Genomic DNA, 288358 nt, shown 5'->3' with positions numbered 1-288358 from the left:
ACCTTCCGGCCTAGACGTTTAACGTATGCCGATAAAGAAAAGTTGCAAGTAATATTAGACGACTTATTGAAAACAGGTACAATTAGGCAGAGTGATTCACCCTACGCTAGCCCAATCGTTCTCGTGCGGAAGAAAAATGGCGAGTCACGACTGTGTGTCGACTTCCGTGAAATAAATAAGATTACTGTGAAGGACAATTTTCCCACACCGTTGATAGATGATCATATTGATCGGTTAAAAGGAAAAAAATATTTTAGTAGTCTCGACTTAAGGAACGGATTTTATCATATTAAAATGTCTGAGTGTTCGGTAAAATACACCTCGTTTGTGACGCCTATCGGACAATTTGAATTCCTACGAATGCCGTTCGGGTTGACTAATGCTCCACGAGTGTTCCAGAGATTCGTCAACAAAGTCTTTGATAAACTCATCCGAGAGAGTAGTATCTTGTTATATCTAGATGATATTTTGATAGCGACTGAAAGTATAGAGGAACACCTAAATATTTTGAAAGATGTATTTGAAATAGCGCGACGATACCGGTTGCAGTTTAGACTCGATAAATGTTTCTTTGTTCGAACAGAAATTGTATATCTTGGGTATTTAATTAATGAAAATGGTATTCGCCCGAGTGAGCAACATGTTGAAGCCGTAACTAATTACCCAACCCCGCGAAACATAAAAGAGACGCATCGATTTGTTTGTTTAGCTAGTTACTTCCGTCGTTTCATCCCGAAATTTTCAATAGTCGCTAAACCGTTATATGACTTAGTCAAGAAAAATGCCGTGTTTAAATTTGGTTCAGAGGAGATCAAGGCCTTCGAAAAATTGAAACAGTTGTTATCTTCTCAACCGATACTATCGATTTATTCCCCGACACTTAAAACAGAATTGCACTGCGATGCGAGTACAAGTGGTTTCGGCGCGATACTTTTACAGCGACAAAAGGATGGTATTTTCCGGCCTGTATTTTATTTTAGTAAACGGACAACAGTTGTCGAATCCAAGTATCACAGTTTTGAGCTGGAGTGTCTCGCTGTGATTTATGCGATTAAACGGTTTCATATCTATCTCGCCGGTATCCCTTTTAAGATAATAACAGACTGCGACAGTTTTCGCCTTACTTTAAGTAAACAGACAGTTAATCCGCGAATATATCGTTGGGCATTATTTTTAGAGCAATACTGTTATCAAATCGTACATCGACCCGGTACACAGATGAATCATGTCGACGCGTTGAGTCGATGTCATAGCATTCTAACATTAGAAGCTAATTCGTTCGACCGAACTTTATCTATTCAACAAGATCGGGATGTAAATATAGTAAACATTCGAAATAAATTAGAAAAATCTGAGGATAAATTCTTTGAATTGCGAGACGGTCTTGTTTACCGTAAAGATAAGGGTAAAAAACTCTTATTTTATGTACCGATATCAATGGAAAGTAATGTAATCCGTACGTGTCATGATGACATTGGCCATGTCGGCCTCGATAAAGTTATTGCTAACATTAGGCAAATTTACTGGTTCCCACAAATGAGAGAGAAAGTAAAGTGCTATATTTCTAATTGTCTGCGTTGTATAGAGTTTTCCCCTTCTAGTGGAAAGAAAGAAGGCAAGTTACACAGTATACCGAAAGAGAACTTACCCTTTCGAACGATCCATGTCGACCATTGTGGTCCCTTTGAAAAAACCGGTCGCGGATACAAATATATTTTAGCAGTAGTAGATGCTTTTACAAAGTTTTTGAAAGTATATCCGTGCAAATCTACGGCCTCGAATGAGACAATTAATCATTTGCGAAATTATTATCGAACTTATAGTAAGTCTCGACGCATTGTGAGCGATCGCGGAACAGCCTTTACATCAGATAAATTTACTGAATTTATAAATAATGAGTCTACTCAACATATCCTCGTAGCTGTTGGTACTCCGCGTGCAAATGGTCAAATAGAACGGTTCAACCACGACATTACTCCGATGATTGCGAAGTTATGTGACGAACCACACAAATGGGATCAAGTTTTAGATCAAATAGAATATGCATTTAATAATACGATTTGTCGATCAACGGGGGAAACCCCCAGTAAACTATTATTTGGCGTAGAACAACTCGGTAAAGTTAACGATAAACTTAAACTAGTTTTAGATACTGATACTAGTCGAGATCTAGTGTTATTAAGAGAAGCTGCCTCGGAAAAAATTCAGAAGAGTCAGAAAGAAAACGAACGCTATTATAACAAGAAACACAAAGAAGCGAAACAATATAAAGAGGGCGACTACGTAATGATCCGTAATGTGGACACTTCTGTCGGTACCAATAAAAAACTCATACCAAAGTATAAAGGGCCTTACGTTGTAAAGCGAGTGCTAGGTTCTGACCGTTATGTAATAACCGATGTCGAAGGATTTCAAGTCACTCAAATGCCCTATAATAGCGTCATTGCCGCCGACGCGATGCGACCATATATATCCAAATAAATATGACTAATCAGTATGTTTATTTAGTCCATAAGAAATGTTTGTTTTATCCGGCGTTACTTAATATGTTGGATGTATTTACTTAATACGTTTTGTTCCTATACGTACGACCGAGACGGTCGTAATGTCAGGCTGGCCGATTGTAGGCGAATTATTATTTTACCGATATTCATTTATATACACGCGTGAGCGGCGAATTGCGTTTCCTCTCCCTCCCCCTCTACCGCTGGCGGCGCTGCGTAAGAAAGAAGGGAGAAAGGAAGAAGGTCAGTTCCTCGCAGAGAGTGAGCCGTCGTGCGTGTCCTATCGAGTACAGTTTAACCTAATAAAGATCCTTTGTTAAGATCCACTAGAAGCCTTATTAGAATTACGCCCTGACATCATCTAAAACTATCCTGACACCACCTACAATATATATTTAATTAAATATATATATATATAAATATATATTTAATATATATATATATATATATATATTTAATATATATTGTATATATATATATATTTAATATATATATATATATATATATTGTGACGTGACATTTTGTACTGTCCGTCATCACAATAAAACACTGGGAGATCTATCATGATGTAACGAACGAGTTCGTAAATATCTAATCTGACTTTGTGCTTCTGTCTATGATGTTGTGATGGGTTTTTCGGTGAGCAAAGCAAATCATTACATTATTTTTATAATAAGGAGCGGGTTCGACTGGATGATAAATTTAGATGGCTCTTAGATAAACAAAATAAATTCAATAATAGGAATATCCGTCCTATCCAATATTATTACACGTGTACGAAAGAATTTTCTTCAAGGCCATGTGAGTCAGGGCCGTCTCAGTCTCTCAGCGTTTCTTTGAGCCCGACTTCCTTTGTTTCTTTAAATCCTGATGTTGCTGACAAAAGAGATAAATGGTTTTTAAATTTATCATCCGTATCGATACCGTATGAAATTCGAGATTTGTTGCGGTTAGGAGAGAATTTCTGTCTGCCAGTATTTGACAAAGATAAAACCACCATAGAGTTGTTGAAAAATATGGAACAAAATATTTTTAAACTCCCTGTGGAAAAACGATCTGCAGTCAGAAGTAGAGCCTTTCCCATAATAAATAAATTCCATATTTCCATGTCAGAAAAAGCTCACACAAAAAATAGTTTTTGTAAGGCTTACAAATTGACGGGTAAATTCATCCAAGACAATCCCGATATTTTATTTATGAAGGCGGATAAGGGTAATATCACGGTTGCGATGAACAGAGATATGTACATGGACAAAATGTGTGATTTGCTGGCTGACCGGGATACTTATACTGTTGTTAAAAAAGATCCGACTAGGAACCTAATTAATCAATTACACGGAATTTTAATGAGATGGAAAACGAAGAATTACATTTCTTCAACAACATATAAATCCCTGAACTGCACGGACGGGGTTTTACCGAGAGCGTATGGTCTGCCGAAGGTGCATAAACCGAATTGCCCTTTACGTGTCATCGTGTCATCTAGGAATACACCTCTTTATTACTTGGCAAAATTTTTACATAAGATAATATATAAGGCAATTCCGAAACCTGATTCGGCTATTTCTGATAGTTTCCAATTAGTGAACAAATTAAATGGTTTATGTGTGGATAGTGATGTGAAGCTAGTTTCACTAGATGTTACATCATTGTTCACCAACGTACCATTGGATATGGCTATTGATAGTTTAATTAACAGATGGGGGTATATTGAAAAAGAGTGTATTATTCCACGAGATGAATTTTTATTGGCAATTCGTTTTATTATGAACTCGACTTATTTTATGTTTAATAATGTATGTTATCAACAGACTTTTGGCACGCCTATGGGTTCCCCCCTCTCACCGATCATTGCGGATATCACGTTGCAAGATTTGGAGAGTAGAGCGATTGCTGCGATTCCATTGTCATTTCCATTTTATTTTAGATATGTTGACGATATCGCGTTGGCGGCCCCACCCTCCATGCTTAAAATAGTTTTAAACACTTTCAATTCTTTCCATCCTAGACTGCAGTTCACCATGGAGGAGGGGGTTGACAACCGATTGAATTTTTTAGATGTCACCATTATTATAAATAATGGGAGCATTGAGTTTGATTTGTTTCATAAGCCGACGTATTCAGGTAGATATTTAAATTTTGAATCGCAGCATCCTCTCTGTCATAAAAAAGGCACCATTATCAGCCTCATAGATAGAGTTTTTTGGCTATCTCATCCGAAATTCCATAAAGTTAACTTTGAGTCTATGATTGGAGTTCTTTTGTCTAATAATTATCCTCTCAATTTGATATTTCATACATTACAAGCGCGGTTAAAAAAGTTGTTCTTCCGCTATAATAATAAGTTGCATAACAATAGAGCAAATGTATGCAATGACAAGATTCTAACGCAGAAAAAAGTTTCGTACTTTAATATTCCGTATATTAATAATGTATCGAAGAGAATCGAGGACATTACACGTGATTTGGATGTCATTCCATCATATACAGCAATTAACAGTCTCCGTAAATTCATTAAAGTACACAAGGATAAGTTACCAAGAGAACTCCATAATAATGTAGTTTATAAAATTGATTGTATGGATTGTGATGCGTCGTACGTAGGGCAGACGGGTAGATTGTTGAAAACTAGGATGAAAGAACATCGCAACAACATAAAAAGAAACGCGTCACAATTATCAGTCATATCGGAACATAGATTATTGAACCATGAATTTAATTGGGAGGATGTAAAAGTCTTAGACGAGGAGCCTTTTTTAGGTAAACGTTTGATATCCGAAATGATCCACATAAAACGTCAGAGGAATAGTTTAAATTTATATAGCGACACTGATAAATTAAACGAGAATCTTGATCTGTTAATAGAAAAATTTACCAAAATCTAGCTTTGTGATTTTACATAGCCGGGTTTTTTTTGTTAGACTTTTGACATGAGTGCCGATTAGTTTAGTTGTTTTTATTTTTATTTTTATTTTCATATTTTATTTTTATATTTATTTTTTGCGTATATATGTATTGACTGTGTCGAGGTAGAATACCGCACAGTCGTTAGAGTGATGTGTCACGTGTAGCATCGTCTTCTCTCTGTTTTTGCTGTCGGGGTGAGTGTTCTTCTTAATTTTTAATTCTTGTGAATTGTTCTACGTTTAATTTATACCATGTTGATTAGTGTTGGTAAAGGAGTCACTGCTCCGCTTCCTTCCTGACGATGGTCACCGTTAGGGAGACACTCCGACGGCCGGACGGTTTGAATAGGGAGGAGAATGATATTTAATTTATTTGCGGATTGTATGTATACGAGTTTTATAATTTTCTGATTGTACCGATTATCTTCTATTTTTGTTTCTTTGTATTTTGCAGCTACTGAAGAAGACCCGAAGTGGGTCGAAACGTTTAGAATTTAATAAATGAGTTTGACTTGAGATCTCATTTTAATTTATTAATTTTGTGCATGTCATCCGCATAGGCTCCGATTGCCGTCGAGATTTTATTTTTATTGTAACACAATAATTCGAGCCGAGATTAATAGTTTTTTTTTTATTTTATATTTTTGTTAAAAATTATGTTCGCGAATATTTATGTTTTCCGAGTTATATCTGTTTGAACTTTCCTTTCTTTACAGTTAACGCTTTTGAGAGAAATTATATTTGAAGAATAATTTTTTTTTGTATTTCTTTTTTTCGAGACATCGATTTTTCAGTGTCAGTCAATTTTTTTTTATTTGTCGCATGAACTTTAAAACTCGGAAACATGTATATTTAAAAATATTAATTTATATTTTGAGGAGTCTATAAATTTTTTTATTATTAATTCTTTTTGCGTACTTTTACAATTTATATGAATAAACTTTGTCTTTATTTCGAACTCTTGTTAGGAGAAATTATTATTCGCCAAAAATTTACATTGGACGAATTGAAACATTTGTTGGAAATCCCAGCATTTTTCTGGAGATTTCTATTGCGAGACCTCTAGTACTTCTGCGTTGAGTACTATGAGACACTTATATCTGGCGTGAAATAATTATTGAAATTGCGTGCGAATTATATGCTACTGCTTTGCTGCGCTTAAACTGCAATGATCCTTTATTGTGTATATGATTTCTAGCATTTTGTTTGTATAAAAATCTACGATCTTGCGCTTTCCTGAAAAGCCTTAAGCGACGTGCCGCTAATATATCCTATGCGATTAATACGCTATTATTGAAAATTCTTTTTTTTGGAGCGTGACTTAAATGTTTGTTTTCTTTTGTATATTTCTGTGGGCACAAATTCTTCAGACTGTTTGAATTAACAAAGGAACAAGGATTAACTGTAGCATATATTTCGCTGACTATTGATATTGCTTGTTTTGATTTTGTGTGTGGCTAATCCATTTCTTTCAGGTATTTTGATTTATATGTTTGTATTATATTTGCTTTCCCTTGTATGATGTGCTTTGAGGAAACGTACCGTGGAATTTCGCGTGTGTTGTGAGCGAATGTCGCGAGTTAAGGATAAATATTCTACCGCACGAACATTGAAAATATTTTTTCTTTTCTCTCGCGTTGACTTTGTTCAGGGCTACTTTCGGTTTACACTTCGATCATCATACCGTTCTTTTTTTTTGTCTTTCTGAGTTTTGCTAAATACCGGGACTCTTTAGCGAAGTTTTACTTGAGTATCGGTTACGGAAGTACACGACCTGCGGTGTAGGATCTCTCTTGAGGAGAGCTCGTCAAGGGGAACGTGCCGGTAGACCCTTCGTACCCGCGTTTAAAATTTTTTTTTGCGATCATGAGTTCGGAAGAAGACTGCGGAGGCGGGTGGATTTTTAACCTCACCGTCGAGCAATTACGCGACGAATTAGAGAAGCGCGGACGGAATAGTGAGGGCACACTTGCGACTTTGAGGGCCCGGCTGAATAGATACGAGGTCTGCACCCAGTTAGGATGGGATCCGCCTAAGACGCCGACTCAGGGAGACCTTGACGCGGCCGCCGGCCCCTCGGTTCCCTCGCCTATGCGCCCTGATAGCCACCACGAGTCGGGACTCGGGGATACGGTTTTCGGGAATCAGACACGTGCGCCGATTTATTTACGACCGCCGGTTCTCGAATTACCCTCCGTACCCCGAGGTTCGCGCCCCGTGGCACGCTGTACTTCGTCCGCCGGCGACGCATATCAGATGATGCGCCGCTGGAACTTAAAATTTTCGGGCGCCCGTGGCAGCGACGCGGAGGCGTTCTTAGCACGTATAGAAGAAGGTCGTGCCTTAGTTCCGGTGGAGGACGAAGAACTTTTCAAATGCATTCCGTTTTTCCTGTCCGGTATCGCGCTTTATTGGTATCGTAACGAACGAAACCGTTGGAGAACTTGGCGAGAATTCGAGACCGCGTGGCGTGCTCGATTCGGGAACCCCGATTTCCAATTCGCGTTGCGAGACGAAATCATGCAACGTACGCAGGGCGAGGGAGAGACGGTCGCCGATTACTTGACGTGTTTGCGCGCGCTTTTTGAAAGGTTAAGTCCGCCGTGGCACTTAGAGGAGCAATTAAATCACGCACACCGTAACATGTTGCCACGTTTGCAAGTTGCGGTCCATTGTCGAGACGTGTACGACTTTACGTCCTTAGAGAATTTAGCGACGCGCATCGAGAATAGTTACGCGGCGGTGTTGCGCTATCGCGCTCCCCCGCCGCCGGAACAATCCATTTTTCCGGAGTTAGCGTATCGGTCGCCGAAGAAAGGCGCGAAAGCCGTCGCCGCCGTAGGTTTGATACCTGGGGTGGCGAAGAGTAAAACTGAGGTCGGCGGGCGTCCGCGCAGGGCCCCCAAGAACGCGCCCACCGCGAACCCCGCAGCTAAACCAAGGATTACGCCCACTATCGAGTTAGCGACCCCGTCGACGTCCGTCCCTGCGCGTCAGGGCCCCAAGTGTTGGAATTGCGAGCAGACGGGGCATATCGCCCGGGAATGTCAAGAGACGCGTCGCGTATATTGTTATCGATGCGGGCAGACTAACGTGACGGTAAAAACATGTCCTACGTGTTCGGGAAACGGGGACGGGAGTCAGTAAAGCGGGCCCCCGCGACTCCGTCAAGCCTCGAAGCGGCCCGCGACGAGCCTACGTCGGAAACTCGCGAAAGTTCGAGCCTCTCGACCCACGTTGTATATACGTCAAATTCTTCCAAGTCGCCACCCGTACGATATCTTAGAGTTCTAATACGCGGAAAACCTTTGCGTGCGCTCGTAGACTCGGGATCTAACCGCACTATAATCGGAGCTGAAGGGATACGGATTATTAAGAGACTACAGTTGCCAATAGATCATAGTCGCGTCACGCACATTCGCACCGCGAACGGGCAGCTAGCGCGAGCTCCCGGGGAGGTCGAGATTCCGTTTATATTAGAAGGTCGCGCCCAGACAATTACTGCCTGCCTGCTGTCCGATCTAACAGTCCCGTGTATTCTCGGTATGGATTTTCTTTGCAAATTTGGAGTCGTCGTGGATTTCTCTCGGTCAGATTGGTTTTTCGCGGATCAGCCTACAAAGCGTCGTATTTTTATTTCGGAAGACAAGGCACCGCAAGCCTTTAGCGGACTTCCGGCACTCACTCCGCAACAAACGGAAAAGTTAGAGACGTTTCTTCGCGAACGGATAACCCCTACGAACAGTGAACCCGGAATCACGACGCTGACCGAACACGTGATCGACGTCGGTGATAGTAAGCCCATCAAGCAACGGTGCTACCTAGTTTCACCTAAGGTACAAGAGGCTATTCGAGAAGAAGTAGACAAAATGTTAGAGACCGGAATTATTGAACCATCGTTTAGCGAGTGGTCTAATCCCATAGTAATGATCAAGAAACCTAACGGGAAATATCGGTTTTGTTTGGACTTTCGTAAAGTCAACGACGTGTCTAAGAAGGATGCATACCCGCTCCCTAACATAAACGGTATATTAGATAAATTGCGAGCCGCGCGCTATATCTCTACACTCGATTTGAGCCAAGCATACTTCCAAGTTCCGCTGGCCAAGGAAAGTCGCGAGATCACCGCGTTTAGCGTACCGGGAAAAGGGTTGTATCACTTCACGCGTATGCCGTATGGGTTGACAGGCGCTCCGGCTACATTTCAACGCCTCCTTGATAGACTCATCGGGCCCGAGATGGAACCGCACGCGTTTGCCTATCTCGATGACATTGTCATAGTTACGCCGACTTTTGAAGAGCACCTCGAATGGCTAGATCGCGTTTTCAAAAAAATCTCCGGAGCGGGACTTACGATCAATCCCGAGAAATGTGAATTTTGTAGATCTCAAGTGAGATATCTCGGCTTCATAGTGCAACGGGACGGTCTGACGGTGGACCCGGAGAAGACGCGTCCTATTTTAGAGTACCCCGAACCCAGAAACTTAAAACAGTTACGCCGTTTTCTCGGAATGTCATCGTGGTATCGTCGGTTCCTACCACAATTCGCCACAATGAGTGAACCCTTGACGCGATTACTGAAAAAGAATGCTCGGTGGACTTGGGAGTCGGATCAGCAGGACGCGTTCGAGCAGATACGCGCTCGCTTAGTTACCGCGCCCACCTTGTCATGTCCCGACTTTAAGGTTCCTTTCGTATTACAGACCGATGCCAGTTCCGTAGGTTTAGGGGCCGTCTTGACTCAGACAATCGACGGCGAAGAACGCGTCGTGGCGTTCGCGAGTCGTGCGTTGTCCGGTCCGGAAACACGGTATTCAGTCACCGAACAGGAGTGTTTAGCCGTAGTGTGGGCTACTAAGAAGTTTCGCGCGTATTTAGAAGGATATCATTTTACAGTCGTCACAGACCATAGCAGCTTAAGCCATGGCTGCATAACTTGAAAAATCCGACGGGGCGACTCGCGAGATGGGCCCTCGAACTTCTAGAATATGATTTTGAGATCGTACATCGAAAAGGCGCGCTACATCACGTTCCGGATGCATTATCCCGCATGTACGAAGTAGATACGGAGGCGAACGTTGTCATGGTCGCGGACGCAAATCTCCCGGACGACATAGCAGATCCGTGGTATCGTAAACGCTTTGCGGAGGTGCGTGACAGACAGAAACGTTTTACAGATTGGCGTATCGTAGACGGTCATCTGTACTATCATCGTCCGCGAGCGATTGTATCAGACATCGTCGAGGACTTAGATAGGTGGAAATTAGTTTTGCCGACCGAATTGCGCGGAGAAGCCCTTCGAGAAGCGCACGACGTTCCGCAATCCGGTCACCTTGGAATGGAGAAAACGTTCCATAGATTAGCGGTTTCGTATTACTGACCGTCTATGTTCCGCGACGTTGTAACATATGTTAGGCAGTGCGACACGTGCCAGCGAACGAAAGTAGAGCAGGCAAGCCCACCCGGTCTCATGGGGCATCAAGTAATAGAAGGCCCATGGACCGTTGTGGCAGCGGATATTATGGAACCGTTTCCCAAAAGTAAAGCAGGATTCACGTACGTATTAGTAGTACAAGACCTCTTTACCAAATGGGTCGAATGCTTTGCGTTGAGAGCAGCCAACGGTCGGAAAATTAGCGAGGCTTTAGCGGAGGTAGTCTCGCGATGGGGCACCCCAAAGTTTTTCCTCTCAGATAACGGAACGGAATTCGCAAACCAAACGATACGGGCTTTCGCAGAGGATCACGGGATCACGTGCACCACGGTACCCCCTTATCATCCCCAAGCGAATCCCGTTGAGCGAAGCAATCGCGTGTTAAAGACTATGATAGTCGCGTTCCTCGAGAGAGATCATCGTGAGTGGGATGTCCATTTATCCGAATTCCGATTCGCGTATAACACGGCATTTCACACGTCCATTGGAGCCTCCCCGGCTCTCCTAAATTTAGGACGCGAGTTGGTTCCGAAGGAGTACTTGCGCGCGCGAACTCCGAAAGCGACGGAAGTTGAGGAGCGGAATCCGGCTGAGTGGTCGGAAAGAATGCAAAAATTACAAACCTTGCATCACTGGGTAGCGGAAAATCTCGATCAGGCGTATCAACGCCAATCGCGATACTATAATTTGAGGCGACGGAATGTGGTTTACCAAGTAGGTGACTGGATAATGAAGAGGCAACACGTGTTGTCCTCCGCGGCTCAAAATATCGCCGCAAAACTTGCACCGAAATTCCATGGTCCGTTTCAGGTCGGTAAGGTACTATCCCCCGTAGTATATGAGTTGAGAGACCAGGAGAACAATCCTATAGGTAAAGTCCATGTGAAAGACCTTAAAGCCTATCGCCCTCCTAATTTTAGATAAGTTTTCCCGTTATTCCGCCTCATCAACATGGACCAACGCTGGCGGGCTTTCAGGTCCCGCCATGCGGGTACCATCCGCTCCGTCCACGAGGCGAGTCCGGCGTTCTGGGCGGAATTCCGCGCCCTGCTGAGCGGCCCTGAGGAGGCTGAAGGGCCCCGTTCCACACAGTGGGTACCACCGACGATGAGGGACCAGGCCACACAGACCAGCGGCTCACCCTACCTAAGAGACATTCTGGAGGATGTGTTCAGGGTCGAAGCAGACCCTCAGGAGCGCGGGACACAGACCAACCCGGTCCCTCTCCAGGATACCGCTACGCAGACCGAGAGCGTAGCCCACGCCATCGCCGGAGCGGTCCCCGGTCACACCATCGACCAGGGAACCTCCACGGATCCCGACCCGCTCGTTCCGCTCGTCTTCGACGCTCTGCGTCACGCAACCCGGGGACGCGGGCGCATACTAGGACCCCCGATTGGAATGCCCCGCCCGGGGCATTTTGATAAAGAAATACAAACGGAGGACCCGGTCGCGCGCTCAACCAGCCGCGGCCCGCGGACACCCACACCGGACGAACCGAGACCCCGGTCACCCCAGCGGCGCTGCTGGAACTGTCAGGCGACGGGTCATCGATACACCGCCTGCCCGGCACCCCGACAGGGCAGATATTGTTACGGGTGTGGTCGGCGCGATGTCGACGTGCAGATCTGTCCCGACTGCGGCCCGGCCTACAGGGATCTGGGCGCTTATCATCGGGGCCGAGGACCGTCCAAACGGGACCCCGCCTAAATTTAGTTTTCCTTTTCTTTTCTTTTTTTTTGTGTTTGTTGTTTGTTCCGTATCCCCGAGGATATCAGTCTTTTTTTTTGTTCCGTCCTCGAGGTACCGTAGGACCTCTCTTTCCGTTCCCGGTAACTAAAGTGTAACCCCCATACTGGTAGAATAGAAGGATTGCAGGTTCTAATTTACGTTTTTATTTCACACACCTACCTCGTCCGTTCCTGACCGTCTTGACGGTTATGCGGCCCTAGCATGTGTGTCGTCTTGGCGTGTTTTCAGGCTTAGCTTTGTCTTTTTTTTTTTGCTTGATTAAGAGTCGATTGGTGTATCGCACGATTTATGTGTCGGCTGTTTCGCGAGAGAGATGACTTTGATTCCAGGGGACCGAAGCGGGGCCGCCGAGCCCAGAAGTATATTTGCCTAGCAAGGAAATTGGTGGCTAATACCGTTCGTCCCTGGTAAAACCTCCCCGGTCCTCCTCTGGGAAGGGGGAATTGTGACGTGACATTTTGTACTGTCCGTCACAAGGGCCGAAGGCCCGGCCGGGAAGGCGGAAAATTCGGGAACCTTTGCTCTCTCGCCAATCTTTGAGAGAGAGAGAGCACCCGAACAATCATTTTGCGTTTTCTACCGCGTCGGAGGATGCGCTTCGCGCATCCGTTTCGCGAATTACTTTTTGTATGATTTTTGTTTGAGCGACTTTTGGCGTTTTCGGCGAGCAATTTTGCATAGGGTACGTGTCTCAACCGAGGAAACCAATAGAGAGAAAGAGTGAGAGGACGAAGAGGACGAAGAGGACGATTGAGGACCGAGCAGAAGCCACCAAATCCGGATCACGTTTGGTAAATATCATTTTCACCTAGATTTTCTGGATTGTTCCTCCCGTTAAGAACCTGAGTACCGCCGTAAAATGTTCCTTCTTCCGCAGAGATTCCGGCCAGAGACGGGGATGGCCACTCTCTCGCGAGAGGCGAGAGAGCCCCGGAAACGCAAGGCGCGGGAGAGACCCTGCCTCGAGCCCCGCAGATCCGGATACACCGGAATCCCACCATCGATCAAACAATCGATCTGGCGGATTTTTGGGAGGAATCGCAAAGAGGTGCACTCGTAGGAGTCTTCCCGACGGCCCATAAAGAGGAATAACGGAACCCGAAGCGGAAACCCCGAGGAACGGCGAGGGAAAATTTACATCCAAAAAATTCGCAGGGCCCCGCGGGGTACCCGGCGGCCCTGCCAGGATAAGGAGCGCCACGGGTGGAAAATGCCAAATTTAGTATCGGCGTGATCCCGGCAGGCCTCTTGCTCGTCACTGTTCGGCGAGACGTCCTAGAGAGTAGAGGTTCCTGCGCGGATGCCGAAGCACACAAGGACCCGGCGATACCGGTGAGACGAACGGCCCTATCTAATATTGTAAAGCCGCTAACTTCTTTTGTGAGTACCGTATTCGGGAGAGAAGCGTGTCACGGCCGCGGCCGGTTATTAGATTCACCGGTAATTTCGTGATTTTGAGAGTTTGATTTAGAGTTCCGCGTAGAATTTATCCCGGCGCCCGGCCGACCGCGTGCTCTCTCCCGCGCGTAGATTAAGAGAGGCTCTCTCTCCCGCGGATACGCCGGCAGTCGCCGCGATTTTTGTCACGTTAATGTAAAAATTAAAGTATCGTCTTGTAATTACTGTACCGTTCTCGTCTGTTAGAGTTTCTAGATCGGAGAATAAAAGATTATTTAGAGTCACGCATCCGAAATAGCGTATTCTCTCTCGCGCATATCCTTATCCGTGCCGTCTTCGGATCCTTTGTGAAATATTGCGAGGAACGACCGGCGTGAGCGATCTCAAAGGAAGTCGCGCAGGACCGACTCGAGTTATAGGAAATTTTGTATGGCCTAAAACCATCGGAATTAATTACGCCGCACGGACCTTATTAAGTCTCGTGCGTTAATAATTATTCGACACGTAGGCGTGCGAATTTACTTCCGGGTCCCGCGTATCGTCCGATATCATCGCGTCGGGTCGTCTCAAAGGCGTGGAACAATAACAACGCGCCGCGTCTCGGCCGTACATACGCCGTATTGTATTTTTCGAATCACATTTCGGCCTCGTTTATCTGTATTTCGGCGTTGTTACAGCGGAGATCTCTCCGTAATATATCGAACGAATATTACTTTTCTTTCTTGACCTAACATTGTACTCAAGATCTCATACAATTAATTTTCTGTCTATCTTCGTTCATCATTGTCTAAATATATTTAATGTTTGTTATATTTGAGCGATTTCAAATAGCCTCTCTCGAATTCCGTTCTCTCTCCCGTCCGAACTCCCCCCCTCTACCCCCTGACGACCTGAGCGAGTCGATTATCGCCGTCGCGGAAATTTTCGGGATGATCTACTAATTATAAAAGTCATTTGTCGATTTGTGAATTTTCAGAGTGGCGCGAATCTCGCGCCTGGCGCCCAATCAAACATATTTTTTTGTGTTTACGCGAATTTCCCGCTTTCCGCGCCGAAGGTGTGCCGTCGGCCACTTACATCGGCCCTATTTCCCGGATCCTTTTCGATCCGACGGACCATATAAAATCAACGGTTACAATATATATATATTTAATATATATATATATATATTAAAATAAGAAATATATGTTTTATATATATTTATTTGTATATATTGTTACGTCCCTGGTTTACATTCCCTGAGCACCTTCATCCTTTTTCATCCCCTGTTCGAATGTTTTCGGGCGCCATGACTAGATTTGGTCTAGCTGTCGCACCGTGCGAACGCTTACGAGACCGATGGGCATTCTGGCCTATAACATATTGTATTTCTTCACTTTATTGTATTGGGTTGTTTCATTAAACTCCTTTTCATATTACGAGAGTTTATTCATTCCGGGCGCGAGTGAGAGTGTGTGTGACACCTTTTTGTGAGACAGCGCAAGAGACGTCGCGAGGACGTAACATTTTGGGGGCTCGTCCGGGATCGAACGAACAACGAGCTACGAAATATAATTAGGAAAATGACTACCCAACATTCGCCCAGACTAACCCGTTCACAAGCTCCGCTGCGAACACCATTGAATACGGAGACTCTTTTGGAGGAAAATGTACTGCAAACTGCGCTCCGGGAAATCAGGGAGCTGCGAGAACAACGAGAGCAGGAGCGTACACAATTTGAAGCTTTGTTGCGACAACGCGACGAGGAGCTGCGCCGGCTGGAGCAAAGAATCGCTTCGCGGGAGGAAAACGAGGTAAGTCCTCCCAATAATATCGCTTCTTGTAACTCCGATAATAGAGCTTGCGGGGATATTAGTAGTGATCTTTGCGCGAGAATCGGTTTTAAAATAAAACCCGATACATTTGACGGGAAAGTTCCGCTGCGGGAGTTCCTCTCCCAATTTCTTTTGGTCGCGCGCGCGAATAATTGGGACGAATCCGCGAAGACCGTTGCTTTGGCCGCGAATTTAAGAGGAAAAGCGCGAATTGTTTTAAAAAATATAGAGAATTTAGATAACCTCAGTTTTACCGAATTAAAATCAAAATTAGAATTACTTTTTGGGGAGGGAAATCTTACTCCAAACTATTATTCTTTATTTAGGAATCGGAAACAAAAATTCGGGAAAGACCTCGCTTCTTTTGGTGCCGAATTGGAAAGATTGTCGCGACTCGCATATCCCGAATGTCCTTACGCGGTGAGGGATAAAATCGCGTGCGCGCAATTTATCTCTGCTCTCTATGACGGTTTCTTGAGAAGGACCTTTCAATTAGAGGGGATAACCTCTTTAAATTTGGTCGTTGAGAGGGCAAAAACTATAAAAATTATTCAAGGAGAAAATTTTGAAAGAAAGAAGGAAATTTTCGGAAAATTTAACAGCGCGAATTTCCAAAAGGTGGGGAGGAACGACACGCGAAAGGATTTTGATAAGAAAAACGGGAACGATAATAAGAACAATGAAAACAGCGCGCAAAAATCAGATCATGAAAATAGAAATCCTTCGAGAGAGGGATGGCGAAGAAATAATTTTTCTTCGAAGGGCAAAGAGTGTTGGACGTGTGGTAAAACGGGACATTTTCGATTTGAGTGTCCTGAGGAGAAGGGAAACACGGTTTAGTTGAGCTGTGCGGGGTGAGCTCGACTTTTTCCGAAAAAGCCCCGATATCGAATCGATTTGTAGATTTTAGTGTTGGTAGAATTAGAAAAAATGATTTCTATTATCTCGGAAAGGTTAACGGTAAAAAATGTTCTTTGAAAATAGACACGGGCTCCGATGTTTCACTTATAAATGAAAAATTGTTGAATAAGGATGTAGAAAAGATTCAAATTAAAAATTGTAATTTAAAATATCCTACGGGAGAAAAAGTTTTAATTAATTTTCTAGTAGAAGTTAGAGTAGAGATTAAAAGATATTGTGTTTCTATTCCTATTTTTGTCGCCGCCATAAATAATAATTGCATTTTGGGAACAGACTTTCTTAAAAAGATTAATTTATAAAATATTTTTGATGATGAATTTAATGAATTAAAGTCAAAAGAAAATAAAATTTTTAATTGTTCTAGAATTGAAAACTCTTGTAAAGTTCCAACTATTTTAGAAAATCTTTTTGAAAATAATTCTTTGAATTTGAAAGAAACAAAGAAAGAAATTTTTGCAAACTTTTTAAATGATTTTTTTGATGTATTTTCTGAAAACATTGTGGCTGGCAACTGTAGTGTTGTAGAACATGTCATTAACATAAAAGACTCTCTCCCTATTAAGCAGGCACCTCGTCGAATTCCCATTCATTTAAGGAAGGAAGTAGATAAAATTATTAAGGACATGAAGGAACAAGGAGTAATAGAGAAATCGCAAAGTCCATGGATCTCTCCGGCCGTTATGGTAAAAAAGAAAGACGGCAGTATAAGATTTTGCATTGATTATCGGAAATTAAATAATGTGATGGTAAAAGATGCATATCCTCTTCCCAGTATTGACGATATTTTAGATCAACTCTCAGGTAACTCTTGGTTTTCCACATTAGATTTAAAGAGCGGTTATTGGCAACTAAAAGTCCGTTCCGAGGACAAAGAAAAGACGGCTTTCTCGATCGGCAGGGGTCTGTGGCAATTTACAGTAATGCCGTTTGGTTTATGTAATGCTCCCGCGACTTTTGAACGGTTAATGGAAAAAGTCTTACATGGCCTTTTATCAAAAAAATGTTTAGTATATTTAGATGATATAATAATTTTCGGTAAAACTTTTGATGAAATGTTAGAGAATTTGAATTTAGCATTTTCGCGATTGAGAGAAGCTAATTTAAAAATGAATCCGAAAAAATGTATTTTCTTTTAAAGAAATACAAAATATTTGGGACATATTATTTCAGAAGAAGGCATTACTACGGATCCCGAAAAGATTATAGCCGTGAGAGATTGGTTGGTTTCCCATACTAGACAACAGTTACGAAGCTTTCTCGGTTTTTGTTCGTATTATCGTAAATTTGTGAAAGAATTTTCTTCTTTGGCAAAACCCCTTTACGTATTAACAGAGAATCAAGTTAAATTTGTTTGGGGAAAAGATTGCCAAGATGCTTTTGAGAAATTAAAATCGATGTTATCGTCTTCTCTGATATTATCTTTTCCTAAGGGAGAAGATGAATTTATTTTAGATACTGACGCGTCTAATATCGGTATCGGTGCAGTGTTATCCCAGAGACAGATGGGAAAAGAGAAAGTAATCGCTTATTTTAGTAAAACGCTTAGCAAGACTGAGCGGAATTATTGTGTGACTAGAAGAGAATTGTTAGCAATAATAGATTCTTTGAAATTTTTCCGTCATTATCTTTTAGGTAGAAAATTTGTAATTCATACAGATCATGTATCGTTAAAATGGTTGATGTCTTTTAAGGATCTAGAAGGACAATTGGCTCGTTGGCTCGAAAGACTTCAAGAATTTGAGTTTGAAATTATTCATCGAAAAGGACAATCTCACGGAAATGCCAATGGATTATCCAGGCGATCATGTGAGGCTTTCGGATGCGAATACTGCGCTAAAGTCGAGACAAAAAACGCAGAAGAAAGAGAGAAAATGGTTGCTCGCATTATGCTTGTGGGAGAAGATCTGGAAGAGTGGCGTCGTGTTCAGCAAAAAGATCCAAGCATTTTATTTATTATACGAGAAAAAGAAACAGGAAAAAGACCATTGCATTCGGAAGTTCCTACCAAGAATGTTTCGGCTCAGATTTATTGGTCTTATTGGGATTCTCTCGTTCTAAAAATGGAATTCTCTATAAAAGATGGAAAGCCCCAAATCTTCAAACTAGTTTCCTTCAATTAATTGTTTCTCAAGATCGGATCAAAGAGATTTTACAGGAAATTCATGATTCTCCGTCCGGAGGACATTTCGGAGTTAACAAAACTTTTGAGAAGATTCGAAAAAGATTCTTTTGGGCGAATTGTAAGCAAGACGTAGAGAAGTGGTGCAGAACCTGCAAGATATGTATATCAAAGAAAGGTCCTTCTGGAAAAGGAAAATCCCCTTTGCATATTTATAACGTCGAAGCTCCATTAGAAAGAGTGCAAATGGATATCCTTGGTCCTCTTCCGTTGACTAAATCAGGGAATAAGTATCTTCTTGTAATGGTGGATTGTTTCACAAAATGGGTGGAAGCTTTCCCTATTAAGAATATTAGAACCAAGACTGTGGCTGAAATTTTTGTGAGTCAGTTTGTTTCAAGGCATGGAGTGCCTATTGAGATTCACACAGGTCAGGGAAAGAATTTCGAGTCTCAGTTATTTGAAGAATTAATGCGACTTCTTGGGATCAAAAAGACAAGGACTACTACTCTTCATCCTCAATCAGATGGCCAGGTGGAACGTCAACATCAGACAATTATCAATTACTTGGAGAAATACATTTTTGAAAATTAGAAAGATTGAGATGAATGGATTCCTATGTTTCTCTTGGCATATAGATCATCAAAACATGAGACTACAGGAGTGACTCCTGCCGAGTTGTACTTTGCTCGAGAACTTAGACTACCAGTAGACTTGTTACAAGAAAGTCCTAAAATTGATAAAAAAATATTGCCTCCAGAGAATTTTGTGGATAATTTAAAGGAAAGATTAGAAGAAATTCGTTCTTGTGTTAGGGAACGTATGGCTTTAAAGTATTCGCAAATGAAAGCCAGATATGATAGGAAAGTTAGAACAATTCTTTTCGAGGAGGGAGAGAGAGTCTGGCTATATAATCCCAAGAGAAGTAAAGGAAAGGCCCAGAAATTGCAGAACAATTAGGAGGATCCTTATTCAATTATTAAAAGATTTAACGACGTGGTATATTGTATTCAAAAGACTCCTAGGCATAAGAAAAAGGTCAAACATGCGGATAGAATAGTTCCTTTTCTGGAAAGGGATTAGAATTGTTAGAATAGATTGGAGCCCGGGGAATGTCTATGTTATGGAAAATTAAAAAAAAAATTGAACAGATAGAAGTAGGGTGAATTAATTATTGCGTAATCTTCTTTTTCTTTTACAGAATCTCCAAAGAAGAGAAGTTTCACTCGAGGAAGAGGTTTCGATTGAAGGAGTATTTACGGTTCTGCTTTGGGGAGAAACGGAGTTTTCTGGATATGGTGGAAAGGCCGATTTTCGAGCTGAGCTTTCCAGGAAAAAAGGTTTTCGTCTTCAATTTATTCTAAGAAGACTGCCTCTCCCGCGGTTTTTGATCCGTGGTTTTCCCGCGGGACTTCGGGCAGATGCCGAGGCAGGGACTTGGGGAGTCTATAAGGGACGATGGGTCCACGGAAGTAACCCCTCCCCCTTGTCTGAAGTTCTTCACAAGGTCGCAGGAAAATCAGGACGTGGAAGACAAAATATCAGAGGTCGATTGGGTTCGAGTTGGCGAATCGCCCGGTAACCTGAGGCAGCAGCCCGGGGTAGGGCAGGATGATTCGTTAGAGCCCTGGAGTCGACGTTGGAACTGTCAGTCGATTGGGACCAGAATAACGAAGTCGCTTGGTAACCTGTGGCAGCAGCCCAGGGTAGAGCAGGAAGGCTCGTCGGTGCCCTGGAGTCGACGATAACTTGTGTGGATGTGCGACGGGATCAAAAATGGCGGATTGTTCGGTAACCTGTGGCAGGAGCCCAGGGTAGAACAGGAAAATTCGTCGGAGTCCTGAGGTCGGCATCGGAATGCAGAGTTATTGGACAGCGTTGGATAACCCTCTGTTTCTGATTGTCGGGACGACAATCTTGAAGAAGGGGGGCAGTGTTACGTCCCTGGTTTACATCCCCTGAGCACCTTCATCCTTTTTCATCCCCTGAGCATCATCGCTAGGAGGGTTGTTTATAGACAACCGGCGTTCAAATGTTTTTGGGCGTCATGACTAGATTTGGTCTAGCTGTCGCACCGTACGGACGCTTACGAGATCGATGGGCATTCTGGCCTATTACATATTGTATTTCTTCACTTTATTGTATTGGGTCGTTTCATTAAACTCCTTTTCATATTACGAGAGTTTATTCATTCCGGGCGCAAGTGAGAGTGTGTGTGACACCTTTTTGTGAGACAGCGCAAGAGACGTCGCGAGGACGTAACAATATAAATATATATTTAAATATTATTATATTATAGTACATAATGTATTTTTATATATTATCTGTGGATCCAACCAAGGTCCGTAGATGAACGACGGGAGGGGAAGGAAAGTCCTCGCATGAACAGCCATTTTGGGGCCACGAAATTATTTGCGTTGTATGTCGGTGTGTGGTACAAAGTGTTAGTAAAAAAAAAACTTTAGTTGAACAGCTGTCCGGTGGCTGGAATGGCGGCGCCATTTTGGGATTCAAATGCTGAAATATGAATACGATACTTCCCCTCCTGTCGTTCATCTACGGACCTTGGATCCAACATGCAGCATTGTTGACTAAGATGGCAAGTTAAAATTAAACGCATAAAAAGTTTCCGAGAGGATTAAAAGCTTGGCCATTATTGTTACTGCTTCGGAACGGTTCCACCCATATGCGCACGTGAATTATATGTATGTACTGTGAAGAAGAAAGACATTGAAGCAGAAAAAGTATTTTATATAACCTAAAGAGTATAAATATGGAAATAAAAAGATTATTAATAAGAATTTGGAAGACAGGTAAATATAATTATATACATATTACTTTCCTAATCATAACATATATAGTTATTTTGAGATTATGTAGTGATATTAACCTTGTGTATGAAATATATATATATATGTGTAGGTATAAACACGTGTATTTATTACAATTTTTAATTATATTTATTTTTTTCAGTTTGGCTTATTATATATTTTTGTTAAAAATATCCAATACAAAAATATTGCATGTGCGTAACTGTGAAAAAGGAAATCACAGAAAGAGTATAAGAGAGTATTCAAATAAAACGATTTTGGAAGACGTCAGGTAAATACAATTATGCAAAAAATAATGTCCAAAAATTGCGCAAATAAATAAAAATTTATACAAAAAATTAAAATTTGAAAACTTATAAAAATTTATAATTAATATAAAAAAAATAAAAAAATTTTAGTTAAAAAAACTTGGCGCGCTGCTAAATAATATCCTAATGATATTAAAATTAAATTATTTGTTACTTTAAAACTTATTGCAGTTAAAATATATATTTTGTAGTTACATTAATTTATGTAACTTTAAGGTGCATTGTAATTTTAAAACTTAGCAGCGCGCCAAGTTCTTTAACTAAAATTTTTTTATTTTTGGCAAACTTGATTTCGACGTAACTAGCAATTTTATTTAATTCTTTCACGACGTTTCGACCATTTGATTGTGGTCCTTATCAAGTGAAAATTCCATTAATTAAACTGAGATTAACGCAACATCACACCGGTCTTATTTAAAATTAATAGTTAAAAGTTAAAAGAGGAACACCGGTCTTATTTAAAATTAATAGTTAAAAGTTAAAAGAGGAACACGTCCCATACTCAATGTTAATTGTGTCAAACATATACAAAAATGAATGCTATAATCTCTATAAACTTACCTTTAAAAAAAAGGTAAAAAGAGGCGCCCATTTAACTGTATGCCAGTAACAAAAAATTATCCATTGCAAACTCATGTAGAATTCTATGTAAAATAAACCATTGCAAACCCATGTGGGATTGTATGAAAAATTATCCATAGTAAACCCATATAATAATTACTACAAAAGTAGTGATATAAAAAAATTGCGCCAAGTGAAAGTAGAAACTTGTACCAGTGAAAAATTATGCAAAAAATAATGTCCAAAAATTGCGCAAATAAATAAAAATTTATACAAGAAATTAAAATTTAAAAACTTATGCAAATTTATAATTAATATAAAAAAAAATAAAAAATTAATCAAAATTAATATTGGACGCTAGTGGTAAAAATAAACTTGGCAAACTTGATTTCGACGTAACTAGCAATTTTATTTAATTCTTTCACGACGTTTCGACCATTTGGTTGTGGTCCTTATCAAGTAAAAATTCCATTAATTAAACTGAGATTAACGCAACATTACACCGGTCTTATTTAAAATTAATAGTTAAAAGTTAAAAGAGGAACACGTCCCATCGCTATGATGTTTCGTCAACGACGAAACAACTTTGACTTTAACAAATGTCATTTGGGATTGAGAGTTGAGACGGTAAAAACGTTCTGTCCTTAGTAAACTTTTGTCTTTAGAAAAAACTGTGTCTATAAGATTTCGTATCTGATACTTGAAACTTCTATAAAATAATCACCAATTTTGTTTGAATCTCTATTTAATGTCTAACAACATTTCAATATGATGATTTAATCAAGATATCTCCCTTGACCAATAAATCAGGAGGCCTATACACATAGTGATTACACGGCACGGTCGCTCGATCTCAGTATGTATCAACAATTTGCACTTGTCACACGCAATGACTTGTTTAGAAACATATGTAACGAGACAAAAAACTGACTTTTTATTATCTTGACATCGTTAATTGCCGTCTTTAATGTTCAATATTACATTTCAATTTATATAATATTTGTATTGCGCTGAGGAAGGCTCGAAATGTCAGCCGAAACGTTCGCTTTAATGTGTATTTCTTATGTATTTATTATTTTGTTTAAATGTGAATAAATGATCACTTCTTATTTATTTCTCGTTCCGTTCAAATGAAGTTTTTTAATATCAACTGACAACTTTGTTATGTTTAATAGCTCTTATAGCCCTTCTTTGTTTTCAATTATTAATTTAACAGAGCTAATTACTTATATATTTATAAAAGTAATAGGAGGATGGTAACGTAACACAAGAAAATACTTATACATACATACATATATAAGAATTATTTTATTGATACACTGCTATCCTACTATTTCTTTTATTATATAAAATAAAATAAAGAAGCAATATAATACATACAAGTTATTTTGCATGCACTAATGACTTTTTTTTATGTTTTACAGTTATTACAAATTTACAATTACAATATGAGGATATAATGAACTATTGTGAGATGGAGTTGAAACTACAAATTAATAAAAGAAGGTTGAGAATATGAGCCTAAATTTTTTGATAATAGAATAAATATGTATAGGTAAATATGTAATATATAAAACCATAATTAAATATGTAATCATAAAAAACGACCAATACTGGACAAATAATTTCTTTATTGAAATCAAATTAACATGACGTTTTGACCTGTGGTTTAGGTCATTTTCAAATGCAGTAATAATTACATAACAAGTACAGCGATGAGAAAAAACTTATAACATGTCACAAATATAAAAATATATAAAATTAAACGTAGTGTCTAAAAAGACGTCTCGTCAGTACAGAGCGTGTTCAAATAATATATATTTAATATTTTATTAATTCATATTAAAGCATAATAAAATATAATATTTTGGAATATTTTGTTTTATCAATGATTTTTTCTTTTGTAGAAGGAGCTTGGTAAAATTATTAAATATCATCCCACAACAACAGAAAAACTCATCGAATTATTCAAAGCTGAGCAGATGGCTTATGATAACAGGACAGACGACTCTGTAGCCACTTAAGATGCTGAACAAATTCAAAAAGCATAATTTATAATAGTTTTTCTTTCAAGTTTTATATGGTACATGTAGTATTAAACCAGCATTTTAACATAAACTTAAAATTATATATATTAGAAAGCTTATAAAATTAAATTACGATTATTATATTAAAAAATAAATACATATATCGAAAATTCTATTATATAGTCTAAAACTAATAAAACATTTCACAGGTATTGATACTAGATTTGACAAGGTAAACGAGCATATGCAATATCTATTGATGAAACATGTGCTGAAATATAGGCGGAGAAAGCCTATATATTTTATGAAATACAAGAACATATATGTATTCAATATTAAAGTACATATTAAAATTATTAAATTACATATATAGTATCATAACTCTTATATATACTAACATATATATATCATAACATCATAACCCGTCGAAGGATCGTCAGATTCTAATATGTTTTTTAAAAGAAATATTTACACAACCTTAATTATTTTGTTATAAACCTCGTTAAGATTCTCTGTATTCTTCTATGAATTAATGTTTTTAAGTTTTTTAATATAGAACTGTACACGCCCCTCGAATTAACGTGCTGCGAATCAAACATTAATTAATATAGTTTATATCCGGTTACGGCCACTGTCTCGGAGAGTCCGCGCATTAAGTCGATGTGTAGGAATAAAAAACACAAAACTGCTCCGAATAACAATTAAATCCAAAGTCTTTAATAAAATGTTAATAACTTTGATGATACACGACTATGTTTGACGATCGTTAACGTTTCGTCAACGCTGAATGATAACACAAGAATCGCTGTGTTCGGATCGCTAGTCGAACGAGAACTGAGGGCCTGCTCTCTGCGAGAGTCAGGCACGAAAAACGCCGGAATTTTCACATTCTTACAATATCACGCGTACAGGATCGGGTGATCACGTGTATAATCTGTATCGATACCGAAATCATAACGTGATTCTTGAATGGATATCGAACAAACAACTCGTGGTCAAACACAATCAGCCTACATGCCGAAAAATACAATTCGATTTCTGAACATACCGCCCGCCTCGTACAAACTACGAAACGGACTGATGAACAAATTCTAGTATGTTAAAATTTTAATAGAACGATAGCAGACGGAATGTTTGACAGATCTTTACAATGAGTAAGAGACAGTTACTCGTCTGTTCTAATAAGTGGGCAGATTTTAGTAATCGGGCGCTTAAGCGTTGAAGACGCGGTGCGAACGGTCACGACGCGCGTGTGACCATCTGGGCCAGGGTGTGTCTCGATGACTCTGGCCATGTCCCATTTAGCGGGGGGAAGCAGAGGGTTTTTTATTATTACGAGGTCGTTAATTTTAATCGGTGGTTCTACCGATCGCCATTTCTGCCTCTGATGAAGCGTGTGCAAGTAATCAGTAGACCATGCTTTCCAAAATTGTTCGTGCATGGCCTGCACCCTTTGCCATCTTGACAAACGATTCTCATTAATTTCTAAGACAGACTCTCCCGGTGCACTCAAAAGGGGGCGACCTATCAGGAAGTGCCCCGGTGTGAGCGCCTCGAAGGAGTCCGGATCGCTTGTCAATGCGGCGAGAGGACGGGAGTTAAGGCAGGCTTCGATTTGGCACAAAAGAGTCGCGAATTCCAACTGCGACAGAGTATGACCTCCGATAACGCGCTTTAAATGATATTTAAAACTCTTTACTCCCGCCTCCCAGAGTCCCCCGAAATGTGGAGACGCCGCGGGTATAAAGTGCCACTGTACACCGTCAGTGACAAGGTGATCGTGGGCGGCGCGATCTTTACATGTTTTTATAAATGCGAGTCGCAACTCACGGTCGGCCCCTACAAAATTCGTACCATTGTCGCTATAGACATCGGATGGAAGTCCACGTCGACTAACGAATCTTCGAAAGGCCGCAAGAAAGCCCTCCGATGAGTAATCAGAGACATACTCTAAATGAATCGCACGAGTTGCGAGACATACGAAAATGCAGACGTAATATTTCCGCGAGGTCTGACCGCGACCGACATACGGTATGATTTGTAAGGGGCCGGCATAATCTATTCCGCAGTGGGAAAAGGTGGGCGATGGCGTCACTCGCGGTGACGGTAGATCGCCCATGAGCTGACTTGCGGTCCTCGCGCTTTCGCGTATGCATGTCATACATTTTCTTATTCGGAATTTGACAAGAGATCTCGCACCAAGAATCCAGAAATTTTGACGTAATACGCGTAGAGTAAGTTGCGGACCTCCGTGCGAGGATCGCAAGTGAGCTTGATCGACAATTAATTCGGTAATGCGGTGACGCGGAAGGATCACCGGAAATCTCTCATCGTATGAGAGTAAGGAGTGGCGGAGTCTCCCGCCAAGCCGAATAATGCCGTTTTCGTCAAGAAACGGCGTTAGCGAACGCAGAGGACTCGATTTGCTTAGCGGAGAATTCCCACGCAACGCGATGAGTTCGGCATTGAAGCTTAGGGCTTGTAATCGTTGGATCCAGAAGATCCGCGCTCTCTTGACATCAAGGCTCGTCAATACCCCGGCCGCCATTTCGCTCGCTTTGTTGCTGGTTTTATGCGTTCTAAAGAGACGAAACACGTGACCTGTGACGCGAAGCAATTTTCCCCACGACGTAAAATTTTCGTGGATATTGAATATATCCGCTGCCGGAGCGGACTTTGAATTATCTACGGTAGCGACGCGAACTTCTGCATTCACGTTTGACTCTATTTCGTCCGATAATTTGTCCTGCAATTTTTTTCTCTCTGGCCAAGAGACGGGAGGATCTTTTAGCCAGGCCGGGCCTGACCACCACAGCGGGTGGACGCGAAACTCCTCTACCGAAATACCGCGCGAAGCACAATCCGCGGGGTTGCTGATTGTCGGCACGTGATGCCACTTCGCTGTCGGTAATTTCGTCTGAATCTCGGAGACTCGCGTAGCGACGAACGTTCGCCATTTTGAGGGGTGTTGACTGACCCACGCTAGTGCGACGGTGGAATCTGTCCAGCCGTAAATCGGTATATCCGGATTCTCGAGCACGCCTAAAACGTGATTTATTAAACGTGCTAGGAGTACGATAGCCATAAGTTCCAGGCGGGGAATGGCAATCGTTTTTAAGGGCGCCACTTTTGATTTGGCAGCGAGCAGCGAAACCGAAATTCGATTAGGCGAGTGGCGAACCCGTAAATAGACGACAGCAGCGTAGGCACGCTGTGACGCGTCGGCGAATCCGTGAATCTCCACCGCGTGATCGGGATCGTAGGTATTAAGCCAACGTGGCATACGGCAATTAGAAAGCTTAGGAAGACTGCTAACGTAATCTTGCCATCTTTGCAGAAGTGACGCGGGAATAATCTCATCCCAATCGATTTTTTGAAGCCACAGATTCTGCATCAGTATTTTCGCTACAATTACGACGGGCGACGCCCAACCTAAGAGGTCGAATAGCCGCGCGATAAATGATAGGACGGTCCGCTTCGTGGTTCGCGATTCCGTGAATTCTGTGGTTCGAAAAAAGAATACATCGTCGGTCGGGCGCCAAGCGACGCCAAGGACCTTTAGACTTGTATTTTCTTCAAATGCGTGATCGCATGATAACTCGTGATCGCCGGATGGAATAATTGACAAGAGTTGTGGATCGTTAGCCGCCCATTTTCTCAAGTGAAATCCGCCGGAATGCATCAAATCGTTAAGCTGAGCGCGCAATTGTATAGCGGACGCGATGTCATTCGCACCAAATAAGAGATCGTCCACGTAGGCCGAATTTTTAAGGATTTTTGCAGCTTGCGGAAAGCGACGAGACTCATCGTCGGCAAGCTGATGTCGAACGCGGATCGCGAGATACGGTGCGCTAGCCGTGCCGTATGTAACCGTGAGGAGACGGTACGATAGGACCGGACTTTGCGGATTCGGTCTCCAGACGATTCTCTGGTAATCTACATCGTCGGGATGTACTAGGATCTGACGGAACATTTTTTCAATGTCCGCCAGATAGACGTAACGATAGAAACGCCAATTCAGCAAAACTCCGCCGAGATCGTTTTGAAGCTTAGGCCCAACTAATAAGCAATCATTCAGAGTAAAGCCGTTGGACGTGACACTCGAAGCGTTAAATACAACGCGCACTTTGGTTGTCGAGCTGCTTTCCCGGATCACGGGATGGTGAGGGAGATAAACAGGCCGACGGCGCGAGGTGGAATCGCGAACCTGTTCCATGTGCCCTAAAACTTCGTATTCAGCGAGAAATTTATTGTATTCCGCAGCAAGGTCGCTATTGCGAAGTAATCGTCGTTCCGTTTTGGAATACAACCGTTGGGCGAGATTATAACTATCGCCCAGAACGGGAGGCTGATTATTTCGGAATGGCAATCGAATAATATAACGGCCGTCCGCATTCCGCGAATGGGTTTGACTAAAATGCGTTTCGCATAGCTCCTCTTCGGGAGAGTAAATGATTTTAGAGGGAATCTCCTCCGTTTCCCAAAATTTTTGAATGAGCTCGTCTAGAGATGGAGCGGCCACACAAGACATAACCGTCGCTTCCTGAAGCGATACTAAATCCAATGACTTTGCCGGGCCTGACACTATCCAACCTAACGACGTTAACTGCGCCGTAGGGGAACCGGGAGGCCCCCTTTGGATTGGCCCGAGTAGCAATGAACCATAGAGGTCGGCTCCGATTAATACTTCAATATTTTCTTTATTTGACGGATCGGGATCCGCGAGTTCTAAGCCTTTCAGGTGAGGCCAATCGTCGACGGAAAACGCTTGAGTAGCTGCGTAAGCCGTGATCTTTTGATAAATGTATACTGAAATCGGCAGTCGTGATCCAGGACGGAGACACGATTCGAGTAGAAGACTCGTTTGTGCTCGCGCGATGCCAGAGTATTCTTCCCCGAAACCGGTAATGTGTAAATTCGCGCGACGTCGCGTCGGACGTAATCTCTGTGCGAGAGCTTCCGAAATAAAGCTATATGTCGAGCCTTGATCGAAGAGAGCGCGGGCCTGTACAGTTCGTCCTTCAACCGTGTGAAGTCGGACCCGAGCGGTAGCGAGAAGGACGGGAATCGGAGCTTGAGATCGCGCACCTAGAGATACGGTATAATTAGTCGCTACGTTGGTGGAGGCGTCATTAAATGCGCCTTGTGCTTCGCACGCTTTATTTGCCGCGGATTCGTGTCGCGATTTCGTACCTTCTCGATCCGTAGCGTCGGCGATTGCTACGCCGATGTTGTCGCGATGAAGTAATGAATGGTGAGCGCGTTGACAAGAGTTACAGCGCTTCTCACTTGGACAATTTAGCGGAAAATGCCCGGGTCTTAAACAATTGAAGCAGACGCGAGCTTGTCTAGCGAGCTGCCCGCGTTGGTCTAGCGACCGTTTTCGGAAAGTCTGACAAAATGACAGGAAATGATTCCCCTGACAGCAAGGACACTTACGGTCCGTAGTGTTATGAACCGTTGCCTTGATTTTATTCGATTTATCGGAACGCGCGGACAAGCCGGTGGTAGCGCAATTAGTTACAAGAGGCACAAGATCAGATAAGCCGCGAAGACGTTCCGTAATAAATTCGCGAAGTGTTTTAAATGTAGGGTAATCGGTTGACGCGCCTAAACGCAAGTTCCATTCGGTACGAGTACGCGAGCTGAACTTTTGAGTGACGATGTACACAAGCAAGTCGTCCCATTGATCGGTATCTCGGCCTAAATTTGATAATGCCGATAACGACGCGGTTACAGTATCGCGCAACAGCTTTAATTCGGCAGCGTTTTCGGTCTTCATTACAGTGAGACTCGCGAACGCGTGAATATGCGCATGGACTAGAGACCGTGCGTTGTTATACTCATCCAACAAAATCTGCCAAGCTCCAGCGTAGTTCAAGTCAGAAGTCGTGATGTGCTTCAACAGAAGCGCAGCATCCCCGTCCATGAACGACTTCAAATAGTGTAGCTTCTGCGCGTCCGAGAGAGTTTCGTGGGCGCCGACTAAAGCCTGGAAGGTGTCTCGGAAGCTCTCCCACTTGGTCATTTCGCCCTTGAAAACTGGAATGGTGATCCTTGGTAGCGCGAAGGCTGATGACCCGTGACCAGACGGGTGATGGACGCTGATAGAACTCTGATCAGCGTCAGATGGAGTACGTAGCTCCTGTTTGTCGAGTAGGCCTGCTAAGAAATCTTGCGAGTCCTCGAACACCGCTTCAGCTTTGCTAATTTCGTCGTCAGTGAAGTAATCATGTTGGAGATCGTCTTTGTCAGCGACCTGCAGGAGCTCGACGTGCTGCTTACAGCAAGTTTGCCAGTGCTCCCGTAATTGCTCCATGCGAAGCTTAGTCTTCGTAATCGTAAATTTCTCCTTGCCGGCCTTCTTATAATTCACTGCTATCCGAGACATAAATTGAACGGTCGCACGTATCGCGATGAGACCGTTCTCGAAATCCGACATGATTCACGGATATGAACGGTACTGATATTGTATTAATATCAAATCGGCGCGTAGAATTCTTTCACTACGGATAGCCACTGACCAAAGCGGAAATTTGAAAAAAAAGTAAGGTCACTGCGAAACGTCGAAAACACGAGGGCCGGCTCTCGCTTTCGTTGGAGCGAGAGAGAGGGTAGGATTTGGCGCGAGACCGCTCGCCGTGTGAGACCGCCCGCCGTGCGAGAGAGAGAAAGCGAGAGAGATAGCGCGCGCACTTCCGGCGCGAAATTCCTCGTTGTATAGTTCAGTGCTGAATTAAACAACGGATCGTTTTTTCGTATCCCGATAACAGCGGGACGCGAGAATGAGCGGACACAGTTTACGCCTACGCGACTTGACACGACACTCTGCAGACACAGTTTTTTCGGCGCATATCCGGCTCGAAGGACCATTAATTCACATGTACACGCCCCTCGAATTAACGTGCTGCGAATCAAACATTAATTAATATAGTTTATATCCGGTTACGGCCACTGTCTCGGAGAGTCCGCGCATTAAGTCGATGTGTAGGAATAAAAAACACAAAACTGCTCCGAATAACAATTAAATCCAAAGTCTTTAATAAAATGTTAATAACTTTGATGATACACGACTATGTTTGACGATCGTTAACGTTTCGTCAACGCTGAATGATAACACAAGAATCGCTGTGTTCGGATCGCTAGTCGAACGAGAACTGAGGGCCTGCTCTCTGCGAGAGTCAGGCACGAAAAACGCCGGAATTTTCACATTCTTACAATATCACGCGTACAGGATCGGGTGATCACGTTGTGACGACCCGTTTTGTCGTCACTAGAAGCCGCGCAAGCACGAGGCCGACCGTCCGCCCGCGCTCATATAAACGGCCCCTGTCGGGGCCACCACACATCGAACACGTGGGAATTTACCTCTTCGCCCCACCCGACCGGAACGCCCCACCCCAAGTTAGTTGGAGGGGGCTGACCGACGGGTATATAAAGCGGCGCAGCCGAGACTTCGAGACCAGTCCCGTCCTGGTCTCTTGAGCGTACTCAAGGACCACTCCTCACCTCCTAACCATCCCGGGCGACGAGCGTTCTCGTCGCGTAAGCCGAGCGTCCTCGGTCACCGGATCCTCTCCGAACATCACCCCGGCCGACGAGCGTTCTCGTCGGGCAGGCCGAGCGTCCTCGGTCACCGGATCCTCTCCGAACATCATCCCGGCCGACGAGCGTTCTCGTCGGGTAGGCCGAGCGTCCTCGGTCACCGGATCCTCTCCGAACAGCACCCCGGTCGACGAGCGTTCTCGTCGGGCAGGCCGAGCATTCTCGGTCTCCGGATCCTCTCCGAACATCACCCCGGTCGACGAGCGTTCTCGTCGGGCAGGCCGAGCGTCCTCGGTCACCGGATCCTCTCCGAACACCACCCCGGCCGACGAGCGTTCTCGTCGGGTAGGCCGAGCGTCCTCGGTCACCGGGTCCTCTCCGAACAGCACCCCGGTCGACGAGCGTTCTCGTCGGGCAGGCCGAGCATTCTCGGTCTCCGGATCCTCTCCGAACATCACCCCGGTCGACGAGCGTTCTCGTCGGGCAGGCCGAGCGTCCTCGGTCACCGGATCCTCTCCGAACATCACCCCGGCCGACGAGCGTTCTCGTCGGGAAGGCCGAGTTTCCTCGGTCGCCGGATCCTCCGAGAGCCACCGACACCTTGCGGAGCTCGCCCTTCTCAGGGCGCCCGAATCCAAGGCGGTTTACGGAGCTCGCCCTTTTCAGGGCGCTCGTATCCACGCCGCGTTGGGTAAATTTCGTCCGCCGCGTTATCATTTGTAAACCTTAGTTATATAAGTCGTGTCCGCGTCCGTATGATTTGGTCGCGTCGCGTTATTATTGGTAAACCTTTAGTTATAAGTCGTGCCCGCGTCCGTATGATTTGGTCGCGTTTCGTCCGTCGCGTTATCATTTGTAAACCCTAGTTATAAGTCGTGTCCGCGTCCGTATGATTTGGTCGCGTTTCGTCCGTCGCGTTATTATTTGTAAACCTTAGTTATAAGTCGTGCCCGCGTCCGTATGATTTGGTCGCGTTTCGTCCGTTGCATTATTTGTATTCCTTAGTTATAAATCGTGTCCGCGTCCGTATAAGTTGGTCGCGGTCCGCACTTCCTGCGATTCTCCTCTGTACGCGTAGACTAGATAATAAGCCCACTCTTGCAGGGCGGCTTCAATAAACTCTGTTTTTTTACCAGAACGATTGGCGTGGTTATTGCGAACCTGAGTCTCCCCCCCCCCCTCTTCCCGAATCCTGGCACCGACGAGCCGATCCGTGGCGTCGGGAAAGGAGCCCCGTTACAACGTGTATAATCTGTATCGATACCGAAATCATAACGTGATTCTTGAATGGATATCGAACAAACAACTCGTGGTCAAGCACAATCAGCCTACATGCCGAAAAATACAATTCGATTTCTGAACAAGAACATTTCGGCTAACTCTCTCTTCCTTAAGTGTTTTTCCATATGTAAAATGTTAAATTTATTCCAATCGAAATCATGTTCAAATTCAGATTGGTGTTTGCTTATAATTGAATGTGAACTATAATGCAATTTAATATTATTACAATGCTCCTTAACCCGTGTACTAAGATGTCTCTCTGTTTGTCCTATATATGAAGCGAAGCAATTCTTACAGTCAATCTTATAGAAAACATTTGTTGCATTATCATTAAATAAAACATCTTTGCCCACCTATATATTATTTCGTTTTTTTCGGCAATCTATAAACAACATTCATGCCGAATTTCTTTAGAAAATGTGAAATAACATTGCTAAAATTTTCTACATGGTATCAAAATATAAGGCGCTTTCACCTGTAATGTACCTGAATTTTCATCACTATTAGTAGAATTCTTGTTATATTAAAAAAAATTAATTTATTTATATATAAAGCGATTGATTATGTCAATGGGAAAACAGTTATTTCGTAAAATATTTTTAATTGTCAATATATTTTCTTCATGAAACCGTCTATCGGATAATAATATTGCATGGGCCACTAAATTATAAATCGTGTTGATTTTTATTTAAAAGGATGGCAAGAATGAAAATTGATATATTTGCCTGACCACGTAGGCTTCCTAAACTAATTCATTATTAACTTTTTATTATTAACATCTCGACAAACAGTAACATTTAAGAAATTAAGTAACGAATTACATTCTATCTCACAAATGAATTTCAAACGCTCATGGTAATTATTAAATGCAGATAAAACCGCATCTGTTTTTTCGATAGGTATTATGGCAAAGATGTCATCAACATATCTATAGTACACGGGAACTGAAAAATCTAATGAATTCAAACAATATGACTCCAGATCGTCCATTATTATATCCGCTAAAATTGGGGACAACGGTGAGCCCATTGGACTACTATAAATTTGTTCATAACATTGTTTCTCAAACCGAAAACTAGTCGAATCAAGAATAGTTTTAATGACATGTAAGAATTGCGCTAGATTTAATTTGGTATTTTCCGATATATCATCCCATCGTTTTTCAATGCCCTTTATAACCAATTCCTTCGGGATGTTAGTAAAGAGCGAAGTGACATCAAAAGAAATCATTATTTCTGAATCCTTAATCAATTTGTCTTGAATGTTTATGGAGAAAGACCAACCATCCTTGATATGTGAGTCTGGTTTCTTAATGGAGCATTGTATGTTATAGATGTAATTTGCTAAATTATAAAAAGGGCTATCAAGTGAGGAAACAATAATACGCAATGGAAAACCGCTCTTATAAATTTTAGGGAGTCCATAACAACGTGGTAAATTGCCGTTTGTATAATTTAAATGCTTATAAGTCATCTCATCAATGAGATCATTAGAACGCCATGATTTTAACAATAAATTCAATTTATTAGTTAGAAGTTTAATAGGATCCTTCTTAAATTTCTCATAAATGTGAGGATCATTAAATAAAACATGCATTTTTTGTAAATTCGTTCTATCCATAATCACAGTTATTTGTCCCTTATCTGCTCGAGTGATTAAAATATCATTATGTGTTTTAAAGTACTACATAACACAAGTGCACGCTTCGCGCGCGCCAAACAAATTTTCTTCCCTCCCTCCTCTCCGCCTCACTGCCCTTCTCCCGCCTCCTCTGTCCTTCCCTCGTCCCCCTTCCGGCCCCTCCCCTTTCCCCCCCCCCAAATATACCCCCTTTCCGGCCAGTCCCATTCTCTCCCTCTACGCGCCTTCCCGCCGCTCCTTGCCCCTTCTTTCCCCGAACTCCCTGGCCCTCCGCCCCCTTCCCTCTCTCCCTCCTCAACCCCTTTTTCCGCCTTCCCTTCTTTCTCTGCCCCTCCATACGGTGAATTAAAATTATGTATAAATTTAACGTATAAGACAGGCAATAAGAGCCAAATCGCGGATGACAGTGCGTTATCCTAACGAAACTAAATTTTTTCGTTAGAATTAGATACCTGTGCACAAGGCACCAAATTTTACTTGGACACGGCCAAGATTTAAAATTGGAATAATCTCTACAAGAGATTTAATTCCATACATCCCCTCTTCCCCCTGGATTTGCCAGAGGGCCTAAGTCTTCGCTTCCCAGCTAAAGGTCTCGTGTTCGATGTCCCCATGCGCACTGCGGATCTATATTTTCTCATACATTTAATTTCCTAGGGAGGAAGAGGGATTCATGGAATTAAAATCCTCTTGTAGAAGTTCTAATTTTAAATCTTGGCCGTGTCCAAGCTAAATTTGGTGTCTTGTGCACAGGTATCTAATTCTACGAAAAAATGTAGTTTCGTTAGGATAACGCACTGTCATCCCAATTTGGCTCCTTATTGCCTGTGCTTATACTTTAATTTCTATTATATATAGAGCCTTGTTTAAACTTTGCAATAAATAATACTAAGAATATAAAGGCTCCAGGTATATTAAATACAACGCGAAATACTTGGGTTGGGCGATACAGCCGAACGTAAATGTTTTGTTCTCCTGATCGCGACAATTAAATATCATTCTTTTATAAAAAAATATTAATACAATAAACATAAAGTTATTAAAAAATATTTTTGCAATATTCACGTTTATCGGTTAGTTTTTAAACCAAAAAAATTTTTAAATCTGTATTTATCTAATCACAATTTCTCTTACATATACATTATAATAAAGCTTATACTTATCCTACCTATATCATACTTGTTATTCTATTTAGCTAAATGTAAAATTGAAACTGCGTTTTTATAGAGAATTCCGCTCGTTACAAGGAAACATAAAGCAACGAGAAAGAAAAAAGTTCATAATATATTCGATTTACGCATGGGGAAACGCCTTTATTCTCACTATTGTCTGCGCCATCATGGATTTCGTTCCTAGCATGCCAAAGGAATTTATCCGACCGGAATTCGGTGTCGTAAGATGTTGGTTCAGTAGTAAGTGAATATTACTAACGTTAACTTTATTAACATATTAGCACTTCATTAAAACCATATGATTATAAATTACACTAGTTTAAAGCCAAAAATTATTTTAAACTGGACAGTGTTTATTATAGTCTTTATAATCAAGACAATGCAAGTAGTCTGTGTAAAGGTAAACATTTATCAAATATATATGAAATTGTTATAAAAATGCCTTCTGATATTTTTTATTAATGTGAAAAAAATAAATTAAATTTTTCATTAAACAATATTTTAAGAAGTTAAAATATACTTACATGCTATTGAAAGACATTTATGCAACATGTGCTCTGTTTCCAGGTTAATTTTCAAATAAAAATGTTATATTATAGAACTATATAGATTAAAAAACGTCATATCGAATCATATTGAGCCTGAAGAAAGTCTCTTGTAAAAATTAAAAATGTGTTATATACATTTATAAAAATTATGATAATATTGTATAAAAGTTACACCTCACCGATTTTATCACCACTTAAATATAATTTGAAATATGATGATATATAAAAGTCATATAAACTTTACTGTTCCTAATGTTACTTTATAACACCTCAAAAAAGCATTAAAATTTTAATTTCTTATATCTCTTAGACCTGAGAGCACCACCGCCCTTATAAAAATTTATCACTAGTAACGCCAATTTATCACTTATTTCGAGTACTTAATCACTTAGTTCAAGTACTTAAATTACTGTATATCAATATTTTAACTACTTGAAATAAATAATTAATTGGCATTATTTGTGATAAATTTCTACAAAAACGTTATTTTGGATCTTTTATCTTGGTTTTAATTTTAAATCTTGGCCGTGTCCAAGTAAAATTTGGTGTCTTGTGCACAGGTATCTAATTCTAACGAAAAAATTTAGTTTCGTTAGGATAACGCACTGTCATCCACAATTTGGCTTTTATTGCCTGTCTTATACGTTAAATTTATATTTATATTACAGAGCCTTGTTAAACTCTTAATTTAAAATTATGTACTTAATAGAAATTAGAAATTCAATGAATTAAAATTATGTACATAATAGAAATTTGGAAATTAAAATTATGTACGTAATAAAAATCCAGAAATAAAAATTATGTACACAATAAAAATTTGACAAATTAAAATTATGAACAAAATAGAAATTCACGAATAAAAATTGCGTACATAATAGAAATAAGATAATTAAAATTTTGTACATAATAAAAATTCGGTGAATTAAAATTATGTACATTACGGAAATTCGGCAAATTAAAATTATGTACATAATAAAATTTCGGCGAATTAAAATAAAAATAACGCTTCTCTGTCGCAATAGCCCACAACGGTGCAAAAAGTAAGTACTAAATGTATATATTATTATAATATATATTATTTATTGCCTATATAAGCAATAAATAATATATTATTAATAATATATATATGTGGGATTTGAAAAGGAAACAATTGTATCTATGCGAATTCGGGCATTGAACCCCACTTGTTACGGGTGTGAATTTAGGTATGTAAGGCGCGATCATAACAGCGCATGCAGCGAGCACTAAACAAAAATAAATAAGAGTATAGACCCGCGAACAAGGTGACGAGTGAGCAAGCATGTAATCTCCGAAACTTTGTAAATGAGATCCGAAATACATTCAGATTGAAATCATAAAGAGTGTCTCTGTTAGAATCCTATAAATTATTGGGGGCTCGTCCGTGCCAAAACGAGTCGAAGAGAAAGTGTTAATGAGTGCCCGAAAGGAAGAGCGGAAAGCCGAAAGACTGTGTGAAATGAAGTACGAGAAATGAGGAAATTCAAAGAATAGGAAACGAAGTAAAGGCGAAAGACGAGAAGAAGACGAGGGACGAAGGAAAGACGAAAGACAAGGATAAGACAAGGGACGAAGGAAAAACGAGGAACAAAGATAAGACGAAAGACGAAGAAGACGAAAAACGAGGAAAAGACGAAAGACGAAGGACGAGAGGCGGAAGACGAGAAGAAGATGTAGGACAAGGATCGAGAGCGCTCGAGAATCCAAAAGAAGAACGAAGATAGACGATAGTCAGCGAGTAAGCAGGGATCGAGAGCGTTCGAGAATCCTAAGGAGGAACGAAGATAGATGAACAACGTATGTATGACTGAGAATATTCCAGAGCTTAACGCAAAATCTCCAATCGCCGTTTGCAAAAGCAAAATCGATAGACAAAGTTATGGAGGAGTTAGGGCAAATATCTGCAATTAAACAAAAAATTGCCGCAGCATCGCGAGCGGTGATAGTGGTCATGCATAAATTTATTTTTGAGGAAGATGGAGATAGGAATAATCGACGGCGACTGCGAGAATTCCGCGGGTTCGAATTCAACGACGACTCAGCCGAATTTAGAGCTAAGCTCCAATATGCTGTGAGATTTTCAATAGGAGATTTGATATCAATTTGCAATGTTCTTGGCATTGCATACACCGGAAATGCCGAGCAGCTGAGAGAGCGGATAGTGAGGGCTCTGATGGACGTCGGGTCTTTGCGATCAGTTCGCAGCGAGGACGACGACGACGAGATGGATGATAGAAATGACGACGAGAATGATGTCGACGAGATCAACGACGAGAATGCCGATGCCGATAAGGAAAGAGGAAGCATAGTCAGCATAGAACGAGGAAACAACCGTCAACCTTAAAGAGGTAGGAGGCAAAGAAATGCGAATAGCGACGCTAAACAATTTATCTTAAATTATAGAGATGTGAAGGATTCGGTTCGTGCATTTAGTGGAACCGATTCGTATCCAGTTGAATACTGGATTAACGATTTTGAGGAAGCCGCTGCCATGTTCGATTGGGATGATCTACATAAGGTAGTCTTCGCAAAAAGATCGCTGAAAGGCGTGGCCAAATTATTCATACAGAGCGAAAGAATTATTAAGACGTGGAAGAAGCTGAAGGATGCATTGTACAGAAGAGTTCGCCACTAAAATTACCAGCGCCGAGTTACACAAAATGTTAGAGAAACGCAGGATGAAAAAAAAAAAGACTGTACAAGAGTATTTTTTAGCGATGAGAGAGCTGGTTCAAGAGGCGCGGCGGAGTTGGATGCATTGATTGATTATGTGATTAACGGCATCAACGACGAAGCAAGTAACAAAATGATTTTATATGGAGCAAAAACCGTTCGTGGGTTCAAGGATAAACTCAAGATTTATGAAAAAATGAGGAAAAACCAACCAGACAAAGCGTCAAAATACACGAAGACTCGAGACGAATTGACGAGGAACGCGGGTAGGAAATTCTTGCGCGAGAACGGAAGGAGGGAGGACAACTGACAGCCGGGAGGACGGAGCGTCAATGCGTTGCTTCAATTGTGGCGCAAGTGGACATCACGCTAGGAACTGTGATAAGAAGGCACTGGGAAAAAAATGCTTTAATTGCAACAAATTCGGACACGAAGCAAGAAATTGTACGGAAAAGAGAGTAAGCGGTTCTAGTTCGAAAGCGGAGCAGGCGGTTAATCTGGTAAGCGCGGCCTTGGCTAATGTAATCAAACATGTTGTTATTGGTAACGAAAATTTAAGAGCGCTTATAGATACGGGAAGCCCTGCTAGTTTGATTCGAGAGGATGCGTTCGCGAAACTGAAAAAATTTGAACTGGCTCAATCGACGCGCGTATTTTCTGGATTTGGAGGCGGTGAGTCTAAAGCCGTGGGCTATTTTCAAACTGTAGTGTGTATAGACGGTGATGACTTTTCTTTGACATTTTATGTTGTGCCTTATGAGACGATGAACGTAGAAGCAAGCATTGGTAGGGATATATTAGAACAAGCTAATTTGAATTTTAATCAAGACGGCGTGACTGTCTTTAAAAAATTAGAAGCCGATTTTCTCGCCCATATTAACATTCCGGAAGATTCGCAAGCGGACATTGAAACGGAATTCCAGACGCGGAAACAAGGGACAGAATTAAAAAATTAATAACTGAATATGAGCCTAAAAAATGTAAAACGACGGGAATTAAACTTAAAATAACGCTTAAGGACGAAAAACCGATTTTTCAGAGACCACGTAGATTAGCTACGCCGGAAAAGAAAATAGTAGAGAAACAAATAGAAGAATGGCTCCGAGATGGTATAATTGAACTGTGTTCTTCCGAATATGCTAGTCCGGTAGTTGTAGTTAAGAAAAAAGACGGATCTCCACGGGTGTGCATCGATTATCGGCCACTCAATCCAATTATAGAACGAGATGGGTATCCGTTGCCATTGATTAAGGATCAGATAGATAAATTGAAGGATGCGCAATTATTTAGTGCGCTTGACCTCGAAAATGGATTTTTTCATGTAGAAGTTGATGAAGAAAGTCGAAAATACACTGCATTTATTACGCATGAAGGTCAATATCAATTTTTGAGGGCTCCTTTCGGTTTGTCTAACTCTCCTCCCGTATTCCAAAGATTTATTAGTCAAATTTTTCGACCATTGGTTAACGACGGAATAATGACGCTATATTTAGACGATATTATAGTTTTGGCAGCTGACTTTAAGCAAGCGACAGACAGATTAGAAATAGTATTAAATACAGCGAGCTAGTATGGATTAGAATTAAATATTAAGAAATGTAATATGTAATAAATTAAAAGACCAACTTAACGAGCTAATAAGATGTTAATTAAATTTTTTTATTATATGTCATAAAATAATATTACAAATGATAAACGTTTTGGCTGTACAACAGTCTTTTTCAATATCATTATCGCTATGTTAATATGTCAAAGAATTAAATTATTTGGTAAGACCGAACTTATTATAAATATAAAATCTATCGGCTTATAATGTGAAAAACGCAGTAACAAATTTCATGCTTGTTGACTTGAGATAAATCGCCTACTCTCGAACATCAGATTTCTGTAGTTCATGATGTTATAGTATGTAATATGCTGTGAAACAATTGATGTGTCAGCCCGAATATTAAATATTAGATTTTAAAAAAATAGTGATTACTTACGTCTGTGTCGAGACGATAAAATATTTCTTTTTAAATAACATTGTCACAATGTGTACTTTTTGCGAAGCTAATCAATATCTGTAAATCGCAATGTCAGAGCGCTGTATATATACCTCTATGCTATGATGACATAGACAATTTTTCTAAAATATCAAAATAAGAACCGTCAAGACATATTAACATAGCGATAATGATATTGAAAAAGACTGTCGTACAGCCGAAACGTTTATCATTTGTAATATTATTTTATGACATATAATAAAAAAATTTAATTAACATCTTATTAGCTCGTTAAGTTAAATATTCACATATATTTTCAAATATTATATATGAATTTATAGTTTACATATCTAATTAATAATGAATTTCTAATTATATTAAACATATCAAAATAAAGACATACATGTATTTATCAAATGAATAAAATTATTGAATACAGACTTAAAAAATTTATTAAACATAGACTTAAAAAATTAATTAATTAAACATATTCCAAATTTAGAAAAAATAAACTTTATTTATATATGCAACAGCTTTTTAAACTAAATTTTTAAATTCTATTTTATATTAGACAATTATCTCAATCAACATCTACGTCCACATTAGCTGCACTGCAGACTACCTCTACAGCCACATTATCTGCTCCGCGGATATAGCGTTATGCCAATACGATACATTACATGTACTTACTTACTTGCCTTTACTGTACCAACTCTTGTTCTTTCCACGTAATCATGTTTTTACAGTTATCGTTTGCTGTATATCTTCCAGCAAACTTTATTTCGTGTGAAGTGTATTTAATTAATTAAATCTCTGCGAAAGATTGAGAAGATGAAGGGATAATTCAAACTATGAAGACATGGTTACATGGAAAAGACAAGAGTTGATACAATAATAAAGACATACATGTATTTGTATCCTGCTGGCATAAGGTTATAGAAGTTGATTGAGATTGAAAAATAATAATGAAAATAATAAAAAAAATAAAGACACATGTATTTGTATCGTGCTGGCATAAAGTTATAAAAGTTGATTGAGATTGAAAAATAATAATAAAAATAATTAAAAAAAGGAAATATTCAATTATCATTTAAAAGCATAATTGAAATCTGTAGAATAAACAGTTTTTGCAAAAAATGTGGAGCATTAGAGCTCTAGTAAGTCTAAAAATAAATGTAAACATCAATTAATAATAACTGATGTTATATATATATTATATATATAAACCAATTTGTTGCAATATTCACTATAAAAGGTTGTAAGGGTAAGATGGCTAAAAGTGAATAATTTAAAAGATAGTTAACATAATTTTACATAAACTGAAATATTTCATAGAATAAAATATTTGTAATATTTCGAAGTTTATGTAAGATTATGTAAAAATTATACCTTTACAACTTTTTATAGTAAATATTGCGAGGAATCGATTTATATGAGAAAAATTAAGGTAATTCTATTTTGAAAATATAAGTGACCTTTAAATAACCTTGAAAATCGCCGTTTAGGAAAAAGTCTGTGTCAACTTTTTCTTTTTCGAAATCCTGCAACTTTTATCTAAATTTAATAGAAAATGTATAAAAAATGCTCGACATTAGTACACACACACACACACACACATATGGGTAAATTTATATAAATAGGGTGCTTTAGGAGGAATGATCAGGATTCTAGGATATGATTGTACACATCATTTTAAGCAAAGAAGTTTAGATAAACATGTTTAATAATTGTTCTATTCCGGTCATAAAAATATACAAAAATGAATGATATAATCTCTAAAAACTCACCTTTAAAAAAAGGTAAAAAAAGGCGACCAGTTAAGGGCACGCCATTAACAAAAATTATCCATTGCAAACCCATGTAGAATTCTATCTTATTGCAAACCCATGCCCAGATAGCACTGGATGTATTATGGACGTACATTTTAAATCCAATTTATGTCCATATGTCCATGGACATAAATAGGGCATAAATTGGATGTCCTTTTTTGGATATGAATCAAATGTCCTAAACAGTACATCCTATGGACATTCAATATATGTTCAAATTTAAATACTGATTTTTTTTTATATTAACGTTTAAAAAATATTTGCCTTTCGTTCCTATAAAATGTTTTAAAATATTTTTCAAAAATTCCTTTAATTTTTATTGAATATATGTCATTATATATTAAAAATATGTTATTAATAAATATATCACAACAAATATTTTTTAACATTTACTTATATATAAAAAAATGTTTGAAAATGTTTTTATAGTATCATTTAATGTTATAACTAAACTTATATATTTGAGAAATAATTTTTAATATTACAAAATCTGTTCTTTTAATGCCACGATCAAAATATATGTATATTATTATTATTATTATTAAATAATTATTGTATTTTATTATTAAATATTTATTTTAGTATCGCAATATTTTTTTACTATAATTATTTTTACACTAATGTTTAGTTTAATTATTTTTATATTAAAATTATTATTTTTTTATATACCAATTAAATATAATTTATTAATAATAACTTATTTTATTTAAATCTATAAATTTACTTTTATTTATTATCGGGGCACATGTCCCCGTCAGAATTAACGGTACTGCGTCTCGTCCTTGACGTCGCGGTACTCGCACGCGGTGATGCGCAAGACCAAAACAACCGCGAATCCTTATTATAGGATAGTGTAATGTTTGGGTCAGTGAACCTTTCCTTATTCGGTCGACGATTGTAAGCACGTATACATACACGTAGTGTAGTGCTGTGAGGTTGCGACCATTGCACAATCTATTGGACATTTGCTAGAAATTTATCAAGGTAAGACGTTTTACTATAATTATATAATAATAATTTTGTCACATTCACGCACACATCACATACGCACGCACACACGCACGCATAATTTCCTTCATTCATTATATAATTGATTGAACGTTTTCGTTTTCATATTCGTTTCCTATGTTCTATAATCTTTAATGATAATAATCTATACACAAAATGTTTTAGAAATAGATCGCTAAACTTTAAGAGCATATTCTACTCACTATAATGATAAAAAGTATATAAACATTCGGAACAGCTTTCTTTTCAAGTTATAAACATTTTTTATTTACATCGGGCAACATATATCTCGCTTCGTTTCATGAATTGTCCTATTCACTTTTTATTAGAAATAAACAAAAAGTTATTAGATGGATCTGTAATAATATTATAGAATCATTTATGATATTTGTATTATTACTGTGAAAGTACTCCGAAATCGTATTATCATTTCGTGTGACAAAATAAATATTTCGAGAATTTTTGGACGTCTTCGATAATATCTATGCGATGTCGATGCGACACGTGCATTAATGTGGAAGAAAATTATTTTCAACAATTTCTGTAATGAAATGTTACAGTTTCAAATGTTCTTAAAATCTGTTATAAAAGATTTATTAAAATCTGTTATTGTTTTCATCCTTACAGTAAATAAAATATGCTTTTTAAGTTTGGCGATTTATTTCTGAAACACCCTGTATACATGGGACATTCGTTACTAAATCAACGCTTTTTTCCGATTATTGTTTATTTGTTTTATTTTTTAAATGTTTTTGTACTGATTGCTAATAGCGTTATTTATAAATTTTTTAGATTATTATTTCTATCGATTCTCGAATTTTCAACGGATTTTCATCAATTAATTAAAGGTAGAAAAATATTAATAAATTTTAAATTTTAATATTAATTTTAAAAATGCCAAAAATAAGAAGAAAATATTATCGAAGAGCACAAGAGATAACTAATTTAGTAATTAATAATGTTCAAAATAAGAATTTAATGCCATTATTAGAAAGTACACCTTCAGTTTCAAATAATAATTTAGAGGATTGCAATAATTTTTATATCAATAATGATTTAGAAACCGTGAATAATTATAATTCGGACCGTGATCCCGATGATACAGAACATAATTTTGATAACTTTGAATCTACAAATTTTGTGAATAACTTTAAATCTATAAATTCCACTACTGATTTTCCAAATTCTATATCTTGGTTGCAAGAATGGGCAATTAAAAATAATATAACTCATACTGCGTTAAATGAATTAATATCTAATATGAAACTTAAATATCCGGAATTGCCTAAAAATGCTCGCAGTTTATTAGGAACTCCCAGAAAAATCAATGTAGACGTCGTTGCACCAGGACATTACTATCATTTCGGTTTAAGTAATTGCATCGAAAGACTTTTATCGCGATGTTCTTTTCAAAATTTACACTGTATTGAAGTTAACATTAACATCGATGGCCTGCCATTATTCAAAAGTTCAAGTAGTCAAGTTTATCCCATTTTATGTAATTTAGTTGAAAATTACAATGAAGTTGATGTCATTGGAATTTATCATGGACATGAAAAACCCACAGATGCCAATGTATTTTTACAATCTTTCACAGAAGAAGCAAAAAATTTAACTATTCATGGTATAAAAATTAAAGATCACACTTATTCTTTTAAAATTAAATCTTTTATATGCGATGTTCCTGCTAGATGTTTTATTACTTATACAAAGGGTCATTCGGGTTATTACGCATGTTTTAAATGTACAGCTAAGGGCAAATATTATCTCAATAGAATGACTTATCCATATTTAAATAGTTGTCAATTAAGAACAGATAACGATTTCCGATTAAAATTACAAGAAAACCATCATATAGGTACATCAATACTTGAATCGATTCCTAATATAAATATGGTGAATGATTTTCCATCTGATCCGATGCATTTAATATTCTTGGGAGTTGTTAAAAAACTGATTTCTTTATGGTGTTACGGAAAACCTAAAACAAAGTTATCTTTTTGTCAAATATCTGAAATATCAAAGTTATTAGAACATCAAAAAAAATATATACCTTCCGAATTTAATAGAAAATCAAGATCTTTGTTTGAAAGTAAAAGATGGAAGGCAACCGAATTTAGAACTTTTTTATTATATACGGGATCTGTTGTTTTAAAATCTATTCTAAATCATGATCAATATTTAAATTTTTTAACTTTACATGTAGCTATCACTATTTTGTCTAATTCAAAACATATGGAACAATATTTAGATTATTCCAACTCCTTATTGCAATATTTTGTAGAAACATTTATTAATTTATATGGTAAAGAAAATGCATCGCACAACCTGCATCATTTATTACATATTTGTGATGACGCGAAAAAATTTGGAATTCTTCAAGAATTCAGTGCTTTTCCGTTTGAAAATTACTTACAATCTATATTAAAAATGATTCGTAAAAATAATAAAGAATTAGAGCAAATTGTTTGTCGTATAACTGAAAGAAACTATTGTATAAATTCTAATGTCAGAGTGAAATGTAACGAGCCTCAATTTTTAAAACCACATTTTAATGGTCCACTTATTATTAATTTTCATAATTGTAATCAATTTGGCAAAGCGGTGTTTAAACAATTTATTTTAAAAATAAATGAACCCGATAATTGCTGTAGCTTAAAAGACGAAAACATTATTGTTATTAGAAATTTTGTTGTAAATAATGAGGGCTTTTTCGTAATCGGAAATAAATATAAAACGCTTACAGATTTTTACACCGTACCATGTAAGTCGTCAAAATTAGGGATATATGTAATCAATGATATTGGAAATTTAGAATCCTGGGATTTAGGGCAAATTGCAAATAAATGTATGAAATTAAAATATAAAAATAAGTATGTAGTTTTTCCCTTATTACATTCAGAATATTTTTAAAAATTTTTCTTTTCTTGTGCTCTTCGCTAAAAAAATGTTAATTTTTTATATAATTTATAATAATATATAGATAAATATAATATATATATAATATACAATATAATATATAGAGGAAATAGGTTTGCAATTTTTGTGATAAGTTATTGAGTGTTTGCGCCTTTTCATATATAAATTGTAAATAGAATTTTTTGTTGGAATAAAATGCTCCTTAAATTTTTTGTTGAAATGTTTGAAGAAATGGAGAGATCATGGACTATAGTAAGGTTTATAGATGAAGATACAGTTGAAGCTGTCCCATCTACCTGGATTATCAATAAAAAATGTTATTGGCCACCGTTTCACATGGAAAAAATTGTAGCGGCTATCAAAAAACATGCCGAACCAAATACATGTTGGCCTTCATATAATGTTATGACTTTCAGAAACAGCAGTTATGGTTAATATAAAATATTTAAATATTATACATTCCACATATACTTTTGTGATCAATAATATATGTACATAATCGTTATTTTTGTTATAATAATATAAATATATTTACTTGTATTTTCAGATAACTATAAAACAGCCAGGGAAAAAGCCAAAAAGGCTGAATTAACATCTGAATTAAACTCCGAGACTGATAATGATAACATTTCGAAAAGAAAAATTATCCCAAAGAAATTCTTTTCGTCATCAGATGAATCTACCGAAGAGTGCACTAAATTACGGACGCCTCCAATTATGAACACACAAAGTTCGTTTTAATATTAAATATTAATATATAATATACATAATATATATAATATAATATAAAAAATATATAATATATTATTATATTATATTTTAATGTATTATAAAATATATTTATGATATATTATTTATTTAAAACTTACTTCCTCCGATTTTACGAAATTTGTTTTACATAATTTAGTAATTGCATTAATAATATAAATTTTAATCGACTAATCTTAATATTCGAAAAACTTAATAAAACTTTGCTCGAAAATAAATAGAAAAATCAATATTTTAACATTTCACAATTGACATATCAGATCTTTCATGTCGTGTAGGGAAATATAATATCCTAATGACAGCAGCTAGTCATTCAATATCTTGAATTAAATCTATAATACAGAAGAACTTAACAGAAGTATTTACATAGAAAAACTGCAGTTGCAAAATTATGTAAAACAAATTTTGTAAAATCCGAGAAAATAGATTTTAAATAATTAACATATTATAAATATATTATAATACATTAAAATATAATATAATAATATATAATAATATATATATATATTATACATATAATTTTTTTAAATTGGCGAAGTCAATATTGTTAAATACAATTTTAATGAATCTTCAAGATTTAAAGAAATTGTATTTAACAATATAGTTAAAATGGGTCAATAAAAAAACTAATATAGGACAATACTTGATATGCTTTTCCAAAAAAATAGAAATAATGAAATTTAATTCTAAAACAGTTAGAAGAGCCAATATTTTTATTATTTCAGAATTAGCATTGAATTTCCTATGTTATTATGTTCATTCATGCAGTATTCTATATATTTTATTATATATAAAACTAAAATACTAATAAAATTATTAAATTAATATAATAATAAAAGCTACTAAATTAAAATTATTATAAAATAAGTATATACTGATATTATTAAATATGTTTAGTTTGTGTATTACAAAGATTATATATGTAACTACTATTATTATTTTTTTTATACATAGAATCATTGAAAAGTACAAATTACGAAAATGCGAAGAGCAACAAATGTCAATCAAGATCAGTGGATCAATCATCCAATGAAGTTCCGAATAAACGGACGAAGCACTTACAAGATGGATTTTTGAATATTTCAAATATTTTGCAGGACAATGAGCACAACATACAAAATAATAAGACAGAAGATGTTGTCGACAATAAAATTGGTACATAATTTATATTGTTTAAAACTAACTTTATAATTTTTCATAGGTTTTGTCTGTGCTATCAGTAAATAACTGTAAAGAAATAATTATTAATTATTATTATACTAAAAACTAAATTAATACAATTGTCGCTCGTATATTGAAAACAAAGTGATAAATATAAGGCCAACTTATCGAGCTGAATATTCGAGATGTTCAGTCAACTACCATTTATTACATGTATAAATTATAAAACTACAGTAATTATATTAAAACTAACGCAAATTACAATCATTCTATAAACGTTTCGACCGCACGCGGTCTTCTTCAGTATAATTATTGAAATATAAATTCTTACAATTCACATAATATCGAAATTTAATTATAGTTATTCAGAATCAAGAGTTTTTGAGCAATTAAACGCGTGTTTCAATCCGTCCTGTCCAACAATGTTCGCCTCGATATGATCCCCTGATTTTGTTCAGATCTCGGATAGTTTCAATCGTTAATATGCGAGAAATTAACCCGTTCCGTAGGCGCTGCGATTAAATAAAAAATTAACCGATCAACGTATTGTCCAAATTATAATATGTATCCCTACAATTGGTAGTATGCTTACCTATCATCGTTCTTCTTGACAATTTTGCTACTTATTAACAGTTATTAAGGATGACACATAACAAACCAACAATACAGAAAGACAGCTCATTTTAAACTCTACTTGATCGGAGAGCGTGCGTGTTTATATATGATCTAATATCTATGTTTTACTCGTTAATGTCCTATTTGTCCTATATTATTTCTTGTTCGCTAATATATCCAAAATATCAAAATACGATTCGCTAAGTAACTCAGTATCTTTGTTTAAATTTAGTCCATTTTTTTGTTCCTTGATATGTAGCATCTCAGAAATGAGTCTTTTATAATAATTATTTCGTTGTCCATGATCTTAACATTGTCCCAATTAAAAGTATGATGTTTCATTTATTATGTGTTCAGAAATTACTGAATGTTTCGTTGAGTCCAATCTAATATTATTTTTATGTTCTTTCATTCGCGTCTGCAATTGCCTCTTTGTTTGGCCTACATAAGATGCATTACAATTATTGCAACTGATCTTATAAACCACATTCGAATTGCATGGATGTTTAGTTTTATCTTTCTGCGCTTTAATAATATTATCCAGTTTGTTGAGACATCTATACCCTACCATACAATTTTTATTTTTTACCGAGGAAACAATCATTTCTGAGATCCCATCTATATACGGAATGACAAAGAATTTTTTATTGACCGAGTCATTTCCTATACTTTTTGTTCTTCTATGTTGGCCTGTCTCTCTATAATGCTCCCCTTAGATATGATGTGTTCTATCCGATGATTAATTTTGTTAAAAATCAGATCAAGAGGGTAACCATTGCTTCTGAGTATATTAATAATTAACTCCAAATTTTTATTAAAAAATAGTGGATGTGATAGCAATAGACATCTGTCTACAAGGTTATATATTATTCCAATTTTGTGGCATAATGGGTGGTTTGAATAAAATGATAACGTCCTTCCTGAGAAGGTTTCTTTTTGATACCAGTCTATATATATTTTGTTATTATAATTTTAAGTGATAAATCTAAGAAATTCAAGCTATGGTTAACCTCTTGTTCGACCGTGAATTTAAGTCTTTCATGATAGTTGTTAAAATTATTCACAATCTGAGTCATATTAGTCATAGAGGTGGCCACTATTATGTCATCCACATAACGAAAATAAAACAAACATTCCAAATTCAACGCTTTGAGAACTGTATCCTCAAGATCTTGCATAACCAGGTCTGCAATAATTGGTGATAACGGTGACCCCATAGGGGTCCCAAACGTCTGTTTATAAATTATGTCATCAAATGTAAAATATGTAGAAGTCAATATGAATTTTATACCCCCCAAAAATTCGTTTTTCGGTATTTTAGTATTTATTCCAATGTAATCCCATCTATCGTTAATACCGTCAATCGCAAGATCCAGAGGAACGTTCGTAAACAAAGACACCACATCCAAGGAAAACATCCTATCATTCTCATCAATCTTTTTACCAGACAATATGCTGTACAAATCAAAACTATTATTAATATGACTTTTCGCTTTGGGTAGGCTAGTTCGTAAGGGTGTTTTGTAAAAACGAAGCCAGCGAGTATAGAGCTGTATCAACCGATGAAACTATGATTCTAACTGGATAGTTTTCCTTATGGATTTTAGGGTAATCCATACGCTTTTGGAAGGAGAGAATCACTACAACGTAATTTATAATATTCGTTTTTTGAAATATAATCTTCCTTAAGCCATCTCTTCAACAAATCATTCAAATCGTTCTCTATTTTTTTGCACGGATTTTTTTTAACAATAGTGTACGTGTTGACATCTTTTAAAACGTTTTCCATTTTGTTAATATAATGAGATCTTTCCATTGCCACCGTAGCATTACCCTTGTCCGCGCGTGTGAATAGAACATTCGGATTGTCTTTACAAAATTTTATTAAATCTCTGTGTGCACCAAGTAATTTTTGTTGACTTACGTCATTTTTATCCTTCGTGTTCAGAAGTTGTGCAAATTTTGGAACCGCGATATTTCTGATCGTTGTGAGATTATTAATATTATTTCGTTTGCTATTACTCTCTATGTCCTTGATGAATTCATGTATCGCTGTTTTTTTACTAATATTCGGAAGACAGAATTTATCACCCATTTGGACAACCAAAATAATTATTATAAAAGACTCATTTCTGAGATGCACATATCAAGGAACAAAAAATGGACTAAATTTAAACAAAGATACTGAGTTACTTAGCGAGTCGTATTTTGATATTTTGGATATATTAGCGAACAAGAAATAATAATAGGACAAATAGGACATTAACGAGTAAAACATAGATATTAGATCATATATAAACACGCACGCTCTCCGATCAAGTAGAGTTTAAAATGAGCTGTCTTTCTGTATTGTTGGTTTGTTATGTGTCATCCTTAATAACTGTTAATAAGTAGCAAAATTGTCAAGAAGAACGATGATAGGTAAGCATACTACCAATTGTAGGGGATACATATTATAATTTGGACATACGTTGATCGGTAATTTTTTATTAATCGCAGCGCCTACGGAACGGGTTAATTTCTCGCATATTAACGATGAAACTATCCGAGATCTGAACAAAATCAGGGATCATATCGAGGCGAACATTGTTGGACAGGACGGATTGAAACACGCGTTAATTGCTCAAAAACTCTTGATTCTGAATAACTATAATTAAATTTCGATATTATGTGAATTGTAAGAATTTATATTTCAATAATTATACTGAAGAAGACCGCGTGCGGTCGAAACGTTTATAGAATGATTGTAATTTGCGTTAGTTTTAATATAATGACTGTAGTTTTATAATTTATACATGTAATAAATGGTAGTTGACTGAACATCTCGAATATTCAGCTCGATAAGTTGGCCTTATATTTATCACTTTATTATTATACTGTTTATTCTATTTTTTGATATTATTATTATATTAACATTATTTTATCATTATCATCATTTTATCACCATCTTCTTTATTATATTTCATTATCTTAATCATTATTTTAATCAATAATTATATTTATATTAATCATGTTTATATTAATCATATTTATATTTTATTATTTATATTTATTATTTTGTTATACAAAGAAATATTAAAAATGTTTTTGTGATTGCTTTCTTTGTCTGTGCACTTTATAAATAAAATGTCATAACGATACGTTAATAGCACGGACAAAAATCTATTCAATATACATATATTCTGAAATTACTATTTTATATATACATATATAAGCTCAATGGAATCTTAAAAAATTGGAATTTAGTAAGTAAAAATAATCTTTACATTATTTTTGTTTTAATTTACAGTGCTTCAGTATTTTAAAGAAATTATCCGTCAGCAATCATACTTTAAGACCCAGTTATGGCAAATAGCAGATGATTTAAAAGATATGAAAAAATGAATTGTTGCAACAAGTTCATCAACGGCCCAATGTAACTGAAAGAGAAGAGTCTATTTTTTTCTTTTCCTCATCTTCCTTTTAATTCGGTGGAAGATTTAGAAGAGCACGTGGAACAATTTTAAATCAACCGAATAAGTTCGAAATATCGGTAATAATAATTTATTAATTATTAATTTTTTTTTAATGAGTTTATTGGATTTTTAAAATTAATAACTAATTGTTTAACTTATAAAATGTTAATTATTTACAATAGATCTTTATAAATATTTTAAAAAACAATTACAGTTAATCTAAAATTCTAAATCACAAAATAAAAATTAACTTAGTAAATAGTTAAAATTAAAAATAAAAATTTATTAAATTAAATTAATATATAAATTAAAAGAAATAAAATAGATTCTTCAATTCCTTTTAATTCTATATTATTTATTACATTTTAAATCTAATTTGTGGTTATGAGAGCTGATATACTTATTACAAATTTCTAATATAAACTTATATAGTAATATTAATACATGTAAATTATTAACTTAATTGTTAAACATATTGTTATCTATTGTAATTTTCAAAATAATGTTTTTTAAAAAATATTTATTGTAGGTTAAAGAAGTTCTAGGTAGGGGGAAAAAATCCTTACGAATTTATTAAGCGCAATTGTACTCGTTTGTTTGACCAACGAGCTGGCTGAAAATATAGTTGGCTAGGAGCAAAACAGAAAGGAATTTTGTTCATTTAAAACTCGCTACTTGCTAATTGGTAAGTATGTCTATAAGTAGATAAGTTATTTGTTTAATTTATTAATGTTATCTTATTTAAATAATTAATCTTAATGAAATCACATAAATAAAAAAATAATTATTGCTTACAAGATGCTGATTTTTTTATTACAGTTTCCGGTCAAGATAGTAATTCCGAATATAACAAGAAAGTTTTAGAAGCAGCAGTTCAGAAATGGCTGCGAAGAGCTAAAGAAAGATTAAATGGTGAAAAGAAGAAGCAAGATAAACAAAGAACTGAAGAAGACTCATCAAACTATAAGAAGACTAATAACAAGAAGATTAATAATATTAATAAATTTTTGATATATTTTATCATATATATTTATATGATACATATGCGTAAAAATTAACATTGTAAGCGTTCAAAGTTTTTTAAGTTAGATTTATTTCAAGATAAAGTTAAGATTTATTTTATAATATGTACGTATGTGATACTAATGTTTCCGTAACAAAATGTTCAATTTAATTTCTAGTTTTTAAATAAGATTTTTAATATTTCCAGTCAATAAAAAATAATATTTCTATGATATATCTTATACATATAAATAATAAGCCATACATATGTTAGATTTCCATATGAGATATTATCTTTTATTAAATTAATATAGATTATATATAATTTTCTCAAATATACAAAATTGTCGGATGTCAACGCTCGGTTGGAAGTAGATAAAACATTGTTAGTAACCTAAAACATAAAAATTCTATATCATTTTGCTTGCAAAATAATGTGATTAATTTGAATATGTAAGCCAATGGGCGAATGGAAAGCGATAGTTTGGAATCTGTCAGGCATAACCCATAGACAATAAAAGAAATCGACCCATCTATCTTTTAGACGAGCTATTCTATTGTATTGATACATCCCATTCCAAAACTTTCGCTTTTTCAATGCTCAGGCTTAAATATTTTAATATTATAACAATTATGCGAATTCGCAAAATGATAAAACACTTTTCTGTGCAGTTTACTTGTATTCTACTTGCTCGCGAGTTTTACTGGCACATCTTTACCCTGACATCTGTATGTAATATTGATCATTTGTAGACTAATATATATTTTTTTTTACATGCTAGAGTATTAAAAAATAAAAATATATAAGATATAATAATTATTATATATTATTATATATATGACCCAAAACATATTTTCGACCAAATCACAAGTCAATAAATTATTTTTTTTTATCTTTTTAGCTTGTTTTTTTTGTCATTGTAAAGCCGTTTTTTTTTTTTAAAAAAGCTTTTTTTTCATTGCAGGGCTTTTGGGGCGTATCTGAATTTATACCCCCCTTTTGACACTTCCCCATTATTAATTGCAAACAAAATTTTTTACAATAAATTTCAAAATCGATTTTTTACGGCTTTAATTTAAGACGGGCCCCTTAAGGGGGGGGATGTTTGTACTTACAACGACATCAAAATCCAAAACGTAAGATAAAAATTTTTAGAAAAAATATGGTCTTACGCGTTCGCTGAAAAATACGTGGGGATAGCCCCAAATAAAATAGAGAAAAAAACGTTTTCCGAGTCATTTTAACACTTCTCGTACTTATTCTCAACATTCTCGTACCTTTTGGCAAAAAATATAAAAAACCCCTGGCGGTATCAACAACAACCTTTTTGTCTCAGACGAGCGGTACACTTGGACGCCGCAATAATAAATCCTTTACTACAAGGAGCGGAACATAATAATTATTCCGTGTGGATACTCCACACGGGTTTATCTATCCTTCGTTGCATCCTGCAATCAGAGGAACGGCCTCACGGCTGGAACATCATCTCGCAATATTAAAAACGTTGGGTAGAGAACGCGCCGGCTTACAACCGGCGCATCAGTTCTCAAATTATTATTAAACAATTTAAGCTGAAATAGATATTTTAGATTGAAAAATCTTATTAATATAATAAATGGCAAAACGGCGTGTCATAGTCATCTGTGTCGTTTTGTTGGAAAACGCTAATAAAATAAAATTTATTAAATATAATTAAAATATCTAATAAAATATCTAATAAATAGCTATTAAGGGGATCCTAAATGATGTTTTTACCGACCGAATGCGAGAATATTTATTTTTTTCATATAACTTTTTATTGACTATACTGATCAATAAATCCTTTTCCACGATTAAAGTACTTATAAAAACGGACCGCGCTAGCTATGTTTGCATATATAAATCATATAAAAATCAAAAATTACAGTTTTGTTATCGGCTGCTTTGTGTCAGTTCGTAATAATACTTATTTAATAAAAAAAGTTTTGCAGTTTGTCTGTGCATGGAAATATAGTATGCGCGGTAAAGATTATATGAAGAAATATTAGTAAAAGGCAATTAAAGTGAGATTGCAAGTCTATACAAAAGTGACTATATATAAAAAAACATTTCCACGCATATGTGTTGGTGGTGCAAATCGAGGCCTGAGGAAATAAAACAGAGCACAGTAGTAGTTGCGTGCTATCGTGATAGAGGGAGCTGCAACCGTGTTTCTCTCTCTCTCTCTCTTTCTCTCGCTCTCTCTCTTTCTGTTTTTATAAGGTCTGTTCGTTTTGGCTACACTGGCCACATTAGTTTCAGAGGTTGTTCTTTTTTGTTCGACATTGGAAGGAAAAAGATAACCTCTGATTAGTGTAGCCAATGTATGCCATTATATATTTATGTTGGATAATTTAAATAATACATCAATTTTTTTCTATAAAAAACTATATATAAAACAGAAAAAATTTTGTGTTATTTATATTATCAAACACATGAAATATATAATGACACTACAATTTTATTTTTAATTATATTTGTATAATACAATAATATTCACATGATTTTTATAGATAATAAGTATATGCATTTATAAATTTATAAAAACTAAATCTTATTTTTCATACATCGAAGTAATTCGAGTAATGATTTTACTGAAATATATATTTGATAGACATTGTGATTCTAACGAATTTTATTTGTTCGCATATACCTGTAAATTGTTATAAAAATTACTTTTACTGTAAATGTAAGATAAATTGTATGCAATCTATAAAACAAAAAGAGAGAGACAGAGAGAGAGAGAGAGAGAGAGAGAGGAGAGAGAGAGAGAGAGAGAGAGAGAGAGCGAGCTTTTTTTTCTTTCCCGAAAATAGAGACATTCAATGCAAACGGTGAATTGTATATCTCTTTACGACACGTACAGCCGAGGAAAAATTTTTTATATATAATTATATAAAATAATTGTATAATTATACATATAATTTTGCGATTATATATGTATAAAATTATACAATTATTTTAATATAATTATATATAAAAAATTTTTTCCCGGGTTGTATGTGTCGTAAAGAAATATATGTATAATTGATCGTTTGCATTGAATGTCACTATTTTTTGAAAAGTAAAAAAAGAGAGCTCTCTCTCTCTCTCTCTCTCTTTCTTGATCCTTTATGCTTATTGTTAGTATTCTATCAATTAGTAATCAATGCAATCAATCATATCGTTTTACGGCAACAGCCAGTTACTCGTTCACTCACTCATTCATTCTTTTAAAATATGTCCATTTTTATACATAATTATGTAAATTTATATATAAAAAATAAGGGTGCATATATAATCATGTCAAATTTGTATATAAAACATATATATTTATATATATAAAGAAATACTTATTTATTACACTTGTATATATATATATATATATATATATAAATTTATATAATTATATATAACAAGCACTTTTACTTAATTATGTTGCACAGAATGAAAAATTTATTTAGAAAAGCTCTCAAAGTAAGCTACATGTATGTACATGCAATAAAAAATGAGGGTTTCCATTATTTCCAAATAATCTTTATGTGACTTTGATAATGCTATTCAACATAATACTAATACTACTATGTAATGATAAGTAACCCTTATAACTTTGGTAATAAAACATTTTTCAATAAAATACGTATTTTCTTCTAAAAACTCCTGATATATGATCGTTGTTACATCCTGTATATGTATAATTTATATAACATTTGTTATAAGAAGTTGTGTGCGTGTGTGTGTGTGTGTGTGTGTGTGTGTGTGTGTGTTGAGAAGATTGGAATATATTATTTTATTACTTTATGTTTCTATCTGATAAATGCAGCTTTTTTTAATTAAATTTATAAAATACAATTTCTATGAAAGTCAATTTTAACAAAATTTCGATTTCACAAATATATGTTTATATGAATATATTCTTTTCGATATTTTATATTTTCTCTATTTACTATTTATTATTTGTTCAATAAAATCCATTTTATTATGAAATAAATTAATAAAGATAGAATAATGCAAAATATATTAGTCTAATTGTGCAGTAAAAAATATTTTGATAAATTTAAAATATTTGTAGAAAAATTATTTATTTCGGATATTTACAAAAAGCTGCATTTATAATATAAAAACATGAAGTAATAAAATTTTATCTATTCCAATCTTCTCAACATACATACAAATCCAAATTATACATGATACACATACAACATAATAACATGCATGTAAAGACAGACAAGAATGGGGAAAGAAAAAGAAAATAAAAGTTTAAAATACCCCGGGACAAAAATTTGTGTATATAATAATATAACATTATATAGAAATATATAAAAGTATACGTATAATCGCAGAATTATATTATGAAATATGTCTATACATAATTAAGTAAAAGTGCTTGTTATATATAATTATATAAATTTATATATATATATATATATATGTATATATATATATATATATATACAAGTGTAATAAATAAGTATTTCTTTATATATATAAATATATATGTTTTATATACAAATTTGACATGATTATATATGCACCCTTATTTTTTATATATAAATTTACATAATTATGTATAAAAATGGACATATTTTAAAAGAATGAATGAGTGAGTGAACGAGTAACTGGCTGTTGCCGTAAAACGATATGATTGATTGCATTGATTACTAATTGATAGAATACTAACAATAAGCATAAAGGATCAAGAAAGAGAGAGAGAGAGAGAGAGAGCTCTCTTTTTTTACTTTTCAGAAAATAGTGACATTCAATGCAAACGATCAATTATACATATATCTCCTTACGACACATACAACGCGGGAAAAATTTTTTATATATAATTATATTAAATAATTGTGTAATTATAATTTTGCGAAAAATAACAAAAATTGGGTACATGCTAAAAATGTAGCATGTAGACACCCTATATATACATATTTGTAAACAAAATCGTGTGCGCGCAATGACATATATTTGCGCGGGATGGTTCACTTGTCACGCGGTACGTACTATACGTGCTTACACGCAGTGCGCGACTCGACCGTTATAACGTGTGATAACGTGTCGAATATTGTGATAGATAGACATACTGTGATATTTTAAAAGTAATATTTTTATATTTATTAAATATATAGTGTATAATGGGTGCAAACAAAAATAAACGTTTGCCCCTATCTGGTCGCAGATTGAGTAGAAAGGGAGCATGTTTTAAAAGGTTAGTATTATGTCATATCATAAAATTGATTCAATATCAGAATTACTGTTACATACAGCACAAATACACAAAATATTACATACCTATTTATTATGCACATAAATGTATATAACGATTAGATAGACAAAAAGAAAAAGAAATATATATATATATATATATATATATATATATATATATAACATTATTAACAGTACAAATAAACATTAATTATATACATCTATTTGTTATACACATACATGGATATAATGAATAAATTAATAGATACAGAAAGCTGAAGAAAAAAAAGAGAAAGATAGTGAGTATGAGTTCTCTAGCCTCTTTACATTATAAATATATATCATAAAGCAATATATATATGTATATATACATACACACATACATGTATACATACATAATAATATATTGCTTGTCGACGTTTATAAAAAGGCTCACTCGTTCGCTCTCTTTCTATTTATTTCTTTTTTCTTCTATTTCTTTTTTTTTGTATATCTAATCGTTATATACATTTATGTGCATAATAAATAGGTATGTAATATTTTGTGTATTTGTGCTGTATGTAACAGTATTATGTATGCTGTATGTATTATATATATATATATATATATATATATATATATATATATATATTATAATAGTGCGCATGATATTTGAGACGTTTCTGATAATTAAAAAATTTATATTGTACAAATGAATTTGTTTCAAAGCTATTACGTAACAGAAAAATTTAAAAAAAAATGTTTTCATGAAAAAATGAATGTCATAATTTTTTTTTAAATAAAAGCATCATATTCAATCTAAATCAATTTGTTACAATATTCTGCATCAAAAATTATAAAGATAAAATTGTGAAAAAGTGAAAAGTTTACGAGATATTTGAGTTTTAGAGAAAATATGTAGCTGCTGGTTTACAATTTATATCTTTATTTATATCTGTGTTTTCTTTACACCAATTGATTTAAAATTGGAATAAAATAATCAGAAAATGATTTCATGAGATATTTCATAGTTTATGTACATTATGAAAGTATAATATATCTCATAAGCTATTCGCTTTTTTGGCCATCCTACATTACAACTTATGCAGAATATTGAGAATCGATTTATATAAAAAAATATGATTTTATTAAAAAAAATTCAAGGTAACACTAATTTTTTTTATAAAAATTTTTTTTCCTCATTTTTTATTGCTTGTAATAGATTGCACAAAACAGATCAATTTTTACAATATATATTTTTTTCTAAACTGTTGCAAACATTTCAAAAATCGTACGTATTGTTATGCTGAACATCGTATTAATATATATATATATATTGATACATATATATTGATATATATAGTTGGTGTAAAGAAAACACATATTTACCTTTAAAAAAAATATGAAAATTGCAATAAGCAATTAGATAATTTTTCTTTAAGACAACTATGTGTTTTCTTTACACCAATTGATTCGTCTCATTATTCTGTGCATAAAAGTATTAAGGTATGATAATCGAAAAATGAATATTTCCCAAGATATTTTCTATTTTATGTCAAAATACTGCAAATTTGCAGCCTTATAACTCGAAAAATACTTAATGAAAAAATATTTTATTGTAGTGTTTTGGAAAGATCTTAAAGTCAGCTATAAAAGTATGCAAGAAAAAATATAGTGTTCCATTTAAGAAATTGAAGTTGACCGTCACGTAACCTTCAAATGGCTATTCAAGGTCAAATCAATGACACCATCTCATGTCCCCCTTGAAACCATACAACTTTTATCTGAAACATTTTTGTCTTAAACTTTTGAATTTTGAGAAATTTTAGTGCAAAGATTAAAATGGTTTACCCTGTATATAAATATATATATACATATATATATATATATATATATATATATATATTTGTATGTATGTATGTATGTAGGTGTAATTTTATAAGAACATTCAAATAGACGTTTAAAATGCAATTTTTATTTTTATTTTTAATTTTTATTTTAATTTTTTTTTATTAAAATGCAATTCTCAATTTTTTTTATCTGAAAGATAATGCAATCCTTTGTTTATTTTTTCATGTATAATTGATAATTATTATTATAGTTTTTATAGTAGTTAGTGCCAGAGGCGGTCTATTCGTGTGCTGGTTTAAAAAATAATTCCAGAGGCGATCTATTCGTGTGCTGGTTGTTTTAAAACTGTAATTCCAGAGGCGATCTATTCGTGTGCTGGTTGTTTTAAAACTGTAATTCCAGAGGCGATCTATTCGTGTGCTGGTTGTTTTAAAAAATAATTCCAGAGGCGATCTATTCGTGTGCTGGTTGTTTTAAAAAATAATTCCAGAGGCGATCTATTCGTGTGCTGGTTGTTTTAAAAAATAATTCCACAGGCGATCTATTGGTTTGCTGATAACTGTACAAAATATTTTACCCCAGATGCAGTTTGCATGTGCGCAAAATTCTCAGAAGCGATATTGCAATGTTGAAACTTTATAACTTATCATGTGATAGTGACTTTCACGTAATCTTTATGACTGTGCAAGGTCAACACTAATGGTACTATTTTATAGTTCCTTTGAAACCGTATAACTTTTGTTGTTTTATTATAAAATGCATTGAAACAAAGAGATATTAGGGGTAGTAAAAATGGGACACCTTGTATAAATACACACACACATACATATGTGTATATGTATGTGTAACAACCTGTGTATATATAATTTTTATATAATTATAAATTATATAAAATGGGACACCCTGTATATGTATGTGTGTGTCGATTGACAACTTTTTTATTGCGACATCTGTAGAGTTTTGTCGATAATTATATTTAAAAAATCTTCATTATCGACCCTATCGGAGTTCGCCCGTGCATTTAGGATCCCCTTAAAAACAAAATTTTTGTTATTTTATTATTTGTTATTTTATTAAAAAATTAAATAAGATATTAAATTAAAAAGTTTTTTAAATTATGATATTTTAATTTAATAGAAATATTTTACTAATTAAAATTTTTTAAATTAAAAATTAACTTTTGATTCAACTTAATAATTTAATTTTACTATATATATATATTGTTACGTCCCTGATCTTTCATCCCCTGAATATCATCCCTTGTGTCGTGGAGCTTCATCGTTAAGGGGGGTTGTTTATTGACAACCGCCCGGTGGTTGTTTTCAGGCTCCATGACAGTTTTGGTCTAGCTGTCATCTCGTACGGACGTGACTTGACCAGAGAGCAATCTTCTTTCTTTCGCGTGTACATTAGTCATTGTATTTCATCATTGTATAAAGGATCATTTCTTCATAAGAGAGTGTATTTATTTCGCGAGCCGCGAGTGAGTGAGAGTGTGTGCGAGAGACGTCTTTTGCGAGAAAGAACGTCCGGAGGACGTAACATTTTGGGGGCTCGTCCGGGATCGGATCGAAGGAATATCTCACCGCAGCGGAACGGAACGTCGAGAATGATACATTCCCCGAGGATTACCCGTTCACAAGCTCCGTCTCGAACGACTGGCAGCGAGGAATCAGGAGAGCAAACGGGCTCGTTACCGGAAGTCGCAGGAGAACCGGCGGTAACAGAATCTACGGCTCTTCGGGTTCTCCTTCTTGAAATGCGAGAGATGCGACAGGAACAGACTCGTCGAGAGGACGAAATTGCGGCGATGCTGCGTCGTCACGACGAGGAACTTCTAGCCTTGAAGGAAATTCATTCCCGACCACAAAATCTACAGCTAAATCCTTCTAATAATGGAACGTGTGGAAATTCGGGTACGCATTTTTTAAATGAGAGGGAGAACGATTTTCGCGCGATATTAGGGTACAAATTAAAACCTGATACTTATGACGGGACAGTATCACTTCGTGAATTTTTCTCGCAGTTTAACTTAATTGCTCAAGCAAATAGTTGGGATGATACGACAAAGACTGTTGCACTCGCTTCGAGTTTGAGGGGAAAAGCGCGTTCAGTATTAGAGACGGTAGAAGACGTGTCCAATTTAGAATTCAACGAATTAAAATCAAAACTTGAATTGCGTTTTGGAGAAGGACTCTTATCACAAAATTATTACGTTCAATTTACAAATCGAAAACAAAAATTTGGGGAAGATTTGGCAACATTAGGTTCGGAACTTGAAAGATTGGTTCGCCTTGCGTATCCCGAGTGCCCACACGAAATCCGAGATAAAATCGCCTGCGCGCAATTCATTTCAGCGATATATGATAATTTTGTCAAACGAACTTTACAATTAGAAAATATAACCTCATTGAGTTTGGCAATTAAAAGGGCAAAAGCCATAAAAATAATTCAAGGGGAGGGTTACGAAAAAAAGAGGAAATTTTAATTTTAATAAAAATTTTTCGAGTATTAAAAAAAAGAACGCGCAGGGTAATAAATTAGAAGGCGAACGGGATGAAAGAGATAAGAAAGAAAAGAACGGAAAAGGAAATTGGCCAGGCAGCAAATTTAGCGCCGGCCAAAGAGAATGTTGGACGTGTGGGAAAATCGGACATTTCCGGTACGAATGTCCTATTGAGAAGGGAAACTTGGTTTAGCCGAGCTTACCGGGGAGAGTTTGGCTTCCGTGAAAAATTCCTCGGAAGTTATATTAAATGTAAATAGAATTAAGAATAATGATTATTTCATTTTTAAAGGAAAAATAGATGATAAAGTATGTTCTTTCAAGGTTGACACGGGCTCCGATGTTTCCATAATAAATAGCAAATTTGTTGAAAAAGAGAAAAGGAAGATTTCTAAGAATTTTGTTAATTTAAGATATCCCACCGGAGAAAAAGTTCGTGTAGAATTTTGGGCAGAAGTTAAAGTCGAATTAGGGAAATGTTCGTTAAAAATTCCAATGTTTATTGCAGACATAAATGATGAATGTCTTTTGGGAATAGATTTTCTAAAAATGGTAAATTTGGAAAAAATCTTTGAATCGGCTTTTGGAATTCCGACGTTTGAAAAAGAAATAGCTAGAATTGAAGATTCTTTTAAAAAAGTTCCAATCCCCTTGAAAGAACTCTATGAAATGAATTCTCAACATTTAACTAAAATAGAAAAGGAAAGTTTTGTCGATTTTCTTAATGAATTTGATAATTTATTTTCTGAGAACATTATTGCGGGAAATTGTAGTGTTGTAGAACATATTGTAAATGTGCGAGATTCCCCTCCCATAAAACAGGTTCCTCGTAGGATTCCGATTCAAATGAGGGAAGAAGTCGATAAGATTTTGGAAGATATGAGTTCACGTGGAGTAATTGAGGAGTCACATAGTCCATGGGTTTCTCCTGCTGTCATGGTTAAAAAGAAGGACGGTTCTATAAGGTTCTGTGTTAATTATAGAAAATTAAACGAGGTGACTATTAAGAATTCTTATCCCCTTCCCCGAATTGATGACATTCTTGATCAGCTAACAGGTAATTCTTGGTTTTCCACTCTTGATCTTAAAAGTGGGTATTGGCAAATTAAGATCCGTCCCGAAGACAAAGAGAAAACGGCTTTTTCAATAGGAAAAGGACTTTGGCAATTTACAATTATGCCCTTTGGGTTGTGTAACGCCCCTGCAACATTTGAACGCCTTATGGAAAAGGTTTTACAAAATTTATTATCAAAAATTTGCCTTGTTTATTTGGATGATGTGATAATTTTTGGGAAAAGTTTTACTGAAATGATAAACAATCTTAGAACAGTATTTTTACGATTAAGAGAAGCAAATTTAAAAATAAATCCGAAGAAATGTGTGTTATTTAGTAAAACTGTAAAATATTTGGGTCATGTGGTTTCTGCGGAGGGCGTTGTTACAGATCCCGATAAGATTTCCATTGTTAAAGATTGGCCAATACCTTATACAAAAAAACAATTACGAAGTTTTCTGGGATTTTGTTCTTATTATCGTAAATTTGTTAAAGGATTCTCTTCCCTAGCTAAACTTTACATGTTGACAGAAGGTCAAATTAAATACATATGGGGAGATGAATGTCAAAAAGCTTTTGAAAAGTTAAAGTTTTTATTATGTTCTGTGACGTGGTCTTTTTGAGCCCGTCACAAGGGCGGACACGTCCGGCCGGGAAGCGTCTGAGAGCGCTGTACAATTTTGTGTTTCGTGCGGGTGAGCAGCGACCTTTTCGCTAGTTCACCCGTACTCTGTATCGGGATCGAGGTGATGGGCCGGGAGAACGGCCATTGTTTTAGGAAGAAGAGGACCCAGGCGAACGATGGAGGGACGACCTCGGAGGGAGAGGAGCGGAGACTGAGCGATCGGCCCGGTGAGTATAAGACACACAGTATCGAGTGAATAAGAGAGAGAGATACTGCCAAGGAAATCATTACAGCCTCGAGTGGACGATCGGGAGCGGCCCGGAGCAGGCAGGGGAAGGCGCCGGCATCTCTACACAAGGATGGACACCCCTAAGGGGCCCCGCCACCACACGTCGAGGAGAAAGCGGAGATCCCTCGGGCCTGATCACCCCGGAAAGGTCTCCCCCGGCGAAGCAAGGCTAACGAGAATACCCACCCAGCCGTACGAGGTGTGAGCGGGGCCGCCAGGATCGGGTCTACGGAAAGCGTTACCGAGGACTACAATTTGAATTTGGCGGCGGAAGTCCGCGACCAGCCGCGACACACAGGAATCGATACGAGGATCGATTCCGGGTCCGGCGCGGGGCGCAACGCTGCCGCGAAACCTGGCAACCGGGCCGGGGTGGCGCGCATTGTCTTCCCCCTCCCCACCAGCGTACCTTCCGTGGTCCCGCCGGCCCGAAAGGAAATCACTGTTCGGCAAGCCGGTGTCCTGCGAACACGTGGAAGGACGACGACCCACAGCGACCACCTGCGACGGCGAATTATTGTAAGGCCACCTCCTCGATCGTCCGGTAAGCGCGGATTCGGCAGAGACCCGTGAGTTATTAGAGATGTGTAACGATACCGAGCAATTATGCTATAAATAATTTAGTACCGAGAATTAGTTGAGAGACTCACGGGACTCGCGTTGATTTCCGCGTCATTAAGTTGTTGCGTAAATCTTTGCCTTCTTCGCCTCTCCGAGGGGCACCGAAACGAGTCGACAGTCACATCGTAATATATTGTAATTGTAGCATTGTATCGAGTCATTGATTAGCAATCCTTGAGAATAAGTTACGCTGGATTAGTGTATGGTCTATTCGATTCCGAGCCGGATATAAAGGGAGGAGAATAACGATAACTAGAGATTTCGATAAAACCCAGCGATCTCCCTACGGCTCGATAATAATATTATAGTTGCTTTTATTCACTCTATCTATAGACTACTAACTGAAAATATATTCTTATTTTATCTTATTTCTGAGTACAATTAATATCGAGATTTCTTCTCTCTCTCCGAGACGGCGATTCCGAATCTCCTTACGGAAAGAACCACGACACTCTACCCCCTGTTGATACCGAGCTACCGAGGCCGAGCCGTCGTGTCGCTGATTATTTGCTGAGATATGTTGAGTGGTGCGGCCTGACCGCACCTGGCGCCCAAAAGATACGATACCGAGCAATCAGTGATACCGAGCAAGTATTGAGAGAACGGAGAGCGGCACGACGAGGTTGCGCAGCGGTCTCTCTCGCACTCTCTCTCTCGTTTGACGAGAGAGGGCGGAGAGACGGTCGCAGTTCTTCTTCAATTCTTTCTTTTCCAAGGGAAAAGGGAGAATTTTTATTAGATACCGACGCGTCGAATATAGGAATCGGTGCAGTGTTGTCTCAGAAACAAGATGGAGAAGAGAAAGTAATTGCTTATTTTAGTCGTGTGCTTAATAAAGCCGAACGGAACTATTGCGTTACTCGTCGGGAACTTTTAGCGATAGTAGATTCTATAAAATTTTTTCGTCATTATCTTTTGGGACAAAAGTTTTTAATCCGTACGGATCATGTTTCGTTACGATGGCTTTTATCTTTCAGAGATTTGGAAGGTCAATTAGCTCGATGGATGGGAAGATTACAGCAATACGAGTTTGAGATTATCTATCGTAAAGGGATTTCTCACAATAATGCTGACGGATTGTCTAGAAGACTTTGTGAATCAAACAATTGTCAATATTGTGCAAAAGTGGAAAAGAAAAATTCAGAGGAGAGGGAACAAACAGTTTCTCGTATTGTGTTCGAAGGCGAAAATTTGGAAAATTGGCGTGAAATGCAACGACAAGATCCTGACATTTCATTTATTCTTCGTGCCAAGGAAACAAAAATTCGTCCCCCACGCTCAGAAATAGTCGGAGAGGACATTTCAACTCTAATATATTGGTCGTATTGGGATTCTTTGATTGTGAAAAATGGGATCCTCTATAAAAAATAGGAAGCTCCAAATTTAAAATCAAATTTTCTCCAACTCGTGGTTCCTCGAGTACAAATAAAGGAAATATTAGAGGAGACGCATGATTCTCCAACAGGAGGACATTTCGGAGCCAATAAGACTCTAGGAAAAATTCGAAAACGATTCTTCTGGGCAACCTGCAAACAAAATGTTGAGGAATGGTGCAAAACCTGTAAAATCTGTGTTTCAAAGAAAGGTCCTTCAGGAAAAGGGAAATCTCCTTTACAAATTTTTAACGTTGGAGCTCCATTAGAGAGAATACAGATGGACATACTTGGTCCTCTTCCTTTGACAAGATCCGGAAACAAATATTTGCTTGTTATCGTAGATTGCTTCACTAAATGGGTGGAGGCTTTTCTTATTAAAAATATCAGAGCTAAAATGGTCGCTGAAGTCTTTGTTAATCAATTTATCTCAAGGCATGGATTTCCAAGTAAAGTTCACACTAATCAAGGGAAGAATTTTGAATCACAACTTTTTTCAGAATTAATGAAATTACTCGGGATAAGAAAAACCAGAACTACCGCCTTGCATCCTCAATCTAACGGACAAGTAGAACGCCAACATCAGACTATTTCAAATTTCCTAGCGAAATACGTATCGGAAGATCAAAAAGACTGGGATCGATGGATTCCCATGTTTCTTTTAGCTTACAGATCTTCGAAGCATGAAACCACTGGCGTGACTCCGGCAGAGCTATATTTTGGTAGGGAACTAAGGCTACCAGTGGATCTTTTACGAGGAAATCCTGAATCTTCTGAAGGAAGACTTCCAAGAAAAAATTTTACTAGAAATCTAAAAGAAAAATTAAAAGAAATTCATTCTTCGGTTAGAGAGCGAATGAATTTGAAATCTTCTCAGATGAAGATTCGTTATGATCGTAGTGCCAGAAGAATTCTTTTCGAAGTAGGACAAAAGGTTTGGTTTTATAATCCTCGTAGGGTTAAAGGGAAAGCTTCGAAATTACAAGGAAGTTGGGAAGGTCCATTCCGGATAGTAAAAAAACTTAATGACGTGGTGTTTTGCATAGAAAAATCGTCTAGACATAAGAGGAAAATTGTACATTCAGATAGATTAGCTCCTTTTCTCGAGAGAAGTTTAGAAAAATAATTAAGTAGATTGGAGCCCGAAAATGTCGATTTTTTATTTAAAAATTCGGGGGGATGTTTTAATTAAAAAAAAATAGAATAAGTTACTGCGCATTTTATTTCTTACAGAGTCTTCAATTTGGAAAGAAATTTGTCTTTGACCTGAGAAAAGTTTCCTGAATGGCGGAAAAATTGATCTCCCAGCTTAGTCTTCGAGGGAGAAAATCTTCATCCGTCTTTATTCTACTCTAAGAAGACTGTCTTGCCCGCGGTTTTTGATCCGTGGTTTTCCCGCGGAACTTTGGGCAAATGCCGAGACAGGGACTTGGGGAGTCCATGAGGGACGATGGGTCTACGGAAGATACCCCCCCCTCTTGTCTGAACCGGAGGACGAAGGGAGACTGGGACTTATCTTCAAGGAATTTTGAAAGTCGATTGGGACCAAATTGACGGAGTCGCTCGGTAACCTGTGGCAGCAGCCCAGGGTAGGGCAGGAAGACTCGTCGGTACCCTGGAATCGACAATTGATACAGTTGTACTGTGGACTTGGATTGGCGAATATAGTCCAACGGATGTGCGACGGGATCCAGAATGGCGGATTGTTTGGTAACCTGTGGCAGGAGCCCAGGGTAAAACAAGAAAATTCGTCGGAGTCCTGAGGTCGGCATCGGAATACAGAGTTATTGTACAGCGTTGGATAGCCCTCTGTTTTTGATTGTCGGGACGACAATCTTGAAGAAGGGGGCAGTGTTACGTCTCTGATCTTTCATCCCCTGAATATCATCCCTTGTGTCGTGGAGCTTCATCGTTAAGGGGGGTTGTTTATTGACAACCGCCCGGTGGTTGTTTTCAGGCTCCATGACAGTTTTGGTCTAGCTGTCATCTCGTACGAACGTGACTTGACCAGAGAGCAATCTTCTTTCTTTCGCGTGTACATTAGTCATTGTATTTCATCATTGTATAAAGGATCATTTCTTCATAAGAGAGTGTATTTATTTCGCGAGCTGCGAGTGAGAGTGTGTGCGAGAGACGTCTTTTGCGAAAAAGAACGTCCGGAGGACGTAACAATATATATACATATATATATATATATATATATATATTAACGTAACTAAATTAATTTTATAAGCTTTACTTACTATAACTTTAACTTATTAACTTTTATTAGTTTAAAATAATGATTAACTTAACTAACCTTGATACTAAGCTTATCTTGTTTTTAGATTCGTTTCTTTGTATCACATGCTTTCTGTTTTATTATAAATATTTCATTGCAGTAATGAAATGATTTAATATATTTTTTTTTCTTTATTGTTTATTGGTATAGATTGTTTCGTTAAGCAAACGGAATTTTAAGAGAAGAGCAGAACGATTAGTAATAAAAAGAGGAACAATTTATGAGATCTAGAATTATGTCCAACGTTATGTCCAGAAGAAATAACAATAATAGTGATAGTAGTAATTCTTCTTTACTTGTCGATATCAATATTCTATTTTCTAATGATGATGATTCTGATAATTTTTTTGATCGACAGAACCAACATGCTTAACTAAGTGGAGCAAATAACAATAATGAGCTTATTATTTCGATGAATGTGCCCACACAATTTCATTTAAATGAGGCAGACAGCAATGAAGAATTTGAAATAAATAATAGAAAATCTCACTTCGAAGTTGAAGATAGACTTGATAGAGAATCTGGTAATGGAAGTGATAGCAAAAGTGCAGCTGAAGGAAATGAGAGAATGTTGCAGTTTGATAATAATATTGCAACAGAAAATTTTATTAAAAATAAGATGCAATTTAATTCGATCAAAAACTGGCTATTCATTTATTAAAAAAAAGTACACACTACGTTTTGACCCACATTGTGGTCCTTTTCAAGTGCTAGAATACAAAAATACATAATTTGGCGAGCGAAATTAACATTACATTAACAATAATTTTGATCTGTAATACATCCTTGTTCTTATTCAGCAATTACATTAATTAAAAATAGAAACACGACAGTTGTCCTGTTATATCGACAATCTGTTAACTACTGTAGACTGGTATTATGTTTTTTAAATCATTTGAATAATGTTGTCATAAATAGAGGACTAAGGTTATCAGTGTCTATTTGTAAATTAATTTTATTTGTTTGTCTTTTTATATAGAACATTTCAGCGATCTCTCTTTTTCGTCTATTTTTCTCTGAATGTAAAATACATGGCTCAAGCCATCAGAAGTCATAATTGCAATCGGTTCTATGTTTACTGACCACCGAGTGGCTTGTTTCATGTCTTTTTATATTATTCTGATGTTCTTTTACTCTAGTAATCAAATGTCTTTTTGTTTGTCCTATATACCACAATCATTACATTCTAGTCTGTATACTACATTCGTTTTGTTCATCTTCGGTAATACATCTTTACCGCGTTTAATTAGCGTGTTTAATTTTTTTGGAATCTTATAAATTATTTTTAATCCTTTTTTCTTCAGAGTTTTAGAAATGTTATCAGTCAGATTATTGATATACGGTAACATAATATGAGAAGACATGTCAAATTTTTTATTGTTATTTTCATCTCTCTTGTTGTCAAAACTATTATTAATATTATTAATTACATGTAATCTTTTTTTAAATATGTTTTTTAATGACATGAGATGGAAAATTATTATTGGTTAGAATATCTTTAATAATTTGAATGTTGTCACTATGAAATTTATTGTCAGACAATCGAATGGCTCTATCGACCAAATTGTTAATGCAATTAATTTTATATTTGAGTGGGTGCGCGGAAAGAAAATTGATATATCTTCCCGAAAAAGTGGGCTTCCTATACCAATTCGTAATTAGTCTCCTATCATTACATCGGATGACACTCGTGTCTAGAAAGTTTAAACAATTGTCTTTTTCAATTTCATAAGTAAATTTTAGGCGATGGTGGTACGCATTAAAAACTGATACATTTTATTAACCTTAGAGCGTGGTAAAATCGTGAAGATGTCGTTAACGTATCTGTGTAGTACACAGGTACATTAAAAGTCAATGAATTTAAACAAAACGTTTCTAAATCGTCCATGACAATATCTGCCAAAATGGGTGACAATGGAGACTCCATCGGGCTGCCGAAAACTTGTTCATAAAAGTGGCCATTAAAACTAAATGTCGTGGAATCTAATATAGTTTCTATTGCGAATGTAAGCTGTGACAAATTCAATGTGGTATTCTGTGAGATTGTGTTCCATCTCTTTTTAATCGCCTCAATTACAAGTTCTTTAGGGATGTTGGTGTATAGTGATGTTACATCTAATGAAACTAGAACTTCGTCGTCATTAATGATCATATTTTTTACTTCTTTTGCAAATGACTAATCGTCTTTTATATGCGATTTCAGTTTTTCTGTAGTATTGTGTAGAATTTTATGTATGTACTGTGCAATATTGTATACAGGACTGTATGAAGTACAGATACAATAATTCGGAGAGGAACGCCAGTTTTACGTATCTTCGGCAGCCCGTAGCATTGCGGGAGATTTCCATTTGTATTATTTAATACCTTATACGTTGATTCGTCAATTACATTGTTATCACGCCAAGACTTTACCAAGGAATTAATTTTATTTGTTAATTTTTTAATTGGATTTTTGTCTAATTTTTTATAAGTGATTCGATCATCCAACATCGAACCACGACGATTTTGGTTGAATTAAATTGCATCTTATTTTTTGTGAAAAATTTATCATTGGCGATCAACAATTTAATTGTAAAGATTTTTTAATTTGCACTGGACTTAAGCATGGTGCGAGGACAATCTAAAGGATTTTTTCAAAATATCACAAGAGAATTTGGAAAAAGCAACACCGATTTCTTAAAGACATGGATTAACATTAACAAGAAAATTGGAACAGCTAAGCAACAACTAATCTTTCTTATTTGTTGTCGGAGAAATGATATATTACTATCGCATATAAAACATATTCGATTGCCGATTCAGCGATTTTCGGATCTATATTTTTCTCTCGCATTTATTTCCTTAGGGGGGAACAGGGGATGTATGGAATTAAATCTCTTGTAGAGATTATTCCAATTTTAAATCTTGGCCGTGACCAAGTAAAATTTAATACCTTGTGCACAGGTATTTAATTCTAACGAAAAAATTTAGTTTCGTTGGGATAACGCACTGTCATCCGCGATTTGGCTCTTATTGCGTGTCTTACACTTTAAATTTATATTTATATTACAGAGCCTTGTTAAACTCTGAATTTGTAGTACTCTTAAGCAAATCAAGAGTTCATGTCCACTAGATTTCAATCGTCCTCTCAGAACTTTGGAAGAATTGAGCTTCTTCAAAGCTACAGAGTATAGACGGTTATGCATATATGATGGTGTTAGGGTGTTTAAAGAAATTCCTGATGAAAATCTATACAAACATTTTTTGCTTCTCCATTGTGGTATTTATATTTTAGCCGGTCCTTTTCATCAGACTTTAAATAATTTTGCTAACAAATTGCTGAGAACATTCATTGAGCATGCTGCTGTAATATTTGGAGACAAGTTTGTTGTGTATAATGTTCACGCTTTGTGTCATCTTGCAGATGAATGTGCTACTCATGGTCCTTTAGACTCTTTTAGTGCGTTTCAATTTGAGAATAAACTAAAGTCTATCAAAGAGACACTAAAATCTGGTTTTAGACCTTTGGAACAAGTAGCAAGGCGTGAAATGCAGAAAGAAAAAAAGTGGTGTATTTGCAATCTACAAGCAATAAAATTTCACTGTTGAAGCGCCATGTTGTTCCAAATGAAATCTTACAAGGATTTCAATATCGTCGCATCATAGTAAATGATATTCTCTTAAGCATTACTGGAGCAAATAACTGCGTAAAAACTATTGGAAATAAAAATTATTTTATTAAAAAATATCATTAATAGACATGAAGTGTATATTGTAGGTAATAAATTTTTGTATAAGGAAGATTTCTACACTTATCCTATTAATTCATTAGAATTGGGAATATTTAAAGTATCCAAACTTGAACAAAATAAAACTGTGGTTAATATTAAATATATTGCAATAAAGTGTTGGTTAATCCCAATTGAAAGAGATAATGAAGCATTTTTATATATACCGTTATTGCATACTATTCCTTTTTATAAATAGTATTAAACATTTAGTATTATTTGTTACTTAATAAGAAATGCTATTTGTCTTATTTTTCTAATTTATATTGTAATATTATTGTATTATAAATGATTATTTCTTTGTGTGATATACAATTAAATTATATAGTTATCAATATTCTATAAGTCAAACAAATTATATCAAAAATTTTCAAACTTATGTAATAATCTGCTGCTTCTTTTTTTTGCAATAGTAAGTTGTTTTACAGTTGCATTTTTTCTTAATTTTTGTAGATTTGCTTTTATCAATTACAATTCGAAAAATAAAAATTTACTTTCAGTTTGTTGTTGTAAAATTCTTAAAAACTAATAATGAAGACAGCGACAATGATGAAATTGAATATGAAGTTGGACGCATTAAATGGTTAATTGATTTCAACAACAATAATGATTATAATGATAAAACGTTAATGATATTGTGGCCTCCAAAGTCATCCATGGTCTGTAATGCTGTAAAAAAGGACAAAAATCCAGATTCATCATGGAGAACAGAGCAAGTGCAAGTTAAGAAATTTTACAGTATGTTTTAATTTTTTCTTTCTTATTTTTTCTTGTCTTATTATTTATTATAAACTATATCTTACAGTATATAAATCATTTATTTTACAGATAATATTTTATCTGCTCGCAATGCAGCCAAAGGATATGAGGCATCATCTATTTATCAATCTGAGCATGAATTGGGTAGAGGTTGTCGAAAAAAGAAAAGAAAACAGAATTTCTCATTTAATAACGAATCTCAGAAGAATAAATATCGCATAAGTACAGAAGATGAAAATGATTGTCCACCTTCTACAATAAAAAAACAATTTGTTAAATCTCCACCTCCAGTCCAGCTTTCTAAGTCAAAATCATCATTAAAATCAACCAAATGTAGAGCTGACAAAGATGAGAAACTGATGGAAAGAGTTAAATCGAAGATGACACAGCACAAACGGAAGGAATATTTAAATAACAAATCCTCGGAGGAACTTAACTTAGAACAGTCTAAACAGCGGTCTACAGATTTTTTTGAAAAGCAATTGTCTGATAAAAATTCAAAAAAAAATTTATGCTAACAAACTTTGATAAAGATCATGATGAATTACAATTGTGCGAATCGTCTGAAAGTGTCACATGTGAGATGCAAGATATTGATAGTGGAGATAATATAACTCCACAGAAAAATTATAGAAAGTCTGTTAGCTCTCATGTATCATTGACTAACACTCATTTAAAAAGTCCTGAACAATCTTACTCTCAAGTATCACTGTCTAATAATCAATTTGAAAGTTGGACAAACTCTTTCTATTCTCAGATGTCACCGCATGTAGCAGTCGTCAGCATAAAAGTCCTATAAAATCTTACAGCTCTCAGTTATCTATGATTAATTATCATCAGCGTAAAAATTCTACAGCTTCCAAAAATCCCGTAGCATTCGGCTTGCAAAAAATAAGAAAAGAAAAATCCTACAGCTCTCAAGAGTCCTCTCAATTATCATTGTCTAATAATCAGTTGAAAACTCCTACAAAATGGATGAAATCTTCATTACAGTTCGACAATCATTCTCAAAGTTCTAAGGAGTCTTATAGACGTGAATTATTTTTTTCTTCAACAAAATCTGCTAACGATAATTGTAAGTTATTAAGAAGAAATTTGTTCTACTTTTTCTTATAGATCAATATGTGTTATCAAATTTTTTTATTTAAATACTTTTAACTTGATTCTTTTTTTATTTTAATATAAATAAGTTTTATTTTAAATTAATGACAAAATATTTACATGTAGATAGATTTAATATTATACATATATATATAATTTTTTCCTATAAACTCTCTCTTGATTACATTTTTAAATATTTTTTTTCAAGTAATGGTATATAAAAAATGTATACAGTAAATATTAAGCAAATTTATCAATTGCAATCAAAAAATCTGACAATGTTTGGTCATGATTAATTGATTAAATCGGTTTCAGACATGTGCCTTGTTAGTTATTTTATTAAAGTTTTTTGTACCTGGCAAAAATTTATAGTTCCTAATTTTATCTATTGTATATATATAATAATCTAATTGTTATTTAAGCAAAACTCTTCAAAAATCATTTTATGATAAAGCGAATTAAAATTTTCAAAAATGTCATCTAATAAAACAAACAGATCAACAATTATGATTATCATTACTATTTATAGTTTATCATTTACTATTTTCTTTTTCTTAAATAATACAGCTCTTCTAAATCTCTTATTGAAAGAAATTCAAGAAATAAAGAAGAAAGCGGCAGTTGAGAGACAGGAAATAAATTTGAAATTAGACAGAATTTTAAGCTTTCATTGTAGATTTTCACGTTTTCTCATGCCAAATGAAAAGCATATTATTTGTCCTGATAACATGCCATCATATCCTTTAAAAAATGACGAACAAGTAAAACTTTTTGAGGAATACCTTAAAAATAATGAAAATTTTCGTAATTTAGTAAGTATTTTTCTATTTTGCTTTGTGATTTATATTTTCGTTGTGATTTAAATAATAATGTCTTTTTATATATTTGTTATATATATATATTTATTATATGTATACATATTTATTATATATATTTATTATATTTATATTTATTATGTATATATTTATTATATTTATATTTATTATATTGTTGCGCCCCCGTGTTACGCCCCTGGATCTACATCTTACAATTAGTATCGACAGATACTTTTCGCGGAATCAACTCTTTACGCCTCCGGGAGATCGTCGTCAAGGGAGTTGTTGTTAAACAACTAAGGGTCTTCTGTTTTCGGGTGACAAGATAGATTTGGTCTAGCGGTCGCATTGTGCGGACGTTTCCGAGACCAGAGCTTCTTTGCATTACAAATGCACTATTTATTGTATTTCATTGGTTTCGTGTATTGGGTCTTCACATTAAAATTCATTTCTTTATTACGCGAGTGTCTTTATTTCACGCGCGAGTGAGAGTGATTGTGTGTGAGTGACTGGACGAGAGGCGTCCCGAGGACGCAACATTTTGGGGGCTCAGCCGGAATAAAACTGAAAGGATCACATCTTTCTGAGTGAACGCCAAAATGACGACTCAACATTCGTCGAAAGCGACGCGTTCCCGAACAACGATGAAAGAGATAGATGAGACGGATGCGTTGCAGACCGCACTGCGAGAACTACGAGAAATGCGAGCCGAACGAGAACATCAGCAAGCTCGCTTTGAGGCTCTACTCCGAGAAAAGGACGAACAGCTGCACCAGCTCGAATTGAGGATCTCATCGCAGCAAACTAACCAGCTAAGTCCTTCTAATATAAGAGTTTCCGGGGATACGCGACTAAATTTAGCCTGCGCGAGTACCGCGAGTGCCGTGATAGCCGCGAGTGCCGTTATAGATGCGGGCGAGACAACCGGTGACTTTCGTGCGAAAACGGGCTTAAAACTGAAGCCTGATACGTTCGATGGAAGGGTTCCGCTGCGGGAGTTCCTCTCCCAATTTCTTTTGATAGCCGTTGCGAATAATTGGGATGAGAAAGCAAAAATGATTACTCTCGCTGCAAATTTAAGGGGAAAAGCTCGGTCCGTTTTAGAAAATGTTGAGAATTTTGAAGAATTAACGTTCGCAGAATTAAAATCAAAATTAGAGTTGCTTTTTGAAGACGGAAACATGACACAAAACTATTACTATCTTTTTACGACACGGAAACAAAAATATGGAGAGAATTTCGCTTCCTTTGGGGCCGAACTTGAGAGACTGTCGCGTCTGGCTTACCCCGAATGTCCATATGCGATCCGCGATAAAATAGCATGCGCGCAATTTGTCTCGGCATTGATAGACGGGTTTGTCAAAAGAACCCTTCAACTGGAAGGAATTACGTCTTTAAATTTGGCTATAGAAAGAGCTAAGGCCATAAAAATAATTCAGGGGGACAGTTTTGAAAGAAAAAGAGACAATTTTGGTAATAAGGGAAATTACGGGAAAACAAGTCAAAATTATCAAAAGGGAGAGAGGAGCGACGCGCGAGCCGATTCCGAAAAAAAGAAAAGCGAACGGTTTAACTCGAAAGGGAAAGTGCAAGCGAACAACTTTTCGACCAAAGAGAAAGAATGTTGGTCTTGCGGGAAGATCGGGCATTTGCGTTTTCAATGTCCTGAGGCGAAGGAAAACTAGAAATAGTTGAATTTTTCGGGGAAAATTCAACTCTTACAGAAAACGCCCCGTCGTCCGATTTAGTTGATCTTATTGATTGTAGTGTTAGAAGGATTTTTGAGAAAGATTCTTATTCGTATTTCGGTAGATTGAATAAAAAGGAGTGTCTTTTTAAAATAGATACGGGCTCTGATGTTTCCATATTAAATAGCAGATTAGTGGGAGAAGATCTTGAAAAGATTCGAGTCAATGATGTTAATTTGAAATATCCGACGGGAGAGAAATTTTTAATTGAATTCTTAGTAAAAACAAAAATTGAAATCGGAAATTATTCGATTGAAATTCCGTTATTAGTTGCTGAAATTAATGATCAATGTATTTTGGGAATGGATTTCCTTAAAATGATTAATTTGGAAAACGTTTTCGATAAAGTTTTTAATAAATCCACTTTTGACAATAAAGATTTTCAATGTTCAAGAATAGAGAATTTTTCAAAAGGAATCCCGTCTATTTTAAAAGAACTTTTCGAAAAGAGCTTGATTCATTTGCGGAAAAAACAGAAAGAAACCTTTATAAATTTTTTAAATGAATTTCAAGATCTATTCTCCTGTAATATTGTTGCTGGGAATTGCAATATTATTGAACATATCATAAATGTAAAAGACTCTCTCCCCATAAGACAGGTACCCCGTAGGATTTCTTTTCAGATGAGGAATGAGGTTGATAAAATAATGGAAGAGATGAAAATAAAAGGAATCCTAAAAAATCATAAAAATGAAAAGGTCAGGCCATGTTCAAAAGAAGGTACTCAAAAATTTAAACGATCTAATAATAAATTATCACGAAAAGTAACTGATATGTTATTCAAGGTGCCAGTTCAAAGTGAACATACGTAAAGTGTATATTATCTAAATTTAGTAATAATATATTACCATGAAAAGTAACTGTGATATTTTATTCAAGGTGCAAGTTCACATTGAACATACATACATATAAGTAAAACTGATTACAATTTGATTCTAGAAAATAAGTGCGATATGTTATTCTTAGTGCACAAAATATAATAGTCGTTTATAGAGATTTGATTTGAAATTTATACTAGCCCGTACAATGAAAAATAATTGGATTACGTCGATATTAGAGCCGTCAAAAATTCCGAAACATCTTGTTGTGTTCGTTCTTCGAAGCGTTTTCCGACAGATCTTCTAACCGCTTGAATGTTGCAATATTTACGTTCACCATACGCGCAGATAGCATCAATCAATGCATTCGATGCTTTATTTTTCAGTATTTGTTGCCTAATACGTACGCAATGAAACGCACATTGTAATATTACATTAGCGTAACACGAAACAGCATCGTTATTGCAAAGGCCATATATTTTTCACGTAACTATACCTTCTGGTTTCTCACAATCATAATTCTGCATTACATCAATGATATTAGAGATATCCCATCGACGATCGTACATTTTCACAACCTTTTTCTCGGACGGATTGATTTGTGGCAGTTTAGATTTGAATATAGATCTCAGTCGATTATATTCTACAATGGCTCTCGAGTTTGCTTTAACTGATGCTGGATTGAAATTTATCAAATGTAGGCCTTCCAATTTACTTACTAGTGACAAACCTACATAGGCTTGACCATCACTGAATACAGTCGTTCCTAAATCCATCATTGCATTGTTACATGTAATTCCTTCGATTTTAAATAATTCGACATTCTTTAATTTGTCTCTCAAAGTTTTCAAGACCATGTCTGACAATTGCGTATATTTTGGTGTAGATTCATGACTAACCGGTAGTTGAAACATTCTATGGATTGTCAAGCCATCGATATTGAATGCTGCGATACCCGTGGGAGCAGATATGGCAGTCGTTTTTTCCAAATTTATTCTGATCCAATGTTTAATCGTTTCAATTAGAAAACTTTTTCCTGTACCACTCTCGCCACTTACGTACAGTCGCAGAATCTGATTCTTATCTTGTAAAACTTGGCATACTCCATCAAAGACTCTTTTCTGGTCTTCGTTCAATTGCGACATCATTTGCGATAAATCAATCGGGTCGTCAATCTTACCAAAATCTTCCAGATCTTTCATCGCGTCGTCAGCTTCTATCGGATTACAATCCAGTTCATCGTCATCGGATTTGTCTCTATCTGCTGTTTTCAGATCATTTTCGCGCTTCTCGATTAATTCAGCAACGTTCTCAAAAGCTTTCTGTATTTCTTCGAGCCTTTCGTGATATTTCATTGCCTTCGTTAAAACAGACTCTGAATTCTTAAAGGCATCCGTGTAAGTCTCGAATGTACCTTTGAGTTCACTCAAATCTCTCCATGGTTTGAACAGAAGAAGCAGCGAGTAAAAGTATTTTTCGGGCTCAGTTTTTATATTAAATCGATAATGGTTAATTAAATAACCCTTTTTTCGTTTTTTTAAAAATAAACCCGATGCCAGTTTGTAACACTTGACTTCGTCATTATTTGACATCTGTTTCGTAATTTCCCAGAATCTGGCAAAATCGTACAAATTCAATGATTCTAATTCCTGAGGTCTGTTTGGATAGTAATCATTGATGAGTGACGAACAATAAATATTCGTAGAATTTTCATCAAGAGCTTAAATTTCATTAAATGTTTTAACTTTTCTATTTCTCACCTCATTAACGTCGATCCATTAGACCATGGTATCATTATCCGTACCGTACAAGGGATTCCCTAATAGTGTATCCGCAGCTTCTAAAGCACCGCATTCTCTGTTATTTAATGAACGCATTGCAAAATTCCACAGTTTCGATGCCAAGGACTTATTCGAATCTATCACTTCAAAGTCTGTATTGCATTTTTCCGACTTTGTCGTGTATTTTGTTAAATATGAGTTTAAAAACTCTGATTTTTCTCTAATAAATTGTATGTCCATATTTCCTTCCCAGGCTAATTTGATAGACGGATTATAATCATTTATAAACCTTTCCGACTCCTTGCGAGGAAGATCGTACAATCTGCTCTTACTGCGTAAATTTTTTCTACCGACTATCGAAGTGATAACGTCTCTTAAAACGAAATTCTCAGTAACTGGCCGAGGAAAATCGAACCGACACTTTCTGTATATATTAGTTTCCGTTTTTTTCGTACGCATGCAATACGAGTTATGTTTATGATTCTGATCACTTATTACCGTATCGTACAACGTTGGCGAAACATTTTCATCTGGAATTTTACACGTTACGTATTTTCGAATAAACGTAGCAACTTCTTCATCCGGCGATTTTCCTATTACTGGAGCATCTTTTATCCAAATCATACAATGCATGTGCTGAATACCTCTACTTTGATATTCCAGTCGTCAGAAGTAATGAATAACCTTTCCTATTGGATTATCGGACGAACAAATAAAATCAATCATGGCTTTGAATTTTATGCACATGAATCTAGAAGTACTTACAGAATCGTATGCGACTAGTTCGCTGATGCTTAACTTCTCTTTATCGGGATTCATATCTCGTAAATATTCACCCAAATCGGACCATTTCCATTCACTAGGACTCAAAGTCAAAAACCACGTCGCTGGACCGTAATGCAAAGTCATGCATTTTACATTATTGGACGGTTGTCGCCAAAATTGATCCGTATTTCTCAATTTTGCAAAAATACTCATTAAATTCGATTCTAATTGGTAACCTTTCAATTCGTTCAAGTATCTACCAGCAGTGTATCTCTCTCGTGGGTTAGTAACCATCATCGTATAATAGATACCACTTTTCAACTGTCGGTAGTTAGCATCATTGAGAAGGAAGAACAGATACTGCAGATTCAACCTGAATCTACTATGTTTCGACATCAATCGTGTTCTAATAAATAAATATTCCGGCAATGCAAAGTTTCTATCTTCTCGTTGTCCATTGACACCATCAGGATATAAATCAGGGAAACACATGACATCCAGATATTTATAACGATTATCCATTGGAAAATCTTCAATTTTCACCATTTGATAAAGCTTCAATGCAGATTCGTTATCGATTCTTTTCGCGTGTATTGGGTATATTGTATACTGATCGTTAATATCCGAATGTTCAGTGATTTGTGTGAGAAAAGCCGTACGTTTTAAAACGGTTTAATCATTATTATTTTTGTTTTGCTGTACATTGTACAAATTCAATGCTGGTAATTCCTCAACCACCTCATTTATTTCGTCATTGTCGCTTTCCTCATCGACAATTCGATATTCTGTTTCCTGCAACTTATTCTTTAATAGATCATCAGATGACGCTGGAAGACGAATTTTTGAATAATGAGGATTATTTTCTTTCAACCATTGTAAAGCCTTATACATTTTATTAATATCTACCAAATTTTCCCAAACCACTTTAGATTTCTTGGGTATACCTCGAACGAAAATGTGCAACTCGTGATTCAAATTTATAGGATCTTCCGGAGGACATACCTTATCCAATGTTTCTTGTAAAGGCAGAGGCAAATGAAATGTTCTACCTTTGCCTAAACAGAGTTTGATTATATAAGTTTCTTGATTTAAAATGTGCTATATTTAAATCATTTAATTATTTTTTTTGTTTAAGTACAATTAACAGCAAAAACTGCATATACGTAGGTATGTATTTGACCATACTGCCATTACTTGAAACAAATACATTATTCGATATTAACAAATTGGAACTCTGGAATTACGAGTAATTATTTTTCATTGTACAGACTAGGTTTAAATTTTTGAGGACCTTCTTTTGAACATGGCTTGACCTTTTCATTTTTATGATTTTTTGGAGATAGAGTGAGAGAGGACGAATGAGGGTAAGAGAAGACGAGATAGGCGAAAGAGGGTGAAAGAGAACGAAAAAGGGTGAGAAAGGACGTACGAGGGTGAAAGAGGTGAGAGAGGGTGAGAGAGGACGAAAGAGGGTGAAAGAGGACGAAAGAGATCGAAAGAGGGTGAGAGAAAACGAAAGAGGGTGAAAGAGGACGAAAGAGGGTGAGAGAGGACGAAAGAGTGTGAAAGAGGTCGAAAGAAGATGAGAGAGGGCGAAAGAGGGTGAGAAAGAATGAAAGAGGGTGAGAGAGGACGAAAAAGAGTGAAAGAGGACGAAAGAGGGTGAAAGAGGACGAAAGAGGGTGAGAGAGAATGAAAGAGGGTGAAAGAAGACGAAACAGGGTGAAAGAGGGTGAGAGAGAATGAAAGAGGGTGAGGAGAGGACGAAAGAGGGTGAGAGAGAATGAAAGAGGGTGAAAGAGGACGAAAGAGGGTGAAAGAGGACGAAAGAGGACGAAAGAGGGTGAGGTAGGACGAAAGAGGGTGAAAGAGGACGAAGGGGGTGAGAGGGAATGAAAGAGGGTGAAAAAGGATGAGAGAGAATGAAAGAGAGTGAAAGAGGACGAAAGAGGGTGAGAGAGGGCGAAAGAGGGTGAAAGGGGGTGAGAGAGGACTAAAGAGGGTGAAAAAGGCGAAAGAAGGGTGGGAGTGGGGATGGGAGTGGGGGTGGGGGTGGGGTGATGGTGGGGGTGGGGCGGGATGTGGGGGGGAAAGGAGTGGGTGGAAGTTGAGGGAGGTGTGATTGAAAGGTGAGAAGAGATTTATACGCGGACAGAGAAGAAGAAGAAGAAGAAGAAGAAGAAGAAGAAGAAGAAGAAGAAGACGACGTTTCTTAATTTTTCATGAAAAACGTCACTTTTTGACCGCTTGTATCTCCGGAACGGCTTGACCGATTTTATTTTTTCTTGGCTCAAATTACTCGTGGCGATGCCGCCTTTCAGGTTATGTTACGTGCAATTCAAAATTTTTTATATTTTAGTAGTTCTACACCCCCAAAAATTGGACTTTGATGGTGCAGGATAAGGAGACTTGTAGTGTCTTTTAAGGTCTTTTAGGATTTGAACATGGCCGGAGACACTACCGCGTCTCCTGATCATAGAGGAATCTCAAAGTCCTTGGGTTTCGCCGGCTGTTATGGTTAAAAAGAAAGACGGAAAACTGAGATTCTGTGTTGATTACCGGAAACTTAATACCATCACGGTAAAAGATTTCTATCCCTTTCCTCGAATTGACGACATTTTGGATCAGTTATCAGGTAACACTTAGTTTTCTACGCTTGATTTAAAAAGTGGTTACTGGCAGATAAAGATCCGTCCTTCAGACAAAGAAAAGACAGCTTTTTCTATCGGTAAAGGACTTTGGCAATTTACAATTATGCCCTTCGGTTTGTATAACGCTCCCGCGACGTTTCAGAGACTTATGGAAAAGGTTTTAAACGGATTGATTTCTAAAAAGTGTCTAGTTTATTTAGACGATATCATCATTTTTGGAAAAGATTCTGTTGAAATGTTTCAAAACCTTGAAGAAGTATTTTTGCGACTACGGAGAACAAATTTTAAAATTACAAAAGAGAACAAATAAACACGGTCAAGATTTAAAATTAAAATAATCTCCACAAGAGATTTAATTCCATACATCCCCTGTTCCCCCTTTAAGGAAATAAATGCGAGAGAAAAATATAGATATTAAAAAGATAGATTTTAAATCTTGGCCGTGTCCAAGTAAAAATTTAGTGCCTTGTGCACAGGTTTTAATCCTAACAAAAAAATTTAGTTTTGTTGGGATAACGCACTGTCATCCGCGATGTGGCTCTTATTGCCTGTTTAAGATACTTTTCCCTCAAATATTTCTTACTTGTGTCTAATAATTTTACTCAAGACATTATTTCATTTCTAGGTGCAATTCATGACAAGAGACCCAATGTATCTGTTGCGGATTTATCATTATATGCAGGACAATGAATATTAAAGAATGCTCCATATAAAAAACAAGATAATGGAAGTTACGGAAGACGTGATAAAAAGTTTAAAGAAGCAGATGAGCACTTATCTTCATAAGCATTTACCCATATTTTATTTTGTTTGTTAAACATGCATTGATATTTTATTTATTCACATTTTATTCACAGTTTAAGCAGTTATGTTTACAGTTTACACGTTCAATATAGTTTATGTTCACAGTTTTATGTTCACATATATATATTTATAATAAACAGCATAATAATAAACTTGAAATTTGTGAGAAGTTATTCATTAACTTTCTTTTATAATGTTTTTTTCTTTTTTAGTTTAATATACATATATATATATATATATATATATATATATATTACCCAGCAAACACCGATATATAATTGTTACATTGCTATAATAAAACGGAATATAACAGGTAATATAACGTGTACGTTACATGTAACATCCATGTTAGTTGTAATTTCCCACTCATAGATGTAACATTTTAATATAACATATATTACATTGTAGTTATATTGTAATTATATACCAAATAGCACATTGATGTATTGATAAGTCAGTGCTATCTTGGGATATAATGACAATATAACTACAATGTAATATATGTAATATTAAAAATGTTACATCTACGAGTGGGAAATTACAACTAACATATACGTTACATGTAACATGCTTAAGTATATAACATTTATATACTGTGTTTGCTGGGTATGTTTGCATGTTTCTATCTTATTTCAGTATATTTTTAAAATCAGTCATTTTCTTTCTCATGATGCGCTTCATTTTAGAAAAGATAAAAAACAAAAAATATTTTAAATATAGATGGGCTATGAGATGCGTACCTGGCGGGCGTACATGGATGTTAGGCGCGTTATACCGAAATTTAAAGTTTTTGATATTACTTCGATAAGAAAATATTTTTTAAATAATTATTGTAAAATACAGTATAAAAAAAAATAATTGCTGCTTATACACAAATATCGACGTCAAATTGACGTCAAATCGATTTGTCAATGACTGGTCGAAATTTAAGCCCATTTTTAGGTCAAATCATTTACAAATTTCGACCGTCGATCGACCAGTATCATCGACGTCGATTCGACAAATCATTTCTGGCTGGGATATACTCTATGTTGCCTAAGTATATTCAGTGTATATTAATATATAAGTATATTATAATTTTATATTATATTATTTTAAATAAATGTCTAATAAATTACTTATAAACACTTTTTACACATTTTTAACTTTTTATAAATGGCTAATAAAGTTTGAAAAACACAGAAACATCTAATCGACTAAATTTTAGATTAGACTATATCAACCGATTGTTTTGATTAAAAAATTGTTGATTATGTATTTTTAACTCATGATTTCTTACTAAATATTTATTAAAGAAAATATAAATGTTAAAAAATCTGTATTATAATAATTTAATAAATATATTGATAATAATAAGAATATTAAGTCGGCTCCTTAATTTTTAAAAACATAATATACACCTCCTTCATCTCGGTCAATAGAGCCACACGCGATGTTATTGCGACAATTAAGAAAGAAAATTTGGAAACTAAAGAATTTGTATCCTATGGTTGGGATCTCAGAAATTCCCCTTGTTCCTCTCTTAACTTCCCATGTAAAGAAATAGGCGAGAAAAATATTGGTCCGAAAGTCGGCTGAATCGGGAATCGAACCCGAGACCTTCCGCTTGCCGGGCGACTGCTCTTCCAGCTGAGCTATTCAGACACTTACGAATCAATATTTCTCTCAATATTTTTACCCCCAAAGCGTCGTAATTAGGCTCAGACGCGACGAAACAATAATAAGAATATTAAGTCGGCTCCTTAATTTTTAAAAACACAGTATACACCTCTTTTATCTCGGCCAATAGAGCCACACGCGATGTTATTGCGACAATTAAGAAAGAAAATTTGGAAACTAAGGAATTTGTATCCTATGGTTGGGATCTCAGAAATTCCCCTTGTTCCTCTTTTAACTTCTCTTAAAAATATCGATTCAGCCAACTTTCGAACCAATATTTTTCTCGCCTATTTCTTTACAGGGGAAGTTAAGAGAGGAACAAGGGGAATTTCTGAGATCCCAACCATAGGATACAAATTCCTTAGTTTCCAAATTTTCTTTCTTAATTGTCGCAATAACATCGCGTGTGGCTCTATTGGCCGAAATGAAGGAGGTGTATATTGTGTTTTTATATTTATAATATTTACCATAATATTTATCGTAAATATTTTCCGATATTTATGATAAATATTTATGATCTATTGAATCTAAGACTTCAAAAACATTTATAAAATATTTATGATAAATATTTATAAAATATTAAAATAATTATAAATATTCTATAAATATTTTATAAATATTCTGTGCAGCTGTCTGGATGAATACATGACGACTTTTTACAAGTCAACTACCTTTTGAAATACTTTTTGATCGAAATTCATCAGATTTTATTGCTCGAAATCCACACTGAAGAATAATAACCATTGTAAATAATAATATTTAATTTGTTATTTATAAAAGACCCAAAAAATGTACAATTGTGCTGCTCAGATACAGTATACAGGTAGAACATAAAACTCATAATGATGTCCCAGATTGTAAAATGTTAGCAGAATGTCGACAATATGACAGCAAATCTAATCATGACTTTAAAGCAGATTCCTGCCTACTGTGTCCACAATTGATGACATTCTGCTAGCATAAGTAGTAAGCAAAATCTGACAGCAGATTAGCGGCAAAAACCGAGCAGATCTATCAAACACAAATCTGATAGTAGATTGGCGGTAGAAATCGAACAGGACCTGCAATTCCTTGTCATTTGAATATATGATAGAATTGAATATTTTTCAATAAATATGTGCATAAGATGTATTATCCGTTAATTATAATTTTTTTCTCATAAATATGAAATTTAATCTATAACATATATTATGCCGGGTCTCGTCCGGATGAAATATAGTTTAGTCGTGCCTGTGTGCACGCATATGCAACAAATTTCAGATCCTAAAGCAAAAGAGCCCCAATTTAGGAGGCACGGGCCGCGACGTTGCGTTGTTTAGTCATTGTGCTTTTATTGCTCGCTTCTGCAACACGTATATCTGGTGTTCTCTCTTTAATTATTTATTTATACATTATTATGGGAAAAAGGAGACATAAAGATTGTTCGAGATCATCCTCTCGAACTAATTCTAACAAGAGGAAGGAAAGATCTCACCTCCGTTCGCGTCATTCTTCTCGTGGCTCTTCTCATAATCGGACTCGATCTCACCGTCATTCCCGGGATGTATTTTGAAGCTGCTCGCGTTTCCTTCCTGATCCACAAGTGTCCCCATCCGAGGACCTTTTGACACAAATTTTGGAAAAGTTGTCACGTCAAGAGGATAGTCTTGCTTCCATTAAAGCTAAAGCTTCTTTGGAAGAAAATCATTCTTTGGCCTTAGACCAACAACCTCTAGAGGACGAGACGGTTCTCCAGAACCGGGACTCTGATCCAGGTATGTCCTCTCGCTGACCCTCGTCTTTTTCGTGGCAAAGAGGGGACATAATCGACTCCGTTCCTCTATGATCTTCCGATTTTTTCAGACGTTTAATTCGTGGAAAATTCTTCGATTCAAGATCATCCAAATCATATTCCGACGCAAGAAGAAACGACTCCGATTAACCCTACGATAGACGAATTTTTTGGCTCGTGCGAGAAATCATCCTCTGATTCTCCTTTTCAGCTATGTTTGATTTCGTAAGAAACATCATTTGTTCGGGTCTTGAAGAAGATCGCCGTACAAACCTTCTGAAACAATACGAAGTCAAGGACAGCCTTGCTATCCTAGGCCCACCGAAACTGAACAAACTTCTTGTGCCAGCTCTGAAGTCATCGGCGTCTATCATCAAACAAAATGAGTATCAAGCACTTTCTCAATCTCAAGTTGCAGCGTCCTTGAATGCTTTCGGTTTGGCTATTTCTCTGCTCCTGAGTCCAGAGATTAAACAATTACTTTCTGAAGAGGCTATTCCGGCTTTGCATCATTTAGCAGATAGTTTCCACTTACTTTCGGCTTATCAGCATCGTCTTTCGATGGCTCGACGCGCTTTTATCAAACCATATCTAAGTTTAGTTGGCAAGAATGCTGTCGACAACGCTCCTGTCGACGAGTGACTTTTTGGGACTTCTTTTGCCGATAATTTGAAGGACGCTCAGGCATGTGAGAAAGCTGCGCGAGATCTACTCAGATCTGCCCCAGTGGTGACAATACCTAACCCCCAACCGGTCAGACATCCTACGTTGAACAGTCTCATCTACAAGGGAAACAATCGGGAAATGCGAAGACTCTTGCACATCAACCTTTCTTATTGGTTCGTCATGCAGGAGTACGTCGCCATTCGAGCCGATACAAGAACTGAGCTCGATCTCGCTCCTGTCGTCATTAAATTTGGTAAGTTCAGCAGGTCGCCTTGCTTTTTTCGCCAAAAATTGGTTCAAGATAACATCGGATGTTGTGGTTCTGGAAGCTGTTCAGGGTTACAAAATTCCTTTTTTCTCTCCTCCTCCAATGAGACCCTACTTTGAAGAACCGAAATTTTCAAAGTTAGTGTCTGCTCACTGTGACACGGAAATCGATCGCCTTTTGAACAAAGGTGCCACTTTTGCTGTGGACTTCATTTCGGATCAATTTCATTCATCATTTTTTTTTTCGCGAAAAATCATCGGGGGGTATGCGCTTCATTCTCAATTTAAAAGACTTAAATTTGCACATATCCCCTCCTCACTTTAAACTAGAGGACTGGAGAACTGTTGTACGTCTGATGCTGCTGGGATCTGAAATGGCTTCATTGGATTTGGAAGACGCTTATTTTTTAGTCCCAATTCATTCTTCTCACAGAAAATTCCTCAGATTCCAATGGCGGAAAGTGATCTACGAATTTGCAGTTTTGCTTTTCGGCCTCTCTACAGCACTTTTTATTTTCACCAAAATTTTACGACCAGTAACTTTTTTTCTTAGAGAACGAGAATTCGAATCCATTGTCTACCTTGACGACTTCCTCTTACTTGGTTCATTAAAAACGATTTGTCAAGCTAACGTACAAGCTCATGTTAATCTTTTAACTTCTCTTGGCTTTATTATTAATTATAAAAAATCTGAATTAGAACTCTCAAAGAGAAGAAAATATCTTGGATTTATTTTTGATTCGCAATTACAATCAATTGCGATGATCGTCGTAAAAAAGTTCTTAAAATGATTTTAGATTTTTTATTTAAATCATCTTGTTCTATTCGAGATTTCGCGAGAATGATTGGCTTGCTAGTTTTAGTTTGCCCGGCAGTTCGTTACAGGCCCCTTTATATCAAAAAATTCGAAAGAACAAAATTTTTAGCCTTAATCAAATCTAAAGACGATTATCTTGCAAGACTTATTTTACCTTCAAGTCTTCGAGATGATTTTCGTTGGTGGTTCAATGTTTTTTCCAATCGAAATCAATCTAATGCTATTTGTACAAGCCAATACGCCTTAGAAATTTTTTCGGACGCATCTTTGACTGGCTGGGGTTTTTCCTGCGCTTTTTCCAGAACTGCGCTCTCATGGCTGGTGGTCCGAAGATGATAAATCTCTCTATATCAATGCTCTGGAACTCAAAGCTGCTTTTTTCGCCCTTAAATGCTTTGCTACTGACTCTCCGTAGTGTTATCAATTTTAAGTAAGATTTCGCAGTTTCGAGATCTTACTTAGAATTGATAACACTACGGCTCTTTCTTATATTAATAGATTCGGCTCTGTTCAACACTCTCTTCTTTCTTCTATTGCCAGGCATCTGGCAATGGTGTGAAAGTAGAGATATCTTTTTATTTGCTTCTTATATTGCTTCAGCAGAAAATTTCATAGTAGATAGAGAATCTCGTCTTCCTGACGCTGATACAGAGTGGTCACTCATCTCATGCATTTAATGTTATTTTTGAAAAATTTGGTTCTTTTGACATTGACTTGTTTGTTTCAATGCTTAATACAAAGTGTGACTTATATGTTTCTTGGATCCTGATCCAAATTCTTTTGTTGTTGACGCTTTCATTCTGTCCTGGAAAGCTTTTTATTTTTATGCTTTCCCTTCTTTTATTCTTATTCCTCGTGTTTTACGTAAAATTTTTAATGATGAAGCAGAGGGAATTTTGATTGTACCCTGGTGGCCTTTCCAATCTTGGTTCCCTCTCTTTCATCGTTTATTAGTTTCTGAACCTCTTTTATTTTCCCCTGCTAAGTCCTTACTTTCCTCTCCTCTTAGGAATCAGTACCCAGCTTATAAGACTCTTTCTCTGGCGGCTGCGAGATTATCAGGCAAGCGTTTAGAAGCTGTTGGGTACCAGAATCGTCGTTAGACACCCTTCTAGCTTCTTTAGCTCCTTCGATGGTGAAGCAATATACACGCCCTCTCCGTAACTGGTGGGTTTTTTGCAAAAATTATCGAATTTCTCCATTTTTTCCAAAAGTCAGAGATGTAATCGATTTTCTAACGGAAGAATTAAAAATAGCAGGATCTTTCTCCGTTCTTAATACTTCAAGGTCTGCTATCATCTTAATTTCTTGCAATATAATTGGAGAAGATCCGTTAATCAAACGCTTTTGCAAAGGCGCGAATAGTATGAAACCTTCGGGCTCTCGGTACGATCATATCTGGGATCCTGCACCTGTCATTTTCAAACTTGATTCCTTCTTTCCCCACAAAAAATTGTCTTTAGAAAAGATCACCAAAAAATTGATCTTACTTCTTGCCCTTAGCTCAGGTCAACGCTGTCAAACACTTGCAGCTTTACGTATTTCCTAAATCTCTTTTCTTGGGGAAAGAATGATCATTAAAGTTCCGGATCGCTTGAAGGTTTCTGCTCCGGGTCGTTTTCAACCGCTCTTATCGTTTTCTCGTTTTCTTGACAGATCTAATCTCTGCATCATCGGCTTAATGGAACATTACTTACTTTGCACAAAAAATTTGCGTTCAAGTAATTACGATAATCTTTTAGTTTCGTTTAAAAAACCTCATAAAGCTGTTGGCGTACAAATCATAAGTAGATGGATTCGTGAGGCTTTGATAGATTGCGGAGTAGATAATTCTTTTGCTGCTTATAGCACTCGTCACGCGTCGACATCTTTCGCGGCTAAAAAGGGCGTCTCTGTAAATTTAATCAAGAGAGCAGCAGGCTGGTCTGCCGACTCTCAAATATTTGCAAAATTATATAATTGAACGAACTTACCTAGTGAAGTTTAATCATAATTATGCTGGGGGTCTCGTCCGGATAAAACTCCCTCCCTCTGTTAGCTTTCATCTTCACCTCTTTTTAAAATTTTTTCGCGATTTGCCTACTGGATTTGAACTATGACTAAACAACGCAACGTCGCGGCCCGTGCCTCCTAAGTTGGGGCTCTTTTGCTTTAGGATCTGAAATTTGTTGCATATGCGTGCACACAGGCACGACTACGCTATATTTCATCCGGACGAGATCCCCAGCATAATTATGATTGAACTTCACTAGCTAAATTCGTTTAATCACTAAATTATATTGTAGTCATATCTCACATAACAATTAAATGTTTAATTTAATTAAATTAATAAAATAAATTAAAAAAAAATAATTAAATTTATGTTACGTCCAGACTCAATTAAAAGAAGAGTCGAAGGAAGGACGCAACAATACTTATTCCTCAAACAAGCTTGGCGGTGCGTTTGTTTGAGCCGAGTGAACGTGCGAAGGCCCAAATAAGTCAGTGACCGGGAGTGTCACTTTACACTATTTAGAGGCTGTTCTCTCGGTGGTCCCTTTTTGGCAAGAGAATTAAATCTCTTTTGCTCAGGATTGGACCTAGTAGTGTGATTATTGGGAGGAGAGAGTTAATTAAGTAAAAGTAGAAGGTTCATGAGATAATTCATTTATTTTAAAATAAAAAACGTTCTTAAATTCTATTCGCTAATCCTAGTGAATGGATGTGTGTGGGTGTGTGTGTGCGTGTGTGTTTCGCGGGCGATACATGAGTACAGAGGGTTTCAATCGGGACTAGTGAGGAGAGAGTTAGTGTTAAAAATGTATAAGGGTCCCGATTGGATATTACAAAAATAGATATATTAAATAGCTACTTCTCTACGTGTATGTGTATGTGTGTGTTTGTGTGCGTCGGAGTCATAGGATGTTGATGATTCTGGTAGAGGGGGGAGGAAGGAAAGCTTGAAGGATCTCCACAGGGACTCCTACCGGATGTTCGTAGCCAGGAAGGAACATAGGAATAGCCGCGAACAATAATAATAATAATAATAATAATAATAATAGTAATAAGAGTAATAATAATTCTTGGATTATCGGAACTAAAGAAAAACTAGAAAATACATATATATGTCTCAGAAATAAATATTTTTATCGGCTCTCAATATAAAGAATATAAATATGATGTTTTCTAAATCGGCCAACAGAGCCAAAGCACGAAAAATTAATTATTCGTATTAATAATACAAAAGGGTCTGAATAGCTTAGTTGGTAAGAGCAGTCGCCCGGAAAGTGAAAGACGCGGGTTCGATTCCCGCTTCAGCGACTTTTCGGACCTATATTTTTCGCGCCTATTTCTCCATATGTAAGTTTCGAGATTAATTTATATATGGAACTTTGTGATCTCAAACCAAGAGATACAGTTCCGAATAATTAATTTTTCGTGCTTTGGCTCTGTTGGCCGATTTAGAAAACATCATATTTATATTACATATATATGTATTTATGTGAAAGGGAAAAGGAGGATAGGAGGGGGGGGGGGAATTATGCCAGGAAATCTATTATAGTTTTCATAGGAGGGAAGGGGATCGTGAATCTCTCGCTGGTACGGGAAATTCTCACAGGTTTTTAAGGGAGAGAAAACCGCGAATCTCTTACTGATGCGAGAAATTCTCACAGGTTTTCAAGGAAGAGAAAACCGCGAATCTTTTGCTGATGCGAGAAATTCTCACAGATTTTCAGGGAAGAGGAGGAAAATTCCAGAGAGACATTGGCGTTATATATATCTTGATATATGTATATAGTATATTTTTATTAAAGACTATTTCTTTCATACTACAACTCTAGAATATGTTAGTTTTGTTTGCCTTATTAATTTTAGCAAAATATTTATAATCATATATCCCGATTCAGCGATTTTCGGATCTATATTTTTCTCTTGCATTCATTTATTTATTTTCCGTAGAGGGGTTAAAGGGGTATTGAAATTAAATCTCAAAATATGAGATTATTTCATATTTAAAATCTTGGCCGTGTCCAAGTAAAAATTTGGTGCCTTGTGCACCGGTATTTAATTCTAACGAAAAATTATTTAGTTTCGTTAGGATAACGCATTGTCATCCGCGATTTGGCTCTTGTTGCCCGTCTTATACGTTAAATTTATATAATCATATAGTATATCGTAATAAAATTTCTGCACACATTTTAATTATTTAGTTTGCAAACTTGATTCTTGCTCCATGCGTATTATGCCTATAATGCTGATAAAAGCGGGAGTCATAATTTATGCGTCACGTTTACCCCGCCAAAATTCCGGAATAAAAGTTAATCCTGTTTGAGGTGAACGTATAAATCTGCGTTTATTTTCCTCACGCCAGACTTTGTAATCTTCATCTTGACAAAGCAGATTATCATGTTGCGCACAGGGACGGAGGGCGTGTGTATTGTCCTCCAGTACATCTCCCTGCAGACAAAATAAACGCATCATTATTTTCTGACAAAGAATAATTGTTGAATTTAAATAACTTACCTTGGATTTCTGGATCATGGCGTAGATCAGGATAGTCACGATTAGACACACCATTGTCGGTTTCATATCGTGTAATCTTGCGTATCGAATGCTTGCATCTCAATGCAATTTCGCGATATTTATATACGGCACTATCGAATATCTCTCTATATATTTGTTAAGCGATATTGACAATGAATAATTGCACGCGTTTGTTTCGTCACTTCCCAGCAAACACCGATATATAATTGTTACATTGCTATAATAAAACGGAATATAACAGGTAATATAACGTGTACATGTAACATCCATGTTAGTTGTAATTTCCCACTCATAGATGTAACATTTTAATATAACATATATTACGTTGTAGTTATATTGTAATTATATACCAAATAGCACATTGATGTATTGATAAGTCAGTGCTATCTTGGGATATAATGACAATATAACTACAATGTAATATGTGTAATATTAAAAATGTTACATCTACGAGTGGGAAATTACAACTAACATATACGTTACATGTAACATGCTTAAGTATATAACATTTATATACTGTGTTTGCTGGGTTGCGTAACACGCCATTTAATGAGAGCAATTAGATACTTCATCAAAGTGTTCCGCATTTTTTCTTTTGTATGTATATACAATTCTGATACAAAAGTTGCAGAAGCGTTTGATAAGTGTATTTAAATAAACTCCGATGTTACAGAAATAAAAGTATTCGACCTTTACATTTAAAATTCTTTTAATTTTTCATCTCCCGTGTTGTCGCACTTCTTGGGTGGGATGTTCATTTCTTCTCGCAACAGTTGTTTATAAGAATGGAAAAGGCATCAGAATTATATTTCTAAGGACTGCTATTCTTGAGAAATCTTTTGAAAAAAAAACTATATAAGCAATTTAAAAATACAATAAAACTTTTTACGAACATTACAATTTTATTGCAAATATAAAACGGACATTAAAATGTGTACAATATACATTATAAAATATATACTATTAAATTAAAAGAATGCAGGGAACACTTTTCCATCCTAAAAATTATGCTATTTTTCAAACCGCCGGAACTCGGCGAAAAATCCTCGTAGATTAAAAATTAAAAACACATTTTAGAGCTTAAAGTGTCAACTTTAACGCACTGTCGGTAGATTATAAAAATTTTTTTATTTTCTTTGTTCTAAGCTTTAAAAAGGAACTTACTGATTTGTTCCGTAAAATTACATACTTTTGACTTGAAACTCGATAAAAAAATTTTTTTTCGAAAAATTCAACTTTTGTTCCGTAAACTACATAATTTTGTTTACAAAACACTTTTTTTAAAATGATGCTTACGATTTTTTTTTGACCGATAAGTTACCTATACAATTTTATAACTAAAGTTGTATTTTTCAGAAAAAGGTTTGAAAATTTTTTATAATCACCGATAGCATGTTAAAGTTGATACTTTGAGCTTTAAAATGTTTTTGACTTTTTAATCTACGATGATTTTTCTTCGACTTACACGATATTATTTCTAAGAAAGGGTTTGCTTCAAAATCGTGTAAATCGGTCAAAAAATCGTAGGAAAATAAAAAAACTGTTTTGTATTTTGTAGGTAAAATGTTGCAATTTGTGATATTTGAATTAACTTTTGCGAAAGAAATTTTATCAAACTGCAATGTCAAAAATTTGTAATTTTAAGGAACAATATATCAACATTTTTTATGTAATGTAGATACAAGAAACTAAATTTATGATTAAATCATAAATAAATTAAGATTAAGATAAATTGTTAATTATTTTATATTCTAAATCAAAATATATTTTAATAAATATAAATTAATATAAATAAACACATGTATGTGTATATGGTTTTATTTTTTACTGGTTACTATGAATATATCAATTATATATCATAATTTACACTTTCATATTTTAATAACCTGTTGTGTCATAAAGTATATTTATTTTTTTTATTTTTATAATATTTTTTTAATTGATCTTTATGGACTTTATGGACTTTAGATTTTATTTTTTATTATATCTCTTGCATATATCAGGACAACAATAATAAAAATGGAAGGCAAAGAAGATAGATCGAAAGTGTTAAGCTGCATGATAAAAAGTAAGTTATCCGATAATTATTTACTTTGAGTTGTGGAAATCATGAATTATATTTATTACATAAAATTTTTGAATACAGGTCCTGGTCCAGTTTACAAATTGCCGACATTAATTGGTTATAACGGTCATGATCCATCTCGACGCAGAAATCCAGCATACAGCATGCAAGCTCGATCTGGCTTAAAAACTTATTTAATAGGACCTGGGCCTCGTTACAATATTAGAAATTTAACGAAGTCCGGGCGTGATAATCCACCTGCATACACAATTAGAGGCAGAGAAATATTGAAACGTGAGAGAAAGAGCTATTTTTTTTTCCTAATTTGAGCAGAAAAAAATTATAATAAGTTAATTATAGTATATAAAAATATTAGTAAGTTTGTATTTTGATAGTGCAAGATCTTGCACCAGGACCTGGAGCTTACTCTCCCGAATTATGCCCATCTATGAAACATCGTAGAGCACCGGCTTATAGTATGAAGTCACGTGGTGTAACAAAAATTTTAGATGAAGGACCTGGACCAAATTCATATTCTTTACCAACGTGTATAGGACCCAAAGTGCCCGATAAGTTTGCTCAGGGTGCATTTTCTATGTAAGAACACGCATATATATGCAGTTTATTTTCATTTTATGTAATACATTTAATCTTTTTTCTTCCTTTTTTCCCTTCTCTCTATATAGTATATACATATATGTGTATGTTGTATGTTTAATATATGTATATCACTATTTTATACATGTCCCAAGTAACAAATTTATATTATATATAAAATATATATATATATATATATATATATAATAAATTAATAATAATAATAAATTATATATATATATATATATATATATATATATATCCAGCAAACACCGATATATAATTGTTACATTGCTATAATAAAAAGGAATATAACAGGTAATATAACATGTAACATCCATGTTAGTTATACTTTCCCACTCATAGATGTAACATTGTAATATAACATATATTACATTGTAGTTATATTGTAATTATATACCAAATAGCACATTGATGTATTGATAAGTCAGTGCTATCTTTGGATATAATGAAAATATAAATACAATGTAATATATGTAATATTAAAAATGTTACATCTATGAGTGGGAAATTACAAATAACATATACGTTACATGTAACATGCTTAAGTATATAACATTTATATATTGTGTTTGCTGGGTATATAATAAATTAATAATAATAATAAATTATATATATATATATATATATATATATATATATTATACACAATTTTATATTATATATATTTTTTTATTTACTTATTGTATATAATATACATTTTATATCTCTTTTCAGCGCTCATTTTAATGAAATATCTAAGGAAATTATAGGTCCCGGTCCGGCCGCGTATATCAATATCGATTATAACATCATAAAACGACGAAGTCCGGCGTATAGTTTAAAGGGGAGATATATTATATCAGAAAAATATTACAGTCCAGCACCAATTTTTTATCCATTGTATGACACGCAAAAACGTGCACCTATATATTCTTTTGGCGTCAAGCATAGCCAATGCGCCGGAATACCCATGACACAATTAGACGAAGATTGATTCTTTAATTATAAATTATGTGTTTATATATATATACAAATACATAATTTAATATATATATATATATATATATATAGACTAATGTGTATGTAAATATTATATGTGTTTTATATTCTTTTATATTTGTTTGGAATAAATCTATTTTGTGAAAAGATTTGTGTGAAATATTATTTTTAAATTTTACATAATTTGTATATTTTATAACAATTTATTTTATTAATATTAAAACAATAATATTTTTTTCATATTTTTAGAATAATTTTTTTTATAATAAGAATACGACGATGGCTAAATGATAAAATCATTTTATGATAGGCAATTGTTTTCTTTAAAATAAAGTCAAAATTATGGTAATGTGACACGTCCAAATATATTATGTGTTAAATAAAACTGTCAAATTTACAAGTGAAAGAAATGTCATTGAAAAGAGATCGCAGAAAAAATGAGGGTGCAGGTGGAGGTGGGAAGAAGACGCAGAAGACAGAGGCAAAGACTGCCACTATGTGCCTTCAAATTAGTATGCATTTGTCGAAATATCTAATTTTGATATTAATCATGCGCAGGGGTGAAAATTCAATTTAAAAATATAATATTCCAAAAGTAATAATTATAAATTCTCTCACGTTAAAAGTGTTAATATTATATTATATTTAACAATTATAGTAATTACTTTTAATGTGAGAGAATTTACAATCAACAAACATTAGTAATTAATATTTTTCGATCACTTTTTATCATGTTTAGATTCAAAAATCATTTGATAATAAAATTATTAACAATTATATTATTATTATATAGCTTATAATAATATTATCTATATAGTTCCTGGACCTAAATATAAACTCAAGACACTCGTCGGCTATAGGGATCATTGTATCTCGAAATATCGAAATCCAGCATATACATTCGGTGGACGTCGCCCTATCCTTGATGTAGAAGACACTCCAGGACCAAAATATATGATTGACAAACGTAAACTTATAGGATTCACCTTTGGACATGCCTTAAAACATGGCGGTATAAAAACATTTTTTTATTTAAATTATATAGATTATGTCAATCAATTACAATTGCTTATGTCATCCCTCAATTTCTCTTTGCACTTGGTAGATATTACTTTTGGACCCGGTCCGAAATATAAGCTGCCAGATGTTTCGCGCGGTCCTTTCTTTTCAATAAAATGGAGAACCAAATTGAGAAAAACTGACGAGACACCAGGGCCTTACTACATTAAACCTATTGCTAGGGTGCCGGCATTTTCCATGTTCGTTTTAAAACTCTTCGGCCGGAATTCATTGGCAAATATTATTTTTTTATTATTTATTGATAAATATTATTTTCATTTAACTTTTTCTTGGCTGTACAGAATGAAAAATTCTTTATTAGAATTAAAGTATTCATAATAACAAATCTGGGCTATTACATATATGTATATTGAAAAAAACAAGAAAGCTAAATTACAGTTTTTCTATCAGTCTTTTGCATTGGGTCAACCTAACTTAAACGATAAAAAACTGTAATTATTTAACTTTCTTAGTTTCTTTTTATATACATATTTTTCATTCTGTATAGCTAATGAAGAGTTAAATTAAAATAATATTTGTCAATAAAACAGACCTAATCAACATTCCCTTAAGACGAGCTTGAATATATAAGATCGGTCTATGAATTCCGGTCTTTGTGATTTTCATCCGTTTTATTTAGAAATAACGTGTTATTACGAAGAATCATTTTATAGGGGATTACGCACTGTCACGACGAAACCCGTAATTAGCGCAGGTCCTTACCCATCGTGCAACCTAGACGTAGTAAAATCCAGAACCCCAACGTACACTATAGTTGGCGCTAGACGATCATTGCGAATGATGTCTGAAGGTGCGGATGTGCTATATGCTATTCGGCCACCCAAACCGACTCCCGCTTTTTCATTCGGTGTAAAGCACAGCGAATGTGCACCACCCTACATAATTGAATGTGACAAACAATGTTAGAAATGAAAAAAAAATTGTTTAAATATACCTAGACAGCACCGTGTCTAAAATTGGTGCATAAGACATCTTTAAGATGTTTTACGATGTTTTTGGGATATTGTACCCAGCAAACACAGTATATAACTGTAATATACTTAAGCATGTTACATGTAACGTATATGTTAGTTGTAATTTCCCACTCATAGATGTAACATTTTTAATATAACATATATTACATTGTAGTTATATTGTCATTATATCCCAAGATAGCACTGACTTATCAATACATCAATGTGCTATTTGGTATATAATTACAATATAACTACAATGTAATATATGTTATATTAAAATGTTGCATCTATGAGTGGGAAATTACAACTAACATGGATATTACATGTAACGTACACGTTATATTACCTGTTATATTCCGTATTATTATAGCAATGTAACAATTATATATCGGTGTTTGCTGGGTATATATATATATAATATATATATATATATATATATATATATGTATGTATACGTATATGTATATAGGGATATCATAAGATTTCTTAAAAGATGTCTTAAAGATTTCTTAATGATGCCCAGCGAACACCAAGTAACAATTATATAACTGTTAGTTATATAATTTTCTACTCAACAATGTAACACGTGTTACATTGCATTTACACTGTTGAGTGGGAAATTATAACTAACAGTTATATTATAGTTACTTGATGTTTGCTGAATGTCTTATACACTAATTTTGGACATAGTGCTATCTGGATATGTTATTATGAATTATTATATAATTCTTTATATTTACCGATTAATTATTAAAAATAGTAAAATTGAACCAAACTTTATCTGTGTTAGTGTAAAATGCTTTATTGTTTCAGTATAATTTAATTTTTGTGAAGAGCGCTGGTTAGGTAAGATTAGATTAGGTTAGTTCCCTAACAACACACATATTCCGAAGACGTTCAAAGAACATCCTGAGGATCAGGGCTGTCTTTGGTCATGTGGTGGCCCCTGGCACATTTAGTTTTGGGAGTTCCTTTTTTTCCTTACATCATTATTGTACTAAAAACTGTAAGAAATTTTAGGATTTCATGATATAACTCTTCTTTAGCGTTTTCCGGAGTTAACGACGTGGACGTAGAGAGTGTTTATGTAACTCCTTATATTTTTTATTTTTTATTTTTTATATTTAAAAATTTTTTTCTTTTTTTACGTTTTTTTCAAATTTTAAAAGCCTATTTTTAGGTTTTCAGTTCTCTAAAGGTTAAAGCTAAATATTATAAAATGCAGAATAAAAACACAAATCGCGGACCCTCTGGAACCCGGAGCCCCGGGCCCGGGCCCAGCGGACTCATGCGTAAAGACGGCACTGCTAAGGATGTCCAATGTCCTCTGGATATCCTCTGAATATTTTTCGGATGTTATTGTGCTATTAGGGTTCTCTTCAATAGAGAAGTTCCATAACTTTCAATATTCTTGTACAGATTCTACTGTGATTATTTTGTTATTTTTTCACAATATCTTGACCGTTTTTAATTTTTTTTATTTTGCAGCAGCCTGACTCTATTGTAATATATTAGATTTGTAAATCAATATATATAATTAATTAAAATTTATATAATTAATATAAAATTTATGTTCAGATACATCTCGATACATTTAGTCCAACGTTTTTCCAATTTTTTATTCCTTCTAAATAATAGGTTTTTTCAAGGTCCTCAAAATAGGCGTTTGTTTCAGTGATGACCTCTTCATTCGACCCAAATCTTTTACCGCTCAGCCATTTTTTAAGGTTTGGAAATAGGAAATAGTCGCAGGGTGCTAAATCTAGAGAATATGCTGGATGGGATAGCAGTTTGTAGCCCAATTTATGGATTTTTGCCATGGTGACTACACATGTGTGGACCCGTGCATTGTCTGGATGGAACAGCACTTTTTTTCGCCAAATGTGGTTGTTTCTGCTTCAAATCAATATTGAATCTGTTCAAAAGCTCTGAATAATATTCGTCTGTGATCGTTTTACTCTTTTCAAGGTAATCGATGTGAATGATACCGCGTGCATCCCAAAAAACGGTGGCCATGACCTTGTTGGCCGACAGACCCATCTTGGCCTTTTTTGGTGCACGTTCACCCGGAGAAACCCACTGTCTTGATTGTCCTTGGTCTCTGTTGTGTTGTGATGGATCCATGTTTCGTCCACGGTAACAAAACGGCGCAAAAACTTGTTCGGATTACGTCTGAACATTGCCAAACACTCTTTTGAAGTGGTCACACGGTTGCGCTTATAATCGAGTGTGAGCAGTTGCGGCACCCATCGCGCGGATAGCTTTTTCATGTCCAAATATTCATGTAAAATGTGATGTACCCGCTCAGTAGAGACAGCCTCAGCCAGCTCACACACTTTCATTCTCCGATCGTCCAGTATCATTCCATGGATTTTATTGACGATTTCTGGCGTGACGACCTCTTTTGGGCGACCTGAACGTTCGGCGTCACTTGTGCTGGTACGACCACAACGGAACTCTGTAAACCACTTCTTAACCATTGAAATTGATGGTGCAGAGTCCCCATAGTATTTATCAAGCTTTTCCTTGGTTTTGGTGATGGTTTTTTTACGCAAAAAATAATGCTTAATCAGCACACGAAATTCACTTTTTTCCATTTTCGTTACAATTCACGAGGTTGTCTGCTTTCAACGGCTGTCAAACACACACTAAATTACGCAGCTCGCTCAAACTTGAACAGTAGTCTATTCATAGATGGCAGTTGACGGCAGCACTATTGCATTTCAAGTTACTGCGCGGGAAATTCAAAAAGTCACTGACTTATCAAACTGCCCTCGTATGTCTGCCTCTCTCTTTCTCTCTTTTTGATCGGGCTCTCTTCAAGACCAGCTCGAGCCTTTCAGAGAGAGAGAGAGAGAGAGAGAGGGAGAGGGGGAGGGGGAAGCGGGAGAGAGGGGGAGAGAGAGAGGGGAAGGAGGGAGGAAGGGGGGAGGGAGGAGAGAGAGAGAGAGAGAGGGGGGCTATTAATTTTTATTTTTAGGAACTATCGTATCAAACCAATAATTTTAAATTACAATCAATTCAATTAATATTAATATTTTCTTCGTGTTTAATTTCTACACATGTTACATTTGATACCTTCAATTAAGTTTGTGGGTTTTATTTCAGTTATTGCGTGCAAGGATAAATATGGAGAAGTCTGAAGAATTATTTATATAATATTTTTCACGATCACCATCTCGATTTATTCATTAGCAATAATGAAAGATAATCAAATTCTAGAAAATTTATGGAGGACAATCTTTTATGCGGACGCGAGTTAATATATTTCTCTCCGTACAGTTTGAGAACTTTCTGCCTATTTTGTTTTAACCTTTTTTATTTTTCTCCTTATCTTTGGGCCTTATTATTTATTATTTCGTGTTAGTCGTGTCGGTCGCACGCTTTTTATTATTGTTATTATTGTTTTATATGCTCGGTCGCGACGTCTGTTTATATATACATATTCTTTTAACTCACATTTTATTCTAGGATATAATTTACTTTGTATTACACGTGCAGGCAATGTGGCACTTTTGGTGTAGGTTTTCTGTGTCGAAAGCGGCCGATTTCCCCCGCCGCCATCTAGCGGCGACGCGGTGAGTGAATAAGCCGGTTTCAAAGCCATTATCTACGGCTGAGCCGCGTTAAAAATCATTGTATACGGCTCAAGCCGTACGAAATGTATTGAAACCGGCTATTCCCCCACCGTGCCGTGGCAAGATGGCGGCGTGCGATTGGCCGTCTCGCGCACAGAAAACGCGCCGAAACAGCCACTTTGCCTGCACTTGCAATACAAAATAGTATGTGTAACAAGTGCGGATTGACAATTGTTCACTCGTGTGGGGTGGTCGCACTCGCCTTCGGCTCGTGACCAATTGTCAACTTTCCGCACTTGATACACAATATACTAATTTAATAAAATTTTTCTTCGCTTTTCTTTATGTGGCATTTTCCACGCTTTTCTTTATGGACTTTGTCAAGAAAGGTCGTGGTACTGTAGTCATTTTGTCACATAAGATCTCCGTAATTGTCCCTGGAATCGTTACTTGCTCTAATTTTAATCCGTTTTCATGTCGGCTATATTTTCCGCATTTGTCGTCTTCTCGTTGTGATTTCGCAACCGCCTCGTAGTCTAACGGCGTCTTTACTTCCTCAATTCGCGACAATGTATCGGCCACTCCGTTTTCTTCTCTTGACCCGTACCGTATATCTGTTGTAAATTGTCCGATAAAATCAAGATGTCGGAATTGTCGCGGTGTGCATTTCTCCGGTTTCTGTCGAAATGCATATATTAATGGCTTATGATCCGTATGAATTGAGAAGTTTCGCGCCTCGAGCATATACCGAAAGTGTTTCACTGCCAGATATATCGCCAGAAGTTTACGATCAAACGCGCTGTACTTCGTCTCTGCCGGACTCAGCTTTTTTGAGAAGAACCCTAGGGGCTCCCAATCGTCTTTTTACGCTGCTGCAATACAGCTCCGACACTGTAGTCCGATGTATCCGTGAATGCGAGCTCTATATTCATTCTCGGATGTGCTAAGAGGGTCGCTTGAGTCAGGTTTCCTTTGGTTTCCTCGAACGCTCTTCGTGCTTGCGGAGTCCATGTTATAATTGCCTTTCCTTTAACCCTCTCGGTCAGTAGATTACTCAGAGGTGCTTGTTTTTCTGCAGCTCCCGGTAAAAATCGTCGATAAAAATTGAGCATTCCCAGGTATCGTCTCAACTCCTTTGCGGTCTTTGGTTCTTTCATACTTGTAATTGCCTGCACTCGCTTTGGCAATGGTCGCGTCCCGTCTTTGTTCACTTTATAGTCTAAAAATTCAACTTCGGTCTGTCCAAATACGCATTTCATCGGGTTAATTATTACTCCATACCTCTGTAGTCGTTCAAATACAATCTCAAGATGTTCTTCATGTTCCTTTTCCGACGTCGATGCGATAAGGATGTCGTCAATATATGCGTATGCAAAATCCAATCCATGTAATATTTCGTCAATAAACCTTCGAAAGGTCTGTGCTGCATTCCTCAGTCCAATTGGCATGTATGGAAACTCGAACATTCCGAAAGGTGTTGTTATCGCTGTCTTTGGTATATCTTCTTCCGCGACTGGAATTTGGTGATACGCCCGAATTAAATTAATAGTAGAAAAAACGCGTTTGCCTTGTAATGACATTGTAAAATCTTGGATGTGTCTGATAGGATATCGATCTGGCATCGTTCGCGCATTCAACGCACAATAATCGCCACTCTATTCCATCTTTTGGTACCATGTGTAGCGGTGCCGACCAACTATTCTTCGACGGTCGAATAATTCCAAGCTCCATAATCCGTTGAAATTCTTTCTTTGCTGCTGCCAAACAATCAGGCGCGAGCCTCCGTGGCCCGCACACTACCGGTTGTCCTGGTGTCGTGTTGAGTCCTGTGTTTAATTTCTTTTGGCCGCCCCTTGGGCCTCGTAATGTCCGGATATCGTGCTAATATCGCGTGATACGGTGTCACTCCCGTGACTGTTCTAACGCTTGGTACGCTGCATCGTACACAGCGTCTGACGGCCGTGAGACTCGTCATCGACAAGTCGGCGATTTCGTAAATTGACTAGAAATCCATAGTAGGATAAAAAATCCGCTTCGATGATAGCCTTTTCCACGTTCGTGTTCACGAATCTCCAAGTAAACGTGCGTCGCAGTCCGAAATCCAACGTAAGTGTCTGTATGCCATATGTGTATATCACCGTACCGTTCGCGGCGAATCGCTCATACGCCGATCTCTGTCGTGGTCCACGCACTAATTTACGAGGAAACACGCAAAGATTCGCACCTGTATCGATGAGGAAACTGATCTTAGTATCTCGATCGAACATGAACAGACGGCGCGATGCCTGGCTCGAATCGCCAGCCGTCTAGCTATGATAATAAATCTCTTTACTTAACAATACTTATTTTTCTGAAAATTTATTTATAAGCACTCATGAATCTTATCTCGAGTCTTTGGAAAAAATGACTACGTTGCTCGAGCAGGATTTTGACAGTATTTATGAGGGCTCGTCGTCGACCCAAAATTTTTCGGTTCCGGTTTTCTCTCATCACGCACGACTATACCGCGTATAGATATCCCGAAATTCAACGGATTGCCCTCGGACTGGCTTTTGTTTAAAGATATATTCAGTTCTTTGATTATAGCTCATCCGACACTATCATCCGTCAAAAAAATACAGTATCTGAAGACCAGTCTTGTTGGATCCGCCACTTATTTTCTGAAAAATACGACGCTCACATCGGAAAACTTTCAAAAGGCATGAGATGCTCTTATCTTTTTTTACATAAATAAAAGGCTGCTAGTGAACTCAGTTCTGCATTCGTTACTGAGTCTGAAGCGTATGTTGAAGGAATCAGCTCAAGAGATGGAGACTCTTTATACTTATATCATGCAGATCCATCGCACCCTCGAGATTCTACAACGGCCAGTGCAATATTACGACGATTTTCTTGTCTTTATAACCGTACAAACGTTTGAATTCTGATTAAGTCAAAGCATGGGAGCAGCATCTGGGCTCGTCCAAGGAACCGCCTACCTGGGGTCAGTTCAGAGAGTTTTTAATCACCAGGTTGCTCTCACTTCAAACATTTGAAAAATCTGAGCTGTTAAATTCAGGGACGCAAGACGGAGCCAAGGCACATTATCAAGGAAGAAATAAAGATACGCACTCGAATAAGTCAAACCCATGCGTATTATATTCAGCAGCACATTATCTCGGCAACTGCCCTCAGTACAAATCCAGACTGGTCCCACAACGACTTGAGATTATGAAAGGGCACCGTTTGTACTATAATTGCCTCGGACCACATCGGGTCTCCGCATGTCGTAATACTCGGCGCTGCCAAAAACCTGTGGAAAAAAACATCATTCGACAATTCATGAAAAAGAACCGTCGAAAAAAGATATGGCTGTTCCCGCACCGTCTTCATCAAATACAACCGCATCAAGTGCCACAGATGCCTATGTTCATCACGCTTTTTTCAGCCTTCTTGCTGTCTCAGGCGTCTTACTCGCTACAGCACAAGTCATCGTTATATCCCTTAGAGGGGATACTTTAAAGACTCGTGCACTTATTGATCCAGGCTAAAAAATTACGTTAGTAACAGAACGAGTCGTGCAAAGGATTCATCTTCCCCGCACATCATCGTCTATTCCCCTGAGTGGACTAGGAGGTAACGATCCAATAAAATCAAAGGATTGACGCACTTCACTTTGCGTTCGCATTTCGATGACACGGAGTTCACAATCTCAGCATACATTCCGTAGCTTACATTTCCTCTTCCATCTACGAACTTTCAAAATACATCTTGGCCCTACCTCGACGGGCTTATATTAGCAGATTCTAACTATAAAAGGCCACGACAAATTGATTTTTACTCTTAAGCGCTGCTACCTACAACTAAATTATAGGACTCATAAAAGAAGATATAAACTCGCCGATAGCACAGCGTACGCGACTCGGATGGATAATTTCGGTACCAGTCGGCACTCAACCTAATTTGTGCTCAGTGCAAGGATATTACGTTACCATCGATCAAGACCTCCACCAATTATTGCAACAATTTTGGGAACTTGAAGAGGTTTCTCTAATTTCTCTTTCAACCTCCTCAACTTTATCCGGATGAAGAATGTAAATATCATTTTAAAATAACTCACTCACGTGATCGGAGTGGACGATATATTGCCAGTCTTTCCTTCAAGAAATCTACGACTGAATTCGGAGAATCTCGTTCCAGAGCTCTGCGGATTATGAGTAGTTTAAGAAGAAGATTAAATTCGGACGCTGCCTACGCTACAGTATACGAGATTATTGTATTTCTGCAAGAGCTTTGGTCTCTGAAAATCGGCTGGGATGATCCTATTCCCGTCTCTGCAGCCAAAAAGTGGATTCAATATCAGGAGGATCTGACTTACATCCCTAATTTGACATTTCCTCGATGTTTAAACACTATTTCAGGACAAGCAATTGAGTTCCACGGATTTTGTGATGCTTCGCAACTAGCCATCTGTGCGGTCGTCTATATCCGAACATCCAATTTAGAAGGAAGAAATCGATCTTAATTGATGTGCTCTAAAACCAAGATCGCGCCTCTTAAGAAAATGACGATCAGGCGCCTTGAATTAATCGGGGCAGTAATATTAACTCAGCAAACACCGATATATAATTGTTACATTGCTATAATAAAACGGAATATAACAGATAATATAACGTGTACGTTACATGTAACATCCATGTTAGTTATAATTTCCCACTGATAGATGTAACATTTTAATATAACATATATTACGTTGTAGTTATATTGTAATTATATACCAAATAGCACATTGATGTATTGATAAGTCAGTGCTATCTTGGGATATAATGACAATATAACTACAATGTAATATATGTAATATTAAAAATGTTACATCTACGAGTGGGAATTACAACTAACATATACGTTACATGTAACATGCTTAAGTATATAACATTTATATACTGTGTTTGCTGGGTTGCGTAACACGCCATTTAATGAGAGCAATTAGATACTTCATCAAAGTGTTCCGCACTTTTTCTTTTGTATGTATATACAATTTTGATACAAAAGTTGCAGAAGCGTTTGATAAGTGTATTTAAATATAAACTCCGATGTTACAGAAATAAAAGTATTCGACCTTCACATTTAAAATTCTTTTAATTTTTCATCTCCCGCGTTGTCGCACTTCTTGGGTGGGATGTTCATTTCTTCTCGCAACAGTTGTTTATAAGAATGGAAAAGGCATCAGAATTATATTTCTAAGGACTGCTATTCTTGAGAAATCTTTTGAAAAAAAACTATATAAGCAATTTAAAAATAGAACTTTTCACGAACATTACAATTTTAATGCAAATATAAAACGGACATTAAAATGTGTACAATATACATTATAAAATATATACTATTAAATTAAAAGAATGCAGGGAACACTTTTCCATCCTAAAAATTATGCTATTTTTTAAACCGCCGGAACTCGGCGAAAAGTCGGCTGAATCGGGAATCGACTTTTTCGGACCGATATATTTTTTTCGTTTATATTAATTTTAGGAAATTTTAGGGAATTTGTTAGGAAGAAAGAGGAACTTATAAATCTCGATTTGAAATTGTTCCTCATCTTGGCAAATTTGCTAAGCATTATATGTTGGCTCTCACAGCAATAGATTCTCTATCCTTGTAATATAATTAAAGTCTGTCAGGAAGAATGTAATATAAAAATGTTTGCAGACGATACGTTAGTGTATGTAAGTGGAGAAAGTAGTGCGGAATTAGAAAGAAAAATGAATATGGCATTTGTTGCAGTGGAAAGATGGATGAATACAAATAAGTTAAAAATAAACGCGGGGAAAACGCAATATATATAGTAGTTCGAAGTATAAAAAAAGAATTGAGAGGTAACATTACATTGGAATGTTTGGACAAAACAGAGATAGAGCGTGTGAAAAGAATGAAATATCTAGGCATAATTATTGATGATAAGTTAAGATTTAAGGACCACTATAATTAAATGCTAAAGAAAATAGGGAAAAAAGTGAGTTTTTTAAATATAATAGGTAACTACATATCGGCATACACTAAATGCATTATATATAAATCAATCATAGCGCCTCACTTTGAGTATTGTGCGACGTTGTTAATTGATATGAGAGAAACACAGCTGAATGAGTTGCAAAAAGCGCAAAACCGGACCATGAGGGTCATATTGCAAGTGATAGATATACCAAAGTAGAGCGTATGCTGCAAGCGTTGCAGTTTATGTCCGTAAGACAGAGGATATATTATAATGTGTGTATATTTATTTTTATGATTTTAAGGAATATGTTACCAGGTCAATTAAAAAAATAACAGTAGTAGGAAATGAGAGTGAAAGACAGACGCGACAAGCAGGGAACATTGTAATGCAATTTTGTAGCACGAGTGCGCAGAAGAGTATGTTTTATGAAGAAGTGAAAATGTTTAATGCCTTACCAGCTAAAATAAAACGAATTGATGAGTTTGAAGCGTTTAAGCGAACGTTAAGGATGTTCGGGCAGTACAGGTACTTTTTCTCTGCTAAAAATTTACTTTCTTATATTTACCGGCTCGAGAACGTACTCACAAGGAAGCCGGTAAGAGAGAGAGAGAGAGAGAAAGGGGGGGGGGGGAGAAAGCGCTTATTAATTTTTATTTTCAGAAACTATTGTATCAAACCAATAATTTTTTGTAACGCCTGTTGCGAAACGATTTTCGATTGCTGTTTAGTGTGCGGGAAATCGCTTATTTCTCAACGATTCAATGTTTGCCTTACTTTACCACACTAGTGCGAGAAAAGCATCTTTATTATTTACTTCACCGCACTAGTACGGTAATGTGTTACTATCGTTACACTTTACCGCACTAGTGCGGAAAAAAATCTTCTTTCTTAATGGTTATTAATTGATAGTTTTTGTTTGGTTATAGTCTCGTACTTGTGTGAATGCATCATAAGCCTGCGGTTCATGCGACAACTTCACGCGCAATGTAATTCGTTACTTTCCGCACTTGCCACATAAGATACTATTAAATTACAATCAATTCAATTAGAATTAATCTTTTGTTTGTGTTTCATTTCTACACATATTACGTTTTATACCTTTAATTAAGTTTTTATTTACTCTAACAATTTTGTGATTTTTTTCTCTTTTTCTTTAACTAAATGTTAATGTAAATCTTTTGTAACGAATAATGTGGCTAAATCTTTTGTGTTTTGTTATGAATTATTCTTTAGAGAAATTATTATTTAATAGTCAGTTTAAAGTTGCATAATTGTATGGAATTGACTAATAAAAGGACCCTTTAAATTAATTCATTTTTGTATCATTCTGCCGCCTGCCAAACTAGCGTATTATTCTAATACTAATATATGTAAAATAGTAAATTTTATATTATCAATAAGTAGTAAGTAATATTAAAAGATATATACAGGGCAACAAAAAAGTCTTAAACAGTTTAATCTTTACCGATGAGACTAGAAATTCTTGTAGCTTTATGAAAATTCTTAGTAATTCTATTAAAATAACAGAAATTGTTGATGATGCCAAATAAAAACAAAACAAAACAAATAAAATAAAATCAAAATATTACATTTATTGTTTTTAATAATTAAAAAGACTAAAAACTAAAAAAATAATAAAAAACTAAAACAAATTTTAATTCAAAATTAAATTCAAAAAGTTGTAATATCCATAACTTGGTTATGGTTTGTGGACCTATGTTGATAGGAATTTTTTCTAATGCTTTGAACTATTCGCTCTTTTTTTATTATATCCTGTATGTATAATATAATTTATTGTTAGAGATAGCACATATATAATTCAATCTTTTGATATAAATATAATTTGATATAAATATCTTTCGATATAATTATTCTTTTAATGAATAATTACGCAGCCAACATCGCAAACTATTAATCTGCTGCTGTACTGCTTTAAAACTAGTTCCACCGGCAGTTTTGTATTGATCTACGCTGCAATTGAAGTCCCAAATACATGATATATCTTCTTCAAACACCTCGCTAAAACAGTTAAATTTTCTTTAACAATTCTGTTTAAATGCAACTACTTTTTCTTCAAAGATTTTGGTTATATATACCTTATCGTTTTTAATTGTTGCATGGACAACTTTGACAACGGTATCTCTTTTGATTCAGCCAAAGCGACAGCTTTTCCAGCTAGATGATGACTTTCTCTAAATGATATCTATATATATTTTGATCCAAATTTATTATTATTAATAATTGTATGTTTAACTGTAATTAATTAATAAGCTTCATAATTGCTAGCAACTTTACACTACATGAAAATTATATTTCTCATTTTAATGATAAATATAGTTTTTTTTTCACAGAAATACATACAAATTATGTTTAAAAAAAAGTTCAACAAGTCTGTTAAACATCTGTATCTAAAAAAGCTATTAAAAATCATGCTTGATGCAAGCAATTTATAAAAATAAATGTTTATAATATTAGATTATTAAATATTGTATGAATGTATGTAATATAAATATATATATATATATATATATATATATTTTGATAAAAGTTAATAATTAATAGTTAATTTTTAAAGTTATAACTTTCCTTTTCTATTTTGTTTGCAATAAAAGTGTGGACACGTGAAAATTAATATATTATTAGTTTTATTTTTTGTGAAGTTGTTTAGCAGTTATTTATAAACATTTTAATCAATTGTGAATTATATTAAAAATTAAGCGCGCGCTTGTGTTTATAGCAGCTGTCATCGCGAGAGTTAATAATGTGACAGGTAGTGTTCAAAATACAATTTATGATAATAAAAAATTACACATTAAATTGCACCAATAACGCTTATGTTATCTAATGTAATTAAAATTTAAAGAAATTAAGTTAATGGAGCAAAAATAAACTATTTTAAAAATGATCAAATAAAATCAAGTTTTCAAGGATGGAAAAACAATACTTACGCCTTTGTTAACAAGATAATATGCCATGTCAGTTGCGAGCATATCGGATGTTAAAGCCCTCTCGCAACTTTTCTTGTTTACTTTCAAGGTGGCCAATGCTTTTTCGGCGATATGAAACATCTGATATAACGTATCGTATGTATAAAATAAAGATTCTTTATCTTCCTGAAGATCTTTGTTGTACGTCGATGGAATTCCTTTAAGTGTCACCATAAAACCAGTGCACTAAAATTAAAATAATTTTACGAATAAATTTATCTTTCAAAATATTTTCTTGAAATTTTTTTATATGTATTTCTATGAATATATAAAAATTATGCATAATTATGTATATATATGTTAATTATATAGATATAGTTAGAATTAAAACACTATACCCGTCTCTTGTCAATTTATTATATGATTTCTTTAATAATATCAGACCAAATAATTTAGGAATAGTATATATATCGCTAGTGGTAAATATAAATTGGTAGAGTTAAATCGACGTAATTAGCCAGTTTATTTAATTAAATTCACAACGTTTCGATCATTTGGTTGTGGTCCTTATCAAGTGAAATACATTAATTAATAAACGATGTACTGATCAAATAGTACTTAAAAAGAATCTAATAAATTATCATAGTAATAAATATAAATAAGGAAAAAAAAGAAACACGTCTAATTATGTTGTTGTTGACTGAGCATCATACTGATTAGACGTGTTTCTTCTTTTTCCTTATTTATATTTATTACTATGTTAATTTATTAGATTCTTTTTAAGTACAATTTGATCAGTACATCGTTTATTAATTAATGTATTTCACTTGATAAGGACCACAACCAAATGATCGAAACGTTGTAAATTTAATTAAATAAACTGGCTAGTTACGTCGATTTAACTCTACCAATTAAAATCAGACCAACTTTTTCTAATAATGTTGAATTTTTAAACACTTTTGCAATTGCTTTAAATGGAAAATTTTCTTCTTTCTAACAACTTTCTTTGTAATCTAGTAGTTATGAGGAACCAATGATTTAAATATATTTAAACAAACCTTTCCAAATATAGTGCCAGTTTTTCCACGTATTAATTCCATGCAATCCGGATTACGCTTCTGAGGCATCAGACTGCTACCAGTGGAATATTTATCAGCAAATTGAACAAAATTAAATTCCTGAGTGCTGTAGATAATCAAATCTTCGCAAAAGCGGCTCAGATGTATCGATGATAATGATGACCAAAATAGAAATTCAGCTTAAAAGATTAAATTAAAACTAAGTAATGCTTAATAGTATATTAGCTAACAAGTGCGGGGGATCGTAAATCGGCCGAGAGTGCGGAAGTTTGGCGCACGAGGCGAAGCCGAGTGTGACAATCCGCACGATCGACCGATTTATGATCCGCACATGTTGGCTATGATATTTTGTGTGACCGGTGCGTGGAAAAGGAGCCCTTTCTAAAATCCCATCATGTGCGGAAAGGGCGACTTTTCGCGCGCTGGTTGCACAAAAATTATTTAAACACTTATAGTGCGAAAAAAGAAATATCTTATTTTATTAAAAATTTGTATTTTTGATTTTGAGAGAGTCCATTTTCCTTTTATAATGCCATCAAGACTAATTTTGAGTTATAACCGATTAAAAAAGAACAACTTTTTGCAAATTAAATTTCAGAAGAAAACAAAATATGAAAATTATGTTTAGTTTTCCCGTTAATTTTAAATATGTTTTATTTTAAAAGAATTTAATTAAAAACAAGATTGTAAAGATAATTAGTAAAATTAGAAAATTGATCCAATAGTGTTGATCTTTTTTAATAAAAGAATTTTATTAAGAAAAAATAGATTTAAAATAAGTATAATAATTTAAAAAAGCCTGAATTTAAAATATATACCGACGAAATCTCGATCTCCGACAGCATGCATACTATTTTCGGTAATTTCATCGAAACCAAGTTCCATAGCCAAAAATTGACGATCAATGGCGAAAGGATTTCCAGCTATTGCACCGCTACCAAGTGGTAAGATGTTTACGCGTTTACGCACCTCTAATAGTCTTTCCAAATCGTGCTTCGCGTAGCAAGCATAACTGCGAAATTTGAGAAAATAGTAAAAAAGAATTTATTCAAATGATGTAGGAATGAACTATTAAAAATTCTCAAATCGAAATTTGAAAATTATTAAGAGTTTAACAAGGCTCTATAATATAAATATAAATTTAAAGTGTAAGACAGGCAATAAGAACCAAATTGCGGATGACAGTGCGTTATCCCAACGAAACTAAAATTTTTTTCCGTTAGAATTAAATACCTGTGCACAAGGCACCAAATTTTACTTATTGTTAGTCACGGTTAAGATTTAAAATTGGAATAATCTCTACAAGAGATTTAATTCCATACATCCCCTCTTCCCCCCTAAGGAAATAAATGCGAGAGAAAAATATAGATCCGAAAGTCGCTGAATCGGGAATCGAACCCGAGACCTTTCTCGCTTGCCGGGCGACTGCTCTTCCAACTGAGCTATTCAGATCCTTTCGATTCTATACTTTTCTCTGCTATATATATAATAATGTTGGTAAACAAACGCCTTTAAGCCAGCGTGTATAAATTAAGAGTTTAGTAAGGCTCTATAATATAAATATATAAATTTAAAGTGTAAGACAGGCAATAAGAGCCAAATCGCGGATGACAGTGCGTTATCCCAACGAAACTAATATTTTTATTTTTAGAATTAAATACCTGTGCACAAGGCACCAAATTTTACTTGGTCACGGCCAAGATTTAAAATTTATTTCCTTAGGGGGAAAGAGGGGATGTATGGAATTAAATCTCTTGTAGAGATTATTCCAATTTTAAATCTTGGCCGTGACCAAGATAGGCCGTAAAATTTGGTGCCTTGTGCACAGGTATTTAATTCTAACGGAAAAAAAATTTTAGTTTCGTTGGGATAACGCACTGTCATCTGCGATTTGGCTGTTATTGCCTGTGTTACACTTTAAATTTATATTAAAAATTATTGTTTTTGAATCATTATTATTTATTAATATTTTTAATTATTGTATTAAAATATTAAAATGCAAATTAAATTACATAAATAATTCCACATTAACCAAGTAAATTGCATTAAATTTTATTTTTAATTACTTTAATTATATTATATTTATTCGCACATTATGTTTTGAAAAATTCTTTATCAGAAAATATATCTTGTTTGTTTTAAAATTATATTAAAATACGTATACACCATACTTAAATAAAATACGCAATTATTGTACTTTTTTAATACAATAATTGTAGGTAATATTGAAGCATTACACTCATACACAGGGTGTACAAAAAATTTCAGGGGATATTCCTTGATTTATTTTATCAAGAAAAAACCAGCTGGCGCTTGTTTCTCGCTTTGCGCGCTCGGTATGTTGCGGATTTATGAGGATAAGCAAATAACAATTCGAATTTAAATTCGAAAACCTCGGGTTCAATTTTCGATTTAACAACTTTTGGGCCAATATTTTTTCGCCTTTTTTTCTACAGGGAGATCAGGGGAAAATAAGCGAATTTAGTAATTTCAGATTCAGATACATTTCTTGAAATAAATCTTACAAGTAGTAGTATGCTAAGAAAAAATTGGTATTCGCGCACATTATCTAGTAATTTAATAATTTAACGTAAAAATTACACGATTGATTTTGATAACAGACTAAAAGCAAAGAATATAGAAGCACGGTTCTCGGTACCCCGCGGATTACACGAACTGGGGTACTTTGCTATAGTTTACGTCATGTATACTGTACTATCTACAGCATTTCAGTACAATATATGTGACGTAAACTATAGTAAAGTACCCCAGCTCGTGCGACCCGCGAGGTACCGAGAACCGTGCTTCTATACTTAAAGGGATGCCGGAGGTATGTTTTTACCAACCGAATGCGAATATTAAGTTATTTTTAAATATTTTTTTATTGATTATACATATCAATAAATCGTTTTTCACGATTAAAGTACTTATAAAAATGGACCGCGCTAGCTATAATTCCATATATAAATCACATAAAAATGAAAAATTACAGTTTTGTTATCGGCTTTTTTTGTGTCAGTTTGTAACAATACTGGGATGTGTATTTTGAGAAAAGGTTTTTAAACCATTTCTCCCTAATGTGTAAGGAAGAGATTACGACATTGTTAAAGGATGAAAGGTTTTGCGTGATAATGAGTTTCCATTAAATTTAATTTTTGATGCGCTTCGTAAGCGGCTCAAGACGTTATTTGCTAGAGCGCAGAATAATAACTTAGATTATGATAATGGAGTCACGAATGTCAATTCGGCGCCCGTCACATATTTCAATATACCATATGTACCTAAATTTTCCGAGCAGTTCAGTCTAGTGGTCCGGAATTTGGATGTAAAGAAATTTTACACGGGTATGAATAAGCTCCGCTCGTTCATCCGCGTCCATAAGGATACAATATCTAAAGATTGGTATAATAATGTAGTGTACAAAATTTTATGCAAAAATTGTGATGCGTCCTATGTGGGCCAGACAGGCAGACAGTTAAAAACACGCATTGAAGAACACAGAAATCATCAATAGAAATACTACACAGAAATCCGTTATCACGGACCACAGACTTAACAATCATGAATTTGATTGGGATAATGTTGAAATTTTGGATGAAGTGCCGTTCTTGAAAAAGAGACTTTTTTCAGAAATGTTGTTTATTAGGCGTCAGAAGGTTTAAATTGCCAGGAAGACACCGAGTGTCTACATCAGGCATATATATTTATTGTTACAAATATGTCTCAAATTTATTGAAATTCTGACTTTTGTATGGTTGTTACAAACTCTCTTAAAGAGTCATAAATCAAGATTATAAACTTGTTGTTATTGAGGCTTTTATATAATTAAGTTTGATTCCCTCTTAAAGGGAAATGAACCGTTGTTCGATGACCTATAAATAGTCTCATATCTTGTTTTCATGCCTCATTTGTGCGCCGGACGCGTCCGGGTTAGGTAGCGTGCGAATATGTGTGATGTGTATTTGTGAGTGGTAGTGGGCCTCCTATTGGAAGTGCTTACTGGCTACATTCAGGATGGATTACCTTTGAAAGTATTATTACTATTTCATTACTTTGTGATGTTTGACCAGCTGGGGACAATTTGGGAGGCCCACTACACGTAATGCGATTGAGAATTTGAAAGTTGTGAGACAGTTTCTTTCTCATGGTTTGTGTTATGTTTGTTGCTATTATACTGAAGATGGTCCAAAGAAAGAACTGAAACGTTTATATTGAATAAACTTGTTGGTCTTACAAGTTATTGTGTTATTCTTGTTGCGCTCCCCTACACCTTGCGCTTGGCTCTATAAGCCTTGTTTAGATTTGTATTGTTTCAATAAATAGATATTTGATCATTACTTAATATTCGAATTCGGTCGGTAAAAACAAACATCCTGCATCCCCTTAATAAGTCTACTTTAGTCTGTTGAGTATTTCGAAGATTCGAAAAGTTTGATGTGTATAATTAATCTATTCCCAATATTTTTCATATTTGTTTCACAATTTTGACATTTTGTATTTTGAAAATATAGCAGTTTAGGATATATGCGCGCTTATATGATCTTATCTTCATAAAAGAAACGAAGAAATATTCCTTTAAATTGTACTTACTTAGAAAATGTTATGTTGATGTATACATATATGTATAAACATTAAATTTCATAATGTGCATAATTTTCTTAATTAATGCAATTTTTTGATATCATTATTTTGTAAAAAAACAATAATAAAGATTTAACTAATATAAAATGCGGACAGATAATTACTCGTATTAAAAGATTTTATTATGTTAAAAAGTTTTTAATGTGATATAACTATAGAATATATTCCTAAAAAAATTATTTTATCTTCTTTATTAATTTGCATTTAAAATTTATAAATTAATTATTTTACCTAAGTAACCACTGACTCCATTTTATAGGTTGTGCCCGTTGCATATGTGTATATCCGGGCATAAGTACGTCTATATCTTCTTCTGCACGAGCTAGGAGAATCTATTTTCAAGATGAATTAAAATTTAATATCTTATTTAACATTTTTTATATTATAATTCGTATATTATCATTTTAAAATATATAATAAGTTAATTTTTTTTTAATGTTTATTTTTAGAACAGCAATTATGTAATATTTTCTTTTAGATAGATTCGCTAAAATAAAAATTTTCAATGAATAATGAATGAAATTAACTTTTTGGATAATTTTGGACGACTTTTCAAAATTTTTACGAAAATATAAAATTATGACTATGAACTCTTTATATAAATTATATAATGCTGATGTAAATAAAATGCTAATGTAATAAGTTCATTAAAACGCATAAAGATAAAATTCCTATAGGTTCCAACACTCATTTGGTCTATAAAATTGAATGCAATAACTGCAACGCAACATACGTAAGCCAAACATGTAGAAAACTTAACACAAGGATTTCAGAACATAAAAAACATATTAATAAAAACTGTACTAACAAATCTGTCATTACTGAACATAGACTAAATTTCGATCATGAATTTAAATGGGATGATGTAAAAATATTAGATAAGGAATCAAATTATAGTAAACGTCTTATATCTGAAACGATGCATATTAAGAGACAAAACATTAATCTTAACCTACAAAGTTATACAGAAAATTTGCTTGACATATATAGTAACATATTAAACAAGCTCCCGAAATTTCAAAGTCACAAATTAGTAAACAGGCAAACAGCTTAACAGTTTTTAAGAACCAACGTGACAGTCGTATTCTAACCGTAGTGTCGTGAAGAAGGCGTGCGTTTAAATTTGTTTATTAAGGTTGACATCATTATAATTATGTAAGCATATCTCATATATTTTAAAGATTGTGTTAGTTATTGTTTACAATTAGATTATAAAATTTGAACGGTTACAGAAATCACAAGATCATGTCTTTTACAATCAGAGTTCATCTCAATCTATTAATTAGAGATGAAATATGTATTTATGAAATGATGCACAGAGCAGATATCTTCACGACTCCCACAACGCTTTTAGTTTACTTTTTAGTTTACTTTTTGAATAATTATTTACTTGCAACTTCTGTTAAACACAATTGACTATCCTAGGCCAACTTATTTAACATCTGTATTTTTATTGTAAAATAATTTAAACACATTATGACTTCCGTAGGTTATCACTTTGATACAATGTTTTAGTTGATTCTTTTTGTAATTATTTATATTTTGCGCTGAAGACGACTTGAAAAATCAAGTCGAAACGTCCGTTATGACTTCTTTTTAACTTTCCGTTATTAGTCTATTTATGTAATTTATTTTATTGTAATTGTTAAATTTTATATATGCGATTAACCATGTCTTATTTAATTATTTTTTTATTGTATCTTACAACTTCTTATTATATGCGGTGATTCTTATTAAACTTAATTGTCACTTACACAGCTCTTGCAAGCCTTTTGATACTCCTTATTTCTAATGTAAAGATTTACTTTTATAATCAATAATATTTTTTTTTTCATCCTAATTTTATTATAATCTGTCCATGTATGTAGGACATTTAGCTATATTTATGTCGTGGAATTGAACATGAGAAGCACGTTTCCAGTGATACAACCTTATATAGATTATACTTTATGTAATTATATAATTATTAATACTTTGAGGTGTGTAGATCTAAAGTTTTTAAAGTAAGTTAAGTTATGTCACAATATTGTATATTTTAGGATATAAAGTCTATTGATATTTTTTTTATTCTTCTTGTTTTAAAGGATTGTTTCATGAGGTTTACTGTTAGAGAGTTCGGGTGATTTAGAATTCTATTATGATAGTTTGTACAACACTTTATAATTTCTTTTTTGACGCTCAGGTTTGGAAGTCGTATTGTGTGGAATTGTTGGTTACAAACCATGGAACATCTAGAATCATTCTTAAGACCTTGGATTGGAAGCGCTGTAGTATTTTTACGTTGGAATTGGATGCTGTTCTCCACAGCTGGATGCCATACGTCTATGCTGGTTTTAATTGCCTTATACAACAGTAGTTTATTCTTCACTGATAGTTGTGATCCTTGTCGTAGTAGCCAGAACATTTTACGTAGTTTAAGTCCAAGCTGCTTCCTTTTAGTGAAAATGTGTGTTTGCCAGTTTAGTCGGCGATCGAAGTGAATGGCTAGGTATTTAGCAGACTCTGATTGTGAAATTGGTTGATCGTTGAGTGTCATTTGAGGACAGGTTTTTCTTCGGGTAGTAAAGATCACATGGACTGATTTGGTTTTATTAGCTTTTATACGCCACTTTTTCAACCATTTTTGAATGGCATTAAAATTTATTTGTAGCATCTGAAAGGCTATTACAGGATTTGCTTGAGAGGCTATAACTGCAGTGTCATCCGCGAATGTTGCTGTTGTTACTTCAATTGTTGTAGGTAAGTCAGCCGCGTAGAGGAGGTAGAGCACTAGGCCTAGTTCGTTTCTCTGTGGCACTCCCGCTTGAATTTATAGGTAGATTTTGTTTGATTTTGTATAATAGGCTATCGTGCTGTATACCTTATGTCGAAGGCTTGGGTGATGTCCAAAAAGGCAGCCGAGCAATACTTTTTCTCCTCTAGCTCTGTGTATATCTTTTTATAGATACGGTGAACCTGTTCGGTAATAGCGTGTTTTTGTCGAAAACCGAACTGATGGTTAGGAATTAATCCTTTTTTATCTATTATTGGTCTTAACCTTGAGAGCAGCAGCTTTTCAAAGACCTTTGACAAGATGGACGATATGATTTGATATCTTCCGGTTTTTTCCCTGGCTTTAATATTAGTATGATTTGAAACACCTTTCATTGTAGCGGGAAGAAATTGATTCTCATTATAGCATTGAATAGTTGAGTTATAAATTTCCACCCTTTCTCTGGCAGATTTTGAAGTATTTGACCGGTAATTAGGACATAACCTGGTGTCTTTTTTGGATTTAGATAACTGATGGGGGGGGGGGGGGGTTTGATGATTTCGTTCATATTAAATTTATGCAGAGGTAATTTCAGTTGATAGGATTCATTTATCGCTCGACAGATTTCATCTTCTCCTTTTTCTGATTGTGCTTTCTCGGAATGTGGGGTAAAGACATCTTTTAGGAGTTGAGCGAATGTATCCGCTTTTTCTTTTGCACTTCTCTCATTTTCCATCTGGTGAACGCACTGGTGATATTGGGATTTCAGGTTGTTTAAATCGCCTGGTCGCCTTTCAGAGTGAGTAGTTAGTTGCTTGCGTTGCACTCAAGTTTTGTAGGTATTCCGTTATATCTTGATTTCTTTCTAAATTAAGCATCTTACGTAGGCATTTGATTGCTTTATTTAACTTAGATTTTAATTCTGGTGATCTAGTTGTCTGCCACTGTTTCCTGAGTTTACGTTTTTCTTCTACTTTTAATTTTATCGATGTCGAAAATTCGTTAGCAATGGCTTTTGTTGAGTTAAGCGGAGTAGCATTCCATGCTGCTTGCTGTATGCATTAATTGAAGTGCTCTATTGATTCTGTGATTTCTTTCTCAGTTTATAGGGATATTGATGTGTTTAATGTTTCTTCTATTTGTAGTCGGAAATATTCCCAGTCGGTTCTTTTATTGCACAATGTGCACGATTCTTCTTTTTCAAGCATTTTGCTGCTCAAGGTGAATAATACTGGCAAGTGATCTGAAGACAGTTCCAGGCATGATTTAGCTTTAGATAACGTTTGTTTATGTTCTTGGTGATGTCGAAGTCGATAATATCTGGGATCTTTCTTCTGTCTGTAGCCCAGGACGTCCGTACTCACGTGGACACCGATTCGGCCTCTAGGTGCTTTCTAGCGTTATGGAGTCCTTTATCCTGTGGTGTCATTAAACGTGAACCCCATTGTGGATGTTTGGCGTTGTAATCTCCTCCGAAAATAAATCGATTATCCAGTATTTTAAAATGTGTTTTAAAATAGGGTACAAAGTTATTTTCTTTTGTGTTATGCTTCGGAGGACAGTACACTGCTGAAATAATAAAAGGACCAAACAACACAGTCCTCTACAACTACATTTGTGGCTTGTATTTGTTCTGATGATGGTGAAATGCGTTAATTACGTGATGTTTTATGTTGTTTTTGATGATATTGGCAAATTCGTGGGCAGTATCATCTGGATGCATAGTGTGATAAATTGAGTATCTGGGGATTTTGATGTGGCTCTTCTTAGTAAAGTGAGTTTCAGTTATTAACATAATATCTATGCTTTGGTCTTTCAAGAAGGTTTGTAATTCAAGTTTGTGTTTTGTTAGGCCATTGGCATTCCAGATTACTAGCTGTAGGATTTTGATCATTGTGACATTTTAGAGATTAGAGTAGTTAGTAGGTTTAATATAGTACTGAGTTGTTCCGTGAGGCATTTTATCGTGGAGTTCTTGAAGATCATTAGTTTGATGTTCTTGGAGTTGTTGAATTGATGCTGAAAAGCTATGGGGATGTCCTTGCGTCCTTTCTTCATTTGTAGCCTGTGCATAGGAGAGTCTTGCGCTGTCAGGTTGAGTTTACTCCGTTGTTTATTGTGAATGTACAGTTTGTTTTATAGTATTTTGTTTTGGATCAATTTTTTTATTTCTCAGAGCCGGAAATTTGGCTTTTTGTAGTTCTTTATAAATTATATATCCTTTATAGTTGGCTGGATGATTCACGCTGTACAGAACGCACTTTACTTTATCAGATCTTCCTTTATATAAGCAGTCTGATATTCTGTGTTTACCTGTGCATTTTATACATTTCGGTGGATGGAAACAAAAATTTTTTGTATGGCCGTATTGTTGGCAGTTTATGCATTGAGGTATTTCGCGTTTAAAGTGCGGCGCTTCAATTTTAATTTTTGTGTTTAGCTGATATTTGATCATATAAATACTTTTATTCTTTTCATCTGGTTTTAGATCTATAGAGAACATTGGTAAGGGGTTTTTCGTTATTTTTTGTCGCATGTTTATAATGTTTATCACCGTGTGGCCGTGACTTTCTATTTCCTCCTTTATACTATCAATTTCACTCGAGTGATGCATGTTTCGTAGTATTACTCTGAAGGGTTTATCTTGTTTTTTCTGATAGGTGTAATATTCGGTGTTTTTTTTCTTTTAATGATTTGACAATTATATCATAAGCCTCGATAGTTTTAGCTTGAACTTTAACTTGTTCTTGGTTTTGAACTTTAATAGTATAATTGTCTTTTGTAATTAGATTTAACATGTTCATTAACGGACTAATATCATTGATTCTTGAAATAAATATGGGTAGAGCTTTTATAGGTTTAACAGTATGTATATTTTCTGTTCCTTCGAATTACTGGTTGTCTAGTTGTTTGTATTTGTTTGCTACACTAATTGGTGCTTTTAGCTAGTAATCGGCAATACGTGTTTGTTTTGAGTTGCGCCGTATACTATTATTTTCTGGACTGGATCTAGGTCGTTTGTTCTTGCTTTTAACCTCTTGCCATTCGTTATGTTTTATGGAGGTATACTTTTTTGAAGTTATCTCATCATTATTATAAGATACCTGATCTGTCTCGACTGCGGTTATCTGACCCAATGCATCTAATTTATTCTGTTGCGGCATCGTGTCCGTCTGCATATGTGCATTGCTATGGGTTGTTGTCTGCGCGAATTACGCGGCGGTATTATTACATCCGTTGGCCATAGTGGCCGCGAATTATTTTAGCTGAGCAGCAATGTGTATTACTGTTTGTTAAGTACTTTAGCTTTTTTACATACAGATGTTTGATTTTAGGTGATAAATATTAGCACTATCGTATTACTGAAAGTTAACACTGAGATATTTTATCGCGTTCGGAACGGCAGCGCGTTGTAAACACGTCCGACCCGTATGATGGCTCAGACAAGACTATATTCAATAACATGACAACAAAAAATTATAAAGACAAAATTACAAATAACAAAATATATATTATATTAAAATTTATCTAGATAAGTTTTTTAACGATTTTTTTCAAAATAAAGCAAAAAAGAGATAAATCTCTTTTTTTTAAAAGGACTTTTTTCTTAATTTATTGATCCTTATTATTATATCCAATTTAAGAACAAGTATAATTAATATTAACAAAAATGTATTATTTAATTAATAATTTTATATTAAAAATTAAAAAAAATGTTTAATGTAAAATTTGACAAAAGAATAAAAAATTTATATTAATGACTTTTCACTAATAATTGTTTATTTGCTAATATTCGTTTGTAATTGTTTGTTTTGGGGTCAGGATTCGGATTTATATAAATGATATTGCTTTACTTACCTCTACGAATTTTTTTATTCTAAACAGAAGTTTATCAATTGACTTTCGAAGCCATAATTTGGTATCAGTCACAGTCTGATCATTGCGACTCCTTCCAGTATGTAATTTCTTTGCTATATCACCAATTAATTCCTGTATATAAACATGAAACAGTTATAATAATATTAATTATTGTTTATCAATATGAAATATTTTTAAGAATTTATATACAAGGTCTGTAAATAAAATAATGAGACTTTTTCAAGATGAACTTTTATTTATAATTTAACTCTGTCTCCTTCAAAATAGTTCCCTTGAGAAGCCACGCAGCGCCTGAGACGTTGTTTCCAGTTTTTATAGCAGTGTTGGAATTCAGAAACCCGAATGGCCTTCAGCTAGTTACAGCCGCTTTTATGTTTTCGGTCGTATCAAAGTGATGTCTTTTGAAATAAATTTTCAATCTCGGAAAGAGAAAGAAGTCACAGGGATTCAGGTCAGGCGAATACAGAAGCCGGGGGACAACAGGGATGTTTTCCAAAAACTCCGTAATCGAAAGTGCCGTGTCCACAGCGCCCCTGTGGGAAAAATATCCCTGTCGTCCTCCAGCTCCTGTATTCGTCTGACTTGAGTCCCTGTGATTTCTTTCTCTTCCCGAGATTGAAAACTCATCTCAAATGACATCACTTTGATACGACCAAAAACGTAAAAGCGGTTGTAACTGACCAGCTAAAGGTCATTTAGGTTTCTGAGTGCCACCACTGCTTTGAAGACTCGAAACAACGTCTCAGACACTGGATGGCTTCCCAAGGGAACTATTTTGAAGGAGACAGAGTTAAATTATAGTTAAATTATAAATAAAAGTTTATCTCAAAAAAGTCTCATTATTTTATTTACAGACCTCGTATGTATATTTATGTTGTTTATAGTTTCATTAATTTGGAGAGAATAATATTAAAGATAACGTTGTATAATAATTTAAAAAAACAACTATAGTAATAGCGAAAAGATCCACTCAAAATCATCGTTTTTAAAATTTTAATATTTTTTAAAATTTGTTAAATTAAAGTATATTATAAGCATGTATAGTAATTAATTAATTAAGCATATAAAAGTAATAGCCATATAATCAATTATGCCATTATTTTAATATACCGAAAGTCTTCGTTCATTAGCGCTATGTACATCCTCATCTTCATGTTTTATGACAAACTTGTTATTTTCCCATTCGTCTTGCACCTAATTAAAGATACAATTTCCTTTTTAATAATATATACATATGCGTATGTATACAGGGTGATCTAATTAAATTGAGTTACTCAAACATATACATATATATGTATATATATTTAAAAAGTATGAAAAATTATAATAAAAAAAATATAAGTGTTAAAGATATATCAAGATTACTTTTAAGTTTTTAAAATAGGAAACTTTATTTTAATATTTTCTTGTATTTGACATTGGAGCATTTAAAAATAGTATAATTACAAAATTAAACAGAATATAATAATCTCATGTTGTCGCATATTTATTTATAATATCCTTTTTTTTACTTTCGGATGATTTTAATACATTCTTTTTTTTCTTAAGTCTATATTCTCTACAACTTTTATTTCATAGTATTTTTTAATAAATAATTAATAATTTTAATGTTGTAATAATAGTTAAAATTAGTAATAACTTTAAGTTTTTTAGTAAAAAATTTTTCATTTTGTTTTTTAGCAATTTTTTTAAAACAAAGCAAAAAAAAACAAATAAATCTCTTCTTAAAAAAAAAGGATTTTTTTCTTAATTTATTGATCTTTACATGTTTTTGAAGTTTTGACATTAATTTCAGGACATCCGTATATACATCCAAATATAGAGACGATTGAGCGTCACAAATAATGCATTAAAAAAAAGGTTTTAGATAAAAATTGTAGGATTTAAAAATATCTACCATATATATTTACAGATTTCATCACTTTGATTTTTGGCATTGATGAGTGGCATTGTCAAGGTCAAGGTAAGCTCATCAAAATTTTTTAAATGAAACCACTCCAAGTAGCAAACTGATATTTTATACTTTAATTTAACATAATTTACATAAACTGTGAAATATATATATATATATATTGTTACGTCCCTGATCTTTCATCCCCTGAATATCATCCCTTGTGTCGTGGAGCTTCATCGTTAAGGGGGGTTGTTTATTGACAACCGCCCGGTGGTTGTTTTCAGGCTCCATGACAGTTTTGGTCTAGCTGTCATCTCGTACGGACGTGACTTGACCAGAGAGCAATCTTCTTTCTTTCGCGTGTACATTAGTCATTGTATTTCATCATTGTATAAAGGATCATTTCTTCATAAGAGAGTGTATTTATTTCGCGAGCCGCGAGTGAGTGAGAGTGTGTGCGAGAGACGTCTTTTGCGAGAAAGAACGTCCGGAGGACGTAACATTTTGGGGGCTCGTCCGGGATCGGATCGAAGGAATATCTCACCGCAGCGGAACGGAAACGTCGAGAATGATACATTCCCCGAGAATTACCCGTTCACAAGCTCCGTCTCGAACGACTGGCAGCGAGGAATCAGGAGAGCAAACGGGCTCGTTACCGGAAGTCGCAGGAGAACCGGCGGTAACAGAATCTACAGCTCGGGTTCTCCTTCTTGAAATGCGAGAGATGCGACAGGAACAGACTCGTCGAGAGGACGAAATTGCGGCGATGCTGCGTCGTCACGACGAGGAACTTCTAGCCTTGAAGGAGATTCATTCCCGGCCACAAAATCTACAGCTAAGTCCTTCTAATAATAGAACGTGTGGAAATTCGGGTACGCATTTTTTAAATGAGAGGGAGAACGATTTTCGCGCGATATTAGGGTACAAATTAAAACCTGATACTTATGACGGGACAGTATCACTTCGTGAATTTTTCTCGCAGTTTAACTTAATTGCTCAAGCGAATAGTTGGGATAATACAACAAAGACTGTTGCACTCGCTTCGAATTTGAGGGGAAAAGCGCGTTCAGTATTAGAGACGGTAGAAGACGTGTCCAATTTAGAATTCAACGAATTAAAATCAAAACTTGAATTGCGTTTTGGAGAAGGACTCTTATCACAAAATTATTACGTTCAATTTACAAATCGGAAACAAAAATTTGGGGAAGATTTGGCAACATTAGGTTCGGAACTTGAAAGATTGGTTCGCCTTGCGTATCCCGAGTGCCCACACGAAATCCGAGATAAAATCGCCTGCGCGCAATTCATTTCAGCGATATATGATAATTTTGTCAAACGAACTTTACAATTAGAAAATATAACCTCATTGAGTTTGGCAATTGAAAGGGCAAAAGCCATAAAAATAATTCAAGGGGAGGGTTACGAAAGAAAGAGAGGAAATTTTAATTTTAATAAAAATTTTTCGAGTATTGAAAAAAAGAACGCGCAGGGTAATAAATTAGAAGGCGAACGGGATGAAAGAGATAAGAAAGAAAAGAACGGAAAAGGAAATTGGCCAGGCAGCAAATTTAGCGCCGGCCAAAGAGAATGTTGGACGTGTGGGAAAATCGGACATTTCCGGTACGAATGTCCTATTGAGAAGGGAAACTTGGTTTAGCCGAGCTTACCGGGGAGAGTTTGGCTTCCGTGAAAAATTCCTCGGAAGTTATATTAAATGTAAATAGAATTAAGGATAATGATTATTTCATTTTTAAAGGAAAAATAGATGATAAAGTATGTTCTTTCAAGGTTGACACGGGCTCCGATGTTTCCATAATAAATAGCAAATTCGTTGAAAAAGAGAAAAGGAAGATTTCTAAGAATTTTGTTAATTTAAGATATCCCACCGGAGAAAAAGTTTGTGTAGAATTTTGGGCAGAAGTTAAAGTCGAATTAGGGAAATATTCGTTAAAAATTCCAATGTTTATTGCAGACATAAATGATGAATGTCTTTTGGGAATAGATTTTCTAAAAATGGTAAATTTGGAAAAAATTTTTGATTCGGCTTTTGGAATTCCGACGTTTGAAAAAGAAATAGCTAGAATTGAAGATTCTTTTAAAAAAGTTCCAATCCCCTTGAAAGAATTCTATGAAATGAATTCTCAACATTTAACTGAAATAGAAAAGGAAAGTTTTGTCGATTTTCTTAATGAATTTGATGATTTATTTTCTGAGAACATTATTGCGGGAAATTGTACTGTTGTAGAACATAATGTAAATGTGCGAGATTCTCCTCCCATAAAACAGGTTTCTCGTAGGATTCCGATTCAAATGAGGGAAGAAGTCGATAAGATTTTGGAAGATATGAGTTCACGTGGAGTAATTGAGGAGTCACATAGTCCATGGGTTTCTCCTGCTGTCATGGTTAAAAAGAAGGACGGTTCTATAAGGTTCTGTGTTGATTATAGAAAATTAAACAAGGTGACTATTAAGGATTCTTATCCCCTTCCCCGAATTGATGACATTCTTGATCAGTTAACAGGTAATTCTTGGTTTTCCACTCTTGATCTTAAAAGTGGGTATTGGCAAATTAAGATCCGTCCCGAAGACAAAGAGAAAACGGCTTTTTCAATAGGAAAAGGACTTTGGCAATTTACAATTATGCCCTTTGGGTTGTGTAACGCCCCTGCAACATTTGAACGCCTTATGGAAAAGGTCTTACAAAATTTATTATCAAAAATTTGCCTTGTTTATTTGGATGATGTGATAATTTTTGGGAAAAGTTTTACTGAAATGATAAACAATCTTAGAACAGTATTTTTACGATTAAGAGAAGCAAATTTAAAAATAAATCCGAAGAAATGTGTGTTATTTAGTAAAACTGTAAAATATTTGGGTCATGTGGTTTCCGCGGAGGGCGTTGTTACAGATCCCGATAAGATTTCCGTTGTTAAAGATTGGCCAATACCTCACACAAAAAAACAATTACGAAGTTTTCTGGGATTTTGTTCTTATTATCGTAAATTTGTTAAAGGATTCTCTTCCTTAGCTAAACCCCTTTACATGTTGACAGAAGGTCAAATTAAATACATATGGGGAGATGAATGTCAAAAAGCTTTTGAAAAGTTAAAGTTTTTATTATGTTCTTCTCCAATTCTTTCTTTTCCAAGGGAAAAGGGAGAATTTTTATTAGATACCGACGCGTCGAATATAGGAATCGGTGCAGTGTTGTCTCAGAAACAAGATGGAGAAGAGAAAGTAATTGCTTATTTTTGTCGTGTGCTTAATAAAGCCGAACGGAACTATTGCGTTACTCGCCGGGAACTTTTAGCGATAGTAGATTCTATAAAATTTTTTCGTCATTATCTTTTGGGACAAAAGTTTTTAATCCGTACGGATCATGTTTCGTTACGATGGCTTTTATCTTTCAGAGATTTGGAAGGTCAATTAGCTCGATGGATGGAGAGATTACAGCAATACGAGTTTGAGATTATCTATCGTAAAGGGATTTCTCACAATAATGCTGACGGATTGTCTAGAAGACTTTGTGAATCAAACAATTGTCAATATTGTGCAAAAGTGGAAAAGAAAAATTCAGAGGAGAGGGAACAAACAGGTTCTCGTATTGTGTTCGAAGGCGAAAATTTGGAAAATTGGCGTGAAATGCAACGACAAGATCCTGACATTTCATTTATTCTTCGTGCCAAGGAAACAAAAATTCGTCCCCCACGCTCAGAAATAGTCGGAGAGGATATTTCAACTCTAATATATTGGTCGTATTGGGATTCTTTGATTGTGAAAAATGGGATCCTCTATAAAAAATGGGAAGCTCCAAATTTAAAATCAAATTTTCTCCAACTCGTGGTTCCTCGAGTACGAATAAAGGAAATATTAGAGGAGACGCATGATTCTCCAACAGAAGGACATTTCGGAGCCAATAAGACTCTAGGAAAAATTGGAAAACGATTCTTCTGGGCAACCTGCAAACAAGATGTTGAGGAATGGTGCAAAACCTGTAAAATCTGTGTTTCAAAAAAAGGTCCTTCAGGAAAAGGGAAATCTCCTCTACAAATTTTTAACGTTGGAGCTCCATTAGAGAGAATACAGATGGACATACTTGGTCCTCTTCCTTTGACAAGATCCGGAAACAAATATTTGCTTGTTATCGTAGATTGCTTCACTAAATGGGTGGAGGCTTTTCCTATTAAAAATATCAGAGCTAAAATGGTCGCTGAAGTCTTTGTTAATCAATTTATCTCAAGGCATGGAATTCCAAGTGAAGTTCACACTGATCAAGGGAAGAATTTTGAATCACAACTTTTTTCAAAATTAATGAAATTACACGGGATAAGAAAAACCAGAACTACCGTCTTGCATCCTCAATCTAACGGACAAGTAGAACGCCAACATCAGACTATTTCAAATTTCCTAGCGAAATACGTATCGGAAGATCAAAAAGACTGGGATCGATGGATTCCCATGTTTCTTTTAGCTTACAGATCTTCGAAGCATGAAACCACTGGCGTGACTCCAGCAGAGCTATATTTTGGTAGGGAACTAAGGTTACCAGTGGATCTTTTACGAGGAAATCCTGAATCTTCTGAAGGAAGACTTCCAAGAAAAAATTTTACTAGAAATCTAAAAGAGAAATTAAAAGAAATTCATTCTTCGGTTAGAGAGCGAATGAATCTGAAATCTTCTCAGATAAAGATTCGTTATGATCGTAGTGCCAGAGGAATTCTTTTCAAAGTAGGACAGAAGGTTTGGTTTTATAATCCTCGTAGGGTTAAAGGAAAAGCTCCGAAATTACAAGGAAGTTGGGAAGGTCCATTCCGGATAGTAAAAAAACTTAGTGACGTGGTGTTTTGCATAGAAAGATCGTCTAGACATAAGAGGAAAATTGTACATTCAGATAGATTAGCTCCTTTTCTCGAGAGAAGTTTAGAAAAATAATTAAGTAGATTGGAGCCCGAAAATGTCGATTTTCATTTAAAAATTCGGGGGGATGTTTTAATTTTAAAAAAATAGAATAAGTTACTGCGCATTTTATTTTTCGTTACAGAGTCTTCAATTTGGAAAGAAATTTGTCTTTGACCTGAGAAGAGTTTCCTGAATGGCGGAAAAATTGATCTCCCAGCTTAGTCTTCGAGGGAGAAAATCTTCATCCGTCTTTATTCTACTCTAAGAAGACTGTTTTGCCCGCGGTTTTTGATCCGTGGTTTTCCCGCGGGACTTTGGGCAAATGCCAAGACAGGAACTTGGGGAGTCCATGAGGGACGATGGGTCCACGGAAGATACCCCCCCCTTGTCTGAACCGGAGGACGAAGGGAGACTGGGACTTATCTTCAAGGAATTTTGAAAGTCGATTGGGACCAAATTGACGGAGTCGCTCGGTAACCTGCGGCAGCAGCCCAGGGTAAAGCAGGAAGACTCGTCGGTGCCCTGGAATCGACAATTGATACAGTTGTACTGTGGACTTGGATTGGCGAATATAGTCCAACGGATGCGCGACGGGATCCAGAATGGCGGATTGTTTGGTAACCTGTGGCAGGAGCCCAGGGTAGAACAAGAAAATTCGTCGGAGTCCTGAGGTCGGCATCGGAATGCAGAGTTATTGTACAGCGTTGGATAGCCCTCTGTTTTTGATTGTCGGGACGACAATCTTGAAGAAGGGGGGCAGTGTTACGTCCCTGATCTTTCATCCCCTGAATATCATCCCTTGTGTCGTGGAGCTTCATTGTTAAGGGGGGTTGTTTATTGACAACCGCCCGGTGGTTGTTTTCAGGCTCCATGACAGTTTTGGTCTAGCTGTCATCTCGTACGGACGTGACTTAACCAGAGAGCAATCTTCTTTCTTTCGCGTGTACATTAGTCATTGTATTTCATCATTGTATAAAGGATCATTTCTTCATAAGAGAGTGTATTTATTTCGCGAGCCGCGAGTGAGTGAGAGTGTGTGCGAGAGACGTCTTTTGCGAGAAAGAACGTCCGGAGGACGTAACAATATATATATATTATCTTGTAAAATATTCATTTTCCGATCATCTTACCTCAATATTTTTATGCATAAAATAATGAGAGAAATCAATTAGTGTAGAAAGCACATATTTGTTTTCAAGAAAAATATATAGTTTTCAGACAGCACACAATATTTATGATAAAGATTTATAAATATTTATGAATATATATTTGTTTTCAAATATTACATAAATATTTGAAAAATTTTTTATAAAAACTTTTATTTAACATATTATTAAAACATAGATTAAATATTTCATATAATAATAAAATAATCAAGTCTCAGTAAGAGTTAGCAATCAGAACCAAGGCGCAGTTTATGAGGCGCTAATGTTTCAAATAAAAATTAAATTTTAATTATCATAAAAAATTTTTACATATAATATACAAAAAATTGCGAATGTTTTGGCTCTTTTCTTGAGCCTTCTTTAGCGCAAACAGCAATAATACATAGAGAGTTCGTCGGATTAAGAACATTAAAAAATGTGAACTTATTTCACTCCATAATATGTTTTGGTTGCAAAAATGCATGGGGTGAACGCATCCTTTTTCTTGACTAGGTTGAGAGGCCCGGAAGAAAAGTATATGGTGCGTATATATTTAAAAGTATAAATATGCGCATTTTAGTAGATATATTATGGGGGTTCTAACCCGGGAGCAAGAAGGAGGGAGGGTGAGGAGCGGGGAAAAATCGGGGGCGAGGGGAGTGACGTCACGCGGGAAGGGGGTTTTATCAGCAGATAAGCTTATCTTATCAGCTCAGGTTACCAGATAAGAGCCTCTTATCGGCTTATGTTACCTGATATGTTTATAAACAAGATATGCGGATATCTATTACAAGATAAGATATCTATTACAAGATAAGATATCTAAATTTTCGTAGAAAATCCTGCAATATTTAAATTTTCTCTGAAAATTCAAGATAAGATAAGGTAAAAATTCTAATTAATCTAAGTCTAAGAATTATTAAGAACAAAAGGGCTGCAGCCGTTTCTTTGGCGAGCGCCGACAATCAGATATCTATTACTAAAAAGGTTGCGTTTCTTTCCCCCCTCTCCCGTACGTGGCTGCGAGCGCGGCTGTTCAGCTGCTGCTGAGCTATACGTTATCTGTTTATTTCTAAGAAATATCAGCGGAGATATTTTGCGTCATCGGGGGCGAACGTGTCGCTGCTTGCGACAGGGTGAAATTTACACCAGGGAGATAACGATGATCTGCCAAGCGGCGGCTTTATCTATGTATTTCGGAGAATTATCAACGGGTAGATATCGCAATTATTTCTTGCGAATTAACAATTACACGTTGAAGAACAAAGGGTTGAACGGGATATACGAGGGTCACTATTTATATTTCGGGAATAGGAACAAAAACAAATAGTTAAGCTGCGAATATATTTTTATTGTTTTTTAAAGTACTCGCCACGATGATCGATACACTTTTGCATGCGCTTAAACTAATTTTCAAAGCATTTATTCTATTCCGAATGAGGTATCTCCAAAACATGATTTTTGAACGCTTCAATAGCTTCTTCGGGCGATGAAAATCGTTGACCACGCAGTTTATTCTTCACGGATGGGAACAAAAAGAAATCATTGGGTGCCAAATCAGGGCTGTACGGCGGATGACCCATCAATTCGATGTTTTGAGTGCTCAAATAGTTTCTTGTTTGAACCGATGTGTGAGAGCTCGCATTGTCATGATGAAGAACAATCCGACGTCTCTTGTTTGTTTTCTTATTTCACCGAAGATTTCTGGCAAACAGATGGTTGTGTACCACTCAGAATTTACTGTTCTACTATCCTCTAGAGGCACTGTTGCAATATGACCAGTTTTTCCGAAGAAACAGGCCACCATTTTCTTTGAAGTGCTTCGTGCGCGAACAACTTTTGTTGGATTTGGTTCATCTTGGAACACCCATACAGTCGACTGCTGCTTACTTTCGGGCTCATACGAATATATCCATGATTCGTCACCTGTCACGATTTTATAAACGTCTTTTTAAGCACCGCGATTGTATTTCTTAAGCATTTCTTTGCACCAATCGACACGAGCCTTTTTTTGAGCGATTGTCAAATTATGTGGGATCCAACGCGAACATAACTTTCGCACAGCTAAGTGTTCATGTAAAATCACATTTATGCTAGTGGAACTAATGCTTAGGGATGCCTCAATCTCACAATAGGTTACATGACGATCTTGCTTAATCATTTCGTGCACAGCATCGATGTTTTCTGGCACTACAGTCGATTTTGGACGACCTTCACGAAACTCGTCGGACAGCAAACTACGACCACGATTGAATTCACTATACCAGCGATACACAGTGGTTTTTGATGGAGCTTCATCGCCAAAAGTCAAATTAAGTTGATTGACGCACTCTTGTTGTGATAATCCACGTCGAAAGTCGTAAAAAATCATCGCACGAAAATGTTCACGATTCAGTTCCATTTTTTGCCGAGACAAAACTTTCAACTATATATAAAAGAAACAAATAGCGTCCGTATGACAAAATGTTCTGAGTACGTATATCGTCAAAAATGTCAAACTTTACGATGGAACCGTCAGATGGACTCACATGACATCAGTGTTGCCAATTCCCGAAATATAAATAGTGACCCTCGTATAATGAGGACCGATGCTGCTGCCGGGTCATAGTACAGTGACCACGAGAGCGCACACTCTCCTCATTCGGTGTGCAAGATGTTTGTCATGCTATCAAGTGCTTCCGACATTCTCAGTTTAAGTGCTGAACAACTGCAATATATTCCAAAGATTGTTTCACTGCAAAAGTGCGGCAATTTCGTAGAACATTTGTGGAACAAGCTTTCGGAGCACATCAAGGCGGATCCGGAGGTTCAGACATATCGTCGCTGTTTGGAGCATTACAATCGACCGTGGATGCAAACGCACATTGACGGTCCAGCACCAATAATTAAGGATTGCAGCGAATGTCAGCGAAAATAGGCTGAGGTTAGTAATCCTGTGTAATAAGTGTGAAAAGTGACAGACAATAAAAATGGAAAACACAGTGCATATGACAGACAAGAAAAAAATCATTCGGTTATAACATTGTCGAGAAATGGTATAAACATTGCCAGGATCATAATGATGACGCTAAGGAGAATCCGTTTGGCCTTAAACGTGAGGAGAAGGAATCGAAGAACATTTTGGTGACCTCGATTGTACAATTGTTAAGAAATCGCAAACTTGGTGTGCGAAAACCGCATACAAAGAAAGTGCGAAATTATCTAGGAGCTCGTAAAGATTGTATAAAAAAGCTCAGATGTGTAGGTTAAATACATGCTTAATATATAATCTTGGAATGCCTGGACACACAAGAACATCATGTTATGAACATACGATACATCGTGGACTTGCAGATATGTATACATGTAATAGAATTTGGGGTGAAACTAGTGAATATTGTTGGCCATTTGAACCAACACCATCACCACCGCCATCACCACCGCCATCACCGCCATCATCGCCAATTGTAGATTACTCGTTGCCATCTATTTATTTGGATGAATATTTAGGTGTGCAACATATGCGAAAAATATATCAACGTTTCTGAGAAACGTTGTATCATAATTGTAAGAGACATGTCTTCGCGGGAGGTGTAAACATAATGATGGTCAGCTACTGAGCAGCCGCTAGTTTTGTTTCGACGAAGATCATCTTTCTGAGATAATTGCAATCACACATGAAGAACAAAGGGCTGGGTGGAATATATAATGAGGACCTATGCGCTCTCAAATCATAGCACGGTGACCGCGAGAGCACATGCTTTCCTCAAGGAAAATTCGGGCGGCAAAAGTTTAGTTGCTATACGTTAACAAAAATGCGGACCAAAAGTACATTGACTTACATCGTGTGTCATAATTGTGGGGAAAAAAATGTGTCCCATACCAGTGGATAAAGACATTTTGAACGACGTTTCTGACGACGTCTCTGATGACGAGATGGAAGTGGAGGTCATCACGATCTCTGATGACAAGAAAGAAGAAGAAGACGACGAATATAACATGTACGACCCTGTGTACGACAGGGAGGTGAATATCGTCCTGAACGATATAGAAGAAATGGAAATCGTGCCGGACATTATCCGACAAGAAGAAGAAGAAGAAGAAGAACATCAGCAAATAGTAGACGATGGCTAAAAACCAACAATGTTGCGTACGCGAAGTGGGTTTCCCCTTTTTTCTTTTTCGCGTTGACCGCGGACGCCGGTATCGCTCAGAGAGAGCGCGAAGGAATGAGCAGCTGACAAGAGAACTCTCGAGAGATAACACTCCGAATGCAGTATCACAAATTAGTTTATTTTTCGAGTACACGTTCAGTCTTAGAAGTTATGTCCGAATTACTCAGCCGATCTGTAGTCGTTCTGATTTTCGGTGTCGCTGACTTTACAATTTTTCGAGGAGTGAACGCTCAGAGTTGGGGCGTTCTTCGCCGAGGCGCGAGATTTCGACACGACCTCTTGGAGGGGACGCTCGTTTTTTGCGAAGAATCACGATTGGCCGGTATTGATTTCCGACCGAGTGAAGGGACCGAAATCACGCGGTCAACGGCTGATTGTTCATATCGATCAATATTGATAACTGCTGTCCTTGCCTCGCTGACGGGGAATAACAAGTTTGTTTTGAAAAAGCGGGTTCTTACCTCTAACGTTTATTTTTACTTACAATTAATTTGACACGAAATTACCATTCAAATTATTTGTCTGTTTCTTAACATACCGCCCACCTCGAAACAATAGTTTCGAAAAAAAAAAAATGCAAGTGACTCATGAGGCAGAAAAGGTTTCGAGTAGAATTGAGCGAGGCGTTCGGCATGTCGAGGCGAGACTTGACATCACTTGTCGGCGCTTTCCGACTTCTCAATATCGATCGGCAGAAGGCACAGTCTACCGATCGGACGCTTGTACTCGGACGACGCCGTTTTTACCGTAACAACGCGAACCAATTCGTCGAGATCCGGGTGACACAAAACAACGCGGCTGAGCTCCCACTTGCACGGTGGAAGCAGTGGATTGCGAAGCAAAACCAACTGTCCCACCCGAATATTTGGCTTCTCAATATGTCGCCATTTTCCCCGCTGTTGCAGCATGTTAATATAATCGCTCTGCCACAACTTCAAAAACGCTCGGTGAGCTGCCGAACCAACTGCCATCGAGATAGGCGATTTTCTTTTACCTGTAACAGGGAAGGCTCCGGACTCGAGTTGAGAGCAGCACCAATGAGAAAATGCCCGGGGGTCAGCGGATCGTATGTATCTATCGAGTCGGAGAGCGGTGCTATGGGCCTAGAGTTGAGGCATGCCTCGACGTTACAAAGAAGCGTGGAGAACTCTTCGAACGTCAGCGTGTGCGCTTCAACCACCCGGCGAATGTGGTGCTTCACGCTTCGTACACCGGCCTCCCATAGGCCGCCAAAATGAGGGGCGGAGAGAGGCAGAAAATGCCACTCGACATTGTCCGAAGCCGTCCTGTTCAAAAAAACGGGATCGCGAAGAGCCGCTCTAAACGCGACTGTGAGTTCGCGGTCCGCTCCGACGAAGGTGGTCCCGTTATCGGAGTACACCGCCGTCGGAAGACCCCGTCGAGCCACGAATCGCGAATAGGCCCCCAAAAATGCCGGAGTGGCGTACCTCTCGACCAACTCCAAGTGTACCGCGCGCGTTGCCATACACACGAATATGGCGATGTAGGCCTTTCGGGAGGCCACTCCGCGCCCAGACATCGCTCGAACTAGTATCGGGCCAGCATAATCCACTCCGCAGTGAATGAATGCGCGCGCGGGAGGAGAGACTCTGAATTGCGGGAGGTTCCCCATAAGCTGTGTCGGGACGGCAGCTCGCTCGCGAGTGCACGCGACACACCGATGGATGACCGATCTGACCGCACCGCGAGCTCGGATCACCCAGTACCTTCGCCGCAGCGTAGCCAGAGTAAGCTGGATGCCGGCATGGAGATATCGCCTGTGAATATCCTGTATGAGGAGTTGGACGAGAGGATGGGGCGCGAGAACGATCGGATGTTTGACGTGAGCCGGGATGGGCGCCCGCGACAACCGCCCACCAACACGAATTATTTGATCTTCGTCCAAATACGGCGCGAGAGGCAACAGTACGCTTTTCGATGAGAGCGCGTCTCCCCTTCGAAGCGCGGTCAGCTCGCGCGCGAATAGCTCCGCTTGAATGGTTTTTACCCAAAAGTTCGTCGCGCGTTGAATTTTGTGACCCGTCAAGGATGAGGGACTCTCGACGCGCTCAGCCGGCAACGTAATACGTCCGCGAGTACGCGAGATAAATCGCATAACGTAGGCGGTAATGCGCATTAACTTCGGCCACGACGAGTGGCGCGCGGCGAGATCCCACACGACAAGGTCTCTCGACATCGCGACGAGAACCTGCGTCTTTACATTTTGTTCCATTGAGGTCTCAGGGTGAGGGTCGACAGGCACCGGCCAGTCGGAGATCGGAAGCCTAAGCCACAATGGACCATGCCACCACAACGGATGGGATGCGAGCTGATGCCCGGGAATTCCGCGAGACGCGCAGTCGGCGGGGTTGTCGATGGTGGGCACGTGTCGCCACGAAGCGGAGGGAAGTCGGGTCTGGATTTCCGCGACGCGATTTGCCACGAACGTTTGCCACCGTGACGGATGTTGCGTAACCCACGCAAGGACGACCGTGGAGTCCGTCCAGCAGTAGCACGGAACCTCGGAAAGGTGGAGGGACGTGATCACGAACTCCATTAATCTGGAGAGCAGCACCGCTGCTGCGAGCTCCAATCGCGGAATGCTCAGTGATTTAACGGGCGCGACCCTAGACTTTCCGACGAGGAGCATCGAGGAGACCTCTCCGGAGATCGAGAGAAACCTCAGATAAACCACGGCTGCATACGCCTGAGAGGACGCGTCCGCGAACCCGTGCAGCTCGCAGGCCGTCGTATCCGATCCGCGTCAAACCCATCGATCGAGCTGAAGGCCATCAAGTGACAGGAGTGACGCCCGAATAACTTACCACTCATCAGCGAGATCGGGGGGAAATTGGTCATCCCAGTCGAGCTGTGATTGCCACAGTCGCTGAAGAAAGATTTTTGCCGTTATTGTGACCGGAGTACTCCACCCCAACGGATCGAATATTCGCGCGATATTCGAGAGAATCGATCTTTTCGTTATCGAGACAGAGGGAGGGCAGGAAATGCGGAACTGAAACACGTCCTTAGCGGGGTGCCAGCATATCCCGAGGACTTTAACCTTTTCGCCTGGTTAAAGGTCCTTGCTGCATGCCAAACCGTGATCGCTGTCATCAATGTCGCTCAAAAGAGCCGACGAGTTACTGGACCACTTGCGCAAATTGAATTGGCCGCAGCGCAGCAGTGAGCATACTTGCTCGCGCGCCTGCCGAAGCAGAGGGATATCGTCGGCGCCGAACAAGACGTCGTCAACATAAATGTTATTCGTCAGGACGGACACGGCTAACGGATAGGAATGCCCTTCATCGCGGACCAGTTGGCGCAGCACTCGTAACGCCAAAAACGGCGCCGACGCCATGCCGTACGTCACGGTCAAGAGCTTATATTCTTGCACGCGCTCCGTCTCGGTATCCACCCATAATATGCGTTGATAATTTGTGTCACGCGGATCAACGACGATCTGCCTATACATTTTCTCGACATCGGCCGAGTATACGTAGCGAAACTGTCGCCATCGCATCACGACCGCCGCCAAGTCCGTTTGTAGTTTCGGTCCTGGAAGCAAATTATCATTAAGCGATTTCCCGCTAGACGTTAGACTCGACGCATTGAATACCACGCGCAAGTGTGTGGTCGCACTACCGTCGCGAAAGACGGGATGGTGAGGAATATACACGCACTGAGAGGATTCTGAGAGAGGTGAGGCTTTGCGCATGTGTCCCAGAGCTTCGTATTCCCGCATGAAATTGAAATATTGTTGTTTTAGCTCGGCGTTAATTTCAAAGCGTCGAAGTAAGCTTTTTAGACATCGCTCAGCGGTATCGCGAGAACGACCGATATTAATGAGAGGATCACGTTTGAATGGAAGGCGCACAATGTATCGGCCGTCGGAACAACGCGAATGAGTGGTCATGAAGTAATCCTCGCATCGTTGTTCCTCCGGGCCGAGTACAGTCTGTCGCGGAACTTCCTCGATCTCCCAAAATCTTCTCAGTTCGCGATCGAGCGCAAGCGACGTTGAGGCCGAACAATGTTGAACAGTGATTGTTCGGCGGGATTGAAGTGAAACACTCGTAGGGCCGGATACTGCCCATCCAAAAATAGTATTTAATGCATAGGGCTGCCCGCGAGGTCCCTTCCGCATTTCGCCAAGGAATATCTCGCCATAGATATCGGCGCCGATGAGGAGCTCAATGGGATCAGAACCATTGAAGTGAGGATCTGCTAGGGCGAGATCCGCGAGATGATCCCAGTTGCACCTGGCTCGATCGAGCCCCGAATTGTAATCAGCGAGTGAAGGCAAAATCGGCGCAGTGATTGTGAGACTCGGCTCTGATTTATTTTGCGGCGAGATCGTAATTTGAGCTGCAAACTTGCAGTTACTCGTTTTAAGACCGCAGATGGCAGAGAGTGAAAATTGATCTTGGAAACGACGCAGTCTTAAGGTTTGTGCAAGCCGAGCGGACATGAAGGTTATCTCCGATCCCGGATCGAGCAACGCTCGCACGTTCGCGTCGCGACCCGCCGGTGAACGAACCGTGACTCGCGCCGTCGCAAGGAGTACCGGAGTTCGATGCGATAATTCTTGCGAAGCAAACAACGCTACCGCGCCGCGATCACCTCTCGCTTCGACCGGCGAAGTCGATTCAGCAGTGACCACCGAGGCGGTAGCGCATGAGCCTGAATCAACATGGAGCATCGAATGATGCCTTTTCTGTCATCGGCGACAAGTGTATTGGCTTGGGCATGAATACAAGGCGTGTTTCGCACTGAGACAATTAATGCACCTTTGGTGCTGTTTGATGAACTCCATGCGTTGACTCGGACCTTTCTTAACAAATTGCGGACACTTACTCAAGTAATGACTCGCCTTACAAATCGGACACGAGACTGGAGACGTGGTGGCGGCGTTCACGGAGGCGGATCTTGACGGACGCGTGAGCTTAGCCGCGTTATGAGGCGTGAGTTCTTCCAAGGCTTGCATGCGCGCGGAGATAAATCTATCTAAGTCCTCGAATGTTGGAATCGCGGCATCATCGCCTCCTTTCAGTCGCCACGCCTTGTGCGTGGCGTGATCAAGTCGCTGAGTGACGAGATGAACTAGGACATCACTCAAAATTTCGTCTGACGACCGGTGGAGATTTCTAAGCGACGCGATAGCTCGATTGGCTTTATCCTGTAGTTCGCTAAGCTCGACGGCCGATTCGCGTGTGACGGCCGGCAGGTTGCATAGCGCGGAGACATGCACGCCGACCAGTCGCCGTTTGTTATCGTAGCGCGAGACTAGCAATCGCCAAGCGACTTCAAAATTGTCGGCGGTGACTGGGACAGTTCGTATCGATTCCAGAGCACGCCCGGAGAGACTAGACGCTAAGTAATGCATGCGGGAAAATGCAGTTAACTCTGTATTTTTAATTATGAGCGACGTGAATCGATCGCGAAAACTCTCCCAGTCCTCATGAGTTCCCGAGAACGGAGGTATATTGATAGACGGTAGGTGCGACAAGGAGAGTAACGCGGAGGGATTACCGAACGCCGGTGGACTTGCCAATGGAGTTGAGTTGAGAGGAGGCTCCAATTCTTCGAGGCATTCCGTCATGTAGTCCGCCGTCCTCTGGAAGATCTCCTCGTGTTCCTCGAACTCCGCATTGTCGAAGTAACCGACGTCCTTCCGTTTGGTCCCTGGGAAGACATGGACCAGCGCAGCGTGAGAGGCCGTGCACAGCGCCCAAGCTTCTTTCAGGCCCGTCAGTCGCGATCGAATTAGCGCTGGCGTATAATTGTTCTTTCCGAGTTTTTTAAAATTCGGAAGAGCTCGCGCCACCGAGTGCAGTTGTGACTGCTGCTTGGCAAGCAACTGCTCACTCATGATGTTGTCAGATCTCCGTCACAGTGGTCACTTCCAAGGTCGTTGAGCTTCCACAATTCCTTCGATCCGGCTCGAAGGACCAACAATGTGATCGCGTGATCGAGTCGTCTCGCGAGAGTACATTGGATAATCGAGTCATCGTATCCCTTGATGTGAACACGAGGGTGTGCGTAATGTATTCGTACGTCGCACCGTGGGGATCAATAAAAATCTGCATTCCCTGTTTCATGAGAAACAGGGATAGATTTGCAACCATTGACGTCATCCAGAGGCACGAGACGATGCGATACAGAGATGTGCCGCATCACCACTGCATCGACTGCCAGGAAAGATTGTTCACAATCTTCCTGGCCAACATGTGTCCAGTGTGCCAAGGATGTAAGTATATATATATATATATATATAAAATATAATATAGTTTTTTATTTTTATAAATATAAAATATTTAATATATTTCATTTTATAAAAAATAAATATTTTATAGTCTCTCCTTCGCGTCTCTTTCCTTTGAGCCTCTCTCTCCTTCGCGCTTCTCTTCTTCGCGTCTTTATCGCCGCGTCGGCTCTCTCTCCTTCGCTCCGCGTGGGCCTCTCTCGTTGCGCCGTCGTTGCGGCCCACTGTATATCTCGAACGCGTAGACACACGGGGGTGTAAACAAGCGCTGATAATCGAGCGCGGCTGCTTTAGATATTGATAGCGTCTGGTGATATAGCCCTTTGTGAAGATTTTTTTTTGAGTGAGGGTGAAGACTTGAGAGATGTCTATTTGCAATGGACATTATAAAGGTTCGAGCAGCAGCTTCTGCAACAGCAACAGCGGAAGCAGCAATACCAAAAATGACGGGAGGATACCTGCACCGTATTCACCCCGAAATAGTAAGTATTAAAAAATAAATAAAAATAACTGTAATATTACTTTATTATATTTATAATTAATATTTTCAGATGATCCAAGTCCTCCTCCTGAACGAGGAACCGGAAGTACCGCCGGTTTCCCCGGATATGGAGGAGTGGCAGGGAGGGAGGGAGAGGCAGGAGCCCACTAAGGAACAGTGGGTCAGGTGGCAGAGGGCGAGAAGGCGGGAGCAGCTGGACGAGCTGTGGGGCGACGTCCAATGGCTCCGCAATTTAGAGGATCATTGTCCGGAGATAATGGCCAATACGTTCGACCTGGTGGAACTGTTCGAACCACCAGAGCCGTTCGATTGGGGCCCGATTCTCCGGAAACTCGAAGGCGAGTACTGGAACGGTAAGAATAATTGAAAAAAAATTTTTAAATATATTAAAGTATTATAATGTTAAATTAATAAATTATTACTCGTTCTGCTTACAGACCCATCGGCTAACGTTCCAGTAAGACGACCTCAGCCGTCGCCCCACCACCACCGCCGTCGCCGCCGGCGCCGTTACAGCCGCAAACCTCGTCCCCGCAACCACCCCTTTCATTATTAAGGTTTTATTTTTTATTGTTTATTTTTGTATATCTTTATTTTTATATTTTTTATATTTTTTTATAGTTTATATTTTTATATTTTTTTATTTTACATGTTTTATTTTTTATTTTTTATAATTATACATACACACACACACATACACACACAGTAAAAAGGGTTTGGAGTCACTAAATACCGCGGGAGTGATGAACCGTGGGGTCGTTATCTCTACTGTGACACACACACATACGCACACACACACACACACACACACACACAAGAGGTGTAAATCCGACCGGCAACCTCCACGTGGTACATCTCGGGTAACGCTAATGCCGGCGGTATTGTAAAAATAAAAAAATAAAAAAATAAAAAAATAAAACATATATTTTATTATAAAAAAATATAATATAAATGAACCTTTTCCCATCCCTTCCCTGCAAACAAAAAAAATAATAATTAATAAAAAATAATCTCTCTTCGCGCCTCTCTTTCTTTTGTGCCTCTCTCTCTCCTTCGCGTCTCTCTCGCAGCCGCCGGATCCAAGCATGGATGCGGTCCGCCGGCTCTCTCTCTCCTTCGAGTCCTTCTCTTTTGCGTCTCTCTCTCCTTCGCGTCTCTCTTTCTTCTTCGAGCTTTTCTTCTTCGCGTCTCTCTCGCAGCCGCCAGATCCAAGCATGGATGCGGCCCGCCGGCTCTCTTTCCTTCGCGCCGTATTTCTCGGCGCTACTTGGCGCAACGTCTTCTCACGCTGCGTCTTATTTCGCCGTCTTTCTCACTCTCACGTTGCGTCTTATTTCGCCGTCTCTCTCACGCTGCATCTTATTTCGCCGTCTCTCTCTCGCGCTGCGGCCCGTCGTCTTTTTCTCTCGCGCTCGCTGAGGCCCGTCTTCTTTCTCTCTCGCGCTCGTTGCGGCCCGTCGTCTTTCTCTCTCGCGCTTACTGCGGCCCGTCTTCTTTCTCTCTCGCGCTCGTTGCGGCCCGTCGTCTTTCTCACTGCGGGTCTTCTCTCTCCCACTGCAGCAGAATCTAGGCATGGATCTCGATGCGGCCCGTCTTCTAGATATCTCTGTCTCTTAATGAGACCGTCGCGTGCGCCTCGCGATACAATTATTGATTTTCTCTCGCCGCGTCTTATCTCTAACCTTGTAAGATAAAAATATCGATTTTTTCTCGCTGCCGTTGCTGCGGCAATGTCCTTGACACGATAATTATCTCTCGCAAAATATGTAACAGGTGGCGCGCAAATAAAGTACACCGATATATAGACTTATAACTAGATTTATTCATCTTATATTTATTACATAAAATATATATATATATATATATATATATATATAATTTCTTCGTACATATTACGAACTAAAGGCTAAAGTCACCAGCTCGCAATCGACGAGTTGATGCTTGTTGAAGGCGTCGCTAGCGCGTATCGCATTCGGCAATTCTGTAGCATCCGTTACAGTGAATGCAATATTGGAGAATTGCGTAAATTTGACATCGACCGTTGCAATTAGTCTCATTAATCGATCAAACATTATTTCGATGCATGATTCGAGCTCGAACATACGATGTAACGTCGATTCGATCATCATCATACGTACATCTGCAGATTCGAGACTTATGAGTTTGGTGTCGTTTATCTTGTAAAATCGCACTGTTAGCGGTCCAACACTTATGAAATTATACACTTCGTTGTTGGGGGAGTCATTGTTCAGATAATTTTGAATAGCGTGACGTTGCTTGTAGAGTCCTTTCCACGTTTCGATAGATAGTATTAGCTGTTTTCCTCGATTATCTCCTATGGCGATCTCCACGTAACTCGGCGGATCCACTCTGATGACAATTTCGAGGAATTTGAATTCCGTGGTTGTCAGTGCGTATCGCCTTGCCAATATACGAACCGCACGAGGCTCCAGCGAAACGCTGTAAAAATTAGATAAAAATTATATCTCGTACAAAAATATAAAATAAAAAAAAATATAAGAAAAGATAAAAGTATAAATACAAAATAGAAAAAAGTTACACTTACTCGTCGCATTTCTTCTCGCACGTTTCATCACGTCTCGGCATGTAGTATCGAGGGTATTAAAAAGTGAACCACTCGCCAGAACAGTCGACGAAAGACTGATCGTATAAAGATACTAATAATTGAGTAACGCTAATTTTTAAAATATTGGGAGAAGGGGTAAAACGAATTCCTAGAAATATATGTTTGGTGAGAAGGGAAGAGAAAGAACAAAGAGAAATGTTTAAAAATACTAGGAGAAGGGGTAAAAGGAATTCGTAGAAATACGATCGCGTGAGAAATTTTTAAATGTAGTGGGGGGTTAAACGAATTCTTAGAAATACACATATCTGGTGAGGGAGGAAGGGAGGGAAAGAAATAACAAAGAGAATAGTATGTAAACAATATGTTTATTCAAAAAACGGATGATCGTCGCGATTGGCCGACCACCAATTAAATAATTTAAATACATTTTGTAACGCGCAATTTTTTACATGTTTAACACAACGTACAGTATATGTGGAATCTAACTTATTTAATGCAGATACATCTTCATATATGGCATCCAAGGTCTCAATGGTGAAACCGCTTCTCACACGATCCTGGTCTATTATTTCGGCCAGCCATTCTCGCTTTTCAAGTCCTTTTACATACACGAGAGAGGACTCCTCTTCTTCGTCCTCGTGTACATGTTCATTTACACCAACGATAGCTGCTGTAATCAGGCTCTGAGCCATGCTGTATGGGACGTTTCCATCCTCCCATTGTAAGCCGTGATGATGCTGAGTTAACCACGAGGTCTGACTCCTTTCCGATTTTATGAGCACGCTCCATGGCACAGGGCATGCAAAGAAATAGTGTGACAGGATATATCCTCTTTTCAGGATTGCCGCTTCCTTCACAATAAATCGTTTATTTAGGCTTTAAACTCCAATCTCACACCCACCGTTGCGCTCTTGACAGATTCGTTTTGTCGAGAACAATTGATAATCACAAACGGACCGGAATGTAGAAATGACGTGACGGTGAGACTCGGCTCGAGATACTCGTATCCGTAATAATTTTTGCAGAAACGCGCATACGTGTCGTACAGAATTGACCATCTGTTTTTATCAAAATCCAGATTCATATCGTCGTACGGATAACATTCCGAGTTCAGATAGAGTTTTACGTTGGTTAATTTACAGTCGTCGAATCGGCTCGTATCCTCGGACATAACGTTTTTTCGGCCTGTCTGTAGAACAAAAATTACGTATCGCGGTTTCTCCAGTTGAGTCGCGGTCTTAATGGCCCACGAATGCTTGGTCGTGCGCTGCAACAGCGGAAACTCGTATAGATTCCACGAGCGGAAACCCATGCTGAGGTAACGTCCGCTTTCCAGAGCGTGCAACAACGACAGCTTCTTAATCTCGCTCAACAACACGTGTGGCATTCGCCATTGTATCTTGAATATGTTGAGCACAGGCTCCAGTGCAGAATTTCCATACAGACAATTATTATCGTTGCGCGCTCGTATTAAGATTAACTCATGACGCGCATTAATCACCACGCGTCTGTAATCCTCGCAAAATCCCAGCAACATGTTGAGCGGTACACAAAAATTAAAGTATCCATTACAGTAGTCGGGGAAACCCAGCCGGCATTTCGCATAATCACGCTTCTATTGGATGACATTGTTACGGTTTTTCAGCAGACTTATTATTCCCACATTTCTGTTGCGATCATTCTCCACACCGTCGAGTTTGTAGTGAATCTTGTCAAACATGAATGCGACGCAATTATTTCCCAGCACCACATTGGATCCCTCAATTGGATGATTTATCCTCAGTTCGCCCTCGATGTAGAGAAAACTCTCATACGGCAACGTATACAAGTCCTGTTGTTGTATGGATATTCTTATCTCGTCGCTGTATCCGAATGTTGTGTTGGCAAACGGGTTGTATGTGTGAGTCTCAATCTTGACGATGCGATCGTCAAAGACTGGCTCTTCCTCGATGTTGAGAATCTCCGTCATTGTTCAGGTCGTAACCCGCACCGCAAATCCCAAAGATTGTAAAAATGCAACGTTTGACGAGATAAGTTTCTTCGTGGTTGATTTGTTATTAGGTGCAAATGTTGCTGCTGGCCTGTTGTCCCTCCTCGTGTATTTATTCAACACGAGCATCCCGTTGCACGAGATGTTATCGCTGCCGCCGCTGCGGCCCGCCGTCGTACGTGCAATCTAACTGTTATCTCTTCTCCTCGAAAATCGAGCAATCGTTCCTCCTGGTCGACAACTCGTAACGTTTAATCCGTAATGCTCCGCGCGAAGACCGGCAGGTAAATGATCTGCGCCGGCGTTTCCGATATCCTGGTAATACCTTCGGTGAAAATTCGTGTATCATGTGAACGAGTTTACCGTTGCTGTATGCACTCGCGGTCACGTTACATTCTATGCGGATAATGTTCACTTTGATAATATTAATCGGCATGTTCGATTCGTACCACATTCGATATAGTGTGATAAGTTTCAAAATCAGACCGAGCTCGTAGTCCGCGTCGCTCAAATCTATGGGTGGAAAGTAGATTGCCGCAAGGACGCTACTTTTCCTAGTCAATGTTAGTGTTAGCGACATGTTGACAAAACTGAGTTAAATAGCGCAATGTCAGCCTTTAAATTTGCGACGAGAATTCAATCTCTTGAAGAAACTACAAGCACAATTATCCGCAGATGCTCTGATCATACGTTTGATAAGAAGCGCGATTGTATTCCAAATTCGACACATTTAAATGTCGCACCATTTCCTCGGGGGGTCGAAGATTGCCAAAACTATCGAAATAGATTGCGCGATCTCCCCTTTTTGCATACGCCATCCAAAGAGTGCCAGGGCCATCTGTGTTGTCTAGATTGACAATACCGCTCTCATTTTCTCGCGCGCCATTTATCGATAAATTATTGCGCATGAAAACATCTCTAAAGTACGGAATGCGCATACGTTTTGCCAGTTGTAGCAATTGCACATTGATAGTTACACCTCGCGGCATTTTTAACGTCTTTTTGACGTTTTTTTCCCTCGCTCCTCGTCCGTATTTGTAAGGGGCTAGATACAGGCCGCGACCTTCTATGGCGCGATTGTGGCGTAGTATCTCTTGCAACTGACGTTGCGCGGCTTTATTGTCGTTTACCGCTTTTGCTACGCCAGCCGCTCCGTCAACCAGGGATCCGAGCGCGCCCAGCATTGGTAGAATTGGCAAAAATCCGCCTCGTTTTGCTGCCGGAAGTATCCTCCTCTTCTTCGTCTTTCTCTTCTTTGTCCTCGTTCTCAAGCCCATGCCGAGCTTCGTCTTGGCTTTCATCGCTGCCCAGACAGCTGTGGCCGCGGCTCTTTCACCGAGACTCGAGTCTTTCGCGACAATGCGAGTTTTCGCTTTCTCGGCGAGTACTTTATCCGCCGCGTGTCTCTCGGTGAGTTCGCTGCTCCGAGAGTATGCTATATCGTGCTCACGGCACGCCTCGTCCAATGGATTAACACTTTGATCGCCTCTAGCCAATCGCTTTTCCAAACGAGTTCCCGGGCCGCAAAACTGTTAGCCGGGGATATGAAGCTCGACCGGAAGTGCGTTTATCGCACGATTTAATAAACCTGTGTCTATTTTCGTTGACATTCGCTGCAATCTCTAGACATTACTGAGCAAAGCGCGAGTCCGCGCAGCTATAAATAGATGGACGTTCGAGGTCAAATCGGGAGTGGGAAAAATGAAAATCGTGCGACAACCTCTGGACGATACAAGTAATGAATTACGACGTCAGAGTACGCTGCAGCGTGAACAAAGATGTGCGCAAACACGGTAAAATGCTACCGACAACTATACGCGCGATTGTTTGCGGCTCCTCAAACTGCGGTAAAATTAACGTGTTGATAAGCCTGCTGGAAAGTCCGCACGGTGTGCGTTTCGAGACCGTGTACGTGTATTCGAAATCGCTGCAACAACCGAAATATTGCTATCTAGAGGATTTGTTGACGTCGATTGACGAAATCGACTACTTTACATTCTCCAATAACATGACGTCATTCCACCGAGCGATGCATGTCCAAATTCAATTTTTGTTTTTGATGACGTGGCATGCGACAAGCAAGATACGATAAGAGAGTACTTCTCAATGGGACGCCATTCAAACATCGACTGCTTCTATCTCTGTCAGACATACGCGAGAATACCGAAACATCTTATACGCGACAACGCAAACCCTGCTAATCCTGTTTAAACAGGACGCCATCAATTTGAAGCACGTGTACAACGATCACGTAAATACCGACATATCGTATGAAGATTTCAGTGAGTTATGTCGTGCTTGTTGGCAGCAAAAGTATGGATTTCTAGTGATAGGCAAGGACAGCTCGCTTACGAACGGGCAATACAGAAAAGGATTTAACGAGTTCGCGATACCGCAGAGCCATTAGTCGTCGCCGACAATCCTCCCACGGAAAAACGTCGAGAGGGGATAAAAACTCTAGAGAGTGCTGCCGACATGGCTGATAATATTCGCGAGAAAGCGTGAAAAGACGGTCAAGGAGATTGCGAAGACGTCTGAATCGATCCGCAAGAAGACCGGAAAGATCGATGACGATATTGAAGTCAAGACTCACTTTAAACCTATTATCGAGCCGCTACAACAGATTGTCGATAACGCGACGATTTTAGTGAAAAACGAGCCTAACACTAACGAGGGCGGTGTGAAGATCGAGACGCGGTATAAGGGGGAGACAACGAAAAAGAGAAAACGTAAAACCATCAAGCGATATAAAGAGGAGGAGGAGGAGACACCGAAAAAGAGAAAACATGTGCAAGATATTTCGAGGCCATTGGACGCTTCACTGCCGATAACCTTTACACCGAAAAGCGCACAACTTGTGAACCCGTCCGAAATATCCCTTTGACACTGGTTAAAATCGTTGGAAGGTCAACAAATGATGCGAAAGAATTTGGGGCCATTAGGACAAGAGTACATGGACGCTCTCTTCGGTGCTGATGAAAAGAAAGAGATTGATAATGTATACAGAGTCTATTTTGGCGAGAATGAAATGCGCATCGGAAACAAGCGATTCGCTATGATTATATTGTCATCTTTGTCAATCGACAAAGATGACAATATAATCATAGGCGACACGCGGTACATTGGAACGCCAGGATTGTACGAGTTGATCTTCAAGAAAAGACCTGATTACCGGGAGGACGATTTGCGAAAATACAAGCACATATTATTGACGATAAATGCACATAAACGCAATTTTGATGCCCAAGATTGTGTGAAAAATAGCAAGGGGGACAAGTACAAATATATAATCGCATCGTTGACACGGATTGAATCGGACGACCCAAAATCTGGCAGGGGAATGCCTCGCGCTATGACGCTAACCGACAATAAAATTGATTACGTGCATTGGGACGACCCGAACGAGCTAGTGGATCGCCTACGATTGCTCGATGCTTTGCGCCAAGCCGAGAACAACGCGCACGACAACGACATCCTGTCGATTATCGAGGAACTGCAGGAAGCGGGCATTATTATAAATTAAACGGGATCCCGACAATCTATTCAGTCCATCGCGTGACACTTTACAAAGCATTGAAAAAAATGTCTATCAATAAATTTGGATTATTCGAGAGGAGAATTGATACAACCGGCGATCATTGGCACACATTGATGAGAAGATGTGTGCGTAAAAACGCTCTATGTCGCGTCGCTACAGATTATGACGCGAGATCGCGCAAGATTCGCCGTGCAGCGCTACCTGAGGCGGATACCGATGCCGTCAACAAATTGTACCTGGAACAGTGCTTTAAAACATTGATGATCCAACAGAAAGAGTCAGATGAAAAGCTGGCTGCGTTAGAGAAGGATGTACGAGCGTTAGAGACTGCGATAAAAGGACTTCTGCGTGCGCCAAACATTACCTTAGAAATATCTATCTAATATGCGGTATACTCCGAAACGTCTGTCACACAAACGGCTAGAAGCAGTAGTTGCAAACAGTTGTCGAGAGCTACGAAGGATTATCGGTGTGCTATCAATTTAAAATGAGCAACGAGAGTTTTGTGACCACCAAACTCTGCAGTAACAAGTCTAGCAGTGAACGGTCTGTCAACTGCTGCGAACGAGGCTACGAACGGGTCAGAAACGGTTGCGAACGAGGCTATGAACAAGTACTTAAAGGTTACGATTGCCTCATGTACGGCTGCGAACGGGCCAGGGCGGACTACGAACGGGTCAGAGGCGACTGCGAAAAAGGCTGCGATCGAGTCAGGAGCGATTTTCGAAACTGTCAAGGACGTGAGTGAACGGCTAGCTAACCCGAAAGAACGAGAATCTAACCTGAAAGAACGAGGCATGAACGTGAAAGAACGAGAATCTAACCCGAAAGAACGCGAGCGTTAAATAAAGAACCAAAATGAATAGTGAAAAGAACAACAACAACAACAAGCAACATAGTTTGGAGAGACGGCAATTGGTAAATGAGTTGCATGCGTCAGCGAGAAAAAATTTCCCTCGAAGACATGTCATAGTGCGAGGATACGATGATCTGTGGCAAGTCGACATTGTCGAGATGCGTCCGTATTCCCGTTTCAACAGAGGTTACCACTACATACTCACCATCATCGATGTGTTGAGCAAGTATGCGTGGGCTGTACCACTCAAGAGTAAAGGAGGAAGCGAGACAGCTGACGCAATCGCCGCGATAATTCGAGATAGCAAGAGATGCTCGAGAAACATGCAAACCAATAACGGGAAGGAATTTTACAACGCCGATGTGCAATGGCTTATGTGAAAACACAACATTAATCACTATTCTACATATTTGGTATTGAAAGCGTTGGTCGTCGAGCGATTCAATCGCACGCTATAGAATAATCTGTGGAAGATGTTTACGCTGAATGGCACGTACAAGTGGATCAATACACTGCCGCGCTTCGTATCGGCTTACAATACACGCAAGCATCGAACGATCGGCATGCAACCTGCCGACGTTATCTCCGCGATCGCCGAAAGACTCTTGGCTACCGTGTACAATTGTGTAAAAATTGCGGGTCCGGCAAAGTTCAAAGTAGGTGATCAGGTACGCGTCAGCAAGTACAAACAACTTTTCGAGAAGGGATACACGCCAAATTGGACAACCGAGGTGTTTAAGATTGTTAAAGTGCAGCATACTAATTCCGTAACATATCTACTCGAAGATTATTGCAAGACATCTATCGCTGGAGCGTTTTACGAGCACGAGTTGCATCGCGCAAATTATCCGGATGTGTATCTCGTGGAGAAAATACTGCGCAGGAGGGGTGATGAGGTTTACGTGAAATGGCTGGGATTTTACAGTTCGCACAACTCTTGGATACATAAGGACAATGTTATTTAATGTACCTCATATTTTATTCAACATTATATGAAATATATAACAAAAACAATATAACCCTTATTACTACATCCTTACAATATAATAAATATAATAAATATAATAAATATAATAAATATAATAAATATAATAAATATAATTTACAGCGGTATTCGATAATGTCCCCACGGTAAGATGTCGGTCGACTCAGGTACGACATACTGCTTGTTGTCGTAAGAACTTAGAGCAATTTTCGTCTCGCTGATGGTATACACTTTATGCAATTTCGATCTTATACACGACTGCTGATGCGTCATTTCAATCTCGTCGTTAAGGCAGCGCGTATAATCGTCAAACGTTATCGTTCTCGTGACAACATTACTTTTGACACCTTTTGCCTTCTTCGTGTCCTTTTTACCATCCACCCTCACCGCGTACATTTTTGCTCTAAGCCCGACAAATTCGGTCATTATCGCGCCGTTATTTTCATCTTTCATCAGACCCGGCACCTTTTTATTCGCGAGCGGTATACCGTACGCATTATTCGCTGCGTAATCGCTGGTATCAAATCGAGCGATATCGCGTTTCAAATTTTCATAGACATCCTGGCATTTAATTTGATATATTAAATTGTCTGTATCGGTATACATTACCCGGCATTTGTCACGATAGAGCGGTGACATGTATTCGTGGTGGAATTCATAAAAACATACTTTCGATATGTCGAGTATGCACATGCCGACATAGATTGGTTTGTAGATTTTAACTTCGAGTTTGCATAGTTCTACGGCAACCAATTTTTTCGAAAATATGCTTCTACTATAAAAATTCGGTTTCGCGATTATTGCTTCCGCGCCGTATCATCCGTCCCACTTTGTTATTAATTTTACGTCCACATGATTACGCACATTTTCCATCGTCTTGCCGAATACCGCATTATTCATTAATTTATACAAATTTTTTTAAATCATTTTTCGCTTTGGTTCTAAACTGTGTGTTGAGTTCGATGTATTTTTGAAGCCACGCTGACTGCGTGAATTGTAGTATGCGGTATATTTTTGTTATGCGTAGCCCGTGGCGCGTGCACTGCTGCAGATTACGATAGTGTATTACGTAGCGCTTCTTATCGTAAAGCGTTGCGAGGAGTTTATACTCCTGCTTGCCGGGCGGTTTATCGCGCGTCGGGCAAAACGGTAGGTCAATGTGCGCGTCATGAAGATACTGCGGATACTCTAAATCTACTTCGAGAATATAACCTGTAGGCGAATCTTGCGCAATAGATGATACGTCGAAATTCGACACATCGTCGACCCACCGAAAATAGGAATACGGCAATTGCTGACACATTGCCCATCCGTACAAATTATTCACATCAAAGTACATTAGGTAGGATGAGGGTTTCGATGGGTCGTACGATTGCATGTACTTGTTATTAGCACGCGCGTATCGGCCTGAACATTGACTAATTGTAAGACCGCCGCGTATACCCCGCTCGATAAACATAATAATGTCAATGTCTATTAATAATTCGAATGTAATATTTGTATGTTTTAACATGGCGTCCCATGTATATTCGGAGAGAGTATAGTAATACGCGGGGTCGAGTCCGTAACTTTTTACACAACTGTCGCAAAAATTTTCACATATGTCTGCCAATAACAAGACATCAATTTTTAAATATAAATCGCTATATTTGCCTAGCGTTCAAAGGGAGAATCTGTTCCAGACATTCTCGGCGTGCGCGTAATCACTCTCGGATACAGTGTCACCAGTCAGGGAGCTGTAAAATGATTCACGCGGCGGTAAACATGTGTCTTGTAATCTGTCCACGCAGTTTATATATTCGTACGAAAACACGCCCTTCTATGTCAATAAATGGAACGTATCTGCCGATAAATTTTGGAATTCCGATTGTAAAATTTTTAGTTTTTCTTTATTCAAAAAAGACGCCAGTTTGTCGAAACTAGCACTGAGAAATTTATACGAATCGATAAAGCGTAATTTGATATAATTTTTCGCATTGTTGTCTTGCGTCAATCTAACAGTTTTCGAGAATGATATATATTTTCTTCGTTATCGGCAGTAATTCGATTTTCCCTTCGAACGCTGTGGCTATGTCCTCAATAATGAAATGCGCGTAACCGGACAGATTGTGAAAGACTATAGGAATACAAAAAGATTCTTTGTAATTTAAGTTACAATTTGAGTGCGCGGGATTCCTGTACCGCCCGGTGAGATGGCAATGATCGCGAACACGTGTATTGTCTTCATCAAACGGACGTTCGCATATATGACAATGCGTCGCGCTGCGAAATTTTAATCACTCGTCAGGCGTTAAATTTACCATGGGGACATTGGTTGTTAAAATATTTTTTATGCGTATTGCTAAATTTTTAAGCTGTTTGGCGAACCACGCAACGCAATCGACACTACGGCGGGAATTATAAGTAGATAACGAACTGTCAAACGAACACTGTACGTAATACGCGATGCTGAATACTTGATGGTGTTGATACTTTTTGGCATCTTCGGTCTTTGCCAAAACACACTTCAGATCGGCGTACATGACGAACGGAAGCCGCTCCTTCCTCGTGTAATTGTCAAAGCTGAGCCACTTGTCCTTGTCGCTCGGCAACCGGATAGCGCAATCGTTCAATTTTCCGCAATCTTCCGTATGCGTCGCTAATTGGTCCTTCGAATAGAAATAATGTAGGCATCTGTAAAAATAAAAAATAATTAATTACAATTATTTTTTTAAATATAATTTAAGTTTAATAAATATATACTTACCGATCGCATATATATTTTCTATATTTGTGTTTGCTCAGTTGCGAGCTTACGAGGCAAGACAGATTTTTTATGCACGTGAAATGCCCCACTCCGTGTTTGTCCTCCACGTACAGCAGATTGACGTGTCTGTCATTCTTTTTTTCCGAAAGACCTAACGGGACGATGTTCTCGTTGTCGATGATGTACACGTTTACGGAGATGTCGTTTGCCAGTTCAAAATTTTTAATTTGGTTCACAGTCACTGGAAACTCAATGTTTTGGAGATTCAGCACTGTGGTGTAATGCGGATAGGAGGATTCTCGTTCTACATGTCTTTCAGCGGGGTAAAGAGCGGCCACCACTGACCATGCAAAACACGCATTGTTCGCTGATAGCACATTAACCATCGCTCTTTTTGCTCTAATTTTTCGCGGTAATGTGATACGGCATCCCGCGCGCATTGGATTGTACTTATTTACATTCACAGTTAAATCTATTATCTGCGACAATGCCCAGCCGCTATCGCGTTCCTGGAACTCTTCTAGCGATGCTAGCGTGGGCTCGATTACGCGGTGCTCGTACCACTCGCGTACATCAGACATGCGAAAGAGTTCAAAGTTTCTCGTGTTGATACTTTTATTAGCGCACTTGCCACCGGAGACAAACTCGCCATTGTAAACGGTGTTCACTTTCACACTGGCGTGTCTCTGCAGCACATTCTCCACGTTCTCGACTACAATGTCTGCGGCATTTTCCAAAAATTGACGCGGTTCGATATAGTCTGCGTTAATTACCGCACCGGTCAATATACGGCTATCGAACGCCGTATTGATCTTGCGCCAAACGTCTTTGCGCGTTATTGCCGCCGCCGCCAATGAATCCAGGCACGGATTCACCGACATACCGTCTCTGCAAGCGCACCTTTGCACCCTCGAGTCGCGCTATTCTCGCCACCAGAGATTGCCTATGTCCAATCGAGAGACGCGTACGCTTGACACGACTGTGTTCTTCCAGTTCTTCGATAAACTCTTTGCACTCTTGCAGCCATCCGAAATATTCGATCAAGGTTGCGACTTGCCGGGAACGCTCTAACAGGTTGCGCTCAACATTCTCCGCGTTCTCCATTTTTGTTGTCTGTCACTTTTTCATACTGTATTACTACTTGTGATCACTAAACTTTATTTTCTTGCACATCGAATGAGGAGAACGTGCGTTCTCGTGGTCACCGTACTATGACCCGGCAGCAGCATCGGTCCTCATTATATATTTCGTTCAACCCTTTGTTCTTCAACGTGCAATTGTTAATTTGCAAGAAATAATTGCAATATCTACCCGCTGATAATTCTCTGAAATACATAGATAAAGCCGCCGCTCGGCAGATCATTGTTACCTCCCTGGTGTAAATTTTACCCCGTCGCAAGCGGCGAAGACATGTCGCAAGGTCGCAAGCGGCGAGGTCGCAAGCAGCAACACGTTTGCCCCCAATGCCGCAAAATATCTCCGCTGATATTTCTTAGAAATAAACAGATAACGTATAGATCAGCAGCAGTTGAACAGCCGCGCTCGCAGCCACGTATAGGGGGGGGAGGGAAGAAACGCAACCTTCTTAGTAATAGATATCTGATTGTCGGCGCTCGCCAAAGAAACGGCTACAGCCCTTTTGTTCTTAATAATTCTTAGATTTAGATTAACCAGAATTTTTACCTTATCTTATCTTGGATTTTCAGAGAAAATTTAAATATTGCAGGATTTTCTACGGAAATTTAGATATCTTATCTTGTAATAGATATCCGCTTATCTTGTTTATAAACATATCAGGTAACATGAGCCGATAAGAGGCCCTTATCTGGTAACCTGAGCTAATAAGATAAGCTTATCTGCTGATAAGACCCCCTCTTCCGCGTGACGTCATTCCCTCGCCCCCGATTCTCCCCAGCCCCTCACCCCCCTCATTGCTCCCGGGTTAGAACCCCCATAGTATATCTACTCATTTTCCCTTGTAGTATGAGAATATCGGAACACAGTATGAACAGAACTTTAAACATGTTAACCCTCAGTTACCTCTCTGGGTTACGTTAACCCATATCAAAAATGATTTTTTCGAAATTTTAGAAGATTACTTTTTACTTTTTCTCAAATATCTCGAGTCGTAGAAATCTGGTGACATTTGTACCGGTATATTCTTCTTTTTACTGTCTGGCGTATCGATTGATAAAAATACTTTAAAATAGCTTTATTAGAGCCAGAAATATAAACAAAAGGAGACTCTGGGTTACTCTAACCCATGAGTGGTAAAATAGGGTGGCTAAAAATGAGTGGTAACTGAGGGTTAATATAAGTCAAACGTCAACTAGCTAATGATGTCAAATAATTTCATACAATATTTATGTAAAGATAAATATTTATATTAATTATTTTGTAAATATTTTTAAACTAAATTGTTATTCTTTTTATTTACCGTTAATATGACGTATTTTTTTCGTATTTAATTTTTGTCGTGAGAATTATATATAAGGCTGGGAAAAACGGAAATTAATAAAATTAAAAATGTCATACAATTATTTCTATTGTGGTGATAAATACCACATAAAGAAAAGCGAAGAAAATTTTATTAAAAATTTGATTATATCATAGAATAAAATGCGAGTTAAAATAATACGTATATAAACAGATGTCGCGACCGAGCATACAAAACAATAATAACAATTATAAAAAGCGTGCGACCGACATGACTAACACGAAATGATAAATAATAAAGCCCGAAGATAAGGAGAAAAATAAAAAAGGTTAAAACAAAATAGGCAAAAAGATCACGGCTCTCAATCCAAACGGAGAAAAATTTATTAACAGGCGTCCGCGTAAAAGTTATTGTTCTCGATAAAATTAATAAAATGTATTCTTATATTATGGCTATTGAATAAATGAGGTGTTATTGTGATAAATATTATATATAAATAATTCTTTTGACTTTTTCACATATTTATTCTTGCACGCATTAACTCGAATAAATCCACAAAGTGGTGACCCCGACGTGATCTTATTGTTAGTGCGATAGACTGAAGGAGTGCATACGAACAGAGTGACACTGAAATCGCGGAGTGAGAGGACAGCCGAGAAGAGTGAGAGTGATGGTTCTAACCCATGACGAGGTTGGACCACCGCCACAAACGGAGATGCAACAGCCGCAGCAGAAGACGGTAAAGGTCTTTGATAGAGATCGACCAACTATCTCCCTTATTTTTACCGGGCGCGAAAATAAATCGCGTAGGAATGAGAATGCCAGAATTCACTCCGAGCAATCCAGAACTCTGGTTTAGAATAATCGATCAAAGTTTTCAAGTTGCTGGAATCACGACGGATGCTACGAAATTCGATTACGTTTTTACGGCAATTGGACCGCGACATACAGTGGAAGTACGCGATATAATAATAAATCCGCCAGAACGAGCGTACGAAACATTAAAAAACGAATTGATAAAACGCCTTAGTTTGTCACAAGAACATAAAACGCGACGGCTCCTTGAACATGAGGAGATTGGCGATCGAGATTGAAAGCCGTCTCAATTTTTAAGACATCTCCGCGGACTGGCCGGAAACGTGATAGGAGATGAGGTGCTTCACACCATTTGGTTAAGCCGATTGCTCGCGTATATACAACCGCATTTAGTGACGCGTACGGGCGATACATTGGAAACGCTCGCGGATATGGCGGATGCGATAGTGGAAGCAACGAGAGCACCTGTGTTGCAAACCGCGGAAGTTCATCCGAGGACTTTTCCGGAAGCCGAGAGAAGTAGTATTGCCGCGTTGGAAGCGAAAATGAATTTACAGATTACGCAGATGCGATTGACCTTGTAGAAGGAATTGATGGAACAAGTAGCGGAGATTCGAAAATTGATAGAGACGATTGGAGAGAGAACGCCGCGCCGGAGTGATGGAGGTTACCGCCGTCGTCAAGAGCGTTCTCGATCGCGTTCGAGGACACGCGGCCATGCTTCAAATAACCTGTGTTATTACCATTGGCGATTTGAAAGATGTGATCTGCCCTGCACCATGCAACCGCAAGGAAACGCGACGGCCCATCGTTGATGACGGCTAGCGATTCAGGCCAGGCATTGCGCCGTCTGTTCATGTTCGATCGAGATACTAAGATCAGTTTCCTGATCTTTGCGTGTTTTCCCGTAAATTAGTGCGTGGACCATGACAGAGATCAACGTATGAGTTATCCGCCGCGAACGGTACGGTGATATACACATATAGCACACAGACGCTTACGTTGGATTTCCGACTGCGACGCACGTTTACTTGGAGATTCGTGATCGCGGACGTGGAAAAGGCTATCATCGGAGCGGATTTTTTATCCTACTATGGACTCCTAGTCGATTTACGAAATCGCCGATTTGTCAATCAACGACGAGTCTCACGGCCGTCGGACGCTGTGTGCGATGCAGCGTACCGAGCGTTAGAACGGTCACGGGAGTATCACGCGATATTAGCACGATATCCGGACATTACAAGACCCGAGAGGCAGCCAAAGGAAATTAAACACAGGACTCAACATTACATCAAGACGACACCAGGACCACTGGTAGCGTGCGGGCCACGAAGGCTCGCGCCTGACCGTTTGGCAGCAGCGAAGAGAGAATTTCAACGGATGATGGAGCTTGAAATTATTCGACCGTCGAAAAGCAGTTGGTCGGCACCGCTGCACATAGTGCCAAAAGATGGAATAGAGTGGCGACTATGCGGAGATTATCGTGCGTTGAATGCGCGAACGATGCCGGATCGACATCCTGTCAGACACATCTAAGATTTTACAATGTCATTACAAGGTAAACGCGTTTTTTCTACTATTGATTTAATTCGGACGTATCATCAAATTCCAGTCGCGGAAGAAGATATACCGAAGCGATAACAACACCTTTCGGAATGTTCGAGTTTCCATACATGCCATTTGGATTGAGGAATGCAGACCTTTCAAAGATTTATTGACAAAATATTACATGGATAGGATTTTGCATACGTATATATTGACGACATCCTTATCGTATCGACGTCGAAGAGGAACATGAAGAACATCTTGAAATTGTATTTGAACGACTACAGAGATATGGAGTAATAATTAACCCGATGAAATGCGTATTTGGACAGACCGAAGTTGAATTTTTAGACCATAAAGTGAACAAAGACGGGACGCGACCATTGCCAAAGCGAGTGCAGGCAATTACAAGTATGAAAGAACCAAAGACCGCGAAGGAGTTGAGACGATACCTAGGAATGCTCAATTTTTATCGACGATTTTTGCCGGGAGCTGCAGAAAAACAGGCACCTCTGAGTAATCTACTGACCAAGGGGGTCAAAGGAAAGGCAATAATAACATGGACTCCGCAAGCACGAAAGGCGTTCAAGGAAACCAAAGAAAACCTGACTTAAGCAACCCTCCTAGCACATCCGAGAATGAATGTGGAGCTTGCATTATTTACGGATGCGTCGGACTATAGCGTCGGAGCTGTATTGCAGCAGCGTAAAGAAGGCGATTGGGAGCCCCTAGGCTTTTTCTCAAAAAAAGTCGAATCCGGCAGAAACGAAGTACAGCGCGTTTGATCGTGAACTTCTGGCGATATAGCAGTAAAACACTTTTGGTATATGCTCGAGGCGCGAAACTTCTCAATTTATACAGATCATAAGCCGTTAATATATGCATTTTGACAGAAACCGGAAAAATGCATACCGCGACAATTCCGACACCTAAATTTTATTGGACAATTTACAATAGATATACGGTATGTGTCGGGAGAAGACAACGGTGTGGCTGATACAGTGTCGCGAATTGAGGAAGTAAAGACGCCGTTAGACTACGAGGCGCTCGCGAAATCACAACGAGAAGACGACAAATGCGAAAAATATAGCCGACATAAAAATGGAGTAAAATTAGAGTAACGACTTTAGGGACAACTACGGAGATCTTATGTGACAAAACGATCGCAGTATCACAACCTTTCTTGACAAAGACCTTCCGCAGGACGGCCTTCGAGATGCTACACAATTTGTTTCATCCGGGAATTAAAGCAACAATCAAACTTGTGACGCAACGTTACATTTGGCCGTTAGTAAATAAAGATGTCGCAAATGGACTCGCGCATGTATTTAATGTCAGCGCGCGAAAATAACACGGCACGTGACAGCACCGCGAGAGGCGCATTTAATCTACCAAACAGAAGGTTCGAGCACATCCATATTGACATCATAATAATGCCATCTTATAATAATGCTATCTGAAGGAAAAAGATACTGTCTCACTTGCGTAGATCGATTTACGTGATGGTCAGAGGCATTTCCGATGGAAGACCAAGAAGCAAGGGCAGTTGCAAGAACGTTAGGTATACAACAAATGGATAAGCAGGTTCGGCGTACCTTTCAGAATCACAACCGTCCAAGGACGGCAATTTGAGGCTCAATTATTCAAAGAAATAAACGACCTTATAGGATCAAGGCATTTGAGAACCATTGCATATCACCCGCAAGCAAACGGCATGGTGGAGAGAATACATCAACAATTAAAGACGGCAATTAAGTGTCACCAGAACGACCGCTGGACCGAAATACTGCCGACAGTATTGCTGGGGATGAGAGCAGCCTGGAAGGAGGACATGCAAGCAATGGCCGCAGAATTAGTATATATGGAGAATCAATGAGATTACCAGGACAATTTCCTAGCAAACAGCCCGGAGAAGAGATAGACGTCAGGAGTTTTGCAGAGGAGCTACGACGGCACTTCGACAAGGTCCGATCAACCAAGGCGACACAACACGGGCAGAAACGCTTGTTTGTATTTAAGGACTTGAGGACAGCGGAACAGGTGTTCGTTCGCCACGATGGGCCAAAGATGCAATTGTAAATGCCGTACGATGGGCCTTCCAGTGATTGCAAGGAAAGAAAGAACCTTCATCATACGCAGGCACGGGAAGGAACAGACGGTAACAATTGATTGTTTAAAACCAGCATATATAATTTTAGATAGCCAAGAAGCTCCTAGCTCGTGAGAGCAGAAGGCGCCATCGCACAATGGGGTATTTGTCTGATCTAGCTGGCCAAAATTATTTAATTAATTCAGAACTGATTTAATTAATTCAGAACGTTTCTATCAACTAATTTATGTATTTTAAGAGAGGGGATATAATTAAAAAACAAAAAATTTTAATTTTTGAAGTGTTTTATCAATTTTATTAACTTGAACTTATATAATACCACGAATAATATAAATTAGATTTAATTAGATGATGACAGTCATAATTCTTCATCTAAAGATATTTCAGATTCTTCAGAAGAAGCATTTCCTTTATTTTTATGATTATAAATGGGATCATCTGGAAGAAGCATTTGCAAAGTTTCCTTTAAGAATGGTTTCATCTTTTTTCTTGGTACTGATCTCATGCCAGTTAAAAGAGGATCTAAACTGAGAAGTAACCTGTTAAGCACATCCAAATTGTATGATTCTCTCGAAAACTTCCTTGCATAACTTTGACGATATAAACGAAAATGCTTATTTCGTGCTTCAGCTGCCTCTTCTGATAGTTGCCCTATAGGTAGCAAAGCATTCTCTATAACAATGCTCCCATGCATTAGGATTTTGTGCATGATTTAGGAGTCATCGGATACCATGGATATAACTGAACATACAATTTTGCTGTATTCATGGTATATTCAGCAAATTTTTTTATATGGATTTTATGGCTACTAGATATTGTTTCTAAAAGTACTTTAAAGCGATAAATATGATGAGGATCTAAATCTGTTATTTCAGTTGCTAAATCCGTATTCGCAAAAATCTTCGACTCGTATTACCGTCATTAGTGTTGCCAAAACCAGGTTTAGGTACATCTACAATCAGGCCTATTTTATTTTTGAATTTTTCTTGAATTATTAATTTTCTTTCTTTGACAATAAGCTTTTCATTTTCTAATTGTAGTTGCCATTTCTTTACAGGTAATTTATAAGACAAATGTAATAAGCTCTCAAATAATCGTATTCTAGCATGTAAAATCGATAATCTGAATTTTAATGCCTTTTGATTGATTTCTCTCTTCTTTGTCAAATTATCAAAATCTTTAGATGTTGCACCACATATATAACATTTCATTGTAGAGGAAGTGTGAGTGATAGCATTGCACACCTTAGCGTCAATCATTGTGAATATCATTGTGTGTTTGACAGTTAAATTTTTATTTACTATTATTACTTTTGTTTCTTCTAGCGAATTTATTGCATTCTGTATATAGTGGATTTCTTTATTAGTTATATCTACAGATTCTTTAACAAATTTTATTCTAATAGGTCGACAATAGCGCGGCAAAGAAGGTATTAAATTTTGCCAGATGACTTTTTTATTGTTTGTGCCACAAATTAATTGCAGTGGTACAAATGAACTTTGAAAAATGTTTGCGTCGGAATCAGAATCATTTTCAAATTTCTGCTTAAATTGCGATTAATGTGATCCATCACAACCCCACTTGCAAATTAATATTAATGTGTTATGATCTTCTTTATTTAAAGTTTGTACAACTTCTTGTAAGTATAATAATAATCGTGTGATAGTATGGTTCAGTAAATCTTGCAAATTTATTTCAGCACAAGTAGTGGTTACGTGATATGATTCCTTATTTGGATAGCAATCCATTTTTGCCTATTGTAACACAGTGTAACATGGATATAATTTTTTGTTACTACATCTGATTATTTCGTATTGTCTTCTGGATAAATCAGTTTCAACAAACATTGACAGTGCCTGTAATGGTGACAATTGCGTCGTGCCTTTTTGCATACTGTTAAAATATGCTTTTTTATATTTATTTGTTTGTTTTGGAGAACTAGTGACATCTTTAAGTACTTTGGAAGCATCCCTTATTCTTGTAGCACGCAACTTTATCTGCGTAGCAAAAGTTAGTTCTTCTATATCTGTAGTACTACGTAGCTCTTGCGTCTTTCGTCTTTTGCTTCGTTCACTCGATTCTTTAAAGGTTTTTTGTGGTTGTCCCAATCGTATTGTTACTTTTGATATCTTAAATGTTTCTTGCAGCCAGTTATAATTATTTTTCAAAAAAATTTCTTCTTTTTTGTGTGTTGTTATCCATCTACGTTTGATTTCTGATTTTATGTATGAAAATTTATGCTTAATTTTCTTAATTTGCTCCTCGGAATAATTTTTATTATTGAACAAATAATTTTCAACAAATTTTAATTTCTCGTTAATATTAGAACCTTTTTGTTGTTGCATAATATTAAATATTTTTCTTTGAGTCATTATTTTGATTCCTGATAGTCCTAAAAATAATAACTTCTAGATTAAAAAAAATTTTGGATAAAGAAAAAGTATTATGATTATGAAATTTTATCTAAAACATGGACATTATTCGATTCCGCGGCTGATTTTGATTTTATCATAAACTTAAAACTTTTCTGTTTATATAAATGTAAAGATAAACACCGGGACGCATTCTGAAGTATATTGTAAATTCATCCTAATTTTGAATTGACTTTAACAATAATTAAAAAATGATTTTGTTTAAAGCGTTTTAACTAAATTAAAATAAATAAAATTATAATTAAAATAAATTAAATAAATTAATTCTTGGCTCAGTATATTATCAAATAAATATGAATATGAAACAGGCGTTTCCGAGCCATACGCGGTTAGTAGTGCGTTAGTCTTGTAGAAATTTAAGATTTCTACGAGACTTAAATTACGTGCACAGAGGCACAAATATTACTTGGTTAATATCAAGATTTTTAAACGCGGTTCGTGATCTCATTACTTGTGAGATAAACACGAATAAACGAACGCGGAATCCTCTTAACCCCCCTATGAATTGATAGACGAGAAAAAATATTGGGCCAGGAAAGTCGTAGAATCGGGAAACGAAATAATTATAATACTTCAAACATATCTGTATTTACCTGTCTCAGAACGATCCATAATTAATCTTTTTTTTAATTTTTTCCGAAAAAAGATGAGCACTTTTGAAAGTCTGTTATTGTAAAAAAATATCAAAATACGTGCGCCAGGCACTGCAATGCAGAGAATACTTGTATGTACGTACAAATGAATACTTGTACGTACAAGCAATGCCCCGAAGTTGGCCGCGTGGCATACATACATATACGGCGTTCGTTACGGGGCAATGTTCAGAGTATCTCTGCATAACGCAGGATGGAAGGAATGGCGATTTACTGTTTTCTAAATATCTAATTAAAAACCTAATAAAATAACTTTATCATGTAGCATTTTATTTTTATGTAGAAAGAATTTGACGAAATTGTCTTTTAGCCAGCTAGATCGAGCAAATATCCCACTGTGCATCGGAAGAAAAGACAGAGACTCGAACAAAAAGTGGCCGAAGGGTGCGATTTCAAGATAGATACCAGGCGTGAGCCTGGAGAGACGAAAAGAGACAAGAAGCTGATTAAGACGACCTGCGAAGGAGCGAAATTGAAACAATTTACGATATATCGATATTGTATAGCGTAAATTAAAGTAACAGTCTTTTTTGTAATTTTTTTTTCTTTTGTGCGTGGAATATATGTATAACGTAGCATATTAATTTAATTATTTGGTTTAATATTATAATTTTGTATATAGCAAGACGAGCGAAAGACAAAATATCGCGATACGGTATATCGTTAGCAGGGGGGTACTGTAGCGATAATGCCACATAAAGAAAAGCGAAGAAAAATTTTATTAAAAATTAAATTATATCATAGAATAAAATGCGAGTTAAAATAATATTAATAAATAAATTTGAAACAACTTTTTCTCGATCAATCTGGCAAATTTTCCTTTATTACTTCAATCACTTTTTAGTCCGATTCAATCTCTCTTTGTTTCGACTATCTTTTTAGTAACGATTCAGTCTCTCTTTGTTTGTTAAATAGACTTGACGTGATGCCGATTAGATACTATTCTCTTAAAACTTCTTGAAATTAACAATTTTTAATCGTAGTAAGTCAAGGCTCTTATTAAATTATAATAAATTTGATAAAAGGCTGTTAAGAGCAGTAAATATAAAAATTCAAATTATGTTATAAAGTGAAGTCATATATAAAAATAATATTCTTTAATCTAATGTCTAATAATGAATTACATTAAAAGGTGACAAAAAATAATTACACATAAGTACTCTTTAAATATAAATACAAAGCGAACGTTTCGGTCAGTATTTTGACCATTATCAACGCTGAATAAATTCTGAATTTAAAAACTAATGAACAGTGTTATAACGGTAATATATACATCAAGCATAGTCAAAAACGTCATAGAGTGACTGACAAATAGTAGACTGACAAATATTATCGTAAGAGAAAAAGAAAACATGATGTAAAAATGAAAAGCGATATTCCTCCAACATAGTCATAATGTGATGGTTAAATTTCGTAAATTGTGTTTCTACTCCGGTTATTAGACCCGGTAGACACATAATGATTTGAATCTTATAATGTTATTAAATATTTATTGATTTATTTAATAGGTTGTACAAAAACGAAGATGTTTGTAGACTTACATATGATTAGATTGCAACGTGAAAACAGTAGTGTAGGAGGAACATCGATTCCTGAGATCCGCACACTTATAATGTCACAGACAAAGTGATCGAAAAGTGAAAATGAGCGGTGTTAACTTATTATATTTGTGTATCTATTTTTAGAGTTTCGGTAGTTTATCAATACTGTTTATATATGTATCAGGTAAACATTCTATGTCCGTTTGCAAGTTCAAACTATTTGTTTGTCTTTTAATATAAATCATCTCGGAGATTAATCTTTTTCCGAAGAAATTTTCTTTATCAAGAATTTTTACTTCATTCCATTTAAATTTGTGGTTGAAATCGAGCCTATGGTTAGTTATAACAGATTTATTAGTTGTATTTCTATTAATATCAAGTTTATGTTCCAAAATCCTAGTATTTAATTTACGTCCCGTTTGGCCCTCATATGATGCATTACAGTCTGCACATTTAATTCTATAAACAACATTGGTATTAGAAAAAATTGGAACTTTATCTTTATGTACTTTAATGTGTTTATTTAACTTATTTAAACTGAAGTAGGAGAGTTTTGTATTAAGATTCTTTGTAATATTTTTAAATTGTTCAGATATATTTGGTAAATATGGAATGGTAAAATATGAGTTAGGTGATTTTAGAGTGGAAATACTATTGTTAATAATGTTGTTGTTTTTATTGATCAGTAATTTTAAACGTTGGTTTATGGTTTGAAAAATTAATTTAGTAGGGTAGCCATTATTAATTAATATATCAATTATCAACTTTAAGTTCTTGTTATGGAAAATTGGGTGCGATAATAAAAATTCTTTGTCAACCAATTCAATTATTGTTCTTTTTTTTTGACAAGGAGGATGTTGTGAAAGGTAATGTAAATATCTACCAGAGAAAGTTGATTTATGGTACCAATCAGTCTTAATAGAATTATTTTCTAAAATGAGTATGACATCGAGAAAATCAAGGCTATTATTATTGTTATATTCTAATGTGAACTGAATTCTATTGTAAAAAGAGTTGAAAATGTCTAAAGTTTGTTGAATTTGATGAGATGGAATAGCACATATAACGTCATCTACGTATCTAAAATAAATAGGTGGTGTAAATGTTAAAAGATTGAGCGCTTGCTTTTCAATGTCCTGAAGTACAATATCCGCAATAATAGGTGAAAGTGGCGATCCCAAAATAATTATTTATTTCCGTAGGGGGGTTAAAGGATTATTAAAATTAAATCTCAAATATGAGATTATTTTATATTTTAAAATCTTGGCCGTGACCAAGTAAAATTTGGTGCCTTGTACACAGATATTTAATTCTAACGCAAAATTTAGTTTCGTTGGGATAACGCACTGTCTTCCGCGATTGGCTCTTATTGCCTGTCTTACACTTTAAATTTATATATTTATAATTTTATATTCTATTTTAAAATGAATGTCTAATGAGATACTTATAAACATTTTTTACGCATTCTTAACTTTTTATAAATGACTAATAGATTCTAGTTTTGAGACTTTCGTGGCTATTGGAATCATCAATGCAAAAAATTTTCGGATGAATGCCGCGTGGTTGAACAGCGTAATGCCGACGTTTCGCAAACGTTGCATCTTCAGGGCTGAGAGCTCCGATATTGAGCCTTCTTGGGTTGTGGTCCTTATATATATTATGGGAGGTTTTTTATCTACGGAAAAGTATTCCGTTATGACGCCGCTTAGTGGTGTGAGTGTATATTAAAGGCAGTGTGCCAAATAGGGTTTAAATTAAGAGTTTTAACAAGGCTCTGTAATATAAATATAAATTTAAAGATATAAGACAGGCAGTAAGAGCCAACTCGCGGATGACAGTGTGTTATCCTAACGAAACTAAATTTTTCGTTAGAATTAAGTGTCTGTGCACAAGGCACCAAATATTTTACTTGGTCACGGCCAAGATTTAAAATATGATATAATCTCATATTTGAGATTTAATTTCAATAACCCTTTCACCCCCCTACGGAAATAAGTAAATGCAAGAGAAAAATATAGATCCAAAAGTCGCTGAATCGGGATTCGTCTTATATCTTTAAATTTATATTTATATTACAGAGCCTTGTTAAAACTCTTAATTTATACACGCTGGCTTAAACGCGTTTGTTTATCAACATTATTACATATAGCAGAGAAAAGTATAGAATCGAAAGGATCTGAATAGCTCAGTTGGAAGAGCAGTCGCTCGGCAAGCGAAAGGTCTCGGGTTCGATTCCCGATTCAGCGACTTTCGGATCTATATTTTTCTCTTGCATTTACTTATTTCCGTAGGGGGGTGAAAGGGTTATTGAAATTAAATCTCAAATATGAGATTATTTCATATTTTAAATCTTGGCCGTGACCAAGTAAAATATTTGGTGCCTTGTACACAGACACTTAATCCTAACGAAAAATTTAGTTTCGTTAGGATAACGCACTGTCATCCGCGAGTTGGCTCTTACTGCCTGTCTTATATCTTCAAATAGGGTTTGTTTGATAACCTTTGTCGCGGTTGAGGTTATCGGGATGTTTCAGAATTTCTAGGGCTTCACGATGTTTCCTGGCGAAATAGCTTTGCGAGGAGGCTAAGTCTGGTTGCTTTGCCGTATTGTACCGAGTGTCCGTCTCCATCCAATGTTCTGCCAAGGCTGATTGACTAAAATGGCAGTATCTGGCACTCCGTTGGTGTTCCTTAATTCGTGTACTGATCTTTCTCCCAGTTTCTCTTATGGACACTTTTCCGCAGGAGCAAGGAATCTTGTATACACCTGGCGTTTCTAAGTGTGGTCTCTGGTCTTTGGGATTAGGAAGTAATTGCGCAATCTTATTTTAAGGTTTGGAAATTACTTTGATATTGTGTTTACCCAGGATTCTGCTAATGCGTTCTGTTGTACCCTGAAGATACGGAAGGATCGTCTATTTTTTATCTTCTTTTTCTTCTTCTTTTTCACTTGATGTACTCATATTTGTAGAACTGAAGATTTTATTTTTCAGCCTTTCAGTTGTTCGATGGATGTCTTTGCTGTTGTACTCATTCTTGGTCAAGAATTGATTGAGATGTTCTAATTCTTTATTCAGGGAAGTTGGTTCAGAAATTGTTAAGGCTCTGTATATTAATGAACTGGTGACAGAATTCTTCTCAAGGGAAGTTCGGCAAGTGTAAAATTCAAAAAAATCTGAAACTTTGTATAAGTTTAGAGTAGATGAACCTAATCACGAAACAATTTTTTTTAGCTGCTGATATTCGGTTTTAGGGGTGCAGCATCCCCTTAAATAAAATCGGTGTTTACGTTTTCAAGCGAATATCGCCGAAATAATGAGAAATATAAAAAAATGTTTCCAGCAAAAGTTTTATGGTTTCGAAAGCTCTTTATAATGGCATGATCATATTTTGCAAAAATGTTTAATTTTTCAAAATACCCCTACTACGTATCTTTTTTTTTCATATTTAAATTTTTCTTGCAACTAAAATTAAAGTTTATTTCACGCCAAATTCAACCATATATAATAAAGTTGCGATCCGTAAACGTGTTTTTGAGAAATAAACTGAAAACATCCTTACAGGGTATGCTGTCAATTTTATTGGCCCGCTAATTTTGGCTACGACTTCTCTTTCTCCCCTTCTCTCTGTAATTTTTCGCAATACAAGATAACGATGAAACAGATGTTCGTAATAAATCTAACCACGTAACTGATTTTTGTATATTACACATTTTATAAATAATATAGTAGTCAAAATATATCGTAAGAGAAAAATCAAAGTTATCGATAAAGTAATTTCTGATTTAGACCTTTGGTAAAAAAAATTAAAGATTATCGTCTAGAATGAAATAAACACGGATGCACTAACGTATATGTAATATTTCCTGTTATGTACGTCATTATATTTATGAGAACGTTATCAACTTTGAATAGTTGAAAGGTTGAAGGATTATCGAGATTGATGTGGTGCAATAAAAGGGAAGGTTATGGAAAGGCTATCTTTAATGTTCGATTTCCTTATACAATTAGTATAAAAGCCATCCGCTTCTGCATTTCATTCATGTTATTTAATATATTGTACGTGTGATACTTTCTGTGAGAAAATTTCATATAACATTTATTCAAGCATTTATGTCAAAATGTTGGCCATAAATACGGCGAACGTTATAAATTTGTTAATTACAACGTTTCACATTGCAAATCTCGCTGTCACTCCTGTTAATCATCGTGAAGTAGAACTCCACGATGCAATTTCAAATTTAATAAGGGATTCTCTAAAAGACGATATTACGATTGAATATGATTGGGGACTTGATTTTGATGATCTATCGGAACCTCAAGCTGTACAGTTTGTAGATTCGTATGATCCTCATGCTGAAGAAGATAACTATGAAGATGAAGTTTGTATTGTAGATGACGAAGGTGGAAGTGTAGATTTAAATTATAAAAGAAAAGCGGTTGAATATTGGAACAGTGGAAAAAAAGACGTTTATCCGTTTCTGTTGTACAGAATCGTTTTAGAAAGGTAAATTCTCATTAAAAAATAAGTACAATATTAACTAAATATAGATAAACGTGTATGAATATCATAGTGGATAATAAACAGAAGTCAGGAACAACGTTTCATGTCGCATGTTCATCTGCATTCGATTAATTTTCTTGTGTTTGATATAATCTTTTAAATATTGGATCTTTTTTCTCTTTTAGGTAAAACATGTTTCGCAATTGTACAGATGGCAGGAGTATATAATGCGTGGAGGGATAAACAGAGACAAATTGATATTCATTGCCGAATATGTATTAATAAAATTTCAAGAAACTATTGATAGAGGATCTATTATTCATGACATCGATTTGCGAAGGTGGGCGCTAGAAGCAAAGGAGCAAGTGAATTTTGCTACATTTAAAGCAGGACATTGGTGGATATGGAATTTTAAAAAAGCTCATCGCATTACATCACGTAAAATAACGAAATTTAAAACGCAATCTAATTTACAAGCTGATGCACTGATACATCAAAATGCAGAAGAATTTGTGACAAATGTAAAACCACATATTGCTATAACTGGTGAAGGATCAACTTATAATGCAGATGAAAGCGGTTTTAATCTAGAAATACATTCTGGAAGAACATTAACTAATATGGGAGTAAAGACAGTCGAAGCTACTGTTCAATCTTTATCTTCTATAAGTCATAGTTATACTATTATGCCAATTATATCTGCGGACGGGTATCTTCTTTCGCCTCTATATATAGTCTTAAAAGAAACTACTGGGTCGTTTGAACCACGAGTAGAAGAAACTCTTTTTCGACCTGCTAATGTTTACATTGCGGCTTCAAAATCCGGAAAGCTCACAACCCAACACTTTAAAAATTGGTTTTTAGAGGTATATCTTCCGAATACTAAAGAGAAAAGTTTGCTGTTGCTAGATTCATGGACAGACCATTGCCCGGAACAGTTAATAGAACTTGTACCAAAAGACAAACAAGTAAATATTTTAACAATACCAAAAAAAACAACTGCTTTTATACAACCTTTAGATGTTTTTGGCTTTAGAATCTGGAAAAATTTTATTCGAAGCTTCTCTGATAATGTTATTTTAAATAATTACGATATAAATTTACATTTACGCAATAAAATTATAAAATTACAGTCTTTGGCACACAATCAACTTTCTTCTCCAAGATTTCAAAATTTATTTAAATATAGTTGGTATAAAAGTGGCTATTTATCAACACGGCCTGAAAAGTTTGAAAATCCAATCAATTACTGTTCTTTTAAAGAAGAAAAACATATACCGAAATGCAGCATTTGTGATAAAATGGCTTTTATACGTTGTGCATGGTGCAAAAATTACTTCTGTTTTGAACACTTTTTTGAACAATACCATTATTGTAACAATTATATAGAATAAGAGAAGTCGTAGCCAAAATTAGCGGGCCAATAAAATTGACAGCATACCCTGTAAGGATGTTTTCAGTTTATTTCTCAAAAACACGTTTACGGATCGCAACTTTATTATATATGGTTGAATTTGGCGTGAAATAAACTTTAATTTTAGTTGCAAGGAAAATTTAAATATGAAAAAAAAAGATACGTAGTGGGGGTATTTTGAAAAATTAAACATTTTTGCAAAATATGATCATGCCATTATAAAGAGCTTTCGAAACCATAAAACTTTTGCTGGAAACATTTTTTTATATTTCTCATTATTTCGGCGATATTCGCTTGAAAACGTAAACACCGATTTTATTTAAGGGGATGCTGCACCCCTAAAACCGAATATCAGCAGCTAAAAAAAATTGTTTCGTGATTAGGTTCATCTACTCTAAACTTATACAAAGTTTCAGATTTTTTTGAATTTTACATTTGCCGAACTTCCCTTGTGAGTCGGGTGATGAAAAATCTCCTATAATATATATAAGGACCACAACCCAAGAAGGCTCAATATCGGAGCTCTCAGCCCTGAAGATGCAAACTGCAACGTTTGCGAAACGTCGGCATTACGTTGTTCAACCACGCGGCATCCATCCGGAAACTTTTTGCATCAATGGCTAATAGAGTTTGAAAAACACAAATCTAATCGACCATATTTTATATTAGACTATATATCCGATCGCTTTGATTGAAAAATCGTTGATTGTCTTTTTAACTTATGATTTCTTACTGGGGATTTATTAAAGAAAATATAAAGAGTGATGGCAAAAAGACCTGTTTTTTTGTCCATTTTGGGGACCTCGAATTTCAAACTTTTTTTCATGGCAAATGGTACTATTAGATGAAACATTAATCCCAATAAAATTTCAAAATGAGCATAGGCACGGTTCCGGAGATACAAGGAGAAAAGTAATGATTTTTAGGCAGTTTTATGAGAAATTATCACCTTCATTTCTTCATATCTAAGGAACTGTACCTATGTTCATCCTGAAATTTCTCTGGGATTAATGTCTCATCACATAGTACTATAATATTTGGCACAAAAAAGTTTGAAATTTGAGATCCCAAAATTCGACCTTATAAAATATAGGGAAATATAGGGTCGAATTTTGGGATCTCTTTCAAACATTTTTTTATGCTAAATAATACTATATGATGAGACATTAATCCCAGAGAAATTGCAGGATGAGCATAGGTACAGTTCCTTAGATATGAAGAAGTAAAAGTAATAATTTCTCATAAAACTGACTAAAAATCATCACTTTTCCTCTTGTATCTCCGGAATTGTATCTATGCTTATCTTGAAATTTTATTGAGATTAATGTTTCGTCTATAATACTACTTGCCATGAAAAAACGTTTGAAATTCGTGGTCTCAAAAATGGGCGAAATTTGCTATCACACTTTCAAAAAATCTTTATCATAATGATTTAATAAATATATTTATAATACATAATATATACATCAATTTCAGCCAAACGCGATGTTATTGCGAAAATTAAGAAACTTAGGAATTCGTACTTTCGGACTAATATTTTTCTTGTCTATTTCTTTACAGGGGAGTTAAAAGAGGAACAAAGAGAATTTTGAGATCTCAACCATAAGATACGAATTTCTAAGTTCCTTAATTTTCGCAATAACATCGCGTTTGGCTCTATTAGCCGAGATAGATGTATATATTATGTATTTATTTCGAGAGTTGACTAAATATTCTTACTATATTTATAATATTTACCATAATATTTATCGTAAATATTTTCTGATATTTATGATAAATATTTATAAAATAATCTAAGACTCCAAAAATATTTATGATAAATATTAAAACCGTGTATTTGCTCGTCGTGATGTTCGATCTATGGGATCGGCCAAACATCTCAATAGAGCGATCAATCCGTAAGAAATATACTGACGTTTTGTAATTTGACTCAACACGACATGCACTAATTCGGCGATAAAATTGCGACTTACAATCACTTATGATCATCTACTTTTAATTCTTATACTGAAGAAGACCGTGTGCGGTCGAAACGTTTGTACTGTATTATCTTATATAGAATAAATACTTAGTTTATATCATCTAATAATGCTCGATTAGTTGGCCTTTTTATATACTAAATTTTATGATAAATAAGTAAAACTCTTCTCTCGACCGTACTGGCAAATATTATTTATTAAATCACAAGGTTTCGACCCTTCTTTGAGTCCTAATCAAGTGATTTGTGAAAATAAAAATAAAATTATAATTTTAAGATGTCAAGAACGAATATAGTGTCGGTTTGACAACACGTCAAGACTCTTAGACGAGTTATGAGAGACTGAAAAATATCTACGTTTTTATTTTTTTATGATAAATATTTAAAATATTAAAATTATAATTATAAATATTTTATAAATATTCTGTGTTGTCTGGGCTATTCATTGAAATGAGCAAAAAAGTTCATATGGACAAATACCAAAAAATGTCATTTTTTTCCTTATAATCAGTGTTTGCTGTTATCTAAATAAAATTATATAGATGATTATCTAGATAATATTTTGGCGTATTTTTATATAGATGATATAAAAATATATAATATCTGCATCTGCATCTCTGATAAAAGTGTTATTTTTACTAAATTATCTAGAATAATATTCAGATAATTTTAAAACTTAAACAGTAAGCGATAAAAAGTTACAAATAAAAGTATATATATGATCCAGACAGCACAGAATATTTATAAAATATTTACAGAATATTTATAATTAATTAATGAAAGGCTCGTATAAATTAATAAAATTAAAAAAAGTTAAATATTGTAGGCCAACTAAACGAGCAAAATTAAATAAGATCTAAAGATTTATTAATAATTAAATAATTAAATTCTCATTTCGTTAGAGAAACAATATACATCGTAAACGTTTCGACTGCACTACAGTCTTCTTCAATACATAAAAATCAAATATTAAAATACAAAGTTAAATATTAAAATACAAAGTTAAATATTAAAATACAAAGTTAAATATTAAAATACAAAGTTAAATATTAAAATACAAAGTTAAACAATTTTTCGCTGATGACCAATGGATGAGTAAGACGATTGGTCTGAGATTCCAAGTTTTGCGACATTTAATCATGATTATCGTTTTAACAAGTTCTTCTTCTCGACAATTTTAAGTGTGTGTTGCGAAGTCTAAATAACAAATGTCCGCACAAAGGGACACACACGTGTGTGAAAAATTGTTTAATTTTGTATTTTAATATTTAACTTTGTATTTTAATATTTAACTTTGTATTTTAATATTTGATTTTTATGTATTGAAGAAGACTGTAGTGCAGTCGAAACGTTTACGATGTATATTGTTTCTCTAACGGAATGAGAATTTAATTATTTAATTATTAATAAATTTTTAGATCTTATTTAATTTTGCTCGTTTAGTTGGCCTACAATATTTAATTTTTTTTAATTTTCAGAATATTTATATTTTAATATTTTATAAATATTTATCATAAATATTTTATATATGATTTTGGAGTCTTAAATTTAATAGATCATAAATATTTATCATAAATATCAAAATATTTACAATAAATATATTATGGTAAATATTATAAATATATTTATTAAATCATTATAATACAGATTTTTTAAAATTTATATTTTCTTTAATAAATACTCAGTACAAAATCATGAGTTAAAAAGACATAATCAACGATTTTTTAAAATCGTTTGGTTTTTAAAATTAAAATAATCGACTATAATATTAGTCTGATCTAAAATTTAGTCGATTATATGTTTTTGTGTTTTTCAAATTCTATTAGTCATGTATAAAAAGTTAAACATGTGTAAAAAATGTTTATAAGTAACTGTTACGTCCAGACTCAAGAAAGGAAGAGTCAGAGAAAGGATGTAACTACTGTTTTTGTCGAACGACGCTGAACGGTGCACCTGTCCGACCCAAACAAACGTGCGAAGGTCCAAATAGGTCAACGACCGAGCAGGTCGCTATTACTCTATTTAAAAGGGCTGTTCGTCGGAGGTCCCTTTTCGGCAAGAGAATTTAATCTCTTTTGCTCGAGATGGGACCTTGTGCGACTTTTGGTTTGAAAAGGGATGAGAGTGGGGTTTTTATTTATTTCAATTGAATAAGTTCAAATTGATAGGTAGAATAATTATTTATTATTATTTTTATTGTCAAATTTACGACCAGATCACGAAACAAAGATATTCATACATTAAAATATACTTAAATTCTACTCAAATATACATAACAGTGTGTGTGCATGGGTGTGTGTGTGTATATAGATTCTCGCGGGTGTTATATTAGTCCGGAGGTCATCAAAAGGGACTGGTGAGCAGTGTTAAAATATTTTAGGGTCCCGATTGGTTAATACAAATTATTTTTATCGATAATAAATACATTATGTGTAAGTGTGTGTGTGGAGGGTCATGGGGAATCGGAAGTTTTGGAGGAGAAAAGAGAAAGGTGAAAATAATTTTCGGGAACTCCTTTTTTTATATATATAAGAATATATATATATATATATATATATATATATATATATATTTTACTCCATTTTATTTCTTAGTTCGCTCAGTCAGACTTACCAAAAGGAGAAACCACGGATTACTCTGCTAACGCGGAGAATTCAGAGTGATTTTGAGAGAGAGGGAAAAGTAGGAGAAAATCACGGATTGCTCTGCTATTGCACGGAATCTAGAGTGATTTTCGAGAAAGAGGGAGACAAGAAACCACGGATTACTCAGCTAACGCGGAGAATCTAGGGTAATTTCGAGAGAGAGAGAGAGAGAGAGAGAGAGAGAGAGAGAGAGAGAGAGGGAGAGAGAGAAGGGAATGATTGGTTGTCAAATCTCACAGCGAAATAAGAAGATTAAAATAAAAATTTAATAATTTAGTTGAATTTCCGGGATTATTTTGAGTACGAGAATGAGATGTGCGCCTTTAAGCGTGTATAAATTAAGAGTTTAACAAGACTCTGTAATATAAATATAAATTTAAAGTGTAAAACAGGCATATTTTTCTCTCGCATTTATTTCCTTAGGGGGGAACAAGGGATGTATGGAATTAAATCTCTTGTAGAGATTATTTCAATTTTAAATCTTGGCCGTGACCAAGTAAAATTTGGTGCCTTGTGTACAGGTATTTAATTCTAACGAAAAAATTTAGTTTCGCGTTGGGATAATGCACTGTCATCCGCGATTTGGCTCTTATTGCCAGTCTTACACTTAAAATATTTTATCTATGTTTTAATAATATGTTAAACAAAGGTTTTTATAAAAATACTCAGTAAGAAATCATGAGTTAAAAATACATAATCAACGATTTTTTAATCAAAATGATCGGTTTTGTGTTTTTCAAACACTATTAGTTATACTTTTTATTACTTTTTATAAAACATTTTCAAAATATTTATATAATATTTGAAACAAATATATATTCATAAATATTTATGAATCTTTATCATAAATATTGTCTTCTGTCTGGGGAATATATCCCTTTTATTTTTTTTATAACTGTGTTTATATTAGCAGTCTTAAAAAAATATCTGGAAGTTATGTAGATAAATCACTATATAATTATATTTTTTATCTAGATATATTTAAATTCAAAATTATCTTCATTTTATGTAAGATAAATATACTATTTCTATCTTATCTTTTCTTATATCTTATCTTTAAGATTATATCTTATCTTTATCTTGCTAATTTTTTAAAATCATCTAATCGCACAATACCGATTATAATACAGTCATATTTAAGTTGAAACTTAAGATAATAATTAGCGTGTTATATTGTATTTCCAATAATACAAAACAAAAGTCGAAAATAAAAGTTTAAGTAAAATAATAATAATATGATATTGCGCTATTTATATACATTATTAGTTGATTCTAACATCGTGTGATATAATATGCATTCTGAGCAATAAATTTTGCAATAAATTGTAATATTTTAGTATAAAGAATTTTCAAAAATAATTTTTTCTTTTTTATACTTTATGATTTTTGATACTTGTGTATTTAAAAGTATAATAAATTAAAATAAATACGTGCGAATAAAATACGCGTTTATTTATTCATCTTTGGTTATCAATTTTCTGATAAATATAGAAGCATTCCCAGCTAGAAATGAATGATCAAATCGACGTTGTATCAACATCGATTCGACGGCGATTTATCCGATCGACGTCGATTCAATGTCGAATCGATGACGTGACGAATTGACGTCGATTCGATGACGAATTTAACGTTAATTTGATATGATTTCTGGGTTGGTATATACTATAACATATATTACATTGTAGCGTATTCGGCACCTTGCACTGAGTGTACATAAAGATTTATCGCACATAAATTTACAATGACATAAAAATAATTAAAAAAGTAAAATATATATATATATATATATATAATTAATAGAAAGAGCTATTACTATTGTTGTTTGATACAAATAATAATAATAATAATAGCTTTTACTGTTAATTACTTTACTTCTTTAATCACCAATGTCATTGTAAATTTGTGTGCGATAACTTTTATAGCACTCACAATCAGTACAAGGTGTCGAAGGAGGAATTCATTATTAGTATCTGCTTTCTCGTGTATAGAGAAGACTCGCATAATAAAGTACATATTAGAAATATAGACGTATCTCTCTTTGTATAAGTAGTTGGGTATATTTTCGGAATGTTAACTATTGTGTATTTTTATTTTCTGTTATTTATTGTGACAACGGCAATGTGCGTCAAAGTAAATTTGTCGTGTTCTTGTAAATATATGTTCTATTTTCTACATTTATTGGCATTACGTGAATAATATTAAGATGATTCTACACACAATCCTGTTTTATCGATAAAACATCATATCAATAGAAACAAAATTTTTGTTGTTTTTAACATAAAATCGGTAGGTTCACACTTTGTTTCTATATGTACTTTAATCGTGGAAAAGCATTTATTATTCTATTCAATCAATAAAAAAAAAGCGTGCACAAAAATGTTTTATCAATAAAACAGACGGCGTTTAGGATTCTTTTAAGACTGTACGTATTATGTGTGTATTATTATTGTTTACAGGCCGCCAGCCGGATTCAAAATTTGCGACTGGTGTCAATCTTATTTATTATAAGTGGTTTGTATTTGGAAAAGTTTAAAATAATAATTATTAATAATAAAATTAAATAAATATTTGCGCTTTATAATAGCAATAATCAAACTCCTGCAACGATCGTTTGCCCCATCACAGCTCCAGAAGGATTATTAAAAGTGTTAGAAAATAAGCGAACAATATTTTATGTATTTGGATTTGGACAAACCCCGGAAAAGGCAAATGTTAAGTTAATAATGGAAGGTATCGAGTTTATATGATAGACGCAAATAAGTCATTACTAAATCAAATAAATTTAAGAGACAATCTAAGCTTTTTTTTGCATTATCAGCATTCTGTTATAAAAGAACGGACAATGTCGTGTTACTCGATTGGAGTAAATATTCTACAAGCACTTACTGGAATGCATTTCGAAACGGCGAAAAAGTAGGCAGTTTATTTGCTAGAAGTATACGACTGCTTGTTAATAGTGGCCTCAATGTATCAAAGATTTATATTGTCGCGCACTCCTTGGGTGTTCACATAGCTGGTTTTGCTGGTAAATGTAATAACTTCGTGATACCTCGTATTACAGGTAATTAAGGGAATTCTGCTAAAACTGTCCTGTTTTACCGATAAAATGATTATTTTTGTAAAAAATTTAAAAAATAAAAATATTTTTTTTGTTTTTAACGTAAAGCTGGTAGGTTGCAATTTTGTTTCTAATATGTACTTTAATTGTAGTAAAGTATATTTATTATTCTATTCAAATAAAAAGAAAAACGTGCACAAAAATAATTATTTAAAGCAGGGACTTACCGTTTTTATGTTATAAACAACAAAAATTTTAATTTTTTTGTCGATAGTCTTAAGATGATGCCAAACTATCTGTTTTATCAACTGAATGATTATTCTTTTTAGATAAGTTATTCTTTTTACTGGCCGTTTTATTAGCATCATACTCATTTTCCCCTTAAACATACTCATAATTTTTATCAAGTTTTTATTTATAACAAAATAAAAGTTAATCCATGAAAAAATCTGTAATCTGACATTGCAGTTTTAAAATCAATGTAAAATTATTATTTATAGGATTAGATCCTGCAAATCCTGCGTTTTATCCTTTGGGATGCTATCTTAAATCTACAGATGCAGCATCGATATCATTTATACGGATATGGGAAAATATAGCACTTTTGCACGTATAGGAACAGCAAATTATTACGCAAACGGTGGTACTCGTCCTCAGCCTGGTTGCATGCTTCATGGCTTACCATTAAGTCAGACTGGTATAAGAATCAAAATGACTGAATATATATATATCTATACGAGGGCAGTCCGATAAGTACTTAGCCTTATCGCCCGATGGTGCCAGTATCGCAAGAGAGTTTTACTATCGTGTAGTACATTCTCGTAGACGGCTACTGTCAAAATTTCAGCCGAATCGGACTCGTAGTTTTGTTTTGACCGCGTGTGGAAGCGGGCGTGTCCGCGGATTTTAGAAAAATGGAAAAAGAGCAATATCGGTCGGTGATTCAATTCTTGTTTTTGGAAGAGAAATCGCGCAGCAAAATCAAAGATATCGAAAGAAAGAAAAAAAGATTCTTCATTTCGACATCTTTGATTTCGCTGCGCGATTTCTCTTCCAAAAACAAGAATCGAATCACCGACCGATATTGCTCTTTTTCCATTTTTCTAAAATCCGCGGACACGCCCGCTTCCACACGCGGTCAAAACAAAACTACGAGTCCGATTCGGCTGAAATTTTGACAGTAGCCGTCTACGAGAATGTACTACACGATAGTAAAACTCTCTTGCGATACTGGCACCATCTGGCGATGAGGCTAAGTACTTATCGGACTGCCCTCGTATATGCCATCACTAATCTTAATATATGAAAACAAGTGTCCTGACTGACTCACTCATCAACGACTTTGCTCTTGCTTACAAAGGTTACCCATGCAAATACCTAAAAATCAATTTCTGCATTTTATCCCAATCATTCCCTAAGGGGTGGAAAAAGGAAGAATGTGTTTTTACAAATTTCTCAATATTTCCGAAGCTTGATGAGATATCGATTTCGTTATTGCTTACAAAGTTTACTCATATAAATATGTAAAAGTAAATTTCTACATTTTACCCCAATTATCTCTTATGGGGGGAGGGGGGAAGAAGGAAATTAATTTTTAAAAATTTCCCAATATTTCCGAAGCCTCATGAAATATAGACTTCGTAATTGCTTTCAAAAGTTATTCATACAAATACCAAAAAATCTAAATTAGTGTGCTCGGAATTAGTTGCCCTTTTCGAGCCGATATCAGAAGCGATGCCTTTCGGTTGACGACCGAGCCGCCGATCACTCGGGTAAACGCTATGCCTCAGGAGTGTCCTTATACAAAAAGTATGCTGGGATTGAACCTTTTGCCAAATCGTCATTATTTTGTTAATATATGTTTAAAATAGATTACATTTATAATTATATTAATAATATAAATTTTAATATTCAATTGTTATTTAATAAAAATAAAAATTATGTAACAAAAACATAACGATTTGGCGGAAGGTACAATCCCATATATAGGGTCACTCCTGAGACATAGCGTTGCTCGAACAATCGGTGACTTGACAATTGAGCCTTGAATGGTAGTGGAGAGGGGGAGGGATAAAGGCTTTTGATATCGACTCGAAAAGAGCAACAAATTCCGAGCACTGATCTAAATAAATTCAATACAATTGCGCTATACTTGAATTTAAATGAATTGATTTTTTCCGAATATAATGACTGTGGCAATCAAATCACATAGTAAGAATACAATTTTATATAGTTATATTAGTTCTCTCGTCACGGCTTTGCCTGAATTCTTCATGTGTAGAATTTGAAATTTATAAAAGTTTATTTACGACAATACATAATGTCATACGATGATCTACTTAAGGACTTCCTTATAGATTACGTTGATATGTAGTTTTACCTTCAGGTGTCAGGATTACTAGACTACTGGGTGAACTTACTCGAGAGCAGATCATGTAGAATTACCCATGTAAAAAGCAGCTTTCTCTTAAATCAATTTCTGCCACTTTAAGCAACTGTCCTTGGGACGTATTTATTGTCATAGTAAAGCAGATTTTTAATGGGGACTGCAGCCTTTTAAATTCACGGATCTGATGGTGTGAGTGGTGTATGTGGTATGAACACTGACTCTCCCATAGCACAGCCGGTAAATACTGTTGCTTTGATTACGTTTCTTTCGAGGATTTTCACTTGAGAAATTTCGAATTCTATGTATGAAGAGTTCGGGCGAAACCGTGACGAGGGAACGCTAATTCTTTACAAATCAGTATTCATTGCTTAAGGTGATTCTAAACGCCGTTTTATCGATAAAACATTATTTTTGTGCGCACTTTTTTCTTTTTATTGATTGAATAAAATAATAAATGCTTTTCCATGATTAAAGTACATATAGTAGAAACAAAGCGCGAACTTACTGATTTTATGTTAAGACAAAGAAAGTTAATTTCTTAATTTAAAAATTCTTTTTGTTTTTAATATAAAATTGATAGGTTCGCACTTTGTTTCTATATGCACCAAATATTTATGCTGTTATTTTGTTAGATCTTTGCAGTCATCAAAGATCAGTCAAACTGTATGCAGAATCGAAACGTCATCCTACAAAATTTATTGCGGCACAGTGTTCTTCCTATGTTAATTATATAAAAAATAAATGCAAAAATAATCTGCAGACTAACGTTGAATATGCTGCACCGAATGTGTAAGACGATAATTAATATTTTATTTGTTTGTTATCCTAGTATAAGCATTTCTTTGAAATTTATTTTTATAATAACAAAAATAATGGACAATTTCTTACAGACGCGGATTATTTTATTTCCGTACAGGATCTTTATAATGAGAATTACTTTTCTGCCAACACTAGACGTGAAAGATACGTTCTGTATTGGTCACAAAGTTGCAAAAAAAATATGATAACGTCTTTTGCACGTTGCCGCGACGTAACGTATATAAAAGAATTTAATTAGCTGATATGTCGGATTGTTTATTAGTTTTGTAGTTGTTTTTATAAAAATAAATTAAAATAAGCATATATCTTGTTTCTAAAATATAAATTTAACATGAAATTGTTACGTCGCGTCGCAAAGACATCGCAAAGACGTTACAGCATTTCAGTTACATTGTAGCAAATTATAATTTTACAAGTTGCAACGTAATATTGGAGAAACATTATAAGAACATATGTAACTATAATATTTTATTAGAAATATTACAGCAATATTTTAAAAATATTATAAAAACCAGTATTTATTATTAATCATTAATTCCTTTATTTACCGCTATGCGGCGCGCGATGCGCTTTCTTTTTCGTATTTGAAATTTGTTATGAAAATTATATAAGTAATACTCTACGCAAAATTGGAGAATTCGAAGAAGTATGGTTGTAGCGCGTAGAGAGAGTAGGCGTAGTATTTCAAAGTACTCAAGTAATGAAAAGATTAACGAGTGCAAACTATTGTGAGGCATAGGAACGCTAGTGAAGGTGCTGGGTGTTTGATAGAAGCGAGCGTGCTTTGTGTGGGTGTCGAAATCCGCAAAAAGTGTATCGAAAAACGGAGCACAACCGGCGAGCGTGTCGGAGCTGTTAGACAAGGGGCGTGCGTGCCTTCTGGAATAATTTCTCGTATAATAAACTTGCTTCCATTACTGTCAAATAAAAGTGTTGTGCAATATCCTGTGGAAGTGTCCTGTAAAACATTTATTTCCCCCATTGGTGTCCTACACAACGTAACGTGTGACGAGAATAAATTATATAAATTATCCCCGGAATAAATTATCTTGCGGAGTATAGAAAGAAATTTTAATAAGACAATACAATACAATGTAATATGCCGCGGCAATTAAATACAATATAATGTGCATTAATCCACGGTATAATGATGTCGCTATGTAATAAGCTATCGGAGGAAACGTCCTCACGGCACGACAGCTCGGAAACGAATCTAATCATGGCGCCCAAAAACATCCGAAGCCTGGGGGTTATTTATCAATAACCCCTTTAACGACACGTTCTCCCGGAAACATTAAGGGGTTGCATTCACAGATTTCGGAAACTCAGTAGATCCAGGGGCGTAACAATATATATATATATTGTAACCGTTGATTATTTTTATACAGTCGGATAGATAATGATCCGAGAAATAGGGCCGATGTAATTGGCCGACGGCACACTTTCGGCGCGGAAAACGGGAAATTCGCGAAGACACCATAAAATTTTGTTTGCTTGGGCGCCAGGCGCGAGATTCGCGCCACTCTGAAAATTCACAAATCGGCAGAGAATCTTCATAAATCGTAAATCATCCTGCAAATTTCCGCGACGGCAATAATCGACTCGCTTAGATCGTCAGGGGGTAGAGGGGGGAGTTCGGACGGGAGAGAGAACGGAGTTCAAGAGTGGCTATTTAGAATGCTCCAATGTAATAATGATGAAATATATTTTAACAATACGGCGAACGAAAGGTAGACAAAAAAATATATATAACAGTGTGAGTAATCTGGTGTACAAGAGAAAAATTTTAATATAATATCATGTCGATACGCTACTAATTGAAATCCGCGCACTCGTTCGTGGCGGGCGGAGAGCGTTATACGACGTCGGAACGCAAAGAAATCGAAATCGGATATTACTTTCGTCCAGATAATGTACGGCGAAAGTACGGCCGAAACGCGGCGCGTTGTTATGGTCTCGTGACTTTGTGACGACCCGACGAGGAGATATCACGTTACGCGCGGAACCCGAGAGTACTGGTCCGTATGCGTAGCGAATAATTCTTCACGCACGAGACTTCATATGGTCCGTGCGAAATAAGAAATTCTAATAACCGCGGCCCTACGAAATCTCCCGTAAGCTATAGTAGGTTCCGCGCGATTTTCACCTGATATCTATTACGCGGGACGTCCTCCGCGCAAGTACACAAAAATAACTAAACGACCCGAATAATCGTAAGCGCGAGAAAGAATACGTTATCTCATGTGCGACTGTAGAGACGAATACTTAATAAGACGGATAAATTCGAACAGACTAGAGACGGCACAATAATTACAAAGACACAAATTTATTTCCAAATAACGGTATAAGGAAATCGCGGCGACTGTCGGCGTATCCGCGGGAAAGAGAGCCTCTCTTAATATGCGCGCGGGAGAGAACACGCGGTCGGCCGAGCACCGGGACAAGATTCTACGCGTAATACTTCGGAATTTTTTCTCAATCTCTCAAAACGACGAAGACTACTAATGATTAACCGGTCGCGGGCGTGACACGTGTCTCTCCCGAACAACCTACGCAAAAATTAGCGGCTTTACAAGTATAGGGCCGTTCGTCTCACCGGTTGCTGCGTGTTCTTTGATGCTTCGACATCTGCAATCTGGAACCTCTGCTTTCGGCCACGTTCCGCCAAACAGTGATGAGCGAGAGGCCTGCCGGGATCACGCCGATAAGAATTTGGGCGTTTTCCACCCGTGGCGCTCCTTATCCTGACAGGGCCGCCGGGCGTCCCGCGGGGCCCTGCGAATTCGCTCGATATTAATTTCTCTCGCCGTTCCTCTGTTCTCCCGCCTTGAGTTCCGCTGTTCCTCTATACATTTCGTCGAGAAGAATCCTACAAGCGCACCCCTTTGCTGTTCCTCCAAAAATCCGCCCGATCGATTGATTGATCGATCCCGAATTTTTGTATATCCGGATAGGCTGCGGCTCGAGGCAGTGTATCTCCCGCGTCTTTTGCGTCCGAGGCTCTCTCGCCTCTCACGAGAGAGTGGCCATCCCCGTCTCTTGCCGGAATCTCTGCGGAAGAAGGAGTATTTTGTGGCGGTATCCAGGTTCTTAAAGGGAGGAGCAATCCAGAAAATCTGTGTGTGAACAATATTTACCGGGCGTGATCCGGACGTGGTTGCCTCTGTTCGGTCCGAAATCGTCCTCTCACTCTCTCTCTCTCTCTCTCTCTCTCTCTCTCTCTCTCTTTTTCGACTTCTCTGGTTGAGACACGTACCCTATGTAAAGTCGCTCGCCAAAACGCAAAAATCGCTAAAAAAAATATAAATAAAAGTAATACGTGGAACGGACGCGCGGGGCGCATCCTCCGACGCGGAAAACGCAAAAATTATTTTTTGGGTGCTCTCTCTCTCTCTCAAAGGTTGGCGAGAGAGCAAAGGTTCCCGAATTTCCCGCCTTCCCGGCCGAGCCTTCGGCCCTTGTGACGGACAAAAAAAATGTCACGTCACAATATATATATATATATATATATATATATATATATATATATATATATATATTTAGATAATTAGATCGAAATAAAAATTAGTTATATTTACATATTAAAAATGATATAAATGTACGGAGTTATCTATTTTATTCAACAATATTTTTAAAAATTAATCACACAGATACAATATTAATATTATTTTTTTTATTAGCTTTAATAATTAATTCCATGATTTCTTAAGTTTTAAAATTATTTTGTTCTGTTGAGAAACATTTAATTATAACAGAAATACATACTAGGTATCTCATTTTAAAGGACCTACTCAAATATCTCAGAAATACTGCGTTAAATAAAAAAATGTTTTATACAAAAGTTGTAGGATTTCGAGGACATGTAATGGTGACCTTGAGGTTATTTGAAGGTCATTTGAAGGTCAATTCTAAAATCTTAAATAGAAACCCCTATTTTTTATTTGACGTTCTTGTAACTGACATCGAGATGTTTTCAAAACACTATATTTTGATTGTTTTTGGCTAAGTACTTTCCGAGTTATAAGACTTGAAAGTTACAGTACTGCCGGCATTAGCATTACCTAAGATGTTTGAAGAACGATTCTGTCAATAAAGGCAAAATCGATGGTTGATCCATCTAATGAAGGCAAGATCGATGGTTGATCCAACCAATGAAGGCAAGATCGATGGTTGATCTAACCAATAAAGGCAAGATCGGTGGTTGATTCATTCAATGAAGGCAAGATCGGTGGCTAATCCGGCCAATGAACGTTGAGTGTAAATAGTTAGATTCAATAATAATAAGTAAGAACTAATGGTGAGCAGACTGCATTACGAAATTCATCGAAGAAAATATCATGTAGCTTTACAAAAGGCTGATGTAGATTATCTGGCTACAGTAATACTTCAATTAATTAGGTGTTCGAAGGTCGCACCATTGACTTGTTGGCAGTACTGAATACGGCGTTCAAAATGTCTAACAGCACACAAGAGTATATTACGTGAAATATTGCACGCAGCTCGGATTCTCTCCTTCATGTCATCTCTTGTCGTCGGTGTATTCCAGTAGACTGCATCTTTGAGGTAGGCCCACAAATAAAAATCAAGAGATGTTAAATCAGGCGATCTTGTTGGCCATTTCACTGGATCGCCTCTACCAATCCATTGATTAGAAAAGTTTTGACTATATTGGCAAAATGAGGATCTACTCCATCTTGTTGCAACCACATTCTCCTCCTCGTATCGATGTCAACATCTTGAAGTAAACCCGGAAGATCGTCCCTCAGCAACTGTAAATTAGTCTCACCATTAATCATGGCATCAAAAAATAAGGACCAATTAAATAGCCATTAATAATTCCGCACAATCAGACAGTTAGGCTCCAACGATGCTGGTTATCAATCTGCCTCATCCAATGAGGATTAACTGGAGCCCAATAATGACAATTATGTCTATTCAATATTCCAGTATTGTAGAAAGTAGCTTCAACACTGAAAAGTACATAATTGAAAAATTCGCCGTCGTTTCGGATTTGTTGTGATGCCCTGACAAAACAATAGCCGATCTCTGTGATCTTGGTTAGTTAAGGCTTGGTTAAGAGTTATGAGATAAGGATGACATCTCACAGCTCTTATTGTTAGATATTTACTAGCAGTCGAGTTTGGAACGTACGGATTTCACGCAAACTTACATGTGGGTTTGCATGTACCATTGCCACAATTGCCAAAAAAACGAAGATTCATTACGTGATCATTGTTATCGTATCTTCTTTATTGGCGACAAAGATTTCCTCTCCGAATTTTAATTTCAATTTTGTGTATTCTAGAATGATTCGGGTCGAGGAAATCGGCTACGATACAATGCTGCTGCTCTTCTGTAATTGCGCCAACATTCTCCTAAGATTAAAAGAATATCGACAATCTCGTTAGGCGAGTAATCAGGCATTTTTTCCGAATTCTGATTTTACAATCGAAAAAATCCAGTAATATCTGAGAATGTTTGAAATTGGGAACAAGTGAGAGATAAGTTATACTTAAGATAAGATTCCGTATCCGCAACAGGTTACTTGAATAGGATTATTGGTTCAGGACACGTGACATCTTTTATTCGAATGCCGAAGAAGTTGTCGGTATGTTAATTGCTATTGAGCTCCAGCAGTGTCGGTTTTACCCTATACATAGGCATCATAGGCAATTGCCTAGGAGCGCCACGAGAGAAGTATTGCCTATGAGCGAACTGATTCTAAAATCGGCACTGGGCCCTAGTTAATCCCTTTTAGAAGAGGTAGATTAATAACCAACTTTTGCAAAATATTTTACCATTCGTTATTTTTATGTCAAAATAGAAATAAGAGGAACAACTTCCAATAGCCTTGATCTTAACAAATGTTATCAAGATTATAATCTTCAACAATGTTCAAGAAGTTTCAGCCTTTAGTCGGTTGATCATTTAGGGTAATGCTAATGCCGGCGGTACTGTAACTTTCAAGCCTTATAACTCGGAAAGTACTTAGCCAAAAACAATCAAAATATAGTATTTTGAAAACATCTTGATGTCAGTTACAAGAATATCAAATAAAAAATAGAGGTTTTTACTTAAGATTTTAGAGTTGATCTTTAAATGATCTTTAAATTTGACTCAAGGTCAAAGTCAAAGTCAAAGTCACCATCACATGTCCCCCTGGAAATTCTACAACTTTTGTATAAAACATTTTTCGATTTAACGCAGTATTTCTGAGATATTTGAGTGAGTCTTTTAAAATGGGACACCCTGTATATATCCATATGTTAAGTTAAAAATATTCAAAATTTTATAATCAATTATTTTTATATTCGAGTTTCGACAATCAGAAGAGTTATTCCGGCGAAATGTGTTTTAAATAATAATAATAATAATAACAATATAAATCTTTATCATAAATATTGTGTGCCGTCTGGGTATACAGTATATATTATAACTTTATATTCTATTTTAAAATAAATGTCTAATAAGTTACTTATAAACATTTTTTACACGTTTTTAACTTTTTATAAATGGCTAATAGAATTTGAAAAACACAAAAACATATAATCGACTAAATTTTAGATTAGACTAATATTATAGCCGATTATTTTAATTTTAAAAACCAAACAATTTAAAAAAATCGTTGATTGTTTTTTTAAAAAATCTGTATCATAATGATTTAATAAATATATTTATAATATTTACCATGATATTTATGGTAAATATTTTCTGATATTTATGATAAATATTTATGATCTATTGAATCTAAGACTCCAAAAACATTTATAAAATATTTGTGATAAATATTTTTAAAATATTAAAATAATTATAAAAGCCATAGTTTCTTGTCTCTCTCTCTCTCTCTCTCTCTCTCTCTCTCTCTCTCTCTCTCTTTCGAAAATTACTTGATGGGTAGTTAATGAAAATTACTGCCGTTAAGTACTGTATAAACGTCTGCTTTATTCGGCGGCTCAAACGGAAGAGAGGGGGCGTACAGTAAAGCGAGGAATACACACTTTTGCATAGGCGCATAAGCGTAAGCATAAGAATCTTGATTGGTCTATAAACGTATACATAAAAAATTCAACCAATCGAATTTTTTATGTATATGCTTATGCGCTTATGCAAAAGTGTGTGCTCCCCGCTTAAGAATGTAGGGAGAGACCCGTGAGCACAAATCAAAATATAAGCAAGAAACGAAAACAATACTCGCGAAGGTTAATTCTCGGCATATATTAGAACTTGTAAAAGGGGCGCGAAACTTACATAAAAAACCTAACTTACATATTATAATTTCGCTTTATAAATTGCGCCAACACGCCCCCTCGAATTATAATATGTAAACAAAAATGTATCAACATAATATTTAATTTAATCCTAATTGCACACTTAACATCTTATGCTTAGAATGGGTTAATGCTTTAGTAAATATGTCCGCTAACATTTCGCTCGTCGTTAAATAGTCTAGTTCGATAACTTTTTCTTCTATTTTCTCGCGAACAAAATGATGACGAACATCTATATGTTTAGTCCTTTGACTAATGATATGATTTTTCGCTTAAGCAATTGCACCAATACTATCACATTTTATACGAATAGTTTCGCCTTCATTTGTACGCTTGATGTCCTTTTCTAACTCGCGTAACCCAATAACTTTTTGACTCGTAAATGACAAAGCTACGTATTCGGCCTCTACCGTAGATAAGGCCACAGTTCTTTGCTTCTTACTAAACCAACTAATCGCACCTCCACATTTAGTAAATACGCAACCAGTAATCGATTTTATATCATTTAAATCATTAGCCCAGTCTGCATCGCTATATCCTATCAATTCGTGATTCAATTTATTATGTAAAGTTAATTTATAATCTATTGTCCCTTTCAAATATCGCATTACGCGCTTTACAGCTAGCCAATGCTGTTTCTTTGGATTTTTACAATATAGCGATAATCCGTTCACTGTATAGGCAATATCGGGTCGCGAAATCTGACTAATATATAATAAACTACCTATAGCCTCTAAATAAAGTACCTTTTCTATATATTCCTTTTCATCATTTTTTTCATCTATTAATTGGATAATGATTTAGATATGGAACTTTTTGAACTTACTTCCATAGGAGTTTTTATAGCGTGGCAGTCGGATATATTGAATCGGTCAAGCATGCGAAGTATATATGGTTTTTGATGTATGGACAATGTACCTTGCTTGTAATTCCTCTCTATTTTTATATACCTAAAAATTCGGAAACTTCACCTAGATTTCTTATTTTAAATTGTTTTCGTAATTTTTCTTCTAGATTTCTTATTTCTTTTTTATCCGTGCTGAAGATTAATATATCATCCACGTATACAGCGACTATCAATATTGTCTTGAGTTTCTGATACATACAAACATGGATCAGACTTTAATTTTTCTAATCCTTCTTTTTTTAATTCATTATCAAGTTTAATATTCCAATTACAGCCACTTTGTTTGAGTCCATATACTGCTTTTTTTTAATTTCAGAGCCTTATCAGGGTATTTTATTCTATCTGGCGTTTTCGGTGGATATATAGATATCTTCTTTCAAATTACTATACAGGTATGCGGTCTCCACGGCTAAATGGGCTATATGTAAGTCCTTTTGTGCAGCTAATGCTAATAAATACCGTACGCAGCTGTATCTGGCAAATGAAGCAAATGTTTCTTCGTAATTAATTTCTTTAGTTTGCCTACATTCTTGTATAACGAGCCGAGTTTTGAATTTCGGTTTTCCTTGATCATTTAATTTTCGCCTGTATACCCATTTGGTTCCTAATAGGCTCCTTTAGGTATATCGGATATTCCCCACGTATTATTTTCTTTTAGGGATTGCAGTTCCTGATTCATTGCTTGGATCCATTTTTTCTTTTTATTGCTTTGATAATTGCTATTTTTTTTATAGATGCAAGGTTATCTCCTATTTCCTCCGCTGCTAGATACGAGATATAATCTTTTCTGTTTACAGGTTTTCTCTCTCGATTTGATCTACGTGGGGTCTCCACTTTGGCTCGTTTTGTGATAATTCTCTTGTTCTATTTCTTTTAGATGGTTGTCCGTTCTCTTCTAAATTAGACGATTCTCTATCTTCCAGTTCGGAGTCCTCGATTGTCGAATCTTCATTATTTTGGGTATCACAATTCATTTCTTGAGCTTCCCTGTTTTTTGGCTGATTAGGATTATTCATCTCGAGTTCAATCGCAGGAGTGACTATTGTTTCCCCCTTTTGATCTTGGTCAAGATTTCTTAAAAATTTATTTTCTAAAAAAATGACATCACGTTATCTTACCAGTTTTTGGATTAATTAAGCAATATTTTTTCATATTTTCACTATATCCCACAGATGGATTATATGGAATAGTAGTTTGCTGTTTTATACCAAAATTTTTATACCAAAGTATTTCGATAAATTCATTACTCATATATTCTTTACCATTGTCTGTACGCAATATTTTTATTTTATGCCCGGTTTGATTCTTAACTAAAGATTTTAACTCTTTAAATTTATTGCATGCATCGCTCTTATTTTTAATAAAATATACAAACATCTTTCACGAATGATCATTAATAAATGTAATAAAATATTTAGTCCCGTCTATTGAATCGACCGACATGGGGCCCGGCATAAATCGGAATATATTAAATCTAACAATTTTTTCGCTCTTTTACCGCTTGCATAAAAAGATGATCTGTTTTGCTTATCCGCGATGCATACCTCGCATATTTCCTTACTTCTATTTTAAATAGTCCGTAAGCCGGTTGCGCTTTGAATTTCAACATAGATTTCTGATTCAAATGTCCCAACCTTTGATGCCATATTAGCTCACTCGTCCTATTCACAAACATCGTCTGTCGGTGTCCTTTGGCCGCTATCTGTTTTGTTTTCTTGTCTACCACGACAAATCCTCTGTTGTCGAAATTTACTTGGTATCCTTTATCCGTGATTTTACTGACCGATAAGATATTAGCTGCTATCTCCGGCACGTACATTACTTCTTCGACCTTGATACGGTCATCTTTTCTTTTGTAGCTTACTTTGAGATTTATTGAACCTTTTGCCATTTCTTTTAGACTCTGGCTATTCGCTGCCATAATTGTAGCGTCACTAACATCATCATTTTCGAGCCAGTTCCTTTTTTCGTTATGTGCGTCGACGCGCAAGAATTCATATATCAGTAATCTTTTATGCTATTTGCAGCCGCCATCGCGAGAAAAGCCTTTTAGAATTATCTGAGTTTTCACCTTCTTTTTGTTTATTTTTGAACCTGCATTTCGCGGCAAATTACCCCAGTTTGCCACAGTTGAAACACTTACACGCCTTGTTTTGCCATTTCATTCCTGCTTTTTGATTCTTAGCAAGAAATGCCGCTTCTTCAGATTCATTTTGCACGGTCTCCAGAACTTTGATTTCTTGCAACAACTTAATTTTGATCAGGTTAGTCGTTCCTGAGTTTTCTAAGCCCATTATCATGGGTTTAGAAAACCCATTATCAGCCCATTATCAAGGTTTGGAATTCTTCAGGAAGTCCTGACAGCATTAAAGCACCTATTATTTCTTCAGGGACGGTAAAACTTATTCTTTTTAACTGATGTGCTGCGTTAGAGATTTTATACACGTACTTCTCTACATTCTTACATTCATTTAATTTAGTTGAAGTAAGAGATCGCAGCAGGCTCACCTTGCGAATTAATCCGCTGTCCTCAATTGTCAAATGTTTCTGTTTACTTCATCCAAATTTCCTTTACAGTCAAACATTTTTGTACATAACTATAATTTCATTTATCCACAGAAAGAATTAGATATCCTCTTGCCTTCGCCATTTTTCTTACGTTTTGTATGTCCGCAGCTACGCCTTGGCTGCCCCACAGCTCCTCACTCTTTAGTAATGCTTGCATTGCAAATTTCCACATTAAGAAATTTTCTCTTCCTAACAGTTTTTCTATTCTCGCGATGCCTACAGCACCGGTTGACTCCATTATTGGATTGAATTGATCGATAACCACGTGCACACACTTTTCTTCTACCACGTGTCGTATTTTATTATCCGTATAAAAGAACTAACTGACTTTATTTCACGAGTGTTTTTTGCATGTTTCTCCTCAATTATTTTTTATTAGTACGTACTGGGCCCATAACCTGATGGATAGTTAATAAATATTACTTCGTTAAGTACTGTATAAACGTCTGCTTTATTCGGCAACCCAAACGGAAAAGAGCGGGCGTACAGTAAGAATGTAGGGAGAGACCCGCGAGCACAAATCAAAATATAAGCAAGAAACAAAAACAATACTCGCGAAGGCTAACTCTCGGTATATATTAGAACTTGTAAAAGGAGCGCAAAACTTAAATAAAAAATAAACTTACATATTATAATTTCGCTTTATAGATTGCGCAAACATCACTCTGGATTCTCTGCAATAGCAGAGCAATCTGTGATTTTCTTCTATCCTTTCCTCTCTCAAAATCACTCTGGATTTCCCGTGTTAGCAGAGTAATCCGTGGTTTCTTGTCTCTCTCTCTCTTTCGAAGATCACTCTGGATTCTCTGCAATAGCAGAGCAATCCGTGATTTTCTTCTATCCTTTCCTCTCTCAAAATCACTCTGGTTTCCCTGCAATAGCAGGATATCGATTCTGTAACTTTTTCTAAAGTGAAAACGTGAAAAGTGAAAAATTTCTGCCAATCGTACATCAATTTTATTTTAAAATCAATGCGTGATTGGCGAGAATTTTTCACTTTAAAAAAAGTTACAGAATCGATATCCAGAGCAATCCGTGATTTTCTTCTACTTTTCCCTCTCTCTCGAAATCACTCTGAATTCTCCGCGTTAGCAGAGTAATCCGTGGTTTCTCCTCTTACTCTCAAACTATTGGTAAGTCTGACTGAGCGAACTAAGAAATAAAATGGAGTAAAATATATATATATATATATATATATATATATTCTTATATATATAAAAAAAGGAGTTCCCGAAAATTATTTTCACCTTTCTCTTTTCTCCTCCAAAACTTCCGATTCCCCATGACCCTCCACACACACACTTACACATAATGTATTTATTATCGATAAAAATAATTTGTATTAACCAATCGGGACCCTAAAATATTTTAACACTGCTCACCAGTCCCGATTGATGACCTCCGGACTAATATAACACCCGCGAGAATCTATACACACACACACACACCCATGCACTCACACTGTTATGTATATTTGAGTAGAATTTAAGTATATTTTAATGTATGAATATCTTTGTTTCGTGATCTGGTCGTAAATTTGACAATGAAAATAATAATAAATAATTATTCTATCTATCAATTTGGACTTATTCAATTGAAATAAATAAAAACCCCACTCTCGTTCTGTTTGGAGATTCGCTAACGAATTTCTAAAACAAAGCGTCCCGAGCTTATCGATTATCGACGCTCGAGGTCGCCAGTTATCAGATCTCCATCCCGCGCGATCGAGAGCGAGAAATTCGACATAGGCCGAAGTAGGGAGCATTCCGTTCTCTGCTCCGAAACCATAAACACGCGAGTGAGTCTCGTTTTCCAAAGATTATTGTATTACTTATTGTTAGTTTAATAGAGCGAATAATTGTGTTAAGCGTTAAGAACAATTGCGCGAATTGATGTTTAAATAAAACTTTGTGACTCTATTTAAAAGTGGATTGGAGTAATTCCCCTTTTGATCATCTATACGCTGAGCGAATAGAAGGAAAAACGACACGTGGCTGCGCAACGAGTGCCGACGCACACACTTTCGGAGATATCCTAACACATTCCTTTCCAAACCAAAAGTCGCACAAGGTCCCATCCCGAGCAAAAAAGATTAAATTCTTTTGCCGAAAAGGGACTTCCGACGAACAGCCCTTTTAAATAGAATAATAGCGACCTGCTCGGTCATTGACCTATTTGGGCCTTCACACGTTCGTTTGAGTCGGACAGACGCACCGTTCGGCGTCGTTCGACAAAAACAGTAGTTACGTCCTTCCTATGACTCTTCCTTTCTTGAGTTTGGACGTAACATATGAATTTGCACGTATTTAAATAAAACCCCACTGCTTATTCCTTTTCCAATCCAATAATCGCACAAGGTCCCATCCCGAGCAAAAGAGATTAAATTCTCTTGCCGAAAAAGGATCATCGAACGAACAGCCCTTTAAATAAAGCAAGAGCGAACTTCGCGGTTGTTGATCTATTTAGGCCTAGACGAGTTCGTTCGGTTCGAACAGATGCACCGTTCGGCGTCGTTTGAGAAAACAGTAGTTACGTTCTTCCTTTGATTCTTCTTTACTTGAGTCTGGACGTAACAAATCTTTATCATAAATATTGTGTGCTGTCTGGGATATATATTTGAAATTCTGTTTTCAGACTATATAATTTTTTCGTAACAACTTTTTTGTTCTCTGGTTATACAATTTTTTTATAATTGTTTTTCCATCGATGTGCATATTGCGTATCATAAAAATATGGCATAATTTTAAAATTGCAATCAGCTGCTATACATATTTCTTTTTAAATAACTATGTTTTCTTTATAAAATAAATTGATCCTTTCATTATTTTGTGCTTAATAGTATTTTAAGATCGGAAAATGAATATTTTATAGTTCATATATTAGATTATGTTAAAATAAAGTATGATATATCTCGTAAACTATCCATTTTTTGGTCATCTTATTCTTATATAACTTCTTATGCCGAATATTATTAGGAATTAATTTATATAGAAAAAATGGAGTATTTCTGTTTAAGAAAACTGTTAATCTCTAAATATAATTTTTGAGAATGTCAGAGGCAATTTTAGATTATAATATTATGTCTTTCTCAAAATCTTCTAATTTTTAGAGAACATTTTTCCCAAAAATGTTTTATTTTTAAAATAATCGACTGCGTCACTTAGACTGAAATCTTGTGTGTGTGTAAAATTAATTTTTTTACAGTAAATAATATAATAAATAAGCGTACCTGTTTGAAAGTTGTTTTTATAGCTTGCATCTCTTCTTGTGAGATAAGTTTTGCCTTGCAAAGAGCGCGTGCATAAGCTACGCTTCCCTAAAAACAATTAATATATTATTTTAAATTCAATTATTTAAAACAGTGTACTATTTTTCATGAAACGTGAAAAATACTTGTCACAAAGAGCTATTAATATATTATAAATATGTTGCATATTTTTCTTTTTCAATAATATAAAGCACCGTGAGTAAATTATAGTACTTTAAATAACGTAAAGATATTTTATTATAATTATTTATTAAAGTGTAATTAATAATTAAGATAAATTGATAATTTATATATTAATAAATCATTTTTATATACATATAGTAGCATATTTCAATTATATTTACCTGTATATCCTCGGCATACAGTCGTTTATCGAGATGAATTGATGCATTTAAATTATGAAAATCAGAATCAATATTTTCGGTAAATCGACCTCCCCACAGTTTCTGTTAAGTTTTTATTTCAATGTACATAAAATAAAATAAAATTAACAATATATATTTTATATATACATTGTAATTATATTCAAAAAAACAATTACAATAATATTTGCAATTAGTTAGTTACACTAATGTTATATTTAGTTAAATTAACGTTTATATATATATATATATATATATATATATATATTTGTAAAAATTTACAAATACAGAACCAGTTTCAATGACATTGATCTTAACATGTTATCAATAAGATTGTGCTGTTCTGAGTATGATAAAAGATTTTGAGTCACTCTTTTTTAAAAGTTATTAATAAAAAAATTTCTATAAATTATATGTAATTTTTTAGATACCATATATTTTATAAATTGCATGTTTAGCTTTATTTATTTATATATAGTTAATTGAACACTTGGGCCAGGACATACTATATAGAATTACTAGACATAATTAAATGAATCTTGCTCTGTTAAATGTAAAAAAAAATATATTTTATTTAGTAAATTTTTTTGTTAATAATTTGTTAAATAAAAAAAAGCGATGTTTAAAATCTTTTGATATATATCTGATGTATATCTTTTGATATATGTATAAGCACATGATCTGAATAACTATATATGTATACTTACTCCTCATATAGCACAAAATATTATAAATGTTTTCAAAAAATATTTCTAAATATTTCTATAAAATATTGCATAAAAACATTTTAAAATGGTTTTAGAAACATTTTGAAATAATTAAAAAATTTTTTGTGATAACATTTTTTAGAATATTTTAAAAAACTTTTAAAATATTTTAAAAAATGTTCTTCTTTATCGCTCAGATATTTTCTTAAATATTTGATACATATTTTTGAAATATTAGTTTAAATCTATATTCAAAAATATTTCTAAAAATATTTTTTAAACATGAAAAAGCGGACATAGAAAAATTTTAAAAATATTTTCGAGAATCATTTTATTTTGTAATAAATATTTTTAAAAGATTTCAAAAATATTTTGTACTGTATGGGTCAGATCTGCTTCAAGGGTTAGATGTGCTTCAAAACATATGTCAAAGTTAAGCTCATGGAAATGGATTCGTTTTTGTAAACTTTTACCATATTTTTTAATTACAAATCTCTTCATATTTGTAATTTTTAAAACTGTAGCGATAAATGCTACACAAAATAACTTGCACAATGATTGATCAAAATTTAATTTCGCTCATTAAGATTCCTCTATGAGGAAGCAAAATTATTATCTTTTTTCAATTATCCCTTTCTCATAAAAGAATCTTAATGAGTAAAATTAAATTTTGATCAATCAATGCGTAAGTTAAGCTTCCTTTATGAGGAAGCCATAATTGAATTAATATGGCGAAAAAGCAATGTGCAAATTTCAATTTGCTCAAACTTTTTTTATTTTAATTTTTTTTAAATCATCTTAATTACGGAAATAATAAGCTCTAGATAAGTAAAAAGAATGTGTAATTATAAAATATAGCTTTTTAAATGTTCGGTATTTTTTATATTTAATTTATTAAGAAAAAATTTTTTTAAAAACTGATAATTTTATAATAAAGTTCAAATTTTCACTTTTTTACATAAAGTACAATTTTTTAAAAGTTAGATAGATGTTTGTGTATGTGTGTATATGTATGTACTCATTTTCCTATATTTATTTCGTAAAATTTAAAAATTTTTATTTTTTTTGAAAATTCAAAATTTTATAATTCACCGATCCATGTTAAATTCAACACCAAATATCTTTTAATTATTCTTTATTTATGTAAAAAAATTTGCTTAATATTTCAAAATTTGCGAAAAATAAAAATACATATTTCTTAACAATTTAAAATTTCATAAAAAAATAAACTCTTTCACAAATCATCGCCAAACTCAATACCAAACCTTCTTAAAATGATAATGTATTCATGTAAAAACATTTATCCCCATATCTTAAAGTTTTATAAAAGTTAGAGCAACAAGTCATTTTTAAAAAAATTAAATTAAAAAATGAACCCTTTTACCGAATTTCGTCAAATTCAATACCAACCATTCTTTGATAATAGTCTATTTAAAAAAAATTTATCAAGATATTTTGAAATTCATAAAAGTTAGAGCAACCACGGACATTTCTAAAAAAATTCATAATTTTATAAAAATAAAATATTTTATGAATTTGTCTAGAAATTACAGTAAATAAAAGTGTAATTTAACTTTACTTGTATGCCAAATTAGAGCGTTGCAAGTCAAATAATTTTTGAGATATTTAGAATCTAAACACAAATGTGGGTGTGCACATACATCCGTATATACATATCCATTTTTTAAAAATGTGATTTTTCTATGTTAAGGAACATTTTAAACACATTAGTACAGAAATCTGAAAAATAAATGTTTTTACCAAAGCAAATAGCTTCCTCTGAGGAAGCAAAAAAAACCGAAAAATTTTATTAAAATTAAATTAAATCAAATAATAAAAAGAGACGTTAAAATATATATATATATATATATATATATATATATATATATATACAGGGTGTCCGGTAACTAACGGACCAATGATTAAGGGCGGATTCTCTGGCCAATTTGGAGACGATTTTTCCTTAGCAAAAATGTTAAGAAGTCAATAATTTTCGAGTTATAAGCAATTGAAAAAAATGGGTTTTTTGAAAACCAAACGTTTTGGAGTTAAAAGTCTAACATAATTACATTCTTCAGTTAATTTCAGGTAGAGTTTATTATAATAAAATTTTAATTTGAGGCTTTAGTTATAAAGATACATAATGACAAATATTGGAAAGTTGTAAAAAATGATGACCTTTTTCGACATTTTCGCTGAGGAAAAATCGTTCCCAAATTGACCAAAGAATTCATTTGTAATCGTTGGTCCATTAGATACCGGACACCCTGTATATATATATATATATATATATATATATATATATATATATTAACGTCTCTTTTTACTATTTGATTCCGGTTCGAAAGACCATGTGCTTTTTCGGGATATCGCCCGGAGAAACTGAGTCTTCTCCCGGTTAGACTTCGCCGAATTTTGAGAGTTCAGAGATTGCGGATGGAAGGATAGTCAAAGTGTTCACACACAGTTTTGTTTAAGAACTTCACTTTATTTTATAGATAATAAATTACGCCTGTTAAGAATTGTGCACGCAATTTGCCTTGAGACGAGTGCTCCGTTTCGCTATCAGTTGCGAACTGAACCTTGTAAACAGATCGGAATTTCGAGTATTTTGTATCCCCGGTCCCCGGTTCCCGAAGACCGAGCTTCTCGGCCCACCCAAGTCCGGACGGATGTCGAGAGAAATCACGCTTCTTGGACGTGTAAAGTGAAAAGAAAGTAAGCAATCCGGGTTATTGAGGCGGAATTCCAACCATACCGCCCGTCTCGTCTGAGACAAAATTAAGTATCAATTGGTTTAACAACGATGTCCCTGATTAGGAATAAAGAGCCGCTCGCCTTGCCAGAATGTACCCGGAGCCGTTCCCGTTTAATGCGACGGATCTCTAGGATGCTCATCTAATATTGGTATAGGTAGCGGACAGATTTTAGTTATCGGCCGTATTAAATTAGTAGTCGCCGTTTTTAGATGCACGACGCGTATTAATCCATCTGCTCCTGGACATAAGGCAGTGATTCGAGCTAAAGCCCATTTGGTTGGTGGCTGTAGTTCATCCTTTATCAGAACCAACGAGCCCACCGCTAGATTCTCCGACCGCTTTCGTCATTTTGGAAGTTGTTGCAGGTGATGTAAATATTCGGCTGACCATCTGTACTAAAAGTGATCGCGCATATTAGAAATGAAAGTCCAACGAGATATAATGTTACCTGAATTTTCCGCGCCGTGTGAAGCTTCTGGGACGTTGACTGGGGTTTCGCCTATCAGCAAATGGCCGGGTGTTAAAGCTACTAGATCTGATGGGTCGTTGCTTAGAGGATAAAGCGTCCGTGAATTGAGGCATGCTTCAATTTAGCAGAGCAGTGTTGATAACTCCTCGAAGGTTAAAGTGTGCTCTCCAATAACCCGTCTGAGATGATGCTTAACTGCTTTAACACCGGCCTCCCAGATTCCTCCAAAGTGGGGCGCGGACGGCGGTATAAACGTCTACTTGGTATCGTTGTTGGCCAGTTGCGCTCTACATTCTTTGTAGAAATCCATGGCAGTCGCAAATATTGTCTTAAGCTCTTGTTCGGCGTCTCAGAAATTCGTGCCATTATCACTCATTAGATGAGTGCAATGTCCTCGTCGTGCCACAAATCTCTTAAAGGCTGCTAAAAAGGATGCTGTAGATAAGTCGGATACAGGCTCTAAGTGATTGGCCCTCGTGGACATGCACACAAAGAGGCATATTATCCTTTGTACGATTTATGCCCTTGTCCTTTTGTTGTACGTATTTGCAATGGGCCTGCACAATCGACTCCTGATTTGTAGAAGAGTCGGTTTGGTTGAATTCGCGCTATAAGTAACTGTTCCATTTGTTGTTGCGCTGTTTCTGCTCAAAAACGAGTACATCTAACACATTGATGTATTACCAATCTGATTAGTGAATTTGCATGAATAATCCAATACCGTCGCAGCAATATACTGCGTGTTAGTTGTGGTCCGGCGTAAAGCGACTTTGCATGAGTTTCACGAACTAGAAGCAATGTTAGGTAATTGATTTTAGCCAAAATTATAGAATGTTTCTCCTCATATGTTATCAAGGCATGTTGCAGTTGCCCTCCCACCCGTAATAAATCTTCTTGGTCTAAGAAAGGTCTTAACTGACACAGCGGCGATCCTGGAGGAATTGACTGCCTTTGAGAAAGACGCTTGATTTCTTCAGGGAAGTCCTTTTGTTGGGCGATGCGCATCCACCGCAGTCGGCAGTCCTTCAATTCTTGAGCCGAGAGTTGAGCAGTCGCAGCGTGTTCCTTGCTGTGTAGCTGTCTGTAAAATTTAAGACAGAAAGCAGAGATTCTTATGAGTCGTGAGAAAGAGGGAAATTGTAATAATATTGCATTGTCTTCCATGGGTTCCGATACGGCTGCGAGCAAGAGTATTGGCCGAGCTTTTTTCTCCTCTTCGTTCAATCCAGTCGGCTTTATATCTTCCATTTTCCAAGTGTAGAATGATGCTGAGAGCCAGTCTGGACCTCTCCATCAGAGACTGCAGGTCTTCAGCTGATTCAGGGTGATATCTCGTGTGGCTATGTCTGCCGGATTTTCGTTTGTCGAAACGAAGTGCCATTTTTCTGGTGGCACAAGATTCTGTATCTTATCGACTCTGATAGCTACAAACTGTTTCCACCGTGACGGGTGGGCGCGTAGCCAAGCAAGTACCACCATTGAGTTTGTCCAGGCATGACTCGGACTGTTTTGTAGTTCTAGGCCTTGAACTATAGCATTCAATAAACGTGCTAGAAGAAGGGCTGCGCACAATTCGAGTCGCGGTATGGAGATCGTTTTGACCGGAGCTTTGTTTTCGCAACAAGCAAATTTACTGGTTATCTGACCCGATGCTTGCCTTGATTGGAGGTAAACTGCCGCTGCATAGGCACGGCTAGACGCGTCTGAAAATCCGTGAAGCTCCACTATTGCCTCGTCCGTTAAGCCTGTCCACCTTGGTACAGAGAGTTCGTTTACTAACGGTTAGGAGGTAGCAAAATTTTGCTATTGACGTAGTAGAGGTTCAGAAAGAGATTGATCCCATTCCAGCCCAGCCATCCACAAATCCTGTAGCAGTTTTTTTGCAGCCACCAACGCGGGCGCTGCCAAACCTAGCGGATCGTAGGATCTCGCGATAATAGACAGGACTAATCTCTTGGTGTAGTCAGTATTCTGCGTAAGTGGTGGCACTGCTCTTATCGCTATTGTATCTTCTTGAGGGGACCATAGTATACCCAGCGTGCTTAGGCCTTCCGTTATTAGTCTGTCTTCCTGGTCTTCCTCGGACGCAAGAGCATTATGATTACTGGCCCACTTACTCAGTTGAAATCCCCTCGAAGCTAACAGCTGAACTAGTTGAGCTTTGAGCTCTAGAGTCTGATCCAAGGTGTCAGATCCCGCCAGTATGTCGATATATGTATTAGTCCGAATGGCCTTTGCTCCCAGTGGAAACATTTCTCCCTCGTCCTGTGCCAGTTGAAGAAGTGTGCGGATGGCGAGGTACGGTGCCGAAGTTGTTCCATAGGTAACAGTCTTGAGTCGGAAGTTCTGTACTTCCATTGATGGCTCCGTCCGCCATAGAACCCGTTGTAGGTTGGCATCTTTATGGTGAATCCTGATTTGCCTAAACATTTTCACTAAATCTGTAGTAAAGACAAACTGAAACAAACGCCATTTGGTTAGAATTAGCCATAATTCTGAATACAATTTTGGCCCTGAGAGCAGCTTATCGTTTAAAGATACCCCAGTTGTCGTGCTACAGGAGGCATTAAAGACTACTCGTATCTTGCCGTCTGGGTCGGCCGGCTTGGTAACGGCATGATGGGGCATGTAATAGCACTCCTTCCTAGTGATTGCCTGTACCGGGACTAATTCCATATGTCCTAAGTCCTTGTAAGCTGTCATGAATTCATTGTATTTTTTCTCGAGTGACTTGTCCTTTGATAACTTATGTTCCATGCGTAGGAGCATCTGAAGTGCACCCGGGCGTGAACTTCCGAGAGTAATAGAAATGTCTTCTCTTTGAGGAAGATGTACCACGTAACAATCTTGCTCATCGCGATAGTGAGTTTTCTGGAAGTAAAGTCCTCACAGTAGGACTCTTCTGATGTGAGAATCCGTTTGACTGGGACATCCTCAAGCTCCCATAATCGTCTCAGATCATCTTGTATATTCGATTGGGTAATAGCATAATGCACGGAGATGGGAGCGTCGATGTTTTCCTGTGAAGTGATGATAGCTCTCATCAATACCCATCCAAAGATTGTCATATGTGCATTCGGCACTCTTGGGGGTCCTTGACGCAGACCATTTTCAAGAAGCATGCCATAAACATCTGCTCTCAATATTACATCAACTTGGACTGGTTTTTTGTAGTCCGGATCGGCTAGATTAAGTCCGTCCAGATGCTTCCAATTTCCTACTAAAACTCACTTTCCTGGTGTAAGCGAGATGAATCTTGATAGCACCAAGACACGTGGTATTGCGACTCTTCTCGATGAAGATCCATAAGAAGCCATCGTAAGAGACACGGTGTGCGACACGGTGCCAGTTGATGTACCTTGTAGTCCGGTAACCGCGATATCTACCCGGCGTCGTGGTAATCTCAATAGCTTAATCATTCTCTCTGTAACAAATGAAGCCTCAGAACCTGAGTCTAGCAATGCTCTTGCGGTAATCGAGCGACCCGATTCGTCAATTAGCATGATCCTCGCGGTGGCCAGGAGAACATGGTTATTTGTAGTTGCTGCGAGGGCTGTAATTTTATTGTCTTCAGCGGCGGCTGGCTTAGTTTCCGTAGGTGTTACGCTTCCCCCGCTTGTTGTTGCCGTGTTTGTCAACTCAGGCTTTGTTTGAGGCCCCTCTGAGCCATGTAGCAAAGTATGATGCTTTTCCCGACAATATCTGCATCGATTGTTGGATGGGCAGCTAGTAACCGGATGATTCAGACCTAAACAATTATAACAGATGCGCTTCTTACGCACATAATTCCGGCGTTGCTCTAGTTTGTAGGTTTTGAATTTGTCGCACGATCGTATCGAATGTTGCTCGTTGCATAGGGGACACGGTTTCCGTGTATTCGTTGTATCTGATGCAGTAGAAGTTGCATGAGATGCTATACCCGTTTGTTTAGAGCTCTTCGGTTTGTTTGCGTGGGCGGATGACGCCGTTTGCGTTCTGATTTCTGCAGTCTCCAATGCTCGAGCTCTGGTTTGAAGGAAATCAAGCAATTCCTTAAAGGTTAGAAATGTTTGGCTTGAATTCAAGGATGATTCCCATAAGAGTCTCGTGGATGAGTCGAGTTTCTCGATTAATAGATGTACGAACCAATCATCCCATTGTTCGACAGGTCGCTTCAAAACCTTGAACGAACGAGACGCTTGATTTATTGTCTTTATGAGCCGTTTAATTTCTGGCGCAGACGCCTTGGAGACTGGTGGTGCAGAGAGCACTGTTCACATATGCGTGGCTAACAGCACTCGTTTGTTGTCGTATCTAGTATTAAGCTCCTCCCACGCCGTAGCATATCCTGTTGTAGAAATGTCCATATTGGTAATTACAGCTGCTGCTTCTCCCGTAAGGTTGGCCTTTAGATATTGAAGTTTTTGAGCCTTTCTGCATTATGTACCAGTGAAGTAAAAAGATCTTGGAATCCTTCCCATTCCAATTAATCACCGGAAAAGGTAGGCAGGTTTATTTTAGGTAATTGTATCTGCTTAATAATGCTGCTCACGTTTGAAGTTCCGGTGGATACATTCCCAACGTCAAATTTCTCCAGGCGTTCTGTGATTTTAGATTTTATTAGCAAGTAATTTTCTTCGGTAGACGAAACAAATCCAGTTTGACGTAATCCTTTTCAGTCACTTTATCGAATGACATAAGGTAGAGATAATTCTCAAAAAAGCTTGTTCAGTAGGATTCTAGTAATTCGAGTCTTGCCTTAAAATATGCTTTAGTTAGCTTTTCTTTATTAACCTTGAGCAGATTTTCCCAGAACCTATCTATGTATTTCTTTTGGTTTAATTGTTGATTAAGTGCTTTACCCATTTTTGCGCTGTTGATAAAGTTGTCGTTCCGTCCTTTTTAGTGTACAGGAAACTTCGAAGTGTTGTAGTATTTGAATCACTCGTGACACCCGTTGGAACGTGGCCACTGGTTGATGACGTACGCTGAGAACAAGTAGACGTACCGTTATCGCGACACGTTCAATGTCGACACCCGATAGATATGGCCAGCACGAAACACGAGAAACACCCCGTAGATACGACGAATACGGAGCACTAGAGACACCTCGTAGATACGATGTATAAGAAATTAAGAAATGGTAATATCCTATCACCCGCGCATCGATATCCGGCTCGAAGGACCATGTGCTTTTTCAGGATATCGCCCGGAGAAACTGAGTCTTCTCCCGGTTAGACTTCGCCGAATTTTGAGAGTTCAGGGATGGAAGGATAGTCAAAGTGTTCACGCACAGTTTTGTTTAAGAACTTTACTTTAATTTATAGACAATAAATTACGCCTGTTAAGAATTGCGCACGCGATTCGCCTTGAAACGAGTGCTCCGTTTCGCTATCAGTTGCGAACTGAACCTTGTAAACAGATCGGAATTTCGAGTATTTTGTATTTCCGGTCCCCGGTTCCTGAAGACTGAGCTTCTCGGTCCACCCAAGTTCTCGGGATGGGTGTCGAGGGGAATCACGCTTTTAGGACGTGTAAAGTGAAAAGAAAGTCAGCAATCTCGGTTATTGAGGCGGAACTCCAACCAGATTTAATTTAATTTTAATAAAATTTTTCGGTTTTTTTGCTTCCTCAAAGAAAGCTATTTACTTTGGTAAAAAAATTAATATATTATATATATATATATATATATATATATATACATATATATATACATATATATACAGAATTGCGACCGTTACTCTATAAAATTAACGCGTTACTGTTACCGTTACTTTTTGTAAAAAGTAACGCGCGCGTTACCGTTACCGTTACTCAAAAAGTAACGATTCGTTACTTTTTCGTTACATTTTCGTTTTTGTAATGCTAAAGCCTATTATTATTAAAATGTATAATTACATACAGGAAGCGTTTTTTAATATTAAATATTTATTTGTATTTATTTCATGTAATATTTATTATTTATTATATTAAAAATATATTATTTGAATATATATATAAAAGGCAATAAGAGCTAATTAAATGCTTTCATTAATATTTATTTGTGGAAAAAGATTTATAACATAAAATATTAGACAGAAAGAAATTCGAACATTTCGGTTGCCTTTTTCAACCTTCTTGAGCGCATCATTTAAAATTAAAGATGAATAGAAATAAACAATCAATTATTCATTACTGTCAATATAATAAAACTATACAGAAACACAGTTATTCGCATAAAACTACGTCAAGCTATTTTTTAAATAACGAAATCAACGCATTTTTAAACCTGAGCATTTTTATATATTCTATTCCTCGAATCGTCATTCTATGTATGTAATTGTCGCGAAACAGATCTTTCGCTAATTGTTGAGTTAGGAGGTCGGTTGCGAATCTCGATAACAGCGGTTGTTAATATGTCTATAAAATCATTGTACGAAAAATTAACATTGAAAGATAAGTAAATTAATAAAAATAGACTTACAATTAAATCGAGTAAGATATTATATTGTGACGTAAAGGCTTTCAGATGTTGATTGCTCGAGGTTACAATAACGAATGATTTTTATCTCTCAGAAAGACGACCACACAATGGAGAAAATAGTTAGTTGTTTATGTTTTTTACTTTGATATTTTAGGTAGTCTATGTATTATATCGTCATAAATTACTGGCAAGCCATCAATATCTGTTTTTAAATTAAGACTGTTATTTTGCCTTTTTATGAATATCATCTCTGAAATCAATCTTTTGTTATATTGTGATTCTTTGTCAAGTATTTCTACATCGTCTCAACTAAATTCATGATTATGTTTTAATCTATGGTCAGTGATTACAGATTTTTTTACGTTTCTATGTATATTAGATCGATGTTCTGATATTCTAGTAGATAATTTCTTACTAGTCTGACGAACATACGATGCATTACAATCTTTACAGTCTATCTTATATATTACATTGGTATTTGAACACTTAGGAATAGGATCTTTATGTACTGCCGCATATTAGTTGTTTGTTAAATAACTATGTAAATAATTTTACGAGCCGCAAATCAACACGTAATTACGAACTCTCTAAAAGAACCTTTTTTAAAAGATTGATACGCTTGGAGATCGATGATAGTTATAACAATATTAACAGAACTTATGGTAGAATATTCAATGTGTGTTTTGACATGTACAAAAATTTACCTATCTCACTTTACATATCTTTCTTTAATAAACAATCTGGCCCACTTTTCTCTTTTTATATTAAAGAGCGAGACAGACTCGAGGGAAAGTTCAGATATCTTTTACAGAAACATCTAAATTACCTCAACATTAAACCGGTCCATTATTTCTATCATCAGTCCTTATCTACAAAACACTAAATAGAACCACGTCTTTATTCTTTCTCGAAAAATAAACAATTCGCTGAAAATCGAGAAACAAATACACTTAATAACAGTGAGATGAATGGAAATATTGAAATTGAAATTAAACTTACTTCTTTTCTTAATATTAAACCTAACATTTTGACAAAGAATGACAAATGGTTTATAAATTTGTCTTTCATCCACATACCTAATAAGATCAGATATCTCCTACAACTGGGTGAAAACTTTAGCTTATTTAATACTAATAATATTGATCTAACTGTAAATTTTATCAAAAATATCGAAAATAATCTGAAAAAACTTCCAGTCGTTGATCGCAAGACCATCATTAAAAGGTCTAATAACATCCTTAAATCTATTAGTACATATTCGTATCCCAAAAGTAAAACCAACAAAAAATTAATATATTATATTTAAATAATTTTCTTAAAGAAAATGATAATTTAATACTAACGAGAGCAGATAAGGGTATTATAACTGTGGCTTTAGATAGAGATAAATACATTGAAAGGATTGAAGACATGTTAAGCGATGATGAAACTTATTTAGTTTTAAATAAGGATCCGATTAGAAAATTAATCTTGAACCTCCATGATTTACTTACTAGATGGAAAAATAACAATTACATTTCAGTACAGACATATCGTTCATTATCATTTAGTGAGGGAACATTACCGAGAGCTTACGGTTTACCTAAAATCCACAAAGAAAATTGTCCGTTTAGACTAATTGTATCCTCTATAAATACTCCTTTATATCAGTTAGCACTTCACTTACACCAAATTATGAACAATTGTTTCCCTGTCTGTAATAGCCATATAGAAAATAGTATCGAAATGGTTAACAAAATTTCAGATATTTATATCCATAATGACTACAAATTATTATCTCTTGATGTTATTTCACTTTTTACTAACATACCTATCGACTTAGCTCTCGAGAGTGTTTCCAATAGATGACAATATATTGAAAATAATTGCAACCTCCCTAAGTCTGAATTTTTAATTGGAGTAAGCCTCGTATTAAATTCTACGTATTTTACATTCAACAATGTTTTTTATCGACAATCCTTTGGCACACCAATGGGTTCTCCTTTATCTCCTATTATAGCTGATATTGTACTGCAAGATTTAGAAAATAAAGCTCTTCAACTACTAAAGTTTTGTCCACACATATACATCAGATACGTGGATGATATAATAATGGTTGCTCCATCGCGGATTCCATAGATCACACATTAAATTTATTTATTTCTTTTCACAAAAGAATCCAGTTTACTCTTGAAATTCAAGATAATAAAATTAATTTTTTTGACCTAACATTGATATTAAAAAATAACAACATCATATATGATTGGTATCATAAAAAAACGTTTTCTGGTAGATATCTGAACTTTCTTTCTTAACATCCTTTGAGTCAAAAACGAGGTACAATAATGGGGTTGGTGGATCAAGCCTTTTTATTATCAAATTCAGAATTTCACAAAGAAAATTTAGAGTTAGTAATCAAAATATTACTGGAAAATAACTATCCTCTAAAATTGATTTTTGACACCATGAACCAAAGACTAAAACATTTAATAGAATAACTGAATATTTTTACAAAGAATAACCAAAATTTAAAGGTCTCGTATTTCTGCATCCCATTCTTACCGACACTCACTGAACAATAGAGAAACATCATTAAAGATATGAATGTTAAACTTTCTTTTTATAGTTTTAACAAATTTAATAAATATATTAAATCAGATAAGAAATATATGTCGGCTCTCATCAATATTAATAATAATAATAATATATGAATTTTAAATCGGCCAATAGAGCCCAAGCGCGAAAAAGTAATTCTTCGGAACTGTATCTCTTGGTTTGAGATTACTAAGTTCCATATATAAATTAATCTCAAATTTACATATGGAGAAAAATAGGCGAGAAAAATATAGATCCGAAAAGTCGCTGAAGCGAGAATCGAACCCGCGGAAAGTGAAAGACGCGGGTTCGATTCCCGCTTCAGCGATTTTTCGGACCTATATTTTTCTCGCCTATTTTTCTCCATATGTAAATTTGAGATTAATTTATATATGGAACTTAGTAATCTCAAACCAAGAGATACAGTTCCGAAGAATTAATTTTTTGCGCTTGAGCTCTATTGGCCGATTTAAAATTCATATATTATTAAATATGTTAAAGTACATAAAGATCCTATTCTTAAGTGTTCAAATACCAATGTAATATATAAGATAGACTGTAAAGATTGTAATGCATCGTATGTTTGTCAGACTAGTAAGAAATTATCTACTAGAATATCAGAACATCGATCTAATATACATAGAAACGTAAAAAAATCTGTAATCACTGACCATAGATTAAAACATAATCATGAATTTAGTTGAGACGATGTAGAAATACTTGACAAAGAATCACAATATAACAAAAGATTGATTTCAGAGATGATATTCATAAAAAGGCAAAATAACAGTCTTAATTTAAAAACAGATATTGATGGCTTGCCAGTAATTTATGACGATATAATACATAGACTACCTAAAATATCAAAGTAAAAAACATAAACAACTAACTATTTTCTCCATTGTGTGGTCGTCTTTCTGAGAGATAAAAATCATTCGTTATTGTAACCTCGAGCAATCAACATCTGAAAGCCTTTACGTCACAATATAATATCTTACTCGATTTAATTGTAAGTCTATTTTTATTAATTTACTTATCTTTCAATGTTAATTTTTCGTACAATGATTTTATAGACATATTAACAACCGCTGTTATCGAGATTCGCAACCGACCTCCTAACTCAACAATTAGCGAAAGATCTGTTTCGCGACAATTACATACATAGAATGACGATTCGAGGAATAGAATATATAAAAATGCTCAGGTTTAAAAATGCGTTGATTTCGTTATTTAAAAAATAGCTTGACGTAGTTTTATGCGAATAACTGTGTTTCTGTATAGTTTTATTATATTGACAGTAATGAATAATTGATTGTTTATTTCTATTCATCTTTAATTTTAAATGATGCGCTGAAGAAGGTTGAAAAAGGCAACCGAAATGTTCGAATTTCTTTCTGTCTAATAGATGTAGATGTAGATATGTTTATTGTTTTTCCAACTAGAGATTACAAGGCGCTTTTTTCTTGTTTAAAGGAGCGGTCCTAAACCTTTATACCTCCATTTACATTCCACCTTAACCTATATTATCTTAATCCTATAACTTAAATCTAATTAACTTAATCTATACAATCATATCTACATTCATATATATCGTCATAACAAAAAAAGAAAAAGAAAAAATCGCCACGCCGCTCGCTTCGCCGTCTACCGTGCCTTTCCTCGCCTTTCCACCCTACCTACTTCCTGCCTGCTCTTACACGCACCCGACCCTTTTATCCTAGTCTTTTTTATTCTACGTTTTCTTATATCCTATTTTCGCCATCTTATATACTCCTTACCCTAAGTGGGACCTCCGCTTCCGGTTACTGTTACCCTTCACTTCTTTCATTCTTCCCTCTCTCTCCCTCTCTCCCTCTCTCTCTCTCTCCCTCTCTCTCTCTCTCCCTCTCTCTCCCTTCTCTCACACACACCCTCTCCCTCTTTCTCTTCCCTCATCTCTTACCCTCTCTCATCCCCCTCTCCTCCTTTTCCATCCTTCCCATCCTCCCCTTTCCCCTCCCCTCTTGCTTTCTCTAACATTTTTAGCCACGTTTCCCCTTCTCCCTCCTCTCCTAACACCTCCTTCACCATTTCCTGTCAACTCTCTTCCCTTCCCCATTCCATGCAATCCTCCCACACATGCTCCCACGTTTCCAACCCTCTTCCACACATTCTGCACTTCCTCTCCTCCTCTTTTTCCCAGTATCTATTTCCCCTCATCCCATTCTCCAATCTATACCTTGCTATTCTCTTCCACCTGTCTTCCGTCCACCCTTTCTTTAGATAGCCCGGTATTCCCTCCCCTTTGACCTGCTTGTACCATCTATTGTATTCCGACTTTTCTATTTTTTCTATCCTCTCTTCCCTCTGCTCCTTCCTTTCCCAGTCCTCAACTTCTGCCCATCTGAACTCCCCTTTTTCTCTTCTTTCCTCTATCTCCCTTATTTCCATCCCTTTACCCTCAAAGCAATCCCTCCTTCCCCTCTCCCAATCTGACAATACCCCTCCTTTTTTTGCCCTTTCTTTTATCTCCCCCAAACATACTTTCGCCAGCCACCCTCCCTTACCCTCCTCTAGTCTCTTCTCATATCCCCACGCTCTTCTTCCCATCCTTGTCCTTATCTTTTCCCTCTGCATCTCCTTTCTTACCATATAACCAGGCGTTCCCCAATCTACTCCTAATATCCATCTTAAATACCTTTCTTGTAACCTCTCCATCCCCTCTCTCTTTTCCCATCCCCATATCTCCACCCCATATCCTAAAACCGTCCATACTAATGCATCAAATAGCCATATCCTCCTCCCCCAATTACTACCAAATCTCCTTTTACCTATCCCCCATACTTGTCCCATAGCTACTGCCCCTCTCTTTATCCTGTCCTTTACCTATCCTTCTTGCCTCCCATTCCTTTGTATTATATATCCTAAATACTTATACTCCTTAACCTCCTCTAATTTTTTACCTTTCCAGACCCAGCTAGCCTTTTTTAACCTCCCTCCACCTTTCCTGCACCTCATCACCTTCGACTTCCTCTCATTCAATTCCAGTCCCTTTTCCTTTAGATATCTTCCTAACCTTTCCATCATGCACCTCATCCCCCCCCCCTCATCCTCTGCCATCAATACCACGTCATCTGCGTACGCTAACGTGTAGACCTTGCCTTCTCCTAACCTCACTCCTCCCCATCTCCTCCTCCATGTCCGCCATCAACATATTAAAGAGAAGAGGACTCAGAGGGCAATTCTTTCTGTCTAATATTTTATGTTATAAATCTTTTTCCACAAATAAATATTAATGAAAGAATTTAATTAGCTCTTATTGCCTTTTATATGTATATGTATATTAATTTTTTTAAATAGCTGTTACAAATTATATTATTTTAAATAACTGTTAACTGTTATATATAAAACATTTTTTAATTAAAATTATGTATTTAAGAGAATTGAGAAAACTAAAAAATAACGATAAAAGTAATGGCTAATTCGTTACCGTTACTGTAAAAATGTAACGACGTTACTGATATATATATATACATATATATATATACATATATATATATATATATATATATATACATATATATATATATATAATATAAACAGACTTCGCGACCAGTAATACAAAACAAAAATAAGAATTAAAAAAAGTGTGCGATTGACATGACTAATGAGAAATAATAAATAATAAGGCTCGAAGAAAGGAAGGATAATAAAAAAGGTTAAATGATAACCTTATAAAAATCTCGATTTCTCAGCCTGTACGAATAAAATTTATATCAACTCGCCTCTGCGTAAAAATGATTGTTCTCGGTTAAATGACTAAAAATGTATTCTTGTATTTCTTGTATTTTGACAATTGAATAAAACGAGGTGTCTACTGTAATAAGTATTAGATAAATAATTATCCTGACCTTTCTACATCGACCTTATCGCACGTAAAAACTAAATAACCCACAAACTCCAATAATGAAGAATTTCTCTCTCTCTCTCTCTCTCTCTCTCACTCTGTCTGTTCCACTAAAAAATTTTTTAAATGTAAAATATATAATACATAATATCTTTGTTTTTAAATATATAAAGTAGATAATTTATTTAATTTATATATATATATATATATATATATATATATATATTACTAATTTATATATATATATACTTTCTCAGCAAACATCAAGTAACTATTATGCAATATATATATATATATATATTGCATTTACATTGCTGAGTGGGAAATTATAACTAACAGTTATATAATAGTTACTTGATGTTTGCTGGGAAAGTATCGTCAATGAATATATTTATATACAAGAATAAATACATACTTGTGCAAAAAATATATATAATATCTACATTATTACATAATAAAAAATTATATAATTATGTAATTTAAATTTTTCCTTACTTGTGATATAACTCTCTCTCCAGCCATTATTATCTGTACTTTGTAACTCTACTGATGTCCAGAAATATATGAAAACTTCGTTTACGAAAGAGTCGGCATGATTGCGAAATACTAAAAGAAAAAAATGATATCGTTATCTCGTTCTAGATATAATATGCTAGTATTTGTGAATAATATATATGATATATTAAAGACTTAGACTCTTCCTATTTTGTTCTACAATAAATGATATAATTAATATCATACCAAAAATTAAATTAAATTAAATAAAAAAATAATAAAATAAAATAAATTAAACTAAATAAAATAAATAAATAAATGCCTAATATTAGGAAAATATTTTTTAAACTTGTGAAATTTTTTTCATTATACAAAAAAGTTTAAATATTTTAAATATATAGGTTTAAATATATATGTTTTAAATATAATATATATATATATATATATATATATATATATATTCTTGTGCTCTGCCGCTGCGCTAACGGCACTAATTGAACATGTGTCTTTCTTTAGGTCTTATAACAAACATAAAATTTTTTTTTAATATCAAGTATAAAAAGATATTACTTACAAGCGTATTGGATGAAAAGCTCGATCACGAATCAATTCATCAAACAAATTTAATTACGCATTATGTAAACTGTAGAATTATTTAAACAGGTAATGAAAAGTTACATAAATGGTCCCCGGCATCAATACAAAAGGCGGGATTATGTGCAGCCCACTTTAATAAAGAAGATTTTATAAGCAAAACGAAATTACATATTAGAAAAAACCCTTTACCATGGGCTTCAAAGGATATTGAGATTCCAGAGCTTGTCGAAGATGAAACTGAAAAGATTACAGAAGAAAGCAGAACAAATAAAAATATACTAGAAAATGTTAATTCAGAAAATGAAGACTGCATTCGAATGGAAGTCGAAACGCATACTTATTTTGAAATAAATGTAGAAGAAGCAGAACATAATACAAATCAAGTGGCCACAATAAAAATGGCCCCTAAGAGATGTTATCTTTCCGGAAAAGAACTTTTCTGCAATTTCGGAGATGACTTCGCAGACGATGAGTGGTTTAATAATGAAAATCTTCCACTATTTTTGGATAATTATTCGCAAAAAGAAGTAAAAGCGAACACGATAAAAAAGCGAATAAAAAACCGCAAAAAAAGTCTGCTCCTAAAAAAATATATAATGAAGATAAATTGTTCAAAATTGAAAAATTAAAAAAAGAAAATTTGAGATTAAAAAAAACTTCTTATGCAGAAGAAGAGAAAACAAAAAAATATAACTGCTATGTTGCAAAAACGTAATATTGCAATTTGGAAAAACAAGAACGTTTGCAAACACAGTTGCAAACACAGTGTTGATGAATTTTTAGATAGAAAGAAATGTCAAAAATCAGTTGCGAGAACTATGATAAAACTTCAACTACATAAGGGTCGAAAAGAATACACAAAAGAAGAAAAAGATTTAGCAAAAACAATGTTTTATTATTCAGCAAGTGAATATTCACGGATGAGAAAAGCTGGACTAAATCTTCCATCGGAATCTTCTGTTAGAAATTGGATATCTGAAACAGAAATTCGACCAGGATTTTGCGAAGAAATATTTAATAAAATTCAAGAAAATTTGTCCAAACTACCACCTTCTCAAAGAGTTGGCTGTTTAAAATTCGATGAGATGTCAATAAAAAAATTTGAAGAATACAGCCAAAAATATGATATCATCGAGGGATTAATAGATCTCGGACCCCTAGGACGACACAATGAACCAGCAGGACATATTCTACTATTTTGCCTTGATAGTATTAATTCGGAAAATCCTTGGCGGCAAATAGTAGCATATTTTTTGACTGGAAAAAGTTCAACACATAAGGAGATTATTGAACTCACTGAGATATGTTTAAAGAAATTAAAAGATGTAGAAGCAAATGTACAGATAATCACATGTGACCAAGGTGGAGCAAATAGAAAAACTTTTAATATTTGGCAAATTTCTCCACATAAACCGTTTTTTTCATTGAACAATGAAACTTATTTTGGTTCTTTTGATTGGCCTCATCTTATCAAGCGGTTGATTAGCCAGTTAAGATCTCATAAGTATATTTATGTAAATGGCGAAATTATTATGTCTTTTCATGACTTATTTGCAACATGGCAAATTGACAGAAAATTAAATACTTCAAATTTATTGAATCACATTACCTACGGCCACTTTTACCCAAACAATTTTGAAGTCATAATTGTGAAAAGAGCATTTCAAATGTTAAGTGCAAGATTTGCTGCAGCAATATCAACAGCAGGCCAAAGCAATATGTTAAAAAGTTCTTCATGGAAAGCATCTGCAGAATTTTTTTACAAAATGAATAAAGTAATAGATGTTATGAATGTATATCATTTAAATAATTGGATAGAAGTAAAAGATCCGTTATCAGATGATAATTCAATGGTTGAAGAATTATTAACATCTTTCATTGAATGGTGTTCGAAGTGGAGTACTTCCTTCAACAAGATGTCGAGACCTCCGTGCTTTGATGGAATGATTACGACTGTGGAAGCAATTTTATCAATGTATCATTCCATCAAACAACACTATCCGGATTTCAAGCTTGCCACTGCACTATGCAACCAAGATTCTGTAGAACATACATTTGGAAAAATTAGAGGACGCGGAGGATTCAACCGTAATCCAACTGCCAGAATGGTACGGTTAACGTTGCGACACATTTTATCTAGTGGATATATTTATGGAAGCGACAGAGGAAATGTAACTTGTCAAGAAACGTTTTCATTAACGAATGGTACATCGAAAGTTCGTGATGAAATGGAAAATAACAGTATTCCATTACAAGAAGAATTTACTTATTTAACTGAAATGGATGACGACGCTGATAATCTCATTGCGACAGCCTTTGAAGAAATTACAAAATATTCAGAACAAAATTATTCTGACAATTTAGAAATAATAAAGACCAACAAGGAAGATGTAAATTTAGAAACAGAGGCATATGAAGTAAATGCAATTTTATATTTTGCAGGTTATATTGCTTGCTACAATTACAAGAATACAAAGTGCGACAGCTGCCGTGAAAAAAATTTGAAAACACCGATGGAAAAATCAAACGATAATAAAATTTATATTCAGCTACGCGAATATGAACATCAAAATGAATATGATCCTGAAGTACAATGGCTATCAAGGCCAACGGATTCATTTTTGAATATTATTACTCTACAACTTGAAGCAATAAATTCATATTACAAGACGTATTGGTACTTAAAAGATGTGAAGAAAAAGCTACTTGAGATTTGTGTAAAATACGTCCAACATGCTAATGAAGATTGGTTTAACGAGAACAACGAGTGTTATCTACATAGAATTAAAATGTTAGACTTTATGTTAAAAGTCAAGATATATGTAATTACAAAAAAAATAACAATGGAGGAAAAGAAGAAATAAATATAGCAACTAAAAGATCAAAAGAAATAAAGACAAAATGTCAAAAACTAAAGAACATAAAATATATGTAAAATTGCCATATTACATGTATAAAACGATCACGGCTCTTTGAGCGGTACGATCTCACTTCTCTTACATTTACTCGCGGCATTTAATGCGGAACAAGTAAAACGATCGCGGCTCTTCGAGCGGTACGATCTGACTTATTTTACATTTACTCGCGGCATTTAATGCGGAACGAGTAAAACGATCGCGGCTCTTCGAGCGGTACGATCTGACTTATTTTACATTTACTCGCGGCATTTAATGCGGAACGAGTAAAACGATCGCGGCTCTTCGAGCGGTACGATCTTACTTCTCTTACATTTACTCGCGGCATTTAATGCGGAACGAGTAAAACGATCGCGGCTCTTCGAGCGGTACGATCTCACTTCTCTTACATTTACTCGCGGCATTTAATGCGGAACGAATAAAAAATATGTAAAAATTCGCGGCCTTATGGCGGATCGAATAAGGGAGACAGTTTGAAATTTTTTAAAACTTAAACATAATTTTTTACTTTTTTATATATTTTATATATTAGCAAATATTATGTTTATATTTAAAAAAATTCCGAATTGTGTCAATTGGCCTTCACGTGGCGTCTCCTGGAAATGCTCTATGAGTAGCTAACAATTGACACACACGCACGCACACACACATTATTATATTTTAGTTATTATTCTTTTTATCTTATTGCACTTAATATTATTATATTTTGATATTTATTGTAAAATGTTATTTTTATAAATATATAAAAATGTGATTTTAGAAAAAAAGCGATTTGTTTTATGTATTTATAAAACAAATTGTTTAGTTAAAAAAATCACATTTTTATATATTTGTAAAACTAACATTTTACAATACCCCTATTAAAATAAAATAATAAGTACAATAAAATAATAAAATAAAATAACTAAAATAATCAGTTTTTTAAATTTTACAATATTATAATATAAAATAAAAATTAAATTTTATTTATTTATATTATTATATATTTATTTATTTATATTATTATTTATTTATAAAAATTATTATTATTTATAAAAAAAAATTAAAAATTGTAATTAAAAATGATTGTTCGGCTTCCTCTTCCTCTTCCTCCTCGTCTCATTCCTCTTCCACCTTTTCTCATTCCTCTTCCTCCTCTGCTTTCCATTTTTCTTCTTTCTCCATCTCCTTCGCTTGTTTCGTCTCTATATTCCTTCCTACGCGCAGACCATTTATATCTATAAAGCATAGAGAGATTTTATTTATTTAATTTTTTTATACATATATATAACTGTTTATTTCATTTATTTATTAATATTTAGAGAGACAATATTATACTGCATGTATGCGTAAATGCTGTATTATATTCTAGCTTGATAAAATATATACAGGGTGTCCGGTAACTAACGGACCAATGATTAAGGGCGGATTCTCTGGCCAATTTGGGGACGATTTTTCCTTAGCAAAAATGTTGAGAAGTCAATAATTTTCGAGTTATAAGCGATTGAAAAAAATGGTTTTTTTTGAAAACTAAACGTTTTGGAGTTAAAAGTCTAACATAATTACATTCTTCAATTAATTTCAGGTAAAGTTTACTATAATAAAATTTTAATTTGAGACTTAGTTATAAAGATACATAATGACAAATATTGGAAAATTGTAAAAAATGATGACCTTTTTCGATATTTTCGCTGAAGAAAAATCGTTCCCAAATTCACCAAAGAATGCATTTGTGATCGTTGGTCCGTTAGTTACCGGACACCCTGTATATATATATGTATGTGTGTATATATATATATATATATATATATATATATATATATATATATACATATATCAGAGATGCTGATTAATTAATTACTTTTTAAATTAATTATGACATTTAATTACAAACAGATGTAATCAAATGTAATTAAAATATTTTGAATTGACGATTTTAGAAAGATTAATTAGAGATCGTTACAATGACGATCGATATAAGCTAGATTAATCGAAGATCGCTTAATTAACGATTAATATGATCGAAGTCAATTGAAGGTTATTTAATTGACAATTGATATAAACGAAATTAATCGGAGAGCGATCGATTAAACGATTAATACAAGCTAATTTAATTGAAAGTTTTTTAATTAAACAATTAATATGAGTTAATTTTAATTAGAAGTACTTTAATGGACGATTGAAAAAAAATAGATTCAATCGAAGACAATTCAATTGACAATTGATTTGAGCAGAAACAATTAAAAAGTATATAATTGACGATTAAATATAACAAATTTAATGCGAATCTCTTTCATTAATGATTGACTTAAGAAAATCGATATAATTTCTCTATTTCCATTAATTAACTATGTGTAACGATTCATAAAATTTAAATAAATTTAATCGAAGATGTTTGATTGATGATATTATAACATGACTGAATTTAAATATTATTTAAAATAATATTATTTAAAATTATATAACGCAATTTTGTCATTCTTGATTTTCGTCTTATTTTATCATGTAGAACCACTCCTTACATTTTGGCCCACCTGTTGCCGAACACTCTGTATATATATATATAAATGTTGTAGCCAGATTACAAAATTCGTCGTTTTATAAAACGTTTAGCCATTTTATTAAGTGCAGCCACATACATTCCTAAATTATGATTAAAAATGAAATATTTTATAATCTGGCTAAGAATTTTAGTCTTTATATATGAAAAGAAACTCATCGCCACATTGTCAAATTCAATGATTTGTACGTCATTTTAAATTCTGGCTGGTTCACTTTAGTCATTTAATATGAACGACGCGTTTTATCCCTATTAATTTTTGATAAACAAGAGACTCATGTTACTTATCATAAAATCTCAATTGTAATAAATGTGTTAATAAAAAGTACTATAATTTATAAAATTTATAAAAATACTAAAATTTTTATAAAAATACTAAAAATAACATCAATTATGCCGTTCATTAAATGACTAAAGTGAATTAGCCATCAGAATCTAAAATAAATGTACAAACAATCGTTGCGTTTGACAATGCAGCGAGTTCTTTTTATAAAAAGACTAAAATTCTTAGCCAGATTAAAAAACATTTCATTTTCAATATATCATAATTTGAGAATGTGGCCGCATTTAATAAAATATCTAGATATTTTATAAAACGACAAATTTTGTAATCTGGTTACGATATATATATATATATATATATATATATATATTCTTCACACACACACACACGCACACGCATGCACGCACGCACGCACACACACACACACACACACACGCGCGCGCGCGCGCGCGTAAATACGAATATATATATAATATTAATTAATTACTACTTACTCAACTTTTAATCTGCTACTTCTGCTAGCCTCGATCTTACCTGTTTCACAGCCTCGGATAAACTGCCAAGCGGAGTGCTATACACTTTTATATAATATATATATTGGACACGAGTTTTGTTTGTTTCAGATTCTCGAGAGTTGAAGTAGGAACATACGAGTATCATATATCGTTTGTGACTTGCCGAATGAAAGCAAGACAGAGAGCGAACGAGATGATGAGCTTAATAACTCATAATGTTATAAATAAATAAATAAAAAATTATAACCTGACCTACTAATTATTGAATCTTTTTTTAATAAAATGTTTCATTATTATTATTATCTAAGTCTAAGTCGTTTAATTACTTTTTAGTTTTTTAATAATTAATTTAATTTATTCTAGTCATTTTTATATGAGAAAAATAATATTACGTATACGTTTTATAATGAATTAATATATTTCGGGAGCCGAATTATATATTCGTAATAATATAAGTGTTCAAAAATTATATTTAACTTTTGACTTTTAATTTTAATTATTTTAGCAAAGAGTTCCGAAATCTCTTACACACATAATGGGGATTTTTTTTATCCATATAATTCGCAATTAAGTATATATGTTAATTATTAATTTTAATAAAATAAAAATTAAAATTAAAGGTCAAATATAATTTTTGAACACAAATATATTAATTCATTATAAAACGTATACCCATGATAGTATTTTTCTCGTACAAATATAATTAGAGTAAATTAAATTAATCATAAAAAAATTAAAAACTAATCAGGTTAAATCAGGTTAATTTTTTATTTATTTATAACATCATAAAATTCTGTCCTTTCCAAAATACGCGAACGCTATGAAAAGATAAAATCTCGTACATGCCGCCGGACGAGTTCATGAGCATGAGACGCTCTTATCTTGGGAACGTATTAATAGTTACTGCATTGACCACTACTACGATATGGCGCTGAAATCAGTGAGAAATGCTGGGGATCGATTGTCTATTTGTGTCGATTTTTCTCACTTTTCGCACATTTATTTCACGTGAAGAAATACACGCGATTGGCTATGAGCAAGGTGAAAATACGATATCCCTAGATTCACGGGAGTACAAACCATTGTGAACACTCCGTAAAGCGTATATGCATGCATATATGTTTCAGTGATATCTTTATCTTTATAACCTCTGTGAATAAGAGAATGAATGTTACAGAAAAACAAAAAGAAATTATATTAAATTTTATCACTAAACATTCGGATTTCGGTCGGGGGCGGATAAGATACAATAATGAAAATAAGCGAAAAATGGTAAGTAATGGATATTGCGATTAATAACGTAATAAATATTATTTTAGATTTCCTAAAAATATGATTTAACAATCTTTAATTTCTAAACGTTTATAGGATGAACTGTGGGAAAAATTAACAAAAATATTAAATACAGCTGGATGTGGGCCGTGCAAATCAGCTAAAGAATGGGCCAAGGTAAATTTTATTACATTTTATTAGTGTTTTATATAAATCTAATAGTTGTAACAAAATCTGTGATAAAGTAGCGAGTTAGTTTACATCAACATATTTAATTTTATGTAATATTTGTTTTTGAGTTTTAAGTATTTTAAATTATTATTCATCACTGATCTTTATTTTTTTTATTTAGACGTGGAGAGATTGGAAATCCAACACATTAAAGAAAATTGCAAAACAGAAGACATATGATGGGAACAGGTGGTGGATCACCTGCTAAAAATCTACAATTAACATTAATTGAACAAAGTTTATTGGACTTTTTAACTCCAGACGCTACTGGCCTATCAGGAATACCTGAAGGCGGATTTGAAGATGTAATGCCAAATCAGTTAATATTATGTTCTCAACTCATTTCACCTCGAATACCAAATCAGGATTTGGCACTACATAATTTTAGCAATGAAATATTCCATTCATCTGAAATTGAAGACAATAACGTTTCAGTAAGTACTACGATTCTTTTTATAAATAATATTGCAATTTTGTAATAAATAATTCTGTAAGTTTTGGAAATCGTAGATAGAATTTCATTTTATATTTTTATATAATTAATAGGAGCAAGATAATCAGGCAATTTATGCAGCTTCAAGTGCAAAGAGACTTGTATCGACAAAATATTTAAAAGGTATAAAAAATCTAATTTATATTAAAATTAATATTTACATGTATAATAAATATCTTAATTACATTCCTTTATTTAGGTACAAAGAAACCAAAAGTTATGAACACTGTATTTGATTTATCATCTGATAATGAAAACGACGATAATGCTTTAGTATGTATTATCATTTTTTTATGATGTAGTATTGCAATTTTTAGAAATCTTAGATGTGATTTCATATTATATTTTTATATAATTAATAGGAGCAAGATAATCAGGCAATTTATACAGCTTCAGCAAAGGGATTAGTATCGACAAAATATTTAAAAAGTATTAAAAAATCTAATTTACATTAAATATATTAATATTTACATGTATAATAAATATTGTAATTACATTCCTTTGTTTAGGTACGAAGAAACCAAAAGTTATGACCAATGTATTCGATTCATCATCTAATGAAAACGACGATAATGCTTTAGTATGTATTATCATTTTTTTATGATATAGTATTGCAATTTTTAGAAATCCTGAATGTGATTTCATATTATGTTTTTATATAATTAATAGGAGCAAGATACTCAGGCAATCTATACAGCTCCAAGTACTAAGGGACTTGCATCGACAAAATATTCAGAAGGTACGAAAAATAAAAAATGTATTAATATTTACAATATATTACAATATAAGTTTTAAGTTTTAATAATGAAAATACTTATTTAGTCAGCCCTTTAAATTTTAAAGCCACAATCTCCACTTGATTCCTTTCGACCAATAGAGCCAAACGCGATGTTATTGCGACAATTATGAAAGAAAGAAAATTTGGAAACTAAGGAATTTGAATCGGGACACCCGATTCAGCCGACTTTCGGACCAATATTTTTCTCGCCTATTTCTTTACAGGGGATGTTAAGAGAAGGAACAGGAGGAATTTTTGAGATCCCAACCACAGGATTCAAATTCTTTTTCAAATGTTCTTTCTTTCATAATTGTCGCAATAACATCGCGTTTGGCTCTATTGGTCGAAAGGAATCAAGTGGAGATTGTGGTTTTAAGTTTTAGTTATAAATTTTCAGTTTTTTTACAAACATCCCTTTATTTAGGTATAAAGAAACCAAAACTTATGACGACTGCAATGAACTTATTAGAAAGGAAATCTTCTATATCGGAAAACTTAAAACAAAAAATGTTGGAACTAAAACAAGAAAAACTACAATTAAACAAAGAAAAATTAGCAGTTGATAAAGATATTCTGCAAGAACTACAGAATTTAAATAATAATATATTATCCATACGAGAAGAAATTGGTGGACAGTATTTGATAAATCTTCAAGATTCACCATAAACTGTCTGACAAATTACTAAAATAAACTTATCAAAGAAAAGATTTGAGTAAAATTAACACGTGTTACAAAAGTTGTCTTTATTAAGATTTTGATTAATATGATTTGTTAGATCATTTTAATTTATTTTGCTTCCGAAAAGATTTGAGTAAAATTAACACGTGTTACAAAAGTTTTCTTTATTAAGATTTTGATTAATATTATTTGTTAGATTATTTTTATTTATTTTGCTTCCGAAAAGATTTGAGTAAAATTAACACGTGTTACAAAAGTTGTCTTTATTAAGATTTTGATTAATATGATTTGTTAGATCATTTTGATTTATTTTGCTTCCGAAAAGATTTGAGTAAAATTAACACGTGTTACAAAAGTTGTCTTTATTAAGATTTTGATTAATATGATTTGTTAGTTCATTTTGATTTTGATTTTGCTTTCGAAAAGATTGAAATAAAATTAACACGTGTTACAAAAGTTGTCTTTATTAAGATTTTGATGAAATGTACTGTGATAATCTTAATTATTAATTTATTAAAAGATTATGAAATGTACTAATTTTGTGATACAATTTATGTGATAAATATATATATAAATATAGTGCTACCAAGCAATTTATTACAAATTGATATTTAAAATTTTTTTATAAATTCTGGAACATAAATTGTGGCTAAATATATTTTTCAAAGACAATACCTAATAAACCATTCTTGTAATATAGACGGTATACTTTATTAGGAAACTTGTTATATGGTTTTTTGAAAATACAATGGTGATGGAAGAACAAGTATCAGATATGGAACTAGCCTCGGAAAATATTCTAGTTCCTCAAGTACAAGAAGTAAAAATTGATACAATTAAAAAAACCAATAAATAAAATGTTTCACATGGTAAACCAAGATTAAGGAAAAAAGCATTGCATGCATCGATACTTAAGCAAATGGAGTTTTATTTCAGTGATGCAAATTTGAATAAAGATCGTTTTCTATCAGAACTACTAAAATAAAGTCCCTATATAGATCTTGAGGTATTCACTCAATTTAACAAGTTGCGCGAGCTAACTACAGATACAAATAGAATAGCTAAAGCTTTGCAGAAATTAACTATGTTAAAAGTGTCGGAAGATGGTACAAAAGTCTATCGATTAACACCGATTAATAAGGAAAATGTAGATCAGTGTACCGTTTATGTGCAAAAAAAAATATATATAAATATATATATACTATTCAAAATACCCATACAGCACCGATAGATTGCAAAAACATTACAACAATCTTTCACCGCAATATTGCAATATTACAAATTCACTGCAAAATGTTGCTACATCATTGCTGTTGAATTGCAGCAATGTTAAAATGTCCGCTTTTTGGAAGATTGCAACAAAATATTACAACAATATTGCAATATGTTATGAGTTTGCAATAATGCATTGTTATTGCAACCATAAACTAATGTTGCATATACAGGCATATAAATGTAAATAAATCATTAATGAAAATACGTTGTAGTTAATTTATATATATTACAATATATAAATTATAGAATTTGGATTACATGCAATATTTCCGAAATATTAATGTCATGTTGCTACAAGTGTGCTGGAATTTTGTGCACTTATATCTCTGCAATGTCTTTATAATGTTGCATTGCAACTTGCAACATTGCAACGTTGCTGCAATATAATTGCAATAATCTGTGCTGTATGGGTACCATCGCACAATATTTCTTCGTACTTCTTCTGCTTGCATTATATTTATATCATTAAATGGTATCGGCACTTCTCCTTCTTCCTCCAAATATACTTCATTTAATGGAATTCTCCATTTACAAGCAATGTTATGTAAAACATAACATGCATTTACAATTAGAGCTGTAAAGAATAGATTTAAAAAATACCTTTTCTTATCTCAATTATGCACTATAATCAGGGTTGGGAAAGTTACTTTGTAAAAATAACTAGTTACAGTTACAGTTATTTTATTGAAACAGTAACTAGTTACAGTTACAAGTTACCGATTTTAAAAAATAACTCGTTACAGTTACAGTTACTCAAAAAGTAACGAGTCGTTACTTTTCAATTACTTTTTAAAAATAATTATACATTATTTGAAATATAAGGAGCTTACATTTTATGCACAACTACAGTCAAGTATTTAAAAAAATTCTTGAATGTAATATTGATCGATTTGCTTGCGACTTTGTGATTACCATCAATGTATGAATGACCTTTATATACAACAGTAAAAATAGTTATATATGGTAACTTACTAAATGGTAATCGCAAAGTTGCAAGCAAATCGATCAATTATTACATTTAAGAATTTTTTTAAATACTTGACTGTGATTGGTCGATTGTAATTATGTGTTGTATTATTTTATGTACACAAAATTAAAATTTTAGGTAAAAGATTAAATCATATGAAGATCCATATATATATGCTACTGTTATCAAAATTTAATTTAATAATATAACGGCTACCATACTTAAACGATACTTTTAGCGGATGTTTCCAAAAAAAGTAATTAATAAAGTAACTGTTAAAATAGTTACTAGTTACTAAAAAATGTAACTAAGTTACAGTTACAGTTACAGATGGAGAAAAGTAACGAAGTTAAGTTACAGTTACCGAAAAAAGTAACTGTAACTGTAACTTCGTTACAAGTAACTCGTTACTTCCCAACCCTGACTATAATTACTTACATACCAGCAAATTCTGGTGTATAAGGTAATGTCCTCTCTTTTCTAAGACATCGCCACCGTCCTTTAAGGACACCTATGCATCTTTCTATTGCCGATCGTGCTTTAACTATGTGTTCTGTATATCTGCTTCTGGTGATGCTGCAGGTGCATTCATGAATGGCTTTAAAAGAAATGGCATAAGTGGGTACGCTGAATCTCCTAAAATGTTTATTAAAGGATATAATATTATTATTTAATCTTATTATTTAATACTTAATATTATTATTTAAATATATTATTTAATCATTCAAAATAATAAAGAAATACAATGATATACCTATAAGCCATGAACCTCTTTCACCTGCTGCCTGTCGTCTTTGTAAATAATTAAATAATTGAGAGGAATGGAAAACTCTAGAATCATGTGTCCTTCCCCCATGCATAGCATTTACTGCTAATATTTCATAGTTATATGAAGAAACCTAACAGAAACATGTAAAATTTTTGAACACACCGAATTATATAATTGGCGCGAATTTTATTGAATACAAATTACACTTAGCAATTTTTAATGTAAAAGAAAAAATAGAGCAATCGACAATAAATGGAGGAATAATCGAACTCTATCAGATCAGATTTTTATTTAAAGAGAAAAATATGCGTCTAATTATTTTATTATACTCTTTTTTTATATTACTATATTATTTTTATACGTACGATCATAACATTCAAAGAATGATATAGTTTTCTATTTATAAATAGATGTTCTCGTTCAATTTTTGGTGGAAAGATAGCAATATAAGTTTCATCTATGGCTCCAATTACTCCTGGAAATCCCGTTTTCTCAAAAAATCTATATAATAAGTTCAGGTAGAGTTATGTTACAGAGCATATTTTGTACAATTTAACTTCAATTTTATATATGCGATTCAAGTACTTACTCTTCTTTAATCTCTTGTTTTCTTCTGTTTGATATTGGAAATTTTATCCATCGTTCCATAACTGTATTTATTGCATTTACAGTGGCATGAATAGCAACAGAAATGGAAGTCTGACACATGCTTGATAAATAATCTTGTCCAGTTCTTCTTTGATAAGAACCTGATGCAAAGAAATTAAGTGTAGCAAAAATCTAAAACATAATAAAAATTAAGATTATAATAGTATATTGGCTAACAAGTGCGGGAAATCGGAAATCGGACGAGAATGCGGAAGTTTGGCGCACGAGGCGAAGCCGAGTACGACAATCCGCACTCTCGGCCGATTTGCGACCCGCACATGTTGGTCACAATATTTTATGCGATCGGTGCGTGGAAAGGGAGCCCTTTCTAAAATCCCATCATGTGCGGAAAGGGCGACTTTCCGCGCACCCGTTGCATAAAAATTATATAATAAACAGCATTTTCTACTTGATAAAAATTACGCACTTAGTGCACCAATGAGTACGATTTTACGTAAAACAATAAAAATTAAGAAAATTTAACTAAATATAGTATAAAGCATTTGGTATTTGTTGAGCATTGACTGTCCAGTTTATATGTATAAAGTAGAAAACATTATAAAAACATTTTAATAAAATAGGAAAGATGAAGGAAAATATTTGAAAAATTAACAACTTGTAAATGTGATGGAATTGCTGTCTTTCTCTTTTTAATTGGCATAAAAGGTATTAATTCTTCTATTAGCTTTATAGTTGCAGCTTTATTTAATTTGAAATATATAAAAATTACATTATATATATAATATAAAATTAATATATAATATAATATATAATATATATAATAATATATATATATATATATATATATAATAATATATATATAATAATATATATATAATATATATAATATATATATATATATATATATATATATAATATTATAAAATTATATTTTCTGGGATATATCACCTATACAGTTTAAGGAATGCATTATCTGGGATATCAAATGGATTTTGTGTGTCTCTTAATGTTCTTCTTATTAAATTTAAATTATTTTGCTGTTTTTTATTTATATTTATTCTTTCCTCTTCTTCTACCAACAATATAACATTAATAATGTCCATTTTAATTTAAATTTTAATCTATTTATTCGCGCTCTACTCTACATAACATATAATGCAGTAGGATATATGGGTGCATTCGTTTATGCAGTGATTAGCGCATCCACTGCGCATCCACTGCGTCTATTATCTGCGAGTCACGTGACATCATTTACCGAACGATCACCTGCGTGAATTGACTGCTCAGATTGTAATTGGAGTGCGTAAGTAAAGAAATTTTAAATAAATATGAATTAACTTAGAAATAAATATTTTTTATCGGCTCTCAATATAAACAATATAAATATGATGGTTTCTAAATCGGCCTAAGACCCATAGCACGAAAAATTACAAAAATTAATTATTCGGAACTGTATTTCTTGGTACGAGATTACTAAAGTTCCATATATTAATTAACCTCGAACTTACATATGGAGAAATAGGCGCAAAAAATATAGGTCCGAAAAGTCGCTGAAGCGGGAATCGAACCCGCGTCTTTCACTTTCCGGGCGACTGCTCTTACCACTAATAGCTATTTAGACTTTTCGGACCTATATTTTTCGCGCCTATTTCTCCATATGTGAGTTCGAGGTTAATTAATATGAAACTTTAGTAATCTCGTACCAAGATATACAGTTCCGAATAATTAATTTTCGTAATTTTTCGTGCTATATGGCTTTTAGGCCGATTTAGAAACCATCATATTTATATTGTTTATATTGAGAGCCGATAAAAAATATTTATTTCTGAGTTTATTCACGCCTGGCCTAATCACGGCGTTATTTACTAACATCTACTAAAAAGACAAATGAAAAATATACGATCGAAAGAGTCTGAATAGCTTAGTGGTAAGAGCAGTCGCCCGGAAAGTGAAAGACGCGGGTTCGATTCCCGCTTCAGCGACTTTTCGGACCTATATTTTTCGCGCCTATTTCTCCATATGAAAGTTCAAGGTTAATTAATATATGGAACTTTAGTAATCTCGTACTAAGAGATACAGTTCCGAATAATTAATTTTCGTAATTTTTCGTGCTATGGCTCTTAGGCCGATTTAGAAACCATCATATTTATTATAAAAAAACTGATAATCTCGGCTCAAATTATTGTGTTACAATAAAAATAAAATCTCGACGGCAATCGGAGCCTGTGCGGATGACATGCACAAAATTAATAAATTAAAATGAGATCTCAAATCAAACTCATTTATTAAATTCTAAACGTTTCGGGAGACACTCCGACGGCCGGACGGTTTGAATAGGGAGGAGAATGATATTTAATTTATTTGCGGATTGTATGTATACGAGTTTTATAATTTTCTGATTGTACCGATTATCTTTTATTTTTGTTTCTTTGTATTTTGCAGCTACTGAAGAAGACCCGAAGTGGGTCGAAACGTTTAGAATTTAATAAATGAGTTTGATTTGAGATCTCATTTTAATTTATTAATTTTGTGCATGTCATCCGCACAGGCTCCGATTGCCGTCGAGATTTTATTTTCATCATATTTATATTAAATATGAATTATTATTTGAATAAATATAATAAAATTTTTAAATAGATTGAAGGTTCTGACATATGACGTGTGCACATAACATTTTCAGACAGTGATGACGGTAGGATTGAAATGTTGCTGAATGTAGACTTCTCAGATTTTTCCAAACTTACTGGGGACGAAGTAGCTTGATAGCTAGGAATGACTGTAACAGAATTGCATCTTTATACAAAGCACATTTTTTTTAAACAGATTACTTTAAATTTATATTCTTGATAAAAGTGCATTTTTAAGTTAATTGGATCGTAAATATAAATTAACAGACTTCATAATTTTATTGTATTACTTACCTTGCATTACTTTTAGTTTTGTAGGATCTATTTGGAGGAGTTATTCTCCACCTTCTTTGTTCTGAACTTTTATAACATAACTCATAATTGAAATAATTTTCAGGCAACGTTTCCAAGTTCAATTGGCTTAACAATGGAGAAGACTACATTCGTTTACGCAGTACTGCGAGCAAAGCATCCTAAGCAGGACCTCCGAGATGGCTGCGCAGATAGGCAGCAGCTCTGCTTAAACGAACAACAAACTGCGCTGCAGTCGGTTGCGCAGGTGGAGTAAACGAACGACATTTGCGGCAGTCACTGCATAAACGAATGCACCCTATGACACATTTTGACATTATTCGACACAATAATTCTTGTCGAATAATCTCACGTGAAATATTTCGTGTTTTCACTATAGTGATGAAAAATAGCCAATCAAGTGAATGCTCACTTTTGTCATTTTCACTAGGTTTTGAGATACACAATCGACCCCCTGGGGGTCGATTGTGTAACTTTTTTGAAAGTGAAAACGTGAAAAGTGAAAAATTTCCGCCAATCGCGCATTGATTTTAAAATGAAATCGATGTGTGATTGAAAGAAAATTTTCATTTTTCACATTTTTACTTTAGAAAAAGTTACACAATCGACTCCCTGGGTATCTATTACGGTTATTTGGGTGAGTTTGCTCACGAGATGAAAATCACAATAATGAGAGATTCACTAGATTTTGACCAATAGAAGCGTAGACAACCTAGTGAATCTCTCACTTTTGTGATTTTCACCTCGTGAGCAAACTCACCCAAAGAACCGTAATAAGTACCCTGGGGGTCGATTGTGTAATTTTTTCTAAAGTAAAAATGTGAAAAGTGAAAAATTTCTTCCAATCACACATCGATTTTATTTTAAAATCAATGCGTGATTGGTGGAAATTTTTCACTTTTCACGTTTTCACTTTAGAAAAAGTTACACAATCGACCCCCTGGTCTCTCCTTCATCCAGACCTTTGGCGATCTGTCTATTAAGGGTCGACAGGTCGGTCGGCCAAACTCCGAATTGATGTTGGAGACCTCGCGCGGTGACAACGCGAAACTTCGATTTCAGTGTTGCCAACGCCGAGAAACCAATTCTCGGGTTTTATGTAGTGATGCATGTCTGTACACGTACATACCCATTGCATTGCTCACGCGGACGCACCGTAAAGAGACAAGGACCGATAATCACGTGTTCTCCTTGTTCCTCTACCGTGCCGGTATACGCGAGATGCCGCCTGAAAATGCTTTCTGGCCTTCCGTAGCAGAAGGCAGTAGCGTAGCAAGGCTAATAAGTACCTACTTTTTATAAATTTTATATATCCTTATGCACATATGTGCGTATATATATATATATATATATATATATTATATAAGGGATATGTTGATTATTCTTGATTTCTTTTTGATTATTGATGCTATTGTATAATTTGCTCCAATAACTTATAACGTGAAAGAACGTACCGTTGAGTAATATATAATCAATGCAAGGATGTTCAGTATATCATCCAGTAAATTAGAGTTCAAATATATCAATAAAAAATATTTTTACTACATATATATAAGTGTAAAATAATTCAGAAAATAAATTTAATAAAAATCTACATACCAGCTGTGTGCATGTGTGCAATTGATTTATTGAAATTTATTTACGGAAGTATTTTGCATTTATATATTTATAGTGTGTGTAGTTGTAAAATGATTAAAATATTTTCAATATCAAATTTTTAAGTTTATCGCCTATATAAAAAATATATTTCTATGATTTTCTATATTCTAATTTATTATAAAAAAATTGATATTGATATATTTGAACTCAAGTTTTTTACGTGATTAAATATTCTTGCATTAAGCCATCATACGTTACTCGTAAGTTCTTTCATATCTGTATATGTATATATATATATATATATATATATATATACACTTATATATATATATTATATATATATATAATATTTCACTTATTTATAAAATACATTTTTAATTCATATTCAACCTGAATGATATTTTCTATATGTTTATGCTATCCTCCGATCTATCCCTAACAAATTAGGAGGTGTAATTGCTTTATTATCATCAATTATTATCTTATATTTTTTACCTCTAATTTCTATAAAATTTAATTCATTATCATTTTATCCTTTAAATCAATATTTATTTTGAATTTTCATTAATATTTTTATCCTATTAACATGAGCAGGAGCTCAACCTTTTATCATTATTAGACAAATTTTATCATTATGTTACTTTCTTTATTTTATCTTATTACCTTTCCTAATAAAAATTTGAGATTTAATTATTTTTAAATAAATATTTTAAAATTTATTATTATAAATAAATTTAAAATATTAAAAATAATTATATTTAATATTTAAATTTTTTATAAATTACTATTAAATTAAGTTAATAATCTTGAATTTAAGTTTATGTTTTGAAAACATATTAAAGAAATTTTAATTTTCTATTAACTTTTAAACATTTAATTTTTTTTACTAAATTATTATTAATAATATAAATTTAAATCCAAAAATTAATAAAATATAAACCAAAATTATTGGTAAAATAATTTTCCAACATAAATATATTAATTTATCATATTGTATTCGAGGAAGTATTCCATGTATAAAAATTACTATTCTACATAAAATATTAATTAAAATAAAAGTTAAAATTATTGAATATTTTAATAAATTCCTAAATATATAAATTCTAATTAATCTAAAAAAAATAATTATTCCATATTCAGATAAAAAAATTAATGTAAACCCACCCCTAAAATATTCAATATTAAATCATCTGACTCACTTTCGATAAAATCTATAGGACTTCGATTTAATTCAGCTAAAATCCTAATAAAAACTATAATAAACAAAGGATATAAAACTACTATATATTATAAATAAAATTGATAATTAATAAAATCAAAAAAAGAATATCTCTCTCTTACTAATATAATAACATAATTTATATTACTAAAATAATATAACATATTACTAAAATAATTAAAATAAATCTTACTTCATATGATAATATTTGTGAAACTGATCGTATTGCCCCTATTATTGAATAAATCGAATTAGCTGATCATTCCATAAAAATTATAACATACCCTCTATTAGTTATAAAAACAATTATTAATAAAATAGAATAATTTAAAAAATAAATATTAGTAATGTAAGGAAATACCAATCATATTATTATTAAAACAAATCTAATTATAGGACATAAATAAAAAAAATTATAATTAGATTTATATACATAAAATAATTCTTTATTAAGTAATTTAATAGCATCACTTAAAGGTTGAAATAATCCTATAAATCCCACCTTATTAGGTTCTTTACGAATTTGTACATATCTTAAAATTTTTCGTTCCAATAAAGTTAAAAAAGCTACCCCAACTAATATAATTAATAACAAAATTAACAATCTTAATATATTTAACGCACTATAAAAATATAATCTTAAATTTTGACAAATTATTACTTGTATAACTTTTTTCTATTATACATCATTAAAATTCTAAATTTAATACACTTAAATTTTGCCAAAGTAATTTTATTTATTTACATATATTTGATCAATTAAATTTATTCATTAAAAAAAATATAATTTAAAAAAAAGTCCTTTTGTACAAAATTTTCTTAATTTTATTATAGATAGAAACCGATCTGGCTTACACCGATCTGAACTCAAATCATGTAAAATTTTATTAGTCGAACAGACTAAACTATTAAACTTTTTTATTTAATTTTTATTTTAATTCAATATCGAGGTCGCAATCATTTTTATTAATATGATCTTTCTAAAAATATTACGCTGTTATCCCTAAGGTAATTAATTTTTATAATTATTATAAAAAAAAAAAATTTTTCTTAATTTAATAATCAATCCTTTATAAAAATTTTATTAATTAATGTTAAAATTATCTTTAAATTAAAGTTCATTTTATTTAATTATCCTCCCAATAAAATATAATCATTAAAATAAAATTTATTTCCTTAAATAAAAAAATTATATTAAATTTAATAGGGTCTTCTCGTCCCATAATTTCTTTTAAGAATTTTAACTTAAAATTTAAATTTTAAATCTACAAATTAAAACAGCTTTAATCAATTCCTTCATTCCAGTTTTCATTTAAAAAACAATTGATTATGCTACCTTTGCACCGTCAATATACTGCGGCTATTTAAAAATCACTGAGCAGAAATAATTTTAAATTATTATCAAAAAACCATGTTTTTGTTAAACAAGTAAATTAATGAAAATTAATGTGTATATGCATTACAATATATTCAATACAATATTCTCTTAATTTGAACGAAAATTATAAATAACTTATGCGTAACATGTCTCAACTGCTCTTTTAGCTGAATGTTTAGAAGCAATGAAAAAAATCGAGGATCTACGAAAAATTTAAGTACATTTCTAAGATTTTTTTATATGATATAAAAAAAATATATGGTATATAAATTGATTTTTTAATTTTTTTATTAATTTTTAATTACACACACACACACACACAAATAGATTCTTATTATTTAAAATAGTTTTTATTTTTGTTCTTTATTTACATATGCATACATATACAAAAAAATAAAAATAATATGATAGCCTTTTTGCTGACATTATCTCTCAATATTTGCATCCGTGTGCTCACGTATTAGTGTTTGTACCTACATGGACGCTACTACATATGCGATGTAATAGAGACAAAGATGGAATGATGCTCTCTCCTTGTCAAGCAGTCAGCATGTTACCACAGAAATTTCCCCTGCTCCTTATGAATCTAGTGAGAATCTTATCGTCCAGATATTTCATAAAATAAGTGACATAACTTTGGTTTTTTTTTTTTTAATATATTCTTGATATAATAAAGTAGTCCGCCAAAGAGTCGGATTTTGCATTTTTGCTCTGAAAAATTTATAATAAATAAAATACGGACTCCTGGCTAACCCAACCTTACCCGTTACTAGCTGCGCATTCCCCCAAGTTATATTATAAATTTTATTTTCATCTTTTTTTCAATAAATAACTCTTTGGCGGACTGCATTTGAGCTTACTGATTAAGAATATCATAAATTTAATAAGATTCATTCAGTAGTTTCGCTAATATCTGGAATATAAGAATCTCTAATTCCCGGCCGGCCGATAGGCGTCTCTACCATGTCGCCTGTCGACCCTTAATCTGTGTTTGGGCAGAGAGAAGAATGAGAGAGGCCACGCCGCCGTTTTTCGTCAAACGCTTTTTCTAGGCTGCTCACTAGCGTCACGTACATCCATTTTACGAGCGTCTGGAACTACATGGCCACATCCACTTTCGATGTCGGTAAAAGAGCCAAATTTAGTTCATGTCCGTGCTACATCCACAATTGATAGACCAGAATACGACGAAGATCAGAGTTCAAGACCATATGTTTTCTTTTTTTTTTTTTTTTTTTTTCAGAATTGTAAATGAATAAAAAATAAGAAATAATAAATCAATTGTATTTATAAAATATTTTCAATAATTTTATATTCATTTACAAAAATAACATCCCTGAAAATTAAATTGATTGCACAAAAAATATAAAAAAAAATAAGAAAATAAATATTGAAAATAAAATAAATATATTTGTATAAAAATAACAAAAAATTAACATAATATTATAAAATAAAAATAATAAAAAAAATAAAACTTATGGAAAATAATTTATCATAAAAAAAAATTTCTATAATAATATATATTTAAATGAAATTAAATGAATAATTAAATATACTTTATACTTTAAATTATACAAAAATTGTTATATAATATAATATATGTATATTAATATTTTTTATTTAATACATATACCACGTGTACAAAAATGTATATATATATATATATATAAGGTGTCCCGAATTTTGCGAATTAAAGTACCATAGAAAGAAAGTTTCTCGAAAAAGTAAATTATGAAAATTGCATGGCAAATGCTCGTGTACAGATATACACATGCGCATACGCATACACACACTTCGATATTGAGATATCCGTAAGAATCTGTAAGAATTTTCGGAAAGAACATCTGAATGTGTGGTAGGGTAGAGGAGGGAAGAGATCATATTGCGAGCAATTGCGAGTCGACGTATCACTCGCTATCTTGATAATCTCGTGAGAGAAGTATACGCGCTGTTTTGTGTTAGTCGTGCTTCGCGATTGTCCGTAAAGGATTTTACACGCAAAATTATCTGTAAAGGATTTTTTGTGTTTGTGTGCGAAGTGCGTTGTTCTGATAAGTGCAAAATTGTTCACGTTTCAATAATATTATAAAAAATAACAATAGTTATAAAAAATAAAGAAAAATGTCTAATCAGTGCCGTTTAGATACTTTTTACGATAAGTGCATGTATAAAAACTGTACGAGTTCAAGATCTCTAGGAAAACGTTTATATAGATTCCCATTGCAGACTGATAACAGATATCATTTATGGATAAGCAACAGCGGTAAATTTTTTATATCATCTTTAATTACATATTCTGCTATATTTTGTACTTGCACTTTTTATTTCTATTCAATTTTGTTTTACTTATATTCAATTTGTTTTAATAATACAATCATAAGTATCAGAAAATTATAGAACATAAAGTTTATTTTTATATTCTACAAAAAATGTTATATTCTTTTTTTATATATTTTAATATTTAACTCTAGAATAAATATTTAATTTTTTTATTATTTCGTGATAAATTCCTTTTCTTTCCTTTAAACTGAATAAATAAATAATTGATACTGCTCTTTATATTGCCTACTTTAAAGCTCTTTTGCACTGCCTTTTTACTAAATTTAGACTAAGACAACGATAATAAATAAAAATAAACTAAAATAAATGAAAGTAACCTTAATTAAAATAGATCTCAATAATTAAACATTTAATTATTTCGTGATATAATTATGTGCATTTATTTATTGTACTATTATCTGCAACTCGTGATATCTAATTATTTAAAGGTTTTATATGAAATATTCTACAATATATTTTGTATTAATTGATAAATAAATAATGTATTATTTTATATAATTTATATTAAATATGTTTGAGTAAGATTCATTTTGTTTTTGAGATGATATTTTGTATTTATTCACGAATTTCTGCAATTTATTCACACTAATTGCGTGTGCGTATACGACTTTTATTTTTGATGTTTAATATAAAACAAATATTATTGTACATAATATAGTTATTTAACATTAAACATAAACATTATACAGAATCGATTACTAAATCTATTAACACAGTATCTACATTAATTATACATATGTTACAGAATATTCTTTTTGTAATTTGCCTACAAAATTTGAGATAAGTTTTGGACAAAATTTTCGAATTAATTTCAAATATATAAATTGAATTTTTATGCTCTTGTTTATAATGTTTATGAAAAGTATTAATTTAATTTATTAATATTATTTTATACAATTAATGTTATTATTTTTACAATTATTATTTTACAATATTATTTTATCAAATTAATTTTTTTATTTTTTAATATTTCTATCAAAAGATTTTTAAATAAAATTAAGAACAAAAAAAGTGAAACAATATTGTGTTAAGGCTGTCTTTTTATTGCTCGCGATCTATCGCGCTTGAATTTAATCAGTACTGCGCGTGCGTGACTGACAAAATTATCGGCAACAGTGCGGACATGCTAGCATGCGTAAGTACATGTGCTTCAGTTGTTCAGTTGACGTGAGTCCGTGCCGTCCGTGGTCCGTGTCAGTCCTCAGTCAGTGAGCCTGGTCGGTCTGACAAAATTTGTCTGTTGTCATATTGCGATGGTAAGTACGCAACACATATCTAAAAATATTTTTTAATTTTTATGATATAAAAGTTTCACGTCGTGTGGTATAATCTAATGTTAGAATAGTAATTATAGAATTAATATTATAATTTTGAGTAATATTTATAAAAGAAAGCGACAATGAGATGAAAATAAGAGCGAATGAGATAAAACAATATTTTACGAAATCTACAGGGTTTGTCCGGAAAGTAATGCGTCGCATTTTTTTTGTGACGCGACTATACATCGCAGAGCGATGGGACCGGTTGGGGAGGAAGGGGGGTACCCTTACTTTCCAACGGTAGGTCGCTCAATTGTTTCCATGCGCTTGGAGGGTTAGGACGGCTTATTCTGTGAACCTCTGCTTAGTGGTCGCGTCGAACTTGTGATGGAGAGAACGATAGAGCAACGCTATGCGATAAAGTTTGTTATTACGGCCTACCTGACCCGGATCGGTGTGGCAACGGTGCCGCAGCCGCCCTACAGTCCCGACTTGGCCCCGGCGGACTTTTTTTTATTTCCTCGGCTGAAAAGGGAGCTCAAAGGACAACAGCTCGAGTCGGTTGACAACGTACAAGCTACTTCGACGGCCTCCCTGAACAGCATCCCAGTCAAGGAGTTCCAGAAATCTTATGACGCATGGAAATCGCGTTGGCAAAAATGTATTGACGCAGAAGGGTCATACTTCGAACAATTTTAAGTTGTTTTACCTATGCGATCAATAAATTCTTTTTTAAAAAAATGCGACGCATTACTTTCCGGACAAACCCTGTATTACGTTTCATTCTTTTCGGTTAATAGCCTTCAGATTTGCTTGCTCAAGGAATTACTCGTGATCTTTTATCGAGATACAAGATAATAACATTTTGTAACACTAATTTTTGTAAAACTCTACTAATAGTAATGTTTTAATAAATTGTGACGTGACAAATTGAAATTGTCCGTCACAAGGGCTGAATGGCCCGATCGGGGGAGGGCACGGGACCTCTGCTCTCCCGAGACAGTGAGAGAGAGAGAGAGCGTGCGTGCGAAAAGCGCGGGATCGGACGCGAACCCGCTGCTACGCGTTTCCATATATTTTTTTTGTTGAGAGTTAGGATTATTTCGGCGGCAGACAGGATGTGCGACGAGTCTCAGCCGATAGAGAAAACCTGGAGGAGAAAAGGGAAGGCATAGGAAGCAGGACGACGGGGACCCCCTTCGTCAGGGACATGCCCGGTAAGCCCAAGGTTAAAAATTTCTTCACCCAATATCCGACAACGGAGTAGGTGCCACTTGCCTAAAAATTTGTACCTTCCAGGGGCGAACAGGGGATGGCCACTCGGGTGCAACAAGCACCCGAGTCCCCGCATACGGAGCGCCGGCAGGAGAGCTGCCGCCCCCGGGACTTCCGGAATCCCGAAGGAGAGCAAGGAGCGGCCCTGCCGTGCGCTGCCGCGACGACCGCCTACGAAGGGCAACCCGCGGATCAGGACTCCGCGGGTAAGGATAATGCAAGAGACGACGGAAGATATTACCACAAACCCATACCCCATCTCCATCAATCCTCCTCACCCTGATCCAGTACCCCGCCCAACAACCACGCCCCCCATCACCCCAATAACATCCATTCCCCTCAATCCCTGCGGCCTCCGGAAATCCACCATACTAAACTCACCGCCATAAGACATCCTAAACAACAAACCAAAACAACCCCCAACACCCCAACAAACAACACCCACCCACACCAACCCACAACACCCCCCCTCACACCACACAACACCAACCCCACCCAAAACACCCACCCCAAAAAACCACAACACAAAACCACCAACAAACACCAACAAAAACACAAAACACCCCAAACCACCCACCAAACCCACAAACACACACCCAAACCACAACCACAAACCAACACACCACCCCCCCCAACCCAAAGACCCTCATGCGCTACAACCCAAAAACCTCCTCACTCCCACCCCAACCACACACAATTAACACAGCCGATCAAAAACCACCCAAACAACCACAAAAACAAAAACCAACATACTCACCCACCCCCACTAAAAAAACCACAACAAACACAACAACAAAAAAACTAAAAAAACAACCCAAAAAACCAAAAAAAACACAAAAACACACCCACCAACACTCAACCCTCCAATGCTGTGGACCCAACACCCAAAAACCCCCCCCCAACAAATCAACACCCCCAACCACAAAAACCCCCCTACCACACACAACCCACCCCACTCCCACACACTTTACCTCTACCACCGCCACCACAAACCCACAAAACCACAAAACCACAAACAAACCAAAAAAAAAAACCACCAACAAACAAACCACACCAAACACAACCACACCCCAACCACACACAAAAAAAAACCAACAAAAAACCCTAACCCAATAACCCAACAACACAAACAAAACCACACCCGACCCCCAACCAAACCCACCATGCACCGAAAACACACCTCCTAAATCACCAAACCACCCCACCACCATAACTACAACCATAAACCACTAACACATCATCCTCTCCACAATACCCCACCCAACCAAAAAAAACTCAAAAACCCAACCCAACCAAACAATAACCCTCACCCTCCCACAGTACACTCCACCCCACCTTCCCCACCCCCACCCCACCCCACACCCCCCCCCCTCAACCCCTCCCTTCAACCACATTCCCCCTACCCCCACTCCAACAACACCCCCCCCAATTATATCCCCCCCCCCAGCCTCATAAAACTATCACACCACACCCCAATTCGAACCCCCAACCAGTTCCTACTCACTCCCCGCCTCCCAGAACCCTCATCCCCACCCCTAGACTACCCATCCCCTCACTAAACAGCCCTTTATTCAACCCACGCCACCCTCACTTATACCTTCTCCCTCGCACCTCAAACTTTCTCCAACCTACCTTTCCCACGCCCGCTTGTCCTCTTACATTACAACAGAACAAATTTCTTAAGAAAGATCACCGACTCTTAGGCGCGCGCGCTGGCCCGAAATCCTGATAGCGCCGCGAGTGGCCTATCTACGTAATTGGGTCACCGACGTGTCTCCTGAGGGCCCCCGGTTCGGCACTGTCTAGCGAGCGCCCGAGGAGAGCAGAAGTCCCGAGCTGAGGCGCAACTCAGAGAGAGCGAGAGAGGAGAGGACGCCAAGGAGCGTCATAGGACTGGTGAGACGACGTGGTCATCCTGCTGTCGCCGAATTAAGGTAGTAGGGTGGATGGGTTCCGAATCATTTATCGTCAATAGATTACGCTGGACTTAGTTGCCGGCCGGCCGTTGTAAAAGTTGCGAGAGATTCGTTTATTGTCGAGTCGCGTTAGTAACGTAACGAGACCCTATTGGGAGAAATTACGACCCATCCACTCTCTCGCGTTTCCGCATATTCTCTCTGCCCGCGTGGACAGTCTTCGCGCGTAACATTGTCGCGCGAAAATTACCGCGATTTACGCGTTGCCGATTATTGTTCGAAGCGAAAATCAAAGAGCTCATAAACGCTTTCAGGCTCATTAAAGTATTGATAATGTAAAGTATTAATGTTGTAAAGTATTGAGGTTGTAAAGGCTTAAACGAAAAGGCGTGATTACGTTTGATTTTGTGTGTGGAAATTATGTACGGCGCACGCGGTGCGCCCTTACGCCGGCCCCTTTGTTGTCGCGCATACCGCGCGGATCACGCGCCCGCGGCGTGGAGCCATATACCCGGTGGCGCGTCGCCGATTTAATTAATCGTCTTTTCGTTATTGGGGACCCTACTTTGTTGCCGCGAATTTGTTTATTCATAACTCGGCACGGCGAACCACCGGGCGTAGTGCCCCACCGAACTCTCAATCGTGCGTCTGTGCACGCCGCTTATTTCTTTATATTATATACTCATGTGTTTTGTGAACCAAAGTTAAATATATGTTTTACTAACTTTAATTCCTAGGGTGATTTCTTGCCGCCACGCACCCGAACCCTTACCCGCACAAAGGCTAGCCGAGCGGGAAAGTTGCCGTCGCGATCTCTCTCTCTCTCTCCCGCGATTGACGCCCGCGAAAGGGCTGGGACTAGGAAGTCCGAGTAAATTAAGACTTAGCGTCCCGCGAATTTATTAATTGAGAGACGGTGCGGCTGCCGCACCTGGCGCCCAACTAAATTGAGATTTTAGTTTTCTCTTTATTATTTTTCTTTTGTTGCAAAATATATATTTTTTTTTCTTTTTTTTTGGTGATCGAACGGAGAGATCGCGCCGAAGGTAACCGATATTCCACAGGAGACTTTTTTTTTTCTCCTTCCGCGACGAATGGATATTCGCTGCGAATTCCGCGCGATACGGTTATAAAATATATTTAATTTTATATAATAATTGCTCGTCAAAGGCCTTATTTAAGATACTGTTAAGATAATAACGTTAAAATTAGAACTCTTTCGAACGAGCGAGCAAGCTTCGATGAAATTTCTATATTCGGAATCTTTTTTCAGCGAGTAGTGTCTCGATATCGAAACATATCTCCTCTCTCACTTTCTATTTATCTTTTTTTTTCATTTTCCGACAACCGGCATCCCTGTTTTAAGTATTTATATACATATACAGTATATTTTTTACAATTTTTTTTCAGGAAACTGGAGAGAGAATATTGGAATTCTCTCCGTTGACAAAACAAGTAACACCGATGATGACATCGTTGATGCCGATATCAACGATGTCGGCAGAAACTGTGTCAACAGTGGCATCGGTGACATCGGCATCAACGATGTCATCAACTATGATGTCGGCGGAGGCATCGACATCGACACCGGCATTGGCACCGGCATCGGCATTGACACCGGCGCTAGCACTGGCACCAGTATCAGCACCAGCACTGACATCGGCACCGGCGTCGACATTAATGGAAATACCGGCACCAGAGAAGGCACCGGTACCAGCGTCAACGGAGGCGTCAACGCTAATAGCATTAAGTGTAAGTTAGACATTTTATATAAATACAATTTATATTAAATATAAAATTAATCATATATACAGAATTGTATTTTACATACAATATTATTAGAAAAAATGCAAAATAATCCTTTTAAAACATTTTTTATTAAGTCATTTTATTATCTTTCCGGTTTTAATATAATTTATTATTAATTAATATAATTGTTATATTTATTTTTGTTATATATATATAATGTAAAAAAATTAATCTTTTTAAAATAATTATTACAATTATTACAATTTATTACGTTTTTTATTATTATTTACTATATTATATTTACTTTTTTGTTTCAGAGAGAAGATTTAAAAGGTCTTATTGATGCAGCTGTACAATCTGCCATGAGAGGAGGACGAGGAGGAAAAGGACGCGGGATACGAGGAAGCAGAGGAAGAAGAAGGGGAAGAGGAAGAGGACGAGGACATGGATATCAAAGAACAGGGATTAATATTAATAATTATTATACTGCTCCTAAAACATAAAACTATATATATATATATATATATATATATACTATACATATAACTCGCTATTTTATCACATATATGTAACTTTATATAAAAGTTACATATATGTGATAATTTATATAAATAGTGTTTTACACTAATAAAATGTAATAAAATTTACCTTGGTCCATTCTTTAGCTGATTTACACGGCCCACATCCAGTTGTATTTAATATTTCCGTTAATTTTTCCCACAGTTCATCCTAGTTAGAAGTTATTAATCGCAATATCCATTAAATATTATTTTAAGCCATATTACTAAACAAATAAAGTATAAAAAATGTTTAAAACTCATTTAAAACTTATTTTCAAAGATATTTTAAAAATGTGAAAATATTTGGTTCCCCTTTTATTCATTAAAAGAACGTTTATTTTAACGTCAATGTAATATAAATATTTATTTAACGTTTATTAAATATTTATTTTTTGTTAATATTTTTTGTTAATATTTTATTAATAAAATATTAAATATTTAATAAACCTTAAATAAATATTTATATTACAGTAATGTTAAAATAAATGTTTTTTTTTAATTTTAAAAGAAGGGACTTAATCAATTTTTTCACATTTTTAAAATATCTGAAAATGAGTTTTAAACATTTTGTTTGCTATATTTGTTTGTTACTTAGGAATATTAGTAAAAATATAATAAGGATAAGATATAATAATGAAAGTAAGCAAAAAATGGTAAGTATTATAAATAGTAATAATTATTTTCAACTATCCGTTAGTCATAATATTTTCCCTTTATTTTCTTTTGCTTAAAATAATTTTTCTTACACAAAACATAAAATACATAAAAAATAGTAAAAAGACATTAATAAATAGGATGATATTAGAATGGATAAAAAATAGCATTTCGATATTTTTATCCATTCTAATACCATCCTATTTATCAATGTCTTTTTACTATTTTTTATGTATTTTATGTTTTGTGTAAGAAAAATTATTTTAAGCAAAAGAAAATAAAGGGAAAATATTATGACTAACGGATGGTTGAAAATAATTATTACTATTTATAATACTTACCATTTTTTGCTTATTTTCATTATTATATCTTATCCTTATTATATTTTTACTAATATTTCTAAGTAACAAACAAATGTAGCAAACAAAATGTTTAAAACTCATTTTCAGATATTTTAAAAATGTGAAAAAATTGATTAAGTCCCTTCTTTTAAAATTAAAAAAAAAAAACATTTATTTTAACATTACTGTAATATAAATATTTATTTAACGTTTATTAAATATTTAATATTTTATTAATAAAATATTAACAAAAAATATTAACAAAAAATAAATATTTAATAAACGTTAAATAAATATTTATATTACATTGACGTTAAAATAAACGTTCTTTTAATGAATAAAAGGGGAACCAAATATTTTCACATTTTTAAAATGTCTTTGAAAATAAGTTTTAAATGAGTTTTAAACATTTTTTATACTTTATTTGTTTACTACAATACTTGGGTTATATTACTTTTTTTCTAATACTTATTTTGATACTTATATTGATATATAAATAGTATGTAAAATGTATATATATTTAAAATTAATAATAATAAATGTATAAAATGTATAAAAAGAAAAATCTAAAAATATTTCTTTGTCTAAATATTTCATTAATTTTATGTAGACAAACATATAAGAAGATATATGCATATCTATACTCATATACATATATGCCGAATAAATTTCGCGTAGTAAATAATATTTTTTACATATACATATAAAATAATACATGTGCATATAAAATTACATGTACATATAAAATAATTTAATATTAAAATATTAATTATTTCTTTTTTTATTGTAAAAAATTAAATTTTAATTCTACAAATTTTTAATACAATTACATGTGTAACATATCGAGTAAATAAATTAGTTTTTAAATTTTCTTTTCTTTTGTTTTTATTACAGGAAATACGAAAATAGAAAAATGGTCTGCCAGTTCTATTCGACGTGCGGGATTGTGTGTGAAGATCATTTTCTTGAAGACTCCTTCACACATAAAACGACAAGAGGATTAAAACGCAGTGCAGTACCGATTCCTTTCGAGTCTCTAAATAACGTAAGTAATGAACACAATGTATTGATTTCTTTAGATTCTCATAATATTAATAAAAATAATGAAAATAAGAAAAGAAAAAGTATGCAAATGGAAGAAGTGCTTTATTTACAAGAAGAACAAAGTATAAAGAATATTGTATCAACATCTACTACATCATCTACGTCTACTGTTGTTAATGAAAATGTAATAGACGAGCATCCAGAATCACAAACTTTTGAACAACGAACAAATTCATTGCGATGCTATCAGCCACGACATTTAGATTTTAATTCTTCCATAGAAAATGAAGATATAATGGAATGGATGCACATTGAGCCATCTATGCATCAAAGAGTTCTTACGCCTCCTCCGTCTAATAATAATAATAATAATAATAATAACAATACAAATATAATAGAATCGGCGCATCTTGAGCCATCAATACATGAAAAAGTTCTGTTTCCTCCGTGCAATAATACAAGAAGTACTAAAAATAGTACAGAAACAAATACAAAAAATGAAATAATACATAAGTTATGTGCAAAAGTTAAATATCTAAAATCTGAAAATATACGATTGCGAAGACAAGTAAGATATCTGAAATATCGTTTACGTCATATTCCACAAAAACGTAAAACGTCAAAAAAAGATAAACAAAAGAAAATAATATTAAACAAATTGGTAGACGAACAAGATCTAAATCCTGTTGCGAAGGCGATGATAAATTTGCAACTGCATAAACGCAATGCAGCATATACAGAAGAAGAGAAAAATCTGTCAAGACAACTATATTATTATTCACCTGCTGCTTTCTGCCGCTTAAGAAAAGCAGGTTGCAATTTTCCAGGGCAACGAACTATTAGAAGATGGCTGGAAGAATATGACGTACGGCCAGGATTTTGTGATTTTATTTTTCAAAAATTAAAGGAAAAGATTTCTTATTTACCAGTAGAGGAAAGAGTGTGTGCCTTAAAATGGGACGAAATGGCCATAAAACCTTATGAAGAATATTCGCAAAAATTAGATGAAATAGAAGGTCTTGTCGATCTTGGTCCTCTAGGAAGAAAATCAGAAAGATCTAAATGCGTATTTGTCTTTTGCCTAGACAGTTTAAATGCGCGTCACCCATGGCGACAGCCTTTAGCATATTTCCTTCCGGGAAAATGCATGAAAGCAGAAGAAATAATAATATTATTAAAAGAATGTTTAGACAGATTGAGTACAACGGGTGCTGATGTGCAACTTTTAACATGTGATCAAGGCACATGTAATCAAAGTGCGTATAGTGAACTCGGTATTGATGCACAGAGGCCATGTTTTATACATAATGGAAAAAAATATAACGCATCTTTTGATTTTCCTCATCTGGTAAAAAGATTGGCAAGTTTTCTTAGAACGCACAAAAACATTTATTGTGATGGAAAAATAATCGCATCGTATTCAGATTTTGAAATGACTTGGTATATTGACAATGCCACAAAAGGAGGCTCAAATTTATTATCCCATATAACAGAAGCACATATTCGTCCAAATAATTTCGAAGCGATGAATGTTAAAAGAGTTTTTCAATTATTTAGTCACACATTTGCAGCTGCAATAAGAACAGCTGGTAATGCAAAAGAATTAAATACGAGTACGTGGGAAGCTACAGCTGACTTTGCAACACGCTTAAATAATATTATTGATGCTTGTAACAGTTACAGCCTTAATATTACATTTGGCGGAAAACGACCATTATCCTTCAGAAATTCAGATATTGAAAATCTGTTAACAGATTCTATCGAATGGTGCTCAAGATGGTCAAAATCGGCGGAAAATCTAGTTCAAATTCCTTGTTTCAAAGGTTTTCCATTAACTATACGAGCTATTCTTGCAACTTATAAAAAACTTGCAAATCAATACGAAGGATTTGAACTTGCGACAGGATTGTGTAATCAGGATTCTGTCGAACATTTGTTTTCTAAATTGAGACAACGCGGAGGTTTTAATCCAAATCCAACCGCAAGAATGATCCGATTATCTATCAGACATATACTTTCCACAGGATATATTCAGACTAGCGACAAGGGCAATGTTCAATGTACAGAAGGTGTAACTCTTATTAATCGACCAAGTCGACTTGTTAAGACAATAGAAAAATGTCATGAATACGAGCAATGCGACTGTAGAATATATTGAACATGAAAGTGAATTGCTTGACGAAGATGTTAGAATTCTTCTCGAAGAATATAATATCGAACAAATTGATAATATAAATCCGATTGATAGCAATTACGATGAAAATGCCATTGCATTTTTTGCCGGATTTGTGGCACGGCGAAGTATTGCTAAAAGTAACTGTGACGATTGCCGCAACGCAATGATGAAAACACCAATGGATGAACCTGCAGCAAATGAAAAATATATAGAATTTCGTGAATATCCAAATACAGATGAAGATGCTCCAACAGTAACAAAATTAGTACGACCAACAACTCTATACACAAATATTACTAAAACGCAATTAATGGCGTTTAATTGTACATGGCAAAGCCATTGGTCATCCACACAGATGCTTGAAAAAATAGTGACGGAATGTGTACATGCAACGAATCAAATTCATCCAGATTGGTTAGATAAAAATAACGAATGTTATAATCATCGGATGCAAGCATTAAAATACATGATTACTGTAAAAATATATTCCCGTACGAGATATAACAATCGTACTGCCAAAGTAGTTAGTGCATCATACAAAAAAGTTAAGAGATTTATAAATAAATAAAAGTATATATAAGAAAAGTAAAAAATAAAGGATACTAAATGTAAGATCATCTTGAGCACTATTATATTAATTACAAATAAGAAAAAAATGATATGAAGAAAGAAAAACCACAAAGGTCTAAAATAATATCATTATTAATAATTCATTAAAAAAAAAATATTTAAGAATTTTATATAAAATTTATTTAATAAATTTTATAAATATTTTATACATTTATTTATTAAATATTTTATATTTATATTTATTTTATATTATTTTATTATTAATTAATAGTAATTAATATTAATATATACATCTTATATTATTTTATATATATATAATAATATATTAATATTTATTAATTTTAATATTTAAAAAAATTAATGCAAGGAATAGAAAAAACATAAAATAACGTGGAACGTAGTAAAAATTATCTAGAAAAAGAATTATTTTTTAATATGAGTATTTTCTATAAAATAATATAATTTCTTTATTTTGTAATTTTGAAAAAAATTTCTTCATTTTTTTATTGTTATATATATCTTGCATAATTTTGTCATTGAAAAGAAATATTTATACTGTGTATCATGAAATTACATTCATTAAAATATGTTTGCAAATCATGTTACATTTAGTAATGAGTATTATTTTCCTGTAATGAGAAAAATAAGCATGAATTTTTCAATTTCTTAGAAGATTGCAATCACAGTTGAAACAAATTACATAAATCGTTAACTAGCAGGTTTAATCACGGACTAAATAAAATATTTTTATGCAATCATGCTAAGAAATTGTAAAATCATGTATTTTCTGATTACTAATGACATATAACACGAGATATATATAATAATAAAATTTTAAGAAAGTACAGTAACACGGTACAATAAATGAAATCTATCGTATATGTATTTGTTGGCATACGGTATTCTAATATAATCATAGAAGATACATATGAATACCGTTAATAATATAGTATACAGTAAGTGATTTTGACAAATCACTTACAATAATAAGACGCCTTAACAGAAATAGATAACAAAAGACATCAAAATATATAACTGATTCTTTTAGTTATAGAAAATCTATATTATATGTAGATTTCCCGTGATAAGACCTGTTAGTTTGAGCGATTTATGTAATTATTTCAACTGTGATTGCAATCTTTACGTCATGCATATCTAAATGCCAACTAAAATACATATACACATATGTACCTAAATCTTTAATTACAATATATTATTAATTTTTTTAAACATACGTTCCACGTTAACATAGTAAATATGATTAAATACAAATTATTTAACAATATCTTTTTTCACAAAATATATGTTTTATAATAATGAATACTTTTAATTACAGCTTTTTTTTTAGAGCGGAGGGTTTTTTAGTGGGTGAGAGTCCCACATACCCCCGTCGGACGGCCGATGGGAAATGCATAATGCATTTTTCCCTTCCTACAAAAAAAAAAAACTGATATATACAGGATTCCGAAATTCGCGAGTCAAAATAGTATAGCAAAAAAGTTCTTTAAAATAAATTAAAAAGTTTAAGCTATTTCTTATTCTAAACAATAAAATTTTTGAGGTAAAAAAATTTTAAATTGGCCAATTATAGATTACGATTTAATGGACACTTGAAGTGCGTAAAGTGCATGGTCACTACCCAAACAGCACACATATCCTAAAAACGTTCAGAGAACATTCTGAGGATGTTCGAATGTCCTCTGGATATCCTCTGAATATCTTTCGGATATGTTGTGCTATTAGGATATAACATAATCGACTCACGGATAGGCGTCCGTTTAATCGTATTCTGTAATTGGCCAATTTTAAATCTTTTTACCTCAAAAAATACTGTTTGGAATGAAAAATGGTAAAAATTTTTTTAATTTACTTTTTCGAGAAACTTTCTTTTTATGGTACTTTAATTCGTAAAATTCGGGACACCTTATATATATATATATATACATTTTTGTACACGTGGTATACGTATTAAATAAAAAATATTAATATACATATATTATATTATATAACAATTTTTGTATAATTTAAAGTTTAAAGTATATTTAATTATTCATTTAATTTTATTTAAATATATATTATTAGAAATTTTTTTTATGATAAATTATTTTCCATAAGTTTTATTTTTTTTATTATTTTTATTTTATAATATTATGTTAATTTTTTGTTATTTTTATACAAATATATTTATTTTATTTTCAATATTTATTTTCTTATTTTTTATATTTTTTGTGCAATCAATTTAATTTTCAGGGATGTTATTTTTGTAAATGAATATAAAATTATTGAAAATATTTTATAAATACAATTGATTTATTATTTCTTATTTTTTATTCATTTACAATTCTGAAAAAAAAAAAAAAAAAAAAGAAAACATATGGTCTTGAACTCTGATCTTCGTCGTATTCTGGTCTATCAATTGTGGATGTAGCACGGACATGAACTAAATTTGGCTCTTTTACCGACATCGAAAGTGGATGTGGCCATGTAGTTCCAGACGCTCGTAAAATGGATGTACGTGACGCTAGTGAGCAGCCTAGAAAAAGCGTTTGACGAAAAACGGCGGCGTGGCCTCTCTCATTCTTCTCTCTGGTTTGGGATATAGCCGGTGTAAGCAGGTTGCCCCGCAAAAAATAGAAAGCGCCCTCTTTTCTCCCTAGCCTAGGCGTAGGAAGAGAAAAGAACCGTCGTCTGGACGTGACACACGACTATAGTTTATGCCTAACCTATCTATTTCGCGACTTCTGTCAGTCGATATCTTCCGCTGCTGGATTTTTGGGTGGAACGGTATTTGTCATTGAAGAGCGAAGGAGCTTGATTCATCTGGGAGTCTCTTCATTTATTCGTACATTCATTTGAAGATATCTGTCTTTTTTTTTCTTTTTATTTCGCCGAGTCTCTCGTGTCATTGTGCGTTCACGATTTCGCGAATGGATGGATCAATGAGAGTTGATTTAACGACGACAAGGAGGAAAACGTTTTAAGTGCTGAAGAAGAGGGACAACTTTGAATTGAGTAATACTCTTTTGACGTTTCTAACCTTATTCGACGATAAGATGAAATCGGGCAACACGGACAAACACAGGGGCACGATACTCCTAAAATCGGAGGAAAATGAGCAGGTCTTTCAGCTGATAGGAAATCGATGCCAGGTGAGATAACCCCCATTTTTTATAAGGGTACTTAAGACATATAGGACGTCATATAACCTCAATACGAAGTTGAAGACGTTATTTCACCAACCAGTGATCAAACTGGAAAAACTCCCATAAGGATACTTAATATACCGTCAATTGATTATATATTTTAATTAATTATTTATTATTTATTATTATTTTATTATTTATTATTATTATTATTTATTATTTACTTATTATTTTTATTAGTATTTTATTATTATATATTATTTACTTAATTATTATTTATTTTAATAGTTATTTTAGATAACTCTTATATTTTTAGGTAGCTTCCTTTTTTTATACTAAAAGATATGTTCCAAAAAATACATCCTTTCCAAAGAAAATTGTATTCGATTTTCACATTTTTTTTCGTTTCAATTTTGTTTTCTGTTTATATGTGTTTGTGTGTATCTTCAGTAATATTTTTGACGGATTTATTATATTTTTGAGTTTTTATTAATGTTTTTGCAACTAAATGCATATTTTAAAGTTAAATATGCTCACATATTTATAACAAAACGTAGTTTGACATACAATTTTGAACAATTGCTTTTAAATATATTGAGAATATAATATTGAAAATGACAAAGCAAGTGTCGGGTGTAAAAAAACTTTAATTCTTTTTTGTTGTCATTAATTATATAAAACAACCATTTGAACTTACTAGCTTTAATTTATGAATAATTTATATATGAATAAAGCAAAAAATATATTTTATTTTTAATAATGTATCTAAATTATTCTAAACAATATATTAGACCGGTAATATTTTTAAATAGAACAGTAAATAAAAATGTGGTAATTCTTATATAAATTATTATGTGTTGTTATACAAAGTGATTGTATGTATAATTAGCTTAAGTAATTAGAGAAAAAAAGCAAAAATATTATAAACACTTTTATTAGATATTATGACTTAGATGATTAATTAATAACAAAACTTTGTTTTTTATACTTTTATAATTTTTTTAAACATACTTTTATCATACAGAATGTTTTGTTTTTGGTTTTAGTGCTTAGCAGCTGGTGTTATACAACTATATTTGACGGAACCTCCTTTACATAGAGATTGGATTAAAAAAAGTACAGGTATTATAACTCTGATAAGAGACAATCCAAGACGTAGTTTCTTCTTACGATTGTATTGCTTACAAAGAAAAGCAATGTTGTGGGAACACGAAGTTTACAATTCAATGGAATACAAAGCGCCAATGTCGTATTTTCATACATTTGAGGCGGAAGATTGTATGGCTGCATTTAATTTTGCGAGTGAGACTGAAGCCATTACATTAAGGTACGTTAATGGGATAAATAACGCTACAAACAAAAAAAAAAAACTGGAAGCATCTAGAATAATACAGATATTTTTTTTATAGAAATATACTTCTTGGTAAATTAAATGCTAAACGCCAGAGAAGACAAGAAAGAAAAGCAAAAGAAGTGCAACCTGGTGGCATGTTATCCTGGAAAAATCAAACTAGCCCGTCATCTTTTGCTATTACGTCAGGTTCACCGGGGAATTTATCGAATGGTGCGACTACAGTTGGTGTTAATAGAAGTGCTTCGAGTAGCTCAATGTACAAAACAAAGAAGAAAAAAAATGAGCAAGACCTTAAACGCAAATTAACAAAAGATGATATCAGTCTTCCTTCGAATTTCAGGTAGAGGTTATTTTTTAATTGATTTTTATTTTGTTTCATATCTATTATAGAGGTATATTTTAATATAATTAAAATATTGATTTTAAATTATTTTAATCCCTTTTATAGGCATGTGGCACACTTAGGATGGGATGTAAATAATAAAGGTTTGGAATTAGATTCTGTGGATTCGCAATTACAACAATTTTTCAATAATGCTGGTGTATCGGAACATGAACTTCAAGATAAAGGCACTCGAAAATTTATCTATGATTTTATTGAAAGGAATGGAGGTATGAGTGCAGTGCAAGAGGATATTCGGCCATTGGCTAATGTAAAAACTGCTAATCAGCCTCCCGCTCTTCCGCAAAGACAAGAATATCCTCCACCTGTTCCAGCGCGAACAATACCTGTGAGTTTTATTCTGATTTTAACTATGGTAATATGTATCACACATATTTTGCTGTATATTTCTGTATATTTTAATGATATCAAATCTTTGAGACACTGTTTCAATTCCTCAATTTGTACATTTAAGAAGAATGTGTCTTTTATTTCAAGTTGTTTTATAATGCATAAAGAAATTTATTGTGAAAGTCAGAAAATCACACATATCCTCTCTGTCAATTTTATTATATTATTAATATACATTAATATACGATTTCATATAATATTTTATATTAATATACTATTATTATAGTTATAATATATATATAGTATATTGTATTATATTAATATACATTAATATATGATTTCATATATTATTTAATATTAATATACTATTATTATAGTATATTATAATTATTATAATATATAGTATATATATTGATATAAATATATATATTATAATATATTACATATATTAGTGTGCATTATTTGAATATACTATATGTACATATACTATATGTTATATATACTACGTTATGTACTATATCAGTGCTCGGAATTAGTTGCTCTTTTCGAGCCGATTTCGCGAGCGACGGGGTGGATCTCCCCACTACCGTCGAGGCTCGACGGCGGAGTCGTCGTTACTCCGGGCAACGCTATATCTCAGGAGCGTCGCTAAACATGTTAAGTTGTACCTTCCGCCAAATCGTCATTATTATTACATAATTTATATTTTTGTTAAATAATAACTAAATATTAAGTTAATATTAAGTTAATATTCAGTTATTATTTAACAAAAATATAAATTATGTAATAATAATGACGATTTGGCGGAAGGTACAACTTAACATGTTTAGCGACGCTCCTGAGATATAGCGTTGCCCGGAGTAACGACGACTCCGCCGTCGAGCCTCGACGGTAGTGGGGAGATCTACCCCGTCGCTCGCGAAATCGGCTCGAAAAGAGCAACTAATTCCGAGCACTGTACTATATTATAGTATAGTATACTATACTGTACTATAATATATTATATATTACAATATATTTTCTATATTAAAATGTACTATTTAACATATAATTAAAATAAATATAAAAATATTATTTATACAAATGTATTTTAGCATCAAACACGAAGTGCTCCGCCTTTGCCTCCAAATCGTTTGAGCGTGTCTTCTTCTCCATCACCAAGCATGCCACCTAGCTTACCCGTGAACACGTCTTCGAATACAGTGTCTAATGCTCCATCAGTGCACAGAACCTTACCATCAAGACCGCCGCCACCTAATATAAGTACAGTTCTTCCAACTCTTCCTCCACCTCCGCCTCCGCCACCACCGACTCTTCCCTCGAGAATCAATTCGAACACTTCTATACCTCCACCACCACCTTTACCGGACACGAATAATACCAACAGCATAACAATCAACACCAACGCTACCAATAATAACAACGAAGAGTCCATTGTTGATCTTAGACCGATGCTCATGGAATCTATTAGAAGTGGTACAACTCTAAGGGTGCGTAATATGCTCATGGAAGTGAAGGATAGAAATCAGTTTGTTGTATTCAAATTAATTTTTTTCTTAGACTTTTTTGCTAAATTTAATATAGTTATGTAGAGAGAAATCAACTGATAGATTTTTTTAATTTTATTGCGAATTTATCAACTTTATAAAAAATAAATTACATTAAATAATTTATTTTTAATTTAAATTACGCTGTATGTAAAATTTTCAATGTTCTCTTAAAAGGCTGTATTTTTTTAACAATTATATTTGACTATTTAATTTCTTTCTACATAATTATATTTAGTTTTTGTATTTTTTCTTTTCTACATTTATTCTATTTATAATTTATCTTAATTCTATCTATAATTTATTTATATTTTATCTTATTTTAGTTTATTATCATAAAAGAATTAATTTGTTCTATATTTATTTGAATTTTTGTGATTACTATTTTGTTCTTCATATAGAATCAAAATTGTACATTATGATCAGTATCTATATAAATAATGAATCTTTTAATTTTGTAAAACATTCAAACACACACACACACACACATTTTTATTAGAAATTAGAAAAAATAAGATTTTTTGCTATACTTTTTGCTTTTGTATATGTTTACTTTCTAAAGATTAAAATATCCTCCTTTTCTAAGCAAAAGTTACAAGTAAAATTATATAATTAGTCAAATATATTAATTTTAAAATATTGTGGAAATGAAATAGGAAATAGAATAATGAGATATATAAAATACAAAGAAACTTCTCGAATTACATTTTTCCATTTCCAACTGTTAACTCATATTTTAGTGTGAAAAAAGAAGCATTAAAGTCTTTTTTTATAATATGTTAATTTTGCTTTTTAGAAAGTTAATAAAACGGAAACAAAGTCGCCGGTGATTGAGGATTCGAGAGGGGAATTACTCCGGCAAATACGCGAGGGCATCGAATTGAAACCTGTTCCAAACGAAGTAAAATCGAATACGGGACCTGCGCCTCGTGGCGGCCTGGCCGATGCGTTATCCAGGGCTCTAGCCGAACGTTCTCGTGCAATTCATAGCGAAAGCGAAGATTCGACTAGTGATACCACTGATGATGATGAGTGGGACGATTAGATTGGTAAGCAAATTTTTATTTTTATATTTTTTATATATTTAAAAAATTAAAAAAAATTTTTTTAATTAAAAAAATTTTTTTTACACCTTTTAATCGCATGAAAATCTCTTGTACTTTTACTTCGTATTTATTCTTTAAATTAACAAAGGCGCACAATAATGTTTCAGATAAATATATACTAGTAGATTACAAAATAAAATGTACTTTCTACTGTGATATACATATTATTAATAAAAACATTAACAAAGTTAATTATAAATATGTTATGTGCAAATAACTTTGAATTTTTTAATATTCAAAAAAGTATAAATTAGATATAAAAATATTTAAAGGAAGTATTGGTTAGATTCCTTGATTAAAAAATAAAAGTTTTACACACTTATTGTTAGAGCAGGTAAGGGTAGATTATAATATTTTATAGTATTATAATTAATATTTTGCAAAAGAGAGAATATTATAATATTGTAACATAATAATGTTAATTCAATTCTATATAAATGTCAGCAATTATTCTTTCTTTAACACTATTTTGATTGTATAATCACTTCTTTAATAATATTATTCTTTTAAATATATATATATTTGAAATATTTCTGCTATAAAGTTTATTTCAAAATGTCTATATGTAACCATTTAAATTTAAATTTGAAATTATTTTTTACTTCAAGTACTTCATAAAGTCAATTAGATTTTTTTAAATGGGATAATATGTTTATTTATAATATTATATTTTTTATTATTTGGTTATTTATAAATTCAATAATAATTACAAGCAAATATAATCTTTTGTTTATAATTTTTAAATAAAATAAAATTATTTTTAAATTAAATTAAAATATAATCAGCAGAAAAAATGCAGTTTGTTTATTAAGCATAATTATTGATTAATTAACTTTATTTATTGTGTATTACATGTTTTATTCTGACTCGATATAATCGATTTTATGATTTTAATATTATTCTGAATTGATCTAATCAATTTAATAATTTTAATTTCTTCTATATTGCTCTTTTTTTAATATATTTTATTATTATATGATTTAGATATCGAAAAATATGGAAATTCAACAGCAAGAGAAGTCATCAGAAGAATAAAGCAAGGCTTAAAATATACTTTTGCCGCTATGGAGAAATCCTAGTCAGAAGAAAATAATAATATTAATTATTATATATTTTATTATATATTTTATACAATTTCATATCTAAACTATATCTATTATCCAAACTGGATTTATATGTTTTCTTTCATATTTACATTGTTTGACTAGTATATATAGTATGTATATCATATTATTACATTTATAAAATTCTAATATATCATTACTATATCCAAATAAATAGGAAAAAATGATTTGTAACAACAACAAGATATAATAATAATAGCAAAATAAGCTCATGTTTGTTGGTAAATAAATAATACATAAATAATAATAAAAAAATAATACAACAGAATGTAAATTACAAAAAATATGAAAATTGCATATGTTTGGATAAAGAAATGCAAATAATAAAGTATTAGAAGATGTAACAAATATATCACTTTGCATATATGATCAATAGTGCATTTCTTATTAGTTACAATGTAATAATTATAAACTTTAGATTTATGTTTTTTTGCAGATTAGAAAAAATTTTTTTATATTTCTACATGAAATAATAGTATACAATGTGTTTTTAAAATATTTCTATGTTAAATATTATACATATAATCTCTTTAAAAGAGATAGAAATAAATAAGATTAGTTATAAAAAAGAAGATTATATATTTTTGATCAATTTTGAATATTTTTCTAATATAATAAATATTTTATATACAAGAATAATAATTCTAGATAAATGAATAAATTAAAAATCTCATGAATTATAAATTAAAATAGGAGAAATACAAATTTATTAAAATTTATTAAAAATTTGCTAGAATTTATTTGATTGTACTTTAATTTGCTTTAATTACACATTTTTTATAACATATAAGATATTTATAAACGTGAATATATTGTCAAAATTTCATTGTAAAAAGTTAATTATTTTGAAAAAAATCAAATTGATTAAACTTTAAATTGATCAAAGATTATTTGCAGAGTTTGGCGCGCGCGATACTTTTGCAATGTATAATTTTTTGTATAATTGTATTTTATTAATTTCGAAATGATTTTTATTTATGATATTAAATTGAAAAAAATATTTTAAATATAAAACTAATCTTATTTAAAAACAATATTTCTTAACATTTCTAGAATAATTGGCATAATCCTAGATTAATTTGGGCAAGCTGAAAATTTATATTACATATAATAGTGCATGTTATAGATATGTAAAATAATGTGTTTGTATATAAAATTTTATTTAAAATTTTTGAAATTATTTTAAGAAATGAAAGGATACATGTAGTCTATGCTTCAATGTATTGAAATTAAAGACATAATTCAATATCTTGATATCATTTCTAAAAATAAGTTAATTTTATCAATATTAGTTAGCACAATCGTGTTTAATTCTGCTTTTTTCGCTTATATGTAACCATAATAATAATGATATAATAAAAAGAAATAAATGATAAACGAAATTATAATGCTGGAAGTAATGAACGTTTGTGAAATTACTTCTCATGTGTTCATAAATTCAAACAATGATAAAGCTATATTGTCAAAATTAAACTTGTTATATATGAAATTATACACACACACACACAAACACACACACACACACGCACACGCACACACACACACACACACACACACACACACACACACACACACACACACACACACACAATTACTATTAAATATATATTAAAATGATTTATATTATTTATTTAATAATTTTACACCTATTATTTCGCAATTAAAAGTTAAGCCTTATATACTAACTATTTGCATGCATATTGTTTTTTAAAGGTTTCTGTTTCTTCTTGGTAGCCATATTAAATTATATATATAATAAAAATATATCCGCGATTAGCTCTTATTGCCTGTCTTACACTTTAAATTTATATATTTATATTACAGAGCCTTGTTAAACTCTTAACTTATACATGCTGGCTTAAAAGCGTTTGTTTATCAACATTATTATATATATAGCAGAGAAAAAGTATAGAATCGAAAGGATCTGAATAGCTCAGTTGGAAGAGCAGTCGCCCGGCAAGCGAAAGGTCTCGGGTTCGATTCCCGATTCAGCGACTTTCGGATCTATATTTTTCTCTTGCATTTATTTATTTCCGTAGGGAGGTTAAAGGATTATTGAAATTAAATCTCAAATATGAGATTATTTCATATTTTAAAATCTTGGCCGTGACTAAGTAAAATTTGGTGCCTTGTGCACAGATATTTAATTCTAACGAAAAATTTAGTTTTGTTGGGATAACGCACTGTCTTCCGCGATTGGCTCTTATTGCCTGTCTTACACTTTAAATTTATATATTTATAAAAATATATGTATAATAAGGATTTTGCTAGAAGATTCGTTTGACAAGCGTATATCTATATTCGACGGTGGATTTTTATGCAGAGGACATAAAAAGCTTATTTTCGGTTTAGTTTATATAAGTGATTATGTCAAATTAAAAAGTATAAAATGTCTCCCAACTATTCACTTTTTGACCATTTTACCGTTATATAAACGCAGAATATTGTAAGGAATTAATGGATATAAAAAATATAATTCTATTTTCAAAAAAAAATTTATGGTGACATTAATTTTTTTATAAAAATTTTTTTCCAATTTTTTATTACGTAAAATAAATTAATTTTTACTGTATAAACATTTTTATATTTGTAGAAAAATTTCAAAAATTATGCAGATCTTTTATACTAAACACCTTGTATACAGGGTGTTCTGTAACTCGCGCCCTACCCGTCAGGTGCAGGTAGAACAGATCAAACTGAGTAAAAAAGTCCTTTATTGTTTTGCGATTTTCTCAATAATAAAGAAGAAATTAATTACTAAAGTTCGGCCAATCCACGCGAATAGTAGCGCGCGGGGAAAAGGGACAGCCCACTGTCACTGGTGCTGTGTATAACAGTCAGGGAGTCGATTGTGTAACTTTTTCTAAAGTAAAAATGTGAAAAGTGAAAATTTTCTTCCAATTACACATCGATTTCATTTGAAAATGAATGCGTAATTAGTGTAAATTTTTCACTTTTTACGTTTTCACTTTTTCGAAAAAGTTACACAATCGACCCCCAGATGATTCTAGAGATTCGTTTAGGTCGGCCTCCTTTACGAACGCATACAATGCCTTGACTAATCTCGTGCAACAAGAAAATACTATATCATTGACATCCAATGAAGTTAATGTACCAAATTTGAACAGTTTAGTGATCAGCTTGATTGAATGTATAGATTATCCGGACAAAGAAAAAAAATATGGTTCACATCTTGTCTTTCGAATCTGCATTGGCAGCCCGGATTGTCTATTATATGCTTTTCCCATAAGTGCATATTGTATTAACGGTATGTTGAGTTCTGAGTCTTGAAATTAAAGTAATAATTGATCTAGGTAATTCTTCTTTAATCTCGATAAACCAAGGTGTTAAAAGTGGTTCTTCAATTCTATTGAAGTATCTGTTTATAGTTGTTTTTATTCAGTAATATATCAGCTGCTTTACTTTTTGCCAAATTTTTGAACTTTGAGTATAAATTAGTGTAATGACATTTACAGGTGAGGAATGGATTCGAAAGATGCAGAAATTGTTTGGCCGCTAAGTCCGCCAATTCATTCCCCGGGATTCCACAGTGTCCAGGGATCCAAACCAGTCTTATTGAGATTAACCTTTCTAGGCATTGTAGATAATATTATGAGTGTTTTTGTTAACCTTATGGTGGGATAAACTTGTAAGAACGCTACGAGCATCTGAAAAATAATTGATCTCGTTACTCTTCTCCTAAGAATACATTGCAACGCTTTTTCTATTGCTGAAGCTTCTGCATCAAATATAGTGCAATTGTTATTAATACGGTTTTTTATATTTATGTCATTCTCAGGTGATACCACCGTGAATCCACTTTACACTGTTCGCCCTCCCTCTGGCGGGAACCATCCGTGTACAAAGCTAGTTCGATATTCTGCTCCTTCAGAAACTTATCAAAGGTTAACACAATGCCGCTATTTTTAAAGTCGATACATTCCAAGCCGAACTCGGTGTCAATGTTTGGGATGAAATGATTAATGCAATATGGATAATTTAGAAAACCTGGTAAAGTGTTTCTCTCAATTTGATCAAAGAAATTGTGATTACCCACAAAAGTATCCACCATAACACCAAAGGATGGAGGAAGTCCGACTTCTTCATAAGCCGATTTTAAGGCCATCAGTAAAAGATATAGTGGATGTGATGTACGCGCCAATATTCTGCATAGAAATTTTTCTAGTAAGAACTGCCATTTAGTGATTAGAGGTTGTTCTTCGTAAATCCAGAACATTGGTAGATGTAGTGCGCATTAGGCCTAGTATCACTCTTAGTGCTACAAATTGTAGCCTATTTATTTTGAGTTGAAGTTTGTGAGATAATGGATGAAAAATCTGACATCCCCATTCGAGCACCGACCTACTGTTAATAGATCGTTGGGTGCGCTTCCCAACGAATTCCTGCTATCGCTTTTAAAGCATTAATTCTAGGGATGATTCTATTTCTTAATCTGCTAATGTGTGACTTTCATTCGAATTCAGGATCTATATAAATCCCTAGAAACCTAGGAGACCAAGAGCAGGCTATGTCTTCGCCAAGAGCGTTTAATAGGAAATTACTTCTTCGAAGTGATAATCGCAGATTTCTTGTTTTTTGATTTGCGAAGATCGTAAAAAAGGGCTTAGAAGGAGATATTGCTAATCCCAATTTACCGAGGAATAGTTTTACCATTCAGGGCTATGTTAAGCTGATCGCTAATATTGTTCAACGACTGATGTGAACAAAACAGGACGATGTCATCAGCGTATATTAAAATGTTGACCGGCAAAGAAAGACAGACCTCGATTAAGGCTACACATATATTAAACAAAATCGGGCTCAATATCGAAGGCCCGGGAAGTGCTTCTTTTTGCAGTGAGAGTCCTGCTATATATACTATCAGGTCGCGTCTACGCGTCATTGATTTAATATATTAGATAATCTTCCCCGGAATACCGCACTTGTCCAATAATACTCACAGCACCTCCGGCACAATGTTGTCAAATGCTCCTATTAAGTCCAGGAAAAGAACGTCCGTATATTTTCTCTCCAGGTTGTTTTTCCTAATGAGTCACCAAAGTGGCAACGCTATTCATACACGAATGACCCCGTCGAAATCCGAACTGAAAACTAGGGAGGATGCCATTATTTTCGACCCACCATTTAATACGCCTATGTAGTAATTTTTCAAAGATTTTTTGCAAGTTATTCAATATAATTAAGTTATACCACTCTTCTGACCTGGCTTAGGAATAAAAAGCACATAGTATTCATTCCAATATTTTGGATATTTATTTTTATGGAACATTAGATTGAGTAGTCTGAAGATTAGAGAGTGCAATTCAAATAAGAATTTTTTAATTATCTTATTAGATATTAGGTCAGTACCGGGAGAGGACTTAGATTTCAAGGAAGAGATAGCTGCATTATACTCAGATCTAGAGAACAAATGCAGCATAAGGCCGGGTCTACAATAGGTGTAGTAAGCTCTAAGCCTCAAGAAATCGATCAATTACAGTCGATTATTCCTCTCATTCTTGACTGTGATTGGTGAATTTCTTAAAGCATAGAGCTTGCTACACCTGTTGTAGATCCGGCCTAAAGGATTGATCAGTTGGCTCAAGATGAAAAGATAAATTAAATAAATAATTCATCTAAATCGATACTTAACTTGGTTTTTATATGGGAGCGATTTTTTCAAATGCCTCATTAAACTTATCTTCCGAAAAGAGGTTGTAGTTATTTTTTGTTCCAGAAAAAGAGCGGATATATCTCCAGACTTTAGCAATAGGGGTGTTAATATTCAAAGATGAAAAAAATTCTCGAAATTTATTTTTTTTTTTTTGAAAATTTTATTAGTTTGTTTACTATATGTAGTATCGGGACTCCTCCATAACGCATAAGTGGGTGATGCGGAGAAGGTTGAGCAGAGGGCCTAGGTAGCTTAATGGTTAGAGCAGTCGCCCGGCAAGCGGAAGGTTCCGGGTTCGAGTTCCGGTCTAGTCACCCGAAGGCCCGATTCTTTTTCGCGGATCCCACATATATATAATGTAGCGTTGTAAATTTTCCATATTAGGGTGTGCCTTATATCTTCTGAAATAAGCACTCTTATTCTTCATGACCTCATAGCATTCGCTATCCCACCAAAAGGCAGGAGTTTTGTGCCTTGTTTTGAAATTAGCCTGTTTCCCAACCCCTGAAGACAAAAGAGCACTATAGAATTAGAAATCAATTCTGAGTATGTTTTATCTACGAGGTGTGGCAATAAAGAAACCGGACTCATGCTCTAATCCTTTATTGAAAAAAAATCAGACAATTAAAATGTTGTCCCCTTCAATGTAGTCCCTTTCCCGATCCCTACACGGCTCCATGCGAATTTTCCATTTTTGGAAGCAGTGCTGCAGGTCTTCTTGTGTTATGCTGTTCAAGAGTTGCGTCGCTTTTTTTCACTGCATCCACGGACTCGAATCTGGTTCATTTGAGCGCAGATTTGACTTTCGGGAAGAAAAAAAAGTCACACGGTGCTAGATCCGGCGAGTACGGTGGATGTTCCATCACTGGAATGTTGTTTTTCGTCAACTGCGCTCAAATGAACCAGATTTGAGTCCGTGGATGCAGTGAAAAAAAGCGACGCAATTCTTGAACAGCATAACACAAGAAGACCTACAGCACTGCTTCTAAAAATGGAAAATTCGCGTGAAGCGGTGTAGGGATCGGGAAGGGGACTACATTGAAGGGGACATTTTAATTGTCTGATTTTTTTTCAATAAAGGATTAGAGCATGAGTCCAGTTTTTTTATTGCCACACCTCGTACATTGTGCATATCTAGGGAAAAGTCTTCCACAAATTCAATGTAGTTTCTACGGAATGTATTCCAGCATATTTCAGAGATAGAAAGAATACGTAGAAAACATCCGCGTATGGCTCTTTACGCCTTTCTTATGATTTAGATTTATATTTATATTACAGAGCCGTTATTGAACCTTAGTTAATTTTATTAATCATAAGTTACAATAATAAATATAGATATAGATAGGGAGTTAGATATGCAAATAAATGATCAGGAAGCCAAGTATTAGATAATTATACCACGGTAATGTCCTAATATTGATTATAGTAAATTAGTTAATAAGTAAATATTTATATTGATTATTGTTAAGAATCTCATTGTCCGCCATTTCAAAATGTCGCGTCACGGACGATATTAATTCGGGCAGCGTCGGCTCTTATCAAGCGCCTTCGGCGATATCAAGCGAGATCCTGCGAGCAGGCCGCCACCAGTCTGTCGTCTCCTAGCCGGCGTACCGCGTGCGACACATTTCACGCATTACGCAATTGTATTTTGCATCTCGTGCAACCGTTTGGAAGTGTATTCTTGGATAATAAATTACATTAACCCAAACTGAGAGGAAACGCATCATTATTTTCCTCGGCCACGTAGCTACGAAGCACTCCTCCCGCGGCAGAAACGTGGCTTATACGCAACAATTATAAAATTATGAGAGACTGTATTCTTATTTATGTATACATTGCACTTTTAAGGAGAGAGTTGCCTATTTCTAACATTATCTCCTGTTGTAATGTGTTTAATATTGAGTATTTTTTCTTACATTCTTGAATCCAATTGTTTAATATCTCCGGGAAAGGATTAAGGGATTTATAATTAAAAGTAGAAGTACTCTGACTTCCTATATTATTGCTTTTAGGTTTTGACGTATTATTCCTCTGAAAATTCCCTGACTTTGAATGTAAGTATTTATAAGTACTATGATCCACTGTGTTCATTGATAAAGAGGGATCACTATACAAACGGGGCCTGTTGCACTTTTTTTTGATACAGCTTACCCGCATCCTCTGAAGCCAATGATGGAAGAGGTGTAAAAACAGGGGGAAACTGAGAAGAGATAATGGAGGATATATGAGCTTTTCTAGAAGAGAAGGCCGAAGTTATAAATGGGAGTGAAGGAGGGGGAATTGACGAAAAGAAAGAGGGGGAACTGAGGAAAAGAAGGAGGGGGAACTGAGGAAAAGAAAGAGGGGGACGAAGAAACATAAAGGGAACCCACCTGACCATGTAATGCTATTTCTGAGTTTCTCCTATTTTTTGTATAACCAGCCTTGAAAGGCTTCTGACTATTTACATTGGTTGGTATGAAATCATGGAGAGTGGGAACGAGGACTCCTGAAGGGGGTCGAGACCAACTTCCCTGAGGATTTTCTATACCTCTGTCCAGTAGGGCTTTGACCTCTAAAGGTGATATTTTATTATAGGCGACTAGCTTATTTATCTTCTTTTGTTTATATCGGATGTAGAGCTGGATGCCTCATGATCCACGCTATCCAACTTACTTCTAACGCAGTTGATGCATCGAGGACTCTCAGATCTACACTTCTTCGTCTTTGTCTTCTGTATTGGCTGCTTGAGCAAGAGCTCATACACCATTCACACGTCTTTTGATGTTTGTGGATATTAGTTATTAAATGTGGACAATATTTGATTAAGCAATGTGTTTTCTTTATCTTCTGTATGTATAGATTTCCAATTTTGTAATTAATAAAATCAGCTGTTGATTCCAGAGTTGTTAGAAAGGCCAGTTCGATATATCCAATTCAATCATTGAGTTACAAAATAAATCTTTTTTATCCTCTCGATATATTGACTCTTAATTGTTTTTACAAATTGATGAAGTCTGTTGTAGATTTTTGAATTGTCAGAAAAGGCCAATTTGGGAATGTCCAGTTCAATTGTTGGGTCTATAAGAAGGATAGAGGAAATGAGCTCGTTGGACATCTCTTCAGAGTCAGGATAGTCAAAGAAGAGATGATTTAAATCTTGGAAAGAATGTCCGCAAGGACATTCAGGAGAGGCGACTATGTTTTTCTCCCATAGATGACCGTTAACAGCAACATGATGAGATCTGATTCTAGATATCAGAACTATAATCGGATGCATTAGATTAGCAAACTTTTTATATCACGGAGGAGAAAGTATCGAATTAATTATTTAAAATGTCTTCCGTCCTTTTTACGGCTCTGATTTTTTTAAATATCAATAGCATCATCCTTGGCCATTGCTTTAAATTTTGAGTACAAGTTGGTATAATGATGTAGGAATAAATTTATTTTATAAATTTTTATATCGCGCAAATATATGATCAAAGCGATTATAAAAGTGTTTTTTCAACCGATTATTTGCTTAATACAAATTCTGTCAGTATAAGCGGCAAGCAAACAAAACATTGTAAGTCGACCTGTGTATTGTGTGAAAAGACAAACTTGAAAATAAAATTTACGATTAGCCTGACGAGCTCGAAAAAACAAAGAGATGATTGAGAAGGTTCGAGACGAATTTAAGGGCGAACAGAAGGAGATAAATAAACTGGAAAACAGTCGGAAGGAACAGTGCTCGCACGATTTTTATAGCAGTAACATTATATTAGATTGTATATTAAATAATTTCTTCAAGTATATAAGAGATTCTTTCTATCGGCTGCTTCATTTTTCCCACAATTTTGGGGGCTCAGCCGGGATGGTTGACGCTGCGGGGAGCGGTAAACGGTCGCAATTTTTGAATCTTGTTCGAAATTGACCTACGAGAGGGAATGGCGAGTGCCGAGAGAGATGCAAACGAGTTCACTGTCAATGAATTGAAAGAAATATTGCGAGAATTGGGCCTGGCGACTACTGGCGTGAAAAGTGAATTGATAGCCAGATTCTTTGAGAAGGACCCAGCGGATGGATGGATGTCACGGGTGCTGAGCGAGGAAGAGGAGAGACGAGATGAGGCTCGCGAAGATTGCGAAGAAACGGGCGAATCGAACGCCGATGATCGTGATGTCGAGTATTTGCGGAGAAATGGAGTTGTGCCGGAGAGAGAAACAATTGATGGAGCGTGAACTGCAGTTGATGCGGCAGGAGAACGAGCTATTGAGACGGGCACAAAATGTGGACAGCGAGAGAGACGACTCGGTGACGAGGAGTCCGGTGATCTCCCACGAGTCGAGCACAACAAATATAAATGCAGTCGCGGGCTTGCTGGGACACTTCGAGGGCGACAGCAGCATGTTCGAGTTCTGGGAAAAGCGTGTCAGATCCCTGAGAAACGCATTTGACGGACGATCTAACAAGAATTTTGATCGGAGCGAGGCTGAAAGGCAAAGCACAAGAATGGTTTCATTCTAATCCGACATATACTGAGATCGACGTTGACGAGCTGTTGCGCGAGTTGAAGAATATGTTCTTCCACAAGCCGGGAAAAGTATATATGAGGAAACAGTTTGAGCAGCGTGTCTGGCGAAGAGATGAAACCTTCTACGAATATTTGCATCAGAAGGTCATCCTGGGTATTAAGATGAAGGAAGGCGAATTGATGGAGTACGTGATCGAACAACTGCGAACGGGGAAGGCGCTACTCAGAGTGTTTGAGAGAGTGTCGCTGCGCGGGAAGAATCAATCCGGAGCGCAAGGAAGTGCGAGAGACCGGCGCGCCCAGGGACGCAGCGAGAGAGAGAAGTCCGGGGCGGCGAAGAGCACGGTGCGATGTCACAATTGCGGAGCGCAAGGATCGTGCAGCAGATTGTCCATCCAAAGCGAAAGGTATGCGGTGTTTTGAATGCAGAGAATTTGGCCATATTGCGGCGAATTGTGAAAAAAACTAAAATAAACAAACATTTCCAAAAAATTTCTTATCCTAATTTGTCGCAATAACATCGCGTTTGGCTCTTAGTCGAGATGAATATGGAGTTTTAAAAAATTGGAGAGCTGACTTACAAATATGCTTATTAATATTTGTTGCGTTTGGACCAGGTACGACGCCTTGGTGGGGGGGTGGGGGGTTATAAACATTGAGAGAAATATTGATTTGTAAGTGTCTGAATAGCTCAGTTGGAAGAGCAGTCGCCCGGCAAGCGGAAGGTCTCGGGTTCGATTCCCGATTCAGCCGACTTTCGGACCAATATTTTTTCTTGTCTTTTTCTTACAGGGGATGTTTAGAGAAGGAACAAGGGGAATTTCTGAGATCCCAACCATAGGATTCAAATTCCTCAGTTTCCAAAAAATTTCCAAAAAATTTCTTATCCTAATTTGTCGCAATAACATCGCGTTTGGCTCTTAGTCGAGATGAATATGGAGTTTTAAAAAATTGGAGAGCTGACTTACAAATATGCTTATTAATAAAATAAACAAAGTTAAAAATATGTCCGATATTTCGAAAACAGAGCGTGAATATTTCAAAGATGTAAATATTAATAATGAAAAGCTAGTCGCGCTAATCGATATGGGCAGCGATCTGTCATTAATACGCAAAGATCAGTACGTAAAAGTGGGATCACCGAATTTGACACAGCAAGAAATTGTGTTTTGCGGGATAGGCGCGCAAAACATTAAAACGATAGGCCAATTTGATAGCGAAATTAAGATTGATGGCGAATGTTTTGTAACAAGCTTGTCGGTGGTGCTAAATAATTTGTTGCAATAAGATCTTAGTATTTTACAACAAACAATAATGGGAGAATAACCTTTACAAATCCGAAGTACTTCCAACCAAGCCCCCGAATCCGTGTAGGGATGAGTATTCCCACGTGGAGGGCTATAAATAGAACAAACAAAGATACATCTATCAACATCTAGTCAGACCCTACCCAAAATAATTTCAATTTTATTAGAAGAGACCACATCCAAGCGCGCAGCCTTCACTAAGGGGACCTTAAACCTTCTATCTATCAGTAAAGCCATACCGCCTTCCCGTCTATTACGATTGCACGAAAACAGCTCGTAATTTGAGAAGGAGGACAGATAATCATCGCTAAGTCTGGTCTCACACAAAGCAGCTATTGCAATCCTATACTTTTCCAAAACATAAATTAAGTCGGGAATTCGCCTCAACAATGACCGACAATTCCATTGAAGAATATTGATAGAGAGACTATTCATAACAAAATATATACAATAATACAATAATGTATCGAAGTGTTAAGTACACAAGGCTCTACTAAGCAGAGCATAGCTCATCTCAATCAGAGCGTCCTTGTTTACGTTTTTCAGGGATTTGTGATTATTTTGATATTCATTCACTCGTTGATAGTTCTACTCGTTCAAAAAATCAATATTAAGTTTCGTATTTACATAGTTTTTTTGTACCACAAACGACGAAGGAAAATGTGCTTTCAATAAATTTTTAGAAATAGGAGAACTGTCACGTACCGACAAATTTTCATTGCTCTCGGTTAGATTTATCTTAACTCAAACTAACATCGGATACGCGGGATCGCCAGAATTTGCTTATCGTCACGTATTGACAAATTTTCATCGCTCTCAGATCCTAAACTAACATCCGATATGCAGGATCGCCAGAGTTGTTTATAAACCTTATAAACAAACCTTATAAACAAAATCTTATAAACAAACCGAGATAAGGGCCTCCCTCCTTCAAAATTCATAGATGGAGGTGGTAAAATTTCGAGTATAAATAGGGCTAGAAAAACGCTGTGCATCGCAGTTGAAATCTTAACGAAACCTTTGTCGTAACTATAGTTCTCCGCGAACTTCGACTGTCATCCTTCGTTTCTTTATTCTTACGACTAATCCAGTACTTTAGACTTATAATTTTGTAACCATTCATAGAATAAAAGGTAATTGATAATACCACAATAAGCTCAGTTATTTGGCATCTGATCCGAGTAAAATTTACATATAACGTAGGACATCTCCGAGAGCGGGGAACGGCCTTTTCGCTGACAAAGAGTGTAGCGAATTGGTAACCGGCGCTGCCGAAGAGTGTAGCGCCTACGAACACTGCTCTTGGTGTATGAAATTATTTACCATAACTCTCAAATCGAGCTTACCCCTTTCGCTGCCGAAGAGCGTAGCGAATCGGACTGGTCGCTGCCTTGCGTAGCGAATCGGACTGGTCGCTGCCTTGCGTAGCGACCTTAAGTTCATTTTGGGAGCTTCCGTTTTATTTAACATTCTCATGAAGAAAAGGGCAGGTAAACGAGTACAGCTCAAACGGCTCAGATACCAGATAAAACAAGCGATTGATTTGCGACAAGATTTCTTTCACCTCTCGCAAAAACTCCAACATTTAGAAGCAAACACCCAAATCGACAAACCTCCTACTATTCCTTACCAACTAACTCCTATTAACGTCGAGCCTGACTATCCCGACTATCGCCGCATTAACAAAACTGATCCGCGTTATAAAGTTTATAAACTAAGATTCCTGTTCGGGACTGAAAACTAAATACACACAACCCGTCCAACTCCCGGGTAAAGTATTTAAATATATTGACCCAAAAACGGACGAACGAAAACGTAACAAGAACTAATTGACTCAGTATTCTTTTCTAATTTATTAGATTTAGACGTAGAAAAAGAAGAAGACACACGAAACGGTCCATCACTCTTATTAGCAGAACCCTCAATCGCCTTATCATATTTCACTCTCCTTATAATATTAGAAGTGGTTGGAATTGATTTTATCTTAGATGTTATGATTGAGGGAGAAGACAAAGAAGAAGCCAATCCCGAAGTTGACATCGAGACAGAAAGCACAAAACCTCCAACACTCCCATGTTTAACCATATCTGAAAAAGACGTCGCCACAGAGCCAAAGTCAGAAGATTTATAAGGAGAAGCCAAATTAGGCGGAAGAAAATCATAGAAAGTAGGAAGTGAGCCCCATGAGGTCGCACCTCCAGAGATTCAGTCATACCAGGTTCAGATTTAGATTTATAAAACAAACTCTCAGCCTCAGATTGCGAAATGTCATTAAATGCCATAATTCTTTTTATTTTCTTTTGTTGTAAAATTATAGGACATCTATTAGAGGAAGCATTATGTTCAACATCGTCCATCCTATGCCTACAGCAATTAACACAAGAGGGCTTATCAGCCATACACTTAGAACCTTTACCATGAGTAGATGGATTCCATCCGCATCTAACGCATATAGCATTATTGTCAGAAGCACGGCACATCCTAGAAATATGTCCAAATCTTTGATATTTATTACAACGTTTAACTCTTTGAATAAATGGACATAAAAGCAATCTTTTCCCCATATAAATAACGCTGGGAGAAACCACAGAAGTCCTGAAGCGCACCAAATATAAGTCAGAATCAATATAATTAGTATTATAATTGAGCCGTCGCTTTGCTTTTTTTGAAAAGGTTTCTAACTACCTCAGAAGAAGTCCAAATTATACTCCATTCAGGAGGTCTGAGATTATCAATAATCTCCTGAGGAGTGTTGTCATCATTTATGCCTTAAATAATATATTGTTTAATAATCTTAATATTAGAAATGTAGGCTAGCCATCTTTCATCCGGAAATATAACCAGCGCAGTTTTATTGAAACAATCCACGAATCTATTTGCAGAGTTACTATCTTTAAATATAACGGAAAATTTATCTCTCAATAGTTTTCAAATTGAAAGTGTTTGTTGAAAAATTATGTTCTCGTTCCTTGATAAAGGAACGTGTCGCCCGATCCGAGACGTCATGACGTGAAATTTGGATTGAGAGGTGGATTAGTCGTTGATCCTAAAGTACAAAATGCAGCTGTCTTCCTCTCGAATTAACTCTTCACAGAGGTTTATTAATATTTACAACGTGAATAACGTGAGGTCGAGAGTCACACGTAATTCTGGAGCTCTCCTTGGCGTGCGCAAACAAATAACTTGACGAACTGTTAAACAAACTAAAAATCGTGCAATAAAGTGATATTTAACAATATTGTTTCTAAACCGCACTTGAGAATACACGGGAGAGAGGTGCACGTCCTCGCGACGTGCGTTCTACCAGAGATCTGCCGGTCTTCTTCTTTTCCGGAAGCATAACATCGACGTAAGAATAGGCACACCTATCGGTTCGCGGATTCCGATCCGTGAACCAATCTGTTGCCACGCGCCCACCGGACGACAGGTCGCGCAGTATGGGCGGTAGCCGAATTCCTGGCACTTTTGTAATTTGTGTGTGGCTCCGAAGGATGTCACCATCGGCTTGATGGTGAATTGTAAATCGCGTGATAGCGCTAAAAATTCGGCTACCGCGGAAATTTCAAACAAAAAGCAGAATTAAAAAACTTAATATTTATCGAAATTTGTTTCCCAAAAGCAATTATACCGTATGTTCCCGTTTTTTATTTGGGATTCTTTATATTATTATTAATAATTTCGTTACCTTTATTAACAGAGCTATTTTCATTTGTCTGAACCTGATGAATTACACAAGCGGGATCTGTAACATAAGAACCAAAAAAGGCGGCTTAGATTCCATGGAATATTTATTGACTAGACGAGGATCGGAATCCAGAGGATCAGTAGATAATTTTTTACCACTTGCCTCGTTATGTGAAGACTCAGATAATCTCTTCCTTCTATTTATAATGCGTCTTACTTCCTCCTCCACAGGACCCTGCAAAATTGAAGCAAAAGCAGAATTTTTGTCATAATTATTACTAGGTAAATCAGAATCAGTGAAAGAATTTTGTATAATAGAAACACGCTCACTTTCCATGTTGCTATCACACAGACAATCATAGGACAAAGATAATCAAAGGACAACGTAAATGCAATGAACAATATGTAAAAATCGTAGTTAAAAGGCAAATAATAATAAAGATGCCAGTGTTATATAAGGACAAAAAGATAGTGAAGAGAAGAAAATTCGCACTAAGCACTGAGAAATTATTTTGTATCAAGACAACTATCCGACATTCATCGCATTGAACGAACGCTCGATCGGAAGTCCAGATCTACACTTCTCTATGTCGTGCAAGGAAGGGGTCGTATCAAGACGACAACGGACACAAACAGTGACATCTCAGCATGAGATCTAAAACCTGGCCAAATGTCCAAAGCGCTGGCATTTCTGACAACAACGAACTCTCCCAATGAAAGGCTCTAGTGTGTCACTCTTTTTCCCATATATATTAATGATGACGGCACCACCGAAGATTTGAAACAAGCAATATATGAGTTGGTGTCTTTATACTCTACGGTGACTGAGTTGTTATTTCCCCTGTTGAGGACCTTTCTTTTCAACCTTGTAATTTCAAACGGAGGGATCCAAATAGTGCCCCATTCCGGAGGAGAGCGAATATTATTATTGAGCTCATCAATATCATTATCATCTATGCCTTTAAGAACAAATTGACGTATTACCTAGAAGCACGGTTCTCGGTACCCCGCGGGTCGCACGAGCTGGGATACTTTGCTATAGTTTACGTCACGTATACTGTACTATCTATAGCATTTCAGTACAGTATACATGACGTAAACTATAGCAAAGTACCCAAGCTTGTGCGACTCGCGAGGTACCGAGAACCGTGCTTCTATACTCGTCTACATTCTTTGGCATTACTTTATAGTTAGGGACATATGCTATCCAAGAGTCCCCTTGGAACATAGATTTGACTTTGTTATTAAAGCTATCAATAAATTTATTCGCTGTGTTTCCATTCGGAAAAGAAACAACGAATCGATTGCTACCAGATGTTTTGAGGTCAAACGCCTCTCTGAATAAATTAATATGTTTTGATATGCGCTTACCGAAAGCAATGAGCCCGAATCAACCCAATGTGGAATTTCGAGGATTCAAATTAACGGAAGCGAGAGCCTCACTCTGCGAAGTTTCTGGATTGTAGGCGTGCGATTATTTTCGAGAGTATGTATCACGCCATCATATTATTGTCGCCTTGTCGTCTCGTCCTCGTGTTCGATTATTTATTTATACTTATGTTACCGTGTGCGAATTATAAGAGATTTGATCCGTGTAGAAAATAACAGATGCGACCGTTCGAAAACAAACCAGAGCACGGGTTAGTTGTCGCTTAGCGATTGGCTCAAGTATGATAGGAAGGGATTATTAGGGAAATTAGGAGCGATATAAGTATCAGCGATTTTTGGTAGAGATATACACAGAACGCTCTCTTTTTGGACACACTCTCTCTTACGATCGAGGACCGCCGAGGTCGGAGCGACGGCGAAGAGACAAGGGAACATTTAGTATTTGGACGACAAGAGGCACCTTGAGTTCGCAATAAATACATTATACTCTAATTATAATTCCTTATTTGATCCGGATTCTTTCCTGACTAATTAATCCGGTCTCCTTATATATATATCTATTTTGTCCACAATCGTTTATCCGCCTACAGTTTATCAGAAGTGGGATCGAGGCGTTGCATCCGGATTCGCGAATTCGACTGGAGACAGGCGATTTCGGGATTTGTTCGCGATACGTGTCGAGTGTGAGACGCGCAGGTAGAGACGATTGACGCGTGGTGATCGTCGGGTTGCGTGAGTATCGTGGACATCGCGGTGTGCCGAATAGTCGAGCGAATCGGAGTGACAGAAACGATGCAGCCAAGTGACTTTACCATTGCCGAGATGAAGGAGGCTCTTTGCGAGAGGGGACTGACGTTAGGAGGATCAAAGGCCGAGCTCATCCAGCGGCTGAACACCAACGACTCAGGTGTGTGGACGAAATTAAGGGATCAACGGAGGCAAGCGATTTGTTCGGATGACATCCTGGATTCGGAAACTGCGCGTTCGCCCAGTGAACAAGGTGACGCTATGGAGATGGAGACCGTGGACGACACCCCGAGACTAGCGGATCGAGTGAGCATGACGACGCCGGAACCGAGAGAGTGTGACGACGCGATGCAGGCAGAACTTTTGCTATTGCGTCGAGAACGAGAGATTTTGGAGAGAGAGCGGCAGTTACTTCAACGAGAAATAGAAGTAATGAGAAGTGCAACCTCCACACCGACGACAACGAACGGCAGTGTCATTTCTGCGTTCGGCGGTGTGAGGGGAATTAAGGAGTTGCTGCCTGAATTTGACGCAACGGATAGCACCTTCTGGAGGTGGAAGCAGCAGTTGGAGTTATTGAGACGCACGTATCAGCTGGACGATAATTCGACGAGAGTGTTAATTAGCTCTCGGTTGAAAGGCCGTGCGTTGTCTTGGTTTCACTCAAGGGCCGAGCATGTGACACTGGACCTGGGGGACCTTCTGCGAGAGATGGAGTCAATGTTCGATCTGCGACCAGGAAAATTGACGCCGAGGAGAGAATTTGAGGCTCGCGTGTGGAAGAGAGACGAGCAGTTCTGTGATTATTATCACGAGAAGGTGATTCTCGCGAATCGCATACCGATCGCGGAAGACGAGCTCCTCGATTATATCATCGAAGGAGTGACCGATCCTCGTCTGCAGAGCCAGGCGCGCCTGATGAACTTCCAATCTAGAAGAGAATTATTGAAGGCGTTCGAAAAGGTGGTTCGAGTACATTCAGAGAGACCAGACGTCCGACCGAGGGGAGACGGAGCGAGGACAACTAGCGGAGGAAGAGCGGAGACATCGACACGGAGAGACTCGACGAGGTGCTACAGGTGTCGCGGAGCAGGACATACTGCGGATCAGTGCGTGCGACCACAGGCAAAGCGAGTGTGTTATGTGTGCGAATCTCCGGATCATTTGGCTAGGGAGTGTCCGAAGCGAAGTCGGTCCGCGGCGTCGGAAACGCTGAACAATGGTGCGCAAACTGCGTCGATGAACGTCGTACAACCTGTCGCGTTGTTAAAACCTTATACGATTACCGTAAAAATTATAATGGAAAACGAGAATAACGGGTTCAATAATTACGTGGTGGATGCAATAATAGACTCGGGTTCTCCAATTAGTTTGATTAAAAGCGAGATAATTCGGGGCGACTCACGTCTGCTCGCCGGTGAGAGCATCGATCAGTTTTGCGGAATTAACGGCTCGCAGTTAAATATTGACGGTATCGCTCACGCCGATTTGGAGGTAAAAGTGCGCTTGAAAATGAAATTTTATACGGTGCCTCCTAATACGATGGCGTATAGCGTTTTGCTCGGTAGGGATTTCTTGAATTGCCCGTCGCTGCGCGTAACATTAGGACGAGATCGCGAAATTGCGAATGCTGAAGAAGCGCGTGTTGTCTATCAAATGATGCATATCGAATGCGACGACAGTGCCGCATGTTCACGCGAAGAATCGAAAATTAATCCGGACGTTGATAAAGATACAACCGAAAAGATCTGCGAGATCTATGAATCTGGTTATTTAAGTAATCTTCGAGCGGAGAAGTGCGTGCCGGATTTCGAAATGATTATCGCACCGAAACATGAACAACCGATAAGTATGCGCCCGCGGAGATTATCGGTCGCGGACAAGGAAATCTTACGCGAGATTGCGACGAGAGACACCGACGAGAATATAGAGCCTGTTTTGAATTATCCTGTACCACGTAACATCAGGGACGTACATAGGTTCGTCGGATTCGTGAATTATTTTCGTCAATTTATTCCGAGATTTTCATTGGTGGCAAAACCATTGTACGATTTGATTAGAAAAAACTCTGTCTTTAAGTTTAGCCGTCACCTGTTTGTTGTCATTGACGCGTTCGCTAAATTTATCCGGCTCTACCCGCGTAAGTCGACAGCATCGGAGGAATCGATAAAGTATCTCTGTGAATATTTCCGCGCGTATAGTAAACCGAAACGTTTAATTTCGGACAGAGGAACTTGTTTCACATCTGACGTATTTAAGAGATACTTGGAATCCGGTGCCATAGAGCACGTATCAATCGCTGTGAGCACGCCGAGAGCAAACGGACAGGTGGAAAGATTTAATAAAACGATAACTGGTATATTTGCGCCCGATCAAATGCGTCCGTATATACATTGTATAATGACTCAGAATTGAGTAAATTGTTCGTCGGACAACGCGATACTTCCCTAAGGGTGGAATCGAGACTTGCGTATTTTATTTTGCTTTATTTTATCGTTTGACCGAGACGGCCAAAATGTCAGAATGGCCGAACTGTAGGCGTGCGATTATTTTCGAGAGTATGTATCACGCCATCATATTATTGTCGCCTTGTCGTCTCGTCCTCGTGTTCGATTATTTATTTATATTTATGTTACCGTGTGCGAATAATAAGAGATTTGATCCGTGTAGAAAATAACAGATGCGACCGTTCGAAAACAAACCAGAGCACGGGTTAGTTGTCGCTTAGCGATTGGCTCAAGTATGATAGGAAGGGATTATTAGGGAAATTAGGAGCGATATAAGTATCAGTGATTTTTGGTAGAGATATACACAGAACGCTCTCTTTTTGGACACACTCTCTCTTACGATCGAGGACCGCCGAGGTCGGAGCGACGGCGAAGAGACAAGGGAACATTTAGTATTTGGACGACAAGAGGCACCTTGAGTTCGCAATAAATACATTATACTCTAATTATAATTCCTTATTTGATCCGGATTCTTTCCTGACTAATTAATCCGGTCTCCTTATATAAATATCTATTTTGTCCACAATCGTTTATCCGCCTACAGGATCATTATTGATATTGGATGCAATAGAGAGACTAATTTCAATTTTAACAACAAAAGAGAGTTTGGCATATATGATATGTATATAAAGAATATATCTATTGATGAGGCGAAGGTCTTGAGCCTCCGCAAAAATTTTTTCAACTCCAGAAGACTCATGGACAGCTGGAGATGTAGGTCTCTTGAAACAATTTTTGCGTGATGTTGCAAATCTACAAGACTCCAATGATGGTGGCCTCTGGACTCGTATTGACTCCATATCCGTATCTAAGTTTGAATCTTCCATCATCAGGTTCCAAATAGGTATTCATATGAGAGGCTGTATTTACCAAATTGGATCAAATGATCGTGTATTTGTAGTTTTTATTCCTCATTGAAAAGGAGCATAGTATGTTTTGCGTGATGTTTAATAAAAGATGTTATCGTAATTATAACTGTTCACAGCTTTTGTATAATTAGAAGATCATGATCATTGAAGCAGAATATTATACTTTATACTTAATGATGACTAAAAACTATCTTGGAGATAAGTGCTCCTATCTTGTCTACGTTCGACCGCGAATTTCTCCACTGTCACTGTAAAGGCACAATTTCACGTGCTGCTAAAACAAGTGATTAAAGCGACAGATTTGTCGCTCGTAATCCAGCATCAACAATTTTATAGTTTGAATCAATTCAACTACAAAGCATTTACTGCTAAAACGCTCAACTTTATTAATTCTATCGCGCTGTTATCCTTTTCATGTACAAAAATTATTGCTGTTTAGTTCAGCGACAAAAGTTGTTACATGATCATTTTGTCGCTCAAACAATCGGTTTCAGCGGCTTGTGAAAAGGCACCTTAACGTGGTCTGTCACTGTAACGCGGTTTAAGAAGCTGGGCTGTCTCTTCTCTCTGCGATTTTTTCCTCCGCGTGCTTAGTGACCGCGTTAGTGAGCTGTCCCTTCTTCCCGCGCGCTAATTCTCGCGTGGATTGGCCTTTATTAATTAATTTCTCCTTTATTATTGAGAAAATCGCAAAACGGTAAAGGACTTTTTTACTCAGTTTTACTCTGTTCTACCTGCACCTGACGAGTAGAGCGCGAGTTACAGAACATTTTGTATATGTACTATAATAGGTTTTTTTAACTAAAATTAAGATTATAGAGCTAAAATAGATATACATATACACGGTACTATTTGTAACTTCAGAAATTTATAGTCGCCATTTTGAATTTTGTAAATCTAATATAATGAAAGTTGCCACTTTTCAAGATTTTAATTGGTCAAATTTCACAACAAAAAAGTATGAACATCTTCAAAAATATTTAATATAATTTCTAAAAATTTGTAATTATGATTTTGATTCTATTATTTCAAATTTTTGTTTTAAGGGTCGACAGTAGGCTCGGTGGAGACGCCTATCAGCAAGTCGGGAATTACAGATTTGTTTATTCCAGATATTAGCCAAAATACTTTATGAATCTTATTAAATTTACGATATTCTTAATTAGTAGGATTGTTCGCAAGGCGGCAAGGATTGATTTTTTGGAAAAAAGATGAAAATAAAATTTATAATATAACTTGGGGAGATGCGCAGTTAACAGCGGGTAAGGTTGGGTTAACCACGAGATCATATTTAATTTATTATAAATTTTTAAGAGCAAAAATGCAAAATCAGACTCGTAACCGCCTTGCTCTATTATATAAAAAATATGTATGTATATTAAAAAATATTTCACGAAGCTATGTAACTTTTTTTATAAAATCTGGGATGAACGAATCTCATTAGAGCTATATAAAGAGCAATGGAGAAATTTCCATAGTAATATACTGACAGCTTGACAAAGAAAGAGTATCATTCTGTTTTTGTTTCTTTTGCATCTGAAAACTCGAGTTCAGGTCTATCTGATATAATAACTTTTTTTTGTAATATATTGGAATATATAAAAATTATTTAAAAAATATATATTTTTAAAGGCAATTTTTAAGAATCTTTTAATATAGAAAATAATTTTACAACTACAACACACATTGTACATAAATGCAAAATAATTCCGTAAATAAATTAATCCAGTATTTTCTATATTTTGAGAATTCTTCAGTTAATTATCTATACAAAAAGATATATTTTTAATAATTTTTATATATTCCATATATTATTAAAAAAGAAATGTTGATAGATTTGAATCCGAGTTTTTACGGTGACAGACTGAACACCTTTGCACTCAGCCATTGTGTACTTTTCTTTTATACTTTGTAACCGTGACTTTATTTTGAAAATTCGGAGAAATAATTCACCGAAAGGGAAGGCCGATCTTGCTGGCCGACGGCACACCTTCGGCGCGGACAGCGGGAAATTCGCGTACACACAATAATTTTCGTTCTCTTGGGCGCCAGGCGCGAAATTTGTGCCACGCTAAAAATTTACAAATAGATATAACCGCCTTCGTTATTCCTTAAAACATTCCGAAAGATTCCGCGACGGCAATACTCGACTCGCTCAGGGCGTCAAGGGGTAGAGGGGGGAGTTCGGACGGGAGAGAAAGCGATATTCGAGAGTGGCTATTTGGAATCCCCAAGTGAAGTAATAAATGTAGTATATTATTATAGAGGACAAAGAAATATAATTGATCACGTGATATTGTAGATACAAAAAAAGAATATCTTTCATGTACTATAATAATAGCGATCCGGATCGCTAGCAGCGGACCGAGAATAGTATACAATGCTGAAGCACGAAGGAAATCGAAATCATAGAATATGGCAGTAGCCACAATTGTACTGCGAAAATACGGCTGACACGCGGCGCGGTGTTTTGAGTTCGCGACTTTGTTACGACCTGACGCGGAGATATCAGGTTACGCACGGTACCCGGGAATAAGCTTGCCCTTATGCGTGACGAATAATTGTTAATGCGCGAGACATAATATGGTCCGCGCGAGAGCAATTAATTTGCGTGGCCCCGACACTACGAAAATTCCCGTAAACTTTAGTATGTTCCGTGCGATTTATCACCTGATATCTTGTACGAGGGACGTAATTCGCACTGTCACACAAAAGAAATGACGTACTTGAATAATCGCACGCGCGAGAAAGAATTTGCCATACGCATCAAAAGAAAACATACCCGATCTCTTATACGTGACTATATTCGGTTCTACACGAAGATTTACCAAACTCTACAAAACTATAGACGACACAAGTACTACAGGCGAGGTAGTTTATTTCACGACAAAATACAATATATTCGTAACGACTATGTCGGTATATTCGCGGGAGAAAGAGAGTCTCTCTTAAATTACTCACGGGAGAGAGCACGTGGTCGGTCGGGCGCCGGTACAAGGATTATACGCGCAATACTCTCCATTTCTCGTAACCTCCCGAAAAAAGGGAAAAATCTAATAATTACTAGGCGGCCGCGAACGTGACACGCGTCTTTCCCGAATTATCAACGCGAAATTAGCGGTTTTACATAGGTTCGTTCGTTTCACCGGTATTGTCGTCGTCTCTCTTTCGGCATCCGGAATCGGGGACCTCCGTCGCTTGGCAAGTTCCGCCGAATAGTGATGAGCGAGAGGCCTGCCGGAATCACGCCGATTATAAATTCGACATTTTCCACACGTGGCGCTCCTTATCCTGGCAGGGCCGCCGAGCGTCCCGCGGGGCCCCGCGAATTTGATCGGTGATAATTCTCTCGCCGTTCCTTCGGTCCTCCCGCTTTTTCTCCCGGTGTTCCTCTTTTCATTTTTTGTCGGGGTGCCTCCTGGCGTTTCGTCTCTGCTGTTTCTTCAAAAGCCGTTGGATCGATTGATTGATCGATCGTGAATTTTGTCCGCAGGGTAGGTTGAGTCAGAGGCATGTATCTCTCGCGATTCTCGTTCTAGAGACTCTCTCGCGCCTTGCGAGAGAGTGGCCATCCCCTTATTTCTCCGAAATATCTGCGGAAGAGGGAGTATTTAACGGCGGTATCATGGTTCTTGTGATGAGGAGTAAAAAAAAAATCTTGGTGCGGAAAAATATATTTACCGGGGTGTGATCCGGAAGTGGTGGCCTCTGCTTCATCCGTTTTTTAGTCTTCGTCTCCCTTTTTTCTCTCCTCTCCGGTCGAGACACGTGAACCCTAAGTAAAAGCCGCTCGCAAAAAACGCAAAAGTCGCTAAACAAGAAGTAAAAAATATAAAAGAAAAGAAATACGCGGGAGGGGTGCGAAGGCCGCCTCCCTTACGCACGCAAGAAATCGCGGAAAATTATTCTCTCTCAATTAGTGGCGAGAGAACGCAAGCCCCCGAATTTCCCGTCTTCCCGGCTGGGCCGTCGGCCCTTGTGACGGAAAGAAAAAAGGCACGTCACAACTTATTTATATAGAAAATATTATTAATATCAATGAAATTGAAAAGCAATTAAGTAATACATATTTATTAGTCTATAAATTTACATGTTCTACAACAGACTAGAAGTGATAGCAGGTGTTTTCCTTTGTCTCTTTATCGCGCTGACGATATGTAAAATCGATGAAAAAATATAAAATAAAATAAGCAATCAATTGCCAAGCCCAATAAGCGCCCGTGTCTTACATTCTGTACATTAGTTCACTATTTGAATTATTTTATTATTATTATGTATCACTGTACAATTTGGAAACATATGTAATTTTTGTTATTATTTGCATATATATACACACATATGTGCATAAGCATATATAAAATATATAAAAAGTGAGTGCTTATTAGCCTTATACGTTACTGCCTTCTGCTACGGAAGGCCAGAAAGCATTTTCAGGCCGTATCTCACCGCCGTAGAGTTAGCAGAGAAATTGAATATTTTTTAATTATTTTATATTATATAATTTTGGAATCGTTTGGGAAAGTTTAGGAAAACTATTTTAACATTTAGGAAATAATAGTTTTATGTTAATAATAAAATGTTATCAACCGTCAAGTTAACAGATAGTAATAACATTTAACATTAATTATAAATGGAATCGATTAGAAATCATTTGGGATGTGGCGATAAATGCCACAAGCATATAAAATATATATATATAAAACAAGAATTAAAAATTACAAGCGACGTGTGTTAGGAATATCGCGACCGGTGACACAAAACAATAAACAAATAAACGAGCGACTAACATGATTAATGTAAATTTCGATTTCCGAACATAACAAAAAGTGAGAGTACCTCAAAATAAAGAAAGAGTCTAATCACCTAAAAGTAATAAATAAGGTCGAGGAAGGATGGAGAGAAACGAGGCAATGCGCGATCTCGAGAGGGCAGAAAGAAATTGACTCGCGTTCGTGCAACACATTTTGTTTTCCGACGAAAAGATAAAGATTGTACGAGGGTTACTATTTATATTTCGGGAATAGGAACAAAAACAAATAGTTAAGCTGCGAATATATTTTTATTGTTTTTTAAAGTACTCGTCACGATGATCGATACACTTTTGCATGCGCTTAAACCAATTTTCCGAATGAGGTATCTCCAAAACATGATTTTTGAACGCTTCAATAGCTTTTTTGGGCGATGAAAATCGTTGACCAGGTTTCGTTGACGCAGTTTATTCTTCACGGATGGGAACAAAAAGAAATCATTGGGTGCCAAATCAGGGCTGTACGGCGGATGACCCATCAATTCGATGTTTTGAGTGCTTAAATAGTCTCTTGTTTGAGCCGACACAATCACTCAGAATTTACTGTTCTACGATCCTCTAGAGGCACTGTTGCAATATGACCAGTTTTTCCGAAGAAACAGGCCACCATTTTCTTTGAAGTGCTTCGTGCGCGAACAACTTTTATTGGATTTGGTTTATCTTGGAACACCCATACAGTCGACTGCTGTTTACTTTCGGGCTCATACGAATATATCCATGATTCGTCACCTGTCACGATTTTATAAACGTCTTTTGAAGCACCACGATTGTATTTCTTAAACATTTCTTTGCACCAATTGACACGAGCCTTTTTTTGAGCGTTTGTCAAATTATGTGGGATCCAACGCGAACATAACTTTTACACAGCTAAGTGTTTATGTAAAATTGCATATATGCTGGTGGAACTAATGCTTAGGGATGCCTCAATCTCACAATAGGTTACATGACGATCTTGCTTAATCATTTCGTGCACAGCATCGATGTTTTCTGGCACTACAGGCGATTTTGGACAATCTTCACGAAACTCGTCGGACAGTGAACTACGACCACGATTGAATTCACTATACCAGCGATACATAGTGGTTTTTGATGAAGCTTCATCGCCAAAAGTCAAATTAAGTTAATTGACGCACTCTTGTGATAATCCACGTCGAAAGTTGTAAAAAAATCATCGCACGAAAATGTTCACGATTCAGTTCCATCTTTTGCCGAGACGAAACTTTCAACTAAATATAAAATAAACAAATAGTGTCCGTATGACAAAATGTTCTGAGTACGTATATTGTCAAACATGTCAAACTTTACGATGGAACCGTCAGATAGACTCACATGACATCAGTGTTGCCAGTTCCCGAAATATAAATAGTAACCCTCGTATTAGATTCTTTGTTAAACGAATAAATGAAGTAAAATGTATTATACTGTGAACCCAATTAATATTCCGGATAAATTTCCTCTCACCGTTCCGCGACAACGGCGAAATATTATTGACGGACAAGAACGCGCCAAAAGGGAATAACATATTCATTGTCATTTTTATTTGGGAAAAGTCTCTTTTTCTATATCAAACAAATTTGTACATTATAAAAAAATGCATTATGCATTATCTATAAAGCATAAAGAATTCAACCAATGAAAACACTTTATTTCTATTCTAGGGATAAAATAAAAGACTAATTTGTTGATTATATAATATAAAATAATTAAAAAATATTCAATTCCTCTGTTAACTCTACGGCGGTAATATATGGTTAAATGTATTTTGAGAATAAATGTAGTTTTCAGAAAACTCAGTTTTTAGAAAACTGCACTTAATGTGATCATACATTACAAAAGTGTGCACTATGTACACTTCACGACGCGCATGCGCGGCAGTGATGACAGCTGACAGAGTGCGAGGGAAGAGGAGGGAAGTAGAACAACGCATGGTGGAGGGGGGCAAAGGAGTGAGGGTAGAACACGGTCGTATACACAGGCAGAGAGAAGAATGAGAGAGGCCACGCCGCCGTTTTTCGTCAAACGCTTTTTCTAGGCTGCTCACTAGCGTCACGTACATCCATTTTACGAGCGTCTGGAACTACATGGCCACATCCACTTTCGATGTCGGTAAA

At 35.3% G+C, this 288358-nt stretch overlaps 17 protein-coding genes and 4 pseudogenes across 20 annotated transcripts in view; 14 read left to right on the top strand and 7 right to left on the bottom strand.

Moving 5' to 3' along the window:
• LOC146719804 (uncharacterized) overlaps positions 1-2547 on the top strand; it is a 4386-nt gene extending 1839 nt beyond the window's left edge. Inside the window, exons 1-3 of the mRNA XM_085489515.1 lie at positions 1-484; positions 806-952; positions 1586-2547. The exon at positions 1-484 is cut by the window's left edge and continues 1839 nt beyond it. Of these exons, the coding sequence (XP_085345641.1) occupies positions 1-484; positions 806-952; positions 1586-2481 (1527 nt within the window). The 3' untranslated portion in view covers positions 2482-2547. The remainder of the gene's footprint in view (positions 485-805; positions 953-1585) is intronic.
• Positions 2548-25740: 23193 nt separating this feature from the next.
• On the bottom strand, positions 25741-31017 carry LOC114928988 (uncharacterized). The gene has a single exon (XM_029300355.2). It carries the CDS (start codon positions 31015-31017, stop codon positions 25741-25743), a length of 5277 nt encoding a protein of 1758 aa, XP_029156188.2.
• Positions 31018-38659: 7642 nt separating this feature from the next.
• On the top strand, positions 38660-39176 carry LOC146719803 (uncharacterized; annotated as a pseudogene).
• An 8166-nt stretch (positions 39177-47342) lies between these two features.
• LOC114933023 (uncharacterized) lies at positions 47343-49125 on the top strand. The gene is made up of 3 exons (XM_085489514.1): positions 47343-47624; positions 47742-47924; positions 48917-49125. The coding sequence occupies exons 1-3, from the start codon at positions 47390-47392 to the stop codon at positions 49123-49125; spliced, it is 627 nt and encodes a 208-aa protein (XP_085345640.1). The 5' UTR covers positions 47343-47389.
• A 9778-nt stretch (positions 49126-58903) lies between these two features.
• LOC146719798 (uncharacterized) lies at positions 58904-251866 on the top strand. Its single transcript, XM_085489504.1, is given in 3 exon segments — positions 58904-59399; positions 248863-251128; positions 251130-251866. Coding segments are annotated over 3 exon segments (2967 nt in total). The 5' UTR covers positions 58904-59325; the 3' UTR covers positions 251757-251866.
• Positions 88601-89527, top strand: LOC146719802 (uncharacterized). The gene has a single exon (XM_085489517.1). It carries the CDS (start codon positions 88627-88629, stop codon positions 89053-89055), a length of 429 nt encoding a protein of 142 aa, XP_085345643.1. The 5' UTR covers positions 88601-88626; the 3' UTR covers positions 89056-89527.
• Positions 96595-98346, top strand: LOC114943331 (ciliary microtubule associated protein 1A). The gene is made up of 4 exons (XM_029318917.2): positions 96595-96755; positions 96834-97046; positions 97148-97349; positions 98088-98346. The coding sequence occupies exons 1-4, from the start codon at positions 96707-96709 to the stop codon at positions 98344-98346; spliced, it is 723 nt and encodes a 240-aa protein (XP_029174750.1). The 5' UTR covers positions 96595-96706.
• Positions 98707-100365, top strand: LOC114943305 (ciliary microtubule associated protein 1A). The gene is made up of 4 exons (XM_029318897.2): positions 98707-98911; positions 99169-99363; positions 99457-99610; positions 100085-100365. The coding sequence occupies exons 1-4, from the start codon at positions 98761-98763 to the stop codon at positions 100335-100337; spliced, it is 753 nt and encodes a 250-aa protein (XP_029174730.1). The 5' UTR covers positions 98707-98760; the 3' UTR covers positions 100338-100365.
• On the bottom strand, positions 100989-103188 carry LOC114943323 (histone-lysine N-methyltransferase SETMAR-like; annotated as a pseudogene).
• Positions 106315-107495, top strand: LOC146719801 (uncharacterized; annotated as a pseudogene).
• Argl (Argininosuccinate lyase) lies at positions 111679-216909 on the bottom strand. 2 transcript variants are annotated; one of them, XM_085489518.1, is made up of 11 exons: positions 216818-216909; positions 199468-199569; positions 199085-199171; positions 126325-126408; positions 125194-125325; positions 118815-118915; positions 114761-114954; positions 113922-114121; positions 112885-113109; positions 112033-112139; positions 111679-111955 (listed from the first exon to the last, which is right to left on the bottom strand). In XM_085489518.1, the coding sequence occupies exons 1-11, from the start codon at positions 216842-216844 to the stop codon at positions 111805-111807; spliced, it is 1410 nt and encodes a 469-aa protein (XP_085345644.1). In that variant the 5' UTR covers positions 216845-216909; the 3' UTR covers positions 111679-111804. The 2 variants fall into 2 exon arrangements, with proteins under 2 accessions (XP_085345644.1, XP_085345645.1); XM_085489519.1 differs by lacking the exon at positions 126325-126408.
• LOC146719800 (uncharacterized) lies at positions 145959-148203 on the bottom strand. Its single transcript, XM_085489516.1, has 2 exons — positions 146637-148203; positions 145959-146530 (listed from the first exon to the last, which is right to left on the bottom strand). Exons 1-2 carry the CDS (start codon positions 146675-146677, stop codon positions 145963-145965), a joined length of 609 nt encoding a protein of 202 aa, XP_085345642.1. The 5' UTR covers positions 146678-148203; the 3' UTR covers positions 145959-145962.
• On the bottom strand, positions 154069-158593 carry LOC146719799 (uncharacterized). Its single transcript, XM_085489505.1, has 2 exons — positions 156773-158593; positions 154069-156699 (listed from the first exon to the last, which is right to left on the bottom strand). Exons 1-2 carry the CDS (start codon positions 157651-157653, stop codon positions 156303-156305), a joined length of 1278 nt encoding a protein of 425 aa, XP_085345631.1. The 5' UTR covers positions 157654-158593; the 3' UTR covers positions 154069-156302.
• On the top strand, positions 172714-176312 carry LOC114943203 (uncharacterized). The gene is made up of 2 exons (XM_029318786.2): positions 172714-172812; positions 172995-176312. Exon 2 carries the CDS (start codon positions 173037-173039, stop codon positions 174201-174203), a length of 1167 nt encoding a protein of 388 aa, XP_029174619.1. The 5' UTR covers positions 172714-172812; positions 172995-173036; the 3' UTR covers positions 174204-176312.
• LOC114943214 (lipase member H-A-like) lies at positions 180316-185254 on the top strand (annotated as a pseudogene).
• LOC114928982 (uncharacterized) lies at positions 224629-227163 on the top strand. Of its 3 annotated transcripts, none has more exons than XM_085489508.1 (9): positions 224633-224938; positions 225035-225115; positions 225291-225603; positions 225716-225785; positions 225862-225935; positions 226025-226091; positions 226172-226242; positions 226332-226401; positions 226838-227163. In XM_085489508.1, exons 3-9 carry the CDS (start codon positions 225346-225348, stop codon positions 227104-227106), a joined length of 879 nt encoding a protein of 292 aa, XP_085345634.1. In that variant the 5' UTR covers positions 224633-224938; positions 225035-225115; positions 225291-225345; the 3' UTR covers positions 227107-227163. The 3 variants fall into 3 exon arrangements, with proteins under 3 accessions (XP_085345635.1, XP_085345634.1, XP_029156180.1); XM_029300347.2 differs by having other exon boundaries at positions 224635-224938; positions 226865-227163; XM_085489509.1 differs by lacking the exons at positions 225862-225935; positions 226025-226091 and having other exon boundaries at positions 224629-224938.
• On the top strand, positions 239764-246976 carry LOC114928984 (uncharacterized). Its single transcript, XM_029300352.2, has 3 exons — positions 239764-240137; positions 246075-246416; positions 246731-246976. Coding segments are annotated over exons 1-3 (486 nt in total). The 5' UTR covers positions 239764-239995; the 3' UTR covers positions 246733-246976.
• Positions 251867-254118: 2252 nt separating the features above from the next.
• On the top strand, positions 254119-261138 carry LOC114939118 (actin nucleation-promoting factor WAS). The gene is made up of 7 exons (XM_029313351.2): positions 254119-254907; positions 255948-256228; positions 256311-256595; positions 256704-256986; positions 258083-258478; positions 259332-259584; positions 260626-261138. Exons 1-6 carry the CDS (start codon positions 254812-254814, stop codon positions 259578-259580), a joined length of 1590 nt encoding a protein of 529 aa, XP_029169184.1. The 5' UTR covers positions 254119-254811; the 3' UTR covers positions 259581-259584; positions 260626-261138.
• Positions 261139-263747: 2609 nt separating this feature from the next.
• Positions 263748-266259, bottom strand: LOC146719797 (uncharacterized). The gene is made up of 2 exons (XM_085489510.1): positions 265989-266259; positions 263748-265877 (listed from the first exon to the last, which is right to left on the bottom strand). The coding sequence occupies exon 2, from the start codon at positions 265000-265002 to the stop codon at positions 264550-264552; it is 453 nt and encodes a 150-aa protein (XP_085345636.1). The 5' UTR covers positions 265003-265877; positions 265989-266259; the 3' UTR covers positions 263748-264549.
• A 9077-nt stretch (positions 266260-275336) lies between these two features.
• LOC114939134 (uncharacterized) lies at positions 275337-277108 on the bottom strand. The gene is made up of 4 exons (XM_029313371.2): positions 277043-277108; positions 276085-276163; positions 275930-275986; positions 275337-275792 (listed from the first exon to the last, which is right to left on the bottom strand). The coding sequence occupies exons 1-4, from the start codon at positions 277106-277108 to the stop codon at positions 275545-275547; spliced, it is 450 nt and encodes a 149-aa protein (XP_029169204.2). The 3' UTR covers positions 275337-275544.
• A 969-nt stretch (positions 277109-278077) lies between these two features.
• LOC146719796 (uncharacterized) lies at positions 278078-280748 on the top strand. The gene has a single exon (XM_085489512.1). The coding sequence runs from the start codon at positions 278110-278112 to the stop codon at positions 280477-280479; it is 2370 nt and encodes a 789-aa protein (XP_085345638.1). The 5' UTR covers positions 278078-278109; the 3' UTR covers positions 280480-280748.
• The last annotated feature ends 7610 nt before the right edge of the window (positions 280749-288358 follow it).

This window comes from Nylanderia fulva, unplaced genomic scaffold (assembly GCF_048542155.1).
Source record: "Nylanderia fulva isolate GAGA-0341 unplaced genomic scaffold, ASM4854215v1 Scaffold86, whole genome shotgun sequence".
In the NCBI taxonomy this organism is placed as follows: Eukaryota; Metazoa; Arthropoda; class Insecta; order Hymenoptera; family Formicidae; genus Nylanderia; species Nylanderia fulva.
The sequence above is the reverse complement of the archived record's forward strand: the minus strand, read 5'-3'. Positions and strand labels throughout refer to the sequence as shown.

What these genes read in the sequence shown, in the direction of transcription:
- LOC114928988 (XM_029300355.2), bottom strand. Translation starts at nt 31,017, where the DNA reads ATGTCGGATTTCGAGAACGGTCTCATCGCGATACGTGCGACCGTTCAA.
- LOC114933023 (XM_085489514.1), top strand. Translation starts at nt 47,390, where the DNA reads ATGCTCCTTAAATTTTTTGTTGAAATGTTTGAAGAAATGGAGAGATCA. An exon ending in TTTCAGAAACAGCAGTTATG is followed by an intron (nt 47,625 to 47,741) that starts GTTAATATAAAA and finishes TTGTATTTTCAG; the next exon opens with ATAACTATAAAACAGCCAGG. An exon ending in TCCAATTATGAACACACAAA is followed by an intron (nt 47,925 to 48,916) that starts GTTCGTTTTAAT and finishes TTTTATACATAG; the next exon opens with AATCATTGAAAAGTACAAAT.
- LOC146719802 (XM_085489517.1), top strand. Translation starts at nt 88,627, where the DNA reads ATGTTTGATTTCGTAAGAAACATCATTTGTTCGGGTCTTGAAGAAGAT.
- LOC114943331 (XM_029318917.2), top strand. Translation starts at nt 96,707, where the DNA reads ATGGAAGGCAAAGAAGATAGATCGAAAGTGTTAAGCTGCATGATAAAA. An exon ending in AGGCAGAGAAATATTGAAAC is followed by an intron (nt 97,047 to 97,147) that starts GTGAGAGAAAGA and finishes GTATTTTGATAG; the next exon opens with TGCAAGATCTTGCACCAGGA. An exon ending in GCTCAGGGTGCATTTTCTAT is followed by an intron (nt 97,350 to 98,087) that starts GTAAGAACACGC and finishes ATCTCTTTTCAG; the next exon opens with CGCTCATTTTAATGAAATAT.
- LOC114943305 (XM_029318897.2), top strand. Translation starts at nt 98,761, where the DNA reads ATGTCATTGAAAAGAGATCGCAGAAAAAATGAGGGTGCAGGTGGAGGT. An exon ending in GATATTAATCATGCGCAGGG is followed by an intron (nt 98,912 to 99,168) that starts GTGAAAATTCAA and finishes TTATCTATATAG; the next exon opens with TTCCTGGACCTAAATATAAA. An exon ending in AGGGTGCCGGCATTTTCCAT is followed by an intron (nt 99,611 to 100,084) that starts GTTCGTTTTAAA and finishes ATCATTTTATAG; the next exon opens with GGGATTACGCACTGTCACGA.
- LOC146719800 (XM_085489516.1), bottom strand. Translation starts at nt 146,677, where the DNA reads ATGCCGAGACGTGATGAAACGTGCGAGAAGAAATGCGACGA. An exon ending in TGCGAGAAGAAATGCGACGA is followed by an intron (nt 146,531 to 146,636) that starts GTAAGTGTAACT and finishes TAATTTTTACAG; the next exon opens with CGTTTCGCTGGAGCCTCGTG.
- LOC146719799 (XM_085489505.1), bottom strand. Translation starts at nt 157,653, where the DNA reads ATGTCGGTGAATCCGTGCCTGGATTCATTGGCGGCGGCGGCAATAACG. An exon ending in AGAAAATATATATGCGATCG is followed by an intron (nt 156,700 to 156,772) that starts GTAAGTATATAT and finishes TTATTTTTACAG; the next exon opens with ATGCCTACATTATTTCTATT.
- LOC114943203 (XM_029318786.2), top strand. Translation starts at nt 173,037, where the DNA reads ATGCGTGGAGGGATAAACAGAGACAAATTGATATTCATTGCCGAATAT.
- Argl (XM_085489518.1), bottom strand. Translation starts at nt 216,844, where the DNA reads ATGGCTGGAGAGAGAGTTATATCACAA. An exon ending in GAGAGAGAGTTATATCACAA is followed by an intron (nt 199,570 to 216,817) that starts GTAAGGAAAAAT and finishes AAAACTTAACAG; the next exon opens with AAACTGTGGGGAGGTCGATT. An exon ending in CTGGCACTATATTTGGAAAG is followed by an intron (nt 113,110 to 113,921) that starts GTTTGTTTAAAT and finishes TTTTAATTTTAG; the next exon opens with TGCACTGGTTTTATGGTGAC.
- LOC114928982 (XM_085489508.1), top strand. Translation starts at nt 225,346, where the DNA reads ATGATGGGAACAGGTGGTGGATCACCTGCTAAAAATCTACAATTAACA. An exon ending in AAAACGACGATAATGCTTTA is followed by an intron (nt 225,936 to 226,024) that starts GTATGTATTATC and finishes TATAATTAATAG; the next exon opens with GAGCAAGATAATCAGGCAAT. An exon ending in ATCGACAAAATATTTAAAAA is followed by an intron (nt 226,092 to 226,171) that starts GTATTAAAAAAT and finishes TCCTTTGTTTAG; the next exon opens with GTACGAAGAAACCAAAAGTT.
- LOC114928984 (XM_029300352.2), top strand. Translation starts at nt 239,996, where the DNA reads ATGTCTAATCAGTGCCGTTTAGATACTTTTTACGATAAGTGCATGTAT. An exon ending in TTTATGGATAAGCAACAGCG is followed by an intron (nt 240,138 to 246,074) that starts GTAAATTTTTTA and finishes ATTTTTTTTCAG; the next exon opens with GAAACTGGAGAGAGAATATT.
- LOC114939118 (XM_029313351.2), top strand. Translation starts at nt 254,812, where the DNA reads ATGAAATCGGGCAACACGGACAAACACAGGGGCACGATACTCCTAAAA. An exon ending in TTCCAGCGCGAACAATACCT is followed by an intron (nt 256,987 to 258,082) that starts GTGAGTTTTATT and finishes AATGTATTTTAG; the next exon opens with CATCAAACACGAAGTGCTCC. An exon ending in GAAGTGGTACAACTCTAAGG is followed by an intron (nt 258,479 to 259,331) that starts GTGCGTAATATG and finishes TTTGCTTTTTAG; the next exon opens with AAAGTTAATAAAACGGAAAC.
- LOC146719797 (XM_085489510.1), bottom strand. Translation starts at nt 265,002, where the DNA reads ATGTTCTGGATTTACGAAGAACAACCTCTAATCACTAAATGGCAGTTC.
- LOC114939134 (XM_029313371.2), bottom strand. Translation starts at nt 277,108, where the DNA reads ATGCCAAAGAATGTAGACGAGTATAGAAGCACGGTTCTCGGTACCTCG. An exon ending in CGCGAGTCGCACAAGCTTGG is followed by an intron (nt 276,164 to 277,042) that starts GTACTTTGCTAT and finishes TCAATTTTGCAG; the next exon opens with GGTCCTGTGGAGGAGGAAGT. An exon ending in TTCACATAACGAGGCAAGTG is followed by an intron (nt 275,987 to 276,084) that starts GTAAAAAATTAT and finishes CTTATGTTACAG; the next exon opens with ATCCCGCTTGTGTAATTCAT.
- LOC146719796 (XM_085489512.1), top strand. Translation starts at nt 278,110, where the DNA reads ATGCAGCCAAGTGACTTTACCATTGCCGAGATGAAGGAGGCTCTTTGC.